Here is a 288,358-nt window from a genome sequence, read left to right as displayed (position 1 = left end):
CCTCTTTCAGCCTCCACTCTCAATCCAGCTGCCTCAGGGCTGGGCCTCCCTGGAGCCTGCCCAGCTTAGGGAGGGAGGGCTTGCCCCAGGAATGGAATGGGGGGAGGGGACAGAGGAGGGGCGGTGCATGCCAGTGAACTGGCAAGGAGCTTGGGCTGATGCAAGCAGCTTGATTCTCACTCTTGCCATACCCAGGGCCCTGCAAAACCCTGAGAGGGAAATAAGCACACTCACCGGCTCAGCCACAGATATAGGAGAGCTTGGCCCCAGAGGTCATTAGTCATAAAGTATCTCCCAAAGAAAGGAATCCCCTTCGAATCAGCCCTGGCAGGCTTTGCCTGCGACACGTTGCTCTCTGCCCCCAGGGCTGCCCAGCCCATGGTCAGCTCTGCCCTCAAGCCTGCATGAATGCATCTGCTCCTTCTGCCGCTTAACAGCTCCAGGATCTGCAGACCAAGCCAGTACCCCACCCCACCCTTCACCTCCTAGACCTTTGCAGGCCAGACAACAACTCAGCTGTTGCTTCCACAACATAGGTCTACATCCTCTCACCTGCTCAAACGTGTCCCTGTGTATCCAGGCATGTGATCACATATGTACACACACACACTCACACTGAGCCTCCTGCCAGGATTCAGTCCATCCCAGAAGGACACTTCAACCCTCTCCAGCAAAGAAGCAGCTCCTCCTCCTCCCCCGAGTCCGCACTGCCACAGAACTGCCCCGGGAGACAAGGAGCAGGGAAAGGTGGAGGGGGCCTGAGAGGACACATCTCCACTGGGAGCCCTTCCTCTTCTCCCACCCCCTGCCTGCTGCCACTTTCCTATGTCAGGGCCAGGCTGATGACACCAGAGAATCCATCAAATGCCACCCCCGTGTCAGGTCATGTCACAACATAATTAAAGCATTAGATCTTCGTGATGAAGCCGTTGCCATCAATTCTGAGAGTGACTGATCCAATCTACAGAAAGGGGAAATTTCTCTCCGCCCGCCACAACTGCTGCAGCTGCCTTACCCTCCCCAAGAAGGGAGACAGCACGGCTTGTTCTATTTAGGGCTCCGGGCCTCAGGGAGTAAGAAGTGGAGCCACAGGGGAGGAGGGCCTGGCCTTGGGGTGCATTGCCCCTCGTGCCTCTGCATTGGCTGGGGAACAGCACAACCTAGAAACCTGGGGACTCCACCTGGCTCAGTCATTGACTCACTCTTTGACCCTGGAAAAAATACCCCTCACCTCTGATTTCAGTGTCCTTTTTGTAAGTGGGAAGTAAGAGGTGGGAAGGGTGGGAAAGAAGGCAACTGGATCGCTAAGGACCCTAGCAGTGGAAGAAGCAGGAGCGCTGGCGTCAGGTGCTCAGGTTCACAACCTGACTAGCTGTGTAGCTGTGGTCAAGTGAGTTCTCTTTTCTCCTTCCTGTCACCTATAGGAAGGGAAAATTATTCATGCCTCATAAGATTACTGTGAAGGCTAAAGGACATGGGGAATGTAAGGGCCTGCCTCTAAAGAAACATCCCAATGCCCTTGGACTCCTGGCAGGCTCTTGGGTCCAAGCTGGAGGTCAAGGGACTGGATTTAGGCCTGGCCTTTCTTAGCTCAGGACTGCTAAGTGAAGGCACAGAAATGCTGAAACTACAGTGACAGAGGGCAGATGGAAAAGGCAGAGAAGGCAGGAACAGAAGTGTTGTCTCTGTTGCTTCTCAGATGACATGACCATCTGGAAGTCCAATATAGTGGGAACAAGAGGTTAGGGATGGCATGGGGGAGAGGGAGAGGCACTGATGGGTCAAAGCCCTCAGTCTAAGGCTGGCATGCCAGAAGAGAGGGTAGGTAAGGACTGGGCAAGTAGCGAGAGCCTCGGGAAGTGGGGGCAAAGGCAAAAGCAGGAAGACCAGTCTGAGCCATTGAAGTGATCCAGACAAGAGACAAGGGTGGTTTGGGCTGAGTTTGAGCAGGAATTGTGGGGTGACTCCACAGTCTGACCAACTGTAAGTTACCATTTATGGAATTACCATTTATCACGTTTGAGTAGACTGTGGCAGGAGGAGGTTGGAGGTGGTAATCAGGAACTTGTTTAAAGTTTTAGATGTATAATAGATATCCAGGTGGAAATGTTGAGCAAAGCAGGAAGGTACACAAGTCTGGAGTTTAGGGCAGAGGTCTGAGCTGAAGAAATCCACTTGAGACCTGAGCGTCATCAGCAGAAAGACAGCATCTATGGCCATGAGCTTGGAGGTCCCCTGGGAAGTGAGGGTAGGCAACGAGAAGAGGTATAAGGACCAACTGGAGCAGTGCAACATTAAGAAGTTGGGGAGCTGGGGGTATGGGAAACAACAATGAAGACTGAGCAGGGGAGTCATAAGGGAAGAGAAAGTGTGGGGCTCTCGAAGACAAATGAAAACATTGTCTCAAGGGGGAGGAAGTGATCGTTTTCATTAAGGGTGATGACAGCTCAGGTAAGATGAAGCTTGAGAACCAGCCAATGAAAATGTGAAGTATGGAACTGGGGTCTGGAATGGGATCTGGCCTCATGGATAGCAGATGAGGTGATGCCAGTTCAGCAGCAGGTAAGGAGGCTTGGGGTCAAGGATCTAAAAGCCAGGTTGGAGGAGGCCCTAAACAATTTCAGCTTCACGGCAGGCAGAATTGGTCCTGGGAACTGAGCGGAGAGCGGCTTGCCGGTAAATCAGGTGAGGTCAGCTTTGGGGAGAGGTGAGCTTCAGAGGGCAGGTAGGGCCTGAAGGCCAAGTCCAGACCAAGAATTCAGAGTCGGAGGCAGAATTCAAGTGTTACAAAGCCTGCTGAGAATGCTATCTGTGCCAGGCGTTGTGTAAAGCATAGAGGGAGAAGACAAAGGCATAAAACATGGTCTTTCCTGGAGATGCTCTCTGTCTAATAAGGGAGTGGATGGATGACTTAAGTACATGAGAGTGGTAAGTGCCAACCTTTTGTGGCTACTTTAACTTCCCAGACAAGCTCCTGGAACCCAGATTCTACCAGGCCACCTCTATAGATCTCTTCTGAACCATATAGGTTTTCAGTCTCTGGTTTCTGACCACACTTCTTAATTCTCTTATTTTTGGCATCACCTTCTCGATATGACCCTAGGGGTCTGCTTAAGCTCTCACCCTTTAAGGCAACCATCCATATAGGCCCCTAAAGGCAGGCTGCACATCCCAGTAGAGCTCCCAGATTCCTGGGGCTTGTTCTGAACCCACTCCCATACTAGTCCTGTCTCAGTCTGCTTCCTTTGTGGGGGGGATGTCTCAGGATCCTGACTTTCTGGGCCACATAACCATCTCCTCCACTTCAGCCAATGAACCCCACACCAGCCAGTCCCTTCAGGCCCTACCCCCAGGCTCCCAAATCAGACCATAATTGAATCTGAGTCATTCTACCAACTATGGTCTTGGCTGTGCTCAAGAAGGAGCTGGTTCTTCTTTTGGCTATTAGGCCTGTCTTCTCCACTCTGGGCCACTCTCAACCCCACCCCCTTAAGCGGCACACCCACTCTGCCTGCCTGCCCTTGCCCCTCAGGTGGAAGACAGATGGTACATGCTCTAGAGCATGGGAAAAACAAGGGTGTTGCACACAGACGGGGGATGGGGGCAGAATTAATTCTAACCCGGGGCTTCTGAGGCTGCTTCCTGAATATGATGCATTTAGGTTGGCTGGGTGGGTTTGAGACAAGTGCAGATATCACTGTGAGGGCAAGGGGAAGGCATCCCAGATGGAGGGGTGAGGAAGAGCAAAAACCTGGGGTCTGAGGGAATGGTCTACTTGGGGAGAAAGGGTGTGAGATGCCCACTAGGGTGGAGATGGGTTCCCATGTGTCTGGGTTACAGTCACCAGCTATAGTCTGGAGGCTGCCAGGTACAGCTTTAGGCAGGAAGTCCCCGGTCTCCTCCCCAAACCTGGCCTGGGCCTGATCATCTACCTAGTAAAACTCCTTCTACCTGCCCAAATTTGATGTTTCAGGCTTGGTGACCTAGCACCTTGTTGCAAGGAGATGCACCCAAGTCAGTCTCCAAAGGCCCTGCCAGTTCCCTCAGGATAAGGCAGAGGTTGAGTCTGAGTCATTTCCCAGCTTACTGGGTCATCACCTACATGTCGCCCTGACTCTGGAGTCAAGGTCTCAGAGACCTAGAGAAAGAGGTTGAAATCATCAGCTTAAAGATGATCTTGGAAGAGAAGTCATGTAAAGGGAGAGAAGCAGAAGGTCAGGACTCCTGGTGTCTTACCTGGAGAGCTGGAGTCACTCACTGATGGGACAGGGGGTGGGGAGAAGGACACACAGACCCTCAGGGCACAGAATCAGGACTGAAATGGACCTCCAGGACACCTAGTTCACTCTTGTGCAAAGCAGGAGTCCCTCCTCATCATCCTAGCCGAGTGGCTGTCCAGCGTCCCCATGCACACCCCCACTGATGGAGCACTCACGGCCTCCTGACAGCCATTTTATCTTTGGACAGCTCTGAGTTTCCCTAAGTCTAAATCTGCAGTTCCGTTCAAGGTCAGAGTCTATATCCAGGTGCCACAGCCACGGTTCCAGCTCCCCCTTCACGCTACAGCCTTGCAGGGCCTGGAGAACAGGGAGCCTGACGCCTGACCCCGAGGCTTTTCTTTCTCATGAGGCCTCTGAACCAGCCGGAAGCCATCCCTTGGCCTTCTAGTGAAGTCTGCATCTTGGGCCACTATCTGGAGGGGTGTGCAAGCAGCGTTTCTGCCTATGTGTGTGAAGATGTATCTGTGATGTATACCATGTGTACACTCGTGGCTGGGGTTTGCAGGTCTGCAGACCAGCTGTGCCTGGGCTGTGTTTGTATGTGAGCACAGGACACGTGTGAGTATTTATGACTCTGGCTGTATGTGTGTAGGAGTGTCGGTGACGGTCTGCCAATGACAAGCTATGTGTATCGGACTGACTATGATGACAGGGTGACCTGCACCTGAAGACTTGCCAGGGCTCTATATGCATGTGACCTGCCAGGTATGTGTGGGTCTTTGGCTCTGGCTAGATTGTCTCTGAGTCTCTGGTTGTGACTCTGTGTGTGAAGAGCGTGTATGTGACAGATTGCAGTTGAATGCATCCGTGAGACTGTGTTTGTACAGATTGTAATTTAATGTGTGTGAGAGACTGGCCTAGGCCTTGAGTGTGTGACAGAGTGTGTTCCGTGGGTGCCTGTGCACCTGTGCGTGAGGATGCGGTTGTGTGTGCGTGCTGAGATGCATCAGTGTGCCTGTGTGTCAGCGCCGATTGCTGTGTGTACAGCACTGTGGCTGTGTGTGGGGGATGATGCGATGTGTGTGTGTGACTCTAGTCTGTGTGTGTGTGGCTGTGGCTAAGTGCAGATGAAGGTGCCTGTGTGTGGAGGTGGACAGGGTGAGGACAGTGCAGGATAAAAAGAGGACTTGCTCAAAAGGTCTCCCCAACCCCATTTTAATCAGAAACGGAGCAGCTGTTAGTCTGAATAGACACTGCACAACGGCAGACGTCTTAATCTCTTCTGCATTGTGATTCACTCGGCGGAGCCCTATTACTCAGCTTTTGATAGGAGCTTACTTGTCTCAAGTGTTTTCATTATTGCCCTAATACTATCTATTAACATACTGGAGGGAGCTCACTGCTGTCTGGAGCTGGCATCACTGGGCTTTTAAAGATTATGGGCCTTGCAATACATAACATTTTACTGCCTTACAGACGTAATTCATTGGGGGGAAAAAGACTCACGTAAATAGATAGGTAAATAGATAACGGAGTAGGGGAGAGAGGGCGCTGCAGGGAGAAGGAGAGTCTGTGATCCAAAAGCAGCTGTCATCCCCAGCTAAAATAAACGCCTTTTGGGAGGAGGGGCTAGACAGACATCTGTCTCATTTGGGGCAACTCTAACCTCAAATCCTTCATCTCTGGGTGTCCTGGGGTGGAGGTACTGCCTAGGCCTATGCCAGACAGTAAGACGCTGGGCTTGTCTGAGGAGTGCTTGGAGGTGCCACGTGGAACAAAAGGCAGGGAACAGTGTGATGGAAAGATGACAGAATTGGGTGTCAGGAGGCCCAGGTTCAAACCCCACTCCTGCTGCGGATTTGCGGAGTGACCTTTCCCATGATCTGGGCCACCATCCCTGTGCCTCGTTTCCTCAACTGCAACATGAGGAGTCTGAACTGGATCACCTAGAAAGCCAGCTCCAAAGGTCTAGTCCTCAGCTCAGCGGGGGCTGGATTAAAATGATCATCGTTAACACGTCAACCCAGATTCCTGAGGGAGAAGAGGCTGAAGTGACAGCATCTCCAACATCTCAGACCTGGCAAGGAGCAAAACTGTCTTCTGTTCTGACCACCGCTTCTCTTCGGCATTCCTGTCGTGTGAGTGCACACCCAGAGTGAGAGGGCTCACACTGCCTTTTTGCCCCTTTTTACAACATGAATGTACCTGAAACATTTTTGCTTGTTCTGGTGGTTCAAGATGATGTTTGAAGCACATGCAATTTTCTCCCCTCCTTCATCAAAGTTCATTGAAATTATAGAAAGATACATAAAAAGAACACATTTGTATCAGCTCAAGAAAACAAGAAATTGACATCAGCAGATCAGAAAAGTTTGAAGACTTTCTACAAGGTAAAAAGCAGGTAGAATCAGATTTATGGAGAAAAGCAGAGTGGTTAAATCAGCACAGCAGAAATTGGCTACAGAGATAAAACTGTCTTTTTCAACAGCCCTGGGGAGACGCCAAGTACAGGGAGCAGGGAGCAGGCCATAGTGCAACATCAGGTAAAGAACTACGGAGTAAACAAATGGCTGGCCAGCCTCCTGCTTTCCCAACATATTTAGTTCCATTTCCTAATATGGAAACCTGGTAGACCACTTTCTGAACAAAATGAAAGATCAACCTTAGGAGTTGTGGTAAACTGTCACGTCGGTGGCAATGAACCATCCTCTCAGTATTCACGTCCTTCTGGACTTCCCTACACATCGAGTTTGGACTTGGCAATGTAACTTGCTTTGGCCAATGAAACATTAGCAAGAATGATGTAGTTTGGGGGGCTTGCCTGCTTGGAATACTTCCCTTTGGAACCCAACTACCTTTCTGTAAGGAAGTCCACCCGATTCTCCTGAAGAAAGGAGGCTCTGGAGAATAAAAGACCTCGTGGAGAAAGAGGCCACCTGGTGGAGAAACTAGGTGCTTTGGCACACAGCCAGCACCAAGGGTGGCCCCAGACAGGGCCTTGAAGCCTTCTAGGGACTTCCGACCTAGCCCAGCTGCCAGCTGAATGCAGCAGCATGAGTGGGCCCAGCCAATGCCATGTGATGAGCCAGCCCAGGTAACCCATAGAATCGTGAGAAATAATGTTATTGTTGTTTAAGGCACTGAGTTGTGGGGTGTTTTGTTGTGTGGCACAGGGAGGATGACTATGTAGGTATTGGGGACAGAGGAGCAAAACAACTAAATCTCTGTGATGGGATTGGAAAGAGGAGAAGAAAGAGAAGACGATGAGGCAGTCTTGCTCAGGACGAGATCTTTTAAAGTAGTCACATACAGAATACACTCTTTCTCACTTCAGCAATCATGAGGGTCCCCAGCCTGCTCCTGTGCGGTCCCCTCACTCTTTCTAAAGGGAATCTCACAGGGAGCAAGCCCCCTGCACTCTCTCACTTACACAAAGCTGCAGACAGCTTCCTTCCAGGAAAAGGCCCATCCTGGAAGCACGGCTACGCAGTCGTGAAAGAAACTCACACCAGTCTCCTGAACATATTAATCAACCTAATTTTAATTTATAAACCTGAAATGACCATCACGGGTCACCTTTGAGGCAAGCCAAGAGTATGACAACAAACAAGATGCAAAACCAAAATAATTCATCTTAGAGGAAATGCGGATAATGCAGGAGACAGAAGGAAACTTCAAAAGAATTCCAGGTTGTATCCTCAGAGAGAGCCCAAAGAAATTTGTTTTTATAAGTTAAGAGTAGATTTCTGTGGAAAAGAAGCAATCAAATAAAAAGAAACCATTCTTGAAAACTAAAAACATGAAGATGGTCGAGAAAATTCCCTACAAGGTAGAGTGAAAACACAAAGAGATACAAAATGTGACAAGTTTCAAGATCTAAAATTTATAAGAGGTCCACACTGAGATAAGAGAGATTAGAGGTTATGAAAAGTAAAGACATAATTTAAAAATCTTTTTGAGAGCCAGAAAGATCTGGGTCTCAAACGATAAAAAAATTCCACCAAGTAGCAACCAGAAAACACTAAAAAGACACACCTCTTGGTGACATTTCTAAATTACAAAATAAAGACAAAATTCTCAGTGCTTCTGGATTATTTTGAACCTGCAATTCTATGTCAACCAAACTGTCAAGCTGAGATAGTTTCCGATAATAAAGGACAAAGGAAATTTACTACTCACTCATTCCTTCTGAAGAAATAATTATGCACTGCAGAAAAACAAGAAAAGAAATTCGAAAGAGAATGTCATAGGATTTTAAAACTTTTTAAAGAAACCAGAAAATGTCTAAAAGTCTGAATAAAAAATGAAAATAAATCTATAAGTATTCACTTAATTTTAAGAAACAATTCATATAAAAAGCACATAAATAAAGTAAAATAATAATACTGGGAACAAAAGTTTCAACAAAATGTGAAAGATAGGAGGAGGTTGGTTGGAATGTTGTCCCCATATACCAAGGTTGCAAATTCAACCCCTGGTCAGGGCACACACAAGAATCAACCAATGAATGCAAAATAAGTAGAACAACAAATGGATGTTTCTCTCTTGAGCATGCTCTCTCTTGATCTCTCTGTGTTCCTCTCTCTCACTCTAAAAAAAATTGTATTAGAAAAAAAGTTCTTAAATAAGTTTATTAAGAATGTAGAGCACTAGAAAAATAAAAGTGGTGCATATAACTTGCCAAAAATAGAAAACAAATAGAAATGAAGAAAACGACCTGTCAAACAGAAAGCAGGGGAGAAATACAAACATATATAATTAACAATAAATGTGAATGTGTTAAATTCAACTATTAAATGACAGAGACTTTCAAAATGGATGAAAGAAGTCCCAAGAACATACATGTTGTATATATATGTATATAACAATATATACAAGTATGTGTGCCTATACACATGTGTACACACACATATCTACATGTATTGCAGTTATTTTAAAGAGTCACATTTAAAACGATATAACACAAAAGGTTTTAAAGTAAAAAAATGGAAAATAAATATACACTAACAAAATAAAACAAAAATGAAAGCACAGAAATATTAATATCAGATTACATAGAATTCAAAAGAAAACCACTATAATAGAAACACAGTGTACCAAGAAGATATGACAATCAAATAAATTTTGTACTAAACAACTATCAAAATATAGAAATAAAATAAAACAAATAAAAAGAAAAAATATGTAGAATGAAATAGTTTTAGAACTAAAAAAAGAAATGGTCAAACTTGTAATTACTTGATTTCTACATGGCTCTTCAAAAATTGATAGACGAAGTAAATAAAAATAAGCAAAGCTATAGAATTCAAATAATATAATTTTAAAATGTGATTTGAGAATTCTATAAAAAAAATCTACTGAACTGAGTATACACATTTAGCACATTCTTTTTGACATCTATGTTACATTTATAAAACATTGACCATCTATTAAAATTGGCTAGAAGCAAATTCTTAATTCCAAAAAGTGGAAGTCAGATAGGCTACATTTTCTCACTACCATGTTTTAAAAAACTAGATTCAAAGACAAAAAGAGTAGCAAAACAATATAGCAAAAACTCGGCGGCTTGAAAATTTTAAAACACTCTTCCATATAATTCTCAGGTTAAGGAGAAACTCAAAACTGAAATGACTATTTATAAATGAACAACATTGAGAGCACCATATAATGAAACCAATTGGCAAGGCCAATGCAGTATTTATAGAAAAATGTGTAGCCTTGAACACATTTATTACAAAACAGGAAAGAGAATCAAAATCAAGCAGTTAGGAAAAGGAAAACTAGGACAATAGATTCTCCTCCAGAGCCTCCAGAAAGAATGCAGCCCTGCCAACCCATCTCAGACTTTTGACCCCCAGAAGAGTGAGATAATAAAGCTGTGTTGTTTTATTTTTCTTGAGGATTATTTTTAAAGATTTTATTTTATTTATTATGTTATTACGGTTGGCCCAATTTTCCCCCTTTGCCCCCTCCACCCAGGACCCCCCACCCCTCAGGCAATCCCCATACCATTGTTCATGTCCATGGCTCATACATAAGTTCTTTGGCTACTCCATCTCCTATATCATATTTTAAATGCCTATTCTGTAACTACCTATCTGTACACTTAATCCCCTCACCTCTTTACCCATTCCCCCAAACCCCCTTCCCATCTGGCAACCATCAAGATACTCTTTTTACCTATGATTTTGACTCTGTTCTTCTTCTTCTTTTTTCTTTTTTTTTTGCTTGCAAAATAAAACCAGAGACATTGAAATGAAGAACAATCTGACAGTAACCAGAGGAGAGGTGCGAGGGGATAACAGGGGAAAGGGTTTTCAGGAACAACTATAAAGGACCCATGGACAAAACCAAGGGGGCAGTGAAAGCAAGGGAGGGAGGTGGGTTTGGCTGGGGTGGGGGGTAAGTGCAGACAACTTTAATTGAACAATAAAATATTTTTTTAAAAAAAGAACAAAGACAAAATCATAGATACAGATACCACTTCACACCGGTTAGAATGGCCATCATAAACAAATCAACAAACAAGTGTTGGAGAGGATGTGGACAAAAGGGAACCCTAGTGCACTGTTGGTGGGAATGCAGACTGGTGCAGCCACTGTGGAAAATAGTATGGAATTTCCTCATAAAAATGGAAATGCCTTTTGACCCAGCAATTCCACTGCTGGGATTATACCTTAAAAACACTGAAACACCAGTCTGAAAGAACCTATGCACCCCAATGTTCACAGAAGCACAATTTACAATAGCCAAGTGCTGGAAGCAACCTAAGTGCCCACAAGTAAATGAGTGGATCAAAAATTATGGTATATTTACACAATGGAATACTATGCAGCAAAGAGAAAGAAGGAGCTCCTACCTTTTGCAACAGCATGAATGGAACTGGAGAGCATTATGCTAAGTGAAATAAGCCAGGTGGTAAGGGACAAATACCATATGATCTCAATGTCATACTCAATGGGCAAAAACTTAGAGCTTTCCCACTAAGATCAGGAACAAGACAAGGATGCCTGCTTTCACAACTCCTATTCAACATAGTATTGGAAGTCCTAGCCATAGCAATCAGACTAGAAAAAGAAATAAAAGGCATCCAAATTGGAAAGGAGGAAGCAAAACTGTCATTGTTTGCAAATAACATGATAGTGTACAAAGAAAATCCTATAGACTCCACCAAAAAACTACTCGACCTAATAAATGAATTTGGCAAAACAGCAGGATACAAAGTCAATATTCAGAAATCAAAGGCATTTTTGTATACCAACAATGAAATATCAGAAACAGAAATCAGGAAAAAAATCCCATTTGATATAGCAACAAGAAAAATAAAGTACCAAGGAATAAACCTAACCAAGGATGTAAAAGACATGTACTCCGAAAACTACACAACACTGAAGAAATTAAGGAAGACACAAACAAATGGAAGCATGTACCATGCTCATGGATTGGAAGAATTAACATAATCAAAATGTCCATGCTACCCAAAGCAATTTATAGGTTCAGTGCAATCCCTATTAAAGCACCAATGACATATTTCACAGATATAGAACAAACATTTCAGAAATGCATATGGAACCACAAATGACCCCAAATACCTGCAGCAATTTTGAATCTGTTCTTATTTGCTTAGTTTGTTCTTTTACTTTCAACTGTTTATAGATATGTATTTGTTGCCATTTAATTGTTCGTGGTTTTGATCATCTTTTTCTTAAATAAGTCCCTTTAACATTTCATATAATGGTTTGGTGATGACAAACTCCTTTAATTTTTTCTTGTCTGGGAAGCTCTGTATTTGCCCTTCAATTCTAAATCATAGCTTTACTGGGTAGAGTAATCTTGGAGTAGGTCCTTGCTTTGCTTTTCATGACTTTGAATATTTCTTTCCAATCCATTCTAGCCTGCAAAGTTTCTTTAGAGAGATCAGCTGACAGTCTATGGAAACTCCCTTGTAGGTAGCTAACTTCTTTTCTCTTGCTGCTTTTGAGATTCTCTCTTTACCTTTAACCTTTGGCATTTTAATTATTATGTACCTTGCAGTAGGCCCCCTTGCATCCATCTTCTTTGGGACTCTCTGTGCTCTTCCTCTTCTCCTTCTGGCACGCCTGTGATGCAAGTGTTAGACTACTCGAAATTGTCCCAGAGGCTGATTACACTATCTGTTTTATTTTGGGTTTTTTTTGGATTCTTTTTTCTTCTTGTTGTTCTGATTGGTTGTTTTTTGCTACCTTATGTTCCAAATCATTGATTTGATTCTTAGCTTCATCCACTCTACTGTTGTTTCCCTGTAAATTGTTATTTTACTTAATGTATTTTAATTAATGTATTCTTCATTATTTTAATTAATAGATTCTTCATTTCTGACCTGATCCTTTTTATGCTGTCAAGGTCCTCACTACATTCCTTGAGCATCCTTATAACCAGTATTTTGAGATCTGCATCTGATAGATTGCTTACCAGCATTTTGTTTAGTTCTTTTTCTGGATTTTGACCTGTTCTTACATTTGGGCCATGTTTCCTTGTCTGCTCTTTTTGGCAGCCTCCTTGTGTTTGTTTCTATGTATTAGATAGAGCTGCTTTGACTCCATGTCTTGGTAGTGTGGCCTAATGTAATAGGTATCCAGTAGGACCCAATAGCACAGCCTCCCCTATCACCCAAGCTGAGTACTTGAGGTGCATCCTTTGTATGAGTTGAGTACACCCCCTTCTTGTAGTTGAGACTTGGTTGCTGTGGGCAGATCAATGGGAGGGATTTACCCAGGCCAGTCAGCTTCAAGGACTGTCTGTGACCACTGACCACCAACCTCCACCATCCATGGAGAATCATCTGTGCAGGGGCAGGGTGGCAGTGATCCAACATGGTCTGTAGCTGTCCACTGGATGTGCAGACTCTGGGGTTTCCCCAGGTGGTGTAGGCCAAGGTCAGCCTCCACCTGCATTTTGCCTGGAGACACCCTGCCTGAGCTACAAAGCAATGTGAGACAGATGCTACTTGCGTTGGGCTTGGAGATTCTCAGGTGAAGCCAAGCTGTGAATCTAGGATGGTTGCTGCTAGTGCCAGACCTGGGGCCTCTTAGCAATAGGTATAGGGTCTGGGGGCTCACTGAGGCTAGCTGTTGCTTGTTTGATAGGATTTAGGAAGTTGTGAAGCATGAACTGAGACAAGCCATTCATATGGAAAAGCAGCTTGGGTGGGCCATAAGTTGGGAGGGATAGAGTGTCTGGGGATCCCCAGGGTGGGGCAAACAGTGTTAGTCACGTTGATGGAGTCTTGAATATGGCACCAGCCGGCTGGCTCTATGGCTCTGTGGGAGGAGGGTTCAGAAAAAGGCCAATGGCCTGCATTTCTGTGTGGGAGAAGGCTGTCTCCCCCTTGATGCCAGGCACTTCACTTTCTCCCTGTGTGCCACTGGTGCCTTTCAAGCTGCTACTCCAGTGCTAGAGCTCAAAGGGAGTGAGTCTGATTAAGTCTGTGTGTGGGTTCTTTAAGAGAAACTGCTTGGGACTCCAGAATTTTCTTCCACTGACTCAATCCCTGCCAGTTTTTGCAGTCAGAAGGTTTGAGGACTTATCTTCCTGGCACTGGAACCCTGGGCTAAGGGGCCTGGTGTGGGAAATCCTCGATCCTGAGATATCCCCCCTGGATTTTTTTATTCACCACACGTGGATGAGGGACCAGCCCATTCTGCATCTATGCCCCTCCTACCAGTCTGGATGGATTTGTTTTCTTTAATTCCGTAGCTGTCAGACTTCTATTCAACTCGATTCCTGATGGTTCTGAGTGATGATTGTTCTATATTTTAGTTGTAATTGTGATGTGGTTGTGTGAGGAGGTGAGTTGTGTTTATCTATGCTGCCATCTTGACCAGAAGTCAGAGCTGTATTGTTTTAAGCCACTAAATTTGTGGTCATTTGTTACAACCACAGTAGGAAACTAATATAGAAGGTAATATATGAATAAAGATCTGAGGGAAGAGAGGGTGTAAAACAAGTATGTATCTGGGAGAACTGAGTTTCAGATAGAGGGAAGAGCAAAAGCAAAGGCCTTGGTGTGCAAAGGCTAGAGGGACAGCAAAAAGCCAGGGTGTGTTGAGCAGCAGGAGCCAGAGGGAGGAGACCAGGTCAGCAGTGAGGATTGGGGGCCTTGGAAGTGATTTTAAGGAATTTGGCTTTTACTTTCTTTAAACAAAATTTTTTAAATTTCTTTTTCTTTTTTAAAAATTACCATTTATGAGCACCTAGAGCGGAGGGGTCTACAATTCAGCTTACACTTTAAAAGAACCACTCTGTCTACTGTGGGTGACCAGAAATGTGGTCACGGTGCCCAGCTTTACTATTAAGCTAATGAAGCTCAAACTTCAGAATTCTACACTTGTGTGGGCCCTTCCCAGACCCCAGCAAGGCATTCATGGGGTCATATGCTTGTAAAATTGTCAAAAGTAAGATATTGTCACCACAGTTGGTTAAGGCCACTTGATCTCTTTCTTGATTTCTCTACCATAGCCACTCAGTGCTGGAATGGCTACAGGAATTTTTGGATCTAGTTAGGGAAAACTGAGTTGGAGATACCTTCAGTTTGAGTATAGTGGGATATATTTGTGTGGTTCACAGTTTATTCCATGTTATTGGAAGTTATTGCCAGCTGTCTTGGAGCAAGAATGGCTTCTAGGAATTTGCCTACCACCCACTGTGCTGATTTACCCAGGATGGTGTCCTGAGAGCTTTGAGCATTATCAGTTCACAGAATTTTAAAATATTAGTCACTGATCAAGAACATTTGAAAGACTCAGAAATCTTAAAGTTCAGATGTAAAAGATACTTGGTAGATCTTCATAACTTCTGGCTGCAAATTTGCTTCCTCGGACTTGACAATTCTAAAAATTCACCAGTAACAAGTTGTGAAAGTGGAGGAAGCTTTTTAAAACTATTAATAATAGAAAAATAAAATTTAATCAACTGCAGTAGACTTTTGTATTCTTTTCATGAAAAAATGTGTCATTAGAAAAGCTTTGACAGAGAATATAAAGCCAAAAAATATGGGGGGAAAAGTAATACAGAGATATGCCAGGCAATTAATTAATAAAAAAAAGATCGTTATTCTGTGAATTATGTCAGATATTTGTGGTATTTATCTGCCTTCTAAAATTTTGTAATTTGCTGTGATCCTTTTTTTTATCTAAATATTTACTTTCCTAATTTAGCATTTTTTTATATTTTAAGTTTTTCTTAATGATATGGCCCACCAGACTGAATATTATTTAGGCCCAAGACCTGAATCGGTCCTGGGGGTGAATAGAGATGGGGGTGAAGGTGTACTGGTCCTCAGCATCTTTGCCTTAGATCCATTTCTCACCCTCCCAGCCCTTCATCTCTGGAAAAGTAATGACAGTGCAGGCTATTGCAGGGATCCTTTGTTAGCTGCCTTCTGGCAGGATCTGGCCAATGAGAGATCTGGTGGGCAATTAGAGGGCTGGAAGAAGGGAGAAGCTGGCTCTCCCTCCTCCTTTGGAGGCATCAGTAGCTTTGGCTCTGTGCCTCCAGCTCCTACCTTGTTTGCAGCTTCTTTCAAAGTAACTGGCCCCTGGGTGTGGGTAACACCACATTTCCTGCACCTATACAGTCTACAAGTGGTCACAGCTTCCTGCAATTGACAATCTTGGGACCACCTCCCAGTGCCCTTCTCAGGGCACTTGCCTTCTCAGCTCTCTATCACCTGTGTAACAAGTTTCAGTATTACCTTCCTTCATGAAGTGGTTTCTGCTGTCCTGGGTGGATCCTGTCTGAAAGAAGGAGATAAGGACAGAAATGGAGAGTCCTATTAGAGGACTAACGGAATCATCCAGTTGAGAAACGAAGGTGGCTTTCTCCAAAGTTACAGCTTTGGAGGTGATAAAAAGTGATAGAGATAAGTGATTTACTTATAGATGGGATGGGAGAAGTAAGAGAAACAGAGGAGTCAAAGATTACTGCAAGGTATTGGACCTGTGCATCTGGAAGAAAAGGCTTATGACTTCCTGAGGAGGTGAAGACTAAGGGGATGGGAAGAGATGAGGAGTTTGTATGGGGACAATTTAAGTTCAAGATGCCAATTAAATAGAGTAAATATACCAAATTGGCAGTTAGATATACGAGGCCTCTCAAGAAAGAGATCCAAGATGCATAGTAGAAAAAGCTGAGAAACTCATCGATGGACACGAATGGTATGAGTGGAGATAGTGGAGAGAACAGGTCCACTAACTAAACCCTGGAGCATATCAATGTTTAGAGGGAGAGGAAGAGGTACTGGCAATGGGGCCTGAGATGAGCGCCCAGAGAGGTCGGAGAACCAGAAGAGTGGCGCCTGGGAAGTCAGGTGATGAGGGTGTGCCTAAGAGGAGGGTCACATGTGTCAAGTTCTGCTGACAGGTGAAGTACAATGAGGTCTGAGCCAATTCTGCAATATGAACATCATTGATGACCCTAACAAGAGCAATTTCAGGAGAATATTGGGTTAATAACTTGGAGACCATAAATAAAATGATTTTTTTTAATTGGGCTGTGAAGTAAAGGAGAGAAATGGTGTAATAGCTGGAAAGTAAAGTGGGGTCAAGAGAGGAATGCAAATACATATGTTTACACATATTTATCTACGTACATACACACACATATATAAGAACTTTCTGTTAAAGTATAACATACATAGAAAGGAATACACAAATCACGAGCATAAAACTCAGCAGATTTTCACAAGTTCATTTATCCACATAACTCCTACCCCGATCAGGAAAGAGGACGTTGCCAGCACCCCAGAAGGCCCCTCCTGCCCAGTCATTACCTGCTCCTTTCTCCCCAAGGTAACCAACATCCTAACCATAAATTAATTCTGCTGTTTTTGGAAGTCATACACTATGACTTCCACTCAATATAGTTCGTGAGCTATTGAATATAGCAATAGTCCATTCATTTTTCACTGCATAAAGTAGGCCCTGTATGGCCGTTCCACATTTCCATGTCCATTCTATCCTTGATGAATGGGCATTTGGATTGTTTACTATTTGTATTATTATATTTAATTTTGCTACAAACATAATTGAGCATGTCTTTTGGTGCACAAGTGTATGCATTTCTGTTTGGTATATACAATGGGTATAAAACCGCTGAATCGTAGGGAAAGTGTATGTTCAGCTTTAGTAGATATTGCCAAGTAGTTTTCCAAAGTGGTTGTATCAATTTATACTCCCACCAGCAGCGCAATTCTGTTGTTCCACATCCTTGTCAACACCTGACACTGTCCTGGGTCTTCTTAACTATAGCTTCTTGGGGAAAGAGTTTTAGCTGGGAGCCAGAAAGATAAAAAAGAGTTACCCAGGCCATGAGTAGGGAAGAGAGTGTCCATGAAGAAGCACAAAGTTGGGGATATGACTGGAATGTAGTGCACAGGTAACTGGAAACCAGAAGCATCCCTGGGGAAGGGCTTGGCGACTGATTACACATGAGAGGACAGGCAGGAGAAAGAGGAATCTTTGCATTTTTTAAATGTTAGCCTCAGGACTGCCTGCTTTATGTTCAGGAAAATTCACACTTTTTAGGTATACAGTTTGATGAATTTTGACAAATGTGTGCAATTAGGCAACCACTATCACAATCAAGTCATAGAATTCTTCGCTCAGCCCACAAGGCTCCCTGGTGCCCATTTAGACTCAACCCCTTTTCCCCACGGCCAGCCCCTGGCAACCACCAATCTGCTTTCTCTCACTATTGTTTTACCTTTTCCACATTATCACAATGGGATCATACAGTATATATAACCTTTCTGGTTGGTTTCTTTTACTTGGCATAATCCTTTTGAGATTCATCCATGAAATTATGTACATCCGTAGTTCATTCTTATTACTGAGAGGTAGTTCTTTGTATGAATGTACCACAATTGATTCAATCAGAAGTTGATGGGCATTTGGGTTTTGGGCGTTTTTGTTTCCTGGTGTGGGCTATTATGAAGAAAGCTGCTGGAAGCATTCACGTACAGGTCTTCGTGTGGGTATATCTCTTCATTTCTCTAGGGGAAATACCTAAGAGTGGGATTGCTGGATTCATAGCAATGTCTTAACTTCATAGGAAACTGCCAAACTGTTTTCTAAAGGGTCTGTATCATTTTGCATTCCCACTGGTAATGCGTGTGAATTCCAATTGGTCTCATTCTTGCCAGGACTTGATATTATCAGTTTAAAAATAATAATAATAATAGTTATTATTATTATTATTTTAGCCATTCTAATAGTTGTGTGGTAACATCTCACTGTGGCTTTATCGTGCTTTCCCTAATGATTAATGTTGTTGCGCCTACTTCCATATGCTTAATTACCATCTGTATCTCTTCTTTGGCAAAGTGAGCTTCCGAACTTTTCATTTACATTGAATTCTTTGCGAAAGTCCAAAATATTAAATAATAAATAAATATGAAATACTAAAGTTGGGGGCAGGAGTCCTAGCTGCTCGGTTTCTCCCACCGCTGACCCCTTGCCCCCTCTCCCAAGCCCTGACCCCTAAGAGGATTCCGCAGAGCAGTGTTCCAAACCAGACTAAGCTCTTTCTAGCTAGTCCCCAAAGATGACTTCCCAACAAGCCACACCTTCCTGTAGCCAGGCCCTTGTGCATTCGCCTCCCACACCGAATCTGGGGCAGCCCTGTAACCAATAAAATGCAACAAAAGTGATGCCTCATGACTCTTGCTTGCAGCTAGGTCAGAAGAAGCCATAAAGCTCCCAGCTTGATCCTTTAGAGTGCTCACTCTGGGAGAAGCCAGCTGCCATGTAAAAGGTTTAACCTTGTCAAGACCACTATGCTATGAGAAAGCCCAAGGCAGCCATATAGAGAGGTTGTATGGAGAGAGAGAATTACCTTTCCAGCCCAGGTACCAGACACGGGAGTGAAGGAAGCCATGTTGGATGTCCCATCCAGTCAAGCCTTTGAATGACTCCAGCCCCAGCTGTTCACTGAATACAACCCTACCAGAGTCTACAAGTTAGAATTACCTATTGAAATCAACCCTCAAAACCATGAGAGATCATAATAAATTGCTGTTTTACATCACTGTGTATTGGAATGGTTTTGTTAAGTAGCAATAGCTAATTGGAACATGGATAACGACCAGGCTGGGGGTCTGGCTGACTTGAAAAGGTGGTGGGGTCATCCCTGAGTCAAAGAACAAGAGAGAGGGCTCTGGATGTTATAACATTCCTTCTTTTTCTTTCTGCATTCAAACTCCCTGGATGTCGTCTTATATCCCTACACCGCCAGTGCCAGAATCGTGGGTGGCTACAAGAAAACGGAGACGGAGCAAGAAACAGGAACTGAGAAAGTCAGAGCAGATGCCAGGCCCAGGAATGAGCCCAGTTCTGGCAAATAAGAACAGTAATTCCTTACATGTTTACGGTCCTTTACAGTTTCTAAAGAACACTGAAATGTGTTATCTTATTTGACCCTCATGCCAGCTAGGTGTGTGTGTGGGGGGGGGGCAGGTTATTATGAGTCCCATTTAACTGGAAGAAGAAATGAAAACTCAGGAAGGTTAAGTGTAGGAGAGAGCACAGCCCTGGGGTTGTTGTTGGGATGAGAAAGAGAATCAGGACCAGTTCAGAACTGGCGTGAGATGGGGACTAGGGGCAATACATTATTTAGCATAAAAAATTGGTAAAGACAAAGCCCGGGCCTCATTATTTACTGAGCACCTACTGACACTAGGCTGTCTTGATACCGCTTGTCTCATTCACTCCTCCTAATAACCCTGTAAGGTAGATGAAACTGCTGTCTTCACTTTGTACCAGGTCTCGGGCACCACCACTTAGAGGTGTCACCCCCAACACTCATCCATCCAACCTATCTGATCTCTATAAGTTTACTGCTGATTCACCAGACCCTGGTTCTGTGTCTGGGATCTTGTGCCTAGATGATGAGCAGAGAGTCTTAGCTGGCCGCCTAACCCATCCTGCGCACACTGGTGCCCTCACTACCCTTAAGCCCACGGCGGCCATGCCATTTCTGTGCTCAGAAATCATCAGGGGCTTCTGGTAGACCAGCCATTTCATCAATCCCCCACCCATCCACCCTGCCCAAAGCTTAGGACCATGCCTGTTCCCAGTTGCAGGAATTCATTAATTCATGTACTCGACCACTAATTGTCAAATGCCTGCTGTGTGCCAAGCACTGTGTTTGGGAGGACAGCATTGTGTACAGTAAGATAGACACCTTCTTTGACCACAAGGAGCCTACAAACATGTTCCCTCGGTCACCAAAGAGATTTGTAGAGAACTATGGAAATATACTGAAGAGAGAGTGACCTAACCTAAAAGTGAGGTGATGGAAGTAGCAGAATGAAAGGGGGCAAGTTGAGGAGAGAAGCATATGCAAAGGCCCCGAGGCAGAAAGGTGCACATGTAAGGACAAGAGGAGAGGAGGGGAGATGAGAGAAGAGGAGAGGAAAGAGGCTATAGATAATGTAGGGCTTTGTAGGTCTTATGAAGTATTTGGTTCTGAAGTGAGCATGGAGCAGAGATGGTGATGAGGAGTTTTGATTAGTAGTTTGACCTGCCTGCTGATTCCACTTGGACACAAGGCCTCATTTCAAATAGCTACTTCCTAAATCTGGTCTCCCAGTGTGGGGCTCTTGCCTTGACAACTTGTTTGCAGCTCTGTCTTGCACACATTACCCTCTGGCACTGGTACAGGCTGACTAGAACAGAGATAATTTCTTGCCTACCCAACATCCAACCCATTGTTCCTAACAGAAGTCTAGTTGGCCTCAGAAATTTCCCTTCCTATATGGGGCCTGTGCTTCAAAGCAGCTGGCCCCAGCCCCAGGGGAGAATTTTGACTGGCATGAGTCAGTATTGGCAATCTTGCTTCCCTGCCTGTGATGGATTTAGGCATAGGGAGATAAGGGACAGTTTGATGGGGGACATCTAGGAAAGGGACCTCATTTCTTCAAGGGATATTATGTTGTCTATGTCTAGATGAGATGCCTGGATCTGGGGCAGCCCTTTTGTGATCATGAGGACAAAATGAACACACTCAGCATAGCAGCAAAAGACAGAAAGAATAAACCAGGGCCCTTGATAACACCCTTGAGTGACTGTATAGGAGCTCCTCCTCCTTCTCTGGAGGGAGTTCCTGTTATGTGAGATCATCTGTTTTCTCAACATTTAAAATGGCTGAGTTTGAGGTGTTCTGTTACTAATACCCAAGAGACTGATACACTGCTGGTCTCAGGCATCCCTGCTCACGGCCTGTGCCTCTGAGGCCAACCCCTGTTCATATGCCTGTGTAGACCCTGGACGTTGAGATTCCCTATCATAGCACTCCTCTTACCTACCGTGATACTCACCTTGTTGGTGACCTGCATATGGCACCATAGTCCTCTTTCCCTTTAGCCCCCAGCAATCTAGTTTTGGATCTTCCATCGTGTCTTGGACCTTGGTTCCCTCCATATAACTTGTACCCATTTCCATTGCATCCAGGCCCTTATAACTGAGGATAAAAAAACTCTGCCCAAGTCCTGGGTGTTCTCTAGCTGAGCTGTCTTTTGTCTGGTCCCCTGGCTTATTCAGCAAGAAATCTCGGACAGACTGCTTCCTGTGTCGATCCTGGCAAGGCCGCGATCAGCAAACTAAGTCAAAGTCAGCGCTTGGGAAGATCAGGATGCAAAGAGGAGGGGAATGCAAGATGGTGGTTTAGGACCAAGAGTTCAGAAGTCAGTCATGGAGGAACCGAGTGTGAAGAGGCCTGTTTGGATTAAAAAAAACAAACAACAGTATAAGGTGTGGAGGCAGGTCTGCTGGGTTGAAGGTGTTGGGCAAGATTGGGTGGCCCTTTGGATACCTAACACCCCCCTCCCTTCCTGTCCATCCTCACCCAGTGTCTTGTGTAGATTTCCACATTCACCTTTAGGAAACTACAAACTCCCTAGTTAAAGTGGTTCAGACTTTGACTCCAAATCAACTCAACATACAGACCGCCTACTCCTGCACTAGGTGCTAGAAATGCTGTGATGAATAAACAACAGCCCCTGCCTGCTAGGAGCTCGTTGTCATCAAATGGTTTCCTGTCCCAGCCCCAAGTCTTGCAGAATCTGTCCCTAGTCCCCACCGCTAAACCCAGAACATTCTCCTCTTCCCTCTGCATTCTCTTTTCCTTATGATTCCACTGAATATTTACCTCTGTCAGGGAATTTTCTCTGACTCTCACCATCAAGCTCATTTTATGCCATTCCAGCAACCCTTGGAAATTTCCTACTGAACTATGTCCAGCTGGGATTAACACAGCATGTGTCCTTTTGGCCTTCAGAGGTAGGTGGGTGTGTGTGTGTTCACCTCATTACAGCCAAAGGTCACATCCCCCAACGCATTGCTGTCCGAACACTTTTGGATGGCAACCTGAGCCAAGGCCCTCCTGCCCTTTACTCTCCCGGAGCCCTAGTCCTGCTTGCCTAGATGTCTCTCCTTGATGTTCTGCCAAGACCTCAGACTCATCACATCCCAAACCGTCCTTCCAAACTGCTTCCCCTCCCATTGCCCCATTCTTGGTTTGTAGCCACATCAGCCACCCAGGCACACTGACTCAAGACCCCTGAATTGTTCTCCAACAGACACACGTGCACTGCTGTACAGCCACACTCAAAACTTAGAGACTCCATAGCTGCACGAGATCTTCACCCTTGTGAACGGCCCATTCAGTCACATGACACAAAAACTCACACTTCTTCCCACAAAACTCATGTCAAATTCAGAGGCACGGTCAGTCCCACGAAAATAAAGTGAAGCCCATGCAGAACTTCACCTTCCCGCCTAGTCACATCAGATCATGTGTATGATAAATATGTGCACACACTCTGGTCCTGGGGGACAAGATTTTCATCAGGAGCATTCTGGGAAAATGAAACATCATAAAGTCCAATCATCTTGAACCCAGACCCGGGCCCGAACCCATTAATCCTGCAGGGGGAGGAGGGAAGGTGGTGCTTTTCCCTGTGCCTGACAGCCTTGAGATTTGCACCTGCTCTCTGGGCCCTGGTGCCATAATTCACCCTCGGTGCCCACGGGATAAACTGCTCAGCCTGGCATTTTAACCAACTTAAACTCCAGACCTGCCTGTGCCTATTCTCCTGGCTCCAGAGCAAAGCTGTGCCCCTAAGATGGGGGTAGATGTAGAAAATGTAGGTGCTGTAAGGGCTCTATCTCCCAGGAAAAAGAATCACGAGATGTTTTTATCATCCCTGTGTCTTTCAGGATGCCCTGTGCTCAGCACTTGGCCAGGGACTCCAGGACAAACTCTTCTCTCTGCCCAGACCACAGTCAAATCCAAGCTGCCTTAAATAAATTGGCAAAGAGGACCCCAGCAGCCTAAACCTGGGGTGCAGCCACCAATGGCAACCTGCAAACTACTGCTCCTGGCACTTTGCCTTCCCTTTCCTCCACCTCCAAACCCATACACAGACCGCCATGGCTCTGGGGCTGTCTTCCTGAAGATTGGCAGTTCCTAAGCCATCCCTGGAACTGATGCTCACTGCTAGGGCAGTGGCAATGTGGAGGAAGAAGGCAGGATGAATTACTTACATACTAGTGTGATAACATGGAACTTCTGGGTGAGTGGCTGGAGTGGATGAAGGAGATAAGGTAACAGGAGGATCTGACAAAGATATGAAGTTACAAGGCAACTTACTATTGACTCCAAAACAAGCAGGACAGTTTTTCTTTTCAGCCACTGAGAGCTGGGCCCAAGGCTTTCCCTGTACACACATAGCCTTTTGGAAGGGGCTGTGATTGAAATGCGGGGTCTGGCTCAGTCCCTCTAACATCCTGCTTCTTCCTATTAAGGGTGAGCAGGACCACAGTGAAGAAGGGTTCCCCAGGGAGTAGCTGCCAGCAGATTCTTCTGCAGAACTGCTCTTTTAACCTTTTCTGTCTTAGAACTTTATTTACCTACCTTTGTTTCCTCTCTGGTCCTCACTGGGGAAAAGATCGAATAATCAAATGTTATTGGGATAACTGACTGAGAATTTGGAAAACAATAAAGCTGAAATCATATTTCACTCTTTTTTTTTAAACCTCACCGAGGACATTTTTTCATTGCTTTTTTAGAGAGAAGGAGAGAGAGGCATTGATCAGATGCCCCCATATGTGCCTGGACCAGGGACTCTAGGCATCCGCACTCGGACTGGGGATGGAACCCTCAACCTTTCAGTTACGGGACAACGCTCCAACCAGCTGAGCCACACCGGCCAAGGCCATACTTCAGTCTTTACACAAAAATAAATTCAAAGGAATAAAAACACAAGTGGTAAAAAGTGAAACCATGCAAGTACTAAAGCAGAATGAATATATTTATATTATCTTAAGGAAAAGTGGCCCCTCTAATCATGACATGAAATATAAAAGTTATAAAGAAAAAGCCTCGTAGGCTTAGCCACATAAAAATCAAGTACTTATGAAGGACAAAAAAATAAATAAGATTGAAAGTCAGGATGAAGTAGAAAAAGATTGGAAATCTCAGTTGTAATATATAAAAGAGCTCCCACAAATATCAAATAAGATAAGTATTGCAACAGAGAAATGGGCAAACAACATGATGAGACACCTTGCAAATGAGATATGAATGCCCATTAAGCACTAAGGCTGCTGATCAAAGAAATGCAAATGAAAAATCAACTGTCACCTACCAGTGAGCAAAACTGCCAAGGGTATATGTCATTGGCAGTGGTGTAAGGAAAGAGACTCTCTCCCACCCCGTGTTCATGGGTTGGAAGACTTAATGTTGTTAAGATATCAATACTACCTAAAGCAATCTACAAACAGAAATAAACCCTTGCATATGGTCAAATGATATTTGACAAGTGTACCAAGACCACTCAATGGAGTAAGGATAATCTTTTCAACAAATGATGCAAAAGAATGAAGCTGCATACTAACCTAATACCACATACAACAATTAACTCAAAATGGATTAAATACCTAAATGTAAGACCTAAAACTATAAAACTCTTAGAAGAAAATATAGGGCAAAACTACATAACATTGGATTTAGCAGTGATTTCTTGGATTTCACAACAAAGGCACAGACAAAAAAAAGAAATAAATTGGGCTTAATGAAGATATGAAAATTTGGTGCATCAAGGGTGAAGAAGCAACCTGCAGAATGGGACATAATATTTGCAAATGATATATCAGAGAAAGAATTAGTATCCAGAATACATAGAGAACTAACACTTGACAACAAGAAAATAAGCAAACCAATTCAAAAATGGGCAAAGGATTTGAATAGACATTTCTCCAAGAAAGATACACAGATGGCCAATAAACACATGGAAAAGATGCCCAACATCATAATCATTAAGGAAATACAAATCAAAACTATAATGAAATACCGCCTCATGACCTTTAGGATGGTTACTATCAAAAAAACAGAAACGCCCTGACTGTCCAGCAAAGCAAAACATCACTGGTTTGATTCCAGGTCAGGGCACACGCCTGGGTTGCGGGACCGGTCTCTGGTTGGGGCGTGTGCGAGAGGCAAACAATCAGTGTTTCTCTCACACACCTATGTTTTGCTCCCTCTCTTTCTCCCTTCCTTCCCTCCTCTCTAAGAATAAATAAATAAAATCTTTTTTAAAGAAAACCCAGAACATAACAAATGTTGGTGAGGATGCAGACAATTGGAACCCTTGTGCCTTGTTGGTGGGAATGTAAAATGGTACAGCTACTGTAAAAAACAGAATTAGAATTAAAAATAGAATTACCATATGATTCAGCAATTCCACTCCTGGGTATAAGCCCAAAAGCATTGAAAGAAGGGTCTTGAAGAGATATTTGTACACTGATATTCACTGCATTATTTACAATAGCTAAAACGTGGAAGCAGCCTACACATCCACCGATGGACATATGGATAAGCAAAACGTGGTGTATACATACAATGGGATATTATTTATCCTTAAGAAGGAAAGAAATTCTGACATATGCTACAATATAGGTGAATCTTGAGGAGATTACGCTAAGTGAAATAAGCCAGTCACAAAGAGTCAAATACCCTGAGATGCCACTTCTGTTCGACGGCACTTACAGTAGTCAACATCATAGTAGCTAGTAGTACGTAGTAGCTAGTAGTAGCGACAGAACGTGGGAAGGCAGTTGCAGGGCTCCAAGGCAGGAGGGAACGGTGGCCACTGTTTAACCGGACAGTTTCAGTTTGTCAAGACAAAGAGTTCTGGAGATGGACAATAGTGACGGTCACACAACAATGTGAATGTACTCAAAGCCACAGAACCATACACTTACAAATGGTTAAGGAGGTAAATGTATGTTATATGTATTTCAGTACAATTAAAAAATGGGAACAAAAAGCTAAAGAAAAAAAAACCCAAACCCGACAAGCATGTCTGTTGTTGGCAGTGGCGTAAGGACAGGGGCTCTCTCCCACACTGCCGGTGAGAGAGATGAGAACAGCTTCCGTGTTTCTGGAGGCCAGCGGGCCATGGTACCCACAGCAGCAGCTGATGCATGCTTCCCTCACTACACCCCAGGCACCCTTCTAAGTGCTTTGCATGTAAGAATTTATTGAATCCACGCAGTAATCCCCAAAGTAAATCTTATCATTATCCCCATTTTACAGGTGAGGAAACTGAAGCCCAGAGAGGTTAAGTAATTTGCCCAAGGTCCCTTTGCTAAGGAACGGCACAACTGGTATTGAATCCCAAGCATCTATCTCGTAATGTTAATTGTGCAAACCTTTTGTCCTAGAAATTTCACTCGTGGGAACCCATCTTAAGGAGTTAATTAGGCAAGTGCACAAAGATGTGTATACAAGGATGTGGCTCTCTGTGTCAAATATATCAAAGAAAAAATGGCAACAATATAAATGTTCATCAGTAGGAGATCCATTGACTACATTATGTTACTGCCATAAAACAGAATGCTATGCAACCATTAAAAACTATGAGGTATATTTCTATTCACTGATAAGGAAAGATTGCAACAACATATTGTTGAGTGGAGAAGCAGGTTGCAAAACAGCATGCATAGTATGATCCCATTTAGGTAAAATTATATATATATCACTCAAGATCTGAGAGGATGCTCACCAAAACACTAAAGGTTATTATCTTAAAATGGTGGGGATTGCAGATAATTTTTCTTTCCTTCCTTCCTTCCTTCCTTCCTTCCTTCCTTCCTTCCTTCCTTCCTTCCTTCCTTCCTTCCTTCCTCTCTCTCTCTCTCTCTCGTTGTTTGGATTTTGTGCAGTGAGCATATATATTATCTTTGTAAACAGAGGCAATTTTTTCAAAAAGCCTCCTGGAATTGCTGTCTTCTTATTTGTACCTCTCTGCACTTTGTTCAGCCAACCTATAATGAGAACTTACTACGTGTCAGGCCCTGGATTGGAAGGCAAAAAAGAGAAAGGGACACTTAGAGGCATGGGTGGGGGGACATGGGGGGCCAGAGACAAAGCCACAGTAGGAAGCCTGGGGAGAGAGATGCCTACAGTCCGTTTGACTGAGACAGAAACCGGGCCAGAGCAGAAAGGCACCAAGAACACGCCCCGGTGATGAGGAACGATGAGAAGGTACAGACACAGGTACTTGGTATGGGCACCATGTCTCACTCCCAGGTTGGCTAATGCTGTCCTGTTAATGAAGTGAGTGATTAATAGCCAAGGGGATAGAGAGCTGGTATATGAGATTAATCCCAGTTAATGAATCCATTGTTAACGGCATTAAATAGCAACGGGGGGAGGGGTTGAGGGTGAGGCAGCCTCCTCTCAGCACATCCAGGCTTGGGCTGGCTCTACAGCCAGCAGAGGGGAGGCTCTGGCATGGGGTGGGGAGAGAGGAGAGAAGGAAGACGAGCGATGAACATGCGCTGCATACCTACTGCAACTCCGGTGCCTCCTCGCACGCCCTTTTGCGCCAGTCCCGCAGCTTCGGGATCCCCATTTCACTGGGCCGTAGAAATGACAGCCTGCCCTGTCCCTGACTGCTGTGCCTTCACTGACGCGACTCCAGGCCAGGTTCTGTCTGTCAGGCCACACTCCCTTTAAGGGGTAGCTGAGCGACAAGGTCTGGGGCAGGGGGTGGAGGGTGAAGAGAAGCAGTCACTGGTTACTGGAGACAGGAGGACATGAAGGGACGATAGGAGCTCTCCAAGAACCAAAGCAGGAAGAGCCCTTCAGGAAGGCAGAGAAAAAGTAGATGACAGAAGTCCCTCTTCTTGGAGGACAACAGAGTCCAAAGGTGAGGTGGCCTAGCTGTGCACTGCCTCTCTTCCAAGAGACCCGGGCCTCGGGACTGTCAAAGCACCAAAATGAAGAAGTCTGTCTCCCCAGGCCGCCTCTCCCCTGGTTCCAGCTGACCACCCGGAGCCATCTGAGTGGGCGCCCGAGGCTCACTCCTGCCTGCCTGATGCTTCTCCGCGTGTAGAAAGAGCATTTCCTCAACCCTCAACTGGTCCCAATGCTAGAAGCTGAACACAGGCCGATTGACTAGATCTTCATGATAACCCTGAGTAATTGGTGTTAATGTTCCCATTTTATAGATAAGAACACTGAGGCTCTGGGACAGACACTGCCTGGCCCGAGATCCCACAGCAAGTTAGTGATAGAGCCTGGATTGGAAATTAGTCCTGCCTGGCTCCAAAGCTCTATTCCTGCTGCAGCTCCTCCTTCCCCTAGACCAGAGGCTCCCAAAGTGCAGTCTGCACACCACCAGCAGCAGCGGCAGCAGCAGCTTGTTAGAAAGGCAATTCCTGGGCCTCACCCCAGACCTACCAGAGGCGTCTCCCACGTCTGTGTTTTAACCAGCTTGGATGGATTCTGAGAGCCACTGCCCTATACACTGTTTCTCCTTGGACTGCGGAGGAGCTCCTCCAGCGTGATGCTGCGTGAGCCTCCTGCATCCTCCTGCTCCTCCCTACACTGAAGCACCCAGGGGCCCGTCGCTCGCCTAGCTACACTCCGCGTGATCTCATCCTATCCCCTGGTTTTAAACAGCATTTATATGCTGACAACTTCCCAATTTATATCCTCAGCCCTGACATCTCCCCTGAACTCTCATACATCCTGCTACCTACCTGACATCTCCTTTTAGATGTCACAAGGCATCTCAAAATTAAAGTGAATCATGATTGTCCCCCAACCTGCTCCTCTCTCATCTTCCCCCTCTTAGTAACGGGAACAACACTGACCCAGTTGTTCAGGCCCCAAATCTTGGAATCATCTTTTTCTCTTTACCTTAGTTCCCATCCAAGCCAACAGAAGACCCTGCCAGTTCTGTTTGCAAAATACATTTCAAATCTGACTGCTGTTTGCCACCGTCACATCTGTCACTGTGCTTCACACTGTCTTTCTCTCCTCACCTGAACTCAAACAGTCACTTCCTAATTAACCCCTCTGCTCCCATCACACCCCCTACAATCTCGTCCATAATCAGTGGCCAGAGTGATCCTTTTGAAACATAAATCGGAGATTTTGTCACTTTCCTGGTCAAGCCCCTCCAGTGGCTTTCCAGCATACACAGAATTCAACCCACGGCCCTTGCCAGACCTCCAAGGCCCTGTATAATCAGACCCCCACATCCTTCATTTCTCTCCACCCTCACCCACTTTCTCACCTTACCTGCCCCCTACACCACAATCACACCTGCCTTCTTGCCCTACCTTGACTGCAGCAAGGAGGCTCCCACCTCAGGGCCTTTGCTCGGGCCCTTTTTCTGCTCAGAATGTTCATGCAATTGCTTCATTCCATTCTCTGCCTACCACCTCCCGACCCTTACTCAGCTTTGTTTTATGCAAAGCACTCACTTCATCTGACATTGTGTCATCAACTTAGTTGTTTTACTATCTGTCCCTCCCGCCAGGCTGTATACTCCCTGGGGACAGGGACTTTTCATCCACTCAGTAACTAGAACCATGTCTGCCACGGGAGGTGCTCAATCTGTATTTGCTGAGTGACTGAGTGAAGGAATCAATTAATTAATTCCTCTGAACTTCTGTTTCCCCACTTGTAGAAATAAGCCTATCACCTCATAAAGTACCTGTGAAGACTGAATAAATATGACAAAATACATAGCTTACGATTGGCATAATGTAGATCCTAACTAAAGATATTTTTTATCATTTTGAATCCTACCTTCCCTCCCTTGCTTAAGCATCTATGTTGGCTCCATATTTCCTACCACCTTCAGTATGAGCCTTACCAGGCCAGGCCAAGCTGGTCAACGGCTGACCAGAATTTGCCAAAAGTTGGCAATCAGCCAGACTGCAACCCAATCTGCCTTCTCTCTGTCCCCTAAAGAAATCAGCAATAAATTCACATCTATATGATACTTTACACTTTTACAGTTTGCCTTACACTGATGTCAAACAGTCTTCACAACCATCCATCAAGTCCATACCCTTACGCCCACTTACAGATGAGTACACTGACACCCTGGGGGTGGAGCCAGGACGGTAGCCGCAGGGCGTGGCTGAGATGGGAATTGCCCCTAGTCGCCTGAGGCCAACTCCCCTGCTCTTTCTTCTACTTTAGGATTACCCTCCACACCCTCACTTCCCACCTTACTCTTGTGCTGGGACTGCCCTTCCCTTGGCTCCAAGTCTCAGTTCTACTCTTGCTCTGAGATCCAGCTCACCTTCCTCCTCCTCCTGGAAGCCCTCCTGAATATCCCTCTCTCCTCCAAACTTCTCTAATACGGACTGCATTCTGTACTGTCTTGCCTTGTTCCCTGATTTTTTCCCATCTATATCCTCTCTTCAACTACAATAGTGACACATAATTTTAAAATTACATTTGCTATATAGGCAAATCGATTAGAGAGATACAGAGGGGAAAAAAATCAAAGTTCCCCTTCACTGCCCCTCCCCAGTCCTCCTCCAACAGTGTGGCCTGATGGCTGGTTCACGGACTGCTTCCAGGCATTTACCCCCTTACAACGTGCTCACAGGCAAACAGCAGGGTTTCATAGGTGGGATCATACTGCACCTATTCTCCAACTTGATTTTTTTGACTTAGCAATATGTCTTAGTGATTATGCCTGTCAGCACGCATGCACTCCCTTTTGAAGAGCTGTAAGACCCAGGACGCACCACGACTCATTAACCCATTTCTCTGGTGATGGACGTTGGGGTCATCTCCAATTGTTCAGTGTTAGAGAACACGCTGCCCCGTCAGCCCACGTGTACCTCTCTGAGCACATGTGCATTCCTGTGCGAAGGAGAACTGGAGTGGCAGGGCCAAGCCCGCCCTTCAGAGAGGCTGGGCCACTTCATGCTCCACAGTGGCCCACACACTGACCCTGCACTCTGATTTACAAAGCACTTCCACAAGCACTATTTTATTTGCTCCTCACAAGAACTCTGAGAGGTATCAACAGGAGTACCATTTCACAGGCAAAGACTGGAATTCAGCCCCATCCTGTCACTCTCTAGGGCTGGTGCTCAGATCTGAGCTCATACAGACAAGACAGGTCCCTAGATCCTGGAAGTGGTGGAGGGGATGGCACATGGGCACTTCAGGAGTCCCGGAAGGGTCCCGAGCAGCAGAGGAGCAAGGAGACTCAGGTGGGGGTGCATAGAGGTAAGACACTTGGTAGGGGTTCAAAAGCCTGAGGAGGGGCTTTCTTCCCACTCTTTCCACAGCTCAGAAGAGCCTGGGCTCAGGCTGAGAAGCAGGGCTGCTATGTTGCCATGGAAACGGAGGGTTCCTCTCTCCCTCACAGCAGGAATCACGGTGATTGGGGGGTGGGGGTGGGAGGAGGATGTTTCCCTGGCAGCACCAAGGGTTGGGGCTAGGAGGTCAGTCACTCCACCCCCTCCTTCCCCCTTCTCCTCCCCATTCACTGTTGAGGCCAGCAGCCAGCAGGAGGTGTGGTGTGGGTGCAGGGGGTGCTGGTATAGATCAAGAAGGGACACAGTCAGTTGGTGGGGGCAGGGTGAGGTGAAGAGGCAGGGGCTCCTGAAGGAAGCTGCAGAAGGTATGTCCTTTTAGACAGCCCATGTATCAGGGGCTCCCTTACACCCCAAGCCCTGCCCAGGGACTCTTACAGGACACAGCCTCCACTCACACTCACTCACAGTCACATGGTCAAGTCCACTCTCCAGCCCAGCAATGCCCACGCTGACCCAAGGCACACATGTGACGAACTTCTTGCACACACTGCCAACCACACACAGGCAGAGTCACACACTGATATGCTCATATGTTAACATGTTTCCACACTCATTCATACACAGTCGCGCACAGACATGCAAACCACATGCCCCTGCTACCTGATGCACAAGTGTGGTCACATATTCATGCACACGAGCAAACACGAATCCTCTCTCTGCCTCTGTGACTTATTGTCAGTCCTGGAAGCACCTTGCCTTCTCCACATCTTCTCCTGCTCACCTCCTCTCCCCTTTGTCTCTCTCCTCCTCTCCCCCTTGCCCTCAGCCCGTCCTTGGAGGGAGTCCTGCCCTCTAGGCTCAGCCCTGGAAGGAGACGTTGTCGTTTCCGAGAGGGCAGATTCTCAGACACAGACAGCACTCAGCCTTGAAGAAGCGGGAAGGGCTGGAGGGATGCTGTGTGGAGTTTATACCCCACCAACCTCCCTTTCCTTCCAGATGATACTCCTGTCTGATCCCTGCTGGATTTAAGAGCTGCAAAAGCTCTTCCCCTCCCCCCAAAAACAAAACAGACAAAACCATCCTATAAGCTTGCCACCGTAAAAAAAATTGTGAATATCTGAATAACCATAGTTAATAATAATAGGCAGCTAAGTGGCTAATTATTGAGGGCTTGAGTACCAAGTTCATGGTCCCACTTATTCCTCATATCAACCTCCAAGACAGGGAATAGTATATCCATTCCACAGAGCAGGAAACTGGAGCTTAAAGAATCCATGTATCTTCCAAGTGATGGAGCAAGACCTCAGACTCAGGCCTGCCAGATCCAGTGATCCCTAACCAAGACTCCCCAAACTGCCCAGGTTCCATGCCCTGAGCTCCCGTACTGTGCAAGGGCACTTTGGCAGGAGGCCTTGGGTATCAGCAGGGTGACTGGCACAGCCAAGCAGACGGCGGCTGGATGAAGCAGAATACTAGACAGCTCTCTCCTTGGGGTCCTTGTCATTGGCCTCCCACTCAGGGAACTTTCACAGGTAGTCTCTCGGACTTGAGCCCCCTGCTCTGTGTTTGGACTACTCCTTGCAGCCTCTCCTCTTCCGTCACTAGCTTGCTCATCCTTCCAAGTCCCCAACTGCAAATTAGTTCTTTTGCGGTGAATTATTCTAGTTCCATTTCCCTTCTGGCCCACTCCAGCCAGGCCCAGAGAGCTATTAGAAATGACTACAATGGCTCATCAAGGTGTTATGGTAAACACAACTTAGCTCATTTCTAAGGAGAAGTGTGTTCTCAGTCACTATTTTTTCTCTCCCTGCTACACTGAGATTATTATATTCTCCTAGCTTTTTGAAGGTAAAATGTTCTTTTTTAAAAATGTCCTTACTTGATAAAATTTGAAGATGACAAATTCTATGAATTTCATTTTTTTAAAAATAAAAGGGTCTGGGAACTACTGATTGCCTACTAATCTAACCCAACCCTTCATTTTCACTGACAGGAAAAATGAATCCAAGAGAAGAGGCTTGTCAAAGAATTGGCATTATTTGTGAGTTCCACAAACCCTGGAAACAAAGACGTAACTCAAAGCCAGCCCATCCATTGTGTGACCAAAATTGGGCAAGTCACTAGACCTACGTGAGCCTCAGTTTCCTCATCTGTACAACGGACTGATGTGAGAATCAAATAAGACACTGCATGGTCATCACTCTGAAACTATAAAATGTTAGCAAGATTTAGTTATCACATAACACTTCCGCTGCAAAGCTGGAGCCAGAATACAGGCTTCCTGACCCGTGTCCTGCTGTTTCTCCAAGCCTCGGTATGTTCAGTTGGGCCCAGGGTAGACTGTGGAGTGAGAAACCTGGATCCAACTCCAGCTCCTCCATTTACTAGCTGTGGCACTGTGGGCAAAATAACTCACATCCCCGTTGGTCCTTCATCTGAAAACAGGGAATTATAACCTTTAATTTGTGGTTGCTGGGATTAAATGGGTTAATGGAAGGGAAGGGACCTGCCCAGTGCCTAGCACATGGCTGACTGACAATAAGTGGGCGTTTTCTCCCTTTCCCCTCAGACTCTTTCCTCCAGCTGTCATTCTCTGAATTTCTTCAGTGGTGACCAATCTCTTGCTTCCTTTGAAGGAAGATTTGATTTTGGAAAGAGCCCAAGGTCACCAAGAGGCTCATCTGGCCAGGGAGGCAGATGATTAGTAATCAAGCCCAGGAAGAAACACCCTTTGGATGTGCAGATGGGTTTCAGCCCTGCAAGGGGGAGGAAGAGCTTCTCCTCCAGTGCCTCCAGCGCCAGCTTGGAAGGAAGCCAGTCTTGCTAGGGGTGGGGGCCCATGGTTCTACTTTGTAGGGCCTCTTCTGGATGCCACTAAGGGAAGCAGGTCTGCAGCTCCTAAGAAGGGGCAGTCATCCCGTGTTGCCAGTTCAGAGGGGATGGTCTGGCCTCTGCGACTGCCTCTCATCCTTGCCAAGCGGGATGTCAGAGCCAGAATAACACGTCATCCAGTCCACTCCCCCATGTTTTTAAATGAGAGAACTGAAGACTTTCCCTCCCCCACCTGTTCCCTGATGGACAGAAGTGAAGCTTCCAGTGCGATTCAGCATGTTGGAGCTAAAAACTGACCTTGGAGATATACAGCCCAACTTTCTCTTTCTTTCCCAACACACTCTATAGATAAGGATGCAGAAGGCAGGGACAGAGAAGCTTTGTGACCAAGACACATGTTCCCAAGGTAGTGACAGAGCAGCTACATACCCAAGTCTCCGGGCCCCCAACCAGTGCTCCTCTACTGCCCAGAGATACAGCTCTGTACATGAGGAGCAAAGGACCGCTCTTCCAGCCTCTCCTGAGAACATCCACAGAGACAGAGGAAGGATGGCAGCCCAGGAAGAAACCTGGGAGCAGGGGAGGCCACCCAAGGGGGTAGCAATGTGTGCTTACATCAAGGGTCCTGCCAGGAAGCATCTAATCAGCAGAGGGGCCAGCTGGCAGCAGCTCTGTCCGTGCCTCCCAGGACCAGGCAATTCCCATCCTCTCCCGCCTTCAGCTTCCTCATCTGGAAAAAAGAATGGGTGCTGCACTGCATGCACTCCCGGCCCTTTATCCCTCCTCCCGGAGCCGTATCCCCTAGGGGCCCGCAGCTTGATCTGATGGCAAGGGCGGCAGGGGTGTCCCGCCCTACTAATTCCCACAGTGGTCATTGGAGGAACAGGAGGTATCAGCAGCGGCAGAATTCTACCCTAAATTCTCACTTTATGGGGTTCCAATATTATCTTTGTCCCTCAGTTTCCCTCAATCTCCTCAGCCTAAGGAAGCTGCGCCACCTAGGGGCACTTTGCCTCTACTGCAGCTTGGCTGGGGGGGAGGAAGGCTGGATCTGGGAGTTCCCTTCTCTCACAGTGGGCTCCTGATGCTTACCCATCCTCTCTGTCCTGACTACTACCTTGAGAAGGGCAGGTTAGGGTTCTTAAGACAAGGAAACTGAGAAGATCAAGCAATAGCAATATGGCAGAGTCCAAATCAGAGCTCAGGCCTTCTGATTTTAGCAAGCTTTTACTGCCTTTTTTTTTCCTTTCCCTAATTCCCAGAGCATCTCTGGGAGGAGTGACAGTTAAACATAAGAGATAAATCCGTCTTCAACAACTGCTTTTAGGTGGGGCAGGAATAATCTTAAATCACTGTGAAGCTTATTTTGTTGGTTTCAGTAAAGATGTAGGGTGGACAGAGTCTGCCCATGTAGGATGTAAGATGGACACGCTGCTGAGCGGCCTCGGAGAAACACCAGGAGCTTGGACAGACCGGGGTGTAAAATCCTTGCTCTGACGAGGACTCAGCTGGTCCATCCCCGCCCCACCCCCCATCTAGGAGAGAAGTCTCTGAACTATCTGGGAAGCTGTATTCACTTTTTTACGGATTAGCAACAAAGTATGAGAAACACCTGACACCTGGCTGGTCTCTGCAAGTCCATCCTCCAGGCAGTAGCCAGAGCAATCCTGTCACTCCTCCACCCAAAACCCACCACCGGTCGCCCAGCCCCCACAGCAGCCTGGAGGCTCCTTGGGACCTGCACCCCATCGCCTCCCTCCCATCACCTCCCTGGTCACATTCCTCCTTCTCCACCCCCGGAACCTTATTTCCCCAGTACACCCCCATCCCATCCTCCTACCCTCCCCCCCCACACACACCCTCACTCTGTGCCCAGCCTCCTCTCTGTGTCTAAACACGCAGGGTGAGGTGTTTGCTCTTCCTTCTGTCTGGAATGACATTGGCATAACCTGCTCCCTCCCTGCCTTCTGGTTTTACTCAAATGTCACCTTCCAGAGAGGGGTCCTTCCCTACCTAACATTTCAACACCCCCTCCCTTCCTTGCACGATTATGTTGTTTCTCCTTTCACGTCTGTTACCACCTAAGGTACCATCTATGCCTAACTTACTTCTCTTGTTTATTGTCTATTTACCATTTGCTGTGTTCCCTGCTCAGTTCTTGGCACATAATAAATATTTGTTAAATATGTGGATAACTATTCAAATAATAATTTTTAAAAGAATGAAAAAAAAAACCAGAACACTGACCTTTCCAATGCCTTTTGGAAACTCAGAAAATAGTTGACATGTTTAAGACTTTTCTATCTATAAAATCTTTTCCAATAAAATATTGAATGTTATCCCCAGGGCACTGTGAGGAGCCAGGAAAGGGGTAGCATGCCCACTTTATGGGTCGGGAAGTGGAGACTCTGCAGAATGAAGGGCTTGGGTCTGGGTCACGCAGCTGCTCAGGGCAGAGCCAGGAGAACGCAGTCTCTAGGGTCGGAAAACTCAGTTTCTAGGCGCAGAGGCTGCACAGCTTTCTCCTTCCCATATTTCAGTGCTTCCATGGAGCAGGAGACCTGGAAGTACTTATGCAGAAGCACTTGGTTGAAGGATTGTTCTTAGCATAAGCACAGTACTTAAGAGGCCACCCAGTCAGCTTTCTGAAGGCTATCCCAGGGGATGAGAAGAGCCTTTCTTAACATCTGTGAAAGCTTATTGGGCACCAACTCTAAGGCAAGATCATGAGACCAACCCCAGGCAGAGAAAGACAGACTGCTCAAACCAGCATGGCTAGCTTCCCAGAGTAGAAGCTGCTCCCATCAGGCAATCCCAGGGGCCATAGATAGACTTGGAGGGAAGCAGTGAGATGTCCAGGAATTGAGTAGGGCACAGGGATCTTAGGATGGAATCCCAACTCCATTGGAAACTGGCTGCATGACCTTGGCCTTGCCACCATTGGGTCCAGTTTCCCAGGACCCCCTTCTGTCTTCTGTGCCACAAGGCGCCCGTGCCTACCTCTGCCAGAGTGCTCAGCACATTGTTTTGATATGTTAGCCTCCCTTTCTCCCTAAGTCAGTGGTTCTCAACCAGGGGGAATTTGCCCCCACTCTCCCCTCAGAGGACATCTGGCAATGTTTGGAGATATTTTTGGTTGTCACAGTTGGGGGGATGTTACTGGCATCTAGTAGGTAGAGGCCAGAAATTCTGCTACACATCCTGTAACGTACAGCCTCCCACAAAAATTATCCAGCCCAAGTGTCAAGTGTTGCTCCAGAGAGCTCCTGATTCTTCTCTGCCCACCCAGTGCTGTGTGCCCAACGTGGCACCTGTAAAACCATCCGTGCGTTTGCCGATTGCACAAACCCCCGGTGCCCCTTGACACTGGGTGTGTATGACCTAAAACCCCTGACTCTACCCTGCTGGCCCCACTCTCCTTCTCATTGGCCAGGCCGATGGACCTGGGGTTGGAGGTCAGAGGGCCTCCACAGGAGAAGGGGGCTCGAATCATCTTTTCTATGGTTGCCACATCTCCCTTAGGTTCACAGTCCCCAGCTCTGCCCCCAAGTCACATCAGCTTCAGAGACAGCACTGGGCTTTAGAATCAGATCAACATGAGTTTAAGTCTTAGGTCTCTACTCGCGTACTCATTCTCTGTGCACTTCGGCGAGTCACCTCTCCTCCCTCATCTGCCCCTGACTGCCTGTGCAGGGCGTTTGTGAATATGTGTAAAGCACTGGACCAGCATGAGGAAAACTTCCTATTAAAGGTGACAAGTTGGCTGGTTCCAGTTAGAACATCCTGTTTCAACAGCACAGCTGCAGGGGATGGCTTTCCTGGAGAATCTCTGCTTACCATGGCCCCTCAAGCTATGGCCAACTGGCATGCCCAGGAGCACGGTCAGACCCAATCAGCAATAAGCCAGCCTCAATGGGACAATTCAAGATGTGTGGAGTCCAGGAGCAGCCCTTTGAAAGCAGGGCCATGTCTGAGATGTTTGCCCATACATCCCTGAGGTCTCGCCGCAACATCAGGCACCTGTTGAGCTTTCAGCGAACCCTGAACACTGGTGGACAAATGCATATTCCCTGTTGCTCTTGATGGAGCCCTTACTGTGCCTGTGCCCTGCCCAAGCCTTGCACACAGTCCCGTTTAATCCCATAATAGCCCTACAGGTAGGAGCTACATCCTGTATTTGCAAAGGAGCTGAGGTCCACAAAGCAAAGCTTCACGCCCAGGGTCACAGAGCTCATTGGTGGCCTCTCTGGGATTTGAGCTCAGATCAATTACCAAAGCCCACAGTATTTCCACAATCCTCCCTGTATCCCCTCTATCCAGGGGTCAAAAGCTCTCTTGAGAAATAGTTCTAGGAGCAGGCCCTTTCAGCTCAAAGGAACTCCATGTTGCACTCGGGAGAGAAGCCAGGAGCCAGCTAGGATTCTCACTTCTCCAGCCCCCCAGTCTTGTCCTCTTCAGTATCAGGGAATCCCTGGAGCTGGGAGAGACTTTAGTGAGTACCTATCACCATTCCTGGCAAAGCCTCTGGAATCGAGGGCCAGAAATCTGCTCTTGCCAGCAACGTCTGAACCTTATTCCAGAACTTCTGACGTGGTTCAAGTCCCTTAGCTCAACTCCTGGGATGCACGTAGCAGGGCATCAAGGCTGCGTCCTGTGCCTGACATTTCCTATTCTGTCTTCTGCCAGTCTCTCCAAACACCTAGTGTTCTATCACTTAGGTCAGTGTGACCTTGCTCAAATCTGCTGTCACCCTCACACCTCCACATCTTTGCGCATGCTGTTTGCTCTACCTAGGAGTGCCTTTTCTGTCTTGTCTGCCAATCAGATTCCTTCTCAACCTGGGCCTGCTTACCCATTAGGCACAGTGGGCATGGTGCCTTGGGGCCTGCAACACTTTAAGGGACCCACAAAAACGTTTTCATTTCTTTTAAAGTCAGAACAAAAAATAAGCTTTTAGGCCAAAGAAAATGTTTTCATACATAATCTGAATGATCTGTGTTCATACCAATAAGGTTGTAAAATGTACTTTTAATTATTTATGCCTGCACGTGTGTGCGTGTGTGTATGGAGGAAGGTGCCACGAAGGTAAAGCATCAACACCCACTAACGTCATAAGGTGGGCCTGTCCTCACTCTTCGAGACCAGCTCGTGAGTCACTTCCTCTAAGAAACTGTACCCTGAGCACACCCCCAACAGAACTGTCTCTTCTCTGTGTCCCCACTATCTATTTTATGCCTCTCATATGACATTATAATCATTGCTAACCTGTTTTTCCATTAGATGGTGAGCTTGGTAAGGTAAAGGGCCATATCTTACACATCCCTGTGACCCCAGCACCTAGCTGAGGGCTAGCACATGGCAGGTAATCAGCAAATATTACTGATTCAGTTGAAGCTCCTCATACCAATAAGGAACAAAGGCCTCACCTCCTCAGGTCACCCAATAATGTACACAGCAGAGCTGTGTCTAATCATGTATTCAGTCACATATGCCCACTACGGGCCAGACACTCTCCTGGGCAGCAAGAGTCAATTGGTGATAAAGAAAGCAAACCTGGTCCTGCCCTCGTAGAGCTTCTATCTGCCGGCTCCTCCCACCAGCGCCTGCCCCTGACACTCCCATCATCTCCCCATCCTGCCCAGTGATGCGTCCCCTGTCCCCCGACACAGGTGCAAGGAGAGAAAACACTGCTTTCCAGCCTTCCTTCCCCACCTGCTCTGGCCCCTCAGGCCCCACTGCCGCTCCCACAGGGTTTGCATTCCTCCTTCCCCCTCTCCTGGAAGGTGACTACTCCAGCTCCTGCGTGCTCATTAATTTCACGCTCCATCTCCTGCGTGACTGACCTACTTTCTGCTCTTTCCCCACGTGGCTGCCCAGCAGCTCTGGGTGTCTCCCACACCTGGGGCTGGATTTCTGAAACCTCTCCGTCTCCCTGCAGCCAGGTGTCCCTCTGCTCTCCCACCCTTATGCTGCATCAGAGGGTACACATTGAAAAATATCCCTTATGCCAGCCCCATCCATGGACACCCTGCCCTTGCTGGAATCCACCATTTCTAAAGAAGTCTGGTACTTCCTCTGCTCACTGCGGGGCCCAGGTCCTTGCTGGCCAAGCCCCTTTATCCTCCTCCTGCCTTCCTTCAAGGCCAAGTGCAGGCTGTACTCCCCGGTCTCCCATCCCCCCACCATCCTCCCTCTCCTTCAGCCGGTATGTATTTACACCCTGCCCCACTCAGAAAGGGATTTGAGGCATGACTTTTAATTGGTAATCCTCATTTGGCATTCAACACAGAGACTTACATCTGGGCTTTTCTGGGACAGCCCCAATGTCAAATATCCCACTTTTCTATTCCCATGAACGCATGGCGGAATAATAAAAATAATAGCTAACATTCACTGCAAGCTACTCCAACACAGGCTTTGCTCTCAGGGCTTTACACAAATCAGTTTATTTCATCCACACAACGATTCTGTGAAGTAGGTACTATTTTTTCCATTGGGAACACTGAGGCACGGAGAAGGAAAGACACGTGTCCAAGGTGGTGGAGCTGAGAGTAGAACCGAGGCAGGCTGGATGCAGAGCCGAGCCCTGAGCCACCGCTGAGGCAGACAGACTACAGACTGTTGCTTGCACTTGGACCTGGCTCAAAAACTCTTAGCAGAAGAACGTGCCCCAGACACCATATGTAAGTTTTCATATAGCAGATAGGATGGATTGTCTTCTCTCCGGCAGGAGGTAATGGTGGAGCAGGGCTTCTAGAACTCCGTACTCTTTCCAGTACATTGGGCTGGAATGAGGGAGCTCTGGGTTCCCTGCACACACCTGGAAGGCTAGTGCTATGCCAGCGCCCAGCAGGTCCGACTGCTTGTCTGCTCCGTGTGAAGGGGTGTGTGCTGAGTACACAGGGGCCGTGGGGATTGTCTAATCCACTTCGAGGCTGTGAGGACCAAGGCCACTGCATCAGGGGAGTGGGCAGGACCTGGCTTCAGAATTACAGCGCGTGGTGCAGAGACAGCATCAGGCAGAACCCTGCCCGCTCCACAGACTATTTGACAACATCAGGGGGGCAGGGCAGCCATACAGCTGCAAGGTGGGCTGTGGCTTTCTACCCATTTGGCCCGATAGGCAGGGCCTGAGCTCAAGGAAAGAAGTCTGCCCACCCTGTGCAGGGGAGGTGCCGAGTCCCCACACCCCCAGCACTAGAGCGGAGAGCTGTAGAAATGGCTTTTTATCCAGCCAAGTTCATTTAGGTTTAGTAATGCATATTTGTTTCCGATTATACAGATAAAACATGCTTATTGTGAACATTAAGGAAAATTTTAAAAGGCATCTATGATCCCCCGATCCAGAAATAGGGACCGGGAACACTGCAGTGCCCTTTCTCTGAGCCACTTTGCCATGCCCATGTATTTTTGCATCAGGGGGATTCTACCAGTTATATCACGAGTATTTTCCCATTCTGAAAAGGCTCCAAACCATGATGTAAAAAATTTGGGATCCTATAGGACATCTCACAACATCTTTAACTATTCTTATGGAATGTTTATTTATGTTATTTTTGATCAAACCCATTTCAAAACTGCAATGGTAATTGGAGCAAGAAGCTCCACTGTCCAGTCATATATAACTGAGAGAATAAATGAATGAATGAGTTCAGTCCAGATGTTTAAGGCTTTGAACATCCAGAGAAGGGTGTTCAGACCTGAAGCTGTGGTTGCCAAGGGAGTGGAAGGTCTTGCGCTGGCCATGAGAGTGCTCTTTGAACTCCCCCAATGCAGGTCAAAGCCTCGGCCTCCTCCGGAGCTGGTAAAGGGGCACTCCCACCCCCGGGACTGACCTAGGGAACAAAGCGCTGCGGGAACCCCAGGGAACTTGCCAACCAACCTCCCCTGGTGGTGCAGGACTGAAAGAGGCACTCGCTCTAGTTTTCACAGCATTCAAAGGCAGAACTGTCAAAAGCTGGCCCCCAAATGTTCATATTATGTGGGAGAAAGTCTTGGGGAGAAAATGAGAAAGGAGGAGAATTATGCAATTGAAAACATGTACGAATCCAGACAGAATAATGAAGCACAGACACGAGATTCTGCACTCAATGGAAATTGCATTTTGCCATGTTTTGTGGTTTGAGAAAAAGAGAGAGACTGACTCAGAGAGACAGATGGAGACACATGGGGCAAAGAGAAAGAGAGGGAGGGAAAGAAAAGAGACAAAGATGCAAAGAGAGAGGAAGCAGCAGCCAGATGGAGCTTCTCAAAGGAGAGGAGAGGGAGCAGTGGGGATTGGGGCGAATGGCTTTGTCTTCTCCCTGTCTCTTCTCCCCTGACTTTGCAGCTGGGCCTGCAGAGGGTCACCCCGGCAAGTCCCAGGGCCTAAGTCGGTTCTGCCCTGGGCAAGAAGGAAACCAGGAGACCTCCACCCTCCAATCTGGGATTTGGGGATTTTTTTTTCTATTTTTAAAAAATATTTTCTCCGGAGTTTTTTTCTATTTTTTAAAAAATATTTTCTCAATTTCCAGTTTTTTTTTTAAAAAACTAACCACTCATGAAATACTACTTAACAATAAAAAGGAACCAACTATTGCCACAGGCAACAACCTGAATGAATCTCAAGGGTGTTACATTGAGTAAAAAAAGTCAATCTCAAAAGGTTACATACTGTATAACTCCACTTTAATGACATTCCAGACATGACAAAATTGTAGAAGTGGGGAGATTAGTGACTGCCAGGGGAGCGGGATGGTTGGAGGAAGGTGGGTGGGTGTGACTTTATGGGGTAGCGCGAGGGAGCCTCCATTGTGATGGAATAGCTGGTATCCCGATTGCAGCTTACATGAGCCCATAGATATGGTGACAATGACAGCAACCTAGACACACACATTTTTCCCGTGTCAGGGTCCTGTTTTTGATATGGCGCCATGGTGGAAACTGGGTGAGGGGGTCATATTTTTGTAGCTTTCTGTGCATCTATAATTATTTTTAAATGAAAGTTACCTAAATAAAGTTACTAAAAACCAAAAAAGATTACATATTATTCTTATAATCTGAGAGGCTATCCCAAAATTTTAAGCGCCACACAGCTGAAAGCTAAAATCGTCATAACGACAGGTCATTCATTACCTAAGGGTTATAATCCACATAGAAAGTCTTGCTTGAGCAGAAATCCTCTCTGAGAATAGAAAGCTGAACAGAGACCAACTGGAGGATTTGGAGGGAGCGTGGCTGAGACGGCAATGCACCCTGCCTCTTCCTGGCTGTGTGACTTACGGCAAGTAACTTCACCTCTCTGGGCAGATTCCTCATTTGTAAAATAGATTTACAGATTAAAGGGACAGCACTTACGAAGCACACGGTGCTCAGACTATGAAGTCCCTTCCTCCCTTGAGGTGGCCACCAGCCACGACAAGTGAACTGGCCTACAAAGACCCCAACCCCTGCTGGGGCCATGAAGGGAGATTAGCACTGAGGAGGCCCCTAGGAGAATCCACTACACGGTATCTACCCATCACGCTATAAAGGCCTCTATATGCCACCAATCACGCTATAAAATCTCGTATCTGTTGCCAATCATGCTATAAAAGTTTTTGAGCCCCACTACATTTGGGGAAAAGACATCCATTTTCCCCTGAGAAGGTCTTTCTGGAATTCCATATTTTAGAACAAATTTAAGGGCATCACAAATTTGATAGCATCGAGAGAAAAAATTCTTTGGCTTTAAAACACAGACAAAAACAGTAATTCCATTAGTATTTTTAAATCATAAAAGATGAAGATAAATCTACTGCCACATTAACTATAAAACACCCAAGGTCATGCAGGCGTTGGAGTGCGATAGCACTAGCAGGTGTGGTCACCTGATCGGAAGTAGTCGCACAGGTGGGTGGACATATGTGGGGTGGACTGAGTGGGCCGAGTTCTCGGGAGTAGTGGAGAAGCCCCACGTCACCTGGATTCTGAAGTCACTGAGAACCACTAGGTTTGAGTCCAACACTTTGATTCCCAGGTGAGACCCCCAAAAGGAGAACAACGTCCTCGGCTCTCAGGGCCCACCGAGGCAGGAGGATAGGCTTTCGGAAACATACTAGTGTGTAGAGTGAGGTCAGCCTTCAGAGCAGCAGTAACGGCAATAACATTTGGGTGGCTCTTCTCAGTGCACAGAATGCTTTTGTGGAGCTATTTCCTGTGCTTCTCCCAGAACCCTCCTTCCTGCTCTAAGCCCCCTCCATCCAGGCACCCAGTGGAAGGTCAACCATTCGCCGCATGAGTTCCCACAGTGACAGCAGCCCACTCCTTGCTGGACAGCTCCTGTCGTCAGAAAGCTCTCCCCGCCAGCCCGGTGAGATGTCTCTGACCCAGCCGAGCAACCCCACACACAGCCTGTCATTCAGCCAGTTGAATTCTATTCCTGCTCACTTTAAAGATGAAAACATCCTTATGAGTCCCTTGTTGAAATTCAAGTATGGCCATAAACACCTAAAGCCCCGCGTCAGTGAAGACCTTTGAGGTGCAGTGTTGGCAGGAAGTCCCATGATGGAATGACTTGGAAGAGCCAGGGTGCAATGAACCAGGAAGCTGGGAGGCCAGGAGGCCCAAACACATTTTATTCACGGGGCTCCTGGGTCCTCCAGAGCCCATGCCTCCTTAGGGAAGAAAACAGATGCATCCAGAAGGGCAGACCCCTTCCTTTCTGGTACCTGCACACTTCACTGCTGACATAGTGACAAGATCACAGGTAGAGTATCTCCATTCTGGGGAGATTCAAAGGGTCTGGAAACTTCTGGTCAAGATGGTACCGTGAATTTATGATTTGAATACCACTTTCATGCACGAAACTCATAACAATCAGAGAAAAAGATAAATTCAAAACAGGAATAGCCGTGCTCAAACCAGGGTAAACACCTTTGGGGACCAGGAACGCAACAGTCACTCGAAGGGTGACAGAGTGTGGGAGCCAGGGCTCTGCGCGCAGACGCAGGGGGAGTAGCCAGGAATTTGACTCCCCTGGGCAGTGAGCCCCGGGTGAAGCCAGGGCCAAGCCTCGCACAGGTTCAGTGACAAGATGTGAAATTCCCAGTTGCTGTCACAGGATGACAGCTTTGAGTCATCAGTATGAAACCGGGTTCTGGACAGGGTCTCAGGAGTCCAGGATGCCTTTGTAGTAGCTTTTATATTCACTATAGCATGTCTGGGTGTGAATTTACTTCTATTTCATCTGTTCAGCATTGAGTATGCACTTTGAATCCAAGCCTTCAAGTCTTTAATTCTGAAAAAATCCTCAGCCCTTATTCCTTTAATCTTGTTTCTTCTGCATCCCCTCTGTTCCCCTGGAACGCCTGTATAGCATCCTATCAACCTATACTCCATGTTTCTTAATTGTTTGGGGTGTAGTATGCCAGTTATTCCCAGTACCTATTTTCCTCCTTTTCCTTAGAAATAGAGCCTCTGACTTTTTAATTAGGTACATGGCCACTTAGAATAAAGATTACACATCTCAGTCTTCCTTTTAGCTGCATATGTATATATAACTTAGCTCAGGACAATGGGCATAAGTAAGTATGAGTCTTGCGGAACTTGAAATGTCTTTAAAGCAAGGGAGCGTGCTATCTGCCACCTGTCTTTCTTTCTGCTAGCTGGAAAACACATGAGGTGGCTGGAGCTGGTGGAGCCATCCTGGACCATGCGCAGGAGCCACATAAAAGGAGCCTTCATGAAGTTATCCTAAAGTTCCTTGTGCTGGACCGCTGCTCCACAATAGAGAAATGGACTGGTATCTTGTTTAAGTCATGGTTATTTTCCTATGTCTTAGTTTGGGTTTCCAAAAAACAGACCCCAGGAGAAGAATTTGAATGCAAGTAATTTATTTGGGAGACGATGCAAGGAAGCACAGTGAAGGAGTAGGGAGGTGAGACAGGGAAGGGAGAAAAGCCAATAAAGGATTTGATCATGAGCAGGTTACTGCTGGGGGCAACGGAGGCTCTGCCTCCCTGTGGGACCTGTGGAAGACTATGTGAAACAGGCAGCATAATTCCCCTGCCAAGGAGCGAGGAAACTGGTTGAGGATCTTTCCCAGGGCTGGCTGCCCCAGTACTCTGCCTGCCCCTTGTGAAAGCTGAGCATGCTCCTACTGCCAGAAAATGCCCTCACGTGGAGATGCAGGAAGCTGTCATCCCACAGAGAGCTGTCTTCAGGTGACTGCTGGGGTCAGCCAAGGGGTGTGGGCCAGGCACCGAGCGTGTGTGCGACCTATCTGTTGCCTCAGAACCTCTCTACCTTCTACAGCGCTCTTTCCCATCTCTTCTCTGTTTATCTCAGTGTATCCTGGGTGAAATCCCCAGTTCTCTCTTCCAAATAATTAATCTTATCTTCTACCACATCTAATCTAGATTTATTCTGTCCAAGTTTATTTCACACTATTCTGTCAAGTGTATTTCTCATTTCCAAAGTTTCTAAATGGTTTTGTTTCCTTTCTGGTTGCTTTTAATTTATAATTTATTGTCTCTTTATGAATGAATGTTATTCCTGACTTTATCTGAAGGGCTTAAACATTTATTTTGAAGTTGTTTCCAGATAATTCTATCCTTTTACTTTTCCCTGTAGGGGTGCCATTCTTCTCCAATTATTGATTTTGTTCGCTGTTTTCATCAGCATTAGTTTTCCTTGTGTATTTCAGAATTCTAGTTTATGGGTTTTACTTAAGTGGGATTAATTTTTTTTCTATATATTCAGCCTGCCTAGTGGTTTGATGCTTTCTCTCCAGACTCCAGGGACCGGTCCAGAACTAGGTTTATGCTGATGACTCAGGCTCTCATCCTGTGATGCTGGTGGGGGGACTCACACGTCCAGTCACTAAACCTGTGTGACGTGTGGCTCTGGCTCATTACACATAGAGGAAAACCAATTACTCATTTATTAATCCAACTACTATTTATTGAGCGCCTTCTCTGAGCCAGACCTCTTCTAGAGGTGGGAATACAGTGATGACCTACACAAATACCAAGTATAAATAAGTCTATCATTAATTATCAGTGATCGATGCCCTTAGAGAAAAATAAAGCAGAGTAAGGGAGTGAAAGTGATGGAGAGTAAGGGTTAGACTATCTTAGGTAAGTTGTTTAGGGAAGGCCTCTCTGTAACATTTGAGTAAAGAACTGAATGAAGTGATACAGTAAGTGATGCACACAGATCTGGGGAAAAAAACATCCCAAACAGAGAGAAGAGCAAGTGCCAAGGATCTGAGCTGAAAGTGTGCTTGTTATGTTCAAGAAACAGAGAGAAGGCCAGGGATCCAGCGAGCGAGAGGGAGAGGGACAAGCAGTTCATCTGGAGAAGTCCAGGGCCAGCTCCTACGTGTGGGGCCTTGGTGCAGCAGCACACCCAAGCCAACCCAGACCAGCTCTGGAGTGCTTGTTGTCCAGTGACGTCATGCCAGAAGCCTGAAATGGGCTGTGGAGGGAAAATACACACCACAATTAGCAAATGCTTCAAATCAGGGCTCCCACCCCTGAAAGCCTATTGTTAAGCATATACCAGTGTATACCACTGCTTGTAGGTGTGGTGAGAAATTTGCTCTAATTGGAATAGGAGGCCATCGGAGGGGTTTTGAACTAGGAAATAACGGATGTGGTTTCATTTTAAAAAGGTCACTGTGGAGGGCAGACCCCAGGGGTGCAAGAAGGGAAGCAGGGAAACGGATCAGGAAGCAATGCAGTGGACCAGGTTAACAGGGATGGGGACCTGGTCTAGAGAGGTCACCGGGAGGAAGCAGCTTTAATTCTTTGTTCTGTTCTCTGGTGTTTCCTCCCTTAACATCCTCTTTAGCCTCTGTCCATAGTGATTCCACTGGCTGGGAAAACATATTTTCCTAGAAAGAGGATAACTTTGGAATCAGGGGGCCCAGGTAGAGATCCTGGATCCACTTCTTAATAGAATCACTTTGGGGAAATTATTTAACCTGAGTCACAGTCCCTCATGGGTAAAACAGATAATACTCAAAAAAGGGTGGCCATGAAGAGTAAAGAGTGTGCCATTTCCGTTTATCCTTCTCTCCTGGGTCACAGCACCCTGACCCTCAGGCCCCCAGGGCCTCTTCCTCTACAGGCCAATGTCCTAGAAGGAATAAGAATGAAACTGCTGGCCGCCTTGCAGACGCCACCGCGGCCTCGGACGTCAGGGCGCCCAGCCGTGGTCAACCCCACCGTATTCGGCATCGCTGCCGCCGGCAAGCCTTTGGGCCGCGACTCCTCTGAGCAGTTTGCGGACAAAGTTCCAAAGACAGCAGCAAACTTTCACGCTCTGAACACTGGGGAGAAAGGATTTAGTTATAAAGGTTCCTGCTTTCACAGAATTATTCCGGGATGTACGTGCCAGGGTGGTGACCTAACATGCCACACTGGCATGGGAGGCAAGTCCATCTATGGGGAGAAATGTGATGATGAGAATTTCACCCTAAACCACACAAGTTCCAGCATCTTGTCCACGGTGAATGCTGCACCCCATGCAGACGGTTCCCAGCTTTTCATCCGCAGGGCCAGCACGTGGTCTTCTGCCAGGTGAAAGACCACGCGGATGTTGTGACAGCCATGGAGCGATATGGGTCCAGGAATGACAAGACCAGCAAGAAGATCGCCGTTACTGACTGTAGACGACTCTAATACATTTGACTTGTGTTTTATCTGAACCACCAGGCCATTCCTTCCGTAGCTCAGGAGAGCACCCCTTCATGCCCATCTGCTTGAAATGCTCTATAATCTTCGTGCTCTCGACGCACTTCATTGGGTTCCATATTTTCCTCATCCCTTCCAAGTTCAGCTGGTTTGCAGAGTTAAATTTATGATTATGAAATAAAAACTAAACAAACAAAAAAGGAATGAAACTGCTGGTCACCAGTTCCCCTAGTTGCCTGTTGTCTCTCCTGGTCCCTAAGTGGATCGCTAGCGCCACCTAGTGTCCATTCTGGTTCTTGCAGGCCAGCCTTTCAGGGATGATTTCTTGATTGTGAATCAGCTCAAGGTTAAAGACTCTTTTGCCAGGTGAAGCCAACAGCACATTAACTGTCCTAACATTCATTGTCCGACCTGCCAACACAACCTACTCTCTGTTGTTCCCCACTCCCTACTTACATGTCAGTATTGCCTCCATATCCAGAATGTAGAGGGCAGGGCCTGTATCTTCAGAATCCACTCCTATTTATTGAGCAATTATGTTGTGTCAGGCACTCTGCTTTAATCCTTAAGGCAACTTAGTCTTAATGTTCATCTGGAGAAATTGAAGCTGATACATATAAAGTGACTCGCTTAAGATCACTGGGTAAGCAACAGAGGTAAGACTTGACTCCAGCACTCTGTAAGTCCAAGTTTTTTTTTCCACAAAAGCATCCAGCACAAGCTGGGCAACCGGAAGATGTTCAGAGCATAATTTTATTTGTTAGCTCTTTTAAAGTAGTGAAGCAAAGAACACTGAGCAGGAGTCAGGAGACCCACATTCAGGTTCAAGGTCTGAGATAAAAAAACTTGCTGAGTAACCTTGGGCAGATCAATGTCCCTTTGTGGTCTTCAGCATCATCATAATTAAAGAAAAGAATGGGACTACATGATCCCAAAGTCTCTCTCCAGGACCGTTTAACAGTTGTAGAGTTAGGGGGGGCTCTAGGTGAAACTCAACATCTGGGCTCTGAGGCCATTGCAGAGAGAGTCCTGGCTTTGCCATTCGGTGGCAGTGAGAGCTTGCATAAAACACTTATCCTGGCCTCCACTTCCTTATCTGCAAAGCAAGTGTAATGAAAGTGCTCACCTCCCACTAACTCTGAGTTGGCAAGGCCTTAGGTAGGGCAGACTACTCCTGCCAGGAATGGCGGTCTCTTCCACATAACAAAAGAGGCACATGCCTGGCTTTCAATAGGTACAGTGGTTTGGTGTAGTTAAGAATGCAGGCACCTGGGCTCTTTGTCTCAGACTTGCCAGTAATTCCTATGTGACCTGCAATAAATCATTTCCCCACCTTGAGCCTTGGTTTCTTTGTCTAGTGATCTCAGAGCCCCTGAGCTCAGGAAATCTATGAATAAATATTTATTGAGTGAATGTGTGAAATGAATGAATGAGTGAGTAAATGAGTAAATGACAATCCAATGTTAGTGCCATGCCCCTTACCCATTCACAGAGGATCACCAGTCACAGAGGCAATACTTATCATACACGACGATGTACGCTGGAACAGATACACAATGCTGGGGGGGTGCAGAGTGAATGGAGGGAACAGAAAAGGAGGAAGAGGAAGGTTTCAAGCAGGATGAGCAGGACTTGGCCTGGAGGACATTTCAGTCCAATGGAACAGCATGTAAAAAAGCAAGGCTGTCCTAGCATGTAGTCTTCCCTTTTGTCTGCTCCCAGGGGAAGCAGCAACTAGGCCCTGAAGTTAACATAGAGATAAAACAATCTCTTCTGTCTGTGACAGATGACTGATGTTTTTATTTCAATGCCTTACTGGAGAAAGTGTCGTCTCTCCCAACCAGAAATATGAAATCATATAATTTGCAGCTGAGTTAAGGCTGAGAATTGAAATGCACTGAATTCTAAAGTTCTGTTTCTAAGAAGAATGTTAAGTGAGTCTCACTCCCAGTGCATGTGATACACTTTAAAATATATTTTATGGAGCTTGATGCTGTTAACTGAGACATGTGTAACCTGTGAGCAATACAGTTGCTGTGGAACCCTTGGAATCTAATACTTTTACATCCACGATTTCATGATCTTAATTACTCAGACTCCCAGCCCTAGAGTATTAGGAATAGAAGACCCCTCAGAGACTCAACCTCCACATCTTCCTAATAGAAAAACTCAGGCCAACACATGGGAAATGAGCTGTTTAAGACCATACAGCAAAATCCTTAATTTCTGACACCAGAATGTAAGCCCCTAAACTTAATCCAGTGCTCTTTCTCTGCACTAGGATTACCTACTCCCGAGGGACTATTGTAAATTGAGAGTTGGTCTTTTCAAATTGTACACTTCAGTAACAAATGTTCATTTTGAAAATGACTCATTTCCTTTGGGTCCAATGGACTTCTTTCAGCAAGGTCAATACTAAAAAGTTGTATCAGGTCCTAGCCAGGTGGTTCAGTTGGTTGGAGCATTGTCCTGTGCACCCAAATGTTGTAGATTTGATTCCTGGTCAGGGCGCATACCTAGGTTGTGGGTTCAATCCTCAGTCCTGGCGTGTTCGTGAGGCAAACTGATCAATGTTTTTCTCTTGCACAGATTTTTCTCTCTCTCATTTTCTCCCCCTTCTTCGGTCTCTAAAATCAATAAATACATCCTCAGGTGATGAGTACAAAAAAAAAAAAGGTTGTATCAAACCTCAGATTCCTGACTATCTCCTTAGTATTTAGGTGACAGAATCATAAAATCTTACAGTAGAAAGGGACTTGACAGATTTATCTGGTGCCACCAAAGAAAGAGCTTTCTTGAACATATATAGTGATAATATTCATTTCTTCCAAGGGACTTTAATCCCATTGCTTGGTCACGATTCCCAGGTTCAGTGAGCAGAATTCTGTTTCTATGTCTATTCTATCCATTAAGGAAAGGGGAGGAAGAAAATGGTACTCATTTACTGAGCACCGTTTGGGTATCAATCCCACGTGAGGGGCTTGGATACAGTGCCTCGTTTGATTTTTAAAATACCTCTTTAAAATAGATGTGATCATCCTAATATAAGGCAGTGGGGTTGGGGGAGAGTGCAGAGTTTTAAAATGTGCCCAAGTTCACCCACAGTAAGTGAAAGATTCAAGTCCATGTGTACCTCTTTGGGATGCTAGGAAGCCCTGTCTTTCCTGCCTTCTGTCTTTCTTATAAAACCCTTTCGGTACGGTTCGTTAGAGCTTTCCTTTTAAAATAAAATCCACCTACTTAAATGCTTTGGTGGTTCTTACTCCCAGTCCACACTCTCTAGCTATATATTCAGTATCCTTGATAATCTGTGCCCTACTGGACTTTGCAGGCCTATTTCCCTCTACTCTTCTAGCTCACCCTCTGTTTTCCATGAGGATGCCTTTCTGTCTCTGCACATGCTGGACTTGCTGCCTGTGTGCCCTCCTCCTCTTTCTCTGCCTAAAAAAATCCTACTTTTCCTTCAAGGTCCCCCCAAATGTTACCTCCTTGGGGAAGCCTTCCCTAGTGCTCTGCAGAATTCATTCCTCTGTTTTCTCCTGGTGCATTGTACACACCTCTGCAACAGCTCTGTTGCATTGTCATGGTCCTTTGTAGTCTAAATCCTCAAGGACGGGGATTGCATTTTACTTTTCTTTACATCTCAGTGCCTGGCGCTTCACCGTGTTTCATAAATATTTATGAAGTAGAACTGAGGCTTAAACCTCTTCCAGATGTTAGCCCTTCACGTATTTGAAGACCCTTCTAAGGCCTTGCCCTACGCCATTCTATTATGTATTAAATATAATTTATTATATATGATATATTTTACATATTTATTGTGCATAAATATATGTTCTTTTCTACCCTAATTATTTCTTCTCTAGGCAAAATATCCCCAACTCCTTCAGCCGTTTATTGTAAAGTCTGACCTCCAGATTTTTATCATCCAAGTCATTTGCTTCTGAGTGATAATTTGTAAACATCCCTCTTTTAAAATATGATGCCTAAGTCAAAACTTAATAGCCCAGGTCAAGTCTGGCTGCAGAACAGAGAGGATTACAACTTCTGAGTTGATGTAACCTTTGTTTAACCTTTCCTGTGTGCTAGGAACGCTGCCTATCTTATCTTCTTTCTCTCTTACAATAATTTGGGAAGGTAGGTGTTATTTCTCCCATCTTATGAATGAGGATACTAGCCATATGGCACTTTGAATGTAAGTTAACATAAAGTCACAAGCCCAGAGCATATAGCGAGCTGGTGATCAACTAATACCTTTTAGATCATTTTTACATCGACTGCCCAGTTATGAGCTAGTGACAGGCTTAAGGGCAACCGAGGACAAAAAGAACCAGTGCCTTTAGAAGGGTGTAGAACCACAGCACAGAGAAAAGGCGGGTTTGGATTAATGACCAACTTCCTAACAATAACAGCCTTCATCTCAAAGCTCAGACAGAGCCTGGAATTTCTCAGCCACACAGCTTCCTGGAACTATTTTTATTTGGTATTTTACAAGAGGAACAAGAGTAGAAGTGTCTTAGATAAACAGTGAGGTCTGAGGCTCAGCACTCCTCTGCAAAACTTTCACACCATCATAATTTGAGCAGCCAGTCCAGGCGAGGCCCTGTGAGCTCAAGTAGACAATAAGGAGGCTGCCTCTTTGATCCGTGACCTGAGCCTAACAGGGCCCCACTGTGCACGTTCACTCCATAAATATCACTGAGTGCCATTATGTTCTAGGTATAGTGCGGGGTGCTGGGCATTTAATGCACACAGAGAGACTTCCAGTCTTCTAGAGCTCACCATCAGGTGGGGACAGGCGCAGAGGCAAATGATATGCACGATGATGACAGAATGTGCCCAGGCTACTTGGAGAGCAAAAGAAGGAGCATTTAACCCATCCTGGCGTAAGGCTGGAAGAGAAGGGATCAGAGGAAGCTTCCTGGGGTGGGTAATCTTAATTAATAAGTAAGAGTTAACCTGGTGAAGGCAGAAAGAAGAGACAAAAGAAAGAAGAAAAGGTTTCATAGCAGAGTCTCAAATACAAGAAACAGCATAAGGCTTCTATACAATGCGGGAAGAATTATAAGCAGTTTGGTGTTTAATTAAAGTTCCAGAGGCTGGGAGGTAGACAGGATTATTAAGTGTGTGTTGTGTGTGATAAAACCTGCACATACATTATTTCAGATCATTAACTCACTGTGTGACCTTGAGCAAGTTACTGCATCTCTCTGGGCCTCACTAGTGAAATGAAGACTAGATGAGTTCCAAGGTTCCATCTACTCTCAGCCTCTGGCATAACTGAGTTTGAAGGCATTCTAATCTATAGTCTGTTTCCCATGTTTACAGAAATGCTAGTCAGGCTGATGGAGCATCGTAGCTTCCCAAAATTACAGGCAGAGTATTTAAGCAGAAGTGAATTTTATTAGACTCAAAAACACATATTAACATTTACCAATGGATACAGGATGCAGAAATGATAGAGATTAAAATAGCTGTCTAGCAGGGTAGGAGTGTTAAAAGTCACTGGAAAGGGTCAGATGTGGGCTGTAGGGAGCTCAGAGTTGGAAGCTCCTAGATGGCTAGAGGGTTGGAGCAAGGCTTCTTGGAGGAGAGAGCATTTGTGATGGGATGCAGGTTGCAAAAAATGGTGAAGAGGGTGAGCGGAGGCATTTCAGGCAAAGGAAACAGTGAGAGCCTGACAAAGCCAACCCAAAACTATACTTCTGCTCCCCGCACCTGCCCTCTCCACCCCTGAGAATCCTCTGCTCACCCTACCCTACTCACTCTCAGGAGTCTTAGCTGACAGGTGAGACTCCCCATAGCTAACTAAGCCTCATTCTCTCTGTCAATAAGACCCATGTATCTCTGATATGGACCCTTGGCTCCAGCCACACAAAACTACTTGCCACTTCTTAAATGTGCCCCTCAGTTTTCTGTCCCCATCTTACCATGCCTTCTCCATGCAATGCCCCATTACCCTCCCTCCTCCACCTCCAACTTTCCTACCATTCAAGGCCCACCTAAAACAGCATCTTCTTTATGAAGCCTTTCCTGAATCTCTTCCAAACACCACAACATTTTGATTGCATTTCCCTTGCAACACAACTTGCTGACTTGCATTACAATACCTTTCCTCCTGAGACTGTAAGCTCCTAGAGGGAAAGTGCTATGCCATTTTTGTGTCTCTCCCAGGGGTCTTGCACTGGAAGCACTCAATAACTGACCAGACAACTAGCTCCCCAGTAAACACATGGGCTGTGAGCCACGTGGTCAGAGGGCAGTCCAAAAGAACCTGCCCTTTGACTATCAGTTAAGGAGAACCAGAGTCATTCTGTCATCTTTTGGTTATCCAGCTTCATCCTGCTCAACTCAGTCGTGTGTTTTGGTGGTAATGAGCCCACCTCTAGCACTAGCAGTCCGCTGTTATCCCATCCTCCTAATTGTTTCTATAAGGGCCAAGGTTCCTGATCAGATCAGAAAATTTCCAACCATTCTTCTGATTCCAAACAGAATACGGATGAAGTCTGGTCAAGCTTCACATGTAATGATCTTAGGCAGCCTCGAAACAGAAAAGGAGCGAGGAAAGGCCAACACCAAAAAGGTGTGAAAGGGAAAACATCCAAATCAAGGAGTTTAAAGGCCCTTAAGTGTTTCAGTGCCCAAATCCCTGCTGGCACCCCCCCCCTTTCTAAGCACCAAAAGACATCTTCTTCATTTCCTTCACTGACTCTCCCTCGGGGTCCCTGTCTACCAACTAGCACGCTAAAAGTAAAATACCGTCCCCTGGATTGTCAGCCCCATAATAGTAACTCCTTCTTGCTTTGCTGTCTCTTACGGAGGGTTCTGAAAGTTTTATTCCTTAATGTAATACATAAACCAGTAGGCCCAGGATTTTTCCCCCTTCTTTTTACATCCTTCTTTTTAAAAAATTACATCCTGACTGATTTGTCCATTTTCTTCCCTCTCCATTGCCTCTGTACTTCTTGGCTTCCCCCATCTATGACCCTTTCCAAGGGTCTCATCATAGCCCAAATCCACCCTCCATCTGCCTCTTGCTTTTTAAACCCCTTTCATCTCCTCTTTAAAAACTCAAACATCAGTAATTAATGAAATCTATGATGTGCTGTGCCCTAGGACACTAAGTGGAATCAAAGTGAAGACCTACCCTCAAGGAAACTACAGTCTAACTTAAGATACTACAGTGTGGTAGATTTCATACAGAGGCATTCACAGGACAGAGGAGGGAGCAATTAATTCTTCCTAAGAAGTATTGGAGAAGTTCTAAGCTAGATCTAAAAAAGAAGCGGGGCTTCAAAAGAAAATGTATATACTTTTTAATTTTTTTCAGCAGACATGCAGGAATATCTCCTTCACGCGAAGCCTGAAGCACAGGAGCTACACTTGTAAGCAAGGTTCCTGATCTCAAGACGCTTCCAGCATAGAAAAGGAGTTTTAAAATGTACCCAGTCCTAACAAGAGCAATACAATGCATGTTGTGCCGTGGAGAGTTACCGAACGGCCACAGGAGTTCTCAGAGAAATGTATCAAAGAGCCTTTCTCACTGGGCATAGTAGGCAGAATTCTAAAATGGCCCCTGAGATTCCTGGCCACTGGTACACATGTCCTGTATAATCCCTGAGACAATGACTATTGTGAATTTTACTCCTGTGATTAGTTTACGTTATATGGCACAGTTTCCCTTAAGTAAGGAGTTTATATGGGTTGACCTACTTGTAAGTGTTTTAAAAGCTGAGAGGTTTTTTTTTTTTTCTGACTGATTGAAAAAGGGGATATTTAAGAGATTCAAAAGGTGAGTGGGATTTGATGTGAGAAAGGTTCTCTGTTGATGAAATGGAAGGACCCACGTTTCCATGCATGTCTTTATACTTTTACTACCTGTGTACGTGTGTCCCTAAACAAAATTGGTATTGTTTTGCTTATTTTTAAAGGTTGTATGTGTCATCATACTACTTATATTTCTTTGTAATGTGTTTCTTTTTTATAAGTATATTTTATTGATTATGCTATTACAGTTGTCCCATTTTTCCCCTTTGCCCCCCTCCACCCAATACCCCCATTCCCTCCAGCAATCCCCACTTAGTTCAAGTCCATGGGTTGTATATACAAGTTCTTTAGCTTCTCCATTTCCTCTGCTATTGTTAACATCCCTCTCTCTATTTTGTACCTACCAGTTATGCTTCTTATTCCCTGAGCATTTACCCACGTTTTTCCCCCTCCCCCTCCCCACTGATAACCTCTATGTAATCTCCATTTCTGTGATTTTGTTTCTGTTCTAGTTGTTTGCTTAGATTTTTTTGTTTTTTTTAGATTCAGTTATTGATAGTTGTGAGTTTGTTGTCATTTTGCTGTTCATAGTTCTGATCTTTTTCTTACACAAGCCCCCTTAACATTTCATATAAGAAGGGGTTGGTGATGATGAACTCCTTTAGCATTACCTTGTCTGGGAAGCACTTTATCTGCCCTTCCATTCTAAATGATAGCTTTGCTGGATAGAGTAATCTTGGATGTAGGTCCTTGCTTTTCATCACTTTAAATACTTCTTGCCAGTACCTTCTTGCCTGCAAGATTTCTTTTGAGAAATCAGCTGATGGTCTTATGGGAACTCCCATAAGACTTGTAGGTAACTGTCTCATTTTCTCTTGCTTCTTTTAAGATTCTTTATTTTTAGCCTTTGGCATTTTAATTATGATGTGTCTTGGTGTGGCCCTCTTTGGGTCCAACTTGTTTGGGACTCTCTGAGCTTCTTGGATTTGTACATCTGTTTCCTCTGCCAAGTTGGAGAAGTTTTCTTTCATTATTTTTTCAAATAAGTTTTCAATTTCTTGCTCTACCTCTTTTCCTTCTGGTACCCCTATGATTCAGATCTTGGTACTTTTGAAGTCATCTCAGAGATTCCTAAGCCTCTCCTCGGTTTTTTAAAATTCTCGTTTCTTCTTTCTGTTCTGGGTGAATATTTATTTCTTCCGTTTGTTCCAAATCATTCATTTGAATCCTGGCTTTCTTCTCTTCACTGTTGGTTCCATTTACATTTTTCTTTATTTCACTTTGTATAGCCTTCACTTCTTCCTTTATTTTGTGGCTGTACTCAGTTATTTCTCTGAGCATCCTCATCACCAGTGTTACGAACTCTGCATCTGATAGGTTGGCTAGCTACATGTCACTTAGTTCTTTGTCTGGAGTTTCTTTCTCTGTTCTTTCATTTGGGCCATATTTCTTTGTCTTCTCAATTTGGCAGCCTCCAAAGTCAGAGTATGACATCAAAAATGGTCTCATTACAACAACCACATAGGTTCAAGAACTGAAAATAACACAAGAACAAAACTCTGTTCACAGTGCTGACTAGTATCACCAAGGTCTTTGGAAATAACAGCAAGTTTCTCCCTCAAAGCCCATTCCCTCTAAGACACCCAAAGAAAAATCACCTGTCATCCTCTGCCAGCTCAGTTCAAGGTTGTGGCAAGAACCTCTTCTCCCACCCAAAAGTATCATAAACGTAGGTGGCGTAGCTGGCTTCCAGTTGTTGTCCAGCCTCAGGCATCTTTCACAGGCTGTGCCCCCAGGCCTCACTTACAGGTTTCCACCCTCATGGGCCCACACTGGTCACTGTTGGCACCCATCCTCAGCCTACCCCCGCGCCCCCCCCAGGGGGACCCAAGCTCCTTTCAAACTCCTCACCCAGAATTCACCCAGCGCCAGAAGCCAGTGGGAGCATCTAGCCTTCCAACCATGGAGGGCCATGTGTGGGCCATGTTGGCTTTAGCCCCTCTTCCAGCCATGTGTAGCAACTGGGTAAGTCTCCAGTCACACGTGCACACTTGCAGACTCCTTCAAGAGCTAAACTGAATGTGTTTGACTGCGGATTGCCTCCTTTGACCCACTCTACCAGAGGTGACCACTCCCTGCGGGAAGGGCACAGGCATGGAGTCAATGACCCTGGAGATGAGCCTCCACTTAGTCATTTACTGGCTTAGTGACCTTGGAAAAGTAGCTTCGCCTCTCAGAGCTTCAGTTTCTGCTAAAATAGGGCTAATCCGGTGTGGAAGTGGCGGTTAACCAGAGGAGTGTAGCAAAGAACGCTAATGGGCACCAAAAGGATGACCCTGTGTAGTTGCTGAATGGGCGAACCCGTGAAGGCCCCTGCGAGCTTATACTTACTGGATATTTATTTACTAGATCCCCGCACTGTTCTGTGGGCTTTACAGACATTAACTAATTTTTTGCTCACACCATCCCTCTGAAGTGCGCGCTATCACACTTGAGAGGAGGGCCCTGGGGTACAGGTGCGAGGTTTCGCATCCAAGCTCCTCCCTCACACAGCTGGTCTCGAGCAAGATGCAGAGCGCCCGCTCTTTGCTCGAGGTGGCGCCCCACTTTAACCCGCCTGCGTGGCGGAGACTTGGCCGCTCCTGGGTCCGCCACCTCCCTCACGGGCCTACGCTTGGCCTCGCGACGGGTGGCACGCGGCGTCGGGACTCGAACCCGACTCCCGGAGCTCTCTCCAGGTCTGGGTTTACCCGTCCCTGAGACGCCGCACGGAGAGCTGCCAGGGGGGCGGAACCGGGCCCCACGGGCGGAAAACGGGAGGTGGCCGGGGCAGGCGAGGCTCAGACACTGGCGGCGCCCCCACCGCCCCGCCACGCCCCGCCCCCCGCCGCCCCCGCGCGCGGGCCTAACGGCCGGGGCGCACGCCACCTCGCGGTGTCACGGGCAGGGGCGGGGCCCGGGAGCTGCGGGCCCGCCCCCAGGGGGCGCCTCCCCCCCCGCCCCTCCCCCCTCGCCCCTCCCACGCCGCAGCCCGGGCCGCGACCGCCCGGATCGCGCCCCCCGCCGCTCGCCCCGCCGCCGCCCTCCGGAGCCCTCCCCCTCCGCCCCCTTCTGGCGTCCTCTCCTGCTCCCGACGCAGGGGAAACATGGCGGCGGGGAGGGAGTGAGCCGCCCCGCGCTGCTTCGCGGCCGCAGGTAAGCGCCTCGGCGGCTGTCTGCACCAGCCTGGACAGCCTTCTCCTTGAAGGGCCTGGGCGACCCGGGGCCGCTCTGTGAGGGGCGGCGGCGGCGGCGGGGGGACCTGCCGGCCCCGTGCTCCCGCCCCGCGGACCGGGCTGTCTGTGCAGGGGTCGCTCGGCCTGTCTGTGGTACCGGCGCGGCCGCGGCCCTTCCCCACCTTGTCAACCCGGCCCCGAGCCCGGCGGCCGGTTCTGCACCCGCGGCCGGGCCGGCAGGGCTCGGTGTCCGGCCGGCGGCCTGACGCGGTCGGGACACCCCAAGGGTCCCGGCACGGGGAACCCGAGAACGGGGGAACCTTTGGAGGCTCGGCATCTCGGGGCGCTGGTGCAGGAGCCGCTGTGTCCAGGCCGGCGGGGCAGGCTGGCTTTGAGCCCAGGGCGGAGAGCCCGAGGGGGTGTCAGTCTGAGTGCGGGGCTGTCGGCCTGCGCGGACGCGAGAGCTGAGAGGTGCCCGTGGATCCCGGTCCCGGCTCGGGACAGAGGACCGAGGTCGGCGGACGGCAGGGAAAACGCGCGAGGGGCCCGGAGCTGTCAGCAGCGCTCCCCCGGACTGGCTCCGAGCGGCCAGAGCTGCGCCGGGACACTCACGTGTGCCGCCGGGGACGGGCGGGGAGTGCGGGTTGCAGACCGCAGACCGTGGGGAGAGGGTGGGGGCGCTGGGCACCCAGGTGAACTCGCTGCCTGGGGGGGGGGGGGGGGGGGGCGGGGGGGCGGACACGTGGGCAGAGCGCCGGGCCAGCCCGAGAGGAACGAAAAAGGGTTTCCAGGAGATGGCTTCATCCCAGGACATCTCCAGCCTGGAAGGGAATTTCAAAGCCATTCAGGGTCCGTTTCTCCTATCCCATTACAAAGTGGCTTTGAAAATCGCAAATTCTACCCTGATAATTTGATCATCCTGTTTGAACACCTCCAGTGATGGGAAACTAACCTTTTCCCAAGGAAACCCAGTCTGTTCCTGGACACCTTTGGTTTTTAGAAATATATATACTTTTGTTTTTGTTGTTGAAAGAAAGAGCTGCTTCCTATTCTTCCTAGTTCTTTTTCCTTCTTAGTAGACTCTCTTTTTTAAGATACCTGAAGATAACAATAATATCTTTGGAGTCTTATCTTCTCTTTACTAACTCCAGTTCTCTCACTTGATTATTGTATGTTGTGGTTCTCTAATCGCTCCTCTGAATGAGCTCCAGTTTGCCAGTACCCCCTTTAAAGGAGAGCTTCTTGATGTAAGAAACTAATAAGTTTCTCCAAGAAGCTCCTTGGCCCCAAGGGTTGACCTGCTTAAATTAAAAGTACTCTAGTCCCTTCTTCATTTCTGTGCTGTTTTGATCTTAAAAAAAAAAAAAAAAAAAAAAAAAAGGTCTAGTACTGTTTGTTCAAACAAATGAAAAGAGATCCTATTTTGTGGAAATTTTTGGGCTTTCTCTCATTTTATAAATGTCTATAAACACTTTATCAAATGAGCTAATGTATACCAAAGTGTTGCAATGCACCATGCAAATAGAAATGTTTATTATTTTTACTCTGAAAAAGGATTGAGACCCAGTTTGGTGCCAAACTGCAATTTAATATTTAGTTGGAAAGGGAAATGCTTTATTATATTGAAGTCTGTGCTCTATTTCTAATTGCCAGCAGAAGGCCGAAAATTACTATGAAAAAGAATATTTTTTGTTAGTCACCAGCATTATTTTTTACTTGCTTTTTCACCACTTGGGGTTAAGTTTTTAAAAAGGGTCTTTTACCAAGGTCCTAAATCCCTGCCTAAGCAACCCTGTTGGTTAGTAATTGGGTTTTTTAAAGAGATTTTCTTTATTTATTTTTTAGAGAGGGGAAGGGAGGGGAAAAAGGGAGGGAGAGAAACATCAGTGTGTGGTTGCCTCTTCTGCCCCCTACCAGGGACCTGGCCCGAAACCCAGGCATTTGCCCCAACTGGGAATCGAACCAGCAACCCCTTGGTTCACAGACCTGAGTTCAATCCACTGAGCTACACCAGCTGGGGTGGTTAGTAATTTTTTAAGCCCAGAAGAATGGTGATGGTCTTGTAGACCAAATGTCAAGTTCTTGTATCTGGGACCCTGTTTTGATTCTAAGCAATGTTTCGCTGTTTTTATAACATAGACAAGCATATACCAGCAGTCAGAATTGGTTCTTTCTCCTTGTTCTTATGTCTTCATGTTTTAAGTTGTTTAGTGGTTTTAAAGTTTGTAGTATATCAAGTTTTGATTTCTGGTATGTAAGTTGGATAAAAAAATGTATGTAACGTTATTCTGTATAGACCCAGGAAAGGCTCTGGTTTCTTCCCTTTGAAGGACTTGGAGTTGGTAGTAGGAAATCCTAAAACCTGAGACAGAACTGGTGTGAGTATCCCACTGAAAATTTAAGTTCAACATGTTCTGACCTTTACTCTACATTTGTGTATCTACTGTGTGTCAGGCACTACGCCATGTACTGTGTTTAGCTGGGTATACTAAGATGAGTAAGATACATTTTCAATCTTTGTGCAGCCATGTAAACTAAATGCCAAAATAGGACATCTCAGAATAAGAGATAAGAGCTATGCATACAATGTTCCAAGCTTAGGATGCTTAGACTAGCCTAGGACTTTAGGGAAAGCTTTGGGGAGATATGACACCTGACCCAAATCTTAAATGGTAAGTAGGAGGACGTCACACAAAGATGAATAAAAAGTGTGCTTCAAACACAGAAACCGGCCTGGCTGGTGTGGCTCAGTGGATTGAGTGCTGGTCTGCAAACCAAAGGGTTGCTGGTTCGATTCCGTCAGGGCATATGCCTGGATTGCAAGCCAAGTCCTCAGTACGGGGCGCAGGAGTCACAACCACACAAACACAGAAGTCGACGTAAGGTAGGTCATTAATGCAAGAAAGCAAATAGCTTGCATGGAGAATCACAAGCAGTTTGGGACTGCCTGAAATTAGCTTCCCCTTGCAGACTCTTTCAAATCACTGGAAGGTTTTTATCAGACATGGTTGAATAACATGTTTAATTGTGGTCACAGGGATGAGGAGAAAGAAATGAAGGCTTTATGATTGATTGGATATGCCAGTGAGATGGTGAAGAGTCCAGCATGATGATCAGGTTTTTGGTTTGGGTGACTAAGGTGACAGTGGTGACAGTAACTGAGACAGGAAACACTGGGTGATGAGTTCAGTTTTAGAATTGAATGTTTTGTGATTTTTGAGTTAGGTCAATGAGCAAATGTGATGGAAGAAAGCTAGAAAAAAAAGGAAGTTGTGGTCAGGAAGTAGAATATGGGAGTTAAATTGTCTGATGTGGAGCTCTTTGTAGGTCTGTCTGTGTGAGTAGCTGAAGTACAGCAGAGGTGAAGGCTCGTGAAGCTGAGTATGACAAGGTACTGTGAGGCTCTTTTATTGAATGAATCTTCTGTGTGGATAGTGAAGTGATTTAGGATGCTAGAATCTGGAGAAGAGAGCCTATTGTGACCCAGGTGCAGTAAATATAGGGGGTTAATCGGGAGGGTGGTAGATAACAGATGAGGAGAAGGGTGGAGATTGATATAGCCAGATGGCATAAACCTCAAAAGAGGAGGAGTTTTTAAACAAGAGAGTGAAAAGTAATGGTTTTTGACTTTTCTTTCCTGGAAGCAGGCTTCTGATCTCTTCATCTTTATTCAGGACTCATATTAATCATTCTGTTTGTTCTGAAGAGTCTGTCCTTAGTCTTGGAAAGTAGGAGGGCAAATATCCTATATCAAATCTTTCCTGCTAATACTTAATGGCAAAGGCAATGGAGTTTTATTCCTGATGATTAGTGGGTGGATAGGAAACAGTCAGATCTATCTAGGCTGTGTCACTTACTGGCCTTAGGACTGTAAGCAGAGTGTTTAATCTCTGTGACTTTCAGTGTCCTTATCTGTAAAAAATAAATTTCTACTTCATAGGGTGTCATCAAGATTATATAAAATAATGTGTATATACAGATGTATATACATATATATGAAAAGCAATTGGTGCTTCATAGATGCAAAGTAAATGTTAGTTCTCTCCCAACTACCTTTAAAGCACTTCACCTCTACTGGCAGAAATGAAGTTTTTTCATGCTTAACCTAAATTATAAGGCATAAGTACTCTACGGGAGGTCAAAGCAAAGTGATACAGGAATTCAGAGGAGGGAGCTGTGATTCTCAACATTTGGAAACAAGATTAGACATCACACTCAAGAGGAATTTCATTTGGGCCTTGGAGAACACGATTTCAGTAGATTAAATAATTTAGGTGGAGATACAAAGTATGGAAAGTATAAGATACATTTGCTAAAAAATGGTAGTTGCCACAGGTTGGAGTATTGTATTTGTGTAAGTCACTAGTGAGAAATGTGGCTACAGATATCATATTAAAGACCTGAAACTATGGAGTTTGGACTTGATTCTAGATATGCCAAGGAGGTATAGATTGTATATCCTCTTTCTCAACCTCGTTTCCTATCTGTAAAATTAATAAGCATTAATTCAGAAACTTTGGATTTGTGTTTGAAGCAAACCAAATAAGAGATTTCACATTTGGAAATAAGTTCCTATGTAGGCCAATTTTAAGTTTAAAAAAATAAATGCTAAGATTTGTAGTTGTAGTTTAGTCTTTGCGTTAACCTGGTTTGGTAGATAGGCTCACTGGAGTTAAGAAACATACAAAATGCTCTGGCCAGTGTGGCTCATTTGGTGGGAGTATTGTCCTGTCCCATGCACCAAAAGGTTGCAGGTTCAATTCCTGGTCAGCGTACATACCTAAGCTGCAGGCTCCATCCTTGGTCAGAAAGGATGCCTACAAGAGGCAACTGAATGATGTTTCTCTCTCACATCGATGTTGTCCTCTCCCTCTCTCCCCATCTTCCTTTCTCTCTTCCTCCTTCCTCTCTCTCTAAAAGCAATAAAAAAAACATTGTCTTCTGGTGAGGATTAAAAAAGAAGAAGAAGAAACATACAAGATTTCATTGGTAGAAAATGACTAAAGATGCTCTGATTTCACATTCTTTTTTATACTATCATACTGATTTAGATTTGAAAAGAAGCCTGCATTCCTCAATGTCACTAATATTAATTAAAGAACCCAGGGCTGGTCACTTTGCCTCTCTGATCCTTAGTTCCCTCATATATAAAATAAGGGAAGGTATAGGTATAAGGTTTAGCTAAGATAGTATGTGTAAAGCACTTTATATAAGGTCAGTTACATGCTAGGTTCTCAAATGTTGACCCCTGGCCCCCAGATCTGTAAATTAGAAAATTTAACAAAACCATTGACAAGGCCTTAGTGCTAACTCCCTGGCCACCAGGAAATTGCTAGAACTAATTATTTTGATAACCTTATGGCCGTATAAACCCAGCAAATCTTATCATCTGTCATCTTTGTCCCACTCCCCCCAGTCATCTGTCTTCTTCTATACTATTCGTCCTGTGCTGACTTGGCTTCCTCTCCCTGCCCCTCTCTCCCAACCCTGTTGTTTCCTCCCTCTCAAACCTTTCCAATTCTCTGAAACTCCAGTTTCCACATTATTAACCATTTTGCTGGAATGCGTGTGTATGTGTGTTCTGGCCTTAAATGGAGGCTAGGTTCTGCTGAGTGATGGAGAGCAATATCACTTGGGTGCAGCTCATTCTCCCACACCACTGATAGGCAAAAGGAGAGAGATAGGATGACTAGTTTTTTATGCACCACTATTAATAGACTATTATCTCTCTATCTTTTAAAAATCCCTGTGCTCTGGCACAAGGGCTATACCACTTTGTCTTCTTATATATAGATCTTCTCTCATTTAGGACCTAGCACACACATTCTTCCTTTGCAACTCAATTTCTGTCCTCATCCTAAGTATCTTCAACATACATATGGACCGTTTCTCTAACACATTGGCCTCTTCAACTCAACTGATCTTTTTCTTTTCTTTTTTTTTAGCTAATCAGACACCATGGGCCTTGTTATCACCCTGAAATGGCTAACCTCTGAAATTTTAAATGAAGACTTGCAACTTTGTTCAAAATTTCTCCTATCTGGCCTTTCTCCCTACTAGATCTGTTCTTTGACCTCATTCAGGCCTATCTTTACTTCCTTTCCTGTCCAGCTTAATTTTCTTAGTCTGCCACATATTTCCTTCATTCTTTTGTCACTATACGCCATTAGTTTGCTCCATTGTCCTTCTGTCTCTGGGTAAAATCCCAAATAACCTCTCTCTTTTTGTCTAGATTAGCTCTGCTGTGCCCTGCTAGAAAAAAAATCACAAAATTGTACAAATTGTAAAAAATTATACATTAGACCTTCAAAACCTAATCATTTCTTTGCCCTCTTCTCTGTGAGGTCTTAGGTCAAACCTATTCCTTAAACTATGCCTATATTTTCTGGCTTCTTCCTCTTACCCAAGGCTAAATCTCTGACCCCTGTCTTTTCATTTCCTTCAATCTTTCTTTTCTGGCTCTCTCTTTTTAATGTAAATCTGCTTAGAATTTCAAGATTTATCTCATCTTGAAATAAAACTTATAAATAAAATTTTAAGCCCATGTTTCCCTCCAGGTACCACCCAGTCCCCCTGCCTACACTTTACTTAAACTTCTTGAGTTATATACATTTAATATATGAACTTTTTCATTCTCACTTCTTGCATTCTGTTTTTAATCTTCATCACTTAATAATGATAAACTTCAGTTTCCTCATCTAAAGACAGAGATGATAATAGTACCTATTAGGTACTATAGTACCTTAAGATTTTAGTGATTTTTAAAAAGACTTTATTTTATTTTTAGAGAAAGAGGAAAGGAGGGAGAAAGAGGAGAGAAACATCAATGTGTGGTTGCCTCTCACATGCCCCCAACTGGTGACCTGGCCCGCAACCCTTTGGTTCGCAGGCTGGCACTCAGTCCACTGAGCCATACCAGCCAGGGCTTTAGTGATTTTTTTTAAGTGATATAATCTGCACAGTGTCCAGCATATTGTAGAAATGCTATATATGTTACATGTATATGTTACTTTTATTATTATTGGTATATATTTAATTTGTAAAACACTCATGAGGCAATAATAGTCTTTTCCTTCCTTCCTTCCTTTCTTCCTCCCTTCCTCCCTTCCTTCCTTCCTTCTTTCCTTTCCAAATAAAGGAAACTGAGATTTACAGTTTTACAAACTTGCCCAAATCACACAGTAGTGGCAGAGTCCCTGAAACTGCTCTGATGAGGGTCTCCAATCTTCTTATTGCTAACACCAGGAAGAGGCCTTAGCAGCAGCATTTCACACTCATGATTATTTCCACTTCCTCAAAACATTTCTTCCTTTGGCCTAGGTGCACCTCAGTGTATTGGTTCCTCCCTGGCCACCTCATCTCAAATGCTGTTTGGATGAGAGCTCCATTTCTCTTTCGTCTTTCGTCCTGGACTATCTTCTCTACATTCCTTCAGCAATCTCATCTCCTCACTTGGCTTCCAGTAACATTTATGTACTCATAACTTAAATTTTTATCTATAGTTAAGGTATTATTTCAAAGTCAATAGATTCCAAGCTGAACCCAACTTCCTTGCCACTTTTCCTGCCCCTCCTCCTTTGTTTAAGAAATTTTCTCTTCCTGAAGAGTGCTTATGGTTTAGAGAAATTTATGTTTACTCAGTAAATAGTGTCGATCACTCAGAGATCAATAATACACACTCCTTTCTCTCAGGGAGCTCATCATTTATGATGCATACTTAACTAACTCGTACACAGCAATATAAAGTTAAATGCTACGCAACTGTATAAATACCCCAACAATTCAGAGGTAGTAGGAGAAGTCACTAACTTCTGGAGTGGTCATATAAAGTCCCCAACTTCATTGCTGAAGGGAAGCTGAACATACATAATTCAGGAATAGGGGCTGAGATGGAAAGGATGAGCATTTGGGAACAGAATTGCTTTTGAGGCTAGGATGGAAAGGTAAAAGTGAAAATTTGCCTTTTCTCTTAAATCCTTAAGATATTAAAAACTCCATTAAACCAAAAGTTTTTGTAGGATAGGTCAATTCTAATTGTTTCCTGGCAGAAAGTTTCATAGGTGCAATTACCAGCAGTTCTTTGACTCATTCTGTTGAGTATTAACTATGTGTTATACTCTTGGTATATTGAACAAAGTCATATGTTGACATCCGAACCCCCAGTACTTCATAATGTGACTATTTGGAGGTAAGGCCTTTAAAGAATTAAGGTAAAATGAAGTCGAGTGTATGGGCCTAGTCCAACATGACTGGTGTTATATTACAGGCTTATTCTGCTTTTCGAAAATTTGCTTTAAGCCACTTCACTTTTATGGAAGACCTACATTAGCAGTACCTAACTGAAAGAAATATGAGGAGGATTTTTGCTTTTACCAAAAAATGGTCGAAAGTAAAAATGGCATTCAGTATTTGTTTTGCAGTAAGCCGATACAGAGGCAGCTTGGACTCGGAGCACTGAGAGTGGCAGCCAAGCTCCTTCCCCAGGAACTTACTTAAACTCAGCATCTCAGCATCAAGCCACTATAGCTTCAATCTGTGTCTGTGAGCGTCTGTGCTTTATCTTGATTTGTTTTGTACATCTGTTAGCAAGATGTGTCCTGAGGTGATTACTTCTTCACTTTATACCTTTTGGGCTTAGAAAGGTTTCATAGGAACATACTACTTTCATACAGCACAGGAATCCTACGTAAGAAGAGGTTAGGACACAGAGGAAAGACCATGTGAAGATGGAGAAGAGAGCCATCTATATAAGCCAAGGAGAGAGACTGCAGAAACAATCAACCCTGCTGACACTTTGATCTTACACTTCTAGCCTCTAGAACTGTGAAAAAATAAATAAATTTCTATTGTTAAGTAAGCCACCCACCTATGGTATTTCTGATGGTAGCCTAAGCAGCCAAATAAATATCAATCCCAGAGTTATTTATATCCAGTTCTGCCTAAGAGTTTCAGGGGTGGTGTAAGTGGCATTAGGGAAGAAGATAAGGAAGGGTAGATGGTTACAGTTGCATATCATTGAAGAATGTTACACACATTCTCCTATTTAATTTGAAACATGTAATAACCCTCTTAGGTAGGATGCCAGATGATAAACACTATTTACTGGTAACAAACTGAGTTATATGTGAATTAAGTGATGTGCCCAATGTCAAACAGCTAGTAAATGTCAGAACAACTCAAAACCAGGTCTTTTTACTACAGATTTTGTGCTTTGTCCAGAATGATTCATTGTCTCCTATGACCTACCGTTTAAGACTCTGACTGTCTGAACCTCCTGCTGGAAATAACTTAAGGAAATTTAAGTATTTCCTTAAATTGTGAACATATAAAGGCTGCTACATTCTTTTTTCCTTCTGTATTTATTTATAAATGTTACAAATGTTAGCTTTCAAAATTAAAGCATGTACATACTGTATATTCATTTTAATCACTATGTTTATTGCTCATTGGTGTATTATAGGCACATCTCTAAGTGCTTTCTTATTTATTATGATTGTTTTACTTTCATACTTACATAAAATTTTCTCTGGGGCATTCAAACATGAATAAAGGCCATTTTAGTCATTATGTCTTGTAAAATATAATAGAAAACATGAGAGCCAGCATATTTGTTCTTGGAGATATTTGAGTAAAGAGCAGACAACCATTTGTCTTAGAGGATTTAGAACATTAGATTTCTAACCCTGAGTTTTTGGTGTTCTATCCTTTTTTTTAGAGATGGGGAGGGAGGGAAAAGAGAGGGACAGAAACATCAATGCGAGAGAGAAACATTGATCAATTGCTTCTGGTATGCACCCCATTCATCTGGGGATGGAACCTACAACCCAGGCATGGGTCCTGACCAGGAAGTGAACCGGTGACCTCTCATTTAATGGGACGCTCTATGAGCCATCCCGGTCAGACTTGGTGTTCTCTCTTATCTCCGGTTACCTCAAGGGACTGCTAGAAAGTCTCCAAACTAGATTAAATTTGTTTCTTTAAAAATAAATGAATTTGGGAGTATAAAAGTTTATAAAACCTAATGGCATAGAGGGTCACAATTCCAAAATAAGGGAGTACAGGATCTTAAAAACATCTAATTTACTTGTCTTCAGTTTTAAACTCATTCATTCAACAAATATTTATTAATGTCTACTAACTGCCAGGCACTGTGCTATGTATAGTGGCAAAGATGAATGCCATAAATTTTTAAATTCAAAGACAAGCCACAGAGTTAAAGAATATTTTAGTGATAAATATAACAGCCAAATATTACTATCTATAATAACAAAAGATTCCTACAAATAAATTAGAAAAAGACTAATAAATAGAAAAATGACAAGGCATAAAAGAGACAACTTAAATGTTTAACTATTTACTGGTAATTAGTGGTAGGCAAATTAAAGCTCTAATGAGATATCATTTCACACCTGTTGGATTGGAAAAAATTAAGTTTGATAATACCAAATATTGGTAGGAATGTGAACTTACAAGAACTCTTGGACACTATTGATGATAATAGAAGTTGCAAAACTATAGTAAAAAACAATTTGGCGATATCTATTAAAACTAAAATGCATGTAACCTACAATCCAGTTACTTCACTCCTAGATAAATACTATTTAGAAACTCTCCACTATGTGTGTAAAGAGGCATGCAAAAATATTCATACATTATTATAGCATCAAATTCAAACTAGTCCAAATGTCTGTCAATAAAATAATGAAAATACTGTGGTATATTTACCTAATGGAATTGCATAAAATAATGAAAATAAATGAACTAGATCTATATAGTAGATGAACTAGATCTGTATTTGCAACCTGTTACAAATAAAAGGTTGAGTGAATAAAGCAAATGGGAGAATACATTTATATAAAGCTTAACATTCATTATTATTTAGGGAAACATACTTACATAATAAAGATTCAAAGAAATGCATGCTGATGACATTGGTCTGGCCAAAAAGTTCATTTGTTTTTTTCCTTAAGATGGCTGTAGTAGCACTTTAGTTGTCTTCAACTTCATTCGAAATAATTTTGTTAGATTGTATTGTGGCAGCTGTCATATCAGTGTGTATTAAAAACATCAAAATTGGTGAATTTTTGTGTAGCCATTTTAATACTGAACGAAGAAAATATGCAACATTTTCAGCATATTATGCTTCATTATTTCAAGAAAGGTAAAAATGCAACTGAAATGCAGAAGATTTGTGCAGCATGTGGAGAAGGTACTGTGACTGATCAAACGTTTCAAAAGTGGCTTGCGAAGTTTCGTGCTGGAGATTTCTTGCATGATGCTCCACAGTCGGGTAGACCAGTTGGAGTTGATAGTGATCATATCGAGCCTTTAATGAGAACAATCATATTATGTGGGAGAAGGCTGACATACTCAAAATATCCAAATCAATAAAGTTATTGGTGAAAATAAAAAATGTGTCCTTTATTTTATGGAAAAACTATATGGACTTTTTGGCCAACCCAATACATTAAGGACAGTGGGTATCTGAAGGGTAGGGTGGGGAGAAAAGACTGGTAATAATGCTAGGAAGAGCACACAGGAGACTTAAATTGTATTGATAAATATTTTTCAGCTAGTTTGTGGATAAATGTGTGTCCGTTCTTTATATCTTTTTATATATAAAATATTGTATTATGTATATATTTTTAAAGAAAAATGACATGTAGTCCTTGTTGAGAGTATAATGCTAGGAGGGAGGGGGTAGCAAAAATATGAAGAGATGTTATTAGACTGAATCATGTAAAATAGTTGTTTTTATGGGTCTAAAATTGTCTAATATAGGCAATTTCAAGTGGCTCAACCTCATTTGATCTAATGTAGCAAGTGCTGTCATTGAAATATATTCAAAGTACTATGGGAACACAAGGGCAGGAACAGCTGACTGCCAGGGTAGAAGGAGGAAGATGATCTTTGGAAGGACTCTGAGAGAGAAAGAGAGGCAGACAGACATTTAACTGGATCTTAAAGGTTGAGAAGGAATTCACCAGATAGAAGAAAGAAGGCCTTTCAGATAGAAGAAAAGACCCATATTGAATGGATGGAATCTCCTAGGTGGAGTATGTGGAGGTCAAAGAAGTACAGTTAAGGAAGAGACTAAGAAGGAAAACAAAAATAACAGCAAGTATCTATAAAGCATTTACTATGCATATTTATATGCATAAAAACACATATAGTCCTCCCAGAGTTAAGTAATCTGTCCAAGGTGACAGGGTTACCAAGCGGTAGAACCAAGATTTGAACTCTGGCATTCCAGATCCAAAGTCTGCGCTCTTGGCCAGTAAGCCATACTCTGAATCATTGTATTATAAGCAAAAGTTAGGAAGAAGTGGTGTTTTGAATGTCAAGGGAACAACAGTTAACTTTCAAAAAGAAAGGAACAGGCAGCAGTGTGAAAGTTCCTAGGCAGATAAAGGAAGAACACTACAAAGAGACCATTGGATAACAACAACAAATCATTGTGCTCTGAGGTACAGTAAGGGACACCAAGATGATAGATAAGTGGGTATCTCAGAATAGTAGTAATTCAATCTACTAGTTCTGTGGGCCAGTAATTATAATTCCATTTAATTATAGAGAAATGGAGTTAGGGAAACTACAAAATAGAGCCTCTCTATTTTTAAACATTTGATATATCAACACAGTTGAAAGAATTTTAACCCTTTGCTGTCTATATTATCATTTCTCAAAAATGTAACTAGGGTTAATATTGACAATTTTGTTTACACTGTATATACTGGCTTTAATAAAAATAGAACTTAGGCTGCTGTTAATATATTTTCAGAATTGGATGATATTCTAACGATCAGTCGTTCAATCTCCAATATTTCATAGGTAAGAAGATGAAAGAGACCTTGTAAGCGGCATGATATGTGGACAGAATTCTGGCTTAGTGGTTGAGTCCCAGTTCACGTCTCTGTCTGCCACTCACGGGCTCTGATTTAGGCAAGAGGCAGTTGCAGCCAGTGATCTCTTAAGATTTACAGCTCTCAGGTTCTGTGACTGTTAGGTCAGTTACTCAGTGCAGAAACGGATGCCTAAAAAAGGGAAATTTCCAGAGTCATGAAAACTGGGATTTGATTCATTTGACTCTTGGTTCAAGAAATCTGATAAAAGAATCATCAGAACATTTGAGTGACTGCTATATATCAGGCACATATTAAGTACCTGAAAAAATGTAAAGGCACATGAAATTGTTTTAGAATTTATCCACTATAAAAGTAATAACCAGCATCTGTTACTTTATTTATACATATCCTGTCTTATTCCAGAATGTAGTAAAAGCATACCAACTCTGTGTAACATGATAACTAAGAAAGAGAATAACCTTTTTTGAGTAACTGTCAGTCACATTGCAACATGTAAACATACATTTTTCTCACCCACCTGCATATAGGTGTTATTAGCTCCATTTTATACATAAAGAAACTGAGACTCAAAGCTCTCTGCCAAGATCATACAATTTATAAGTGATAGGCCTCAGTTTCAAATCCAGATTAGCCTGACTTCAACTCTAATGCCCTTTCCATTTCACCATGTACCATATTTGCCATGTGTAATGCACACACTTTTGCCCAAACTTTTGAGTGAAAAATAACGATGGGCATTATACATGGGTATAATGATTACATACCATGGGTATAATAGTCCCATGTATAATGCGCACAAAAACACGGGTGCACATTATACATAGGAGCGCATTATACACAGCAACATATGGCACACTCCCCTCAAGCAGTGTTACAGAATTCCGAGACTTTATCAGTGAAGGAGGCAAGGTTTACTCATAAGAACTCACCTCTTGCCCTGGCAGGGTGGCTCAGTTGGTTGGAGCATCATCCTGTATACACCAGAAAATAAAAAAGTTACAGGTTTGATTCCCAGTCAGGGCACATACCTAGGTTGCAGGTTTGATCCCCAGTCAGGGCATGTAGGAGAGTCAACTGATAGATATTTCTCTCTCCATCTCTCCCTCTCTCACACTCTCTCCCTCTCCTCCACTTCTCCCCACCTTCCTCTCTCTAAAATCAATAAACATATCCTCAAGTAAGGATTTAAAAAAAAAGAATTGACTTTTTTAATATATCCTATCTCAACAAAAAATGGAAGCAAACTAGAAAAATCCTAGAACACTTCAGTGAATCAGAGTCATGATTATTTTTAATTTGAGCAAATATATGAACAGTTTTCTTCTTAGAGCTAGTGTTTATATTCAATAAGTTGCAAAGTTTCTGTACCTCCTTAACCTTTGGTGTACATTCTTAAGCAACAAACATTTGCCAGATACCTAGTAAGTATACAAAGGCGAGAATTAGATGTGATTCCTCCCCTCAGTGAGCTTACGATCCAGGAAATAATTGAATTAAAAATATTAGAACTTTACCTCAGTGGTCTTCCTCCCTAAAACCTGTAACTCGAGTCTAACCATGAGAAGAACATCAGACAAATCCCAGTTGAGGGGAATTCTGCAAAATGCCTGATGAATATTCCTCAAAACTGTGAAGGTCATCAACCAAGGAAAGTAGAGAAACTGTCAGCCAAGAAGAACCCAAGGAGGCATGACAATCAAATGTAATGTGTTTTCCTAATTGAGATCCTGGAGCAGAAAAAGGGTTCTAGGTAAAAACCAAGGACATCTCAATAAAATGTGGAAATGTGGACTTTAGTTAACAATATATCAATTAATTGTAATAAATGTATCATACTAATGTAAGATATTAATAATAGGGGAATCTGTGTGCAGATTATATGGGAACTGTGAATTATCCTTGCAGATCTCCTGTAAATCTAAAGTTGTTCTAAAATACAGGCTTATCTTTTAAAGGTTGTAAAATTAAAATAATTTTTGTGCTATTTCTTTGGGATTCAAAAAATAATCAAATGGGACTACATCAAACTAAAGAGTTTTGCACAGCAAAGGAACCCAACAAAATGAGAAGACAACCTACTGAATGGGAGAAGATATTCACAAATGATACATCCAATAAGGGGTTAATATTTAAAATATATAAGGAACTCATATGACTTACCAAGAACACATCCAATTAAAAAGTGGACAATGGTTAATAAAAAGCAAAAAAAAAAAAAGAAATGGGCAGAGGACCTGAATAGAAATTTCTCCAAAGAGGACACACAAACGGCCAGTAGACGTAAAAAGGTACTCAACATTGCTAGTCATCAGGGAAATACAAATTAAAACCACAATGAGATATCACCTCACACCTGTCAGAATGGCTATCAGTGAATAAACAAACAGCAAGTGTTGGCGAGGATGTGGAGAAAAGGGAACCCCTTACACTGTTGGAGGGATTGTGTATTAGTGCAGCCACTATAGAAAACAGTGTGGAGATTCCTCCAAAAATTAAAAATAGAGCTGCCATACAATCCAGCAATTACTCTTCTGAGTATATATCCAAAGAAATCCAAAACACTAATTCAAAAAGATGTACATACCCCTGTGTTCATTGCAGCATTACTAATTAATAACCAGGATATGGAAGCAACCTAAGTGCCCATCAGTAGATGAATGGATAAAGCTTGAAGCACTTCTGCTGGTATGAAATTCTCAAAAACTTTTCAGTCTCCCATGTAATTCATGGGGTCCAAACCATCTGATAAGAGGGTCCTCCACAGATCTTTCCTGGGTAACCAGGTATGTGTGGATATATATCTATAGATGTAGATATAGATATATATCCACATCTCTATTTCTAATTCTGCAATGGTTAATTGTATCCATGAGTCAGGCAAGTGATTGTCCAGCCACACCCTTGTCCCTGTTTCCAGAGCACACTGTTTGGATAGCCAGAGAATTTTCCAAATCATCAAGTGCTGGTTCCTTTTTGCTTAACAGTTTATTCTTCAGTTCATCTCTTCTCATATTTCATTATAAGCACCAAGGAAAAAGTAGGCCGCAATTTCAACACTTTACTTAGAAATCTCCTCAACTAAATAAATATCTTAAGTTCATAATTTCCAAGTCCACCCAATGACTGGACACAGTTCAGACACATTTTCTGCCAATTTAACAAGAAGTGTTTTTCCTCCAGTGTCGAATAACATGTTCATCATTTCCTTCTAAGGCCTCACTAGAAGCACCTGTAATGTTCATATTTCTACCTACCATCTCTTCAAGGTAGTCTAGGTTTTCTCTTTCAATCCTCTACTTATCCAATTCCAAAGCTACTTCCTCAGTTTTAAGTTCTTGTTAGAGCAGCACTCTACTCTCATCATTACCAAAATCTTTATTGGTTTGCTGCGGCAACCAGAAGCTGGAAGAAGCAAAGAAGGAGCTTCTCCTGCAGACTTCAGAGAGAACATGACTGCAATGTCTTTATTTTAGATTTCTAGCCTCTAGAACTGTGCGAGGATGAATTTCTGTTGTTTATTACATTCAATATATGGTACTTTATTACGGCAGCCCTAAGAAGCCGAAATAGTTACCTGGAGGTACTGTAGTCATTAGTGGAAGACAGTGTGTATATGTGTTATCTTTTAATATCCACAGGATTTTCTGCCATTTCTGTTTCTTCTTTTAAACCATAATTGTGTTTAGTTGCACTATAAAGTTCACTGCATTTCACTGTGTATAAAGTGCACCGATGTTTTTGTGTGTGTTATACACAGGATTATTATGCCCAGTATTATAACCATGGTATGTGATCACTATACCCATGTATAATGGCATCCTTATTTTTTCCTAAAAAATTTGGGCAAAAAGTGCATATTATACATGGCAAAATATGGTACTTTTATTGTGTTAACAGCTTATAATGTGGCTTTATCTCAGGAGAGTACCTTTAAAGCATTGGTAGGGATGCTCTGGTACCAAGAAACCTTTATTTTTTTACTTATTTAAAAAAAAATTTTATTGTGTTTTTTCCATTATCATTTAACCCCTTATACTCCCCTCCCCTGTAATCACCACACTGTTGTCCACATCCATGAGTCTTTTTTCCTTTTTGCTCAATCCCTCCACGCCCTATCCCCCCACCCATAGCTGTCATCCTGTTTTCTATGAGTCTGTCTCTGTTTTGCTTGTTAGTTGTGTTTGTTCATTAGATTCCACATGTAAGTGAAATCATATGGTACTTGTCTTTCCCTGACTGGCTTGTTTCACTTAGCATAATGTTTTCCAGGTCCATTCACGCTGTCGCAAAGGGTAGAATTTTCTTCTTTTTTACAGCTGAGTAGTATTCCATCGTGTAAATGTCCCATAGTTGTTTTATCCACTCATCTACTGATGGACACTTGGGCTGCTTCCATATCTTAGCAATTGTAAATAATGCTGCAATGAACATAGTGTTGCTTATAGTCTTTCAAATTAGGGTTTTAGGTTTCTTCAGATATATTCCCAGAAGTGGGATCACTGGATCAAAAGGAAGATCCATTTTTAATTTTTTGAGGTATCTCCATACTGCCTTCCACAGTGATTGTACCAGTCTGTATTCCCACCAACAGTGCAAAAGGGTTCCCCTTTCTCCACGTCCTTGCCAACACTTGTTTGTAGATTTACTGATGATAGCCATTCTGACAGGTGTGAGGTGATAATATCATTGTGGTTTTAATTTGCATTTCTCTGATGATTAGTGACATTGAGCATCTTTTCCTATGTCTATTGGCCATCTGTATGTCCTCTTTGGAGAAGTGTCTATTCAGATCCTTTGCACATTTTTAATTGGATTGTTTGCTTTTTGGTGTTGAGTTTTATAAGTTCTTTATAAATTTTGGATATCAACCCCTTATCAGATGTATTGGCAAATATGTTCTCCCATTCTGTGGGTTGTCTTTTTATTTTGTTGATGGTCTCCTTTGCTGTGCAAAAGCTTTTTAATTTGATGTAGTCCCATTTGTTTATTTTTTCTTTTGTTTCCCTTGCCTGGGGAGATGTATCAAATAAAATATTGCTGTAAGCAATGTCTGAGATTTTACTGCCTATGTTTTCTTCTAGGACCCAGGAGTCTTTAAACTTTTGGAGGGTTAGGGCTTTAGTTTTACAGACCTTCCTTCTGCTAGAAAGCCTATTACTGGTTCTTGGTTTCCTTCTCATCTGGGTGAAACGAGAAAGCTACAGTGGCATTTCAGTTAGCCTTTCAATAGGCAATTGACCCATAAATGATGAATTACATAATGAGTCCTTTATCATTACTTCTAATGGACATCTGTGATTTTCAGTTTTGAGTTATTTTTTAACAACACAATCTTTGCCTATCCTAATTAGAACCTGTACCTTTTTGGATTCCCCTTAGTGCCAGTCACAGAGTTTGCTGGTCTCTTATAAGAAGCTCTATAAATGCTGTTTTATCTATGGCATCACTAGTGAGGGACCAACTCTAGTGATAAATAAGAGATGTTAGTTGCCAGAGCTGTCATTTCAATTTACCTTGCTTGCACTGAGCTCATTAATAAATTGCCACAATGGTAATATGAAAGTAATGAACCTTCTGGAGGCCCAGCTGGGGCACAGAGTGCTAGCAGGGGCCTTCAGGGCAACTGCCGTTGTTATAGGCAGTTCAGTTAAAGGATTTCAGGCTTCCCCCACCCCCTTTGAAACAGTTATATTTTGCAAAATCAAAATCCTTTTTTCACACTTTTGTACTTTCTAATTGAGTGGCTTTGAATTTAAGTCAACATGCCTACTATTGTCAGGCAGTGTATTAGACCTTAGGGATGTAAACACGAATAAAACATCCCTTAGAGCTTCACTGTCAAATAGGATGTAGAGGCATATAAACAAATAATTGTAATACTATATTTAAATGTTGTAAATAGAACCCGATATCAACATAGCACAAAAGAAGAAATGATTATCTAAGGAAAGGTGCTAAGAAGGCTGAGAAAGAGGAGAAACATTGATTTCTGAGCTAAATTTTGAAGGATGAGTTGTAAGCTGACAAATTGAATGTATAACGGGAAAAGGGACTTCATTATAGATGAGTTGAGGGACAGTAGGCCGTTTAGAATAACTTAGGGGAGGAAGGTAAGAAGAAGGAGAAAATGGGTAGATGAGGTTGGAGAAGTAAGTAATTGGGCCAGTTCTTAAAGGATTTAGGTTTTGAAGGGCTACACATACAATGCCAAGGCCTTCAATGGATTTCATTCTATAGGCTACATGAATCCCTTGAAGGATTTTCAACAGAGAAGCACTATGATTGACTTTTTACTTTACAAGGGCTACTCTGGTTGCCATACATATGATGGAATGGAAGTAGAGAGAGGTCAATCAGAAGGCTCTTGGTTAGTTTTGTGGAAGCAAACCAAAGTCTACTGCAAAGTATACTATGCATAGTATACTGCAAAGAGCATGATCTAGATTGTTTAAAATCCTAGTTCAGCCACCTACTAACTCTAACTGACATTTCCTCATTGGTGAAATGGGATAATAGTAATCTCTTATTAGATATTATAGAAAATCATGTGAAATAACATATATACATGGAATTGCTACCATGAGCTGAGTATAAATCTTAGATGTTATATATTTTTTATAAAGATTTTATTTATTTATTTTCAGAGAGAGGGGAAGGGAAGTAGAAAGAGAGGGAAACATCAATGTGTGGTTGCCTTTCATGCACCCCCTACTGGAGACCTGGCCTGCAACCTAGGCACGTGCCCTGACTGGGAATCTAACTGCGATCCCTTGGTTCACAGACCCGCGCTCAATCCACTGAGCTACACCAGCCAGGGCAGATGTTATATTTTTAACTTCTGTTTTTGTTGACTTTTAGGTAACTTACAACCAAGTATAGGATTTTTAAGAATCATTTTTATTTTCCTTCTACCACTCTGTCCCAGTAAAACAGAGAGATATCAGAACGTTTACCAACATTTTATATTCACATTAAGATCCATATTTTAGGGTTTTCCAAACATTTAAAAAATAATATAACTAAAGCTTTTTCTTTATTTAAAGATTTTATTTGTTTATTACTAGAGAGAGGGAAAGGGAGGGAGAAAGAGAGGGAGAGAAATATCTATGCAAGAAAGAAACATTAATGCGAGAGAGAAACATTGATTGGTTGTCTCTCCTACGCACTCTGACCCTGGGGACTCAGCCCACAACCCAGGCCTGTGCCTTGACCTGAAAAGAACTGGTGACCTTTCACTTTGCAGGACAATCCCAACCATCTGAGCCACGCCCAGTCTGGGCTAATTAAAGTTTTTTCCTTTGGCCACCCTGCCAGACTCTCAGTTGGAGAATCAGGCTTAGTGTCTTTGAGTTGGTGGTACAATAGGAAAAGACTGGAGCCTTAGCCCAGCAAATGAGCTTTTTAGCTAAGAAATAGCATCAGTTTACTCTGCCTTTGTTTCTTCAAGTGTAAGGATAATGTGAGTCGGTGTCCTAGCTACCTTGTTGTATCTATTGTGAGGATCACATCCTTTCTGTAAGTAAACATTCATTAAACTAACTGTCCATGGTTCCATTAGAAAGAGTGTAGAAATGAATCAGATATGGATCCTAATTTCAAGGGAATTATAGTGCTAAAAGAACTGTAAAAGATGTATACAAATAACTGTAACACAAATAAGATAATATGTTAGTTAACTTTGAAAATTATAAAGGAGTAAAACTAGAAGTCATTTATATTTTGTATAGTATATTGTAAAAATATGTTTTATAAAATATATTTCACAGGTTCTTATTTAAATTGCTTCAAGTAAAGCTGGGATAGAATTACTTTCTTAGATACTTGTGGAAAATAAATGATAAAGATAGATTTAGATTTTAGGAAGATTTTTTAAACCTATATACATATTTTGACCCCAGGTTTAGTATTCACCAATTAAGGTATTCTCTGAGACTTAGGGGTGGGGTGGGGTATGTGTGTGTAATGGAGATAATATGACTTACCTTTCAGATTTGTTGTGTTGAAATGGTCACATATGTAAAAGTGCTAAAAACGATGTTGGTTCTTTCCTTTTAGTCTCTTTGTTCTAGCCTACCCAACTTTTCACTGTTTCCCAATGTTGAGCTTTGAGACAGCAGCTTCTCTGAGATATTTTAAAGTACTCTTTTTTACTTGTGAAAAGTTTCAAACATACAACAAAATTAAAAGGATTTTGCAATTAAAAACTTTATGTTCACCTCCTGAGTTTTACCATTACTTGTAAATATTACATATCTATTTATATGTCCCTCTGCCTATCCAGCTGTATTGAAATTTTTCTGGTGATTATTTAGGACTTTTCTGAAAGAGGTTTAAATTAATTTGGAAACCAGGAGTGCCAATACGTTTCAAATATTTATAATTAAATTACAGCTTTTCTGTTTGCATTGCTTTGTTCCTATAAAGAATTTTATTTACCAGGTTATTCATTATTTGGATCTCTTTGTACTGTCTGTGCTCCTACCCAGTCATTTCTAACCCTAACGCATCCCATTGCATCCTGAGGTGCCATTGGTTTAGCTTTTTTCGATGTCACATTTAGAGTAGGTTCCTTATGGTAGTCTTTGTTGTCTTTTTCTCCTTTTAAAGTATCTTTAAAATTAATTTTAAAAGATACTGTACATTTTATGCCTCATGATAAACAGTGCAGCTAGGAGCTTTGTTTGATTAAGAGTGAGATATGGGAAAAAATACAGACAACGGTAATTGAACAACAATAAAATAATTATTTTTTAAATGAGTGAGATGCTAGCTGGCACAGGTCTTAAAATCTCAGGTATCTCATTACTTTCCATCAACTCCCACTTCTTGTTTCTTAGCCTGGGTTTTTCCCCAGGACAGTTGATTTATTTAGTATGCCCTGGGAGTAAATAGAATCCTTTACCTATGTTTGGTTAGAGGCTGTCAGCAATGGATTGATTTTCTCCATTATATAGCTCTGTTTAGATTGTATGTTACAGAAATTCTTCAAAATTTCTGATTCTTTGATGGTACTCTTCCCTATTTTCCAGGGCTGATAAGTAGCTGGGTATTTACTCATATTTTTAAAATCTCGTATTTTTAAGAGACAGTACATGTCTTTTAAATGAGTTTTAGTCAGATAGAATTTGTCTTTATGTTACGTGGATTTCTTTAACAAGCTGTGAGGACTATATTGACAAAAGTCCATGCAATCAAGATAGGACATATGATGGAGAAAATCAGCCGGTGCTGGGGGCCTCTAATCAAACATAGGTAAAATACTGTGTTTATTCCTAGGGCATACTAAATAGCCCAATTTTCCTGGAAAAACCTTAAGCTTCAGAAACAAGAAGTGGGCCAACTTACCTTGCTTTGAATCCAAGCTCCACCACTTACTAACTGTGTAACTTTGTGCAAATTATATATCTCTGCACTAGTTTCCTCATCAATAAAATAAGATAATATAATAATATCTATCTTACTGAGTTGTGAGAATTGAAAAATTTAGTACAGACATTTAGAACCATGCTTGGCACATAATCAGTGCTTAAAATTTAATTTTGTTATTTATTTCCTCTAGGTGTGGGTTGTCTAACACAATAGCCACATGTTTAGTGTGACTGAAGTACCAATTTTAAATCTTGTTTATTAAATTTAAATGTAAAAACTGATTCTTGATTTAGTTACTGGAAAAATTTTAAGTATGTTTTGAATAACTTATATGAATCTTTTTCAACTATAAATTTATATAATTTGAATACAGGTCAAGTATTTCTAATAAAAATTTAGCATCTGATTTGAGATATATAATACTACACACCAGATTTTGAAGACAATATAAAAAGGAATGTACAATATTTTCACTGATTTTTATAATGGTTACTGGCTGAAATGATATTTTAATATATTGTGTTAATTAAAATGCATAATTAAAATAATTTTTATCTTTTTTAACTTTAAAAAACTCTGATTATTATAGAAAAGTTAAACTGACATGCTTGGCTTGAATTATATTTCTGTTGGACAACACTGCTCGAGCGCAGGGGGAAGAGCAATGGGAGAAGCATATGGACTGGGGAGGTGCTTTTTCTACTTATGCACATACCCACAGAGATTCTGAAAAACCTTCACCTGGTGGAGCCTCCCTTCCCATCAAATTAATCCTAATTCCTACCCCCTTGCTGAAAATCAGTGCTTTCAGGGAGCCTTCCCTCACTGATAAAGTGTTTTATATTCTTCAGATATGTCAGGGTAGGAAAAAGTTATGAATCACTGCTCTGTGTTAGAGTATTGCACCGGTTAGACACCTATCAGTGACTCTTAAGTGTATTTTATTGATTATGCTATTACAGTTGTCCCAATTTTTTTCTCCCCTTTATCACCCTCCTCCCTGCACTGCCCCGCACCCTCCAGCATTTCCTCCCCCTCTTAGTTCATTCCATGGGTTGTATGTATAAGTTCTTTGGCTTCTCCATTTCCTATACTATTCTTAACCTCCTGTCTATTTTGTGCCTACCATTTATGCTTCTTATTCCCTGTACCTTTTCCCCCTATTTACACTCCCTCCACTGATAACCCTCCATGTGATCTCCATTTCTGTGATTCTGTTGCTGTTTTAGTTGTTTGCTTAGTTTTTGTTTTTCAGGTTCAGTTGTTGATAGTTGTGAGTTTGTTGTCTTTTTACTCTTAATGTTTTTGATCTTCTTCTTTTCCTTAGATAAGTCCCTTTAACATTTCATATGATAAGGCCTTTGTGGTGACAACTCCTTTGACTTGACCTTATCTGGGAAGCACTCATCTGCCCTTCCATTCTAAATGATAGCTTTGCGGATAGAGTAATCTAGGATGTAGGTCCTTGCCTTTCATGACTTTGAATACTTCTCTCCAGCCCCTTCTTGCCTATAAGGTTTCTTTTAAGAAATCAACTGATAGCCTTATGGGAACTCCTTTGTAGGAAACTCTCTCCTTTCCTCTTGTTGCTTTTAAGATTTAATCTTGGGTATCTTTAATCGTGGGTAACTTGATTATGATGTGTCTTGGTGTGTTCCTCCTTGGGTGCAACTTCTTTGGGACTGTCTGGGCTTCCTGGACTTCCTGGAAGTCTATTTCCTTCGCCAGATTAGGGAAGTTTTTCTTCATTATTTGTTCAAATAAGTATTCAATTTCTTGCTCTTCCTCTTCTCCTTCTGGTACCTTTATGATTCGGATATTGGAACGCTTAAAGTTGTCCCGGAGTTTCCTAAGCCTCTCCTCATTTTTTTTGCATTCTTGTTTCTTCATTCTGTTCTGTTTGGATGCTTATTTCTTCCTTTTGTTCCAAATCGTTGATTGGAGTTCCACTTTCTTTCTCTTCGATGTTGGTTCCCTGTATATTTTCCTTTATTTCACTTTGTATATCCTTCATTTCTTCCTTCATTTTGTGACTGACCTCAATCAATTCTGTGAGCATCCTGATTACCCGTGTTTTGAACTCTGCATTAGATAAGTTGTCTATCTCCTCATCACTTAGTTCTTTTTCTGGGTTTTGATCTGGTCTTTCATTTGGGCCATATTTCTTTGTCTCAGTGCACCGAGACAGAATCAGTCTGGATGATTGTTTCTTTAACTCCTTGGTTGTTGGACTTCCATGCAAATGATTTTCTGGCAGTTTTGGTTGTTCTTTGTTTTTAAATCAGTTGTTATCCTTCTTTTGGTTATATGAGGAAGCAAAGTGTTTCTGCCTATGCCTCCATATTGGCCAGAACTCACCTGTCAGTGATTTTGATGAAATAAATATCTGGAGTTCTCTGAACTAGTGCTACTATATAAAATTGTTCTCTGAAATAAAGTCTGCCACTAACCCTGGTCCAACAAACCCTAGAGACTTAAAATGAGGAAGAATTAAAGTAGATTTTAATTAAGGGATAAATTGCTGGGTCTAAAGCTGAGAAAGTAGAGAAAGGCATTTTGTGTCCTGAAAGCTAAATTTCTGGAATTAAAAAAGACAACCTCGGAATCCAGGCAACTAGACATACTTTTTTTTTTTTTTGGTCTCCAATGCCTCTTTGTCCCTTCTTCCTCTTTTTTTGCATGTGGGTATCTAGGTTTCCCATCATCATTTGCTGAAATGAGTATTTTTTTCCCATGAATGGTCTTGGCACCTTTGTTGAAAATCATTCTACTGTGTAAGTTATGGTTTATTTCTGGGCCCTCTCTTCTATTCAGTTTGTCTATATATCCATCCTTATACCCATATCACACTGTTTTGATCACTGTAGCTTTGTAGTAATTTTGAAATCAGGAGGTGTGAGTCTTCCAAATTTGTTCTTCACTTTCAGGATTGTTTAAGCTATTTGGGGTTCTTTGAAATTCCTAATCCATGTGAATTTTAGATGACTTTTTATGTTTCTGCAAAAAAAAAAAAAACATTGGGATTTTGATAGGGATTGAGTCTTTAGATCGCTTTGGGTATTATTGTCATCTTAACAATATTAGTCTTCTAGTTTATGAATATAGATGTCTTTCCATTTATTTATTTTTTTCCATTTTAATATTACCATTGACCATTTGACACCATCTACTGAGTCTTGGGGATTTTCAAGTTTATTTATTTACTTATTTTTAAGCCTACTCTAACTTTTTTTATTGTTCAAATACAGTTGTCTCTACTTCCTCCCACCACTCCCCCCACCCCACCCATCCCCACTTCCCACCCTCGATTGTACCCTCCTTTGGCTTTGTCCATGTGTCCTTTATACATGTTCCTTGATGACCCTTCCCCCTATTTTCCCCATTATGCCCTCCTCCTCCCCTCTGATTACTGTCAGTTTGTTCTAAGCCAGGCAGTGAATGACAAATACCATGTGATCTCACCTATAAGTGGAACCTAATCAACAACACAAACAAGCGAGCAAAATATAACCAGAGACATTGAAATATTTATGTTTTCTTTAATATTTTTCAAGAGTGTTTTGTAGTTTTCAGTGTACAATATTCTAGTCCATGTGGCTGTTAAATTTCTCACAGTAAATTAATAAATGAACATTCTAGTTTACCCATCATTGTTTAATGACCAAAGATCTGTCAAGAGTCTATTCTGTTTTTGACATAATTAGGATTCTGAACCTACAAAGCTGAGGGAAGGATCCTGGAAATTGGAAACATAACCAAATCACTGCCCTTGGAAAGGCCTGTCTGATGTCCAGACTGCTGGTTTCCTCTGATAAAATCCTAACTTCACTGTGCGTCTTCTTTTATCTACAATAGTTTGTCCACATTTCTAATTTTTTCTCTTTTGCTTCTAGATTTCTCCATCTTACTAAAGAGAAATGATTTCCTATTTGGTATAGCTGATGGTACCATGCAAAAATCAGATCCTCGAAAAGGTCAGAACCTGTATTTATACGTAATAGAAATAGAGAGTTATCCTCTATTAGGCTGTGTATGAATGTATGTGTCACAAAAAGTGACTAGAGTGAATAAAAGAATCTCACCCTTTCTTGCCAACTTAATCCTGCAGTTTTAACAAGGCTGGCACGTCACTTACACAGCTCTCTCCAGTTTGTGAAGTACTCTTCACATGGTTATCTCATACAGTTTTTACAGTAACCTTATGAAGTGGTACTATTGCTATTCCTGTTATATGGAAACAATGCAGGGTTACAAGACATTCAAAATCTTAACTCTGAATGGCAAGATTTATTCCTAGATCTTTAGCCTCTAAATTTTGCCCTTCTTACTACATCATAAGTTCGTAATCAGTATCAGAATTTGGTAAACATGTAAGGGTTGAAACTGTATGAACACTGGAAATAATGTATGTAAAAGTCTGTGAAAAATGTTAAAACCCCTTTATAGATATAAAATACCAATAATAAATGAAATCTTGATATTGGGTGTCTAACATAATCTTTGGGGTGACACCAAATGCTTCAATATATAATATACCGTTGTCTTAGTATGTCGGACAAGTCTCTTTACAAGTTGCTGCCTACCTACTTACCTATTCTCATCTCATTCATTACCTATTCTCATCTCCTGTCATTCGTCTCTGTAGCTTACCCTACCCCTTTACATCTGCAATAAACTACGGGCCGTTGTCCAAATATACTATGCATTTCTAGGAAGTATGATGTGGCACCATTGGTGTTAGTAATCTTCCCTGTTCAAGAAGCATGAGCCAGAAGCATTCTAAAAAGCATTAGCTTCTTCTATGCTCTGGATCACACCTCTGTAAGCCTCTGGAAAGGGTAAACATCATACATAGTTGAAGCCTACTAGGATGGCCTGTAAGACAAACGTAGTCATGGTTTTTCTGCATTTTCATTAGCCACGTATTGTTTGCTGCTTTGCTTGTTAAAGGAAATAGTGATATTCTCTGGGGATTCTTCTCTATGTGCCTGTGCAGAGATGCATAATTGCTACAGAGAGAGTGGGGGAAGGGACGATCACCAAGAGAGAGCTGCTCCATCTTCTTTGTTCACATCTGCTGCACGTACAAGACAGAATTCACTGGTCTCTTTAAGAAAGTGATTACCTAGCTTACCTCCCTACCGCCGCTCTTCTGGGGGATCATCCCAGAGGAATATTACCATCTCATCACACTCATCTCTGAATGGAACAAGTGAATGGAGAGCTGGAGGCAGAGCATCATTTGAGAGGCACTGGGAATGCTTGCTAAGAAGAGAGTGGCTGATCAGTGGCACATCTCAGATCAGTCTCCAGTCTCCCCTGTAGCTTGTCCTCCATGACCACAGTGGGACAGTCCTGTTCCCAACGTTTCAGTTTGATTTCTGTGCATGTTGGCATAGGATTATGGCTTACTAAAACTACACCGTTACCTAACACTGAAAGAGTTCTGTCTTGTAATGGGTTTTCAGAAGTATGTTTAATATTTCTCCGGTTTTCATTTCTGGGGGAAGCATTCTTCCTTCCTGGTCTCTTCCTCCCTTCCTTCCCCAGCATGTAAACCTGCATTACTTTTGTATTTTCCAAGCTCTGTGAATATATAAAACATGGCACCTATGGACATCCTTTGTTTAACCTAATTTTACCTCATTAAATCCCAGACTATGCCTAATCTTATTCAGTGTCCAGATCAAGCTAATGAATATTAGTGGTTCAGTTTTCACTGTAGTAAAATGGGTAGAACATCCACATTCACACCTGGTTGTAGTTCTTCCCAAGCAGGCTATTTTATGTTAGAAGCAATTAGAGGGCTTCTTTATCATTTATTTATTTGTTTTAAGGAGAGAGAGAATGATGTTAAAAGCATAGTTTGTATTCAAATCCTGCCTTTTCTTCTAACCTTTTAGAAAGTTAATCACCTCCCTGGTATCATTTCCTCATTTCTAAAAAGGGGTAATGATACCATACTAAGTGGTATCAAACTGGAGAGGATGGTGTTATTGAAATACCTAGCACAATATCTGTCACATAGTAAACACTTAAAATATGAACTATATAATGCTAATAATTATTGTTATTTTAATATACAAGTGATAATTTACAGCTGAATTTTTTCTTAATATCACAGTATATGAAGAATTTTTTTCTACTGTTTCTTGCTTCAAAGTATAACCTATGGTGATTGTTTTGTCATATTTCAAAAGGATGCTTCCACAGCCCTGTAGATTTTTCTGTTGCTTATTACCTTTCAAGGGTTTCCAGAAATACTAGAATCTTTACACTGTCTAGATCTGCACTGTTCAATAGAGTAGCCACTGGACATGCATCTAGTTAAATTTAATAAAAATTAAATACAATTAAAATGCAGCTCTTCAGTCACACTAGATGCATTTCACCTGCTGAATAGTCACATGTGGCTAGTGGCTGCCCAGTAGACAATGGAGATACAGAACATTTCCATCATCACTGAAAGTTCTATTGAACGGCACTGCTTTAGGTGTTACTAGTCTATGCTCTTGCACTCTTTTATCAGAAATCAAAGACTATATTTTCTAGGATGTTCCAGAAACTACTGGACATCGGAGCTCTGAACATCGAAGGATTGAGGTTACTCTTCTTACTCCAGCCTCTTAGTGTCATTACTGTGTTTTAAAATAAATATAGGCGCTTTCATTTCCCCCAAGAAGATCACATTACCTTAATTTTTAAAGGTCCCAGTCAACAGTAAAAGGAAGCCAAAGGGAAAAGAAGCAAATTAGAAGTAATTAAAAGTAATTGTAGCAGATATTCCTAGAGTAGTTACTCAGATTGTGAGAATTAGAATCCTTCAAGGTCCTGATGTCCTTTTGGCGAGTACATTGTGTTATTCACAGTATGAGTTTTCTCTCTGAGCAAGGTAGTAAACAGCAAGTTCTTCCTTAATAATCTGCATTATCTGTATTATGCACTTTAAAAGCCATCTTTTTATTTGTTCTTCACAACAACCCAGTGAAGCAAGTAGCATTAGTGTTACCATTCCCATTTTTTTTTTTACTGATAAAAACCTGAGGCTCAGTGCAATTAAGTTACCTGCCTAAAGCAATTAAGGAAAAATAGAGTTAAGATTCAAAACAGGATAAATTGAACTTCCAGTTCAGTATTTTATTTTCTTTTGTTTTTATTTTGTAAAAGAAAGAGTGAAGGTTCTTTAGAGCAACTTGGAAATTGATGACTGTTGCATGAAGTACTCTCAAAGAATTACTATAGTCTCTTTGTCCTGTGACCCCTGTGTATTAGTCAGGGAGGGCTGCCATAACAAAACTCCACGGGCTGGGTGGCTGAAATAACAGAAATTTATTTTCTCACAGTTCCTAATTCTGGAAGTCCAAGATCAGGGTGTTAGCAGGGCTGGTTTCTGGTGAGGCATCTCTCCTTGGCTTACAGACAGGTGTCCTCACCTGGCCGTTTTCTCTGTATGTGCTTGTGGGGAGGAGAGCAGGGAGAGATATCTCTGGTCTCTCTTTCTCTTTTTATAAGGATACCAGTCCTGTCAGATTAGGGCCTACCCCTATGACCTCATTTAATCTTAGTTATTTCCTTAAAAGTCCTATCTCCCAACACAGTCACATTGGAGATTACAACTTTAACATATGAATTTTGTGGGAACACGATCAATTCATAGTATCATGGTAACGGTGTTTAGTATCTTTTGGTTGTTCTGGCTTAATTTGGTTAACTGGAACTATATTTATATTCAACATTTGCATGGAACTGCATGTAGCAAATATCTTTATCTCTGGATATTAAGGCTTAGTTAAATTAAACCTGTAGTACTTGCTATAAGGTACTATCCCACCCTGAGATATTCTAATAGGCAAAAAATACATATTTTACTATCCTCATTTTCTTATAATGTAGCCTTGTTTGTTAATAGCTGAAAGTCTCAGTACTTTACAGGGTAATAAATGTTCCCCTTTCCTCCCCACCCCCATTTTACAGATGGAGAAATTAACATACAGAGAAACTGTCTTATCAGTGGTCAGAGCGAGGTATTGGTGGATCCAGGGATAAATCCCAAACTTCTTAACACCTTGACCAGTTTTTAGTTCATTGACTATGCAGCCTAGTGGTAAGTATCTTTTTACCCTCCCGTCTTGGAGGGAAGTGGGATTAGAGCTTTGGTGAGGACTGAATTTAAGGAATTTCTCACTACTAATTAGGTCACTCATTATCCTTTTCTGTTAGCTATGATGTCATTTTTGTCATTAGCATGAATTTTTCTAGGTCATGAAATGAGTTTGGAAGTTTTGCTTTTTAAATACTTAAAAATATTTCTCTAATGGTTAAACTACACTAGAGATTATTATTAAGAAAGGAAAGAAAGAGAAACCTATTTAATGAATTTGTTCTCTGTTTTAGGCACCATGCTAGGCATTCTGTATTATGTTATCTTACTTAAAATGTCCTTAAAACTTATAACCATTTCTGGAAGGCATATATGTTTAACATTGTTATAGTGATATTTTTTATAATATTAGTTGAATTAAATAGACAAATATCAGAATTTAAATTCTGGTAAAATTTGAGGTTTGTGAAAACTAAGAACCTTATCACAACTCTTTAAAGCTAAAATCTCCTTGTGTTTAAGCATAGTTTCTGAGGTGGGGTGATTTGTCTTGTCTGATAATTAAGTCAGGTTTGCTTTTCCACTTGACACTAAAATAGTATTTTCTCCAAATCCCTTCTGCCTCTACATCAGAAATAGTTATTATTCTTTTAATCACTAGGGAGGCTGAACAATCAAAGCCATGTGAAAAGCAGGGGTGTAAATGGGCCTCCAGACCCAAGGTCCCATAGACCATAAGTACATTCTCACCGCTGCTTCTCTGCCCATTGACTTCTTGCTTACTGTAGATCTACATTCTCCATTATAGTAAAAAATAGAGCCACTGACGTGAACTACATTTTACTTCTCTTATGATATCCCCTTCTGCTTCAGCCACACTGAACTTCAGCTGTCCAACATGACAATACTGTCCATAATGTGTTTTTCTCTTTCATGGATCAAAGGCTGAGTGCCTTGTTATATATGTCTGTATCTGAGTATCAATCTCTGTGTCAAAATTGTTTCGATGAAAGCATGCATTTAAATATTAACTTCTTAATATGTATAATTCTCTCATTGTATAACTATTTCTGAGTTTGGTAAAAAGACAAACTATTTTTATTTTTTGAGTTCTTGCTGTGTGCTAAGCCCCAGCAATATTTACTGGCTTAGTAATATTTAGCTCTGATATTCTGTGACAGGCATAGAAATAGAAGGTAGAGATGGTACTCTGCTTGATGTTACCAGAAAGCTATTGCAAAGTAACAGGTGCCCCTGACTGTGATGAATTGAATAGGAATCTCCCAAATAGAGAAGGAGAGGAAATTTTAGAGATATGAAACAGTATGACATGTTTGTTATGTATGCATACAGTTTAGGGCTTGATCTTTGAAAACTTTTAAATGAGGTAGTGACAAGTTTTATCTTATCCATACTTTAGAAAATTAATACTAAACTATGGATTGGAAAGGAGTGAGATCAGATAGGAATTAAATAACTGCTTTTATTGGTCAACATGAGAGATAATTAAATATTTTTTAAAAAATTATTTTATTGTTCAAAATCTTAAACTCAGATTTGAAAGAGAAGAGATGGTCATTTTAGAGGTAGAACTGATATAATTTGATAACCTAGTCAATTTGGAGGGCTTGGGAGCACAGACAATTACAGAGGAGTTCAGGTTTCTGAATTGTTACTATTAACTGGGATAGCCTACCAGAGAAGAAATATACTGCCCGAGGAAAGGGAATAAAACAAAACTAGTTATTTAGAAATAGTAGCTGTATGTCACAATATACTCTGAAACATGGCTACTATTCTCATCATGCTTTGAAAAATTATGTGACTAGCTCCTTTTTTTAATGTGTAGAATTCTATGAGATTCTGTATTCTTTTCATGTAGGAATTGACACAGGGGACAATTATGTAATCCACTGAGTAATTTATGATGATGCTTTAAAATTAAGCATTTTGTAAGGTAGTTGTTGTCTTCTTTTCTTTGTGTGCTCCTTTCCAGGCTCCACTTGTTTGTGCCAAGAGTTTCAAATATTTCTTCTCAGAAGCTCCTTTTCCATTGTCTTGAATTAAACCTTATTTGATGCCTTCCTACCCAGTTACATTTGTTAGTCCTTTTGTTCATTTTGCTTAGCCTTTGAGTCTGGCTTTCATTTTTTGCCTTTACTAGGGTTTTTTTTCTAAGTCGCATTAGTTGCTTTTAAATATTATTTTATTAACAATCATGCAGCCTGGTTTCCATTTATCATGGCTTCCTGAATCAGTTTTGCATATACTAGTAGCTCATCTCTCCTTAAGTGATAGAATACTGAAAACTTGTATGTATAAATGTACTGTCTATTGGTATTTAGTTTTAAAGAACACATTCCTTCTAATTATAAAAATAATTGTGAAAAACTTTAAACATAAATTCAGTTGTGTTTAATACCCTAATATCTTTTGTTTCTGTCAACAATTTTTAAGCCTGATCAACATTGTAGTCTTTAATAATTATTTAGAGGAGAACAAATATGACAGATTACTAGAAAGATAGGGGACATCAAACCAGGAGAGAAGGCACACTCTTGAAGTGGGACACTGACCAGTGTGACTGGAGGGTAGTGGAAAAGGGAAAAGTCATAAACAATAGGTAGGATCAGAGGAGTGACAAAGCCAGGTCTTGCATAGCTTTGTAAGGCACCCTTATCTAAGTGCTAAGCTGTTGGAGGTCCTCAAGAAGATAAATGACATTATCTGTTTTATGTTTTAAAACAGCTCACTTTGACCCCTAGGTGGAGAATACTTTGGAGTAGGGCAAGAGTAGAATCAGGAAAACACATTAGCAGACTGTTGTCATGTTCCAGGTAAGAGGTAATAGTGACTTGAACTACAGTGCAAATGGTGAGATTAAGATCAGTGGATGGATTTGGGATGTGGGCCACAGAGCTTACTGATGGGTTGGATGTGAGTGTAAAGGAAATAGAGGCATCAAGGATAATTTCAAGGATATTTGGCTCAAGCAACTAGGTGATGGAGATGCCATTTATGGTTTGGGGAAGACAAAAAAAGGAACAGGTTGGCAAGAGGGAGCATTTCATTTTAGCCAGACTGTTTCAGACTGTTCAGATTGAAATAGCTGGTTGATAACCATGTGGAGATGGTCTATAGGTAATTGTATATGTAAGTGTGGAATTCCCAAAAAAGAGGACAGTGCTGGAAATAGAAGTTGGGAGTGATCTCAATGGAGTGGTGAGCAGAAAAACCCTATTTGAATGAGGCGATAATTTGAGGAAGTGTGGAGGCAGTGACTATAGACAACTCTTAAAATAAGTTTTCCTATGAAGGAGAGCAGAGAAATGGAAGGATATAGCAGGAGGGACATGTGTGGGAGTAAGAGGGGGTGTTTGTTGGTTTTTTGTGTTTGTTTGTTTGATAGGTGACGGAGTAGCAAGAATGCTGATGCAAACAATCTATTAGAAGGGGAACGCTTGGAGGAAAGTCCTTAAGAGGATAAGAGGAAATGGGATCTGAAGCAAAAATGGAGGGTTGGCTTTTGATAAAGACAAGTTTACTTTATCCACAGCAACAAGAGAACAGTCAGAAAGAATGATCAATGTGTAGCTTCATTCACTCACCAAATGTTAACTTAGAACCTACTGCTATACTATGCAGTTGGGATGTATCACTAAACAAGATCTGTACTTTTCTGAAATGAGTGGCATCTAAAAGGTTCCTATTCCTTATTTCTGTTTTCTCAGTGAACTCAGAATTTACATACTCCCCTAAGAGTGAAGGTGAAGGAGTGCATAGAGTGTGGGGAAAGATAAAAGCATATTAATTTGTTTTTTTGGAAAGTAGAAAACTTAGTAGGGAAATGTGGTGTGATTTCTAGATGATGTTAAGTAGTATTTGAGAATTATGGCCATGAGTTTAAAGCTTGCATTTGTTTTTCTTCAGCACTGGTGAGCTGTTGGGGTAGGCATGGTATAGATGGGTAAGTAAGTGCCTTTAACCAGAGTTAGGATTGGGACTTGGAGGGAGTCAAGAGTGTTTGCCAGAAAGTGATTTTAATGAGGGACCATGGAATCTGAGCTAGGTAGGAAGAGAAGTGAACACATGATGGGTGATTGATGGTAAGAAAGTAGTAGAAGGTCAGTAGATGAATCTAAGTATTCAAGCAAGGAAAATGTACTCCCATTATATGGTAATATGTCCTCTTTGTGGAAAGCTTTGATGTACGTGAGATTAGAAAAGAGAAAAGAGAAAAAAAAAACAGTACCGTCACCTAGAGATACTCAGTTGTTTATATTTGCTGTTTACTTCTGTCTTTTTTTAATTTTTTTAAAGATTCTATTTATTTATTTATTTTAGAGAGGGGAAGGGAGGGAGAAAGAAAAGGAGAGAAACATCAGTGTGTGGTTGCCTCTCACGTACCCCCTACCAGGGACCTGGCCTGCAAGCCAGGCCAGGTTGTGCCCTAGACTGGGAATTGAACCTGCGACCCTATGATTCACAGGCAGGCATTCAATCCACTGAGCCACACCAGCTAGGGCTATCTTTTTTCTAATGATAATTTTTTAGGCTTGTGTTAGTTTGCCAGGGCCACCATAACAAAGACTGCGAAAGGGTGATTTAAACACAGACTTATTTTCTCAAAGTTCTGGAAGCCAGAAGTCCAAGATCAAGGTGTCAGTCAGATTTGGGTTTTTTTGTTGGTTTTTTTTTTAAGTCCTCTCTTCTTGGCTTGCGGATAGACGCCTGTCTTCTCCCTGTGTCTTCATGTCATCTCTTCTCTGCACCTGTGTCCAAATTTTCTCTTCTTATGTGGATACTAGTCATATTGGATTAGGGCCCACCCTAATGACCTCATTTTAAGTTTGTTATCTGCTTAAAGACCCTCTCTTCAAATAGTCACATTTTGAGACACTAGGGAATGAGGATTTCACCGTGAGTTTGAGGTGGGGACACAATTTAGCACATAACAGGAATGTTCTTTGTTTTTTGTCTTTTACATAATTGTTATTACTCCATGAATATAATTTTTTATCCCATATTTTACCAGACACATTATAACTTAAACATTTTCCTGTTTTGTTGTTTAGACTTTATACAACAGCTACAAAATACTGTCAAGTGAATATATTGCAAGTAACTTAATCAGTCTTCTCTTTTGAACACTCAGGTGCTTCCCCCCTGCCCTTTTTAAAAAAGATTTGATTTATTTATTTTTAGACAGAGGGGAAGAGAGGGAGAAAGAGAGGGAGAGAAACATCAATGTGTGGTTGCCTCTCATGTGCCCCCAACTGGGAACCTGGCCCAAAACCAAGGCATGTGCCCTGACCAGGAATCGAACCAGCGACCGTTTGGTTCAGTCCACTGAGCCACACCAGCCAGGGCCCCCACACCCTTTTTGTTACTTACAAACACTACTGAAATTTTTTAAATAAACCTTTTTTTCTCTGTAGTTTGGATTATTTCCTTAGAATAGAGTCCCAGAAGTAGATTATCAGAAGCTATTAATACATATTGTTAAATTGGAGAAGTATTGAGTCTTTTTATTTTCTTTTCACATGACTGTTTTCTTATTTCCCACAGAAATAGACTGGAATGATGTTAGAAAACACAAATATGGTCATCTACCGGAGTCTGCATCCCAACATCAAGGTAAGAAAAAAACTACTTAGCATGGAAGACTTTTATTTGACATCTCTTGCCATAAAAACTTTGTACAAAGGAATCATCGGACTCATCAGTTAAAACGAAAGCAAATATTGTCATTTACAGAGGTATCTGTAAAAAGCAGTATACTTTCTTTTGAACTGGAAATCAGGAAATTAAGATTCTAACTATAGATAATCCCAAATTAGCTTCATACCTTTAGGCACAGTTGCATAGCTTCTCTGGACTTCTATAGTTTTTAAGAGTGTAGGCTGGGGAGTTAGGCAGAATTGGGGTGTACCTCCACAACTATTACTACTGAACTTAATATCTTTTAAAATGAGAGAATCGGACTAGACAAACTCTCAAGCCCTTGTTTTACCCCAGATCTCCACCTTTCTGTCATTTTGGTGTGTTTGTCATAATGACTTATGCTGTGACGTTTTTCTTTAATAGAAGCTACTGACATCCTGGAGCTAGGTAAGATATTTTTCTTGTATTTCTGTTAAATAAGGGGAATTACTAAACCAGGAATTTGATCATAACTAGGAAAAGAATTCCACGTATTTGTCTCATAAACTAGTGAATCCTGTGCTCTTGTCTGCCTAGTGAGCCCCTGTAATTCATCTCGGTTGCCATGTCAAACCCTCCTTATCAGGAGGCCACAGACCAAGCTAAGAAAAAGGGAGGGGGTGGAATTTAATTACATAGAGTACAGGGAGGATGGAAACTGAACCAAACTGGAAATAACTTCTTAATTTATTAAATCCAGAATTAAAACCAACCCCCACCATCCAGAATTCAGAATTTGGTGGGATTCTCCCAAAATAAATGTTTTTTTTACATGAGAGATATTGAACTGAAATTAAACCTAAAGATCTTCTAAATTGTTTAACTAAATAAACACTAAAATATTAAAATATCAAATAACAGTCAGACTAATACTGCATTTGGTTTTCACCCCTGCATAGTATACTTTAGGACTAGGATTTGAGAAATAAAACTAATATTGGTATTTCTCTATGAGCTTTCAGGGTTCCTATATAAAAATCAGTCTAAACTTCATAAGGTTCTTTAAAATTTTTTTACATGGTTCATGAATATTGATAGTCTGATGCATTTATCAATTTTTGTTTAAGTATTTTTATATCTTTTGTTATTACAACTTCACGTGTTTGGCTCTGTTACTATCATTGTCTATTTGCTTCCTCTGTCTTTTCTTTCAGCAACATATTGCCTTCATTGCCCACTGACAAGGAAAATAATGTAAGGTAGTAGAATACGAGACTAGACTAGGAGCCAGAACTTCTGGGTTCTTAGACAGCCAATTCTACCACTCAGTACCTTGGTGGTTCTGATCCTTAGTTTTCTGATTTGTCAAATGGGGATAATAATCCATTCTGCCTACTTAACAGGGTTGTTAAGAAGATTGCATGAGCTAATGGATGTGAAAACATCTTAAAAACTCAAATACTTTTCAACTTTGGAGGATTATTATTTCCATCCTATTCAGCGACTATCCTCAGACTTTAAGTCAGATTTTGTGGCATTCTTTGAACTGAAGCATTCTGTGAATGTGAGCTGAAGAAATGAATGAAATGAAATAATGCAGGTAAAGGGCCTGGTACTTGATAAACAATAAACGATAGTCACTTTTTATTATTCTCTAAAACTTTCCTCAAGCGTTCTAAGGTGTTAGAAAAACACAGACCTAAGTGTCAGGCAGGCCTTAGTTCAAATTCCTATTCCCCACTTCCCGGTTTTGTTATTTCAGGAAAATTACTTAATCTTTCTGAGCCCAATTCCTCATTTTTAAAATGGGAATAAAACCTACTTCTCAGGTTATGATGAACAGGGGAGATACTGAACATAATATGGCATGGTGCAGGCACACGCAATGCACTCAGTGATAGCTGCTGTTTGGGTGGCTTATGATGATAGCAATTACGGTTCAGTGACAACATAAGATATATTATAAAAAACGTATTTTATTGACAGGGAATTGTGAAAAGTAAATTCTCAATTGAACATGAAGTATATAAAGTGATGTTAAACTTTGAAAGTATATTTCTCCTTGTGGGTGGGAGTAGAGGTAGTATGGCTAGGCATATCCTCTGATAAATTAATCTTACATCTTTCCTTTTGCCTGTCATGCATAAAGAACAGCCCCAAATATCAAACTGAAATAAAATTCAGTAGACTTTTAGGATCTCAGAATTTGGAAGAGGCCTTAAAATAATCTAATTTGGCCCAGCATTTCAAAATCTGGTATTTTTAATTTCTTACAAATTGTCTTGTGTTGAATTCCTCAAAGTCATTGGGGACTTCCCCAGGCAACTAACATTATAATTATTGGGTCATTATATGTTTCTTTATAAATTCTGTTAGTCGTGCTTATAACTTTTAGGGCCATATTGAGTAGTTTTACCTAGTTTTTCACCCACTGGCCTCTAATTATTAGAAAGCAGCTCTAGGGACTGCCTGCTCACCACCACTCTTACTTTCTTGGTTCAGACCACCATAGTCTCATACCTAGATATTAGAACAGCTTCCTAGCTAGTCTTCCTGCCTCCAGTCTTACCCTCCTCCAGTCCATCTTCACACTGCAGACAGAATAACTCTCCCCCAGTCCTTCAGTGCTTCCTCTTTTTAATGTGGTGTATAAGGCTGTCTGATATCCAAATACTGCTTTTATCTGTAGCCTCTTTTCTAAACTATTTCAACTCCACCCAGTAGCCATACCAAAAGATTCAGTTTTTAGAACTGCTTTTTCTCACTTCTGGACCTTTATACATGCTTTTCTTTCTTTCTGGAAAAGAAAAGAAAAGAAAAGAAAAGAAAAGAAAAGAAAAGAAAAGAAAAGAAAAAAATTTTCTCTTTGACTCTTAGACATTACTTCCTCTGGGAATCCTTTCACAAATCCACTAGGTGCTCCTATTTAGCATGCTTGGCTCCAAGCGTAGCATTTATCACAGTTTACAATAGTTGACAGTTTTGGCTCTGTCCCTCACTGGACTGAAACTCCATGAGGGCAAAAATAGTATTTTCATTATGTATCTTCACCCACACAGTGCTTTGCTACACACTATAAATATTTGTTAGATGGATGAAGACTTCGATTCCTTACTCATGCTAAATGTTTATTGTTCTTTCAGCTGGCCCTTGGGTGACATGGTTCTGTGTCCCTTTACCACGTAGATCACCATTTAGGCTTTGGTTCGTTCTATCCCTCTCAGACTGTAGCTCCCAGAACTAAATTTAATATTCCAGATGTGATTTGCTCGTCCAGAAAAGAGTAGGGTTACTGGTTGCTTCTTTTCATTCACTAAACTTTTATTTAGCCTTTATTAAGTTTCAGACACTGTGTTAAACAGTGATGATTTTTTAAAAATTAATAAAAAGTAGCCCCTATCCTTACATAAGTAATTACGATGATATAATGTGATGAGCATGAAAATAAAGGTGTTAACATGATGTTATAGGAGACAGGGAAATGGATGGATTTGTTCTTGGAAGACAGGTAAAATCAGAAATTGTTTTTTTAATTTGGTTTTTTAATCTTTAGATGATCCATTAACAAATATCAAGCTATTGATCTAAAAGGCCTATAGACAATGTTGAGGTACTGTGTCTATCAAAAACTTAGCTTTGGAAATTACTGGCTTTTATTCATGCTGGTTGTGCCACAACTTATTAATCATTTGGAAGTGCCAAGAAAACATAAGGTTGAGGGTATGACTTATTAAAAGGACTTGCTCTATCAGATATTTAAATTGGTTATGAAATTGTAAGAAACAAAGTATTCCTGGTGCTGGAATAGACTGACTAGTGAGAAGAACAGAATATGGAGTCTGGAAATAGATCCAAGTGTATATAAGAAGTTAACATATGATCCAGGTGGCATTTTAAATCAGTGGGCAAATGATTTATTCAATAAATGATGTTGAAGCACACTTATTGAATAAAGATGAAAAGGAAAGCTCCATATTGGCTTCATTTGTCTCACAAAATAAATTCCAAATAGAGCAAACATTTAAATGTGAAAAAAAATGAAACCTGAGAAATCCTAGAAGTAAACATGGGTTAATATTTTGTAATATTGAAATAAGGAAAGATGATATAAAAACCAGAAACTATTTTTAAAAAGGGCTGAAAAATTTAAGGGCAAATCCTATCAGACTGAGACAAATGTCTTCAACATATATGACAAAGGACTAATATCATTAATATACAAAGAACTCTTAGAAACCGAGTAAGTGGAAGGCTAACTCAGTGAAAAATGGAAAAAATAAAATGCAAATTAACTATAAGCCTAAAAAGATCTTCAACTTTATTAGTAATCAAAGAATTATAAACAAAAGCATAAGAGCACTTTGTTTTTTTCACTAAGATTTATCAAAATTATAGAAATGGTTAAAACAGTTGTGGCAAGGAACATAGTCTTAAGTACTATTGGCAGGAATTATATTGTATCAAAATATAAAATATTTTATATTTTGTCCATTAATATCACTGTTAGGAATTATCCCTAAGGAGTTCATCTTAAAAGTGGTAAAAGATATGTTACCAACAATAGATGCTCATCAAAAATTAGAAAACAATTAAATGATCATCAGTATTATTTAACAAATACTGTTGTTATGTAAATTATGGTACATATAAACAATGGAACATTTTTCAGACAGTAATCTTGGAGTAGAATTTATGGTCTAAAGACTATGAGTGTCTCTATTGTTTTTAGGAATTTGGGTTGCACACTTTAGGTGGGACGAAGTGGAGTTCTTGTAGAGGAATGTGGTTGCAATAGTAGCCAGCATGTGTGGAGGTACCTGACATAGCCATGTGAAATTAGGAGCATTTGAGGGATTTATGACGTGTGTAGAAAGACTAGATGTATGTCTAAGATCAGTGGGTAGAGGCTAGAAGAAAACAGACTTCGGCTGGCTATAAAAGGTAAAGTCTGTGCATTTGTACCTTTAAACAATAGCAAATAATGAGTTTCTCATCATTGGAAGTATTGAAGCAGATGCGGAGGAACCTTTCAGGTCTTAACTTTCATATCACCTCATCAAGATTCCTTTCTTGACCATCGTGCCTAAATTAGAACACACATTCTTGGCATTCTCTTTCCTCTTACTTTGCTTTATTATTTCTTTACTTGAAAGGGGCCAGAAATTATATAATTATTGTCTTCTGTCTCTGTTACCCTCTGGACCAAATGATGTGTATTTATTTATTGCCTCTCTTCCCCCTTAGAATGTAAGCTTTATGTGGGCAGAGAGTTTGGCTGTTTTGTTCTTTGCTATGTATCTATCACCAGTGTCTGGAACCAGGCTTGGCATATAATAGGTGCTCAAAAATATTTATTGATTGAATGACTGTTGGGGAAAGGGATTCATACATTCAACTAGGTTGATCTCTTGTGCTTTACATTTTGGGGGGATCTTATTTTCTAATAATAAATGTAATTATTTTGTGTGCATTACAGTTCATAAAACATTTTCATTAGTATTATTCAGTAATATAAATGAGATGTCTGGCTTTTTTCCATCTGTAAGGTTGCAGCTCAGATATTTCCTTTGTAGGACGCCTGTCCATAGCTTCACCATCTAAGATAGTTCCCAGCCTCTATGTATCACATCTCATATTTTATTTCCTTCAAGCTCTTCTCACTTACTACCTTATTTATTTGTTTATGTGTTAATTGTGTCACATCATACACCAGAATATGAATTCCATGGGGACAGGTACCTCCTGTCTTATTCTAACACTTAGAATTTGGCACACAGAGGATACTGAAACATAAGTTGAATGGATAATTGAAACCACTCTGTGAATTTTTAAATATTATAGTTAACGTTAATCTTCCCAATAATTTTTGACCCCAAGTATGGATTAGTTTCCCCTGTTCTGCATTCACATGGCAACCTGTATTATCTCATTAACATAAATTTATTGTAATTACACCAGGTTATTTGAGTTGTTATTCATATAGTTCTGCTTATGTCTACAGACTGCAAGCTCCATGAACTTAGGAACCATATCTATCTTGTTCCCTTAACAGTTAACGCAGTGCTTTTGCACTTGGAAGTTTAATAATTATTTATTGAATGAATGAGTATATGTACAGTCTTGTGCAATACGTATTATCTGCATCTTTAGATGAGTAAACTGATACTTGGAAGGATTAAGTAATTTATCCAAAATAGTTATTTGTAGAAACAAGACTTTAACTGACATCTTCTCACTCTCAATATCACATTCTTTCAACTATAGTAGTAATTTATAGATATAAGTATTAATCATAATTACCTAATGAGCCATTTTTTTAAAGATTATATTTATTTATTTTTAGAGAAAGGTGAATGGAGGGAGAAAGAGAGGGAGAGAAACATTGATATGTGAGAGATACATTGATTGGTTGCCTCTCACACAGCCCAAATGGGGACCTGGCCTGCAACCCAGGCATGTACCCTGACTGGGAATCGAACCAGCAACCTTTCAGTTTGCAGGCAGCCACTCAGTCCTCTGAGCCACACCAGCCAGGGGGAGCCTTTGAAAATACAGATTCTCAGACCACATACAGAGCCTACTGAATGAGATCTTCTTAAGATGGGGCCCAGAACCCTGCTTAAAGAAATGAGAAAAAAAATTTTCAGGAGATTCTGATGATAGGCAGCATTTGGGAATCTATGATAATAGCCAGGGATTGGCAAGCTGGTCAAATCTAGCCTGCTGCCTGTTTTTGTAAAGTTTTAGTGGAACACAGTCATGCTCATTCATTTACATATTATCTATAGTTATTTTCACACTACATTGCAAAGTTGAGTTTGTGACAGAGACTGTATGACTCACAAAGCATAAAATTTTTACTGTCTGGTCCTTTACAGAGAGTTTGCCCACCCCTGATATATTTATACTTTGATGCCTGTCCTATTTTTTTTGTGGTTATTTTAGTACTTGGAGATGTGGTAGACATGTTTGTCTCCATTATGGACATTACAGTAGGTGCCCAAATATTCTCACAAATTAACTTATTTTGCAATTTACTTGATAACATGGGACTAAGCCTTAGGTAGCCTGAAAGTCAGATATAAGAAAAATACTAAAGTATGTATGGTTCTAGCCACGCAGCCCTCACAGTGGGTGAACTGCTTTTAATGAAGGGATTCCTTTTTATTCAGTTGATAATAGGGTGTTCCCTAAATGGTGGCAGATGTGAGGTTTCTTGCCTGTATAACAAAGATTGATTACCATAATTGATCTGTGATTAATATCATTATTTTGGTACCCCTGATGCTGCCATAGTTCTTCAAACCAAAGTCTCTTGGGTGCATTAAGTCAGAACTCAAGCTAATACAAGCAATTACCCAGGACTGACCAAACCTCTAGACCTGCATTGCCTAGTATACTAGCTGTTAGACATATGTGTGTATTTAAATGTAAACTACTTAAGATTAAATAACATTTAAAATTTAATTTTCTCATTTACACTAGTCACATTTCCAAGACTTATTATTTGACTTAATCTTTCTTTATAAGAATGGAATAATTTGTAATGTTTCCATTCTCTTTCTTTTTTTTAAAGATTTTATTTATATAATTTTTTAGAGAGGGGTAGAGAGGGAGAGAAACATCAGTGTATGGCTGCCTCTCATGCACTCCCTGCTGGGGACCTAGCCCACAAACCAGGCATGTGCCCTGACTGGGAATTGAACCAGTGACCGTTTGGTTCGCAGGCCTGCACTCAATCCACTGAGCTACACCAGCCAGGGCACGCTTCCTTTTTCTAACAGCCAATAGTGATGAAATGAATTCAGTCCTTGTGTTAGGGCCATCTCAGCTAAGAAGAAATTTTATTAAATTCTGATAAGCTCTTTAAATCTTGACTCCAGGAAATATCCATCTGATTTACCCTACGGACTAACTGTCTCTTCATGATGATTAATCATTGGCCAGTTCATGAAATGGCTTAGAACTGACTGAGATTTCTGGCCAGATCTATTTGGCTTGGTTAATGGTGGTGGGAATGAGACCAATTTTAAAACAGAAGTTATAAAGTCAATAGAATATATAGTCTTGGCATCATCTTTGAAGTTATTTAGATTTCATCATTCAGTAACTCATTTTTATTCCCAGCATCTAGTGCTTTTTGCATGGCCCAAAGTGGCTCTGTGCTGCTCCACTGCAAAGGAAACTTCAAGAAATGCTGGTTTGCTACAGTGTTTTAGCTTGTGAGCATCTCTGGGATCTTCCCTGCTCCGTCATGGGGGCTCCTCTAGGTGGGTATTAGGGGGAGATTGGTAACTGGTCTAACCTTTAATAAAGAACTTGGTAATCTTTTGTGATCCAATAAAATATGTATTCAACAGCCTGCCCCTTAAAATGTTTTCCCTGGTCCCAGGATAATGTCACTTTAAAGACTGTTTCCCTGATGCAGTGTTCCTTCAACTTTGAGAGGCCCTCAGACCACTTCAACAGGCTAAAAGACTTTGTGGACACCCCCTCCCCAATTTATTCTTAGGTACCATCATCGGAAATGCTACCTAGGACCTACTTTTCTCTAAATTACCAGATCTTTGTCATTTTGCACCTAAGAGCAATGCAGCATAGGCAGAGACGGGAGTAGGGTAGAGGTGGATGAGAGAAAGCCAATTTTTAGACTGAGGATTCATGTATAATATCAGTAATTCTGGCTTTTTCTGCCCTCAAATCCTCTTACCTAATGTTTCCAGATTATTTATATATATATTTGAGCTGAAAAGGGATACAACCATATTGGGTGTTAAGTGCCATCACCTGTGGCAATAAGGGACCTCTCCAGGAGTCAGATTGTTCAAAAGGAATCTCCTCATCCATTTTCTACCTATTCTTGTTTCCACAAGCTTCCTGGGCACTTCTTTGAGACCATGGTATATCTTCCTTTGGCATTTTGGATCACTTTAGTGACTAACATGAACGACACCTCAGGTCATCTTTAGACCATGATTTAAAAACATTGATCTAAAATGATCCACTCAGGTCACCTTGATTCCTCACCCTAATATTCCCTTGAGCCCAAACAGGGAAAGGTAAGTTTTATTACACTCCAAACCAGTCTGAAAATAGCCTAATATTTAGTGTAGTTTACATCCTGAGAGCATTTTTTAGGAAGTTGACTGTGATAGAGATTTCTGTTTCCTTTACAGGTCATTTTACCTGGGACAAATATCTAAAAGAAACATGTTCAGTCCCAGCACCTGTCCATTGCTTCAAGCAGGTAATTGATTCTCAACATCTTTATTAGTAGGTTGGAGGCAAATAGGCTTTTTCTGGTCCTTAGACAAGCAAAACATGAGGCTGGAACTGTTGGGTTTCTCACTTGAAGGCCCCGTAACAAACTTCTATGGGAAAAATGCAACTCAAGACTATGAGTTTTGATAGCAGACATTCTCCTCAACTTCATTCCAAATAACACCTTTTCCTTCTTTACCTCCTTGAAGATATTCTGTGTTTCTGAAAACAATAATTTTTTACTATAGCTCTTAGATTAGATAGATATGATACATTGTTATAGCCCTTAGTTCTTGAAAGTAGAGCAGCATTTGTTTCTGTGTACTCAGCATTCCTGCCACAATCATCTCTTTCCATAAAAATACTGGCACTGAGTCCATGGAGGCAAGGGAATGTTCTAGGAGCTCATCAGAGGTCATTCAGAGCTTTCCACTTAGGATTAAATGCCCCACAAAATGCATAGATGATACCGACTACATCAGTACATAATGCCAATAAACAAAGATGCGTACTGCTGCTGAAAAGAGCTAAACATTAGAAAGTTACGTACTTTCCTCTTCCTTTAGTATTCAGTGGTTATTTTCTCAAACTATCAACATATTACTTTGAGTTTGAATTTTGTCTACTCTCTAAGTAAAGAAAAAATTCAGGACTTCTGCTCATTCAAAATAGTAGGGACTAAATTTATTATCCCACCTAAAAAAATTTAAAAAACAAAATATATTAAGCAATGGTTTTTAAGTTACTGAAAATCAAGCAACCAAGCAAAGTGTTCTCTGAGAGATGGATAACAAATAAGCTGAGCCCCTTATGATTTCCCAGCTCAGTGCCTTAAGAGAGTTTTGAGACATGGCCCAGAGAAGGGAAACCAAGGTTGAGCCCATCACACTCCCTAATTTGAGGAGATGGAGCTGAGAATCTAAGGGAACCAAGGTGGCTAGAATTTGCAGGACACAGTGCCACAGAGGAGAGAACTGCACAGAAAGAGAACAACAGAGATCTCCCTTCCAAGTATTCAGCAAAATACCATTGTTTAGTATATGCATGTGAGGAAAGTCCCCAAAGCCAAGGGGAAAACCATCTGAAAGGTTTAAATGGAATAGAGTCTGGCACTCACACTGGGCTGGGAATACTGCCTGATCCCACCAACTAGACTGGAAAATCTCAATTCATATGGCATTGGGTGGAATACTCAGGAAACTCTTGCTCAGTAGTGGTAAATAATTAGCCTTAATGTCAGAAGTGTTCTGCGCCTTCCTAGCAAATCATAAAGCAAGACTCAAAATGATCAAACCAGTTCCAAGTAACTTAGCTGCATCTAGGAAAAAAGCACAAGAAGGAAGTGCAAAAATATCCAGCTCCCAAGAGGTAAAATTCACAATGTCTGGCAACTGATCAAAGCAGGTATGTAAAGAGGCTGGAAAACATAACCAATGAGCAGAATAATCTATCAATAAACAGACTTGAACCTATGCAGGAGTTAGACTAGACAAAAACATTAATTGTATTTAGAAGTTAAACAGAGACATGGAAGATATTTAAAAACTCATGTTGAACTACTATGTACAAAATAACAAATACACTGGATAGTATTAATGTCAGAAGGTAAGATTGGTAAACTTGAAGACATAATAGGAACTATCAAAGATGAAATACAAAAAGAAAAAAGAATTTTAAAAGATGAAAAGGACATCAGTGAGTCATAGGATGACTTCAAGTTCCGTGTGATGACTTCATAGACCATGTAGTTGGAGTGCCCAAAGGAAGGAAGAGATGGGGGACAGAAAAATATTTGAAAATATAATGTCTAAAATCTTTCCAAAATTGATGAAAACTGTAAGTCCACAGATCTAAGAATGAGAAAGAACAAGGAAAAGGAGAAGAAACTACACTAAAGCATATCATAAATGCTTAAAACTAGTGATTGAGGACATCTCAAAAGAAACCAGATTAAAGTCTTTACCCTTTAGTTCCTAAAGGGGAACTAAGATAAGAATGACATTATATTTTCTTGTCAGAAACAGTGCAAGCAAGAAGAAAGCTGAGTAACAGCTTTAAAATACTGAGGAAAAAACTGTCAACCTAGAATTATATATTCAGCAAAAAGTTCTTCCAAACACAAAGTCACAATAAAGATACTTGGAGATATACAAAAGGTAAAAGAATTCATCACCAGCAAACTCACTTCAAGAGATGTTAAAGGTAGTCCATCAAGCAGAAGGAAAGTGATACCAGATGCAATCACAGATCTACACAAAGGAATGAAAGTCACTGGGAATTATAAAAGTAAAGGCATAAGATGTTTTTATTATTATTTAAATCTGTATAAAAGATAATTATACAGTAATATTGTATTGTAAAGATAATTAACATGTGTATAAGTAAAATATATGATAAATAGCTTAAAGGGCAAAAGAAATCTTAAGTATAATATTATAAGATTTATATACATGAAGCAGTATAATATTACTGGAAGATAGACTGATAAGTTAAATATGTTTACTATAAACCCCAAAGCAATCACTAAAATAATAGAAAACAAATAGCAATATGGTAGATTTGAATCCAACTGTATCAATCATCCAATTAATTATATATGATCTAAATGCCCCCAATGAAAAGGCAGAGATTATTACTTTGAATAAAAAGTAGGACACAATTTTATACTGTTTGCAAGAAATTACACTTTAAGTATAAAGACACAAATAGGTTTAAAGTAAAAGAATGGAGAATGATATACCATACCGACATTGGCTATAGTAATATGAAAGTACATTTCAGAGCAGAGAATATTACCAGGGATAAAGAAGGTATTTTATCATGCTAAGGGGTCAGATTCCTTAGATCACAGGTGGCAAACACAAGACCTGCAGGCCGAATCCGGCCCTCCACCTTGTTTTATCCAGCCCGGCACCTTGTTTCTACCCGGCAGCAGCTAAGGAGTAGTTACATTTATACAGTCCTAAATTTACATTTGGCCCTTCTAAGGCAACCACGAGGCTGATGCGGCCCCCAGTGAAAATAAGTTTGACACCCCTGCCTTAGATGAAGCAAAAACTGATGAGACATAAATAAATCTAAAATTTATAGCCGGATTTTAACACTCCATGACTAAAGACAAATAGACACAAAATAGACATAAAATAAGCAAGTATGTAGTAGACTTAACAGTATCAACCGACTTGACCTGATTGATACTCTCTAATTACAATAGAATATGCATTTTTTTCAATTGCACACAGGACATTTACCAAGTTAGACCATATTCTGACCATAAAATAAGGCTTGATAAATTTAAAAGGCTTTAAATAATACAAAGTATGTTCTCTGATTATTGGAATAAATTAAAAATCAATAGCAGAAAGCTACCTGGAAGATCTCCAAATATTTGGAACCTAGTATCACATTCCTAAATAATCTTCAACTAATGAAAATGAAAGCAGAACATTTAAGAATCTGTGGTATGCTTCCAAAGCAGGTTTTAGAGGGAAATATATAGCGCTAAACACTTATATTAGAAAAGAAGAAAAGTTTCACTTAGTGACCTCAATTTCTACTTTAAAAAAACTAGGGAAAAAGGACAAGTTAACCCCAAAATAAGCAAAGAAAAGGAAATAGAGCATAAATCAATCCAATAAAAAACAAAAGTAATAGAGAAAACCAGTGAAACCAAAAGCTGATATTTTGCAATGAGGTAAACCTCTGGTTAGAATGATTAAGAATAAGAAGAAAGAAAACAAAAATTACTAACATCAGAAATAAAGGAGGTAACATCACTATTAATTCTATAGATATTAAAGAGACAATAAAGGAATATTATGAACAAATTTATGGCTTTAAATTTGACCACTAAGATGAATGGATAATTTGACGAATGACAAAATTTACCAAAGTTCACTTAAGAAGATAGGAAATAGGAATAGCACTATTTCTGCCACAGAAATTTAATTTTAGAAAATTCCAGGCCTAGATGACTTCACCAGTGATTTGTTCCAAACATTTAAGGAAAAAATAATGCAAATTCTACACAGACTCTTCCAGAAAGTTTAAGAGAAGAGAATACCTCCCATTTCATTCTAGGAAGTAAGCATTATTCTGATACCAAAACCAGGCAGACATGTTGATAGAAAACTACAAAATGACATCCTACATGAAAATAGATGTAAATTATGGTACACTTATACAATGGAATTCTACGCAGCAGAGAGAAAGTAGGAGCTTATACCCTTTACAATGGCATGGATGGAACTGGAGAGCATTATGCTAAGTGAAATAAGCCAGGTGGTGAGGGACAAATACCATATGATCTCACCTTTAACTGGAACATATCGACAAAAGAAAAAAGCAAACAAAATATAACCAGAGACATTGAAATTAAGAACATTGTAACAATAGCCAGAGGGGAGTGGGTAGGGGATAGTGGGGAGAGGGGTCTATAGGAACTACTATAAAGGACACAAGGACAAAATCAAGGGGGAGGGTAGAGGTGGGGGAGGGAGGTGGGACTGGCTGGGGTGGGGTGGAGGGATGGGGAGAAAATGCAGACAACTGTAACTGAATAAAAATAAATAGATAAATAAATTTTTAATGTAAAAATTCTAAACAAAATTTTAGGCAATTGAACCTAACAATATATAAAAAGAAATTCATGACCAAGCGGGGTTTAATTTTAAGAATGCAAGCAAGATTGATTTAACATTCAAAAATCAATCAGTGTAATTCATTCACCACATGAACACACTAATGAAGGAAAAATATGATCATCTAAATAGATGCAGAAAAAGCATTTGACAAAATCCAGTGTCCATTGCTAATAATAATAATAAAAAAAACCTCACAGCAAACAAGAAATAGAAGGTAATTTTCTAAATCCTAATCCCCAAAGAGCATCTGTGAAAAAAATCTACAGATAACATCACATTGAATGCTTTTTCCTTAAGGTCAGGAACAAGACAAGGATGTCTGCTCTTGCCACTGCTATTCAACATTGTACTTGCAATGTGACCAGGCCAAATAAAAGAAAAGGGATCCAGGCTGAAAGACTAGAACAAACACCAAAGAAAAATAATATGGGAAGACTGACTGCATCTAATCGTGGCAAGGCTATGGAGCAAATAAGATTTTCATAAACTACTGGTGTAAATGTAAAATGGTTCATATTACTTTGAAAAATAGTTTGGCAGAAAAACTTCAACATATTACTGAGCAAAAATAAAAATCATTAAATAAATTAGTAACTAGTAATTACAACCTAAACTTGAAAAAGGTATTTATACCTCAGTACTAAAGCCAGTATTTTACTCAATGCTAAAAAATGACTCAATAAAGTTATAATAGAACAGAAATTTCCATTTGCAATAGCAGCAAAAATTAATATTATGAATGAACAAATATGCAAAACTTATATAAAGAAAACTTTAGAAAACAGCTTACCAAAAGTATGATCTATTAAAAATTCATTAAAATTCATAACTGTCAAAATTAAGAACTGCTCTTCAAAAGGTGTTGATAAAAGAATGACAATGTAAGCCACAGACTTGGAGAAAATTTTGGCAAATCACATAGCTGACAGCAGTACTCCAAATTGATCTATTGATTTGATGGAATTTCTGTCAAATTCCCAGATGCCTACTTTGCAGAAATTGACAAGTTGACTCTAAAATTCACATGGAAATACAAGGGACCCAGAATAGCCAAAACAATCTTGGGGGGAAAAAAAAGAGAACAAAGGTAGAGGATTCACATTTCTTGATTTCAAAACTTAGGACAAAGCTACAGTACTCGACATTGTGGTACTGACATAAAGATAGACATATAGATTAGTGGATTAGATTTGAGAGGCCAGAAGTAAATCCATACACTTACGCTCATTGATTCTGGACAAAGATGCCAAGGTAGTTCGGTGGGATTTTTAACAACTAATGTGGGACAACTGTATATCCACATACAAAAGAATGAAGTTGGGCCCCACCTCCACACCATAAACAAAAATTAACTCCAAGTGGATGATAGACCTAAATGTAAGAGCTAAAACTATGAACCTCTTAGAAGAAAACATAAGAGTACATCTTGGATTAGGCAATGGTCTCCTAGATATGGCACCAAAACCAAAAAAAGAGGAAAAACTAGACAGACAAAATTAAAAGATTTTGTGTTTCCAAAGACACTATCAAGAAAGTGAATGGGAATGCAGACTGGTGCAGCCACAGTGGAAAACAGTATGGAATTTCCTCAGAAAACTAAAAATGAAACTGCCTTTTGACCCAGCAATTCCACTGCTGGGATTCTATCCTAAGAACCCTGAAACACCAATCCAAAAGAACCTGTGCACTCCGATGTTCATAGCAGCACAATTTACAGTAGCCAAGTGCTGGAAGCAACCTAAGTGTCCATCAGTAAATGGTCAAAAAATGATGGTATATTTACACAATGGAATACTACACAGCAGAAAGAAAGAAGGAGCTCCTACCCTTTGCGGCAGCATGGATGGAACTGGAGAGCTTTATGCTAAGTGAAATAAGCCAGGTGGTGAGGGACAAATACCATAAGATCTCACCTTTAACTGGAATCTAATCCACAAAACAAACAAGCAAGCAAAATATAACCAGAGACATTGAAATTAAGAACAATCTGACAGTAACCAGAGGGGAGGTGGTAGGGGATAATACGGGGAAGAGGGGAGGGGTTTTCATGAACAAAGGACACATGAACAAAACCAAGGTGGGGGGGGTGGAAGCAAGTGAGGGAGGTGGGGATGGCTGGGATTGGGGGGGCAGTGGTGGGGGTAAATGCAGACAACTATACTGAACAACAATAAAATAATTTTTTAAAAAATAAATAAAACCGCCGGGCACAGTAGTGTGTGCCTGTAGTCCCAGCTACTCGGGAGGCTGAGGCAGGAGGATCTCTTGAGCCCTGGAGTTCTGGGCTGTGGTGTGCTATGCCGATCGGGTGTCCCCACTAAGTTCGGCATCAATATGGTGACTTCCCAGGAGTGGGGGGCCACCAGGTTGCCTAAGGAGGGGTGAACTGGCCCAGGTCGGAAAAAGTAAATAAAACCAAAAAAAGTGAAAAGGCAACCCACACATTGGGAGAAAATACTTAGAAATCATGTATCTAATAAGAAACTTGTATCCAGAAGATAGGAAGAACTCTTACCACAAATAACCTAAGATTTAAATAGGCAAAGAATTTGAGTAGATATTTCTCCATATATAGACTAACAGCCAACAAGCACATAAAAGATGTTTAGAATCATTAGCCCTTAGGGAAATGCAAATCAAAACTGCAATGAGATACTACTTCACATCTACTAGAATAGCTGAAATCAAAAAAGCAGACAATAACAAATGTTGCTGAGGATGTGGAGAAATTGGAACCCTCCTATATAGCTGGTGAGATTGTAAAATGCTGTAGGCACTTTAGAAGACAGTTTGAAATTTACTCAAAATAAAATTACCACACAACCCAGCAATCGCACATTTAGGTATGCAGCCGAGAGAGGGAAATGAAAACAAGCACCCAAAAGCTTACACACAAATGTTCAAGCCATCATTAGACATAATAACCAAAACTAGGAAACAACCCAAATGTCCATTAACTGATGATATGAATAACCAAATTAGTATATGCACAGAATGGTATGTTACTCAGCAATGAAAATGAATGAAGTACTGATATACACTACAGATTAATGACTTTTAGGGATTGGGCTGAGGGGAGAATGGAGAGAAAAGGCTAAGGGGTATGGAGTTTTTGGGGAGGGGATACAAAGATTTGTATATGTATGTTCATAAAAGATTTATTTGTAATAGTGAAAAACAGGAAACACACCAAATGTTCATCAACATGATACACTACTCAGGAATAAAAAGAAGTGGATTATTGATGCATTCAGCAATATGGATGAATGTCATAATAGGTATGCTGAATGTTCATATCTATCAAAAACCCTATAACCAACATCACAGTCTGGTGAGAAGCTAGAAGCTTTCCCACTAACATCAGAAAGAAAGCAAGGATGTTTCTCTCACCAATCCTTTTCAACATCATCCTGGAAATCCTAACTATTGCAATAAAATAAGAAAAGGAAATAAAAGATATATATATCAGGAAGGAAGAAATAACACTATTTGCACATGACTTGATTGCCTATGTAGAAAATCTAAAAGAATCTACAAAAAATTTTCTAGAAGTAACAAGCAATTATAGCAAGGTTGCCAGATACAAGGTTAATATGCCAGAATGTATTGTTTTTCTATGTATTACCAATTAAAAAGTGGAATTTGAAATTAAAAACTACCTCCAAAAATGAAATATTTAGGTATAAATCTTAACAAAATATGTATAAACTTTATCCGAGGAACACTACAAAACTCTGATGAACAAAACCAAAGGAGAACTTAAAAATGGAGAGATAGTCCATGATCAAGAAAAGGAAGACTCAGTATTGTTGAAAATGTTGGTTCTTCCCAGCTTGGTCTATAGATTCATTGCAAGCTTAATCAAAGTTTCAGCAAGTTATTTTGTGGATATTGACAAACTGATTCTAATTTATATGGGGAGGCAACAGATCCAGAATAACCAACACAATATTGAAGAAAAACAAAATTTGAAGACTGACACTATCCAAATGCAAAACTTGCTGTATAGATACAGTAATCAAGACAGTGTCGCATCAGTGAGAGAATAGATAAATGACCAGTGAAACAGAATGGAGTGCCCCAAAATAGTCCCACATAAATATAGTCAACTGATCTTTGACAAAAGAGCAAAGGCAATACAGTGGAGCAAGGTGGTCTTTTTAACAAATGGTGCTAAAACAACTGGACAGCCACAGGCAAAAAAGACTCCAGGCACATACCCTATTCTCTTCACAAAAAGTAATTCAAAATGGACTACTATAAGATAACATAAGAGAAAAACAAGATGAGCTTGGCTAAAGTGGTAACTTTTTAGATACAACACAAAGGCATGATCCATGAAAAAAATGGATCCATGAAAAAAATAATGGGCTTCATTAAAAATTAAAAGCTTCTGCTCTGCAAAAGACACTGTCAAGTGAATAAGAAGACAAGCTACAGACTGGGAGAAAATATGTAGAAAAGACATCTGCTAAAGGACTTTTATACAAAACATACAAAGAACACTTAAAACCTCAAAATTAATAAAACCACAACTTAATTTAAAAACGGGCCAAAGATCTTAGACACTTCACCAAAAAAAAGATATGCAGATGACAAAAAAGCATATGAAAAGATGTTCCAAATACAAATTAAATACCACTACACACCTGTTAGAATGGTGAAAATCCAGAACAGACACCACCAAATGCTAGCAAGGATATAGAGCAACAGTAATTCTCACTCATTGTGGGATTGCAGAAGGGTACAGCCATTTTGTAAGACAAGTTGGTGATTTTCTTTCTTTTTTTTTTTTTTAAGGATTTTATTTATTTATTTTTAGAGAGAGGGGAAAGGAGGGAGAGAAGCATCAATATGTGGTTGCCTCTCGTGTGCCCTCAACGGGGGACCTGGCCCACAACCTGGGCATGTTCCCTTACTGGGAACCCAGTGACCCTTTGGTTCACAGTCCAGCACTCAAGCCACTGAGCCACACAAGCCAGGGCCAAGTTGGTGATTTCTTACAAAACTAAATATACTCTTACCATATGATATAGCAATCATATTCCTTGGTGTTTACCCAAAGGAAGTGAAAACTTAGGCCTACACAAAAACCTGAACATGGATGTTTATTGCAGCTTTATTCTTAATTGCTAAAACTTGGAAGCAACCAAGATGCCCTTCATTAGGTGAGTGAATAAATAAACTGTAGTATAGCCAGAGAAAGGATTATTGTTCAGCCCTAAAAAGAAATGAACTATCAAGCCATGAAAAGACATAGAGGAAACTTAAATGCATATTATGAAGGGAAAGAAACAAATTTGAAAAGGCTATATACTGTATGATTTTAACTATACATGGGGGAACCCCAGGAAAAAAACCCATAATTATCTTCTGGCAGGCAATAAGTCCAGGCTTCCCCCTCTAGGTGAGTGTTGTAGGAACCCATCTGTATCAGTGTACCAGCTGGTGATGTTGTGAGAGGCTGTGTTTGGCTTCAATACATTTTTTTGAAGACTCAACATGTTTGCCCATTTCATGATGGGTTATTTATGAGTGTGCCTGCCCACACTACACTGAGTGTTCAGCACTTCTTGACCAAAAACGGCGTGACCCCCATGCCCCACCCTCCCTATTCACCCAATCTCACCCAAAGCAACTTTTTTGTTTCCTTGGATGGAAAAAAGTCCTCAAAGGAAACATTTTATTAATGTGGAAGAGGTGAGACAAAAAACGTCAGAAGCACTGAAAGGCATCGAAATTGATGAATTCAAACACTGTTGAGCAGTGGGAAAAAGGTCTCAATAGGTGTATTGCATCAAGTGGGGGGGGGGGGACTTTGAAGGTGACTGAAGTTTAAACACGTAAGAATACACAATTTTTTGTGAATAAATTCTGGGGTGTTTTTGGGTCCCCCTTCATATGACATTCTGGAAAAGGCAAATTATGGAGACAGTAAACTAATCACTAGAGGCCAGTGGTTGACTTGGGGAGGGATGAATAGACAGATTGCAGAGTATTTTTAGGTCAGTGAAACTTGTGTGTGATACTGTAATGGTTAGTATGTGTTATTACACATTTGTCCAAACGCAATGTACAACACCAAGAAAGAACCCTAATGTAAACTGTGGATTTTGAAGAATTATGATGTACCAATGTAGGTTCATCAGTACAACAAATGTAACACTGTGGCAGGGGATAGTGATAATAGGAGAGATGATGCATATACGGGGCAAGGTGTACATGAGAAATCTCTGTATCTTCCTCTCAGTTTTGTTGTGAACCTAAAACTGCTCTTAAAAATTCTTTAAAAAAACAAAAGAAATGAGTTATTGATACATTTAACAATATGGATGAATATCAGCATAGTTATGCTGGATGAAAGAAGCTAGACCAAAACAAAAATGTATATTCTCTGTTATTCCATTTAAGACTAGAAAATGCAAACCAATCTACAGTGATAGAAAGTAGATCAATGATTGCCCACTAACAGGGGTCTGGGAAGGGCTAGACAGAGGGGTTATAAAGAGATGTGAGAGAACACATACACGTTCATCTTCTTGGTTATGGTGTGGTTTCAAAGGTATATATGATATGGCATCATGGATGAATACATATACCAAGGTTTACCAAAGTGCATATTGCATATCAATTACAACTTAAAACCTTTTTAAAGATGAATTTGATGTATAAGTTAATATCAAAACAAGAAAAAAACTGACCCTCAATAGTTTGTCTGTATGCTAGATTTACAAAGCAATGTACTGAGATGCTTCATGAAGAGACACTGAGGACATGATAGGTATATAGGACGATTTCTAAAAAAGAAAACATTGTGAATACCTAGAGGATTAGGGAGTTGGAGAAGACAGAATGAGAAGGCATTTAAGCAAGGACCTTTTCGGGCACTGTTGTCCTCATACTGGTGTGAGTCAATATTTGATGCTTCAGTGGAAAGTAATTTTTTCCCTTCATCTTACCTTCCAGTGTTTCTTTTCCATGTAACTCCTCCTAAGTATTAGGGAATAATTCAGTGTTTTGTCCCTGACTCAGCTGTAACCACTTTGAGTCCAAAGCATAAATTCTGAGGTTTCATCTCTTAACATCCTTACTGAAAATGCCATTTACCTTAGTCTGCCTAATCCCCATGGCTTGTTCTCCTCAGTCCTACACACCTCCAAGCAACGAGTTCAAGATCAGCATGAAACTGGAGGCACAGGACCCCAGGAACACCACATCCACCTGTATTGCCACAGTAGTTGGACTGACAGGTGCTCGCCTCCGCCTTCGCCTCGATGGCAGTGACAACAAGAATGACTTCTGGCGGCTGGTCGACTCAGCTGAAATCCAGCCTATTGGGAACTGTGAAAAGAATGGGGGTATGCTGCAGCCCCCTCTGGGTGAGTAACTAAGTCCAGCCCTCCTTAACCAATTAACTATCTTCCCACAATTGTACATCCCATTATAGGGAAGCCTAGGGTTTTCTGCCTCTCTCTTCTTTTTTCATATGATTCCCCCTCCCCCCAAAAAAGCCCCCCCAAAATAAAATGAGCTATAAAATCTGGACATCTCCATCCCCACATTAATTTATAATATTCAAGCATCTCTCAAACTCCCCTTTTCTAGCAAAAAACCACACTCTTCTTCCTTCTTTGTAAGTTCCCATTTACCCTGATAGAGTAGAAGGAGGTCATGCCATTTAATCTGCCTCAAAAACCATAGAGCTTTTACGAAATCCTACAATAATAACAAGAAGTGAGGGAAAATCTCTTAGTAGAAAAGATGACTGTTTCAAGGTTCCCTTATCTCCTTTCCCCTAAATTCTCACTTGGTCCTAGGAATTTTCTCACATTGAATTAATTATTCAGTAAAATGCATTATTTTACTTAAACTAATAACCCTACTAGATTTTCCCATGAAGATCAGATTGACCTTTTTTTTTTTTTGTCTTAGTGTACCTGAGAGATATAGCCCATTTCTTCAGTTCTTATGGATCATTATTGCAGTGAGTCTCCATGGAGGATAGAGAGATGGGTTATGTGGTATGGACTATGTTCCCACCAGGAGGCTGTGCTAGATTAATTGAGCATCAAAGAGCATGTATTGTTTGAAAGCATTCCCCAGGTTGTTATTTAGCATTTTCCCCCATTAAAAATTATTTGTAATGTAAAATTTCAAACATATACAAAGGTAGAGAGAATAGCACTGTGAATGTCCATGTATCCTTTATCCTTGACAATTACCAGCAGAGTCAGTCTTGTTTTATCTGTATCTTTACACATTCCCTGCCCTCTTATGCCCAATTGCCCAAATATAGTATCATTTTGTCATTAAATATTTAGTATATATTTCTCATAGATAATAATTTTAAATACAGTTGTAAAACATCACATGTAAATAAACTAATGATAATTTTTAATGTCAACACATTTTTACTCATTGTTTAAATTTTCCCTATTCTCTCTCTCTCTCTCTCTCTCTCTCTCTCTCTCTCTCTCTCTCTTTCTCTCTCCCCCTCCCTCCCTCCCTCCCTCCCTTCCTCCCTCCCTCTCCCAATCTTTCTCTCTCTCTATTACAATTTCTTTGAATCGGGATCCAGATAAAATACACATATTGCAGTTGGTTGATATGTTCTTTAAGAGTCTTTTAATCTGTTGGTTCTCCTTGTCTTTTCATTTTTTCTTGTAATTTATTTGTTGAAAACCTAAGTCATTTTGCTGATTGTACCTCTGTAGTATCATTTAACATGTTTCTCTATCCTCTTTCCTAGAAATTGTTAGCTAGATCTAGAGACTTGATCGTGTTCAGGTCAATTTTTTCCCTAAGAATATTTCATAGATGGGGGTGTTTACTTCTATAAGAAGTACATATAGTCTGATTTTCTCTCATTTTTATAATGTAGTGGTCAGGGATTGGCAGATTTTCTTAACAGGTCAGATGGTAAATATTGCAGGCTTATGGGCCATGGATTCTCTATTGCAGCTACTCAGCTCTATCTTTGCAATGAGAAAGCCGCCATAGATAATACATAAACAAACTTCCCCCAAGCAGACAAGGCTGTGTTCCAGTAACACTTTATTTACAAAATGGGTGGTGTGGCCAGCCTGCTGGCTGTAGTTTGCTGACCTCTGATTTAGATTCATCAATTTATTATTCTTATAAAATGGGGAATTTTAATCTTATCACTTCATCCATGTAAATTAAGTGGAATACACCTATTAAAATAAACTTTCAACTATTTGGTTATCCTTAGACACAATTCATGTAAGAAAGATGGCTTCGTGCTTGATTCTTTCCTTTCTTTACCAATTTTCAAAATAATGAATTGCTTTGCTAACATCCTCTAAAAAAAATTTAAGAAGGGTTTTGTTGTTGTTTAGTATCATAAACTCAAGGATTCATACGTATTTGATGTTTCTCACTTCATTGTACTAATTGTTTATTGAATTGTCTCATCTTTGGCCTCCTAAGAGCCTCATCAAGTTGTCTCCTGACTCTTTATTATTTGATAGCTTTCGTGGATTTTTGAAATTTCAAAATGTTTTTCGCTCATCTTGTACATTTCTTGGCCCAAATAAGGAATCAGCTATTTCTTTTAGCTGCCAAGGCTCTTTTTAGTGGGAGGTGGTATTTAGATACCATAATTTGAGCACTAGAGTGCTCAGTGCTATTGAGTTGGTCATTCTTTTTTGGTCTTTTCAGTGTAGAGAGGTAGGAACATCGTTTTTTTATTAAGATTAAAAAATCATTAGTTTATATTGATACTTTGTACTAAAATGCAGGGCAGTGGTGTTTTTACTGATTTCATCTTTTAAATCTGTATCTCCTTTGTACCAACACAAAACTCTAGTTTTCCATGTCACTAAAATGAACTCATTTGCTTTATCCTACAATACACATACGACAGTCTCAGGATAACCATCAACACTACTACCATTATGAGAACTAAACAGTGTTTGAATTATTTGCCATTTTTTGCTTAACCTCAGGGGATGTCTAATAATGTTATAAGGTCATTTGGATTAGTTACTCTCTGGGTGGCAGTGCTACTAACTTGATATAAACTTAGATTTACTTGTTTCATTTTACTTTTGATTTTTAAAAATTGCTTTTAAAAATTTTTACTTTATAAATACATAATGTACACTGTTTTTAAAGTGAAATCTATAAAACCAACTATTTTCAGAGAAATCCCCTTCATCCTGTTCCTTTCATCTGTCATAGGTAACCACTTTCTTTTACTTTTATAGTTTATACTCCATTTTTAAAATATAAACAAATATATCTATGTATCGGTATGTACATATATAGATATATATAGGTGAAGGAATTAAGCAAAAAAAAAAAAAAACCAACCTCCGAGACACAGACAACAGTATAGTGACTACCAGAGGAAAAAAGGAGTGTGGGGAGTTAGAAGAAGGTAGAGGGGGGATAAACAGTAAAGGAAGGAGACTTGACTTGGGGTGGTGAACACACAAGTGTACAGATGATGTATTATAGAACTGTACACTTGAAACCTGTATAATTTTATTAACCAATGTCACCTCAATAAATTCAATAAAAATGTTTTAAAAATTTAGAAGGTGATCAACATCACTAATCCTTAGAGAATTGCAGATCAAAACCACAATGAAAAACCACTTCACACCCATTAAGATTGATAGCCATTATCAAGTAAATAGAAAAAACAAGTGTTGATGAGGAGGTGAAGAAACTGGAACTCTTGTGCATTGCTAATGAGAATGTAAAATGGTGCAGCCACTGTTGAAAATAATATAGCAATTCCTCAAAAGGTTAAAAACAACTACTATGTGATCCAGCAATTCCACTTTGGGGTATGTAGGCAAAAGAATGAAAGCAAGGACTCAAGCAGATATTTGTATACCCATGTGTAGCTGCATTATTCACAATGACCAGAAGGTCCAAGCAACCCCAGTGTTGGTCAGCAGGAGAACGTGCAAAGAAAATGTGGTATACACACACAGTGGAATATTATTTGGCCTTTAAAAGGAAGGAAATGCTGATACATGCTACAGTGCGGATAAACCTTGAAGACATTATGCTAAGTGAAATAAGCCAGTCACAAAGAACAAATACTATATAATTTCACTTATATGAGGTATATAATGTAGAGAAATTCACAGAGCCAGAAAATAGCATGGTGGTTGCCAGGAGCTGAGAGGAAAGGTGCAAATGGGGAGTCACTGTTTAATGGGTACAGCGTTTCAGTTGAGGAAGATGAAAAAGCTCTGGAGATGGATGGAGGTAGATGGTTGCACCGTGTAAAGGTACTTGATGCCACTTACTTTTGAGAAGGAGGGGAAATCTGTGTATGTATATACACATACACACATATAGCATATAGGAAATTATATTTTTATATACTTAGTTTTGCAAAAAGAAACAATGGAATGTTACACCAGGAAATAATGAAAAGGTCACCTGTTGGGAGTGTCTGGGAACATGGTAGAAATTACAGGAAAGAGAGGGAGACTTCTCTGAGAATACCCTTTTATATTCTTTTGACTCTTGAATTATGTTAATGTTTTAGTTAATAAATAAAATTAAACCAAAAAAAGATGAACAAAGCATATCTTAAAATTGATTACAAGCAGAAACAAACTGAACTTTTCATCCAATTGATATCTTAATCACATTGAAAAAAGAATTCAAATACCCTGAACACAGAACCTTCACAGTACACTGTTAATGGGGCATATTTTAAGGAAAACAGAACTGCAAAGAAATTTTGACTTTTTCTTGATAATGTTAATGGTTTTGCCATGAATTGAAACTACTTTGTATATATTGAAGATAGAGCAAATGAGAAAATAAGATACAAATATGGAATAGGAGATGAAGAAGAACCTTGCAGTACAGGATTTAATTTGGACTTAACTATATGAACTCTTAACTTTAAAGTTAAGATACATTCAATTCAAATCATTCATATACAGGGGTGGGCAAAGTAGATTCACAGTGCCATTGTGACATTTTTTAAGTTAATAAATCTATTGTATATAGTAATAATGACCTGCATGTCTTTTTCCATACAAACAACTGTAAACCTAGTTTTGCCTACCCATGTGTGTGAGTGTGTGTGTCTGTCCCAACTCTGTCCACTGAAAAGGCCTAGAAACAATGACATCTCGGAGACACCTCAGAAGAAAGAGCACACCTTGATTTTGGTTTCTAAATCCCATTCTCTACTAAGAGGAATTAAGCTCCTTGGAGAAATGGCTGATTCTAAGGCTGAGCAGAAGAGAAAATATAAGGTGACTCTGGAACATCTTATGCCAAAAAGCAAAGAAGTCTCAAAGAATGATGGGGACATATTAAAAAGACACAGGAACCAACTAAAAAGAGTTCTTATTAACCAAAATTGAAACAATATGAATATCAAAAAGAGTAATGAAAATAAAAGAACAATGGTAATAGCATCCATGGGCCCCTAGTGATACACAAAGAAAAAAATCAGAAGTTTCAGGGAACAGTCTTCTTTACAGAATGCCAGCTCATAAATACAGATGGAATGGTAGAAAATTACCATTTTACTGTTTCAGGGAAGGATAATCAATGAATGCTGAAACCAGAGTGTAAAAAGGCTTGTTGGAGAACAGAATATTCACATAATCTCACATAGTTTCTTCCCACCAATTCCCTATTAGTTACAAAGAGAAATTGCAGTGAGGGAATCTGTTAGTCACCCCACAACAAGTCATCAGATTTAGTATCATCAATAATTTGACAAATTGGCACTACGTGCCTCTTGAAGTAAGGCAGTAAGAAGTACGTGACATCACTTGTATAGTATTTATGTCGAAACTGTTTAGCGTGAATGTAATCCTAAGGAAACAATCAAATGTTCCAAGTTGTGGGACATGCTGTAAAACAGCTAATGCAGACTCTTCAAAAATCCCAATTTTATGAAAAACAAACGAAAGGCAACAGTGCTCTTGTAAGTTAAAGGAGTCTAAAGAACATGACAACCGAATGCAATATGTGATTCTTGATTGGATCCCGTATTTTAAAAACAGTTATAAAGGACATTTGGGGGACGATTGAGAATATTTTTAATTAAAATTCTTGGGTATGGTAGTATTGCAGTGTTAAAGGAGAATGTCCTTATTCTGAGGACAAAGGTACTGACATATTTAGGGGCGAAGTGTCTAACGTGCACATAGTTCAGAGGAAAAAGTGTGTGTAGGTATATGGAGACAAAATGTGGCGAAATGTTACTAGCTATTGAATCTAGGTGAAGGGTACATAGTTGTTCATATACTGTTTTTGCTACTTTTCTCTAGGTTTAAAATTTTTCAAAATAAAAAGTTTTAAATAAGTTATGTATATAATTATACATATATATGTGTGTGTGTTCATGTTCCCCAGGCCTCCTCTGGACCTCTCCCCAGAGTTGCTGAATCAGAATCTCTAGGTAATGGGGCTTGGGATTCTGCATGGTAAATAGCTCTCCCGAGACTCTAATGCAATTGGTCTATATTTGGGAAGCATTGCTCTAGAAGAGCATTTTTCTCCATTAAAATCTTGTATGGTTTGTGTGTGTGCATGTGTGTGTTCTGTTCACACAGGAACATTCATTACTCCCTTGCAGAATCCTCTAGGGGGAAAAGGTGAAAAGGCAGAATGATTCACCGGTGAAGCTATCTCAATGCCGCCAGCCTTTCCCTCCCATCCCCTCGTTTTACTGACCTCTTCTACTACTCAAGACTGTGATTATTTCTTCTAAACAGGGCTGTCTGGGTCACTAGTTTTCAAACTTAATTGCCAGTGGAATCACTTAGGGAATTCTCAAAATGTTCAGTGCTAGGTCTTAAATCAGTTAAATCAGAATTTCTGGGGTGATACTGATGTATTCTTCATTGCCCGCGGGGGATTCCAGTGTCCAGGTTTGAGAGCCACTGATCTAGATAGAGTAGAAGCTGACCTCCAGTGAGGCCACTAGCCAATTGTGTCAGGATCCTAGTACAAACACCCTGCTCAGCAAACTTGGTCATGTGCTCTGGTTGGTGTGTATGTGGCACATTGACTTGAAAGGAACCCTTTGTATGTTCCTGTCACTGATTAGCCTTCTCACTTGCTAAGTAGCCTCCAGGTCCTATCAATTAAAAGGGGGATTTAAAAATTCACATCTCACTTTCTGGTCACAGAAATTTAAATTCTGTTTATAGAAATGGGAGCGGGGAGAAAATTTTAGAGAGAAGTAACTTTAACCATGGTGACTTAAATGCTTATTTTATAAAGTTAATTTGTACGGTATTTACTGAACTCCCATTTTTACTGCAGCAAGGCCGCTGGCATCGGGCAATGCCAGAACCATCTATACCTATGCCTATCTCAAGATTAGTCACAACTCCCACCCTCAATTGAATTAAACTGAATTAACTTGTGTAGAGTCTGTATATGGGAGTGTAGCTGCAGCAAAGTGGAGCTGAGTCCTATCAGAACTGAAAGGAATCCCAACAGTCCTCCCCAAGTACAGTCACTTCTTCAGGGAAGACTGCTCAATATCTCCCTTCCAGTTCCATTTCTTGCTTCTCTGAGTCTGGGGCAATATTGAGATGGGTCACCAAACGTGAGTTTGAAAGCGCTGCTTTAATTCATTGTCCTCATCTGACAAATTGAGAAGCAAGGAAAGAGAAATGAGTTGCCCGAAGTTGTACAGTGCACAACATACTTCTGTACATATATTTGTATGTGTACGTGTAGATAGCTCCACGAGCTCCTCTTGGGGGAGAGTGAGTTGGGAGTGTCATGCAATCATCTTGACAGCCATTGAGTCTAATAACTTCACGAAGCTTGGAATTATATAGGACAATGGCAGGGTAGGGAGTAGGGCCCCTAATGTGGTTCCTGATGTGAGTGCTGTTCTGTTACCTGCCACCAGAGGGCATGGACTATGATTAGATTCTAGACCTGTTGCTCTACGTGGGAGTTCAGAGCTTCATCAGATCACTGTTTAATTTGAACAGCTGGACCCTAATCTATTCAGTAGTCCCACCATCTGGGGAGCACCTGGAAGCTCTTTATAACTGGTTCCATATCAGTATTCTTAAGGTAAGCACAGAACACTTGCAGCATGCCTAGGTTTAGAATTAAAGAGGCCTGGCTTTGTAATATTCACTCAGCCACTTATTAGTTTAATTGTGTGGCCACTGATAAGTTGCTTTACCTTGACTTTTAACCTTGAGTCTCAATGGCGTCACCTGCCAGATCATTAGTAAGCTCTGCCACACATTTTTTTGGTGAGAATTAAATGCAATACCATGATAAAGCATCCATCAATTCCTGGCTCCCATTTAATAAGTGGAGATTTCTTCTTTGTTCAGTAAAACTCTTATGAAGCTTATATTTGAGTGGAAAATACATACACATTACAAAGAAAAAAGAAAGAAAATTCAGGCAGTGATAAAAACTGAGGATAACTAGAAGGCAGCAGGATTTAAGATGCTATTTTAGATAGGGCAGTCCAAGAATGCCTCTCTGAGGAGCTGAGATTTCAGCAAAGAACTAATTACTAAAGATTTGAGGAAAGGGAAGGGTGCTCGTGGCAGAGGGATGCGGCTTGGTATGTCTGAGGAAGAGAAAGACCAGGGCATGGGGGACCAGGCAGTGATGGGAGATGAGTTATGAGAAGTAAGCAAGTTCCACATCGTGTAAGTCGTGTTAGCATGCATAAAGAGTTCAGATTTGTTTTGTGTTAGGGGATATGAGCATAAGAATGTAGTCTGATTTATATTTGAAATAACATGAACATATTTTTCTGGCTGCTATGTGGAGAACAGACAGTAGAAGGCAAAAGTAGAAGCCAGGAGTCTAGATTATAAGGCCGTTGCAGTAGCCTAGGCAAAGTCTGACTGTGGCTTAGATTAGGGTGGTTAGTAATGGGCGAGAATATATAATAGAAGTGGTTTGAGTTAGGGTATATGAGATGAAAGAGCCATCAAGACTGGCTGATTAATAGCAAGGGAGGAATCAAGAGTGACTTCGTGTAGGCTTTTTGCTCTGAGTACCTGGGTTTAATAAGTGGTGACATTAACTGAGATGAGATGACTGGAGGAAAGAAGAAGTTTGGAGTGGGAAGCAAAGTCAAGATTCTGTTTTAGACCTATTCATTTCAGGAGTTTTGGGCATCCATGTAGAGTTGTAGGATAAGGCAGTTGGAAATACAAGCATGAGACTCAGGGCAGAGGTTTGAGCTGCGGACGTAAATTGGCAGTCATTATTTGGCAGGAAGAGAGTGGAGACCGAGAAAGGGCCAGGCACTGAGGTACGCGCGCCTTGGTAGATGAGGGTTTCTTACCCACCTGTCCTTTTCCTTGCAAACGCCCCAGGCCATTGTCTAATTTGAAGAGACTTTCAAATTTTTTATTCTTCTCTTCCTGCTTTCACAAATGTATGACTTCAACTCTTTTCTACCAAAAGAGACAGTATTGAAGAACTGAGTAAAGAAATATTTGAATATATTTATGTGATGATCAATAATAAGAGCTCTGGAGACAGAGGAGTTGGATTTAAATCCTGCCTCGTGAATATTTTACTTAAGTAAAATTGTAACCTTGGATATTTTACTTCTCTAACCTCAGTCTCTTCATCTATAATATTAAAAATAATAGATAGCATTTATCTAATACTTACTACATACCAGACAGAATTTTAAGTCCTTTGCATGTATTAATCCTTAGAACAACCCACTGAGTTATTTACTAGTCTTATTGTTGAGGAAACCAAAGCCAGAGAGAGGTTTCGTGATTTACAAGTTACACACCAGGTTAAGTGTCAGAGCTAGTTTAGAGCCTAGCTCCACAGCCAGTGCTACTTTTCTTGTATCTGGTCCACAGAGTTGTAGTAATAGTACAACAATTAGTAATAGTAAATGAGATAACCCACTCGAAGTGCTTATTTAACACATAGAGCCTGGCACGTAGTATGTGACTCAGTGTTTCCTTTGGGAGGCAGCACAGTGTAGTGAAAGAGAGCCAGATCAAAAGTCCTAGGGCTCGAGTCTGACTCTGAGAGCAACTTATATGGCCATGAACAAGTTCCCTAGCCTCTTTGGACTTCAGTTTTGTCATCCAGAATGTAAAATGAATTTGAAGCAGGGTGGGTAGTCCCACATTACCTTGGGAGTTGAAGATAAGGGTCCTTGGTAATTCCTTGGGTTGGTAACATTTCTGCTTTGCCCTTCTACTATTGAAGAAGCTTGCTAGGAGGTAAAACATTCTAGTTAAGAACCATGAGGTCTGGCGTAAAACCATCATATATTGGAATCTGCCTCCACCACTTATTACCTTGGACAAGCTACTTCTCTTGAGATTCTGTTTTGTCATCTGCAAACTAGGGATAACAACAGAGTATACCTCATGGTACTATTGCAAATATCCAGGAAGAAACTGCATGTATTTACTACATTAAAAGCATTCAATACATATTGGCTATTATAATATTATTATAAGGGTTCCCAAAGCTGAGAGGATTTTTTTAGTTCTTCAAGTTCCAGGTGAGAAAGAAGCCCCTCAGTAACCTGATCCTAAAAATTGGAATTGGGGTATCACGTGGTGAGGCTCTCTAGTGTTAGGAACCTAGGGCCTGAATATGAAATTTCGAATTGTGCAGGCATTCCTCCCTACTCCTCTCTCTTACCAAGATGTAGGGAGCATTTTTCTAGAATAGCTATGCCTCACTGTGCCTTATCCATAGATGTACTGAACCACTCATGGCAAATCTGCTCTAAGTTTGGCTGGCTTCAACCCTTCCCTGACTTAAGGAGAATTGTTTTTCCCCCACACAGACTAGGCCTGTACCTGAATTTCTGGAGAGATTTAATTGTTTTCTTTTAATCATGGTCAGAGGAAGAGTAGTAGCCAACACTCTTTGGGCAATGAGTGCAAAAACCCAACTCAACCCAATTTAGAGGAGAGAAAAAGGAGGAGACAGGAATCACTGACTCGTGTAACTGAGAAGGCTAAGGCCTGGTGTTGTGTGTGTGTCTAGACACAGGGTTTTAAACATTCTCGTGTCTTAACCATGGCCGGGTAGCTTGGTTGTTTAGAGTGTCATCCCGATATGCCAAGGTTGCGGGTTCAATCCTCAGTCAAGACACATACAAGAAACAACCAATGAATGCATAAATAAGTAGAACAACAAACTGATGTTTCTCTCTCTTTCTCTCAAACTCGATATGAAATAAGTAAATAAATACTCTCATATCTCTCCATTGCTTGCCCACCCTGGCTTTATTCCCAGTTTTGTTCTCCATGTAGCAGTGCCAAATCTACAAACATCTTTGTTGCCATAATCTCAGATAAAGAGACTCTGTCTTCCAATATGCATATAATATCAGAAAACAGTTGAGCCAGCTTGGGATATACATGCACACTTTTGGTCTGTGGGAATCTAATGCTCTTAAATGGCATTATTTTCCTCTCCGTGGTCAGGTAGGTAGAGCCATGTGGCAGGCATTCCCAACAAAACACATAGATTAGGATAGGGTTTTTTCCAAAAGGAAAAAAGCTAGACAAGCAAAAAAGTAAGTGATGGCAGTTTTAGGTTAACCTTTGAGCATCCATAATGCTGTCACCATTGTTGATGTGAATGAGCTATCCCAAGAAATCGGACTTCGGCAAGCTTGGCTTAGCCTAGCCAGCTTTGAGACTAAAAGTTTAAACCATATAGGATGATAATTCTTCTTCCATTTTCTTCTCTCTTCTCACCTCTTCCTTGTTAATCTAATTATAGCTATTAATGAATACTTAAGCCCAAAAGCCGATTCTTCCTTTTTCATTTTATCTACCTACTGATCGTTTAACATAGTGGTTAAGAGTATGTGCTCAAGGGTCAGATAGCCTGGGTTTTGATACTTGGTCATTTGCTCACTTAGAAATCTTAAGCAGTTTACTTTACACCTCTTTTCTCATCTACAAAATGAAGATAACGTCTACCTCACTGCTTTCTCTTGAGCATTAGGTAGTCAGTGGAAAGTGATTGGCACAGTGTCTGGCACACAATAGAGTTCAATAATATCAGTTTCTATTGTAATTTTCCAGGTCTGGAGCTTTGGTACAGCCTATCTCTTCTTTTATCAGGAATGGGAAAACTGAGGTGCCTTGGGAGACTGTCCAAAAGGACTAGATTTTGGTATCTCAGGAGAGAGAGTTGAAGCCAAACTGAAAGAAGTACTGGGAGCTTCTTTCCACTAATTGGAAGAACTAACTACAATAATGCTCTTATTTTCCTAGTTTATTAATAGTACGTTCTTACTGACTTTACTGAATGACAGTGGACAATTAACATCTCTAGGCTTTTTACTTTTTTTTGTAAAATTAGTAGTTTTGGATAGGGTGATCCCTTTCATCTTCATCATTTCCTGATCCTTGGTTGTTTAAGTAAAAATGAATATCAAAAAGTGTTTATACTTAGGGTGTGTGTGTGAAAGAGAAGTGAGAGAGAGAGAGCACACTAAAGAGTGAGAAAGCAAGAGAGAGAAAAAGAAATAGTGAGTTTATGTTGAGATAAACCAAAACAATTTACTTGTGTATTGGGTTAACCAGTTGACATATTTGGTGTCTTCTTAAGAGATTAGTAAGAAGAATAACTTTCATACTCTACCATCTAGACAATTTCTAAGTATTTGTTAATCCTCTCACATCTGTTTTGGATTTTTCAAGGAAAACTTTTTAGGCATTATGATAAATAATCTGTGATACTTGTCTCAAAGTCAGGACACTTAGCTAGGGACTTTGTTCCACTACTTACTTTGCAACATGACACTTGGGCAAGTTACATTCCCTCCATGTGCCTCATTTCCTCATCTGTCCAATGAGGCATTTCTTCTATTTAACCTTCAAGTCCTTTCCTAACAATCTACGATTCTGTAACTTATCACAGTATAGGTTGTGGAGGAGTAGCTGGATTCCAAGGGGAAAACTTGATACTGTCTTTCCCTTTGAAACATATTTTTCATCTGTTGCCTATTATGTTTGCTGCAGGATTTCGGCTGAATGCCTCCTCTTGGCCTATGTTCCTTTTGAAGACGCTAAATGGAGCAGAAATGGCTCCCATCAGGATTTTCCATAAGGTACAGTGTTCCTCAGATATCACCAACTCCAAACTGCTTAAAATCAAATGCTTATGTCCTTTCAATTACTGAGCCTCTGGTGTCTATATGATATTTATGGCCTGAGGATGCCTTCTCAGAAACTAGTTCCGCAAAAGGAGTATTTAGTACCTTATGAAGCAGCAATCGTCCCCAGAGGAATATTAGACTCTAAATTATGACTCCTGATTTTTGGGTCCCAGCCCTACCAATAATAAGCTTTGTCTTTTTGACCTCATGTAAAAAATGGAATCCTGTGTGCCTCACAGGATGGTTAAGTTAAAATGTGTTTACTAACCCTGGCTAGTGTGGCTCAGTGGATTGAGTGCTGACCTGTGAACCAAAGGAAGTTCTGACCTGGGAACTGGTTTGATTCCCAGTCAGGGCACATGCCTGGGTTGCAGGCCAGGTCCACAATATGGGGCGTGCAAGAGGCAACCACACATTGATATTTCTCTCTTTCTCCCTTCTTTCCCCTCTCTCTAAAAATAAATTTTTTAAAATGTGTTTACTAGTAAAACATATAAATGTGACATAAGCCTAAAGGAGCGGTTCTTCTTATAGATCTTGGAACTCCATAACATTCATATACTAAACAGAGAAAGAGACAATTTTTGAGTGCCTGCAGTAAATTTAGAGCTTACATACACTATCTGACTTAATACCCACATGTGGATAAAGCTAATCAAGCATTGCCTATAACTGTATAAACAAATTATAATCACAAAAGTGATTAATTATCAGTGTAACAGTGTGGAACTAAATTATCAAATACCTATGAACTCAGGAGTAATTAAAATATTCTAAAGTCCTTGTATTGTTTGTGACTAGATAAAGATGAGTTTTAGACTTACTGATGTCAACTATACAATCTTAAGGGGATCCACTGAAAGATTATAAATAGAATGGTTAACATCTGAATCAATGGGGGGTGGAGGAATGAAAATTCACCCAATTTTAAAGGAGAACAAAGAACCTTAAAAATCGAGTAAAATAGAAATGTAGGCAATATAATAATTATAATAAATATATAATTTGCCCTGGTTGGTATAGCTCAGTGGATTGAGCATGGGCCTGCAAACCAAAGGGTCACCAGTTTGATTCCCAGTCAGGGCACATGCCTGGATTGCAGGCCAGGTCCCCAGTAGGGGGCGAGCAAGAAGCACCCACACATTGATGTTTCTCTCCCTCTCTCCTTCCCTGCCCCTCTCTCTAAAATTAAATAAATAAAATCTTTAAATATAAAAAATAAATATATCATTTATCACAAGAAATGAGCTTAAACTCATCAATTTAGTCAGATTAGATTTTTTTTTTAAATTTAACTACATGCTGTTTACAAAATACCCTGATAAAATATGCCACAAAAATGTTGAAAGTAAAAAAACATAAACTATATGCCAGGCAAACCTTTATCAAAATAATGCCACTGTTAACTGTACTGAAACCAGACAAAGGAGACTTCGAGGCTAAAAAGCATTTAAAGAGGTCACTATCTAATGATAAAAAAGTACAGTTCACCAAGAAAATAAAAGTTATAAATATACATGCTCCTAAAAAACATTGCGTCAATGTATATACGGTAAAATTTATCAGAATTACATGGAAAAATTGGAAAATCCACAACTACTAGAGGATATTTTAATACATATCTCTGAATAATTGATAAATCAAACAGACAAAAAAAATGGTGTATCAGTCGATATAAGCTAATCAGGATTAAATTAGCTAATCAGTTTGTAAAAGTCAGTTGCATTCTTATTTAACAGATGGCTTGAAAATAAAAATTTTAAAAGATATTTATGATAGCAATACAGTTATAACGCACCTAGCAAATGTTAGTAAAAAGCATGAATTTTTTATAGAGTAAGTTTTAAAATGTATATTAAAGAATACTTAACAAATGGAAAATGCAATTATGTTTATGGATCGGGAAGGTTCAATATTATACATACAAAGATTATTTTCCCCAAATTAATCTATAAATTCATTAGGATTCCAGTCAAAATCCAAATAGAGTTTTTCTGTGAAACTTGAAAAGCTGATTCTAAAATTCATACCAAAGATCAAGGATAAAGAATAGCCAGAACAATATTAAAGAATTACAAAATAGGGGACATTTTCTTTTCGATATCCATGTAATGAGACTATATTGTTGGATAGGATTAGACAGTAAAACCAGGGTAAAAGAACAGAGTGTACAACACTTTTTTATAACTTTGCTCTTGCAGTTACATTGCAGTGTGGGAGGGCAGGGAGAAAAAGAGGGAGAACACTGCTAGACAGAGAATACAATGTTATAATCACTTTGGAAGGCAATATAGCAGTATTTAATAAAGCAGAAAATGTATATATCCTATAACCCAATAATTTTACTCCTAGGTATATATCCTAAAGAAACCCTTCCACATGTATAAAAGGAACAAGTATAAGAATGGTCATTAAAATTTTGAAATAGTAAACAGTTGGAAAAAACCTTAAATGTCCATCAAAAGAATGAATAAATTGTGATATATACATATAATGGAATACTGTTAGTAATTAAAATGAACTGGAACTACATTTGTCAACATGTATAAATTTCAGAAACATGATGTTGAACAAATAACTTGTAGAATGATATGTACAGCATAATGTTATTTATATAAAATTTAAAATATGCAAATGAATATGTATATATATGATAAAATATAAAAACATATATGGGTAATGGGATAGGGGAAGGGCACAAAAGGAGGTTCAACTTTATCTGTTACCTTTTACTTCTTTAAAAAATACTGAAGCAAAGAGGTCACAATGTTAGGATTAACAAAGTAATTCTTTAGTATTCTTTGACATTCATTTAGAAGAAAGACTAAATCTCCAATGTAAATTTTAGATAGCAGTCCCCGTGTAGTCATCCAAGTGACGTAGAAGTCTTTTGGCATACACGGCCTCTCTCTTTGTGCCTAGGTCTGTATATTTCCATTTCTCATCTAGGAACCACCATCACCTTCCCACAACTTCTTCAAAATGGGAATGAAGCTAGAAGCTGTGGACAGGAAGAACCCTCATTTCATTTGCCCAGCCACTATTGGGGAAGTGAGGGGCTCAGAGGTGCTTGTCACTTTTGATGGGTGGCGAGGGGCCTTTGACTACTGGTGCCGCTTCGACTCCCGCGACATCTTCCCTGTGGGCTGGTGTTCCTTGACTGGAGACAACCTACAGCCGCCCGGCACTAAAGGTAAAGATCCACCTATGAGTTCTTGAAATCAGGACCCAAAATGGTTATGGAGATTACCTAGATCTTTCATGGTAAGCATATCTGCACCAATAAACCTCACTAGTAGGCAGAGGAGGAGCAGCGCGAGCAACTGAGGTAAAAACCAAAGTCTACCCGACAGTAATTAGAAACAGTAAGAATAAAATGTCAAATGAAGGTAGGAATGGAATTTGTGATAAAATAAGTAATTCCTTTCTCTAAATATCTTGGATTATTCTCAAACAGCTAGCTTCTCATCTCTTATTTTTGTTTCTAACCTATTTCAGAGCTTGAGGAGTGTCATTCTCTAGGTGCACAGCTTCCTCGGTTCTTTGGGCCTTTTATATGAGCTGGAGTAGCATTGTGTTATAAAAATACTTGAGAAGCGCTGTAGCAGAGTGGAAAAAGCATGGGCTTTGAAGTAAGCTGGACTTAGGGTTGAGTTGCAGCTGCGTGACTTTGGTCAGTTAGTTCACCTCTCCAAACCTCAAATTCCTCTTCTGTAAAAGAGTACCTACCTGCTTCATAAAGTTATTGTGAGGGATTAATGAGATTACGTGGGAAAATTGCTCACATAAAATCTGGCAAAAAGTAAGTGCTAAATAAATGTTTTTATTGTATTATTGCTGCTAATATAGTAATTGTATATTATATTTATTGTGCTATATTATATTATATGCTGTTATCATTATTATAATACTATTATTATAAAAATACTACTAATGAGAGAAAAAATATATAAACTGCTAGAATAGTACTACAGAGGAATTAAATAGTAAATGATATTTCTAATGATGATAATGTTGGCAATTATCCAGGATAGAGTTTGAGATAGCTGCTCTTAATAAAGGGAATAATATGAATCTTATCCCCTTAAGTCTAAAAGCAGTGATGAATCTGAGAGAATAGAAAGTCATCCTTTGTATTGTCTGTGGGTCTCTTCTAAACCTTTATTGAATTCATTCATTGAATTAGCCAACTGTTTATTGAGCACCTAATTTTGAACCAGCCTGAGGACACAGCGGTTAGAAAGATGAACAACATTCGTGCCCTCATGGCACTTCCATTCTGCTGGGATGAGATAGCAAGCACTTAAATCAAGTAATAAACAAGGTAATTTCAGACATACAATTTCTCCTAAGGAAATAAAGTATGATAAGATAGTGACAGCAAAGGTGTGATTGTGAAGGGAGTTTTTAAATGTTTAACAGCTTCATGAAAGTAGAAAATAAAATAAATGGCAAATACTTAAAATGTACAATTTGAAAAGTTTTGACATATGTATGCATCCATGAAACCATTACTATAATCAAGATGATGAATATATCCATCAACCCCCAAAGTTTCCTTGTTCCTCTTTGTGAAGGGGGAGCTTTTTTAGATGCAATGTCTTTTAAAGAAAATTTTTCTGAAAAGGTGATGTTTGAATTGAATGGTGAGAAGGAGCCATTCAGGAAAGAGAATTCCAAGCAAGCATTTTCACTCCTGGGCACCGTATATACCCAAGAGAATAGAAAACATCTGCCCACACAAAAATGTGTGCTGGGCGAACACATCTGGGGTGCTGAGAATGGCTGCTCCAACTACGTGCAGTGCGCCGTGTGAGGGGGAGAGTGGCACAGTCTGAAATATGAACTAGGACCTTGTAAACCAGAGTGGGAATTTGGATTTTATTATAAACATAGCAGGGAATCATTAGAGAATACTATGTAGGGGATGTGACAAAGCTGTTACTTTTTAAAAATCACCTGAACTTATATCCCGAATACAAAGGAACACGTAACTCAACTATAAAAAGACAACCCAGCTCTGGCTGGTGTTGCTTAGTGTTTAGAGTGTCATCCCATAACCAAAAGGTTGCAGGTTCAATTCCCAGTCAGGGCACATACCTAGGTTGCTGTTCATCTCCAGTCCAGGCGCCGGCGCGTGTGACCCCCAGTCCTGGTGTAGACCCCCAGTCTGGATGCATGTGAAGGCAACCAATCGATGCTTCTTGCACTGATGTTGCTATCTCTCCCTTCCACTATCCCTTTCTCTCTCTCTCTCTCTCTCTCCCCCCCGCTTAAAAAAAAAAAAAAAAAAAGACAACCCAGTTTTTAAAAAAGGAGCAAAGGGTTTGGATGGCCAATAACACTTGGAATGATTGAACATCATTAGTCAACAGGGGAATGTAAATCAAAGCCACAATGAGACATTGAGACATCACCTCTCGCCCATGAGTATGGCTATAAGCAAAATGTGGACAAATTGGAACTTTTGTACATTGCCAGTATGACTGTAAAATGCTGCAGCCCCTGTGGGAACAGTTTGGAAGTTACTCAAAATATTAAACAGAGAGTTACCTGTGACCCAGCAGTTTCACTTGTGGATACACTATACCCAAGAGAATAGAAAACATACAGCCACACAAAAATGTGTCATGAATGTTCAAGGCAGCATTATTCGTTATAGCAAGAAATTGAAATAACCCAAGTATTTAACCTCTGATGAATAGATAAGTAAAATGTGGCATATCCATATGAAGTAGTATTTGGCAATAAAAAGGAATGAAGTCCTGATACATACTACAACATATATGTATCTTAAAGACATTATGGTAAGTGGAAAAAGCCAGTCACAAAAGACCACAGATCGTGTAATTGCATTTATATGAAATGTCTAGAAGAGGCAAAAATATAGAGACAAAAATTAGTGGTTGTCAGGGGCTAGGGGGAAGGGGGATGACTAATAGGTATGGGGTTTCTTTTTGAGATGATGAATATGTTCTAAAATTAAATAGGGATGATGATTGCACAATTCTGAATTACACACTTTAAAAGGGTGCATTTTATGGTATGTAAATTATATATCAACAAAGCTGTTATTTAAAAAATCACTTGGGTTGCTCTGTGGGGTATGGGTTGTACCGTGGTATGTATGGAGAAGGGAAAGGCAAGGGTGGCTTGAATTAGGTTGGCGGCACTGAGATGGAGGGAACTTGAGATGGGGGGGTGGGGAAAATGAGACACACATCTTGTGTCAGGAAAGTGCTCCTAGTCCTCTACATGCTTTAGGAAACAAGCGCCCTGGGTTTGGTGGGAGAAGTCCATTGCCATCCCTCTGCAGGCCCTGTGACGTATTTCTGTGGAAGCAGCAAGAAAAGTGCCTTGGAAGTGGTGGCAGAGCCATTTTTGGTTACTTGAGACTAAAACAGAATAAGCCTTGTTGATCCAGGCAATATTCAGTGAGGTTTATTTTCTCACTTTCTTGCCTAGAGAACTCTTTATTTTGATGGGTGAATCTCTTACAGCAGGCAGTTCTCAAGACCCAGAAGAGCTGAGAGTCTCTGTGTCCCAGAATTGCTGGACATGCATTCCTTTCTTACTGCACACCATGCTGATAAGAAATATGACTCACTGTGTGGTTGATGCTTCCAGAGGTATTTGCTGACTGTTTTCCTTTTCAATTCTGTGTGCCTCTGGAGATCTTAGATTTTTAACAGAGATGACCAGAAGGACCAGGCTCAGTAGGTAGAAAGAAACCATCCACTTAGCATTTCCAGACCAGGTCCTTCGGTCATCATCATTCCAGCAGCTAGGTTGTTTCCTCCAGCAACTTCCTTCTTCCCTACCCCATACCCGCGGGAGGTTCTGTAATGTAACTTCCAGTAACAGCAGAACGTAGCCATCTCGGTGTCCTGGCTAAGGAACAAGTGATACAATGTGGAAAAAATGTGATTACTCATTTCATTTCACAAAACAAGATGTTCTCTGTATATGTAAGCCTGTTCTCTTTCTAATCACGAGATCTCCTTCATTTCTACCTTCTGGTCATTAGTGTGCAAATGTGAAAAAATTGAAAGTAATATGAAATTGTTTCTTGCTTGCAGTAAGTAGGAAAAAGTACCAGTGTTCCTTTAATGTTCTTTTACACACGTTATTTCATTTTATCTTCCTGATAACTCTGAACTAAATATAATTATTTTGGAATACATTTTATTTATGAGAAAAGTAAAGTTAAAGGATTAAGTGACTTGATTTTGTTGATATCTGAGTCTAGAGGGAAGGCCGTGGAGATCTTTCCGTAGGACCAGCTGTCAGGGCCATCACTTTGAGCCATTATTGCCCACGCACTTCTCCCCTCTACTCTCCCCATTCTCCTCTGGACTCTCTTTAAAACTTCATTTCAGACCCTGGATCTTGGCTTCCAGATCCTGATATGAAATAGGAAAGCAGTGTAGTGTAACATTAGAGCATTGAACTGGGGGTCTAATCCCAACAGGACCACAAACTTGTTTTATGTCTTTGAACAAGTGATTACAAATGCGAGAGGTTAAACTAGAGGATCCCTAAGGGCCCTTCTGCCCCTGTAGTACTGTATAGTTTCCTGATCTTGGGGATGGGTAACAGGGGACTCCTGTGACTGTCTCCTACTTGGTTCCAGATCCCTCAGCTCACCTCCCACCTAGCTCTGCCCTCCAGCCATACTGGGCTCTGCCTTTCCAAGTTGTTTCTCCTTTGCTAATTAAGCCAGGTCCTTTTTAGCTTCTAAACTCCTGGGGCCAAGCCAACTTTGATAGAGAGCAAATACCAGCCTTGCAACTAACCCAGGGTACTTGGTTATAAAAGGCAAAAGCTTTTTCTTTTCTTTCTTTATTTTTTTTAGCTCATCACTTTTTGTCTGTGTGGCTTTAAAGTAAAACAGAGGCATGCATTATTTTTTAAATTTAAGAAACCAAATAAAAAGTTCAATCCACTTGGCATAGTCATTAATGCTAATTGGGCCTTTAGACATCTTAATAATCCATTTTATTCCCCCTTGCTCCGATTTCAGGCTGGAGAAGCCAGTTTCATATTTTAGTTTAGCTTCTTATGTAATTTTATGACAGTAAGAGAACATGAGATCTAAGCTACTTCATGTTCATATTTTTATTAAAAATATTGCATTCTGGATTATACATAAATCTTTTGTGACTTCATATAGTGCAAGCTGAGTCTGGCTGCTCTCCATATGCTGTTAGAAATGTAGGAGTCGGACAGAAGTGCCGTGCCGAGCACACCTACTGGAGTAAATGGTCTGCCCTCTCTGCCTGCGGCATTGTACATAGAGAAAACAAAATGGGATTCATTGCTGTGCTGGGTGTGCAGGAGTGTTACCATGGTCTGGGGAGTAAGAATTTGATGCCTAAAAACAAAACTATCAAAATGTCTTTTTTTTTTTTCGTGAAACATTTAAAAAGTATTTCCCTTAACTGCATACAAAACTACACTATAATCACTTTGTGATTCCGGGTCAGAAAGAGGGCTGGTTAAAGTGTAATCCTAAACTATACAAGGAAAAACTAGGGCAGAAGCAAGGATAACACAACCAGTGCTAATCTGTGGGTCGCAGCACATAGGTCAACTGATGGACTGTCTAATTTTATGCAACCAACCAGCCATTCATTCAGGTTCTAACTATCAAGTCACAACTAAGTGCTGGTCATTGAGCCAATTGATAAGGATTCTGCCTTTAGAGTTTACAGTTTTGTGGGCATGTAGACCAATAGACAATTACAACTTTGTAGTAATAAAGTTCAAAAGGGTTCCTAACCTACACTGGAGAACTGGAAGTTGGAGGTCAGGAAAGGCTTCCAAATGAAGTGACATCTAAGCTGAAACCAGAAGAAGGGGGAAAGAGAGAAAGCATTCTAGCTAGCAGAGGGAACAAATGAGTGGAAGCCCAAGATTTTTGAGAAATGTAGTCAAGGAGCTAAAAAATGTTTAAATGACATATTTGTAGGATGTAAGGAGAGGTAGACACAGGAAACACACAGCTTCCCTTTAGATCATTTTAAGGATCCGAGTCTTTACCCCAAGAGCAAGAACCATTGAATGAGCTTTAATTAGTGGAGTTACAGGTAAGATTTGTGTTTTAGAAGAACCAATCTGGTAGCAGCGAAAGGATAGGTGACTTCCGGAAGCTGAAGGAGAGACGAGAGTTAACAAGCTGCTACAGTGTTCCAGATGAGATAGAGAGTTGCGGCAGCAACATCGTGGTGCTGGAGGTAAGATTGGGAGTAGAATCTCTGAATAAAGAAGTCAGAATGTGAGTTCTTACACTTTATTCTAACACCCATCACAACTGTTTATTTAACAAGTAGCTACCAATGTAACATGTAAAATAATGCTAGTTTTTTCAGTATAAGCATTAATAAGAGAGCTAAAATTCTTCTGCCATGTCTAGAAAGTTAGGATTTATTTCTACCCGCAGTCCTTATTAAATGGAACTAATTTATTAACTTTATCTTTATATCCCCAGTGCTTGGCACATAATTATTCAATAATATTTTCTGAGTGAAATACATCATGCTGTATTTTCTGATTTCATTTGTATTATCATCCACAGCTAATATTCACTTAACTATAAGAATGCTACTACAATTTTAATAGATTAACAGTTATTTAAACTATTGTTTTATTTTTCAAATTTTGGAAACCTTATAGCTAAAAATAAGAGTGGCAAGGGGCACTCATCTCCAGAGAGGCACAAGCCCTTATGCACCCACTTGTCTGTCACTAAACATATGTATAGCTCTGTACCTGGACTACCCTTCCACTTCCCTTCCACCCAACTTCTTCTTTCACTAAGCTATAAGAAGCAGGAGAATGTCCTCTCTACCAGAAGCTCTGGTGACCAGTATGCCCCTCTTGTCTCCCGAGAAGGTATGTTTCACTCACCATGTGAGAAAAAGTGCAGGCATCTTGGGCAGTAGTGAAACAAATTCTACTTGGCTACTTTCCCTTTTCCTCTCTCAGATATGCTAGTTCCAGGCCTTGCCTTTATTTAACATAGTTTCCTCCCTCCCTGCACACACGCACACAAATGTCTCTGTCCTTATTTCACCTTTGGCCGTGTACTCTGATCGCATCTAGAAACTCTGAGCTTTATTCATTCGTCTATCCAACAATTAGTGTTAGGCTCAGCAATAGAGAGGTGTTTCCTTTCCAGGTTGAGTGACTTAAATGAAAAATGGGTGTGCGAATGCACAGCACCATGTAGTCTGTAATGGACGTCCACTATCTGTTAGTTATATCTGAATTAAGATGCCGAGACATCCCAGGAAAAGGGAACTGCGCACACACAGGCATTTTAAGTGCTCTGTTTGGTCAGGAGGAAAATATTTATGAGATGAGGTTTATGCAGTGAGCCAGACCTCCCATAACAGGTTTTCTCTTATTGTATGCCTGTGGTATGCAAATAGAAATAGGAATATGAGAAATGAAATGGGATCTGGGTTCTCTTGCTGATTCTAATTATATCCGCCCAAGAGACAAAAAAAATTCTGTCTCATGCCTCCCTTCTAGCTTCCTTAAGCTGCCCCTTGGCTCTGCCCAGTTCTCTCCCCTGCCCTCACCAACCACAGATGCCTGAGAGTGGCAGCAGTTTTTCAGCATGTGTAATGAAACAGCTGGCCTCTCTTAAACTTCCTGGAAACAGCGAGGACTAACTTTGGCAGTTTATAAATTTGACCAACATACCTGCTGTTTCCTTGGGAATACTTAGATCCATGAAGTTTTCTTTGGCCAGCTTTTACTGTAACACTGCCTGTATGCCAGCACCAATACATCAACTTGCAAAGTCCCCCATTTTAAATAAATGTATGTGGTTCTTAGGAAAGTCATATTGGAAACCAGTAATATAAACTCTATGTTATTACATTTTCCCCTTAATTCCCTAGATGATTTTGAGAAAATACTACAGTTATAAATGAGAATTTCTGAACATCAATAATGACTAGAAGAAAGACAAAATATAAACATTCATGTACATCAAGAAGATGAGGGGAACTTGGCAAACTCTTAAAGAAAAACAGAAGATTATGAAGGTGAAACGGTGAAAAAGCAGGAGGTCCATTGTCTTGTGCTAAGGAAAGCTGAATGTGTTCATCTGACTGTGGCTAACCACCAGGTGCTTCCTCACAATGAGCTTCCATGCCGCCTCTCTGCTTAGCTTAGACTTGACCAGACACACACAGGCTGTCATCTGAGAAGACAGAGCCCCCAGTCTGCTGGAATTGCTCTGGAATCCTCTTAATTATCGCCCCAGGCAGCTATGATCAGTCACTGTTTTGAGTTTCAATAATAAGAAGCTTTTGAAGTTGGCTTGTGGTCCCGTCATGATGATTTTATTACCCTTCTGTTTTCCCCACCCTCTACAGATTGATAGCCTAAAAAGACCCCAGGAAAACATGAAATGTCTTTTTAATCAGAGGTCCTCTCTTCATTCTGTAGTAATAAGGGTTAAAAGGGAAAGAGGAGCTAGATACGGAGAACCGAAAGTGTTAATTGAGTTTGGTGCAGAAGGAAACCTCTGCTTTATTAAATGAACTGGAATTTAGGGGAATGGAGTTTCAGCCCTGGCATCAGCCCAGCTGGCAGCACATAGCTGAACCCAGCCAAGTTGAGCAAAGCTAATAAAGAACACATCCTCTAAATTACTGTGCTAAAGCCAATGAATGATACACTGCTGTGAAAGAAAACAAGACCCCAGTCCAGGAAACTGATAAACCAAATGGGTTTCCCCATGTTCTTTTTTCTTTTCCATGGTTTATGTTCTGTGTCATGTAGATACAGATACATACAGACATGTGTGCATGTGCATGCACACACAAGCTGGGCTTTTATTTTTATTTTTTATTGTTGTTCAAGTACAATTGTCTGCCTTTTCCCCCAACTCTCCTCCCACCCCAACCATCCCCACCTCCCTCCCCGATTCCATCTTCCCTTGGTTTTGTCCATGTGTCCTTTATAGTTGTTTCTGAAATCCCTTCACCCTTTTCCTCCCATTATCCCCTCCTTTCTCCCCTCTGGTTACTGTCCATTTGTTCTTAATTTCAATGTCTCTGGTTATGTTTTGCTTGCTTGTTTGTTTTGTTGATTAGGTTCCACTTAAAGGTGAGATCATACAGTATTTGTCTTTTACTGCCTGGCTTATTTCACTTTAGCATAATGCTCTCCAGTTTCATCTATGCCGTCGCAAAGGGTAGGAGCTCCTTCTCTCTGCTGCATAGTATTCCACTGTGTAAATGTACCATAGTTTTTGATCCATTCATTTACTGATGGGCACTTATGGTAGGTTGCTTCCAGCACTTGGCTATTGTAAATTGTGCTGCTATGAACATTGGGGTGCATGGGTCCTTTGGAATTGGTGGTTCGGGGTTCTTAGGATATAATTCTAGCAGTGGAATTGCCAGGTCAAAAGGCAGTTCCAATTTTAGTTTTCTGAGGAAATTCCATACTGTTTTCCATAGTGGCCGCACCAGTCTGCAATCCCACCCACAGTGCACTAGGGTTTCCTTTTCTCCACATCGTCTCTAACACTTGTTTGTTGCTTTGTTTATGATGGCCATTCTGACTGGTATGAGGTGGTATCTCATTGTGATTTTAATTTGCATGTTTCTGATGGCTAGCGATGCTGAGCATCTTTTCATGTGTCTCTGGATCCTTATATTTTATGAATCTGTTTCCAATTCCTCATGCTGTGTTGTTGCTGTATAGAGGAGACATCTGATAATGAATTGTTTTGGGCAACTATGACTCCTAACTAAGGATTATTGGAGAAACCTAGAAATCATCAGTACCTTGATGCCCTTCATCATCATAACTAGGCACGTTTAGTTCTTTATCTTCGTTCATTTGAGGATACGTTCTTGTTTGGTTTATTGGTTTAAGGGTGACACAGTGGAGAGAACATGAACTTTGGAGACTGAAAGATTCAGATTCAAATCCTAGCTTTAGCTATGTGTTCTTTGGCAAGTCTTTTAACCTCTGTGAATTCACATTCATCTTTAAAATATCCCACTGTTCTTTTTTCTTCTTGTTCTGATGGGTTGTTTTTTTGTTTCCTTATGTTCCAAATCATTGATTTGATTCTCAGCTTCATCCACTCTTCTGTTGTTTCCCAGTAAATTGTTGTTTATTTCAATTATTGTTCCTTCATTTCTGACTGGATCTTTTTTGTGTTGTTGAGGTTCTCGCTAGCTTTCTTTTTTTTTAATATATTTATTGATTATGCTATTACAGTTGACCTATTTCCCCTCCTCACTCCACTCCATCCTGCCCACCCCCTCCCTCCTACATTCCCCCCCTATAGTTCATGTCTATGGGTCATACTTATAAGTTCTTTGGCTGCTACATTTCCTACACTATTCTTACCCTCCCCCTGTCTATTTTCCACCTATCATTTATGCTACTTATTCTCTGTACCTTTCCCCCTCTCTCCCCCTCCCACTCCCCTGTTGATAACCCTCCATGTGATCTCCATTTCTGTGGTTCCGTTCCTGTTCTAGTTGTTTGCTTAGTTTGCTTTTGTTTTTGTTTTAGGTGTGGTTGTTACTAACTGTGAGTTTGCTGTCATTCTTACTGTTCATATTTTTTATCTTCTTTTTGTTAGATAAGTCCCTTTAACATTTCATATAATAAGGGCTTGGTGATGATGAACTCCTTTAACTCGACCTTATCTGAGAAGCACTTTATCTTCCCTTCCATTCTAAATGAAAGCTTTGCTGGATAGAGCAATCTTGGATGTAGGTCCTTGCCTTTCATGACTTGGAATACTTCTTTCCAGCCCTTTCTCGCCTGTAAGGTCTCTTTTGAGAAATCAGCTGACAGTCTTATGGGAAGACCTTTGTAGGTAACTGTCTCCTTTTCTCTTGCTGCTTCTAAGATTCTCTCCTGTTTAATCTTGGGGAATGTAATTATGATGTGCCTTGGTGTGTTCCTCCTTGGGTCCAGCTTCTTTGGGACTCTCTGAGCTTCCTGGACTCCCTGGAAGTCTATTTCCTTTGCCAGATTGGGGAAGTTTTTCTTCAGTATTTGTTCAAATAAGTTTTCAATTTCTTGCTCTTCCTCTTCTCCTTCTGGCACCCTATGATTCAGATGTTGGAACGTTTCAAGATGTCCTGGAGGTTTCTAAGCCTCTCCTCATTTTTTTGCATTCTTGTTTCTTCATTCTGTTCTGGTTGACTGTTTATTTCTTCCTTCTGGTCCACACCGTTGATTTGAGTCCTGGTTTCCTTCCTGTCACTGTTGGTTCCCCAGACATTTTCCTTTTTTCACTTAGCATAGCCTTCATTTTTTCATCTAGTTTTCGACCAAATTCAACCAATTCTGTGAGCTTCTTGATTACCAGTGTTTTGAACTGTGCATCTGATAGGTTGGCTATCTGTTCGCTGCTTAGTTGAATTATTTCTGGAGCTTTGAAGTGTTCTGTCATTTGGGCCTTTTTTTTTTCTTTTTTTCTTTTTTTTTTTTTTTTTTTTTGTCTTGGTGGTTCTGTTACTTAAAGGGGCGGAGCCTTAGGTGTTCACCGGGGCTGGGTAACGCTGGTCGCTGCGCTGTGATGCTGTACGTGGGGGAGGGGTCCAAGAGGGAACAATGGCACTTGCTCTGCTCTCTACTGGATTTCAGTCACTTCCCCTGCTACCTACAATCAAATTGGGCCCCCCTGGTGCTGATTCCTGGGTGGGAGGGCTTGTGTACGCTCCAGGACCCTGTGGGTCTCTCCAAGGACCTCTTCTGTGAGGCTGGGAGTTTCTCCTGCTGCCTCCTCAACCCCCACAGGTGTTTTCAGTCAGAGGTTTGGGGCTTTATTTCCCCGCGCTGGAACTCTGGGGTGTGTGGTCTCTCTCGCTCCCCAGTTGATTCTCCCAGTTTATCTGCATGTGAATGTGAGACCACCCAGTCTGCAAGCCACCACCTTGCTGCAAGTCCTCTCCACCCGACTGCCCGTCTCTGCCCCTCCTACTGGTCTGGATCAATGTTTCTTCTTTATCTCCTTGGTTGTTGGACTTCCATACAGTTTGATTTTCTGTCAGTTCTGGTTGTTTTTTGTTTTCAAATTGTTGTTGTCCTTCTTTTGGTTGTGCAAGGAGGCACAGTGTGTCTACCTACGCCTCCATCTTGGCCAGAGCTCCCTGTCTAATGTCCAGACTTAAGGGGAAAGAGAAGAACAATTATATTCTGACTATTAGAAAGACAAATATAGCCCTGTTCAGTTCTTCTTTCATATCTGTTTCCTTTTTTACTCTACAAACAGTGCTAGGTACCACAAAACTCAGCACCTTGTCATGTAAGGGCAGGAATTCGAAAGTAAGTCGCTTGCTTCCCCGCCCAGCTCAGATTTCATGATCTGTTACTGGAGATGTGTGGTGCAGTCTTGGCGTTTATAGTAATCATTTTAAACGTTGGGCATGTTCAGTTCCTCAGGCTTAGATGTGGAATACATGGAGAGTTGGATTAGGATTTTTCTAGGCAAGTGTGTTGACAAAAAGGGCAAGGAAGGGATTGTAATTATGGATCAGTGGTTCTCAAAGCTTTTGTTAGCAGGAAACTATATCCTTAAAAAGCCAAAGAGCTTTTATTTATGTAGGTTATCCATATCACCATATTAAGAATTAAAACTTACAACTTCTTAAAACATAAGCATATATAAGCATATATTCCATTAGCTATCACAGTGATGATACCACACATGTAGCCTCTGGAAAACTCCACTGTTAGAGAATGAAAATGGGAAAGGCAAGTAATGTCTTAGTATCATGAAAATAGTTTTCACCTTACAGAAGAATTTTAAAAGGATTTCAGGGACCTCCAGGGGTTCCCAGGCCATGCTCTGAAAACTGCTAACTACGTAACATTTTTTAAATCTATTTTACCAAGAATGGATATTTAGGCCATTTCAAATTTTAGGTATTACAAATAACACTGCTATGAACATTCATTTACACATATTTTAGTGTACATGTTCAAGAATTTTTCTGGGATTTGTTCCTAAGGTGAGAATTGTTCAATCATAGAGCGAGTACATCTTCAGATTCATTAGATAATGCCTTTACTGCTCCCCACGGAGTCTTCTGAAAAATGCTGAGACCATTCTAGTACATGTCTTTTAGTGTTCATACCACTTATTTCTCTGGAGCATATGCCAAGGAATAGAATTGTTGGGTGATAGAATATAAAACTAAGCAGTTTTTCAAAGTGATTTATGTTCCCACAAGCAATATACGAGTTCTAGTTGCTCTATATTCCTCTCCAATGTAGGTATTATCGGTCCTTTTCATTCTACAGTTTTGGTGGAGATGTAGTATCTCCTATTTTTAATTTGTATTCACCTGATAACTAATAAATATTCAACAACTTTTTGTATTTTCATTGACTATTTGTATATTTTTATGACATGGCTCTTCAAGTCTTATCTATTTTTAATAGTGAATGGTATTGTTCAGATTTTAGAAGTTTTTTTAATATACTCTGCATATATTATATATGTTACTTTCCTGGCATATGTGTTTTGCATATCTTTTCCCACCTCTGGATTTTTTTTAGTCTCTTGATGTTGTCTTATGATGAACAGAATTTTTTTTTATTTTAACAGAGTCGTATATGTTCATCTTTTATAATTAATGCTTTGCATGTTATGTTTAATCAATCTTTGCTTACCCCCAAATTTTGAAAATATTCCCCACTGTGTTCTTCCAGAAGTTTAATGTTTTAGCTTTCACATTAGTTTTTGTATCTGGCATGAAGTGTAGTTTTCAAGTCACATTTTTTTTGCCAGGTGTATATCTGTTTGATTCACCACAATTTTATTGATGAGATCTTTTATCCTCCCCCTATTCCACCCCCACACACAGAATTACAGGGACACCTTTATTGTAAATTAGATGCCTGTGTATGTAGGTTTATTTCCGGACTCTCTGTTTTGTTCCTTGGATCCGTTTGTCTATCCTTACACCAATAAACGTCTTAATTACTGTAATTTTATAATGGGTCTTGATACCTGGTGGTGTAAGTATCCCTCTAGCTTTGCTGTTATTCATCAAGATTGACTTGGCTATTCTAAATCCCTTGCATTTCCCAATAAAACTCAGAATTAAGTTGTCGATTTGAGTGCACATACCCAAATATTTTTTAAAAACTGGGATTTTAATTGGAATTGCATTGACTCTCTAGATCAATTTGATGATAATTGAGAGCTTAACAATATTGAGTCTTCTAATCCATGAATATGATATGTCCCTTCATGGCCACACGGTATCTAGAATTCCTTTAATTTATTTTAGAATGTTTTATAGATTTTAGTGTAGATGTCTTGTACATGTTTCACTGTATATTTGACTTGGGGCTTTTTAATTTATTTTCTAATTGGTGGTATATACAGAAATATGACAGCCCTGGATGGTGTGGTTCAGTGGATTGAGCACCGGCCTGCAAACCACAGGGTGGCTGGTTAAATTCCCAGTCAGGGCACATGCCTGGGTTGTGGGCCAGATCCCCAGTACAGGGCACGCTAGAGGCAACCACACATTGATGTTTCTCTTCCTCTCTTTCTCTTTCCCTTCCTCTCTGTCTAAAAACAAAAAATAAATAAATTTAAAAAAAATATATAGCAGATTTTTGTATATTGAGTTATATTGTATGACCTTTCAAAATTAAATTTTTTATTTTAACAGATCTTGTAGATTGGAGGGGTACAGTTTATGTAAAAAATATTGTCATGTGCAAATAAAACTTCTTTATAGTTTACATGTATAGCTTTTATTTCTTTTTCTTTCTTTATTATGTTCACCTCCCATGCAATGTTGAAAAGAAGTGGTAATAGTGGGTATTTTTGTTTTGTTCCATAACTCAGTAAGGAAGTCTTCAATATTTCACCATTAAGTATGCTGTTGGATATAGATCTTTTTATAGATGCCTTTTTCTATTAAAAACATTCCTTCTATTCCTAGTTTGCTGATAATTTTCGTCATGAATGGGTGTTGAATTTTGTCAACAGTTTTTTCTGCATTTATTGGGATGATAAATGTCTTCATCTTTATTGTGTTAATGTAGTGAGTTCAGCTGATTTTTTTCTATTGTTAAATACCTTTGTATTCCTGAAATAAACCCCACTTAGTCATGATATATTATCCTTTTTATATATTGCTGTATTCGATTTGCTAATATTTTGTTATGGATTTTGCATCTTATGATCATGAGAATATTAGTCTATAGTTTGTTTTCTTGCAATATCTCTGTCATGTTTTGGTACAAGGGTTACATTGGCCTCACAAAATGGTTGGAGAGTGTTACTTTTTCTATTTATCGAAAGATATTTTGTACAATTTGTTATCATTTCTTTCTTAAACATTTGCTAGAATTCACCAGTGAAGCATCTGTGCCTGGAATTTTGTGTACAGAAGGTTTTTAACTGCAGTTTCAAGTTTTAAATTATGTATAGGTCTCTTCATATTCTGTTCTTTATGTCCATTTTAACAAGTTCTGTTTTTTCAAGGAAGTTGGCTATCTCATCTAAAATTTCAAATTTATCTATAACATCCTGTTATTATCTTCTTAATGTCTGAAAGATCTCTTTTATTCTTGATATTCGTAGGTTGTGTTTTCTTTATATACTTTTTAATCAGGCTTGTTAAAGGGTTATCATTTCAAAGAACCAACCTTTGACTTTGTTAATTTTTTCTATTATATGTCTACTTTCTTCCTTCATTCACTTATTTACTCATATCTATTATTTTCTTACATTTAGTTTCTTGAGTTTAATTGCTATTTTTTCCTAGTTTTTGAAATAGAAGATTAGATCATTGATATTTCAACTTCTGATACAAACATCGAGAGCTATAAAATTCCCTCCGAGCACTACTTTAGCTGCACCTCACACATTTGGATATGTCATATTATTATGAATTTAAAGTTCCAAACATTTTTTATTTCTGTTTTAATTTATTTGATATATGAGTTATTTGCAAGTATATGTTTCTTAATTTCTTAGCATTTGGGGTTTTCTAATTAATTTTCTGTTACTAATTTTTACTTAGTTGCCATTGTAGTTAGGGAAAATTCTGTATTGTTTCACTTCTTTGGACTTTATTGAAGATTGCTTTTTTGCCCCACATATTCCATAAGCATTTGAAAAGAATGTATATTTTATATTTATTGGGTGTAGTGTCCTATATGTGTCAGATTGGTTGGTTATTTAGTTATTTATGTTATTAGTTGGTTATTTGTATTACTCAAATCTTTTCTGTCCTTACTGATTTTTCTTCCACTTCTTGACCTATCAGTTACTGAGAGGTTAAAATCTCCAATTTACAATTGTGGAATTGTCTGTTTTTCTTTTTCTTTAAAGTTTTGCTTTATATATTTTATGTTATTAGGTACATAGGAGTTAGGTTTATCATAGCTTCCTTTTGAATTGACTGAAGTCATGAGCCACATAATGATGTTTTGGGCAACAATGGATTGCATATACAAAGGTGGTCCCACAAGATTATAATGGAGATGAAAAATTCCTGTCGCATAGTGACATCCCAGCCTTCGTAACATCATAACAATGCATTAATCATGTATTGCTCATTTTTAGATGGGTTTGGATATACAAATCTCATTGCGTTACAGTTTCTTATGGGCTTGTGGCTACGAGCAATAGGCTATACCGTACAGCCGAGGGGTGTATTAGGCTATACCATTTTGGTTTGTGTAAGTACAGTCCTTGATGTTCACACAATGATAAAGTCATCTATGACACATTTCTCAGAAGGTATCCCTGTCGCTAAGCAGCACAGGACTATATTTTACCTTGATGAAATGCCCCTTTTTAGTTGTCATACTTCTTGCCTTAAAGACTGTCTTGTCTGGTAGTAACATAGCCACAAGAACTCTCTTTTGGTCAATGTTTACAGGGTGTATATTTTGCCATCTGCTTGCTTTTTCTTCCTTTGTCATATTTCATATTTCAAGGTCCTTTTATCAAACAGATATAATTGGATTCTGGAGGTTTTTTGGCTTAGTATATCTATTTTTTTCTATTATTTTACTTAACTTGTTTTTAGTAAAAGGTGAAAGATTTGTGCATTCTGAAGAGAAACCAGAGTATTTAACTTGTTTTTAATATAATTATTTATTTGGATTTGACTATCATTTTGCTTTTTGTTTTCTCTTTATTCTAAGTTCTTCCTCAAGTATTTTTTCCTCTTTATTGCCTTATTTTGATTAATCAGGTATGTCTTATTATTTCATAATTCTCTCCTTAGCTTTTAGTGATACACTTTTATGTAATGCTTTCAGTAGTTACCTTATACAAATATACATCTTGGACTTACTAAAGTCTACCTTAAAAATGCTCTCTAACCACTCCCCAAATAATGCAAAAGTCTTAACAAAGTTTTGCTCTATTTACCACCCATTTTTGTCCTTTGTGGCTATTGCTTTCATATAATTTACTAGTGTATATTTACATACATATATTAGTATGTATGTATGTATATAAGCCCTACAAACAATTTTTTTAAATTCGTGTCCTAAATAGTCAATAGTCTTTTTGGTTCTACACACATATTTACCCTTTCTTATGCTCTTCATTCCTTCCTGCAGTTTCATCCTTCCATTAGGATTACTTCCTTCAGCCTGAAGATCTTCCTTTTTACTTTTTGTAGTTTAGGTCTGCTGGTGACAAATTCTCTCAGCTGTGATTTGTCTGAAAATGTTATTTAATCTTCATTTTTGGAAGATATTTTCACTGAGTATAAAACTCTAGAATGTGTGTGTGTGTGTGTGTGTGTAAATAATCTTTAAAGGGCTAAAATATATCAACAGCCAACCTAGAGTTCAATACACATTAAAAGTATCCATGTTTCTTGGATATGGGCATTCTTAGGCTCCTGATTGAGAACCTAATAGGGCTTCACCTCCTTAGCCCTGAAAAACTGTCCTACACTTGAGAAAATTAGGGCTTAGTTATTTGACCTCTCTTCTTAAAATTTTGCAATCTTGAGGAAATCAGCTGTGTGTTTGAGATAGAACTCCTCCTTTTAGTGAGGCCTTGTCTCCTAAAACCTCAAGATAATGGGAGATTTTATTCTACATTTCAGAAGCTCTCAGCCTTGCTTCACAGCTCCAGTGTACAGACTCAGAATTCGGTGAATGTTCCACGGGGAAAATGGGCCACATACATGGAGCTCCTCAGGTTCCAGTCTGTCACAGAAATCTCTGATTTCTCTTTCCTCCAGTAGAGCTCCTCTGCAAAGTCCAGCCCTGATCCTAAGCTCATGCCCTTGAATTGGCAAATGCCCTTAGGAAAGAAAACAGTGTCAGCTACCACGGAAGCCCTTCCCAGACAGGTCTCGGAAGTTCATCTAATGAGTTCCTCCAGTCTTCATGAGCGCTACAGCACTGCAGTGTTTCTCATGATAATTTATCCGACTTTTTCTAGTTGTTTCATCAGCAACATTGCACTGTCACAACTGGTTACATCCCACCTGGGAGCATAAGAAACATTACCTTCTACCTGTCCATCGTAATGAGTTTTTAACTAGTCTCTAGTTCTGAGCCTGCCCTGCCCCCTTCCAGAGCAGCAGCCATAGTTCCTTTTAAGTACATCATGTTACTCCTGTGCTCAAAACCCTCCAGTGCTTCCCTTCAAACTTAGAGTAAGTTCAGGTTCATTGTCTTTTTTTTTTTTAAGATTTTATTTCTTCATTATTTTTAGAAAGTAGGGAAAGGAGGGAGAAAGAAAGGGAGAGAAACATCAGTGATGTGTGAGAGAAACATCACACACATCCAACCAGGGACTTGACCCACAACCCAGACATTTGCCCTGACTGGGAACCGAACCAGTGACTCTTTGGTTCACAGGCTGGTGGTCAATCCATCAAGCTACACCAGCCAGGGTGAGGTTCATTTTTACAATCTACAAAGTCTTACCTAATCTTATTGCTACTCCCTTTCTAACATATTCTCCTTCCACCCTCCTCTTTCCTCACTCAATTCCAGCTATATACTAACCTTCTTTCCATTTCTCAAACACACTAACATGTTCCCATCTCAGGATCTTTGCAATTGTTATATACCCTCTACTCAAAAGGCTCTTTTCTCAGATCTTCATAAGGCTTTGCCTTTATTTCATTTGGGAGCTCTGTGCAAATGTCACCTCTTCAAAAAGGATTTTCCTCTATCTTTTTAACCTTTAATTTTGATCATAGCACTTACCTAATATTATATTGTATATGTGTTTGTCTATTTTCGGTCTCCCCCACTAGAAGGTAAGCTCCATAAGAGAGGAAGCTCTATTTGTTTCGTTCACTGTTCTATCCCTGGGGCTTCTTGGAACAGTACATAATCTGTAGTAAATGCTCAATAAATACTCATGGAATGAATTAGATATCCATTATCTTGAAGAATTACCAATTTAAGGAGAAGGTGAATGATTGGAGTAAAATTGAAAGTACTCTAACATAGATGTCTACAGAATGCTTTGGGGAAGGAGACATTGACTTAGTTGGGGTATAGCCGAACAAGGCCTCAGTTAAGTGGTGAGTATTGGAAATTGAATATTGATAAATGTCTGACCAGGAAAAATAGAGACCTCAACATATACAAATGATTTGGTGTTCAGAAAGCAGTCTAGAACTTGGGGGTGGGTGGCAGGAAATGACATCATATATAACTGGAGAGCAAGGCAGGGGCAAAAAAAGAAAAAGTCACAGAAGTCCTTGGGTATCAGGATAAAGAATTTGGACTTTACCCTAAAAATAATACGGAGCAAAGATTTTTAAGGTGAGGAGAGATGCTGTTGGATGTATATGTTTCCATGTATATATTTCCGTGTGTTTCACTACTCCTCACTGCAATACTCACACTAAAACTTCAAGTGAATTGGTGTAGCAAATTCCTGACTTGGTTGAAAGGCCTAGTTTCAAAAAATAAGACATCATTCCAACTCGGTATAACCTGGGAAAAGCATCATTTCCTCTTCTGAAACTCCGTTCTTCATTCTTAGAAGGAAAGGATTGTATCTCCGAGCCTGTGGTTCTGTTTATGTGCTTTAACTTGATGCCCTGGGGAGAAATTTTTAATATTTTTTCTACTGTGCCTGCCAGAAATAATTAAAACTTCCAATTCTAGCCAGCCTAACCTCAGTTCTCCTCTGAGGTTTTCTAACATTTAGGTCAGTGCCAGGAAACCAGTAGCAAGACTAGTAGCAAGTCTTTTTTTCCTCTGGCTGGGATGGGAATACAGGTGGGAGGAGGGGGTGGTAGAATAAGTCTTTTTCTTGCAGTTGTGATTCCAAAGAGTCCCTATCCTGCATCTGATGTGAACACTGAGAAGCCCGGCATCCACTGCAGCACCAAAACTGACTTGGAGCATCAACCAGGGCAGAGGGGGCGTAAACCAGGAAAGAAGCGGGGCCGGACACCCAAGCCCCTAATTCCCCATCCCATCACCACCCCGTCTAAGTCAGCTGAACCTTTGAAATTCCCAAAGAAGAGGGGTCCCAAACCTGGCAGTAAGGTAGGTAAAAATGTGGGTTTCTCAGAAAGGAATAAAGGGTTATAAAGGGGTAACCTATCCATATCCATCCATCTTGGAAAGCGGCACGTCTGGCCCTATTCTCCACCTCGTGCATGCTCTTAAGAGGAATCTCCTAGGTTGTCATCCCTACTTAGCTACTTACCTGGGAGTTGGTAACATTAGACATAGTGTGGTGTGATAAGAAACAAATTTTGACTTTGAAAGTTACTCTCATTCAAGGGAATTCTGATCCAATGTCCTCCATAGGTGGAAGGCCCTGCTCCTGATTGTTAACCTACCCAAAGTGAATTCTCAGGCATGTAAACAAAAAGAGGAAATTGATTTCATAAATGTTTTTTTTTCTGTTCCTGCCCCTTCTTTTTTTTTAAAAAAGAAACAACTATCAAATACCTGCTAAGCATAAGGTTCTGTATCAGACCCCATTACATATCATATAAATTTCACAAAACCATAGGAGATGAGTAATGTTAATGTTATTTAAGAGTTAAGTAAATTGAGACTTACAGATGTGAAATGGCCTCCCTAAGGCCACATAGCTAATAAACAGCAAAGGCTGCAGAGCTGGGTCCCAGATTCTCTAGTTTCAGCATCACTGCTGCCCTACCACACATCCACTCCCTGGCATTTTTTGAGGCAGCTAACACTCACCTTTAGCTTAGGAAAAGACTGCTGAGTCAAGCTTCACTGAGCATTGTCCCTAAAAGTACGACCTTTTAGTCATGACCAGTTCCTCATGCGTATCTTCCCTAGGGAAACCATTGATGTGAAAGTTCCTCAGTGGCTTCTCTGGGGCTTCCTTTGGCATCACCTTCTGCACTCCCTTCCTTCCTGTTCTGGATTTCTCTGCAGCTCCTTTCTGAACTAGACTGCTGGACTCCCACCATGGAGATGATGCCCAGTCCTCCTGGGAACTCCATTCCTAACTCCTAAGTTCTTTCCTGGGTTTTGTTGGTTGGTTGGTTGGTTAGTTGGTTGATTTTCTTTTGTTTATTAGCTCCAGCTGACTTCAGTCCTAGACTGTAAGCTCCTCAAGGTTAGGAACCTAATCTTTTTCTTCTCTCTTTCTCCTGCAGTGCCTCATATATCAATCTCTTGAGAGATGTTCAGTATATGCAGGATGGGTGGATGGATGGTTTGAGTGATGATGTTCTAATTGAGATTGTCTCGCATTTATTGGCTTTGAATTCTCGATGTCACATCCTAATCTTTGTATGTAACACATAATGCTCCTGACCTACTGCCACTAACCCCTGACCCAGGTCCTGATTCACTTTTGTCTCCATAACTCTTTCTAATTCTCATGTTGGGGAGGAGAGGCTGAAGGCCCTAGGATTGCAAGGCCAGAAAAGCTGTGATTTTGATGATGTGAAGGAATCTTGAAGACAGTCAGATTAAAGAGGGAGAAAATTTGTCTGTGAGGTTCTGAAGACAGAACCAGAACCAAATAAGCAGAAACTCAAGCAGACAGGCTTTTTCTCAGGATAAAGAAACAGTTAAATCCATTCAAAAATACAGGGTCCAGCAGAAGTAAGGCCTGCTTGAGTGTGGTTGGTAGGGTAATAAAATGGGTGTAATAATTTATAGTTTTAATTCGAACATTTCGCCTGAAATGTCATATGGTGTGCTTGAGTGTGATATTGTTACGTTACAAAATTTCATCTGATGATTTTGTAATAAAAAAGGGGGGGGGTTATTTCTGCCAGACCCTGTAGCAGTAGTGATCTCCCATCATTAGAGGTATTTCATCAGGGACTCAATGGACAGCTGTATGGGAGGGACATTTTCAGGGACAAGGAAGCAGACATACTGGGTGGATGGTTGGATTAAATGATCTTTAAGATCCTTCAAAACCTAAGAACTATGACTCTATGATTGCTTCTTCTCTGCTTCCTCAGGCAGTCCCAAACATAAGTCATCTTTCTTTCCAGCCCTTGAAAATAATAATTCTCATCTTATCCTGTATTTTAATGGCCTGGCATTTGACTCCCTAATTCTCCTTCCTGTTCTTTTTGCCTACTGCTATAAGTGTATATCCTTTCATTTTAACCCATAACCCTTATATGCCTTTCTGAAGCACAGTGGTCTTGTGACTAGAGGCTTTGAAACCAGATAAAGTTAGTTTTATATCCCACCTTGATTTGTTACCACCTGTGTGATTTTGGGAAAGCTTCTTTGAGTAAGGCTGTGAACCCCAGTTTTCTCATCAATAAAATGGAGACGAGGTAATACATGAATAGATACAATAGATATAATAAATATAATAGATATAATTGGTATAATAGATATAATACATTATATCAATAGATATAATAGATATTATAATACATATAATAGATATAATTGCACCTATCTCAAATAATAATGTCTAATGTCTTCCATTTTTCTGGTTTCTTCTACAATATTTGGTCACCTTACTTACCAGGATTATTCCTTCCAGGACCTCATGAAATCCTACTTCCAACTCAGTGAAGTTGAAACTGGTATTCCTTTCTACCCTGACTCATTGTTTATTTGGATTTTTACTTTTAGCAATGTCAAAAAATATGAGGAGCTGTCCAAGTCCCGTGTATGCTTTCATAGCTGTTTGTATGATTACTTTCACGGGCAAGGCCTTCTTACAGTATATGTTTGCTGTCATGGGTGCTGTCTCTTTAGATAATAATACCCCTAGAAGGCAGACAGGTTTATACAGCTCCCAGCAGTGGACCCTACATGGCATTTAGTAAAAAAAGGATTTCTGTACCTCGACGATGATTGTTTTACTTGCATTAGAAAGGCTTTTAGAAAACTTGATCTTGCAAGAACCTTCTGAGATCCTTCTCTCCCAGAGGCTGCCCTGACCACCCTAGGGAAGACTCTAGGTGTCTCTCAAATCACTTTTATTACTTCCCCCATCATTGGCATTCTATACTGTATGCTTCATGGAGAAACATTATTGAACCATATATGTCAAGTATGCTAGTGATTGTATCAAAATCAGACTCTCAGGGAGCTCCAGACTAATAGCATATGCCTTTATAAATATATGTAATGACAATATATTGTGACAGAGATAGCAACAATACAAAGAACAGAGATAGCACAAAAGAGACAGTGACTGGAGACATTTCCTGGATAAACAAATATTTGTAAGATTAAAAAAAAAAGAAAGGTCATTTCAAACAGAAGGAACGGTCTATTATTATAAAGGTATAGACCAGGCATGGTTTTTAGAGAAGTAATATAGTTAGAGATTACTAGAGTATAAGGTTGAAGATAATAAATGGCAGGTAATGAACCCAAGAGGTAGGCAGAGGAAAGTAGTTTGTAGAATTAGAGGAAGGGACATTTCCACTTTCCAGGAAAGAGAAAGTAAATATGAAAGATGGTGAATTAAGCTCTGGCTGTACAGAAGCCCAGAATATTGTGCACAGATTCAGAAAATATTTACTAAGCACTACTGTATGTACAGCTTTGGACAAGATGCCGTGTGCAAAACAAAGATAAAATACAGTCCCACCTAAAATATATTTTTGTTTCATGGGTGAATTAAGGGCTAGGAATAGGGGAATGAGAAGGCAAGTTACCTATTATGGGTAGCAAACTTTTCCCCATCCATTTTGACAGAGGAAACCTCGGACTTTGATGAACCCACCACCCACCTCACCAACAACCAGCACCCCTGAACCGGACACCAGCACTGTACCCCAAGATGCTGCCACCATCCCCAGCTCAGCCATGCAGGCCCCCACAGGTAAGAGCAGATCACGGTATTAGCTGCAACAGCCCCAGGCCCCTGTGTCTGTACCTTCTCATTTTGCCCCAATAATTAGCCCCATATCCATTTGTAAACCTAAATAGGATCTTTAAAAAAAAAATTATCTTTGGCATTTGAAATAGCTTCAGAGACACCTCCATCCTGTCAAAACCAGTCAAAGAAACTTGGGTAGATAGTCTGTGAACTCAGGGTTGGGGAGCTGGGGTGGCCCATTTTATAATACTAGTAATCCTTTCCAGTTCAGGGTGCCCCATTCTTAGTGATTGCTTCCAGAACCCTTCCAGCATTACAATAATCCTGCCACTGCTGAAGGTCACACAGAATGAGCCAAGGTCCGATTGGGAAATGGCGACCTCATGATCAGTAAAATCCGCCATGGCCTGGCCAAGAGCAGGAAATGGATACAAAGTTAGTTCCCATTTTTCCCAGGCTATGAGATTTAGGCCAAGGATGGGACTGTCAGAGAGATGGTCGGCTTTATTTAAATGCAATAGTGAGGCATGGTCATGAAGATTCCACTGCTGTGGGTCTTCTACTTATTGCTGAAAAGGCACCTAAGTGGCATCTAGAATGATGTGGGGTAAACCAAGCAGGTATACAGGCATCTGGGGGCATGTCATGAGATTTGAAGTCACTTCCCTTTCTGAGCCTTAGAGTCCCCTCAGATGTTAACAGTAAATGCTATCATAAATTAAAAGCTGTGTTCCACACTATATTATTTTTTTTAGCAATTAACTTTGGTATTTTGTTGCTAAAACATAAAATGTCAATAGCTCAATTAAAAATATGGGTTCAAGTAGTTTTTTGGTGGAGTCTATAGGATATAAAGGATTCAACTATATTCTTTATTACCTACCTTTTATTTTTTTAACTGCACAACACTTTTTACGAATTATTATATGCTCATAAGGGTCTAAAGGAAAATTAAGTCTACAAGAATTATTACAAAAATGAAAGCCAACAGACCCCCCATCCCCTATTATATACTGCTCAGCAAAAACAATCACTTTTAATTCAACCGATCCTTTTATTTACTTCCATATAAGAAAATGGAATGTTTTTTTATCTGTCTTAATTTTTTTCCTTTTTTTTATTGTTGTGCAATTACAGTTGTCTTCATTTCCCCGCCTTACTCTTCCCCTGCCCTACCCACCCCCGGTTGTTTTTGTCCATGGGTCTTTTATACATGTTCCTTGACGAACCTTCCCCTTCTTTGCTCCGTTATCCCCCTCCCCCTTCCCCTCTGGTCACTGTCATTTTGTTATTTATTTCCATGTCTCTGGTTCTATTTTGCTCGCTTGTTTATTTTGTTGATTGGGTGTGACTTAATAGGTGAGATCATATGGTACTTGTCTTTCACCGTCTGGCTTACTTCACTTAGCATAATACTCTCCAGTTCCATCCATGCTGTTGCGAAGGGTAGGAGTTGCTTCTTCCTGTCTGCTGCATAGTGTTCCATTGTGTAAATGTACCACAGTTTTTTGATCCACTTATTTACTGATGGGCCCATAGGCTATTTCCAGCACTTGGCTATTGTAAATTGTGCTGCTATGAACATTGGGGTGCATAGGTCCTTTTGACTTGGTGTTTCAGGGTTCTTAGGGTATAATATCAACTAATAACCCACTTTAGAAGATGAAAATTTAACTCTTCTTAATATCCTATCCCCTTATCCACCCACATGTACTTCCCTATCTTAGTACTGTATCAATACCCTACATTTTGTTTAAGTTGAAATTCAGTATTTTGTTATTGTAACTTGTTAAATGCTCTTCTCAGTAGAGACATATAATGTACTGTGATTACTTTTCCTTTGCTGCACAACATTTTGTTTTCAGAGTAAATCTTGTTAATTTTTTATTATATGTTTATTTCACTATGTATTTATTAATTTAACCTTAAACTATCTTACTACTGTATACATCTCTCTTTATGTTCAAGTACATTATATATCCTGTCCATTTTGAACTCTAAATCTCTCCTGGAGGCTTTGGAATTTCTTGACATCCTCTTCACCAATCTTTTGTATTATCCTCAGTTTGCTACTTTCCATGTCTTTGTTTTCCCATGTAAATATTTCTTATATTTACTTCTTTAGTTTTGTATAAAACCTGTTTATTCTCTTTGAAGCTTCTCTTCATATCCAATATTATGAAATTTCACCTAAGATGTGCGTATTTTTACCTACAGTGCTGGACACTTAGGATTCCCATTTCATTCCTTAGTTTCTTGAAATTTTTAAGAATTCATTCATCAATGATTTTCTACTTTTTCTCTATTCACTCTTTCTGGCATACATGTTACTCAGATGTTGAACCTCTTGAACTCCTCTAATATTCTTGACTTTCTGTATTCTTATTCCTATTCTTCGTCTTTTGCTCCACTTTCTTGAAGCTTTTCTCAACTGTATCTTTCAACTTTATATTGAGCTTACTGTTTCTGACATCTTACTTTTAAAAGCATCATTATTTATTATTGTAGTGGCATTTTCCAAAGGGTGTTTGGTGGAAAATCAGTCTTGCAAAATGCTCTTCATAAAAGGATTTAACATATATTTAGGAAATTGGTCACATACAATTAGGAAATGCTTATATTCTGCTTCCCTGCTCTTGAATATTTGTATCTGCTAGGAAGAGGTTTCTTGTTCTCTGAAATTTTTACTAGACTTTTTTTTAGGTTATAGCAAAATTGAGCAGTGGTTATAGAGATATTTTTTCCCATATTCCCCTGGCACCCCCACATGCATAGCCTTCCTCATTATCATCATCCCTCACAGAGTGGTACATTTGTTTCCATTGAGAAACCTACACTGAAATATTATTATCACCCAAAGTCCATAATTTACATTAGGGTTCTTTCTTGGGGTTGTATATTCCATGAGTTTCAACAAGTGTGTAATGACAAGTATTCACCATTACAGGGTCCACTTATATGTGGATTTTTTCAATAAATATACAGTTGGCCCTCCATAACCCTAGGTTTTGCATTCACAGATCCAACCAACCACAGAGCAAAACAGTATTTTCCATCGATTTTCACTGCACAGGGGTCAGTACTCCGAACCCCCACATCTGTATTTCTTCCCTGGATTGTGACTTTTGTGTTGTATCTAAAAAGTCATTGCCATACCCAAGGTCATCTTGGTTTTCTCCCATGTTATCTTCTAGAAGGCTTATAGTTTTGACTTTTACATTTAGGTATGTGATCTATTCTAAGTTAATTTTTGTGAAGAATGTAAGGTCTGCGTCTAGATTCATTTTTTTTACATGTGCATCATTTGTTGAGAAGATGATCTTTGCTCCACAGTATTGCCTTTGCTTCTTTGTCAAAGACCAGTTAACTACATTTATGTGGGACAATTTCTGGACTCCCTCTTCTGTTCCATTGATCTATTTGTCAATTCTTTCACCAATAAACACCATCTTGATTGCTGTAGCTTTATAGTAAGTCTTGAAGTTGAGCAACATCAGTCTCTCAGCTATGTTCTTCTCCTTCAGTATTGTGTTAGCTAGTCTAATCTGTTGCTGCTCCATATAAACTTTCCGTAAGTTTGTCAGCAGCCACAAACTAGCTTGCTAAGATTTTGATTGGGATGGCATTCAATCTATAGGTCAAGTTGGGAAGAACTGACATTTTGACAATAATGAGTCTTCCTATCCATAAACATGGAATGTCTCTCCATTTATTTAGGTTTTTTTATTTTGTTCATCAGTTTTGTAGTTTTCCTCATATAAATTTTGTTAGATTTATGCCTAGGTGTTTTGTTTTTAGAGGTGCTCATATGGTATTGTGTTTTTAATTTTAAAAATTGTTTATAGCTGTTATATAGGAAACTGACTGGCTTTAGTATCTGGAAACTGTATCTGGCTTTAACTGCTTATCAGTTCCAGGAAATTTTTGTCTTTCACATTCTCTACATAGACAATTGTGTCATCTATGAGCAAAGAGAATTTTATTTCTTCTTTCCCAATCTGTTTTCTTGTCTCATTACAGTGTATTAGTTAGAACTTCCAATACAATGTTGAAAAGCTCTGGTGAGAGAGAACATCCTTACCTTGTTCCTGATCTTAGGGGGAAAGCTTCCATATTCTCCCCATTAAGCATGATGTCAGCTGTAGGTTTTTGGGAGATGTTCTTTATCAAGTTGAGGAAGTTCCCATCTATTTGTAGGTTGCTTAGAGTTTTTACCATGAATGGGACTTGGCTTTTTGTCAAATGGTTTTTCCACATCTGTTGATAGATTATATGGTATTTCTTCTTTAGCCTGATGTGATAGATTACATTAATTGATTTTTAAATATTAAACCAGGCTTGCATACCTGGGATAGATCGCATTTGGTTGTCGTGTATAATTGTTTTTATATATTGTTGGATTCAATTTGCTAATATTTTGTTGAAGATTTTTACATCTATGTTCATGAGAGATAGTGGTCTCTAATTTTCTTTTCTTGTGATGTCTATTAACAAGTAAAATTTGACTCAGTAAATTTGAAGACCTAATTGGAAATGATTCATGAATCAGGCAGCATCTCGTCTAGCAGAGAGAGGTATACTCTGAGGGTAATACAAGATGGAAGGCTTTTATAAAAAAAAGACTGGGACAAGGAAATCATTAGTAAGAGAAAAAAGAACATTCTTTGGAGGAAAGTAAGAGTTCAGGTGACAACGGTTTCTTCGTGACCGAGCTACAGCATTTCCATTGGCTGGGCTTGTTGCTGGACAAGAGGAAAATCTTCCTTCCTCGTACTGGAGTGCTAAAGTAGCTACATTTTCTGTTTGAGGGTAGGAGGTAAGTTTCTTCCTGTTGGGTCTATAACTGACATTTCCTGTTTGGAGTAATTGATGTCTTTCTATTTGGGATAATTGACCATGTAGTGGTATGGCCAGAGCTCCTCCTATAGGCCTTCTCAAATCCAATTTTAATCAAGGTTTCCTTTATCAGTTTTCACATGTCTTTGGTTTTGGTTTTAGGGTAATGTTGGCCTCATGAAATCAGTTAATAACTATTCTCTCTGATTCTGTTTTCTGAAAGAGATTATAGAAAATTGATAAATATATTTCTTAAATGTTTGGTAGAATTCACTAGTGAATTTGAGCTTTCTGCTTTATATTTCGGAAGGTTATTAATTTTTTTTCTGTCTGCATTTTTCTGCAACTTTATTTTTTGCCTTAACAATGCATCATGGGCATTTTCCACATCAACATGTACAGGTCTAGTTTAGCCTTTTTAACTGACACATTGCAGTTTGTAGTATTTCTACATTTCAATTCTCTTAACCAGTTCCTCTTGTCAATACATAGTTAGATGTTTCTCAAATCTGGCTATTACAAATAAAGCAGTAATGAACATCTTTGTCGTTTCTCTGCGTACACTGCACAGACATGAAAGTGTTTCTAGAGGGTAGATTCCAGAGGGTGATTCAGAGTATTGAATGAAAGTATCAGTTCTAGAATGTTCAAGTTCGGGTTTCCTGTAGAGCTAAGACAAATATTCTAAGTCTGGTATTTAAAAATACGATTAGTTATTTTTTTAAGATTTTATTTATTTATTCTTAAAGAGAGGGGCAGAGAGGGAGAAAGAGGGAGGGAAACATTGATCAGTTGCCCCTTGCAAGCCCCCACCCGGACACCTGGCACACAACCCAGGCATGTGCCCTGATTGGGAATTGGACTAGCGAACTTTCAGTCTGTGGGACAATGCCCAACCCACTGAACCACACCAATCAAGGCAGAATGTTATTAATTATTGATTTAAATTCATATACACGTATATATATGTCTATTCAGGTTGTCTTTTTCTTCTTGTGTGATTTTTAGCACATTTTGTCTTTCACAGAATCGTTCCATTTCATCTAGATTTGAATTTGTGGGTATAGAATTATTCATAGTATTCCTTTATCATCTTTTTTATGATCATGGGTCTGTAGTGATGCCCCCTCTTTTATTTCTGATGTTAGTGTCTTGTGTTATCTCTCTTTCCGTTTTATTTAGCCTGGCTAAAAGCTTATTGATTTTATTGATCTTTTCAAAAAAGGAGTTTTGGGTTTTATTGATTTTTCTTTACTGACTTGCTGTTTTCAGTTTCATTGATTTCTGCTCTAATTTTTATTATTTATTTTCTTCTCCTTGCTTTGGATTTAATTTACTCTTATTTTTTTAGTTCCCAAAGTAGGAACTTAGACTGTGGATTTTAGATCTTCTTTTCTAACATATGCATTCAGTTTTATAAATTTCTCTCTCTCCACTGCTTTTGCTGCATCCCACAATGTATCTTCATTTTCATTTATATCAAAATATTTTTAAATTTCTTCTGAGATTTTTTTGACCCATATGTTATTGAGAAGTGTGTTGTTTAATCTCCAACTATTTGGGAATTTTTTAAACCTATTTTCTGTTACTTCTTGTTTAATCCCATCCAAAAGCAGACGTCACATGATTTCTATTCTTTTTAATTTGTTAATGTGTATTTTGTGGCCCAGAATGTGGTCTGTCTTGGTGAATGTTTCATGTGAGCTAGAGAAGAATGTGTGTTCTGCTATTGTTGTGTGAAGTCGTCTATATAGATACCAGTTATATCCAGTTGACTGACGATGCTGTTGAGTTTAACAATGTTCTTCCTGATTTTCTACCTGTGGATCTGTCCATTTCTGATAGAGGGATGTTGCAGTCTCCAACTATAAGAGTGGATTCATCTATTTCTCCTTCCACTTCTATCAATTTTTGCATCCCATATTTTGATGCTCTGTTGTTAGGTGCATATACATACAGTAAGGATTAATATGTCTTCTTGGTTCATTGATGTCTATATCATTATGTAATGCCCCTATTTACCTATGATAGCTTACCTTGAACTAAAATCTGTCTGAAATTAAAATAGCTACTCCCACTTTCTTTTAGTTAGTATTAGCATGGTATGTTTTTCTCTGTCTCTTTATTTTTAGTCTATATATATCTTTATTTTTAAAGTGGATTTAACTACAATAAAAAATTAAACAAAATGAGTTACTTGCAGAAAGTATACAGTTAGGTCTTTTTTTTATCCACTTTGATAATCTCTGTCCTTTAATTGGTGTAGTTGGACCACTGACATTAAATAATTATTGATATAGTTGGATAAATACCTGTCATATTTGTTACAGTTTTCTATTTGTTACCCTCATTCTTTGTTTCTGTTTTGGTCTTCCATTCTTCTTCTGCCTTTTGCAGTTTTAAGTGAGCACTTTATATGATTCCATTTTTTCTTCTTTTTTACCATATCAGTTATGTTTCTTTTTTAACTTTTTTAGTAGTTACCCTAGAGTTTGAAGTATACATTTATAACTAAGCCAAGTTTACTTTCAAATAACACTATACCACTTCACAAATATAATAACAAAATAATTCTAATTTCTTCTTCCTATTCCTTATATGATGATGTCATTCATTTCACTTTCACGTAAGTATACATGAAGGTGAACACATATATGTAAACACATATATACACACATAAGCATACATAGCCAAATACATTATTGTGTTTTTACTGTGAACAGACTATTATCTGTTATATCAATTAAGAATAAGAAAAATAAGTTTTTGTTTTGTCTTCACTTATTTCTTCTCTTATGCTCTTTCTTCTTTCTGTAGATCTGAGTTTCTGATCTCTATTATTCCCTTCTCTCTAAGGAAATGCTTTAACATTGCAAGACAGGTCTACTAGCAACAAACTCCTTCCATTTTTCTTTGTCTAAGAAAGTCTTTATTTCTCCTTCACTTTCAAGGGATAATTTTGCAGGGTACAGAATTTTAGGTTGGTGAGTGTTTTCTCTTAACACTTTTAATATTTCACTCCTTTCTCTTCTAGCTCTCATGTTTTATAAGAATATAATTTTTATTGTTGCTCCTCTACAAGTAAGGTGGGTTCTTCCTTGATTTTTTTCAAGATTTTTTCTTTACTTTGATTTTCTGCGTTTTGAATATAATATGCCCAAGTGTTATTGTTTGGCATTTATCTCACTCTGTGTTCCCTGACCTTCCTAGATCTATGATTTGGTGTCTGACATTAATTTGGGGAAATTCTGTGTTATTATCACTTCAGATATTTCTTCCGTGTTCTTTTTTCTTTCTTCTCAGTCTGCTATTCCCATTGTGTGTGTACGTTGCATCTTTTGTAGTTGTTCCACAGTTCTTGAATAGTCTCTTCTGGGTTGTTGGTGGGGGGGAGATTAGTCTTTTTTTATTTGCTTTTCAGTTTTGGGAGTTTCTATTGAGATATCCTCAAGCTCAACAGTTCTTGCCTCGGCCATGTCCAGTCTACTCATGAGCCCATCAGAGGTGTTCTCCATTTCTGTGACAATGTTTTTTTTACAGTAAACAATAATTTAATTAAATAATTTAAAAATCCTAATGCATGAACCTTTCTAAAAAATAAAAGGAACAAGTTGAGCAGTTCAGTAGATTAATGAGCTGCTCATAAAAGATGAAATGCATAGAACACCCGAGGACAGTAAACTGGGTCTCTTTGTTGCTGGGGGTTTTTTCATATTTTTATTGTTATTCTATTACAGTTGTCCCAGTTTTTCCCTCTTTGCCCTCCTCTGCCCATCCCACCCTCCACTCCCACAGTAAATTCCCACACTGTTGCCCATGTCCATGGAACATTCATACATGTTCTTTCACTACTCCCTTCCCCTTCTTTCCACCATTACCCCCTCCCCCTCCCCTCTGGTCACTGTCAGTCTGTTCCATGTTTCCATACCTCTGGTTCTATTTTGTTTGTTAGTTTGTTTTGTTCATTAGATTCCTCTTATGGGTGAGACCATACGGTATTTGTCTTTCACCATCTGGTTTATTTCACTCAGCATAATATTCTCCAGTTCCATCCATGCTGTTGCAAAAGGTAGGAGTTCCTTCTTTCTTTCTGCCGCATAGCGTTCCATTGTGTAAATGTACCGCAGTTTTTTGATCCACTCATTTACTGATGGGCACTTAGGCTGTTTCCAGCACTTGGTTATTGTAAATAGCATTGCTATGAACATAGGGGTGCCTAAGTTCTTTTGAATTGGTGACTTGGGATTCTTTGGGTATATTCCTAGCAGTCTGTGACAGTGTTTTTGATCTCTAGAATTTTTCTAAAATTCTTTCTTAGAATTTCCATCTCTCTGTACACATTGCCCATGTGTTTTGTATGCTACTTTATCCTTTTGACCCTCTTAGCATATTAATCATAGTTGGTTTAAATTCCCAATCTAGCCCTGGCTGTTGTAGCTCAGTAGATTGAGGGCAGGCCTGCAAACCAAAGGGTCGCTGGTTCAATTCCCAGTCTGGGTGGATTCACATGCCTGGATTGTGGGCCAGGTCCCCAGTAGAGGGCGCAGAAGAGGCAACTACACACTGATGTTTCACCCCCTCTCTTTTTCCTTCCCTTCCCCTCTTCTCTAAAAAAATAAATAAATAAAATCTTTAAATTCCCAATCTAACAATTCCAACATGCCTGCCATGGCTGAGTCTGATTCTGATGCTTGCTCTGTCCCTTCATACTGCACTTTTTGCCTTTTAGTGTATGTTGTAATTTTTTTTGATAGCCAGATGTGATGTACTGAGTGAAAGGAATTTTTGTAAACAGGCCTTTAGTAAATGTGACATTGAAGTGTAAAGGGAGAAGTATCCTATAGTCCTAGAAGTAGGTCTCAATCTTTTGGTGAGCCTGTGCCTCTGGACTATGAAATTCACTCGTGCTTTTTAGTCCCCCCACCCCTCGTAGGTGGGACAGCATGGCTGGTGGGGGTTGGAGTTGGGTATTGCTTCTCCCAAGTAGGTTAGGCTCTGATCAAACCCAGCAGGTTAAGCTCTCATAAAATAGCTTCTTCTGAAAGACCTTGTTAAGAGCAGAATGCTCTGACTTTTACAAAATGGTTCCTTTACCCGTCCCCCTGCTGGATGCATGAGGGGATTTTTCCCCATGTTCACCGTGAGAACCGTGTTGAACTCCTGAAGGTAAAATGCACAAAAATGTAGGGAGCACCCCCTGCTACAACATGACTGGGTCCCCCTGGAATTTTTAACTCTCAGGTTGGTCCACACTGAGCTTCCAGCAACTTGTCAACTTACAATTCATATTTTCCTACCTTGGCTCTGGTTCCCATGGAGGTTTCTGCTCATGGATTTCTGCTCTAGTAAATTGTGATTCTCTGTGTTCACCTGTCTATCTCTCCAAATTTGGGGGATAGCAGTATGCCCTGTGACCTCACTTCTCTGATGGATCTATAAAGGACTGTTGATTTTTCAGGTTGTTCAGTCTTTTACTTATTGTTAGGATGAAATGGGTACTTCCAAGTTCCTTATATGCTGGTTCATTCCCAATTTTTTTTTACAACCTCAGTTCTGATATGGATGCAGTAGAAAACCAAAATGTGACATTATACAAAAATATCTTTATGACCTTAACATTGTGAAGGGTTTTTAAAAACAAGACAATAAAGATAAACTATAAAAGAAAAGACATAAGGACCTTTTATATACCTGGAAAAAGTAATGTCAATATATTCAACTATTTTTAAATCAGGACAGCTCATTGCTGTTCCCCCTGGCATCAGTCAGAGTGGCTCAGCGTGGGCTGGAGGGTACGCTTCCGAGATGGTGCCTTCACACGACTAGCCAAACTGGTGCTAGTTGTTAGTTCTTCTCTACATACCCCAAAGGGTAGCTTGAGCTTCCTCATACCATGGTGGCTGGGTTTCAAGAGCAAGTGTCCCAAGAGACAAGAAGTGGAGGTGACCATTTTTTTAAGGTTTGAGCCCAAAAATTAACATAGTGCCATTTCCACCATATTTTAGTGATCAGTCAGTCAGAGCCGAGATTCATGAGAAGGAGAACAGACCCCACATGTCAAGGTGAGGAGGGTCAAAGAATTATGGACCATGCTCTGAAACCACCTTAGTTCATTCTCTGGACATAAATTATTTACGTATTTTCCCACTTGGATAATTTATTCTTCCCCTTGCGAGATTAACCATTAAAAGTTTCATCAAGTTTACACCCTGGCCAGGTGGTTCAGTTAGTTGTCTCTTGGTTCATCTCACATACCAGAGGGATGCAGATTCGATCCCCAGTCAGGGCACATACCTAGACTGCAGGTTTGATCCCCAGTCGGGGTGCATACAGGAGGTGGCCAGTTGATGTTTCTTTCTCATGTCAATGTTCCTTCACCCCCCTCTCTCTCTCCCCCATCTCCCTCTTTCCCTCCTTCCCGTTCTCTTTCTCTAAAATCAATAAACATATCCTTGGGTGAGGATTAAGAAAATAATAATAATAAATGAAGGTCTCATCAGTACAACATCAGGCTCCAGATGTAGGATCTCCTCATCTAAATCAGATCCAGGTGCAAATCAGACCTCTCGGATGCAGTTTCCCGGGCACAGCTCCTTGACTGTAGTTCTCCAATCTGAAGACCTGTGAACTAAGGAAACGTGTTGTCTAGTGCAGCGGTTACCGGAGGGGAAGTCAGGGGGAGTGTGAGCGGGTAGTGAGGGTCAAATATATGATGCTAGGAGGAGACTTGACTTTGGGTGGTGAACACACGGTGAAATATACAGATGATGTATTATGGAATTTTACACTTGAAATTTTTATCTTACTAACCAGTGTTACCCCAATAAATTTTATAAAATTTTTTAAAAATAAGTAAAATACACTGTGAAATAACAATGAGACATACTGGGGGGAAAAAGAAACATGTTGTCTGCTCCCCATATACCCAACACACAATGGTTGGACGGGCAGAGAGTAACTTACAGATACACCTGTTCAAAGGAGAGAAAAACTAGAGGCACACAGCAGTCACTGGTCTATGCAAATTCTGAAATCCAGTTTGGCACATGTTGCCAATTCATTAATTTGATCCAGTACTACTTTCTGGGAGCTGTTTTTCATTACTCTTGGTTTTGTCCTCTGAATCATCATTCCTTTTCCATGAGAAAACTGAGATTGCTTTCTCCGTCTTCTTCCTGCCTGTAAAAGATTGGGGGCTCTAAAGGATTCTTCTCATTTTGTACCAGAACTGGCAATGCTTCTACCAGAATGATTCTCTTAAAAACTTGAGGGATTGTCTATGAATGCTGTTGGGATTTACTTCATTAGACAAAAGCCACAACCACAGATCTCTTAAAGATAAGCCCTCCTCTGGTTTGGGCTTCCTGTGCAGCTGCTGTCAGACAATGCCCAACAGAGTCTGTTGTTTAAGGGAGAGAATCTGAGACATTTGCTCTTAAGATTATAGGGCCTTTTGGTCTGAAGGAGTCTATGGAGCATAGTTTTAAATCACTTTGACTTCTCAGCAAGAGATTTTGTTTTCCCATTCTGGATTTGACCCTTTCTCAACTTAGGATATTTTGCCTCATGGAGAGATTGGAAATGAGAAGCAATTTTGTTTGTGAACTCTGCAAGTCCTGGGCTTTTTTATGTTTTACATTTGTTTGTTTGTTTGTTTCAAATTGATTCCTCTCATCTTGCATTTTTATCACAGGTAGTGAAAAGGAGCCGGTGGCACCTGCATCACCTTAGCTATTTCATTGAATTCATCAGATACACTTATTTCCATGTTCTTCAAGTGACAGGGCTGCCTGACTTCCCATCACTACCTCGTGTGTCTCCTGTCCTCCATCTTCCAATAAGATTTTTCTCACTTTCCTTTCAGCTCTCACTGACAGCCTTCTCAGCACTTGCTTGGTGGCCCTTTATGCTTCTTTCTGATACCCAGTCCCAAAGTCAATGTCATGTGTGTCCGGCTTTTGTTACTGTGGCACCCTATTTCTGGTACTACAATCTGTTCCAATAATCTTTTGCTACATAACAAACCACCACAAAACTTGATGGCTGGAAACAACGGTGTGGGCAGGGCTGAGTGGCAACAGCTTGTCTCTGTTCCATGCGGTGTCATGGTAGCAGCCGGACTAGAGCTGGAGGATCACTCCCATGCCTGCTGACAGGTGGTTCTGGCTGTAGGTTCCCCTCCACATGGACCTCACCACAGGGCGTCTTTGCCTCCTCACACATGGTAGTTGGGTTCCAAGAGTAAATGTCCCAAGAAACAGGAAGTAGAAACTGCTAGTGTTTTAAACCCTAGACTTAGAAACTGACAGTGTCATTTCCACCATAGTCTATTGGTCAAATGTCACAGAGATGTATGTAAGGAACGCCAAAGAATTTGGAGGCCATATTTTAAAACTGCCACACTCTGTCCTGGCTGGTGTAGCTCAGTGGGTTGAGCACTGGCCTGACAACTGAAAGGTTGCCAGTTCAATTCCCAATCCAGGCACGTGCCTGGGTTGCAGGCCAGGTCCCCAGCTGGGGGCACATGAGAGGGAACTGATCGATGTTTCTCTCCCTATTGTTCTCCCTCCCTTCCCTTCTCTCTGAAAAATAAAATCTTTAAAAATAAATAAATAAGTCTGCCACATTCTTGTAAGGGTTTCATAGTTTTCCTTTTATATTTCACACTTTAATCCATGTAGAATTTCTTTTTTAAATCATTAATGGACTGGTCATATTTTTTTCCTTTTCTTGTGTTTTAATTAGTTGAATTTTCCATACAGTGAAAGATACAAATCTTAAGCGTATAATTTGATGAATTTTAGTCAGCATAAGCACCGTTGTAGCGAACTACTCCAATTGAGTTAAAAGTCATTTCTAACCACCCCCCAAACTCCCCAGAAGTTATCTCGTGTCTCCTTACAGTCTTCACTTTCACCTTTGATTTCTATCACTGTAGATTAGATTTTTCTGTTTTTGAACTTAATATAGATGGAATCACACTATATGTATACTTTTTTTCTATCTGGTTTATTTCTTTCAAAATAATGTTTGTGAGAAGCACCCTGTCAATGGTTTGTTATTTTTTACTGCCAAGTGATATTTTAATAAGTGATGATACCACAATTTGTATAACTGTTCTCTTGTTTACGGACATTCGGATTGGTTCATGTTTTGGACTATTATGACTAAGCTACTATAAACAGTCTTATAAAGTTTTCATTTATTTTCATTATTCTTCTTATCTCTTTGAGTTCTTGCATTTTTATTTTGTTTTCAGCAAAAGGGTCACGTTTTAAACTTTTTATTGATTTTAAAGAAAGAAGGGGAGAGAGAGAGAAACATCAATTTGTTATTCCACTTATTTATGCATTAATTGGTCACTTCTTATATGTGCCCTGACCAGGGATCAAACCCACAACCTTGGCGTATTGGGACAATGCTCTAACCTACTGAGCTACATGACCAGGGCAAAAAAGTCATGTTTTGACATGGAAGTCCTATTTCTTAACAGACTTCAACCAATCCTTCAATTATTAGATCTACCTCCACACCCACCTCCAGAGGCACCAGCCCATTCTTGGGTCTTTTGTGAATTATAAGATGAAACAGCTTGGTTCTCATCATTGCCCAATTTTGGTTAAGGATTCAGCTTTCTTAATCTGCTGAGTCAGTTACTACTTTGCCAGTCTCCCTTTCTGCTTCCAGAATTTTATGCTGTCTTCCCTTGTTATCTGGCTCATTTTGATGGGTTTTAGAAGAAAACATAGTTAAATATTTATTTTGATTCATCTTACTTCCTTTTTCCTTTTTTTTTCACCTCTCATTTTCCACAGCCTTTCCCTCCCTTTCTATTTATCATTTTCTTCTCTCCACCTTGCTTCCCCTTAGAATCAGAATGATAAAAGGGGGAGAGTCCTCAGAGAGCATCTGGCCCAGCCCCTCATTTTACAGGTGGTAGACGTGAGGCCCATAGAAGGCGGCAGTTCATCCACAGCCCACACAGCTACCACTCTTATCTTTTTGACCTCTAATAACAAAAGAGACTTTTTGCCCTCCAACCCCTTCAGTGTGAGAAAGGAGAGTACCCCTACTCAAGTGGAAGCCTAGAGGGCGAGTCAGCAGGGAGAATGTCGTAGCTGTGCAGGCTCTGGTGAGTCCTCTCCAGAGACCAAGGAAGCGACTCTGTTTAGGACTGCCTCTGTCTCCAGTGCCCACCCACCCCCTACCCTGCCCCACCACAGTGCCTGCTGGAGGGTTAGGGTAGGAGAGTGCCCAACTATCTTAACAGGAGAAACTCCTGAAACAAACATCTAAATTGGGACCCTCAAGCCCTTTCCATGTTTTTCTTCACTCTATTGTTTTCTCTTTTTACTGCTTTCTTTGGGCCTGGGTATTGACATAGAAGATAAAAAGGGGACTCCAAGGTCCAGAACAGAAAGCAAGGCAAGTGACCAGTGGTGTGACCATTCTAAGTCCAAGACACCCCCCCCCACACACACACACACAACCACACTCTTGCTAATACTGCCATGGCCCCACAACTCCTTGCACATACAAGGTAAGATACATAAAGAATATGTGAGGCAACCAAGTACCAAAAATGAATGTGTGTGTATATGTGTGTGTGTGTATATCTATGAAATTGTTCAGATTTGCTTTTCAGTGCACAGAAGACAAAGTGCAAGTTCCGTGCCTTGGCTTTCGGTCAGGCTGTTCTTCCAGCAGGCTATGTTCCCAGAGCCTTTGGTCATGCAGTTTGGGCTGGAAGCAGCTGGGCACAGCACCCTCTGCCCCCTCCCACAGTGTGTCACTAGCTTAGCAGCTGGGAGTCCTGCCCGGGACCAGAGTCCAGGGTACAGAAGATAGAAGAGAGCACTGTTATCTAACTTCTCTATCCCGACTACTCTGTAAGGTTCTTTAATTTAATTCTTTGTCTCCTGCAGTTTGTATTTACTTGAACAAGAATGGCAGCACAGGCCCCCACTTAGATAAGAAGAAGGTCCAGCAGCTCCCTGATCATTTCGGGCCAGCCCGCGCCTCTGTGGTGTTGCAGCAGGCTGTCCAGGCCTGCATCGACTGTGCACATCACCAGAAAACGGTCTTCAGCTTCCTCAAACAGGGCCACGGTGGTGAGGTTATCTCAGGTAAGCTCCCTTGGGCTAGTATGGCCTCCTAGCCAGAGGGCGAGGCCTTCTCAACTGGCTAGTTTCTGACGAGCCATCCTGGTTCCCACTTCACACCTGAAGGCTCTGAAGAAGGGTGAAGGTATACTCTTCCACAGAGAGTCCCCATTTTCTACACCCAGAGCCTCTCTGAGTCTCATGCACACCGCTGCCAAGTAGAATACCCACGCAGACTGTCTAGAGTCCTGACCGGGCCTCTAAACAGATTCCTCTACTGTCTGCCTAGCCCCTCCGTACAGAAAACATGTGAGTGCGGCACCCAGAAGATAGAAGACTCAAGAGAAGGCTGTACTGTGGCAACAGGAGAGTTTCTCCAAAGTGCCACAGCGTCGCATCTGGCGGGAGGGAACCTCGAACTCTTCTTTCATTCTTTTGACTCCGTAGCTTCCCAATTCTGAGCCAGCCCTGATACAAGGGAGTTAAATCCCAGGGCAGAGTGGGAAGAGTCATTCCCTCTTTCTTTCCTGCTATGAGAATCTGAGTCAGCTGCACAGTGTTTTATTGTCTTCACTGAGAATATTTACTTTTTCTGCTGTGCCCCTGTTGTATTTCAGTTTTCACAAGTCCAAACCCTATTCTTTACCCACCAAACCTATGAAGACTTGACCTAAAGCCTCTCAGTTTTTAACTGTGTGCTACTCCATAATTTCCCGTTCCTTCCTTCTAACAAGTTGCAGTATTCGGCCTCAAGAAGCAGCTGACGTGGAAGAACCCATAAATAATCCAACTGTATTTTTTCAGAACACATTTATTGAGCCCTTACTATAAGTCAGAGGTTATTGCCAGGACACTGGCTGGGGACGGGGAGAAAGGAAGATGACAGGCTCAGGCTCTGCCCTGGTGGAAAAGGAATCCTATCTCACAGCTAACTGAGAGGTGGGACAATAGAGAAATACTCGCAGGGTGGTGTGGGAGGCCAGGTGAGGGAGTAGTTGACTGAGAAGAGGATGCCGCAGGCAGGGGAAGAGTTGTTGAAGAAGGCGGAAGACTGCAAGGGAAATCAAGCCTTCCTTTCCTTCTGAGGCAGAGGCCGCTCCTGGTCTCTCCTTTCCTTCTGTGCAGCAGTCTGCCGGGACCTGGCTTTCTTAGCTCCTAGCACCTATACCTCCTGTAGGGTTCTCTCTCTGCCCCAAGACTAGTGCCTGAGAATGACATGTCCCCCCATTTCCTGCTGCTCTCAGACACAGTTGCAGAGATCTTTAGCTTTTCAAGGGTTATGCAAATACTTTTTGAATAGAAAAAGAGTGAAATTAAACACAGCATGGCATAGTTCCAAATGTTGCCAAAATTCTAGTGCTCTTACATAAATCCGATTGTTTACCACACCAGTGCTGCAATGGCTGTATTCTCTTCTGCCCAGCTTCTGTTCTCGGGCAGTTCTTAGGGAAATGGCACACAGAATGGACAGATTTCCTGGACGAGGCCCAGCCAACTGATGGAGCAGATAGAATTATGTTCACAGTTGTTTTCACAAGTTGCATAAAATCATTCCAGAGCCCCAGGTGCAAGGGACTTGGCCTGGCCACTCCCATTATTGCAAGCCCTTTGGAGTTGGTGAAAATCATACCCTCAAGGGAGGGAGGGAGAAAACCTGGGCACTGATTGCCTTTGTGTAAGCGGGTAAGCCTGAGGCAAGCCGTGGGCTGAACTCCTCCTGCCCAGCGCTGCACTGCATGCCCGGCTGACGTGCTCAGCCCTGTTTACTTCACTCCACAGCCGTGTTTGACCGGGAACAGCACACCCTCAACCTCCCAGCCGTCAACAGCATCACCTACGTCCTCCGCTTCCTGGAGAAACTCTGCCACAACCTTCGCAGTGACAATCTGTTTGGCAACCAGCCTTTTACACAGACTCACTTGTCACTCACCACCACAGAGTACAGCCACAGCCACGACAGGTACCTACCAGGTAGGAGCTGGGATGGGGCCTGGGCTAAGAAAGGGTGCAGGGCCAGTAGCAGCACCAGCAAGGGCCCAGGGCCAGCCCTCAGACCTGCTAGCCTGGCACCTATTTTCCAGAGGTCTGGGTTTCTGTCCCCAACCTTTGTCACATCTGGGACTTTTTGGTCTCCTCTTATCTTTACTATCTCTTCAGGATTTTGTCCCCTCTAGGATGAACCTTCTTTCCTCTGGATTGTTATTCCTAGAAAAAGTGGTTCAGGAGTCTCCCTCTGAGCTCCAAACTGCACGTGGAGCCACTGCAAAGTCACAGTGTGTCTCCCAGTGTAAATCTGGCAGCAGAGGCCTACCATAGAGCTCTCTTGCCAGCAGGAAGGTTTAGTCTCAAGCTACAGATTGAGAAATTTGCTCCCTGGTGATTGGCCATCCACTCTTTCCTTTGGCACGTGGCCCTAACTCCTCCAGCACTGCCAGTCTAGCAAGTCAATTCAAGTTCCTGCTGTTTCTAACTAGGCTGGAAAATAACTTTCTTAGTTAACATACCAGACCCACAGCGGGAAGGCGGATGCCACGTGGCCGGATCAGTGACTAAGCACTTCCGAGAGAGGTTAAAGAGTGAATGGAACGCGGCATCTCTAATCTGGAGCCCAGGACACAGCGGACAGGAAGGGAAGGAAAGCTCGGCCCAAAACGTAGCGAGGTAGGTCGTTGTTGAGAGAGGGAGGAAAGGCCCTTTAAAGGAGCCCTGTGGACTTTGTCCTGGCCATAGGAGTAGAGAGGTGGTGCTCTCAGTTTCAGGGCTGTGCTGGCTGTTGATGGGGGAGCATATAAATTGAAAGGTGCCCCCTACTGACCTTCTATACAAGTCTTGTTCCCACACTGCCTTCCCTGTAGTCTTTTTTATCATTGTCTTAACCAACTCCCTTCTGAACAAAGTGCCACTTCTGAAGAAAGTGCCCTGGGCAGTGACTACTGACCCAGCCCCAGCCACTACCAACCCCATATTTTTGCACCCAAATGAGCATTGCTTATGTAACTTGTAAAAATATACCTGACTTTCAAATACTGCTTGTAGGGACCAGACCCTCTGGTTCCTGCAGACATATTTGTGACCCCTTCACTGATCCTTTCTCTGACCTAAGCTGCTCTAGATTGCTTTGTTTCAGCATCGGAATCTCTGAGAACAGAAAAAGGCATTCTTACTTACAGTTAGAATGTTCTCCTGGGCGTGGTAGAGTTGGTGCAAAGACAGGCTGTTACATATCCCCAGCTATTGACATTCAGAAACTCTAAGCTGCACTTCAGTAATGAAAGTTAGGCCTACCTGGGATTCTGGAAGAATGGATACATTAGAGGGAATAGCATGTCCATGAGTGTAGCTGCTACACTAAAGACAGATTTCTCAAAGAAATAGCAACTCAGAGTTCCTCAGTGGATATGGTCCTTAACAACCGAGAGAAACATACTGGTGGCCACATACAGAGACTGTCAGGGGTGTATACCGTGGACCGGCAGTCGCGAAGGTAGTTTGGGGTTGGGGACGTGGGAATTCAATACCAGTTTGCATCTCTCTGATTCAACTCTGATTCAGATAGGAGGAAGCAAGCTATAGCCACTCTTCCTTCACCAAGAAAGACACCAGTACCAGGTTATCACATTCTGCCTTTGGCTGTCCCCTTCCTTTCTCTCATTTTCAGACAGATTCAGCCAACTCTCTGCACCCTCCTGTGCTCTCTAACCTTTGTTTCTCACAGTGGGTGCCCAGCAACTTGGCTGCTCTCACCCTAGTTTTTATTCGCTTCCCTGAAATGAGCATTTTAACTACGCCCAGACAAGCCAGAGCATTGCCTGGATTTCTGACTCCTCTGTGCTCCTCCTTCACTCATTTTCTCTGCCTGCCCACCTGCCTGCCTGCCCGCCTTACTAACCCTTTGTCCCACCTCTGATCATGTATCATTCCTGTACTTTGCTGATTAGTTAGCCAAACCTCTGCCAAAGAACTTGATCTGGACAAGGTGCCCTTTGGATCTGGTGATTCTCACTCCCTCCCTCCTGCTTGGTTACATACTTCTGCTAGTTCACAGCCAAAGGTGCCGCCTCTGTTATCTAGGTACTTCTGGAGCCCTTTTCCCTACCGGCTCGTTTGCGCACTATCCACCTTGTAGTCTTGGCCTAACTGACATACCTCATTAGGCTTCCTCACCTAAGTGAGGGCTTATAATGCTTTGCCTCCAACATTTTATTTTCTCTAGTTTACTTTATTGTAAGAATAAAATATATAATGTATATTACATAGAATATATGTGTTAATTGACTGTTTATGTTATCAGTAAGGCTTCTTCTGGTCAAGCATTAAATGTGGATTTTCAGTTGTGCAGGGGGTGGTGGGGGGATGGGAAACAGGTGGGGTAATGGGTTCCCCCAATCCCTGCATTGTTCAAAAGTCAGCCGTAGCTGACAAAGTTCATGTTTAGTTTTCCTAATTCTCCCAATAAGGTCCTTTTTTTACAGTAAAACACTTAATTATTTAAAAATTTTTCAATTACAGTATATATTCAATATCATTTTGCATTAGTTTCAAGGGTGCAGCATAGAGGTGAGACAGTCACGTACTTTATAAAATGATCCGCCTCATACTTCCTTCAAGTGCCCACCTGGCACCATACATACTTAACCCAATATTATTGCTATCTTCCCTATGCCAATAATGTCCTTTATAGTTGTTTTTTGCTTTTTATGTATTTTTTTAACCTAATCAGGATCCAGTGAAGGATCATCCATTGTATTTAGTTGTCCTGCTCTTTAGTTTCCTTTTATCTAGAGCAGTTTCCTAGCCTTTTTCCTACCTCCCATGACATGACATGGCATTTTAGAGGGTCCGGCCCATTGTTTTGGTTGAGGTCATCAAACATTTATCAGATACTTACTCTGCCAGACCCTGTATTGACTCTGGGGAGACAGAGATGAGACAGGCACGGTCCCTGCCCTGAAAGAGTCCCAGTGAGAGAGGGAGTCAAGGTAAACACGTGCGTGGGGAGAGCACGGAGGTCCTCTGGCCCAGTGAGGAGTGATGAGCAAGAAGTAAGGCGAAAGCTGTCAGGAAAGGACTCCTGGGGGAGGTTGGGGTGGGGGATCCACGTCAGATCAGGTCCCTTCTTCAGTGCTACACACGTCTACATCAAACAGGAGTCCTGTAAAGATCGAGAGGCAGCTCCTTCTGGCTTCCTACACAACTGACAGTATTAGACAGTACACGGCATTAATTAGCTGGTCCCAGGGAACATTCATTCAGCCCTTGAAACCCACCCAGCATTAGCTCTAGGCCTGCTGTTTTGGAATTGCCCAGGCTCCCCTCTGCGAGAGGAAGCGGTTCCCTTTTCCCATGACAATAGGTTCCTTGTGCCTGTCTTTCTGGTTGCCATCCAGGTGTTCTGAGCTAGTTGTAAAGTGGTTCTCCAAATCCCCGAATGCACAGTGATTAAACCCAAATAAAAACTGAATTTTCTTAGGATGCCCCTTCATCCCTACACTAGGTTTCCTCACAGAACTGTCAGAGTTTTAAGATGACTCAAATGTTCATAATTAATTGAAATTACTGATTCCATTATTTAGTCAGACAGTCAGTCAGCCCAGTATCTACTGACTATACAATGCCAGGCTCTGATTTAGAAATGGAAGATTCCATTGTAAACTAGACGGCACGGTCCTTACTCCCACAGAGTTTACAACCTGGTAAAAAATACAAACAAATTAGACAAATTAGTAGTAAAAAATACAAACACACACAAAGCAAACAATTTCATGGTAATGAGTACTTGAATAGGACAAGTTCAGAGTTCAATAGTTCAAACTAGGTGTGTCAGGTAAGACTTTCCAGAAAAAATAACATCATGTGAGAGAAGAGGCTGGAGTGGTAGGCAGAGCCCACTCAAGAAGGTCTAATTGACCGTGTTACATACTTATAGTTTAAACTATATCATTGGACAGTGAGGACCCACTGAAATGTTTCGGGCCAGGGAAGTGACAGTCAAATTTGTGTTTTAGAAAGCTCACTCAGGATACTATGTGGGAGAATGGATTGGAATGTAGCAAGACAATAAGCAAGAAGACTAGTTGGAGATTTTTGCAGAACTGTGAGTCCTCCCAGATTTGGGGATTTTCCTTTCTTTTGATATCCAAATCTAAGTAAAATAAAATAAACCCCATCCCAGAATAAGGTTACATTTTCCTGGTAGTTGCTCAATTCCTGCTTCTGACTCTTCTTAATTCCTTTCCCTGGCAAATCCCATAGCCCATGGTCTCTCTCTACAATCCTTTGCCCCAAACATTTGATCCAGTTCCTCATCCTTCATTCGATCCAGTTCCTCGAATCTCAGAAAGTAGATTCAGAAAGTAGGAAGTGCTGTAGAGATTACCTCCCGTGTACCCCAACACCCAAGGGTGGTCAACTGGCTTCTGCTTAAATACTCCTAACAGTAGTTGCTCACTATCGCCTTTGGCAACCAGTTTTACTTTTAGACACTTCTGATTGCTAAAATGCCTCTCTTTTTAGCTGAAATCTGCCTTCTTGTAACTCCTGCTCACTTTTCTACTCTCTGCCTTCCAAAAGACCAGATCTCCCTCCAGTCCTCTTCCCATCCCACGACTGCCTTTAGGGGTTTTCTCTCCTCTGACCTTTCTCCAGAGTCTACACTACCAGGTCTTTCTCCTCTGCCTCTCACCAGCATTCTGGTTGTCCTCCACTGGGAACTCTAGTTTTTAAGGTCAGCCTTGCAATACGATACTCAGAGATCTGCCACTCACCGAAAATAAATTCTTAAGGTCAAAGTCCTTATCTGTCTGTTTACCTCTGCATACCCCATACCTCGCATAGAGGCTCACAGAGCGTGCAGCACATTTGTGGTGAATGAATGAATGAATGAGCTCCCTCTCATACTGATTGTTCTCATGCCTCCAGCACATCAACAGCAAGTTTAATGTACATTTGCCCACAAGGGTTCATCTCTGTTTTATAGAATGGCAAACTGAATCCCAGGGGAGGAAAGAAGCTGTGATTGTCGACTTATAATTGTTCTAGAAATAGAACTCTAGTCTTCCAGCCCCTATTTCTGATCCCTGGTCCAGTGGTTTCAAAGTTTGTTATGTTTTAACAGTAGAACTCCTTTTTTGCAAAGGTAAGATTATATGAAACTCTAGTGTATAAAAATTAAACCCAGAGCTGTTTTGATAGAAACTGGAATGAGACACACAGCTCTGTTTCCTTGGGTCCCCACTGGAGGTCCCCAGGGCCCTGTGAAGTCAGCTGGAACACACTGCAGTCTTCTGCCCTGGCATTATCCTGGTGAAGGCAGCCAGGGCCTCATGGGTCAGCCCAGAGTGGACTTCCAGAGCCTCGGGTATGATTTTTCCGCTGCATCTCATTAGGATAAGATTTAATGGCCTTGCCTAGTCCAGGTGCTACCAGTCTAGATTTTCAGGCCCACCAACTCAAAATCCAGCCGTCAGTTACCATTCTTAGCATAGCTGAGAGGGAAAGACACTGACTTGCATCAGCATCTGGTGGGCTCCCTGTCATTATCATTCTCCTTCACATCTGTTAGCTCTTGTGAGGCAGGTGGTATCATCCCCAGCCTTCACTGAGTAAAATGAGCACTAGAAAAGTGAGGTTACCCGCTGTTAAATGCAGAAATTCAACTTCATCTTTTTCTTGAGCTCATTCAGAGAACATAGGTTTGCCAGTCTATGAATGAAGAATGAAATAACTCTTCACCTTTGTAAAGTCCATCCCACTTCATTTCCTCATTTGATGTTCTCAGCATGACAAAGGGTGATTTTTCCCAGTTTACAGATGAAGAAACTGGTGCTCAGAGAAGACAAAAACTTGCCTGGGGTCGCACACCTAGTGCAAGGCAGGAGCTGAGGCATAGCACCCTGGCCTCATGTTTCCTGTTCTTGTCTCAAAGCAAGACGATGATATAGTCATCTCTCGGGGGAAGTAGGAATCCGGAGCCTCCCCTGAGAACAGGAGTGGATATGGTTTAGGTATCCTGGGGCTCAGAGACTTCTCTCTTTGGAATCATTTCTAGGGCAGGGCTTCATCAGTTAAATTCCTTGAGATAATAGTGAAATCTGTCTCGTGCTAGGTTTGACTTTAAACCCATGGTTACTGAGAAATGTTAGGTGAATAGCAGGAAACAGTTCTAAACCATCCTAAACGATCTTGCCACAGAGGTCTTATTGAATGCCAGACTCTGTGCTTGAATTCAGTGTTTATCAGAGGCCCTGAATGAACCCCAAGCATTATCTAAACACCTGAACTCTAAGAAAAACCAACAAAGGACATTGATAAGGTCCAGGACCCAAGACACACTGCCCCTCCCCACCCCCCCCCACCCCCACATAAGTAGCGAATGCAGTGACCAGGGCTAAGGAAATGTTTTAGTATGTGGACAACCCAGTCACAAAACACAGTCTGCTCATGTTCTGTAGTGCAATGATTAGGGGCCGTTGCCTGGTTGTGGCCTGGGAGTAGAAATGTCAGGATGAGATTCCCTTTACAAAGGCTTGCATAGCCACTTCCTTTGATATTTACAAGCCCCTTAGAAGAAAGGGACTTGCATTGTTATACATAAGGAGACTGAGGTTCTAAGGGAAGCTCCTTGGCTGCTGAGGGGCAGAGTCACATTCTAACCCAGATTCTGGTTCCATGCCCACATTCTCACCACTGTACAATCCAGCATCCTTGCAATGTTTCTACAGAACACGGCAAATATGAAAGGAGGCAAGAACATAAGAGCAGATCCTTTGCAGACAGGCCTTTGGCCATGAATCAAGAAGCATTTCTGAGATGCCCTGCTGTTTGAGAGAGTCAGCTTCTGAAGTGCGCTCGTCTAAGCACACACATCTCCGGTCCAGCACCCTATTCTCTGCTTAGCATCTCGTGTATAAGGCAGCCTCTTCCTATTTTTTTAAGGTTCTCCTTATCCAGAAAGAGCATAAGACGTCTAGAACAGAAGAAACCTTAAAAGACCACCTAGTCTAAGAGAAAGTGTCTCTAAGGAAATCCAAGTGCAGAGAGTGGCACTAGGCTTGACTAGGGCCACCAAGTGAGAGCCAGAGCCATGACTGGTACACAGGCCTCCAAAGACCCGGCCTGGGACTTGCTATTTTGCTGCCTCTTGCTCCACCCAAACAGGTACCTGGGAGCTAGCACCCCAGCAGTCCCTTCAGGTTAGTCCCTTCTCTAACTCTGGTATTACTGTTTTTCAGGTGAAACCTTTGTCCTGGGGAATAGTCTGGCCCGGTCCTTGGAGCCACAGTCAGACTCAATGGACTCCACCTTGAATCCCACCAACCTTGTCAGCACCTCCCAAAATCTTCGATCCTCTGGGTACCGGCCTTTGCTTCCGTCCTGTGGCCTCCCACTGAGCACTGCCTCAGCTGTGCGTAGGCTGTGCTCCAGGGGTAAGCTTACCGGAGTTCTGGTGCTCCTGCCCTCCCTCACTCTCTCCTTCCCCTCTTCTTTCCTAAGCTCTGAGAATCCAGAAGGGACTTAGCTCTCTTGCCCTCTGCTTGGTGGTTGGACTGGAGTCTGGCTAGGCACTTGGAGGGCAACTGAAACTCTGGGATTGGTTTGAGAGTAATGGATACTAAGACCTAGAGCCAAAGGGACAGGAAAGGATTCATTGATTCCTTCATTAGCTATTTATTTGAACACCATATGTGTTTGGCATGGGGATGCAAAAATTGGTCACTTCTTGTTCTCAAGGAGCTCACAGTAGTGTGGAAGAGATGCCTAAACAGGTAATTGTAGAATAACATCTTGAATGCAGTTACAAAGATACTCTCTATTAGTATAAAAACTGCAAGAAGGAACACCTAGTACAAGGTTTGCATCCACGGGAAGCTTCCTTGAGGAAATGACACCCTGAGACTTAAAAGAGTGACTGTATGAATGGCGATCTCAGGAGAGATGGGGAGGTAGAGCTTTCCAGGAAGAGAGTACAGCATGAACAAGGGTGAAGGGAAAAAACTAACAGATTGTACCAGGAACTACATGCCATTGGGTGTTGCTGAAACCAAAAGTAGTAACTGAGACATCAGAGAGAAAAGCCTGGCAAGGTCAGGGTTATGCCATAGAAGACCTTAAATGCCACGTTAAAGAGTTTAGAGTTGATCTTATAGGCAATGCAAAGATTTTGAAGGCTTTTAATTAGGCTTCAGCCTAATTAAAGCCTGAAGGCTTTTTAGGCAAGACCTAAAAAGGTTTGTGCTTTCATTAGATCATTGACTACCGTGTGGAGGATGGATGTGAGGAAGGACAAGACCGGAGAGACCCGTTAGAGGTTACTAGCATGGGCCAGGCCCGAAGTGATAAAGGCCTGGGTTAAGGCAATGAGGGAGCATCTAAAGGAATTGGTGGAGCTGGAGGGAGAGGGGTTTAGATCAACACTGGATCTGGGGAGGGTGGGGAAGAAGCAAGGCTGAGAGAAGTCTGAAGGTCGGGGAAAATTGTAAGATTGATGTGCTCATGATCTTGTGATGTAATGGTTATAGTGGACATAAGTCACAAGACAGTTGGAAAGACAGGAGGTTGGGTCAGAAAATGGGATATTTAAAATTATGAAATGAACTTGTTCCCAACAATAGCAAGAACCAGGCGGTAAACTTGGCAATAGGTATTTGAAGTACAGTAGATGTGAAAGTACCAGCAGAGGCAAGGAAGTTGAATGGATTGTGTCTGAGGATTATGGCAAGAATTGGGGTGGGATAGAAGGTAGTGAGCTAAGTAATTAAAAAAGGCTTCATTTAACAAGGGGTAGAAACCCAGAGATTTATAGACAACAATGATCAGGAAGGGCAGATGGTAAAGTACATGTTTGGCCTCTGAAGAACATGAGCTTCTGTAGGAGGATGGTCTAAAAGCAGCCCTTGGGAGGCAGGAGAATGCCACCCCCACACCCTCACTGTGGCCTCTCCCAGCCCAGAGATGTGTGGGATGTGAAAGCATAAGAAGACTGTATTAGCAAGGCCTGCAGTAGAAAGAAGGACCTCAGGAGAGAGAGTTTTCAGGAAGGCTGACAAGGGAAGAAGTCTGGGAGGCCCCTCCCCCTACCACAAGCCAATGAGGCATCAAAATGGAGTATGAGGAGGTCTGAAGTAGAGGTAGAACTGAAAGTTGATTCCCTGCCTTGAGACTTGGGTAAGTCATCTCACCTCGCACATCTGTATGCACATCTGTTCCTCATATGCAAAATGGAGATGGTGATACCCCCTGATCTTTCCACAGGAGTGTTAAAAGGATCAGAAGGAAGCAGGGATGTGGGATCGTTTTGGAAACTAACTCATTCCCCAGGTATGAGGGTGTTACTGTTACTGTGACCTTCTCTAAGGCCACTTAGGAGTGCCTCTCATGGCACTGTTGTCCCCCAGGCATCTCCACTCTTCCTTTGGAATACATTGAGTCTGTTGTCCAGGTCATGGTCTAGATCTCATCTGACACTGAAGAACCTAGTAAGACTTTGAAAGGATTGTATTCGGTTGGCCCTAAAATTGTTTCTCTCACAGAATATAATGGATGGTGAGTCTATACCCTCTTATTTCACTTTCCAGGATAACTGGGCATCAGTTTGTTAGTCTGGCCTCTGTGGGGGCGCCTCACCTGCCTTAGTCATTCTCAGACTGAGACACGCTCCCTTCCTTGAAGAGTGACCACCCCCTGTACACACTGGGTGGAGGGAAAGAACCCTGATACAGTCTGTCTGAAAAAATGGGAATAGGAAAAGACAGAGACAGGGCGCCAGCTTGTCTCCTTCCTACCTGTGTGGTCTTGGGCAAGTCAGTTCACTTCTCTGGGCCTCAGTTCTGTCATCTCTAAAGTAAAGATGATGGTAATTCCTTCAAGAGTTATTTTAAGGGTTAAATGAGCTGATGATGGTGGGGGTTCTTTATAATGTTCATATATCAGACCGCTCTTCACCAAATTCACCACTACCCCCTGGTGCATGCCACAGTCATCTCTTGTCTGGACTGTCATGGGAGACTCATTTACAACCGGTCTCCCTCACTTCTGTCCTTGCCCCCTAATGTCTGTTATCAACACAGACTGTGAGAGCAATCCTTTTCACTGTAAATTGCTTCATGTCACTCCTGTGCTCAAAACTAACCTACACGCTCAGAAAAGCCAGTGGTCTCTCAGTGGCATACAAAGCCCTGTTTATCTGCACCATCACTCTTCCTGCCCCATCATACACGTACACTCCTCCCAGACGTTATTTCCTGCCACTTCTGCCCATTCACTCTGCTCTGGCATGTTGGCCTCCCTGCTAAACCTTGAATGTACCCATCACTCTTCTGCCTCAGGGTCTTTGCTCAAATGTCTTCTCAGTGGAGTATACATTCTCAGGGGAATAGGCTGACAGACAAACACATAAACATATAATCGTATTATATATGTGGATGTGTATATGTGTGTATTTATATATAGCACCATTATATACGTATATGTAAGTATAATACTCTGTGCGTGTGCGTGCATGTGAGATTCCTAGCTCCCCTGGGTAGAGGAATTAGCTAAGATGGTCCAAGAAGGACACTCACTTGTGTATCTTCTCTTTGCCCTCCATAATCCATGCACTTGGTTTCTGTCTTCGCATCACAGTGGACTTTGAAGAAGTAGCTGGCTCACACCGAGCCCTCTCCAACTTCTTATCTACTACCACCTCTAAAAAGCCATCGGAATTTCTGTGGTTCTAATCACCTCTGCTTGCTCCAGCACACCTCTCCCCTGGTCTGTTCAGTGCCCAGCCAGAGCTTCAGAAATAATACTCTAGAGTCTCTAATACAGGGAGCAGGGGGTAGGCCAAGCAAACTAAGCTTTGACTTTTAGACCTGGAACCCAGAATGCAGAAAAATGAGAAGAGATTTTTAGCCTTTGCAAGAGATAATTAAAGAGTAGGTTCCTTCTATTTTCATGGGTGTATTCCAGCTCTGCCACTTAGTATATGACTAGGCATTTCCTGGGTGGTGAGAATAAAGATATGGACAAGACAAGGTCCCTGTCTGAAGACAGAAACCGTCTAGCAGGGGAGACAGAAAAATACACAACTAATCCATCATTCATTTAACAAACACGTTTGAACATCTGTGGCTGATCAGGCACTCTTGTGTGTGTTGGGGACCGTAACGGGAAGATTCCTCCCGTGTGTCTCCCCTACTTTCAGTACTCTGTTCAACACTACTGCACTTCTGAAACCCAGCCTGTGGGTTCTCCACACACCGGCAGGTTGTCCTGCGGTTCAGCTCAGCTCTGACACTGCCGGGAGATAACATCAGTGCTGCTACAGGTTGAGGGCTCAGGCCCGCAAGACTGCTGACCCACCCCCACTCCTTCGGAAGCCAGTCAGAAGTCTCCATTGTTACCTGTACTTCTAACTGACTATGTAAGTTGGAGGTTCCCACCATCCCCTCCTTAGATTCAATTAATTTGCTAGAGTGGTTCACAGAACTCTGAAAAACTGTTTACTTACTAGATTACTAGTTTTGTGTGACAGGATCCTACTCCGGAACAGCCAGGTGGAAGAGATGCAGAAGGAAGGTGTGAGGAAGGGATGTGGAGCTTCCATGCTCTCTCCGAGCTGGGTAAACCTCTCTCCCAGCTCCTCCATGTGTTCTTTGCCGTAGTAAGAGACAGGACAATACGAAATGATAAAGGGAACAATCCAACAAGAGGATATAATCCTAGTAAACATTTACACAACCAACATAGGAGCACCTATGTATGTAAAGCAAATCTTGATGAACATAAAGGGAGAGATGGACAGATATACAGTCATATTCGGGGATTTTAACACTCTGTTGACTTTGATGCAGAGATCTTCCAGACAGAAAATCAACAAGGAGACAGCAGCCTTAAACGACACACTAGATCAAATGGATTTCATTGGTATCTTCAGAGCATTTCACCCTAAACAGCAGAATATATGTACTTTTCAAGTGCACATGGAACATTTTCTAGGATAGACCACATGCTAGGACACAAAGCAAGTCTTAGTAAATTTAAGAAGATTAGAATCACATCAAGCATCCTCTCTTACCACAGTGCTATGAAACTAGAAATTAGTTACAAGAAGAACACTGAAAAACATGCAGAGACATGGAAGCTAAATGACATGTTATTAAACAATGAATGGGCCAACAACAAGATCAAGGAAGAAATCCAAAGATACCTTGAAACAAATGAAAATGAGGACACAGTAATCCAAAATCTGTGGGACACTGGGAAAGCAATCCTAAGAGGGAAATTCATAGCATTACAGGCTATCTCAAAAAATAAGAAAAAGCTCAAATAAACACTCTAACCTCACACTTAAAGAGCTTGGAAAGGAACAACAAACAAAGACCAAAGTTAGTAGAAGGATGGAAATAATAAAAATCAAAACAGAAATAAATGAAATAGAGTCTGAAAAAATGATACAAAAGATCAATGAATCCAAGAGCTGGTTCTTTGAAAAGATAAACAAGACTGACAAACCTTTAACCAAACTCATTAAGAAAAAAGAGAAAGGACCCAAATAAATTAAATCAGAAATGAAAAAGGAGAAATCATAACTGAGACCAAAGAAATACAAAGGATTGTAAGAAAATACTATGAACAACTATATGCTAACAAACTGGACAACCTAGATGAAATGGATAAATTCCTAGAAACATACAATTTTCCAAAACTAAATCAGGATGAATCAGAGAATCTGAATAGACAGATAACACCAAGTGAAACTGAAGCAGTAATCAAAAAACTCCCAACAAACTAAAGCCCTGAACAAAAGCTTCACAGGTGAATTTTACCAAACATTACGAGAAGAACTGACACCTCTCCTTCTCAAAGTGCAAGAGGATGGGAAGCTCCCAAATTCATTTTACAAGGCCAGCATTGTCCTAATTCCAAAAGCAGATAAAGATACTACAAAGAAAGAAAATTATAGGCCAATATCCCTGATGAACATAGATGCTAAAATCCTCAACAAAATACTAGTAAACCAATACAGCAATGAATCAAAAAGATCATACACCATAATCAAGTGGGATTTATTCCAGGAATGCAAGGTTGGTACATTTGCAAATCAATACATGTGATTCACCATATAAACAAAATGAAGGATTAAAACCACATGATCATATCAATAGATGTAGAAAAGGCATTTGATAAAACCTAGCACCCATTTATGATAAAAACTCTAAGCAAAATGGAATTAGAACATACCTAAACATAATAAAGGCTATATGTGACAAACCCACTGCCAGCATCATACTCAATGGGCAAAAACTACAAGTGTTCCCCTTAAGATCGGGAACAAGATAGGGATGTCTACTTTCACCTCTCTTACTCAACATAGTAGAAGTCCTAGCCACAGCAATCAGACAAGAAGAAGAAATACAAGGCATCCAAATCGGAAAGGAAGAAGTAAAACTGTCATTATGTGCAGATGACATGATACAGTAGATAGAGAACCCCAAAGATTCCACCAAGAAACTACTAGAACTTATAAATTAATTCAGCAAAGTAGCAGGATACAGAATTAATATCCAGAAATCAGTTGCATTTTTATATGTCAATAATGAAATAACAGAAAGGGAAGTTAAGAAAACAATCCCATTCACAAATACTTCAAAAAGAAAAAAATACCTAGGAATAAACCTAACCAAGGATATAAAACACCTGTACTCAGAAAATTACAAGACACTGAAGAAAAAAGTTGAAGAAGATACTAATAAGGGGAAGCATATACCATGTTCATGGACAGGAACAATTAACATCATTAAAATGTCCATACTACCCAAAGCAATCTATAGATTCAACACAATTTCTCAAGATTCCACAATTCCACAATTCAATCAAGATTTCAATGACAGGTCTCACAGAACTAGAACTAATATTTCAAAAATTTATGTGGAACCACAAAAGTCCCCACAAAGCAACACTGATCCTGAGAAAGAACAAATTTGGAGGAATCATGCTACCTACTATCAACCTATACTAAAAAGCCATAGTAATCAAAACAGCATGGTACTGGCATAAAAACAGACCCATAGATCAATGGAATAGAATAGAGAGTCCAGAAATAAACCCACACCTTTATAGTCAATTAATATTTGACAGAGGAAGCAAGCACATACAATGGGCTAAAGACAGTTATTTCAATAAATGGTGTTAGGAAAACTGGAAAGATACGTGCAGAAAAATGAAACTCCATCACCTTCTTACACCACACACAAGAATAAATTCAAAATGGATCAAAGACTTAAATGTTAGACCTGAAACCATAAAAAATACTAGAAGAAAACTTAGGCATGTTTTTCTCTTTAATTGGTTAAAGATGGACTTTTTAAATAAACTTTTTTAGGAAAAAAAACTCTGTATGCTCCAACAGGGATGAATCTCCCAGACACAATGATGAGTTAATGGAGCCAAACACAAAAGTGTGCATACTATGAGTCAAGGGTCATGAAGTTCAAGAACAAGCACACTAACTGACAGTGGAAAGGAGTAGAGCAGAGGTCACCACTAGGGAGAGAGGTATTGATTGGGAAGGGGCACGGTGTCTATATCTTGACCTGGATAGTGGTGAAACAGGAATATATAAATGCCAAGATCCAAAAAGTAAGTTGTCCCCTTTGTGCGTAATATGCCACAATGAAACAAATTCAAGACACCAAATAAATATCTAAATATAGAACATACCAAAAATACTGTCTACGCAAACGTCATTTTTTAAAAAAGACCAAGGAGTTGAGATTTCATATCAGGTGCAGTGGGAGGCCATTGCATTGAATTTTTAGGGATTGACACAGTCCAATTACTTTTTAAAGGTTGCTTTGACTGCTTTAAAGAGAATATATTGTTAAGGTGATGTGATGGGGAAAAAGCGTGTAGAGAATGAGCTGTACCCAGAAGGTACGTGAAATGCTTTGTGAGACCAGTCATTTCAATATTAGATTGGAAAAGTTTCATAAAGGAGCTGGTCCTTAAAGCCATCTCTTGCTTAGCGAAGTTGGAGTTTGCTGAAGAAAAGAGAAATTGAAGGGAGAGGTGGGTCCCATTCCAGGAAGTGGGGATGAGACATGCCAAAGATCTGTGGCAGGTGATGATCAAAATACAGAGATCCCAAATCCATCAGGGGAAACGGGAGGAGCTGTATTCGAACCATGATTGAAATAAAAGCTCTAAGCAGAGTACTAAATCAATGTTGAGCTTTCTGGTAGCCAAAGCTATACTGTTTTTCTGCCTCTGAGCATTAGGCTACAGTGAGATCAACTACTCACCAGTCTTTGGAAGAGTCAGGGTATTATCCACCATTTTTTTTTCTCCCTAGACCCCAAGAATTGGGCTCTACTCTTGCCCAGTTCCCGAGGTCTTTCTAATGGTCCCCAGAGCCAAGGCCCACACTGAACCCAAGTAATGACGTTTACCTCGTTGTTACCCCAACTCAAGTCCAGGATGAATCACAGCCTCAGTGATTAAATTCCTTCTGACTATTTGCAAAACCAGATCTACCCTTAGAGGACAAATATTCAGCTTAAGAGTCTCAGCCCCTCAGACGCTTTGTAGAAAGCCCTCCCCTGCTTCTGCCCACTCTGGTTCCTCTGCTCTGGCGAGACTGTTAGCCTCACCCACAGAGGCCTGCAGGACACGGCAAGGAGAGCAGTGGGGAGTTCAAATCAGCCCCCGCCCGTAATGGCAGGTACCATTCTGTCCTGCAGGGTCAGACCGATACCTGGAAAGCCGGGATGCCCCTCGACTGAGTGGCAGGGACCCCTCCTCATGGACAGTCGAGGACGTGATGCAGTTTGTTCGGGAAGCTGATCCTCAGCTCGGACCGCACGCTGACCTTTTTCGTAAACACGTAAGTGCCCCTGCCTGATCGCTCATGCTCACTGGGAGTATTGCTCCTGCAACTCGTAGACTTGTAAGGGCACCAAGCACAGGAGATTATACAAACTTAGAGACAGAGTCTCGGGTCTCAAACAGTCCTCACTGGGGACTGAGTTCAGCTTACTCCACTAGCGTAGGGTCTGAGTCAGCCACATTCCTACTGGGTGTACGCCCTCTGGGCTCAGTGTCAGGGACAGGCCCTCCTCTGCCCTTGCTCTCCCATCTTCCTGCCTTGGCCTGAGAATAAGGGGCCACAGCCCAAGTTAAAGAGTCCCTTGGAAGCGGCCCCCAACTCTCCATCCTCATCAGTCCTTCATCTTCTACTAGAATACCTTCTCCCCTCAAATACCTTTTCAAGAGACCATTTGGCCCCGTGGCCAGGGACTGCTCCTGACCCCCCTGCATTGACCATACTTCTGATTTGGGGCTCAAAGCCATTTCCCCATCACCCCTGCTGCTTGGTGCTGTTCTGCCCCTTGGGCACTCAGAAGAGATCTGCCACCTTTTGTTGGTCGTTTACACCACTCATGGCAGGTGGGTGTGGAGGGTGCTCTCCGCTCAGGCCTGAAGGTCTCAGAGCTGCTGGGTAAGCGCCTGCCTTGTGTGTGGCTCACACAGAGGGTCCCTGCCGCGCAGGGAGGAGGAGGACTCACAGAATAACAGTTGAGGGTCAACCAGTATAAACACAGGCTGTGAGAAGTGACCAGCACGCTGCCTGGGGAGGCTTCCTGGACGGGATGGAACTGAGCTGGATCTCAGAGGTTTGGGAGGGTAGCAGCAGAGGAAGGAAATTGGCGCATATGTATGAACAGCTTAGCTGGTTGGGCTCAGCAGTAGATTTTAGGGGGAGGGATGGTTGGAGACAGAAGGTGGGAGACCAGGTAGGCTTAGTGTCACAGCAGATTCGCTGGACCCCATGTGCTGGTACTTCCCTGGGGTGGTCAGACCAAGCAGGCCTCTGATGGCACCTCCTCCCACCCCGCCACCTCCCGTCCGCAGGAGATCGACGGCAAGGCGCTGCTCCTGCTGCGCAGCGACATGATGATGAAGTATATGGGTCTGAAGCTGGGGCCCGCGCTCAAGCTCTGCTACCACATTGACCGGCTGAAGCAGGGCAAGTTCTGAACAGGAAGCACAACGCAGACACCTAAGTGGGGAGCGGAGGGGGCCGGCGTTCTTCTCCCAGGAAGCAGGACTAGCAGCCCACTCTCGGTGCCTCGGTGGGGTTTGGGGCCACCTCAGGACTGCAGGAGGCTGTGCGGAGCCCCCGCTGCTGCTCTCCTGCCATGACATGTCCTTCCATGAAGGACTGAGGAGGGGGAGCGTGGGGCCCAGGGCTGGCGCTGCTCTTCCCTCAGCCCTGCCTCTGCTTTGAGGTCCCTCTATTTATTTCCTAAGCCTGGCCAGCCTCGCACCAGAAGGTTAGACTGACAGCTACTGTGTGATGGCAGAAGGAGCCGACCCCTGGGCTTCGGAAGATGGGGCCCGGAATTGACACTCGTGCCCCGCTCCCTTACCACCTTCTGGGCCTGCCGAGGCACTGTGGCCCCACACCTCCCCCCTTCTCCTACGAGATCCCCAGACTTTCAACTCATGGTGCAGACCTCTACCTTTTTTTAAACAGATCTTTTCTTATTGCTAATTTATTGCTTCTGGCACTGGGGAAGCCCTTCAGTTCCTGCTCCTCTCACTTCAAACCTGGGGCTTCAGAAGGAGAGAGACTGCCCTGCCCTGGTCCCAGAGAGGCATGGCCCCTTCACAGAGGACATGGCCCTGGGGCACTTTCTCTTTGGGGTGGGCAGACCCATAAAGCCTTGACCACATCACTCAGCGTGGGGAGGAGGGGTCCCTGTTGCCTTGCCCGCTCTCCCTCCACTGGGCCCTTTGCAGCCCCAGCCTGGTCTGTGGGAGCAGGAGTGCCCTGCCCCGCACTGTCCCCTGCCCAGCTTCCTGCTGTGGCCAGAACTGCTGCAGCAGGGGGTTGCACCCATGATTTTAGGCCAAGAAGGCCCTAAAGTGGGTGGGAGGAAAGGGCCTCCAGGCTGCAGTCTGGCTGCACCCAGGCCACTGTCCACATGCTTCCTTCATAAACAGGCCAGCGGCATTGCTGCCCTGCTGCTATCTGGACTTATTTTATGTCGATTTGTTTATAAATAAAAAACAATATAGATGTCAGTGTCTTTTTAATCAGTCAACAGCCCAATCACTGTTTTCCAATGGGCAGGTCAGTCCCCTCCTCTTGGCCTTAGTTTCCTCACATATAAAATGAAGAGCTTAGACAAGATGATCCCTAAGAGTTCTTCTAATTGCACATGTTCTCTGGGGCCCCAGCATTATGTGGCCTCGCAGGAAGTCAAAGGGCTTCACTCGGGTATAGCAAGACGCAGTGAGCACAGCAGCTACGCGTGCCCGAGCAGGAAGAAGTGTTAGGGTGAGCACTGCTCCAAGTGTGCTCACACTCTGGGAGGCTCGGGGCAAGGAGCAATGCAGACCCGCCGGGCCAGGGGCCAGGCACTCAAGCCCAGGGCCACCCCACCTGTTTCTCATGGGGCGTAGGGGCAGCGGCACAGTGCAGTATAGCCTGAGAGCAACTCACACCTTTCTGTCACTATGTACCCTGCAAACTGTTCTATATGAATTTGAATGATCTCATTTAATCTTCACAACAAACCCATTTATAGATGAGAAAAGGTAAGCTTAGATCACATAGCACAGGAAGTGCTAAAGTAGCATTTGAAGCCAAGTAGCCTGACTTCAGAGCCAAGGCTGAGGCTCCAGCCAGGCCAGCTATTTGCCGTGGCACTTTGGGTGAGTCATTTCCTTCCTCGGAGTCCGCCCGCCTCTGAGGGGTTTGGATAAGGAGAGACTCCTGAGGGCCCTGCCAGCTCTCACCGTCGACTAGTTCTGCCATCCTGATGCCCTTCCCCTTGGCCACTGTGAGATTCTAACTGCAGCCAAGGGTCGGGACTGCCAAACCAGAACAGGCCCGGGTTTTCCACAGACTCCTGGGCAATGGGGTCTGGTCATTCGGGGTACTCCCAAAAAGGGCCTCGACCCATCAGAAGAACCAGGGCTCTTCTGGACAGCAGCTTCCATCTCTGGCACAGAGAAGAGTCTGGTGTCAGAGGGAGCCCTGGAACCGATTGTGCACATTGGCCCTTCCTGAAAGTAGCTGGGCCCTGTCTGTGCTGAATGGAGCCTGGGGTTGGTTATGTCTTCGGCCCGTGTTCTGGGAGCTGCCCGTAGGGAGCCCCAGGGCCAGGCTGGTGTGTCTCTGGGTACAGCTCTGTTGACAGTGGGGGTGGGAATTAGGGGGAAGCATCCCCCTATGGGACTTCCACCCTGGCCACCGGAGTGCCTGAGGCTGGCCCAGAAGGCATTGGTGACTGGGGTGAGATCACAGAGGGAGTTGCAAGGCCCCGCCCACTTCCTACAGCCGTAGTTCTCACTGACACTCAACACCAAGCCCCCAAGTACCTTTGGGAGCTGCTGGCCAGGGGTCAGGGGCTGTGGGAGTTCAGAGCTGGCCCCCAGGAACAGTCAGGACATGAGGGTCACAGGCATCCCTTTTCCTACCACTCCCATTGGCCCTGAATGCCCCCACCCCAGCCAAGGAGGCCCCCAGGCCCTGACTACCTCAAGGATCCAGTCTGAAAAGATGCAAGCCGGTGGGCCCTGCCGCGCAGTCCAGAGGCTGGCTGTATGGGGGTAAGTGCAGGGGCTGGTGTGTGCACAGCTCAGGGATCGAGGTCCCTGGCTTGGCGGGAGACTGGGTGGGGCTATGTAGGGGCCCAGCCCTGCCCCTCCTTCTGCCCCTAGTTCTGCCCCTCCTCACTTCGGCTCTCTGAACCAAAAACGGAGAACTCAGTCTAGACTAGTTCTTAAGGGCCACAAGGCTCCTAAAATTATACATATACATGCAAAGCCCATTCTTCTGGGGAGAAGCCATGGCTTTCATCAGTGTGCCCAAAGTATAAAAACCTCTGCTCTTAAACCCTCTGAGCCAGCCCTGACTCCATCAGAGCCTCTTCTGGGCTCACACCAGGTTCAGACCAGGCAAGTGGAAGCAGCAGAGGGGCCTCAGGCAGGCCTCGAAACCCCGGGTGAAGAAAGCCTCCTCCGGGCCCTTGAACAGGCTTCCCTAGTGCCTGGAAGCAGCAGTAATCTCTGGTGGGCAGGAAACCCCATGGCCTGAGCCTGTGGACTAGGGAGGGAAGACAGGACCCCTGGGCCAATGAAAGGATATGGGGAGCCTCAGAGACCCGAGTCCTGGCCCCCTCTGTCCCTCTCTGGACACGTGCCCCTCAGTCTTCCCTTCTGTGGAATGGAGGGGCAGGCTCACATGCTCCGGTCTCCGGCTCAGTGCTGTCTGACTCTCTGCTGTCCTGCTCCAGGCCTGGGTGGCAGGACCCTTGCTGCTAGTCCTCTGCCCTCTCTTTCTCTGGCCCTCCCCAGCCCCTGCCCATCTGTGACCCTCCCAGGAGCCTTGCTTGGCACCCCTTGAGTTCTGGGAGGCCTGGGCCAAGCTGAGAGCCCAGGGCCCTGGGGACAGCAGCCAGCGGTAGCAATCCTGGAAGCCCTTCTGAGGGAGACCCCTCCAGAGACCCCCAGGAAGAGATCAGCACAAAACAGGTGCAGGAGCCCCTTATGGAGTCCCCAGGCAAGCAGCTCCGGCAGGAGGTCCCTGCAGAGGAGTCCCTGCCTACACACTCAGGCCTGGAGCGGGCTCCCAGCACACATATTCTCTACGTGGGCCACCTGAACCCCCAGTTCTCGGTGCCAGTGCTCACCTGCCTGCTCCGAGACACCCTGGAGCGGCTGGAGGTGCCGGTGGCACGGGAGCACATCGAGGTGGTGAGGCGGCCGCGGAAGGCCCACGCCCTGGTGCGAGTGGCCACCCACGCGGACACCCTGGCCTCCCTCCCCTGGCGCCTGCAAAGAGCCTTGGAGAAGCACCAGATCATCAAGGAGCTGGTGGCCCGTGGGAAGGAGCTGGTGTTGGGAGTGGGTCCCCAGCCGGTAGACCACAGAGAGGTAAGTGAGGCTTTCCTGGGGTCCACCAGGCCTGCCAGTCCCAGAGCCTCACCCAGGCCTACGGGTATGCACAGCCTCACTGGGGCTTTAGGGAAAAGTTTCAGGAGGATCAGGAAGGGAGCGAGGGTTCTGGGAGCCCCTGCTGTTCAGAGACATGAAACTGTCACATGGGGCCTCAGGGCACTAAGGGACCTCCTGGTGATCCAGTCCTGATAGGCCTCAGAGGTCTATCCACACACAACCCAGGCGGGAAGAGATTGCCCCACAGGTGTCCCAGCTTCAGCCCCGGAAAGGAGAACTTTTCTCACCCGACGTGCATTTCACAGTCCACCTGGGAAGCAACAGCGGTTCAAGCCCTTGATCCAGCAGGAGTTCTCTCATTGGCTGCACGACCTTGGGCAGAATGAGACCCCTCTGCCTGGAGGACATAGGGATTCCTGAGTGGGCTGAGCCCCAGCGTGGTGGAGGTGGGGGTTCTGGGCAGCCTGTCCCTCCTGGTGCCCTGGTCTGGGCTCCCAACTCTTGCCCCACCTCAGCAGGAAGACAGCGGCCCCAGCCGTGGCCCCAGCCCGGGCCCCAACCCCGGCCCCAGGCGGAGCCCGGGCTCCGGCCTCCCATGGGCCAGGAGCACCAACACCCCGCCTGCCCAGGCCCCAGGGTGGCCTAGCTCCCAGTACCGACCCAGGGGCACGCGCTCGGACAGCGCCATCATGCACCAGGAGATCCAGGGACAGGAGCGGCTTTTCCAGGGCGCCTTCCTGGGCAGCGAGACACGCAATGTGGAGTTCAAGAGGGGCGGCGGCGAGTACCTGAGCCAGGCCTTCAAGCACCACCTGCGGCGCTATGCATGTGCCTTCCTCAACGGGGAGGGTGGCAGCCTACTGGTGGGCGTCGATGACAGCGGGCTGGTGCGGGGTGTCCACTGCAGCCACCGTGAAGAGGACCGCATGCGTCTGCTGGTGGACTCCATCCTGCAGGGCTTCAAGCCCCAGGTCTTCCCCGACGCCTACGCGCTCACCTTCATCCCCGTGGTCAGCACCAACGCCAGCAGCACGCCCCTCAAGGTGCGCTGCGGGACAGGAAGGTCTCTGGGGCTGTTTTGTCATGTCTTGTCATCACTCTACACGTGATGGCCCACATCTACTCTGCTCAGCAATGCTGGGCAGGGGGTGGCGGCAAAGAGGAGTCGGGGAAATGGGTGACTAGAAAAGAGACTTGAAACAGCCCGGCCCCACCAGGCTGCCCCCTGGCCCATGAGCCAGGAGCAAGCAGGGCAGTGTTTGGGCGGCACACTGCCCGGTGCCGCATCCCAGAGCTGCCACTGCCCTCACCCAGGTGATCCGCCTGAGCGTGCATGCCCCCAAGGCCCAGGCAGAGCCGCGGCTCTATGAGACAGACCAGGGAGAGGTGTTCCTGCGGCGGGATGGCAGCGTCCAGGGCCCGCTGACCGTCCATGACATCCAGGAGTGGTGCAGACAGGTAAGTGGCTGAGGCTGGGTGGGTGGGATGGGGGCACCAAGCTGGCCCTGGGCCCCTTCACCACTCGCTGAACAGTCCTGGGCCAGCCCTCGAATTTCCCTTGGCGCTGCATTGCCCTGTGAGTGTGCTGGAGGGGCTGAGTTGGAATAACCCTGCTACCTCCTGTATTCCCCTGTTGTGTGGCTTGGGGGAACCAGCAAGTAGAATATTGAGAAGTTTTAAGACAACCCCGAGGACTCTATATCACATTTTGGGGGAGGCCCTCAAGATAGGGGCAGTGAGTGCTAGACACAGTGCCAAAGAAAAGCATTTTCAAGAAACATGAGGTGACGGAAAAGCAGAGGAGGGCAAGGGGCTCATGGAGAGAGAAGGACATGGGCAGTGGCAGGGGTGGAGGGGGCCTGCCAACCTGAGCCTGCCTCTGGTACTCAAGGAGGCTGCAAAGGATGGGTCATCCCAAGGCCTGGGATGCTCAGCTTCCCTTAAGACCCCAGGGCTGACTCGGTCGGGGGTGGCTGCATGACCAGAGGACCTGGCCTCTCCACCTAGCAGTGCCAACCCAGTGCTGAGTGGCCTTGAGCAAGCCCCCCAGGCTCTCTGAGCCTTGCCTTCCTCCATCAGTTCAACCCCAAGAGTAGGGTGTGAGGACCTGAGAGGAAGTCAGCTTAGACCGCAATTTTCAACTGGTGTGCCCAAGAATTTTTAAAACGTACAACACCTGATGATTTAGTCAGGGGCACTGACCTCTTTTCCCTTAAACTGTCAAATAAAAAGTGACAACAGCAAACACAATAGCCCTCTGGTGTGAATGAATCAAAATTATACCTATTTGTCAGACCGGCAAAAAATATATTTCATGTGCCACAGTTTTATTAATTAGCTGATGCATGCCAAAGATGAAAAAGGTTGAAAATCGCTGGCTCAGACATCTGTTTCTATGATGTCCCCTCAGAAGTGGGCAGCGGAGCAGAGCAAGCTGGAGGAGAGGGTGAAGGCATTGACGGTGGAGAAGGAGCAGCTCCAGCAGCAGCTGCAGCAGCACGGGCCCGTCTCCTGCACCTGCTGCGTCCTGTGAGGCCCTACGGGCCAGTGAGGGCAAGGGTGAAGCTGCCACTCTCCCTGTGAAATCAGGAGATGCTGCAATTTCCTACTGGAGCCAAAGTCCTCCCAATAAACCCATCTAGCTGCTCAGAGGGCACTGGGAGCACCAGGTGTCCTTGCCCCTTCGGGAGCACTGTACACGCATAGGCTGGTCCCCACATGGCTTCAATCCTGAGCAGACCCCAGACTGGGTGGCTAAGAAACTGCTTTTAGCATGATCTCCAAGGAATCTTACCTTCAGAAAGAACCTGTAGAAACTCGGCCAGAGCTATACCAGGGCTGAGCTAGAAGGGACCGTCCCTGTCCCTACGATGCTCATCTTGCCCAGCCCGGGGTCTATTGACTCCAGTTGGCTACACAAGGCCAGAAAGGAATTCGTGGTCTTGGGAAATCCCCCCTGCAGATGGCAAGGCACATGGGTAACTGTGGTTACAGGGCAAACAGGCTACCTTGCAGCCCCTACCCCTGGCATGCTGGAAATTGTGATTCTTGTTGCTCTTTAATAAACTAGAGGAACCTGGGGCAGGAATGATTATTTCTAGGACACCTGGCCAACCAGGTGGATGCAGCTGGGCTGAGTCCCATACCCAGTTCTGTCTAGGAGGTCAAGCCAGCCCTGGGTTCTTACCATACAGAGATGAGGGGGAAGGAGCCCAGATGAGCAGGTTCCAGCCCAGCTCCACCTTAATGACTGGGTACCTTGGGGTAAAGTGCTACCTCTTTGCAGCTAGCAGTGTACTTGGCCACCGTCAGGCTTGTGCTGTGTCTCTCCAGCACATAGCAGCTCCTGCCCAAAAAGGGTCTGACTTCCATTCCAAGCACCCTCTGGCCACTGGAGCAGTCCCGCTCAGCCATTTCCCCACCTCCCTCTCCACCAACAGAGCCAGAGCCACCAGAAAGGCAGCATCTGAATCAGGCCAGGCCGGGGCTCCCCACTACATTGACAGCAAAGCCCACACCACGGCCGTCCTTGACCTGACCCAGCTGCCCTGAACTCCTCCTCCTGCCCCTCCCGCCCCTACTCATGCACTGCAGCAACACTGACCAACTTGTGTTTTTTTTTTTTTAAGATTTTATTTATGTATTTTTAGAGAGAGGGGAAGGGAGGGGGAAAGAGAGGGAGAGAAACATCTATGTGTGGTTGCCTGTCACACGCCCCCTACTGGGGACCTGGCCTGCAACCCAGGCATGTGCCCTGACTGGGAATCAAACTGGCAACCTTTCGATTTGCAGGCTGGTGCTCAATCCACTCAGCCACACCAGCCAGGGCCCGTCTATTTTAAATTACATGCCCCCACCCCCTCCCGGCTTCCATGCAGATGCTAGCTAGCCCAGGCATCGCCATCCTCAGAAATGCTCCTACTGGGAAACAGCTGGTTTCTACCAAGGCAGGTGCAGTCATGTTGCAGCGGAGCTGCTCCAGGCTGCTAAGAACCAGCCCGATCACCTGGGTGGAAGGACACCACAAAACCTTCACCCAGCTTCCTCCCCCAAAGCCTCTGGGTGGTGGTCAGTGGGCACTGGGCATGGAAGACCACCCTCCAATGCAGGCTCAGCTTTGGCCCTCATTCCTGGTACAGTCTCCTCTGCACAGCTGGTTGGCAAGGTTGGTCAGGCTTCCCAAGCCCTGGAAAGGCACTGGGGTCCCTTTTCTAGAAAGTCATGCAAGTGACCAGCACCTAACGACTGGCCATCTGCGGCACTCTTAAAGGCGGGGTGGGGGAACATCTAACCATCACGGTTTCTGCAAAATGCCTCACAACACCCAAGGCATTTTCCCAGGGAGCACTGCCTTCACCGCCAGCATGTCAGAGCCCTCAGTCCGGGGAGCAGCCTTTACAAGAAGAACAGATGACTGTCTGGTGGGACCGCTGGCTAGGGAGAGGTGAAAGCTCACCCAACAAGCCCCTCTCAAAGTGCTGTGCCAGACAAGTACGAAGGCCACCACAAGTGAAGGCATTTTATTTGGCATGAGAAAAGGGGTCAAAGGCAGCTGGGCCGCTCTTGGTCAGGAGGAAGGAACAGCAGCTTCTGGGCCTCGGCGGTGATGGTGGCCCTGGACTAGTCAAAGGATAAAAGGGACCCACTTCTTTTCTGGATCTCTCTGATGGAAGAGCGCAATGGTGAGAAGCCTTTTCTCCCCCATCCCTGGTTTCTCAGAGGCGAATGAGTGAGTGTTGTTGATCACTGACAAGCACCCTGGCCTGAGCCCCAAGCCTCTGCAGGAGACCATTCGTGAGCAGGTGTGCTTGGCAGCCACAGGGTCCGAATTGCTAAGTTCACTTTGAAGGAAAAACCACCCAGGGCCATGACCTTTGAGGCTGCCCGCAGGGCGCAAAGCAGTCCTGCAGGCCCCCAGCCCCAGCCATGTGTGGGGGGGGGGGTCCCAGGTCTCGCCCAGCAGAGGGAGGGAGGGCCTCCTTCATAAATAAGACGTCACTCCTCCTTTCTCAAAACTGAACAGTGCACACAGCACCCACGAGTCTTTGAATCTCTACCTTTGTATGACGAGAACCTGAATGTGATGTCTCTTGGCAAATTCTGGTCCCTACTTTTTAAAAAAGTCTTTAATTTTTTTAATCTGAGGATATTTTTTAATTGATTTTAGAGAGAAATATTGGTGTGAGAAACACGGATTGGTCACCTCCCATACACGCCCCGACCGGGACCAAACCCACAGCCTCGGTATGAGCCCTGACCAGGGATCGAAACCACGGCCTCTAGGTGTGCCGGCCGACGCTCCAATCGACCGAGCCGCCCGGCCAGGACTCCTCTCTTACTTTTTAAACAAACCATCAGATCACCCATTTGAAGATGCCCATCTGGAGGACAGCCGGGAAGGACAGGTCAGGTGGCCGACCGCGCACAGACACACCTGGCACTAGACGCCCTCTGTCGGCGTGACAGAAACAGCAATACAAACAGTGCGCAGCGCTTGTTCTGCATGATTTATTTCTGAAGTTAGAGTACGCAAGTCCAGCCAGAACACAGAGGGCACACAGCTGTGCCATCGTTACATCAAGTGAAGAAAATAGATTTTCGTATTGCCTTTCAACTGCAGTAACACCATCCGGGCAGGAAGAATCGCTTCAAGCAAAGCTGTCTATATGTGAGAGGGTTTTAGAGGCAGCTTCCCCCCAAAATTCTTTGTTCTTTTTTTAAGCGACCCCTTGATGCAAGGAGTGTTTCCCAGCCCCAGGAAAGAAGCACAGCCAGAGGGCAGGGATTCTAAAATCGGGCTTCAGAGACACAGACTTCTTGCCACTTCATGTGACAGCAAACTGGCCGTCCCTTTGAACAAGTACCAGCTACAGCTGGCACGGAGAGTCCCCGCGGCACAGAGCGGGGCCAAGGCTGTTTCTGTGTCACTGCCCTTGGCAGCAAGCCCTCAGGTCGCCGGCACCGAGTGCTGCGCCAGCTACAACCCCCCTCGGCGCTAAGCACACGCGGCACACTCTTTGTAATGGTCTGGGCCTCCCTGGGGAGGCCAGAGGCTGCGCTCTCGAATCCAGACTCCTGGTGGTAGCTGGAGAAATGAGACGAGTGACAAGCACTCCACCAGGCCCGTCTGTCACCCACTCGTGCCCAGATGTCCTGCTCCTCATCTGAGGCCGGGAGACCGAAATGGAGAGTGTCACCACCAGGCCGCACACCGTGTAGGAGCCGATACATGATGGACGTGCACGTCACAGTCTCCCGGATACCTTTCCCCCATAATAAAATATTCTTAATAAAAACATAATTTAAAGGAAGTGTCAAAAGCTGAGTGTAAAATCAAAGCTGTAAACTCCCAAAGTCTGGAGACTCTCTTGAAGAATCACCCCTGCTTAAAAAAAAAATAAAAATAAATTAACAATTCTGTTATATGTATGTTAAAGTAGAAAAGTCAAAATTTTTATCAGCTGCTAGGGTAAAACTATGTCTTTTTCTTTGAAGACCAGTAGTAGGAGCCTAAAATGAATAATCACAAGCTAAACTCCTAACTCCTATGAAATGATACATTTTTAAGACCTTACACGGACTTCTGTACCTGCCCCAGTAAGACTCTTCACAGCACCGCCTCCTAGCCGTGCCACGGGCAGCGCGTTCTCCACTCAGCGGGGCATTCAGAAATTCTACGTAACTGACCGAACACGTGCCCTACCGCTAGGTTTCCTTTCTCTTGGTGGCAATTTCTTAGACTACGGACCAGCCTCTCGCACACCATCAGATGGAGGGCGTCGACCGTCCACGTGGGCTACATGCTCGCCAGGCAGCAGGGGTAAGCAACCACCGCCCTCCTCCCCCTACGAGCACACCTCTCTCGCCTACCCACCTCATTCCGGTTATCACCGGCCAGGTGGCCGGCCAACCAAGGCAGAGGGGAGCAGTCGTGTGGCCACCCGACCAGATCTGCGCAAAGCAGAGCCCACTGGTGGCGAACGCGAGGTGCGCAGGAGCCAAGGAGGCTACCTGCCCGTGCCTGGGCAAGAGCTCCTCTTACCTGTGAGGGGACCCCCACCCCAAATATGAGACCACACCACATCCCTGGCTCTCCTTTGAGACCCCACAGATCCCTGACGGACACCCCTAATCCCTCTGATACCCTCAGCAGCAGACTGTGGTGTTGCTGCCACAGCTCGCCCAGCTACCCTCGCAGGGCTCCGCCCCCTCACGGCGGCACACACAGCTACTGTGCGGTGTAGACGCACACGCCCTGTCACTGTAAAGACACCGAGTTGGTCCAAAGATTGTTTGGATTTTAAGGGATCTCCAGAATAAGGAGCGATTAACAGAAAAGTGCTACATGTGTAATTTTCAAAGCACTTCCTCATGAAAGCTGAGGCTCTGCAAAAATGACAAATAGCACATTGTCACACCCGTCACCTCTTTCGGGATCTCTAGTTTATGGATACACGAGGCATTGAATGGCTAAGAACCCAGTTCTCCGGGATTCGGTCGGACTGGCACCTGAACACGGCAATCGGCAAGAGCCTGGAGCCCCGGGAGCACGGTGGGCCGCCGCTTGTACTTGGAGGGGTCGCACCCGTTTGATGCCCAGGCCAACCTCATCATTTTCAGTCTCCGGCAGATAAAAATGTTAACACTAAACTCATGATATCCTTACAATTCTAGTGTTATCACCATTAAAAAAAGCCCTAAACTAAAGCTTAAAAATACATACGTTACCTTCAGTCATGATTTATTGATGGAAACTTCAGTTCAGTGATTTCCGAGTCGGGGGAGCTGCTTCCGCTTCTGTCACTATACGTGTCCCTGTAGAATCCACACAGCTTATTCATTTCCCACCAAAAACTCGCTTAACGTCCCTGTTTCTGTAATCGCCGTTACAACAAGGACACTTGTCTGCCCTCAGCAGAAACCAGAAAGACTTCACTACATGACCTATTCAGCATAAAGCTGTAGAACTTCTAGTTACAGAAGATACACATCTGAATTATACTTCAGTCGTGATGCCCTAACCACCAACTCAGAGTTACTAACAGGTCCCGGATTAAGGCGCACAGGGACGTGAAACTGCCAGGCTGTGGCCGGCACCCTGGGGAAACCACATTCCCCTTGGCCTGTAGGGCCCTACTTATAAATGTAGCCCCAGAACCCCGATGCTACAGACAGGGGGGCTTGACCACAGGAAGTGCCGGGGGAAGGTCCCGGGCAGCACGGGAGCAGTCTGCGGAAACCCCAGGGGAGGAGAGGTCACCTGCATGTCAGAGACCACACAGCCAGGCCCCTAGCCCCTGTGGCCCTGCTCACGCCAGGGTGATGGCTCGCTGTCATGGACCCGTGGCCACTGAAGGACTGCAGAAGCCGGACCCACCTGGGCGAGAGCCTGCAGCCTTTCTGGAGGTAATGCTGGAGCCTCCCCACGGAGGCCAGAAGGAGACCAAAGTACGGCGGGGATGGCTTGATAGGTCTGGACAGGAACTCGGGGTGGTACTGAACCCCGACAAAAAAGGGATGCTCTGAAACAGAGAAGTGAGAGAGACAACTTCGCTGTGAGTGTGTGCGTCAAATGCAGACGAGGAGAAAAAGCTGGTTAAACATTTCACATTCCCACAAACACTGTAATTATCTGAAAACAGCTTCTTGAGTGGAGCCTGGGTAGAAGTAACCACAAGGCACGGGAGATGTGAAGCCCCTCCCCGCACGCTGTCACACTCCTGGTGAAGGGACCTCCTCCCCAGGTTCCTGTCCCTGGCTCCCCAAACCTCTAAGGAGTTGTGTCATGCGGGTCACGTCAGATTTGAAAGCGGGACTCATAGACCAAGTCCGTGCTCTCATCCCGGAGAACGAGGAACCGAGGCCAGAGGTGAGAGAGCTGCCCACAGACACCATGGCACGAGGCTCGTCCTTGGGGACCCTACCGTCCCAGGGCTCCAGACACCTCCTCCACCAAGACGCCCTCCCCGCTCAGAGCACAGTGCTGTTCCCCAACTGTGCCAGGTCGAGGGTAGTAACTAACATTTTCATATTTGCCCACATGCCAAGAAAACCGTACTAAGTTTTCCATTAAATACAACAGCCCAAGTAATGACCTTCCAACTCCACGATTTCCATCCTCTCTCCTCCAACGTCTTGGCCAACAAACTTCAAGCCTTGCTCCTCCAAACACTTTTTCAAGACTGGGTTCACCTGTTGAGGAGTGAAGAATAATTCCTCAGCTTACTATTCCCAAAGTAACAGAAAGAAGAAAATTTTAAAAGTCACAAAGCTCAATTCCTCACCTCAAATCTGTGGCGATGCCTCTCTTCCAAGTAATCTGGATCTCCATAGAGTTTCCCTGGCAAAAAAAAGAAAAAAGGCAAGTAAGCTGATATAAAGAATTCCGATTTTACAAAAAATTAAAAAAAAAACTATTCGCGCCCACATCCTGCTTTCCACTTTACCGTTATCATCTACACAGTCAGGCCTCTGAAGATTACTTCTGTGACTCTCCCGCCCGCCACAGCCACCGGCTGCGAGCAGCGGGGACTAAGTCCTGGGCACTGACTCTTCTCGACCACAGCACGACCGACTATGACAGAAACAGACTTGCATCGCCACCCGCCAACACGCGGTCCCTGAGGTACAAAGCGCTTCTGCTGGAAACTGCCTTGGAGAACAAATCAGGACGCAGCAACCGCCCAAAGCCCTGAGAGAGATGTGTTAAGAGCCACACCGGTGCCCATCAGGCTGGTGCCAGGCAGTTAAGTCACAGTCGTCCAGATCCCGAGTGCCCCGGGCTGCCGTGAACAAGTATGTGCTGTGCCGGCAGGGGTGCTGTTTCTCCAGCCACTCAGGGTGGCCGGGCGAGAGCCCCGCACCCACGGGACGCGAGAGATGGAAGGACTAAAAGATCACTCCCTCGACTCCAACTATGCTGCTGCCCGACCCCCTAAGAGACACACGGCTGCCTCTGCTAACGCAGGGTGGCGCGAGAGCAGGCTTACAGCTGTGAGTACACAGGACAGCCTATTCCTGTATCGTTATTTAAGTATTGTATTGTTTTCCACACAGACCGTATCTTGCCCCACCCTGTATAGACAGAATTTCCCCAGTAGGCAAGAAAACGAAATCTTAATTTTCTTATTTATTGTCTTAAATATCTTCCGCCCCAAATTTTCCCTAAATCTTTATCACCTGCAAGTATTTTTAGAATTAAATCTACCTAGGTTGAACCTAATGAAACTGCCATTTTTTGTGTGGGACAAAAACTGCCAACATCAGCCATTTCAGACGGTTTAATCTCACAGGTTAGGTAGGGACAGATTACAGTGGGTCTCACCTAACTGCCTCACTCTGGCGACGCCCACAGCCACAGTCCCGGGCCCAACCGCACCACCCGCAGCCTTCCCAGGACGCGTGCTGCGGCTTCGCCTGCTTCACCGCGCCCCAACAGTGCACGACTAGGAAGGGACAAGAACTGCTCAAGCAGGAACAGAACCAAACACCCCAGAGCCCAGCACCACCCGAGACACTCCCGGAGGAGCCGAGCCCGAGGCTGGGCCCGTGGGCGGTGGGGGCAGCTCTTACTCATGACGGAGTTCTTGGTCTGGAACAGGGTTCTCCTCTTGCCCAGCCGCATGGTCCCGCCCATCTGCCCGGGGTTGTGCTCTGGCATGTCTATGACCTGGAGGTGTCGAAACACAAACACGCACTAGCACGCTGCTTCCGTTAGAAGCGGACCACCGGCACTGAATGAAATGAGCCTGTGGGGAGGCTCTCATCCCCCAGCCGGTCCTAGTAGGAGACGTCTGTCGTGGGAAAATGCCTCCCAATGAGTACTTTTAAACCATCACTGAGTAGGGCTGAATCCTCTGGCCCATCCTCATGAGTGGCAGGCCGTCCCTGCACCCAGCACTTGGGCTCACACGTGCTGCTGGGCGGCAGCAGTTCTCACAAAGACTAACACAGCTGCACGTACACCAGACAGGACCTGGGATCACACACGTCCACCTGAGCCGTCTGACCTTCTCTGTGCCCTGCTCTTCCACCGCCCCCACCACATTTCAAAACCTCTGTTTTTCTCCGCCTGCAGTCTTGGTATTAGCAAAGTGCAGTTTCAGGTCAACAGACATATATACTGATGATGTCAAAGAGCCTTGAGACCAAGAGCTTTGCCCATCTTGTTTAACGCGGCATCCTCAGTGTCAAGAACAGGCCTGCCACCCCTGGGCTGGGGGGTCAAAGACAAATGAGGCCCCGTCCTCGCCCATGAGCCACATTCCTCTGGTCGGAGACACAGCACGAGGTATGCTGGTCTCCAAAGGCCTCGGCTACCATTAAACAAATCGGTGCTATATTCCAGAAGTTCTTTAGTGATGTGCTCATCTTCCAGGGTTCTTGGGGATGAAATGAATCAAAAGTAGGTTTACAGTTGTACACACAGAACAATTTTTGTGTTATAATTTATTCTTGTATTAGTTTCCCCAACGAACAACTGTAAACCCACTTTTGCCCACCCCTGTACATAAAGCAGTGGACAATGCCCAGCACATAATCAGAGCCTGTGAGTGTCCGTATCGGTATTATTATAAGGTGCTCCTGGGAGCTACGGGGAGTCGGAAAGGGGAATTATTTTAGTCCGGACCCCCCAGCTGCCCGGGGTGGCACCTGTCCTTAACACTTTCTGTGGCGAGCTGGGAAGAACGGTGAGGAATTACACAACGAAAAAGGAAATCCCTCCTGTCCTGCAGGTCGGAAAGTCAGGGCCTCCGGGTTCTCTGGGACGCGCCCACATGGCCTCACTTCCTGTCTCCAACCGCCAACCACTTTCAGCGGTGACCCGTTCCCACCCTCCGAGCCCTGGTGAGAGACAAACACTGGACTCACCACAGGATGGCTAGTGTTGGGGTCAAACTCTGTGGAATTGGCATCTGAAAAATCAAAATATTTGTGCTATGAAAATATTTACAAACAAATCTGATTGCTTAGAAGTTTCGTTCCTAAGCTCTCAATCACAATTTCCCTCCTATTTAAAGTCATTCAGTGATTAAAACAAAAAACTGGGACAATATTTTAAAGATATAAAATATACACACAAGCACATTTTTTCCATTAAATCTGTAACTCCCTGGGAGGGTCGAAGCCGTACAAAATGGCGACGTGGGAACTGACTGTAGCCTCAAGTGTCTCCACTTCCCATTCCAGACTGTCTCTCCAGGACGGGCGAGTCCTGTTTCTTTCACCCTCAGCATCTTATACACTGCCCTACTCAACATCAGAAACTAGCTGACTTGAAAAACCTAAATACCCTTTCCATCTTTTACTGAGTTGAGCATCTACCCATAAGCAAAACCACTGAAGACTTAAAGGGACGGCACCAGCCCCTGGTCCTGCTGCGCATCTGGTCTTTCTCCCTGACTGTGCTAGGTGTTACTCCCCTGCTGGGCCTCAGTCGAAGGAAAGCTCGTCACCAGGCCACTCATCCCCCGGGGAAGCCGAGTGGTGGCAGGAGGTGACGGCTGTGAAGGGTCGGTCGACAGTGCCCAGAGGAGCAGCTCTAGGGTGGTGGGTGGGCAGGGTACCTGCTCAGCAGCCGGAAGCTAAGGCACGCTGCCTCCGAGAGCGGGCCACCACCTGCAGTGTTACCGTGAGGCGACCTCTCAGGAAAGATGGGACTGAGCCCAGCTGTTCACAGCAGGCTGGCCACAGAAGAACCACGTGTACTTCGTAAAGCCAGAGACCTGTACGTTCTTTCAGGTTGCTTTGGTTCTTTTTCTTAGAACTCAGGTCTTTCTGAAAAGCTACACTGTCAGCTGGGCTACAGGGAATGAGGGGTTGTGGCAGACTCTTCCAGTGGGGGCCGCAATGAACCACGCCCCCCGTACCTCTACCACCCGCTCTGGGCTTGGCCATGGGACATCGGCAAGCTTAACACATGCTCGCCCAGTGGGCCTGTCATTTGGAAGCCGGTCAGTCTTCCTGCTGTGAGGCAGCTCAGGTTGAATTAGTAACGGATAAGCTGCTACACAGAGAGACCTTTGCGGTGTCCCTGCTGGGCAGAGCTGAACGCAGGGAAGGGTGATCTCAGACATGCCACGTGGAGAACACCAGTCACTCCACAGAATACTGAGACATGAATTACTGTGTTGGAAGCCACCGAGCTGTGGGATGGACTGGACACAGTGATGCAGTCAGCCAGGCACAGAGCCTACAGGACTATTTCCTATTTGCCATCCCTGCGCTGGGCCTATCCAAGTGCACTATTTCATTTACTATTTGCAACCGTGTGAAATGGATACCAACATCACCCTCTTTTACAGAAGGTACAGAGGCCCAGAAAGGCTAAGGGATTTGCCAAGAATCACCCATAACAAGTGATAAAGTCAGAATTTGAGCCCTGGTCTGACCAGCCCCACAGCCCGAGTTCATAGCAACTGCACAGCCTCACACAGGCGGAGTTTCCTCGCTGGACACCAGCTCGAGGACTGTGGCCATGGCGACCAAAGTGTGAGGCTCTCCAGAGCAGGAAATACGGGGTCAGGAGCGGCCTCAGCTGTGCTCCCTCCTTCCTGGGGCTCTGCCTGGAGGAGCTGCGCCTTTCCTCAATGAAGGTCCTGTTAACAGGCCCCCGAGAGGTACTGGGAGACGGGGCCTGTCCTTCTCCATGGCTCCCGATGGCCCAAAAGGCACCAGCCTCCATGACCTCCTAGAACGTGTAAGCAGGTGTTTAACAAGCTTTTAAGTAGACACTTACCTTGCCATCCCAGCACATTTCTTGAAAACTCCACCACTGCCAGCTGCATTCCTAAGCACACGCCTTGCAGGTGGGAGAGGAAAACAAACGAAACCCCAGTGAAAAGGCGGCACCACACTCCCCACCAGCTGCTGGGCGCGGTGTCCTGCTGGCCCACAGCACTGCCCTCACAGGCCCTCCTAACTTCCTGCTGTAGACAGGCACCCGGCGATGTGTTGTCTGTATCAGATTTCAAAAACTGGATCTCCGTGGACGTGAAGACTCCACGTTTGGGAAGTTGTTCAATTTTAGAAATAAACAATATTTCTAAATATTCAGTATTTCAAAAAGTCAAGTTTTCCCACCCCACGAGGAAGCATCCTAAGTCACTTCACTCAACTACAGCCAGCTGGTGCTTCAAGGGAGGATGGCAAACAGGCTCCAATCTCTCTCGCCCAAAAGACAAGGTCAGTAAATAAACAGGATTTCCTGGTATTTCATTCTTGGAGACTTCCACCACATCTACATGCAACTCAAAGTTTAAACTTCGCACCTTAAAGGAGGGTTTGAATTTCTCCCCAACAGAACCAAAAACAGGCCAGCGTTTGGTTCTGCTAACAACCCCGTTTCACTTAGACTCCTGCTGGCACTGTCCTTGTGTTCTTTCCTACTTCTTTTTTTTTTTTTCAATTAATTTTTTAAAAATTTTTATTGTTATTCAATTACAGCTGTATGCCCTTTCTCCCCATCCCTCCACCCCACCCCAGCTGAACCCACCTCCCTCCCCCACCTCCACCCTCCCCCTTGATTTTGTCCATGTGTCCTTTATTCTTTCCTACTTCTTACCCAAAAAAGGCTTCTTCTGTTTCCGAGCCCAGGCGATAGCTTGGATTTTTCCTTCGGTCCCTCGAACACCAAATCCCCCCGGGACCAGCACTCCACTGCACGAGAGAGCACAGCACAAGGCGACCCCCTGTCCACCAGTCCGGCTCCGATCACCACCCGGAGCGGTGCAGTTAGTCCACACACCCGGCACCGGGCTACGCCTGCGACCACAGGACTGCCAGCGAGCTGAAGGGAGACACCACGCACTTCGCGCACACACAGAACCACGGACTTTCCTCAGTGACGCTACAACGTGCTCGTAACAAGACAAGATGCTACGGAAAAGTGAAACACTGCCACCAGGGCATCTGTCACAGGCATGGCCTCTGTCCTGGGTTTTTTTCTTTTTTCTGGTTTTCAGTCTGTATTAATATAAGCACAGTTTTCTCGCCTCTTGGCGTACTGTACTGTGCTCCCTGGGTAGAAAGGGGCCTTTCCTCATCGGCTCAGAGGGCCACACCGACCTACGGTCTCAGCCACAGCTGCAGTAACAGTCCGTTCTTGTGAACTAGAAGTCCTTGCTCACGTTTCGGGGTTGTAAACAGCAGCTGCTGGAAAACAGACCCTCTACTGACAGACACTCGCCAGATCTCCGGACAGAAAGCTTCAAATAAGCCGCATCGACGGATGCGCACAGCAAACAGTAGCAGTAAAATGAGAACAGATCTCTTCAGATTCGACTACACTGATAAGCTGTATTTTGGTGAAGATTAAATCATCCAGTATGCAAGCTTTTCAATAATTAAAAGATAGTTAAACAAGCAGATTTACCACCAGCACGTGAAAGCACAGCACTTTGTGCATTAAAACAACCCCAAGCCGCCCTGACAACCCCAGGCCTGGCTCCGTTGGTTGGGTGTCAGCCCACAAAGTGAAAAGTCGCCGGTTCAATTCCCGGTCAGGGCATAGGCCTGGGTTGTGGGTTCAGCCCCCGCCAGAGTACACACGAGAGGCAACTGAGTAGTGGTGTTTCTCTCCCTCTTTCTCCCCTCCTTCACCTCTCTCTAAAAATAAATAAATAAAACCCCAAAACAAACAAACAAAACCCCCACGCCCTTCAAAAGCAGAGGCAGAGCTACTCACTGGGCGCTGCAGAGCTTCTGCCAGGCTTCGTGGTAGCGCACGGGCTCCTCCTGCAAGGTGCTCGGCTCCAAGTCCGTGGAATCGATGTACTGGGAGCAGCCGGGCGGGAGAAAAGAGGCGGCCCGTGACTCCAGGGCCGCGATCTTTCATAACTTCTATGTGATATGATCAGTGTCCCTTCTTTCTCAATTGCTTTTCATCGTTTTCAACTTTACTGGAGTTTAATTTACATACAGTAAAACATAAGCCCAGTGTCTGTCCCGGCCTCAAGTAGACAAGGGGCGGGCCACTCCGTGTCCACTCTGAGGACTTTATCACTCACTCAGAGGGGTGACCTCCCCACCTCGATCCAGTTATAAGAGGTACTGTCATCCCCAAAAGGTCCCTCTGCCCCCCTGTAAGCCACCTCCTGCCCGATTTCTTTCACCACAGGTTTTGCATCTTCTAGAATGTCACATGACTGGCACCGTACAGTGGAGCCTGTTCCTTCTGGCTGGCTTCTGTTCAGCACGCTTTTGAGATTCATCCATGTTGCTGTGTATGTCACAGTATGTTCCTGTTCATTACTGAGCAGTTGTCCCTTGTAGGAACAGACCCCGCTGTGTTCATACACTGACTGGCTCTGGACATCTGGGTTGTTTCCGGATTCTGGCTATTAAGAATAACTGGCCACTTATAGAAAGAAAGACGTTGAGTATCTTCACATATATCATGGGCATCTTCTATGAAAGTGTCTGTTCAAATCTCTTACCCACTTTTTAATTAGATTGTTCAACTACCTATTGCTTCCTGCCCTGACTTCCTTGAACAGGGAGGCAAGACCCAGGCGTGGCCCAGCTGAGGAGACTCACGACCAGGCCTTTGCCGGCCCACCGCCAGACATCCTCCCATTCCCCACTTGTCCCTGCTCCAGGCCCTTGGATATGCTCTACCTTCCGTCGGCAGTGCCCTTCCCTTCTGCCTTATGCATCTCCCCAAGCTCCCCCCGGTGTTCCTCCGTGAGGAAGCCTACCGTCCTCACACATCTAAGAAGGCCAGATCACCTGTCTTCTGTGTGCCCCTGTCACTCCTAAGAGACCCCACCGCCACCTCTCACCCCTACCATCTAACACACGATAGGCACGGGCCACCTTCAAGTGGATAAAACAAACGAATGATCCAAAGAACTACCAAAAATAAGTCAGAGCAGTGTAATGAGGTCCCGTAATTCTTAAAAAATGTTTAACAGGCCTTCCTTCCTACAGGAACCTGTTCACCGACACAAAGCAAACTAGATTATCACGCTGGGAAACCCCTGGAGACGTAGGAGGCAAACCCCAGTGTCCATGGCGAGCACATCTCCTGAAAAGCTGCAGCAGGGAGCTACGCCGCTGGGGAAAAGGTATGAAAGGGACAGGTGGAAGGTTCTCCGGAAGAGCTAACACACATAATACTTCCTCCACGCCAGGCATGGACTCAGCACTTCATGTGAACCCATTTAACTCTTATAATGACCCGAGGAGGAAGGTACTATCACTGCCCCTTTTTAAAGGGGAGGAAACTGAGACACAAAGAGAGTTAAGTAACTTGAGCAGGGTCACATATCTGGTAAGTGATGAAGCTGGAATGTGAGCCCTGGCTGTGTGGCTCTGGAACCCGTGGACCACTCTTTACGCTTGGCTGCCACAAGGAGACAGGCCGGGGCCACGTGCTGACGCTGCACCAGCTCAGCTCTGCCCTCCGTGGCACAGAGCAGAACTCCCAACTGCTATTACTGGGTCCCGCCAGGTTCCCAGCACTGACTGGGCAACTGGACACGTATTTCAGAGAAACCTCCCAGCCCTACGGGGCGGGTATCAGCCTTCCCACTTCACAGACGAGGGAACTGGAACCAGCAATTTTCAAAATGCTGCTGGCTGGCCAGGGCTCCCCATCCCCATGGGGCAATTTTACTCGGTCACTTGATATTCAGACCCAAGCGTTCACTGTCCCTCAGCTTCTACTCTCACCATCTCCCCCTTCATTATTTCCTGAAAATGCTCCACTGTTCTCTCAAAGCCAGGAGCCCACTACAAATCCCTTCTATTGCTACAAAGAAATCCTGAGCTCCAAAAACATAAAGCAGATAAGCAGCATGCAGGGAACGGCCGATGGCCTCCCTGTCCACGCCTCCGCTGTGCCTGGCCCTCCCTCCTTACCTTGATTTCCAGCTTGTGGTTGATGGCCAGTGCGGAATGCTCCAGAGCTTTAATGACAGAGGCGTACGAGTCTGAGAACTTGGTGTACTTGCCCACGAGGGCGATGGTGCAGGTCTCTAGCAAGCGATCGTATCTATCAACCGGAGGTCAAGAAACAACAAGTTACTTAGAATGTACATACAACCATGAGCTCAAAACTCCTTTTAAAGAGAAGAAAAGCAAGTCTGGGAAGAATTTAATGGGAGTGCCTATTTTCTGAGTACCAAACAGTAAAGAGGAGACAGTTTTCAGATCAATGTGGCAGGCTTTTTAACAAAACAGAATCTTAGAAGCTATTTCAAAGAGCTGGCGTCAAAATCTCAAGCATACTGGGGTGGTGAACACACTATGCAATATATACAGGCAATGAATTACGGAACTGCACATCTGAAACATTTATTAACCACTGTCGCCCCAATAAACTCAAAAAAAGAAAAAAATCTCATACTGTTTTACAAAAAAATTAAGATCCCAAAGGACAATAAAATTAACAGCAATTCACAAGAGTTAATCTGATGAAGTGAATAGTCAAATATATTATAGGACATACATACAACAGTCCATATCCATTAAAAATTTCCGTTATAAAGTTTAATTGGTAACAGGGCACAAATGTTTGTAACATTTTATGAAGAAAGGCCCTAAAACTGTGTGTCGTTCTTGTAGCTACAGGAAGACACACATAGAAATGGAAAGTCTGAAAGGGAGCGTGTCAAAATGAAACGAGAGGCTCCTCCCCCCAAATGCTTAACAGTATCGTCACGTTACTTTTGCGCCTGCAGTAAGGCACACCCAGTGCTCTGAGGCCCTGCGTGAAGACACCCGACGTGTCGTGTGAGCATCACGCAGCTTTAGGAGGAAAGGAGAATGGAGACAGTTGAAGGGACGAGTTCTGGTGGCGGTAGTACGAAAAGACTGCCATCTCTGCTGACTCTTTTCTGTGCAGGCTGAGTGCTATCTATGTTCCCAAACACAGCTCAGACATTTGGGATGCCCCCCAAAAGTGCTCCAGCCTCGGCCGGCCAGTGTGTGTGGGCCCTGCGAGTGTGCACTGACCCACTACCACCAGGATGCCTGTTTGCACCGATTTTCCAGCTGAAGGGAGACAAGGGTTTAGGTGTGTCATCTGAACTCACTTGTCACCTGGGCCAACTCTACCAGGACTTCCTCACCCATGAGGCAACCACATGACAGCCGAGAGCCTTTCTTAGCGCCCCTTACCATTTATAACCTTTCCCAGCAGGGGTTGATAGCACAGGAGTTGAATTCCCCGAGCCCTCCCTACAATGAAGAGAACAGGACTGGAGCTGGCAGCAAACCTGTCAGCCATCTCTTTCCACTTCATCAGCATTCTCCGTGACTGCCTCTCAACAGGAAGGTCAAGTCTTCTGAGAAAATAATCTACAACCCCCTGCTCCTCTAATAGCAAGGGCACTCGGTAGATGGACGAGACATCGTGGACACAGATCACCTGTTCAAATAGCAGAAAAGGTTACTTAATGAAAACAAGTAAAAACTCACTGGGCCGACAGCCTCCTACTGGCCATATGACCTTGGGAAAATAACTGTTCTAAATTTGAAAACAGAAAATAGGGCAATTTTCTAGAAAAAATATAAATTACCCAAACCAACTAACTCAAGAAGAATTTAAAAATAGTGGTGAGGGTGGAGGGGGGCACAGGGGAAAAACTGGGACAACTGAAATAGCATAATCAATAAAATATAATTTAAAAATAAAATAAAGTAAAAACAGTTGCTAATCTCTTATAAACATGGGTAAAAAAAAATCCAAAAGGAAAAAAACAAATCACAAACCAAACTACAAATGTAGTTTAGAAAAAAATCATGTCCATGTAGGCTTGCCGCCAGAACAGTGGTTCTCCACTTTGGCTCCACACTGGAGTCGCTGGAGCTTTAAAAGCCCGTGAGACAGCTGCGCCCGCACCGTCTCTGGGAGCAGGAGGCAGGCATCAGTACTTCACAAAGCGGAGTTTGAGAACCACCCCATTAGGGAATTTAACAGCAGAATTCACTACATGGACAGATGAAAGGAGAGGGAAAAAAATACTTCAGTGGATGCAATTTAATAAAAATTCAAAACCTATTCATAATAAAAAGTCTTGGTAAATTAGGAATTTTAAGGGAAAATATTTTTTAAAAACCCACAGCAAACATCATTTAGTTGCTATTTAATATTAATGCAAAAGTCTGGAACGAGGCAAAACTGGCCACTATCACTACTTTTATTCAGTGATGTACTAGAGGCATTAGCCATTACAACTAGATAAGAAAAAAATGTGTATGAACTGAAAAATAAACAATTACCACTAATTGCATATGATATTACTGTTTAATCCATAAAAAAATAAGAACATTTGCAGGAAAAAAGCAGAACAGAATGTTAGTAACATTAGCTTGTCTTGGGATCAGTAGGGTTTCCTATACGTGGGTCATATCTAATCAGGAAATATAACTTTTAAAAATATGCCATTCATGTAAGTAAACTATAAATACCTATAAATAAATCTAAAAAACTTTTCAAAGATAAATAAATCTAGAAAGCACCTTTATAAAGAAAATTACAAGCAAACGAGTGGATCCAAAAACTATGGTATATTTACACAATGGAATTCTACCCAGCAGAGAGAAAGAAGGAGCTTATACCCTTTGCAACAGCATGGATGGAACTGGAGAGCATTATGCTAAGTGAAATAAGCCAGGCGGTGAGGGACAAATACCATATGATCTCACCTTTAACTGGAACATAATCAATAGAAGAAAAAAGCAAACAAAATATAACCAGAGACATTGAAGTTAAGAACAATCTAACAATAGCGGGGGGGGGGGGGGGGGGGGGAAGACAGGGGGAAGAGGGGATTACAGGAACTACTATAAAGGACACATGGACAAAACCAAGGGGGAGGGTGGAGGTGGGGGAGGGAGGTGGGTTCAGCTGGGGTGGGGTGGAGGGATGGGGAAAAAAGGCATACAACTGTAATTGAATAACAATAAAAATTTTTTAAAATAAATAAATAAAAATAAAAATTCATTTATTAGAAAAAAAAAAAAGAAAGAAAATTACAGATTATTTGAGGATAGTCCTGTCAACAAACGGAGCCAGCACAACTGGACACCTACAGGCAAAAGGATGACTTCCAAGTTTTATTGAAAAGTTACTATATACAAAAGTTAACTCACAAAGGATCACAGACCTAAATGTAGCACCTAAACTTATAAAAGTTTTATAAGAAAACATAGAAGACAATCTTTATGACCTTGGTTAAATAGAGTGCTTAGAAATGACACCAAAAGCATAACGTATAAAGGAAAAAAAATGGATAAATTGGAGTTCATCAAAATGTAAAAGCTTCGTGCTCTGAAGGATACCATTAAGAAAATGAAAAGATAAGTCACAGACTGGGAGAAAAAATATGCAAATCATATCTGATGAAAGACTTACATTCAGAATATATACAGAACTCTTATAACTCAATCAGATAAGCAAAGCAACTTAAAAAGCAGGCATAAAATTTGAAGTTCAAATTTAAATACAGAAATAGCTGTCACATTTTTAAAGTGAATAATTTTAATGACAACCTGTTCTTTAACAAAATTGAATTACCTTCATTTGCTAGGATTAGAAATATCTACAATACTTGAAGTGTGGAAGCATTTTCTCAGTCTGTTGAGACCTTGCTTCTAGGTGTGTCCTGTTTTGGCGCAAATAAACTCATAAAAATTTTCTACAGGTTTGGACATTCTTACGTTGAGAAACTCAGCCACTTCAAAATGGAGTCATAGCTGCCATCCCAAAGGGACCGCCTTGCATGTCTGTCTTCTCAAACCTTTAGAATGTTTAAACAGGGCAAATAACCTTTGGACTGGGCCAAACCAACACTGCATTGCAAACAACTGTTTGCAAAGCTAACAGGAAAACACAAATTCTGGCTATTGAACTGAAAATTAAAGGCACTGTTTAGAATCAGCACCACCATGCATAGCTAAAGAATAACTTAGCTTATTTGCACCTATAGAAATTCCTTCTTGAACTCATTAACACCAACAGAAATTCCTTCCTTCTATTCATGTAACTATTCTTTTTTTTCTTTCTCAGAGAAACCTCCTGCTTTCACCCTCTAACTGGAACACTGTTTGGGTTTCTACCTGAATCGGTGCTTCCCAGACAGTAAAAAAATAAATCAGTCATAATAATAATAATAATTAAAATACATGATAAAAAGGCTGTTCATAACAATGAAATTATCCTGATATTCCACCTATTTGTTGTGACTCCCTTCATCCCAGCTCAGGAATCACATACAGGAACCTGGTCGCAGGCCCCAGGCTACCCTCACACCCCGAAGCCATCACCAAGATGGGAGAAGACAGCCACCTCCGCGGTGGTGAATGGCTTTCCTCTTGCCCTCTTCACTTTAATGCCCGGCCACTGATTTTACTATTTCTATACTCACTTCCATATTCCCGGTAGTCTGTAAATGGATTTCTCTTACTTTAACCCTGCTGTTTCATTCTCCCTTCTCTAAGCCAGCCAGGCTCCCCTGCTCAGTCTCCTGATCCTCAAATAACCTGGCAGCAAAACAAAGCATCCATAACTTAACCATAAAGCCCTTCAAATCCATAAAAACTCTTCTTCAACCGAACCCAGCCAAAGCTACAATCTCGACTTACCACCCCTAGAATTCCCATATCGTGCACCACACTTAGATGTACTACAGTTTCAAAATTTTGCATTTCCTGTACCACAGGTACCCTCCATTAGCACAGGTAACAAAAAGACTGTAAAACGGGCTTACAGCCTGCAACACCTTACACACCAGGCACCAGGGACAGGAGGCTGAGAAGGTGATCCCTGCCCTCCAGGAGCTCGAAGTCTGTATGGGGAGGCACCAGGCACACGTGAGAGGGCGGCACACTGGGCTCCCCACCAGCACCTTTGAGCCCAGAGGAGGGTCAACCTGAGGCTCAAGGGTGAGGAGGTGTGGCAGGTAAAGCTGCTCAGGTAATACTGGGTCCTAGCTGGGCCCCAAAGGAAGAAACTGAATAGGAAGACAGTGAGACCAACAGAGACAGCGGGACCCCCATTCGACATGGCCACAGCAAACAGTACAGGAAGTGGGAAGAGAAGAGGCAGGGGAGGTAAAGTTTGGGGATCCATGAGACACAAGGTAACGGAGTCACAGAGCCAGCAGGGACCAGTTCTTCTGGGGAACAATCTACTGTCTCAAATCCCGAAATGACAAGCCTTATGAAACTGGTGAAGAGACTTCAGGATAATTCGAAACAAAAATGATTCACATGAAGATGAAACTTCTACTCACTTGCTCGGGTTCAACATGGCAGAACATTGATATTTTCTCCTTCACTGACGTGTCGAGGGGATTCGAGCACCGGCACACAACCTGGCAGCAAAGAGAGCAAGGCATTTGGATAAAAGGGATTGCAACGCTGGGCTTCTCTCCTGATTGCAATGAAGGGAGATATCACGTTGTCAAGCTAACTCCTAGCACAACGCATGGACATTGTGACAATATCACGTGTCTGCAAAACTGAGAGCCCTGAATCCCCAACTGGAAAACATAACAGAGTGGCCACACAAACGCACAGGCTACTGAGCCACAAGGGCCAGCTGGGTTCACTCAACCGTCGTTCTCGGTCAGGAGGGAAGAGAGAATAAGGGACCGCTGAGGGGACATGTAAGATGCGACCACGCATGTGCTGGGTAGGAATCTCTGTAAACCACAGCCCCAGTTCCAAGAACCAGACTTATTTCTCCGCCATCAATTAAAAGCATGGCAAGAAAACAAAGGGCTTGCATCCCACGGAGGGAGATTTTAACAGACACGCAAGGTCAGGCTGAAGCCAGGCGGTCGGAAGTCTTACCAGATCTGGGGAAAGCCCAAGGCCTCTGAGTTCCCGAACACTGTTCTGGGTAGGTTTAGTCTTCTGTTCCCCTGTTGAACTTGGCTATTTTACAAAAGGAAAAGAAAATTTAATTTCTGTGTGATAGGAATTTTCAAGTATAACTATTCCCTGAACACCTTTTTAACGAGGAAATAGATCACTCATCTGATTTAGTGCCTATTTTGGTGAAAGTCCCACACGCATGTATTTCAGAGTCAAACAGCTTTACAGAGTCTGCCCAAAGACCATCAGCGCCATGTCCAGAAGACAGTCCCTCCTTCACCCCTCCAGCCGGTGCTTCCGGAGTGCCTGCCGCTGCGTCCCAACATTTGGTTCAAGCCACCTCTAACGACTTCTCGGTTAGAAATCACCCCCGCACCCACCCCGTGCCTGCGGCCCCTCTCCTGCCTTGCTCCCGCTTCAGTGTGCACGCCTTGGACGGTACTCAATCGCTGTCCACCATTAAACCTGGGCCATACTTTTCCTTGCTGGTCCGAATGTTTGTTTTGTGGGTTGGGGAGTTTTCTATGCACTAAATTATCTTCTCCTCTCACACTTAACAGATCCTTTTGCTGGGTATAGAATTTAGGTTGAAAATCATTTTCCCAAGCATTTTTAAGGACACAGCTTCACTAACTTTTAGCCTCCAGTATCGCTGATGAGAAGTCGAATGCCATAACTGATTCTTCATGTTTCTCTCTAGAGCCTTTTAGACTTTCGGCTCCATTACCCTGAAATTTCAGTGACGTGCCTTGGTGTGGTTCAGTTTTCATTCAGTGCCCTAGGCACTCATTGGGCCCTTTCAACCAGAAACTCATGTCTGGATATTTCCTTGAACTGTTCAGACAGAGTCAAAGTTTTTTCCTCTAAAAGGCCAGATAGTGGATATCCTGGGCTTTGTTGGCCATACAGTCTCTGTCACAACCACTCAACTCTCCTGTTTTAACACAAAAGCAGCAAGGACAATACATAAACATAAGGGTGTGGCAGTATTTCCATGAAATTTTATTTTCAAAACAGGGGCTGGGCTGTTTAGTCTGTGGGGCATAATTTATAAACCCCTCATTCAGATTTCTTTCCTCTCCATGTGTTATTTTTGGGGAAATCCTATTATTTGGATGTTAGGACTCCTGGACCAGTCCTTACTCTTTCTTTCTTTTTCTCTATTTTCTCTCTCTCAGCCTTTCTGCTCTACTTCCTAGTGTATTTCCTCAACCTTCGTTCTCTTAAGTTTTTCAATTCTGTTATCCACTTATTAATTTCCAAGAATTCTCTTCTGTTCTCTGCTCCCATCTTAGGGTATTCAGTTTTATTTAATGGATGCAGCTTGTCTCCTCTTAATTCCACGGCTATTAACGACAGGCTGCTTTGTTTTACGTTTCCTACTCCCTGCAGAGCTTCAATTTCCTCTAAGTTTCTTCTCTTCCTGTTGTTTTGGTCTCTTGCATGTTAGATACTTTGTCCAAATGTCTGATGATCGCTGGCTGCCAGCTCATATTTAAAAGCCAACTAGAGGATCTGTAAAAGTGGGATTTGTCCACCAGGGTCCTCACTCTGGGAACCTGCTGGCCTGTTTCACGGGGGAGCCTCTGAAGGCAGTGTGCCTTCTCCTGGGCTAGTCAGGTACCCCAAGAAGAACCTTCCAGTCTCCTGTGTGGAAGGTCCAAGCCTGGCTGTGATGATTCTGGGAACCAAGTGGCAGAGGAAGGTAGGGTGTCTCAAGAGCATAAAGTTACACTAACCCTGTGTTTTTAGGTTAGTATTACCACCCTCGACTGTTCCTAGTGTCTGCTCATCCAAAATACCTCTTCAGAGGGAAAAAAACCCTCCAGTGTTCTGCCAAGGTGGGGGAGGGGCTAGTGTCCACTGTGCACATAAGGGAAGGGGATGTCAGGGTCTGACTGGTTCTGGAACAGCAGTTATGAGCCTGACCCTTACCCCCACTCTCAGAGGTACCAGATGTGCCCATTCCTGAGCCTCTGGGGGTTCTGCAGGGCAAACAGGGTTGCTCCTCTGCTTTTCCCGATGCGGGCTTAGGATCCTGCTCTCCCGGGCCTGCTAAGTCAGTTTGTGCACGTCCACCTGCTTCCTGCCCTCCTAATTTTTGTTACTGCTGACTCCTCTCGCAGTGCGCACCTTCGTGAGTTTCTGTCTATCAAGCAATTCCCCGCACTGTAGCCGTCCTGGGGCTTCGCCATGCGGTTGCAGACAAATGAACATGTTCAATCCACCAGCCTAAACCGCAACGTCCCCAATTAACTCTCCAAATGTTCCCCACTGGATCTTTCTTTTTTTTTTCAAGATTTTATTTATTTATTTTTAGAGAGAGGGAAAGAGAGGGAAAAAGAGAGGGAGAGAAACATCGATCGGCTGCCTCTCGCATGCTCCCAGCTGGGGGCCTGGCCCAAAACCCAGACATGTGCCCTGACTGGGAATCGAACCAAAGACCTTTCATTTTGTGGGATGACACCCAACCCACTGAGCCACACCGGTCAGGGCCCCACTGGATCTTTTTCAAAAGTATGATTATTACAATTTAAAATTAGTAAAGAAGTTTTTTTTAATTTTCTGTTTCCTGCAGCTCAAATATTTAAAACAGAGAAAGGGACGAAAATCATCCTTTCTCCCTCCTCTCCATCTCCCCAAAGGAAAGTTCTGAATGACTTACCTGAGGAACCAGACTGACGTGAATATTACAAAAGTTCTCTCTTTTGACCTTGAACTGGAACTGACGGAAGGCCTCGATGAAGGGCATGCTTTCTATATCTCCCACTGTTCCACCAAGCTGGAAGGACACAGTTATTTCAGAGGTCACGCACCACACCGTCCTGCTGTGGCCTGGTTATCTAACAAACACACTCTCTCACCTCAATTCCGCAATAAGCAGAATTGTAATATGGGCTCTTCGGGCCCACACAGCGTCAACCAACAGTAATTAGACATTTCTTCGTGCTAAAAGATTACCTTTTTGGATGGGCTTACCAGTCCATAGGGTTTTATCATGGATCATGGATCTTTCCACATCATTTCAAGAAAAAGGTCAAGTGAAAACTGTACTAGGAATTTTATTTATAGGAGAGCCACAAAGCAAACAAACCTAAACCTTACCCACTTAGCCACAAATAACTTTTGTATTAAAAATCATCAGCTGCTGAAACCTCCAAGTCTCCTGTTTTCACAGGAGCACTGAGAGCCACCAGCTAGGACCAGCGAGGCGGCGGCACAGAAACTGAAACCAAAGAGGCTCGGTCATTCAGAGACAAAAATGTGTCACAGTCTCCACTGCGTGAACGTGTAAACGCTGAAAAAGGAGAATTGCTTAGGCAAAGTATCACTTTGGATGGCAATCCACATGATTGTTACTATGCCCTCACCTGCCACATCATGGGTAGGAAGGTCAAGGGCTTAGCTGGGAACCGTCTTATCAGCTGCTGATGGCTGACTAAGGGGGTAAATGTGTACACTTGGTCACCTACTCAGGAATCATGGACTTTAGATAAGACTCATACACACCTCAATAACACACACTTGAGGTTCTAGGCCATCTTCATCCACAGGTATTAATGCCTGTCTCATTACCCACTCCTGGATTGCGTCTGTGATGTGAGGGACAACTGAGAAGGAGAAAAGAGTATGTGACTCACACTTTTCCGTCAGCATTGGTAAGAAAGATGCACTTAAGGCGACAACAAATGGCTGCATTCTTTGCCTTCGCAGAGAGGCAAAGGGTTCACGAGAATATTGAGAACACTCTTAAATGGCCTTAAAAAAAAAACCTTTGGGCTCACGCTCCCCACCGCCTCCTTTCCAGACGTCCACGTTGTGGCTGCAGACACTACAAGACAGCAGGGCTGGGAGCGGGGTCCTAACCCACATCAGCGCACTTCTTGCCCCTGACTGAGCAAGCCTACCCTGGCCGCACAGCCATGCAGACGCACGGCCACCCTACTGCTTACAGGTAAACGTGGGCATATCACAGCTGGGTGCTTTTCCAGGAGCAAGAGAAACCAGGACCCTGTTCCTTTATGTTTCCAGATTCCCGAAGGGGAGACAATCCACTGCAAGGAGGCAGCACAGTGTAGCACAGTGGTTAGGAGCACAACCACTCTGTGGGCTCGGAATGTCTGGATTCACATCTCAGTGCCACCACTCACTAGGGCTGGATCTCTGGGCAAACTCCTTAACTATTCCTAAGCTCGATTTCCCTACCCATGAACTGGAGGTAACAGCTTCCACTTGATAAAGCTGTGGAAATCACATGAGGCAGCACTGGTAAAACGCTAAGCAGAGTGCCTACCAAGTCAGTGCTCAATAAACGCCGGCTACTGCTGAACGTTCAAAACCAGAGCTGCCCGGCTCTGGCGGCAGATTCCCCAGGGCGGAGAGCACTGGTAACTTGCTGTGTGTGGGGCGAGCCAGCAGTGCCTCAAGCACAAGGATGCTCATCATCTGCTGCACACAGACCAGCCACGGTGATCTTTTAAAGATGCAAACCAGAGTTCACCACTCCCTGAGTTTCCCTTCTGACTAAAATCCAAGCTCCAGGCTGTGGCCCAGTGGGAGGCCCCGTGTGACTTGGCTGCACCCTGTCACCTGCCTCTCTGACCATCATCCCGGGTCACTGCTCCCTGCCCTCTCCATGACCAAGCCCTCTGTGGTCCTGGGCCTCTGCACAGGCCACGCGTGCTCTCCTCCGTCCAGTCCTCCCACAGCGGGCCTCCTGGCTCACCCATCCTCTCCCTGGAGGCCCTCCCTGGCCCCCCGCCCAACCAGCTCTCCCACCACTCTCTCAGTCTCTCTGCACCCCTCCCCTGCCGCAGCTCCCATCAGACATCCCACCCCCTGTGGCTGGGACCTCCACAAGGGCAGTGGCCTTTTTGATCTTGTTCATCTAGTACTCCCAGCACCAGGGAGGTCTGCCCACCGTGAGCATTCACACCATGTTTGATGGATGAATGGATAAACAGATAAATACACGGGAGCCTAGATCAGCAAACTACATAATCAAGATCATTGTAATTCCAAATCAACCCCTTTGTGTGTATCAGGAACTCGAGAGAATCACTTGACTGACTTAGCGCCTTTAATCCTGCTAACACACCAGAGAGGTAGATACTGTTATTATCTTCATTTTGTAGAAAAGGAAAACAGATTTCAGAGAGGTTAAGTAATCCATCCACACTCATAAAGCTGGTAAGTGGCAGAGCTAAGAAGTAAACATGACCCGGTTAACCCAGAATCTTGGTCTGGGGCTGCTCGCTGCCGGCGGGACCCTCCGCTATCGGTCCAGTATAGCCTGAAGCCAAAGCAGATTTATTCTCATAACTCAGATAAAAGCCACTTTTCAGCAGTCCCCAGAATTTGGACTTCTGCCATTACACTAGACAAGTGGTTTTCCAACCCCACCTTTTTCAAACCAGCACTTTCCTCAAGAAACGCTGTGCAAAAACCCCAAGACAGCAAACAGATACAAGTGACACTGGGCCAGAGGTGGCTCAGTCGGACCCAGAGACCCACTTCTCAGACTCTCCCTAACACCCACCCGTCGTGATTACTAGCCTACAACCAATGGACACAGTGGACGTTCTTTTCCCTTTCACGGCCTATGCAAAGACATCACACACATGCACACACGCACACACACACACGGAGTGTGGCTAACTGCCCAGTCTAGTAGCCTTCATCACTTCACACTCATCGCTGTATAAAGCAGGGGTATCAGACTCATTTTCACTGGGGGCCACATCAGCCTTGTGGTTACTTTCAAACGGCCAAAATAATTTTAGGACTGTATATATGTAACTACTCCTTAATTGTTAAGGAGTTGAAATTACATTCGGCCCTTTGAGGGCAACCATGAGGCTGATGTGGCCCCTGGTGAAAATGACTTTGACACCGCTGGTATAAAGACAATAGTTCCCTGGCCCTGACTAGTGTGGCTCAGTGGGCTGGGCGCCTGCCTGCACTGAAAGGTCACCAGTTTGATTCCCGGTTGGGGTACATGCCTGGGTTGTTGGCCAAGTTCCCAGCTGGGGGCCTGCAAGAGGCAACTGATCGATGTTTCTCTTGCACATCGATGTTTCTCTCCCTCTCTTCCCCTCTCTCTAAAAATAAATAAAATCTTAAAAAAAAAAAACGCAACAGTTTTCTGGACTCAAATCATGCCACTGGACTGACAGCTTCAATGCCATCCACAGAGCAGTGATGGCTTTTCCAATTTATTTTTTGAGTCAACTGAAGGCATGTTTCAGTAACAATACACAAAAGAAATTCAACTGGTTAAGACTTTTAAACTTTAAAGGCAAATCCAGTATTACCTTGGACAGTTTTTCCCAGGTAATCACCTTTGCGTTCCTTGTTAATAACATACTGGTATATCTTTCCGGTGGTCAGATTATTGTCCTTGGTGAGGCGGATGTCCAGGAAACGCTCATAGTTACCCAGGTCAAGGTCTACTTCCCCACCGTCGTCCAGCACAAACACCTCCCCTGGGGCAAACGGGGAAAACGTTCAGGGTAAGTGAAAAATACATATACGGCACAACTTGCGTGCCAAAACATAAACACTCAACTGGAACGAAGTCTGAATTACCTACGCACAAAGCAAAAGAAATTTATTTCTAGACAACTAAAGAGGACTCAAAAGGAAAAGCACCGACCATTCTCCAAAAGGTAACTTCACACTTCCAGTCTGGCAACAAACTCAGTCTGAGTCAGGACGAGTTCGGAAACAGCATGGAATGGAAGAACATTACAGCCCACAGGGCTGGGGGCAGATGGGACTTTACAGTTCGCGTGGCACCTGCTGTTCTCAACAAAGTCTACTACTGGGGCAAAGCAACGTTTGAAGTGTGACAAAAAGCATGATTCAGTTTGAAAGTTAGACAAGACACATCACTGAGATCCTTGGAAAAGACATCTTCTGGGCTACACCTCAGTCCTAAGCAAAGCTGTGAAACTACAAAGTTTTCCCCATCTCTTCGTTTAACATTCACTCCTCAGAACATCAGTCTAGAAAGTTTGCCCAGTATGGTTCACTCCTACCATCACGATAAAATATAAGCTCAAAAATAGGAAGGGGAGAAAAAACCATCTTACTTTCCCCCTCAGAGAAAGAACTCATCCTCTGCTCAGGAATTCTGTGCGGACGTCACCCCAGTAGGTCCCTCTTCTCCTGTTTATTACGTCGCCATTCCCGCCCTGGGGACGCTCACCCGTACAGATTTTCACCCAACATTAGAAAGTGGGAGCATGAAAACAGTTTAAAAACTTAAAAAGTGTGTTTTAACAATACATCCACCCCCAATTTTAAGCCAATAATCTTTTAGGCAATTCATACAGTCACAGAACCACAGGTGACAGGTACTCTCCTACCCTCCCTTAACAGTTTCAACTTTTCACTCACCTCCAAAGATCCTCGTTTATATTATCCGAACTCTGTCCACAAAACGGAATCTCCAGCTTACATGCCACCCAACTCCAGCATCCATCTGTGGTCTAAATCCCTACAAAGTGATCCTTTAGCCTTTTTGAATGTACACACCTCCATCAAAGGAACTCACAGCTTCTGGAAGTCAGTTACCTCAGTCTTGGAAAGCGCTTGCTATTCTAAAGATCTTTCTTATATCATGGAAAAATCTATCTTCTTATCATTTCTTTCCATGCATCCCATTTCTAAAGCTTAGGACCACAAAGAATAAATATAATCCCTCTTCTCAAATATTTTAAAAAAGTTACTATGTCACCAAATTACCTTTTTTCAATAGCAGTGACAAGTTTTCACTCATCCACCACAAAGGTAATTTCTGTTCTTTCTGTTACAGAAACCTCTAGACTCTAATCACTACATTGCATGTTAAGATTTCTGCTTCCTCGCCCAGAGCTGCGTGGCTCAGTTAGTGGAGCATCATCCTGCAAAGTTAAAGGTCACCAGTTTGATTCCCCGTCGGGGCACATGCCTGGGCTGCGGCCCAGTTCCCAGTTGGGGGCGTGTGAGAGGCAACCAATCGATGTTTCTCTCCCTGTCTTTCTCCCCCTCTTTCCTTCTCTCTAAAAATAAATAAATAAAATCTTTAAAAAAAAAAAAAAAGACAAAGAAGAAGAAGATTTCTGCTTCCTCTGTCCAGGTGAGGAAGGCACCATTCTGCTACTCTAAGGACCTTTTCAGAAAGCAAGAAATGGAAGTTATGCGAAATACACACCATTTCCAAGGGCTGACTGACATGCTCTTCTACATACTACACAATTAAAAATGCGCTTTGCTTACCGTGCTCATAAGGAGAGAACGTTCCTGCATCAATGTTAATGTACGGGTCGATTTTAATCGAAGTGACATGTAAACCACATGACTTCAGGATTGTGCCCACACTGCTGGCAATGATTCCTTTTCCAATTCCTGATATGACGCCACCGGTAACCAGAATGTACTTCATTTTCCTTTTTGACCTGCAGGAAGGAAAAATTATAGATTAAATATATCTCAACAAATCAAACGTATCTAGTTTCAAATACCGACTGCCATTTACTAGCCATAACCCTCTCGGAGCCTTGGTTTCCCTGTCTGTCGCAGGACTTCGGAAAGTTGTTCTGTGGGTTCCTGGATCACTGAATGGCTTCAGTCAAATATGAGTTGGAAAAGTAACTGCTCATCAAGTAACGGGCCTTTTTTTTTTCTAGCTTTGACAACAACACTGAGCATCAACCTAATTTAAAGAAAAACAAAAACGCTTTAACCTATCGGTAGAACCCTATGCCCCAAATGTTGGCTGGCATCACCACTGGACGATGGCATACCAGGCAGGGACCTCATTACTTTCCCTATGCGGGGAAAACAACTTTACTCTTGGATGAGCACTCTGATTTCCCATAAAGTAGTGTCTTTGGCTAAACTACAATGTAGCACCAAGAAAACACAGCTCCTCTAGGTAGAGAGGACAGAATAAAGGGGAAGAACTTCAACATTTAAAAGAAGTTGCAGTTACACCTAAAAACCTTTTAATTAAAGGCAGCTCTCTTCTGCAGTTTAATAACAACTTACTCCTTGCCAGCGATCTCTCCCAGGTACGCCCTGAAGAGTTTTACATGCTGGAGGAAAGGGACAGCAGATAATAAACCAGTATGAAGCACGTAATGAGCAGAGGACTGAAAAAGAGGGTAGCTTAGATTAAATCCAAAGAGCCAGACGGTCATGGCAGTGTCTGGAAGAGAGAGACTCGATGAGATATGAGAGATAAGCGATGGATAGATGCAAAACAGCAGAAGCAAGGGGCAGGTCAAACAAAAGCACAGACAAGACGTGGAGGAGACCACATCTTGTCTATGACAGGCTCATAGAGTGACCACATCAGTGACAGGCTCACCAGGGAGCATTTATCTCTGGCCCACAGACAGCTTCAGAGGCCCCCAAAACATCGTTTGGTCAACAAACCTAAATGCGATCAAAATGGAAAACACAATCACCAAGGAGAAAGTCAGAATGCTTGCTTTGGCAAGGTCAGGTCCTTCTCTGGGAACACTTCATGTGAAGCCAAAAACAAGCTATGAAAAGGAAGGAAACAGGAGTTCTGCTTAAAGCATTGCCCTCACCTAGCTCCTCCCCAAAGCAGGAATGAACATACTTGGCAAAGAGATAAAATGTTTAATACCACCCCCCCCACCCTGGCCACAGGCAGACACTGTCACCGCATCCTGCCCTTTCCATCCTCTGTTGCAGCATTTCCAAAAGCATGCTTCTTGGTTTCTACAAAATGCATATGGGGTTCCCAAAAAGGATGTAGAGACAAATAAGAGAAATGCTGGAATATCAGTTAAATGGTCAATTGGTTTCTCTAAGGCAAGACCTCTAGGAGCCTTTAATAAGTTAACATTCAATGTGGACTCCAAAAAGGAATATTCGGTATACAGTTTTCCCAAACTTGTTTGACCCCCAAGTCCTTAACATTTGGGGGAAAACACTTCTCTGACTGTTCCTTACGGTTGAATGCGTCCTTACTGACCCATGAATATCAGACTTGGCTACATTTTAGACAGGCCCTAGCCAGGTGTACCCCAGAGATTATGCCTGGTCTTACTATATTTTGGATGTTCCTAGAAATTCTTCAGCCACTCTGAGTGGTTTAGAGAGTAAGAAGTCTCATCTCATCAATTTACATTTGAATTGTCCCAATTTTAGTCTAAAAGGGTAACGCCACTCTTTAGGGGTGATTTTTGCAGTCTGCCACAGGGCCTGGCAATAAATATTCAATGTACTCAAAGGCCAGGTGGGGGCTACAGGACTCATCCACTCACATTCATGGATGCCCATTACTGTAAGTACACATGTATGGGCTACTGTGCCAGACACTCTGGGGACTACAATTAATCAGATTTGGGCCCATACCTCAAGGTGCTGGCAGTCCAGTTTGAGGTGAAACATTTACAGAGAAAGGAGTAATGCAGTGATGGCCAGAGCAGAGGGACAGCATGTGAAGGGTATAAAAGGGGAAGAAGAGCAGAAAGCTTTCAGTGGCAACAGCAGGGTCAAGTCCCAGGACCCGTTAGAAGGTAAGAGAATTCCAAGGGTACAGGACCCAGACTGCTCCTGCTTTGTTAGCCTGAAACTTGCAACCGGCTTTGAAGGGCTGACTGCCTGACTTAAAGTATGGGGAAGGGAACAGAGAGAATATGGAAAGACAAGTGATGGGGGGAAGAAGGGCAAGACAGTGCGAAATAAGTTGTAAGTGTAGGCAAGGGAACCGATCATGTGAAAACTTGAATGTCCAATCTGAACTTTATCGTGAAGGTGATGGAGACATTGGAAGGTTTTCAAGCGCCTAAGTAACAAAAATCAAGACGCAGCAAAGGAATTCAACAAAGATGGAATAAAGCTTTTTTGTTTGTTCGTTAAATGTTATTAGATCCTGTTCCAGCTCCATCGCTTGGGTACTGAGACCTGTCAGGTCACTTAAGCTGCCTGAGTCCCTTAAATCTGTAAAATGGGGGTGAGAATCTCCACGTCACTTTTGTCATAGAACTGCTGAGAAATGAAAATTATAATGTGCAGACGAAAACGCGCAAACGTAGTGAACTTAACTTTAAAATGCAACATCTTCACCCCGGGGGCCGAGAAGGGAGGTGGCCGGCTGTGGGGCCGAAGGGGGCAGCACTGGGAGATTGTCATGCCCGGCGAGCTCCAAGGCCCCTTCCACCACAGGAGTCCGGGCGCGCTGGAGGGGGCCGAGGCCAAGCCGCGGAACCCATCCCACCGCGACAAGCCTGTCTCGGATCTTCAATCCCCTCCTGGCCAGGTGCCTTGAGGCCGGAGGGACGTACCCCGAGGAAGTCCGAATGGAGCAGCAGCTGCGGGGTTCAGCGCTCTAAGGCCCTCTCCATCCCATGAGCCAACCCCGCCCTCCCGCTGCCGGGCCTTGCAGCCCTTCCTGCTGCCCCACGCCCACTAAGGCCCGTCTCCCCAGCGGCGCCCGGCCACGCGGCCCCGCGCGCGGGAGCCGGCTGCAAGCCGGCCTGGCCGCCCGCCCCACTCCCGTTAGGCACGGAACTCATTGGGCAGGCCTGCTACCCACATCACCCGTGATTGGTGGGAGCGGTGTCTGTCACCTGGCAGTAGGGTTGTCTCGCGCCGGGCTCAGCCCGCGCCGCCGATTCCTGCACCAGAAAACGGCTCCCCAGGGATCTCTGGAGTCAGCCTACCTGAGGCCCGCTTCAAATCCTCCTGTCGGCTAAAGAGCTAGAAGAGAGACGCACACAGTGGCCCCGACTGCCAGTGAAGCAGCCCGGCCGCATGCGCCGGGCAGTCTTTCACGGAGGCGGGCCCTAGGCGGTGCGCACGCAGAGGCAGGGGGCGGGGCGGGCGCGCGGTCCCTCCCCATGGCGGAGCCTGGATGCGCGCGACGCAGGGCCTTGAATGCGCAGGCGCCCGGCGGAGTAGGTTTCCCACCAGTCTGGCCGGCTGGTTGGAAAGGTGCTTCAGCTCCTGACACTGGAGAAGTAGCTATTCGAGACAAGGCAGGTTGTGGCATTTCTGCCAAGAAGCCTTTGTCGTAGCCAGTGGTGCAAGCTTCGTCTCTTAAGGGAAAGGAGGCCGTTTTTGGATTCACATCTGGCAAATCCTTCGCCTGGATGCAGACCACTGCCCCAACAGCCTTCCAAAGAAGTCTGGATCCATCCCACCGAGCCTCCGAACCTCCTGCCTTGTGAGCAGGACGGTCAAGGCTCCTAGTGTTGCGACCCCAACCCCATCTCTCCCGCCGAGCCTCCGGGGCCCCAACCTCTAAAAAGGAAGATCAAGAGGGTGGCTGGGCACAGGTTCCTTCCTTATCGAGCTCCTTTTCCTCTACATCAGCCCCGACAGTGGCTGCTTTAGCTGGACAACTGTCCAGAGATGTACTGTGTCATCCAGCCAATGTTCACTGAGCGCTCACTGTGCCGAGCGCTGTGCTGGGCTCCAAGGGGCCCTGTCCTAGGTTCAGCCTGTGCCGGACTCCAAGGGGCCCTGTCCTAGGTTCAGCGTTGCAGTGAGGCCGACTAATCAGCTAATTACAGGTCTAGATTTTCTTAAGTGCTTGTGACTGATGTGCCCGATGGCAGGGGAGTGAGGGCCCAGCGGGGGGACTGACCGAGCCTCACCACGTGGGGGTTGGGGATGCAAGCAGGCAAGTCTTCCCTGAAAAGGGTGTCTTTAAAGCTGAGACCTGAAGTTTACTGGTAAAAGAAAGGGAAGGGAGAGATCAGAGTAAGGATGAGTGAGGCAGAAGTAAAGCCTGTGTAAAGGGCCCTGAATCCCAGAAGAGCCTAGCAGAGCTGAACTGGAAGGCCAGTGTAACTGCGTTGGAGAGCATCGAAGGAAGGGAGAATGGCGAGGTCAGGCTGGAGAGGTGGGTAGGGCTGTACTACGCAGAGCATCATAGACCAAGCTAAGGATTTCTTCTAAGGGGGTAGAAACGTTTGGGAGGGTTTCTGTTTTTCTGTTGAGTAGTGAATACATGCGCATGATTAATTATATTGTTTTCATGGAACGCTCCACAAGGGTAGACTTGAAAAGTGAGTCTCTCATCTCTGTACCCAGTGTTCCTGTTTCTTCCCTAGGAGCAATTTGTCACAAGTTCTTCTGTATCTTCATTAAAAGATTTTTTAAAAAACATGTGATATGATCAAATTTGCATTTCAGGAGAATAACTCAAACAAATGGATTTTTTAAAAATCCTTCCAAGTCTGGATCACGACTGCTCCTACTCTGCCACGCTGCCCAAGCTGCACTCAACTCCACATCTAAAACAGGCTTGGGATGTGTTTGACATGTACATCCACACATTCTTTCAAGGAGTATTTGGTGTTTATCGAAGTGTCTGGGACATGATGGACTTGAGGACATTCTTGCTGAAGTAATGAAGATGCTGTAGGAGATACTGTACAAAAATGAGCCATTCTCTCAACCATCCTTCTGGATGGCCACTTTACACTCCCTTCTCCCTCCTCGAACCTCTACCATCCCCACCCCCACACTCTCTCAGCTGATGGCCTCCTTCCTCTCTCACTGAAAAAATAGAAGCCACCAGGAGAACTTCCTTCAGCTCTCATCACTGCATCCATCATCTTTTATCTGTGCACACGAGCTCTGCCTGCCTTCCTGTACTGTGGACAAACTGTGCTCCTAAAGGTCAGCCGCTTCTCTTTGCTTCAAGTGCCATATCCTCTCAGCTCAAGAATGTTACTCTAGTTCTCCCCGTCAGCATCAACAACTCTTCCCTCTCTGCTTCCGCTAACATGATGCAAGTTCTCCCATCGTTAATATCTTATTTATTTTTAGAGAGAAGGAAAAGGAAGGAGAAAGAGAGGGAGTGAAACATCAATGTGTGGTTGCCTCTTACACACCCTCCACTGGGGACCTGGCCCCAACCCAGGCATGTATATGCCCCGACTGGGAATTGAACCCATGATCCTTTGGTTCACAGGCCGGCACTCAATCCACTGAGCCACACCAGCCAAGGCTAATTTCTCCCATCTTAAAACCCCTTCTTTTTTTTTTTTTCAATTTTTATTGTTATTCAATTACAGTTGTATGCCTTTTCTCCCCTTCCCTCCTCCCCACCCCAGCTGAACCCACCTCCCCCCCCAACCCCCACCATCCCCCCCGATTTTGTCCATGTGTCCTTCATAATAGTTCCTGCAATCCCTTCTTCCCACTGTCCCCACCCCACTCCCCCCTGGCCACTGCTAGACTGTTCCCAACCTCAATGTCTCTGGTTAAAACCCCTTCTTGAGCACATCATTTTCTGGCTACTCCATCTCTCTGTGCTTCTTTTTGGCACTACTCCTAGAAAGTGTTGTTTATACTTGCTGTCTCCAACTTCTTCCCTCACTCTTGAGCTCATTCCGATCACGCTATTGCTTGTGTTAGTTTACCAAAACTGTTCTTGTCGAAAATGAATGTCCATGTTCCCAGACCTCTTCTCTGTACAGCAGCCTAGACAGACAAGTCCCAGGTAAAGATACCAGTATGGCTGAATGTGCATGACGTGAGTACCTGCGTGTATTTGCACACGTGGGCTGCTCCTCTCCCCCACTTGAGCTCACAGACTCCCTTTGGGCTTCTGGATGTAACCATACTGCCCCCACATCCTGCTCCTAAACTAGTTCCCTAAGAGCATTTGTAACAACTAGTCATTCCCTCCTTATAACATGTTCTTTACTTGGCTTCTAAGAAACCACTTTCTCCATTTTTCTCCTATTTCACAGGACTCTCCTGGGTCTCCTTTCTTACATTCTTTCCTCTCCCTGACCTGTAAGCATTGGGATGCCCCAGGGCTCAGAAGATCCTCTCTCCATTCTCTAGATCAGAGGTATCCAACCTTTTGGCATCTGGAAGAGGAAGAGTTGTCTTGGGCTACACATTAAATACACAAACACTAACAAAAACAGATGAGCAAAAACAAAGGTCTGTGCATAATTTTCGTGATATCTGCCACCACAGATAAGCAAAAAAGTCCTCACACAATAACCCTAATTATGAAGCGGCATAATAATCTTCTTCTTTTTCAAGAATCTTTTAAAACTGCCAAGCAGGTCCTAAGTTTGTGATCACTAATATAGAAAATGTACATATCTAAATAATAAAACATCATTGATCTTTTAAAATAGTTTTAATTATAAAAGTAAAAGAAAAGATGACAACATAAAACTAGTGGGATGTTTGACGTTGTACTTGAGAAACTAGTGCATCAATATCTGGTTTGATAGAAGTAGTTGCAATTCTCAGTGAGTTCTCAAAGTGTCATCAGATATTTTGGTTCTAATTTTACTCTTAATGTGTTTCATTCTTGAAAATAGCTGCTCACGAATGTAGGTTCTGCCCAATAGTGATGACATGAATAAGGTGTGATGTGAAGCAAGGAATATGTATCTCTGGGAAGATAGGACCTATAAAAGTCCAGTAAAGAGACATGATCAAATTTCTCTTTAAGTTGAATGTCAGATCGCAGCTCCATGCATTCCACTTGAAAACTGGCAGGTAACATTTATGTTGACTGCAAATGGAATCGCAAATATAGCAAAATATTGATTTTTTTCCTGGAAATCTTGAAATCTGTTTTCAAATTCTTGTATCACATTGAAAGGCGAGGCTGCATATTTTCTGCTGTTCACAGGACTATGTTCAGCCAATGTGTCGAAATGCATAAAATTGTTTGCCCTAATTTGAGCTTGCCATAATCTCAGTTTCATTTGGGCCGCTGATATGGTTTGAAACATGGTGTTGGTAAGTTGGTTTTCACCTTGAAGATGCATGTTTAACTCATTTAAATGAGCGGTTAAAGCCAGTAAAATTGCTAAATCGGTAAGCCAGTTGTCATCGTCAAGTTCCGGCACAAATTGGTTTTTTGATACTATACACGACTTGATAACATGTTGCAAATCATAAAATATTTTCAACATTTGGCTTCAGCTTACCATCTTCCAAAAAGTAAATGATGTCGCATCGTCAGCATCAGTACTTTTAAGGAATCCCTGGACCTGGCGATGATTCAATGCCTTGGCTCTTATGGAATTCAGTCTTCATGATTATCTGCATGATGTTATCCATTTTTAAAGCTTTTCTGCATAAATTTCCTTGATGTACTACGCAATGATACTTCATCGAATATGAGTTTCGGACAGTAATTGCATCATCTTCTGGTGATTTTACAAGCCCTTCTCTTTTACCTGCCATCACTGGGGTGCCATCTGTAACTATACCAGTTATCTTGACAATGGACCAAGGAAATTGCTTTAACATATTTTTCACTGCTTTGTATCAATCTCTTGATTTAGTTGTGTCTTTTAACGTCACTAAAGCAGCCATTTCTTCAGTGACATCATATTCGTCATCAACACCTCTAATAAAAATGGCAAGTTGAGCCGTATCTGTAGCATCAGTGCTGTCAACCATCCCCAAAGCATGGGATTTAAAATTAGCAGCTTTACTCTCCAAACTGCTTTTGACAGATTTTCCAATTTCTTCAACTCACTTGGCTGTAGTCTGATGAGACAAACTGATTTTAGAAATATCTCCCCTTTTTTCAGGGCAAATTATATCTGCCACACTTTCCATACACATTGCTTAATAAACTCACCATCAATAAATGGTTTTGATATTTTTGCTGTTAAATATGCTACCACATAACTAGCTCTGACAATGGAATCCGCCTGAGTTGTAACTTTTTGAAAAAAATTTTGTTGAGAAGACAGACATTTTTTCAGTTCTACTATTTTGTCCTTATGATGCAATCCTTCAAATGCATTGAATTTGGCGGCATGTTTTTGCATATAATGCCTTTTCAAATTATGCACTTTGAAAACTTTGAAAACTTTTCAAATTATGCACTTTGCACAAATTCCCTACAAACTAAGCAGAGTGCCTTACTATTTGCCTCGAGAAAGAAGTAGTCATCTGTCCACTTTTCATTGAACACTCTTCCTTCATCCGTAATTTTTCTTTTGGGGGGTTCTTTTTTTCTTTTGAGACGGTGTAGAAGCCATCCTAGGATTTAAAAAAATAATAACGGATAAGGGACTTTATTTACTTTTATTATGAAAATTAATTGACAGGAGAATAGCACAGTTTGGGCCCTTCCACAGCACTTTCGGCTGCCGATGCAGGAGGAGGTGGAGGGCCGACTGTAAGGCGTGGAGGGCCATGTGTGAGGCACCACTGAGGGGTGGAAGTACCTTTCATAATCAACTAAGAACGCTCACCCGACTTCCAAATGACATTAAGCGCCTAACGTTGCAATGGCAGGTTGAAATATCATTGATAATCACTGCCTCGCTAAGTCACCACGAGCATACGTAACATCTGTTGGTGTCTGTTCTACTGTCTGCACTGGAAGCCGCACACCGCCGTGAAACTGAACCACGCACCAATAGTGCGTGTACAAATAGTGAGAGTGCACATCCATTTATTTTATGTGACACTGCTTCGTGTAATCACAAAAAACCTCATAATGTTTTAAGTAAACTTATGATTTTGTGTTGGGCCACATTCATAGCCATCCGGGGCCGTATGTGGCCCTGCGGGCTACAGGTTGGACACCCTTGCTCTAGAAAATCTCATTCAGATTCTATTATCTTTTTCTTTTTTAAATCCTTTTTATTTTTTAAGTCCCAGTCGACATGCAATGTTATTTTATGTTAGTTTCAGGTGTATAACATAGTGGTCACACATTTATATAACTTACAAAGTGTTCCCCCCAATAAGTCCAGTACCCACCTGGCACAGTTCATAATTATTAAAATATTACTGACAATATGCTCTATGCTGGGACTGTTTTGTAACTAACAATTGTACTTCTTACCCCCAATACCTTTCTCACCCAGCCCCCCGCTTCCCTCCTCCTATCTGGCAACTGTCAGTCTGTTCTCTGCACCTATGAGTGCGTTTCTGTTTTGTTTGTTCATTTGTATTGTTCTTTAGGTTCCACGTGTAAGTGAAGTCATGTGGTATTCATTTTTCTCTGTCTGACTTATTTTACTTAGCATAATACCCCCAAGGGCCATCCATGCTGTCATAAGTTGTAAGATTTCCCTGTTTTTATGGCCATTTAATATCCCATTGCATACATGTACCACGACTTTTTCATTCGCTCGTCTGCTCATGGGCACCTAGGTTGTTTCCATATGTTGGTGATTGTAAATAAATGCTGCAGTGAACGTTGGGATGCATAAATCTTTTTAATTAGTATTTTGGGTCCCTTCAGATAAACACCCAGAAGTAGAATCACTGAGTCATGAGGCAGTTCTAGTTTTAATTTTTTGAGGACCCTCCACACTGTTTTCCGCAGTGGCTGCACCAATCTGCCCTCCCACCAACAGTGCACGAGGGTGCCGTTTCCTCCTCATCCTCACCAGCACTGGTTGTTTCTTGATTTATTGATGACAGCCATTCTGATAGGTGTGAGGTGACATCTCATTGTGGTTTTAATTTGCATTTCTCTGATAATTAGTGGCATTCAGCAAATTTTCGTGTCTTTTAGCCATCTGTATGTCTTCTTTGGAGAAGTGTCTATTCAAGACCTCCGCCCATTTTTTAATCAGATCATTTAGGGGGGTTGGTATTAAGTTGTATGAGCTTATGAAGTTTGGGTACCAACCTTGTATCAGATGTACATTGGTGAATATCTTCTCCCAGTTGGTAGGTTGTCTTTTCATGTTGTTGAAGGTTTCCTTTGCAGTGCAAAAACTTTTTAGTTTGATATAGTCCCATTCGTTTATTTTTTCTCTTGTTTCCCTTGCCTAAGGAGATATACCAACTGAGCCCTGGCTGGTGTGGCTCAGTGATTGAGTGCCAGCCTGCAAATCAAAGGATCGCCGGTTCAATTCCCAGTCAGGGCATATGCCTGGGTTGCGGGGCCAGGCCCCCAGTAGGGGCCACAGGAGAGGCAACCACATATTGATGTTTCCCTCCTTCTCTTTCTCTCTCCCTCCCCTCTCTAAAAGTAATATAAATAAAATCTTTTAAAATGTATTACTGAGAGTAATGTCAGAGCATTCACTGCCTATGATTTCTTCTAGGAGTTTCGCGGTTGTGGGTCTCACATTTACATCTTTAATTTATTTTGAGTTTTCATTCAGACTTTAAATACCACCTAGATACAGGAAGCCATCTGGAAGTTAGCAGAGGGGGGAGGGATGGAAGCAGGGAGAATAGGTGAAGGCAAATACAAGGCACAAACTTCCAGTTATAAAATAAATGTCATGGGAATGTAATGTACGGCATAGGAAATATAGTCAATAATATTGCAATAAATGTGTATGGTGACAGACAGAAACTAGACTGATTGTGGTGATCACTCTGTAATGTATTGAGGTATAAACGTTGAGTCGCTATGATATACACCTGAAACTAATTGGGTGTTGTGTGCCAGTTATACTTCACTTAGAAAATACATCTTGGAAGGAGACAAGAAGCTGGTGGTGGTAGTTGTCTCTGGGGAGGAGAAAGGTGTCTGAGGAATAGAGTGGATGGAGAATTCCTTACACTGCCAAAGTCTTTTTTCCCTTTTGAACATTTTTATCACATGTACATGTTACATATTCCAAATTGAATAAAATAATGCAAATAAATATTCACATAAATAAACAGCTAGATGGCTAGATAGATACCATTTTTATTCAGACAACTCCCAAATTTATATTTCCAGCTTGGACCTTTCTCTTGTACTGGAGCCAAGCTGGTTTGGCTTTGGGGCAAAGCTGGGTTGGTTTGGGGCCCTTCTAAGCACAGGGCCCTGAGGTCAGCCCTGTGCGAAGGTTCGCAAGGCCACGTGCCTTGTCTTCAGGTGGGACGATTTGCATGCTACTCAGGATCTAGAGCTGCCCAGGGATAGCATGAGGCTTAGCAAAACCAGGGGTTGGCAGACTTTCTGTAAAGGGCCAGATAGTTAAAACTTTAAGCGTTTGGGGCTGTACAGTCTTGGTCACAACTATTCAACTCTGTCTTTATAGAGCACAGTGGCCACTGATAATACGCAAACAGAATAAGTGTAGCTGTGTTCCAACAGACTGGGGCCGAAGGTCAAAGATTGCTCACCCCTGAGCTAAGTGCACCTCTTGTCTAGCTTCTCCCCTGCCCTCTCCTGCGACCATTCCTCTCTCTTTCACTTGCACAAGAAGCCCATCTCAAACTTTGCTCCTGGGGGACCCAACCTAAGTCAGCCTCCCTCCCACCTGTCCTTCCTGTGGTGCACTCAGTGCTCAGCCAAGGCACTTCCCACAGGGCGCTCAAACGGCCTATTTGCTTGTCTGTCCCCTGCACGTCAGATTGCAATCTCTCTGACATTACTTCACCTTTCTGAGTTTCAGTTCCCTTATCAGCTGCAGTCTTGCTCACCTTTGAATAACCAGGATCTACTACCTTATAAAGCAAATGCCATCACTATTATTATGTGTAATGAAGCCAAGACTGAGAAGTATAAACGCTCTCCTTAAAGCACACGGGTGGGTTGACTTTGAACCCTCTTTCTGTTTGGTTCCCCTCCCCCCTCGTTTTACTCATCACCCAGTTTTGGTCATTGTTCCCTCACCAAGGCTTCTTTGGGTTACTTCTTCCACTTTCACATCAGTATGCTGTCATCTGGGTCTGGCATTTTAATTTCTTAATTTTTTTCTACTCCCATGAGGACATTTTTTTCATTGCTTTTAGGAAGACAGGGAGGGAGAGAGAGAAACATCAGTGTGAGAGAGAAGCATTAATCAGTTGCCTCTCACACATGCCTAGACCAGGGATCGAACTCACAACCTAGATATGTGCCCTGACTGGGAATCGAACCTGCATCCTTTCGGCTACAGGAGGATGCTCTAACCAACTGAGCCACACCAGCCAGGGCCCAGTCTGACATATTAATACGTTATCTGGGTCAGTAGTTGGGCAGAAGGGAGACTGCAACTATTGACTTAAGTTTGTAATGTTTTCCCAGAGTGAGGCTATATTCTAAAATTAAATTTATTTAGTCTTTAATAACTATGTAAATGGCACAAAGTTCAAGAGATAAGAAGGAATGCACAGTAAAAGCCTCCCCCCATGCCTACCCCTCAGCCACCCAGTTTTCCTCCCAGAGGCAACCACTGTGACCAGTTTCTTGTTTATCCATCAAGAGATCCTCCATGCACGTCCGCACCCTTTCTCACTGGCTGTGTATCATCGCAGTATTCATGTGTTATGTTGGGTTTCCTCACCTGAGCTAGCTTTCTTTAATGTTACTTAGTGATTTTTTTGGTTATACCTTCATTTTGCTCATGAAAGGATTTCAAGGCCATGTGTGTGTGTAAAATATGAGAGAAAAATAAAGCAAAGGAAAAATAAAGGTAGGAATTCATTCTCTTCAATGACATTCAGGAGAATTTGAGAACCACACACTGGCTTGTGAGGATATGCACCAAAGCTGGACTCAGTTTACCTCTCTAGCCACAGGACCCGCTCCATGCCTTAGCCACACTGAGCTCGTTCAGCTCCCCACACTTGCCATTCGACCTTCTCCCACATGTGCATCTTCGCCTGGACAGCTGCTGGAACACGTCCTCTCTTCTGTCTTACTAATGCCACATTTCAGCTTGGCCTTGGATTCCCCAAAGCGACTTTTCTGGCCAGCCTCCTTCCCTCAGGCTGCGTTTGTCCGCACCACCAGCCCCGTGCTTCTACCGCTGCCTGGGTTTCCCCAAGCGTGGCAGGTGCGTGTTGTACCTCCCCTTGTCCAAAGCTCCCTCTTGGGAGGTCTGGGACCTGTTTTTCTGATTTACTGCTGCCTGCTCAGTGCCTCACTGGTCCCAGCACGTGGTAGGCACTTGATAAATATTTGTTCCACAAATAAGTGAATCCAGAAATGACATTAGATCCCAAATCCTATACCCTTTCAAGAGATGAGTCACAAATTTGACTTTTAACTTCCCAGCAACCAAACTGAAGAGGGTCAGTATGATTAAGAAGAAAATTATACAATGCTCAGGAGAAATATTACTTTTTTAATAACCTTTCACTGACCCCATGAGTCCCCTTACAAGCACCCCTAAGTCCCCCCTACCCTTTTTCCTTCTTAGCACTAATCAAAATTATAATAATTGATGGGGTAACTGGTTATTTGATCTCTGTGTTCCTACCAGACTGTCTTTCATTTTTGAGTATGTCCCCAGCACATCTCACATGGCCCGCATGCAGTAGGTGCTCAGTAAATGTTTACTGAGTGAATTAAAAAGACCATCGTTCCTGCCGCTGAGATTGGAAATTGTTTCTCCTGTGAGTCTTCATGGAGAGGACACAGGGCACATAATGTGGAGACGACTGGTCTCGCTAACACCCGCACAGCAGACACCAGGCAACCGGCACAGGGCTGTGTCTTACGATTGTCAGTCAAGGCCGATGGCAGTGCTGCGACGTCCAGTTCAGGCAAAGGGACTCTGCAGAGAACCAGTGGGGTGCCAGTGGGGTGCAGCGTGCGGGGACCTGGCTCCTTCGGGGCTAAATGACAAGGCCTCTCCTGGTGTTCCTCTCTCAGGGCCGTCCCCTGAGCTGAGCACTGGGTAGACTTTGCGGGACAGCGAGTTCAGTATTGCAGTCTCTGAGAGATATGCGGACTAAGGCTATTCTGAGCTTCCAGTTAAATTCAAAGACTTTTAACAATCATTTCAGCTTGCGGGTAAAGTTCATATTCACCCCAGAATTAATTAGTGTCCTTCACAGGGAACGTGATGACAGGTCAGGATAATCTGATAGAGACACCTGTCTCACATAGGCATATAATAATATGCATTACTATTACATATGACTAGTCGTTATAATCATACGCTAGTGCCTCAATAATACATTCAGGGGAAAATGTAGTAAAAGGGAAAGAAAAAAACGCTTTATAAAGACATGTTATTATGCAAGCATAATAACAAATCCTCTGGTCATAAATATATCAGGGTGTATTTATGAACTGAGTTCATCACCACATATTCCAGATTTGGGGGCATAGTCTAATTTCTTGAAAGTTTATCATTTTTAATAACAGTTATGTGTTACATATGGAACTAAAGTCATTTCGCCATTAAACTCCTATAAGACTTTTAATGCAAATAAATGAACAGATGGAAAAAATGAATGCTTTTTCAGGTCCCATGTTTTGACTTTGGGGTTCAAAAATGGCAAACAGGACTCATTTCCAGTACTCCCACCAGTGAGAACCCCCCAGCCTCGCCTGCTCATTGGGTACCACTCCTCTGACGTACAGAGCCCTCTCTTTAGTCATCTGTCCCAGCATTTACCTCGTTATATTGAGATTATCTGGATTTGCTTCTTTCTAGATTTAAAGAAAGAGCTGCTCTTTTCAGTTCCAGTAACTGCAAGAAGGGATGGCGAAGCCTCCCCGGAACCACCAGAACCACCTCAAACACGTACTACCTAAAAACCGTGTGCTCGGGGTGCGAACAGAGCTTCAAGGCAGGCTCCCACCATTTGCTTCCAAACAAACTGTGGCCCCTGCCTGCGTCCAGGGGCAGAGCATTCTGTCCACAGTGACTAGCACAGAGCTGGGCACGTAGCAGGCCCTGGATAAATATTTGATGAACTGAATCAAGACTATGAAATTCCTTTGTAACTTTTCACTTCGTGATCTGGCTGTTTTCCACCTATCTGACCAGGACAGATGAGTGTTCTTGCAAGAAAGTCAATTGCTATACTTCGGTTGGTGGGAAGGCACCAGGAGAGAATCCTTACATCAGCTCACAAACCCAAGGCTCTTAAATGTTTCCAGGCAATGTTTCTCCAGGGTGATTCGTGGACTGATGGCCCCCGAGGGGTCAGTGTGTCAATATTCTCTGGGCTCCCTCTGGGCATCCGGCATTCTCCCAGCTGCCACAGAGCGGAGTGACCTGAGTAATGTGAAGTGGGGGGACAGTCAGGAGCCTGAGAGACTCAGAAAGATTTGCATTCAGGAAGCACTCCGTGGAGCCATAATAGGTATGTAGAACTCAATAGTTATCATTTCAAATTCTGGGGCCAGGCTCCAGACATCTGCATCTCAGATCTCTCTGAGACCTATTTCTGTCTCCAAGGAGGACTCATACCCCTGCCATTAGTGCCACGATTTCTTGAAAGGCACCTTCTAAAACCTGGGGGATAAGGACTCAGAGGATATCCAGCAACTGCCAAATTTATATTATTAGCTCTTCAAGTTCTGTTGTACATGATGAGAGGTTTTAAAAATGATTCAACCTTTTAAAATGCCTGTATTCAACATATATTTAACTAATTTGAACTCAAGAGGAAAACACCCATCTGTTTATGGGTTTAAAGAACCAGAAAGACTGACAAGAATGATGTAATAGAGATGGTGTTATCTTGGAGAAAAAGTTTAGGGTTGATTTTTTTTTAATTATTTACTTATATATTGTCAACTTTTTTGAAGTATGGCATACAAACATCAAAGTATAAAAAAGATACGTGTACAACTTGATGAATGTTTACCTATCTGACCACACCCAGGTAACTCATGCCCAGACCAGAAAACAGAACACAGCCGTCACCCGCAGGCCCCCACAATCCCCCCCAGTTCCCCTCGCACATCCACTACCTGGACTTCTAACACCATCGATTCGTTTTCTCAGGGTTCTTTTTAAAGCTAAACTGGGAGTAATATGGACATCTATTAAAATGCTTCATGTTTTCAAGAATCTTAGGATTCACCACATTCTATTTGTCTCCTTTAAAGTGTTCCTGTCTCCCCTCTCCCTCCTTCAGGCCATATCCGCTTCCTTTTTAGGGAAACAAATTATATTCCTCTGCTTCTCATTATGCAAACAAAGCAAATGAGTTGGCAAAATGGGCATCTCGTTATTATTTATTCACGGAGCATCTATTGGCATCTCTCACGTGCCAGGTGCTGTCCCAGGCGCCAGGGTTACAAAGGCAATTACAACATTGAGGTCACTATAATACTGGAGAAAGCAGTGGGTTGCCTTGGAACCCCCAGGAGGGGCATCTAGTCCATCCAGGTGGCCAATAAAAGCTTCCCAGAGCAGTGTCTCTAAGGGTGGGCAGATGCCAACACAGGGAAACAAGGAGGCCAGTCTGGTCAGGTGGAGGGATGGGAGGCGCTGGAGGGAGGGGGGATCACATGCTGAGTTACAGAGTGGGAGGAGCTCATCCACTGAGGCAACTACAGTTTATTCCACGTGGAGGAACCCCACAGTGGTGAAAAGATTTCTGGGTTACAGTAATAGATTGAACAAGTACATCAAAGTTTCCCTCCCCACTGAAAGCTCACCAAAACTACAGTAAAGGGTAAAGGGGGCCAAACATTAATATATGGTGATGGAAGATGATTTGACTGTGGGTGGTGGGCACGCACGGCAATATACACATCATGTGTCATAGAAACGTACACTTGAAACCTGTGTGATCTTATTAACCGATGTCACCCCAATACATTTAATTTAAAAAAGAAAACAACGACAGAGAACAGAAAGCTGTCTACTGCTAAAGAAAAAAAGAACTGCATTTAAAAATACATGACGCCATAAAGATGGGAGAGCAGGACAGGTGACAGAAGTATAAATTTTTGAAGAAATTAGATGAATGCATGAAAACCAAGCAAAGAAAGAAAGCCAAAGCCCAAACCAGAACTCACCCTGACGGCATGAGGGACTTGTTGTAGGAATTAGACTTTGCACAACTACAGGAGTCGCTGAGAAAGTGAAGAGCCAGAGGGGGAGACCAGGGAGCAGAGGAGTCAGTAACGATCCTGAAAAATGATTTCAGGTGGGCACCGTGGGGCTTGCTGGAAGGCAGAGAAGCCCGACGTGCTGGCCCCTGCGAGGGGGAACTTCACAGCCTCGGGGCAGCTGCCACGTCAGTGAGCCCAAGCCGCTGGTGGCGTGCCTGGGGCACTGTGGCCAGCTGGGCCAGCATTGCCAAGAGGAGCTGAATGTGACAGAGGACAAGCTGGAACCTAAAAAGCGCTTCCGCATCGGGCTATAGCCACGTTCCCCCTTCAGGGAATAGAGCCCACTGTTTCACTGTCACCTCCCAGTCCTCAAGGGGTTCCTCTTCTGGCCCTTTCACACAGGAACGCTGGAGGGCAAGGGGTTCCAGGAAATGTAATTTCAGTTTAACCAAGTTGAAAATAAAACTTGGACCAATGAATGCAGGGAAGCAACAAGTCAGAAGGAAGCCAGGCACCAGCAGCGAGGAATGCCATTCCAGGCCAGCTCACGCCCGGGGAACTGGCTGAGAGAGAACGAAGTTCGAGTTGCTTCTGCTGCTGCAATGGGGGGTTTCTGTCCCTTCGGCTGAATGCCTGTCTCAGCTAAAACACCCTCTGCTTTTCCAATTGCACTCGTCACTTTATAAATTTCAAAACCCTCCAAGCTGGGGATCTGCTATTTGCCTTTCATTCTCTGTCAGACCTGAGCTTCCCATTCTGGTGGGCAATTCCCACACCGGCTGCCAGGTCCAGGCTCAGCCTGCCCGTGCTCAGAGCTCACTGCTCGGGGGCTGCAGAGAATCTAGGTCTTTTCTCCAGGCAGAAGAGAAACCCTGCTTTCACAAAGATCCTGTTTTTCTATCGTGAGCCCCTCCTGCCTCTCTTGTCTTCTTCTCCCTGAACTGACTTAGGTCAGCCCTTGGCCCCTCAGCCTTCCTTCCTCTGTTGGAGCTCACTTACCCATGCGGGCACCTGTGTCTCCTTAGCGGCCTCCTTGACAGCCAGTTGTGTGAGTGGTTTTCAGCACTCAGTCAGCTCCTGAGGCCCAGGGTGTGCTCTGCTGCCTTAACCAAAAGGCCAAGCTGCCCCAGGGCCTGCAGCAAGCTAAGCTTCCGTGACAGAGACCCTAACTTGCTGTAGCTTAAATACAATAAATATTTATTTCTTACTTAAGTAACAACCCTAGGGTGAGGGGCTCTGGACTGACGGGCCATCCATCCAGGGGCCCAGGGACCACCCATCATGTCACCCTGCCTGCCCACAGGGCATTTTCCTCCTCTGTGTGGTCAGCGCTATTCTCTCGCCGCGTCTGTGCTCACGTCCCTGCAGGTGTGGGGAAACAAAGGAAATAAGGAAAAACATGTTCCTTTTCAGCAAATAATGTAGAAGTTACACATACCCCTTCTGATGCATCCCACTGGTCAGAATTGAGTCCAGGGGCCACAGTTTGGCTGGGAAATGTCGTCTCTAACAGGGTGACCACCCGGGTAAACTCTATCTACTGTCGAAGACACGGAGACTAGATTTGGGAGGATAACCAAGTCTGCCTGGCTCCCATCCAACACCTCCTGCTTGCCACTGCCCACTTCTGATCATGTTCCTTCCCCATTCCAGAAATTCACAGAGGGCCTACGCAGAGAATTTTCCCTAAGGACTTAAAACTGGTGTCATCTGGTATGGCAGATGCTGTCCTCACACTGTCCGCGTTCTTAGCCCTCCAGGGCACATTGCCCTGACTTCCAGCTGTCAGTTCCTGGAAATCTTCACCTGGGGCTCTCTGTGGCTGCCAGGGCCTGCTGTGCGCCCAGGGCAGGCCTTCCGTGTGCAGAAAGAACGGCCTTTCCTGAGCCCAGGCCAGTTCGGCTCATCTCAATCAGCGCTGATGCAGGCCCCCTGTTCCAGTCTCCAGGCTGGAGTGCAGGGATACGGAAGGCACCCGCGCTCCATCAGCCCTCGCTATGTGCCAGGCCCAGCGCTGAGGATGTTTTCCCGGCGTCCACATTTCATTCTCACGCCGCCCTTGGAGGGCAGTTCTCCCCCTCTCCCCATTTCACACGCAAGGGAAGTAAGGCTTTGGAAGTGCCTTCCAAAAGTGCCCTCGAATCCCAGCTTGTAATCAGCAGAGATGGGGGTTCGACCACCGTCATCCGGCTCCACGGTGGCTGTGTCAAATGAAAGGTGCTCCCTGTCCCTAAAGCCTTCAGTCAGCAGGCGGAGAGGGCAGGGCAGAGAATAGCTAACAACAGATCCGTGTTGCAAGCAGCAGTGAAATGTATAAAGTGGACAGATGATGGTTTCTTTCGCCTTCTTGCCGGCGGGGACGCCTTCGAGGGATGAGCTAAGGAACCACCAAGCCAGCCCTTTACGTTTGGACTGTTACCAGAGGGGGAAACACAATTCTATATTTTTAAGCTACCATTATTTTGAATTTTTATACAGCAATCAAGCTCTTTTAACTCAGTGCTTCCCAACGTTTTCGCCTCGTGGAGCTCGTGGAAAATGGCGGGGTTGATAGGGCACATTCGGGGGAAGTTAGGATTCGGCAATGTCTACAGAGGACTGGGTGATACTCCTAATTGCATTTTCTGGGCAGTACATAATTATGGAAAGAAATAAAATACAAAGTATTTAGCAACATAGTACATACTGGATTAGAATAAAACTTCCAAATCACATCTTTTCAAATTTTTCATGGGAAATGGCATGCTTTTTATAATAGATTCTAAGTTTGAAACGACTTCGAAATTCCTGATAACGTTTTCCAATCATGCCGACTTCAGGTTCTCGCTGACAGGAGCTTCTCACAAACAAAGGCTGTGAGCGGCAGGGGTCTCCATCACTTTTCCCTCCGACTGTCAGAAACTCATGTGTTGCCCTTAATAGAATTAGGGTCCTTTGAATTATAACTCTAATGACACCATTGTCCTCTAAGTTCTGTGCTTTTTTTTGACAAAATGTAATGTTGAAATTTCTAAAGGGCTTTAGACCACGATAGTACTTTGTTCTGGCCAACTGTTTTAAGATTATGATGAAATTTTTTCCCACACACACAAACTTTGCTCTGTTAGTCTTAATGCTTTTTCCTTTGGATTCAAATAATAACTCCAACTTAGTTCACTAGCAAGCCATGTATAATTTCCTTCTCCAAAGGTAAGTTTTCTTCTTCGAATTCACAAATGTAGTTAGCACATATTAATACGGTATCGGGGGTCCCCAAGACCACCCTCGCGTCCACGACTTGCTAGAAGGACTCATAGAACTCAGAAAAGCTGATATGCCCATGGTCATGCTTTAGTACAGGGGAAGCTCACAGGTTAAAATCAGTAAAGGGAGAAGGCTCTTGGGTGGCATCCAGCAGAAACCAGGCGTTCTCCCCCGGAAGCGCCACACAGAGAGGACCCAATTCTGCCAGCAGTGATGCGCGGAAATGTGGGCAAAGGGCTGCCAGCCAGGGGAGCTCACCTAGCCTTGGTGTCTGGGGTTTTCAATTAGGAGTCAGTCACCCAGGGACGCAGCACCTGCGTGCGTGACTGACCTCGGCTACTAAACCTCCAGGTCCCCAGCGGTCAAACTAGGCAGCGTGATCCAAAGACTCGGGGATACAAAAACTCTTTCACAGGACAGGACATTCCAAGGGCTCAGAGGTCAAGGGCTGATCTTGAAGACCTTTGGAATGTGCAGGGTTTCGGCAACCCAGGGCTTGTGAATTAACTTATTACTGCACAAATATGCTTTCAGATGACCCTTACAGTTTTTCATCGAGTTCATTCAAAGGCTCAAAATGTCAATTAAGTCAGACTTTGAAGCTCATTACTAGCCTTCAAAACAACTGCAAAGTGCTACTGAGTCACGATTTTCAACTTTTATTTTCATTATGTGTCAAGGTCATAAACTCTTGACAAAACTCTTCTTTGAAGAGTCAACCCATTTCTCTACGGAACAGCAGAGAGTAGTATTGTCCTGTTCCACAGAAGGCTGCACACACACAGCGCCGAGAGGCTTGGGGTTCAAGTGACCCTTTTGACCACATCGTTCACTGGGGAATTCGGATCTTCAAGGACATCTTCACGTACGGTAAGTGTCTGTGGATGAAAGACCGTGCTGCTTAAGTCTCAGAGTCTTTGGAATGAACCCGAGAGTAAAACGCCTTCACCTCTTGTTACTGTTGCAGCCGTCCCGTGAAACCACAGACTCGCCCAGTGTCATCACGAGCCCTAGTCGCCTGACCTCTGCCTAGTTCCCCTCGCGGGTTCTGGGATTCCGCTGGCGCTTCGAACTGACCACGGTTTCTGACGACTGTAGAGTCGTTAGTCTCAGTCTGTGATGAGAGCTTTTCCGAGCTTCAGGATTAGCTCTGTTTCCATGTCACCTCAGGTATTGTCATTGTGTCTGTAAAACTGTTTGGGAGTGGCAACTTTTCTATTCTCTGGCCCCAAACTTAGTACGGATGATTTTCATGAGGGCCAGTAAAATGAGAGATTCTGAAAGTGGGCAAGATATTTAGAGTCTGGCTATTGGGTTCAGGACCTTGCAACCAGTTTCTTGAGCTCTGCCCGAGAGCATTGTAACAGAGCTCCGAAAGGAACTTTGATTCTTATTTTGCAAACACAGACATTTACCAAAGATCAATGTTTTCCTGCAGCAGCTGCACAGCTTGCAGTTAGGTGTTAGCAGAAATGGCCTTCTTCTTAAAAAAAAAAAAAGTTATTTTCTACTTCATCCTCTTATAAGTGAACATTCCTATACTTTACATTTTTATATGCTGTGAGATAGATTCCAGTGTGAGTTTGGGGTTTACTTTTTGGTTTTGTTCTGTTTGGTTTCTTTTTAGAGAAACAATCATAGTATTGCATTGGCTTAGAAATTAGGTTTCATATAATCTTGGGATTAAGCTCCAAGAAAAATACAAAGCTTGGCCGACCACACATATCAATGGCAACTTAGACTAGTCCATATTATGTTTAAAGAGGCAAATTGTATGAAGGAAAAATGCATTACAAAGCAAAGAATGAATTCAACCTGTGTCCTGTGCAAAATAATACACCATCTTTTACAGTTCTTGAAAACATAACATGTTCAGCCCAGAGTCTGTCGTTACTTTGATGTGGTGGTCTGGGCTCGTGCCCCGTGGGAGAAGAGTACATTCTGGGAGGATGGGTGTGTTGGTACATCATTGAACGTTACGAAGAATGCTTGGCTCAACGTGGTATCGTGTTAATTCTCGGGGAAACTGATGGGGTACGTGCCACCGTGTGGCACACAGCATGGGAACAGGTGGTTCGGGAATCCGTAGGAAGCAGGTGGCAGACTGAGGAGGCAGTTCAGGGTGGAGTCTGGGAAACGCCCTTGGGCGTGGATAGTTCTCACTGGGACTGTCAACTTCGGATGGTCCCACTGGGACAGGCACTCAGGGTCCTAAGGGAATGTTACCGGTCTGAGTGGTTTGCAGGTGAGTGTAGGCAGAGATGGCCTGGCCACCTGGCTTTTCGTGACAAGTTTTGTGGGACAGAAGCTTTCTGGGCCAAAGGATAGAACTGGAGGACCCCAGAGTACGCGTGTAAGATCACCCTTGGCATATTCATTGTCCCTTGAGTGACAAACACTTTTTATACTACTATGTATAGTGATTCTGATGACATCCCAGTTTTAATTAAAAAGTTGTCTATGGTGGTGGGAAGATAATTTTCCATAAAAATTATATGTATTTAAATGTAAAGTACTTAAGGTTACTGTAGGCCTCTATGGCTAGAGGTCTTCTGCCTCACTAAGAATATTTTATACACATTGCATTAAACTTTGGCAAAAAAAGAATTCAGTAAGCAACATAGGGAGTATGAAATATTCATTTCATTTAACTTAGTAATTAAAATTCTGAAAATCGACAACATATAACTATTGCTCATATTGACGTATGATAAAAATATTTTGAAATCAATTTTCCAGAACTGTGAAGTCTTACATTCTCTTGAATAATTGATGTGATTGATTGATTTTCTATTAGTTCTGGTTTTAGATAAAGATCTTTTTATTCATCATTATTCTTATTGATGTATAAAATACGCACAGTGGGGAGTGTGAAGTGCAGGTACGCATGTGCCACACCCAGGGCTGGCCCATTCCCACCCTCCTAGAAAGCAGCCTTACCCCTGCGCAGGTAACCAGTGATCTGACGTCTACCACCAGAGGTTAGATGGCCTGTTTGAGGACTTTGCGCAGATGAAATCATACAGCATGTGCCCTTTTATCTGGCTTTTTCACTCAGCAGCGTGTGTGAGAAACCATCCTCTGGGTGTGCATAGCCATAGCTCATTTCTTTTCCGTGCCAAGTAGTATTCCGCAGTGTGTGTTTGCAACAATGGATTCATTCATCTGCTGGTGAACGCTTGGGTGCTTCCAGTTTAGGGCTGTGGTGAATAAAGCTGCTACAAACATACTTGTGCACGTCTTTTATTTTACTTTATTTTTTCCCATTGCACGTCCTTTTGTGGACACACACTCACTGCTGCTGGATAGACACAAACCCAGGACTACAACTGCCGGATCAGAGCGGGCAAATGTTTAACCTCAGAAATATTTTCGCATTTCTAAAAGCAAACAGTAATTCATTCTAAAATTTCATCAAGAATCAATCTGTGTTAAACAGTACCATTAAAAATCAATAGTTATTCATTCAATCAAAAATAACAATGAGAAAATGGACAAATTAATTATTTTCACTATGGAAACACAACAGGAAGTAGTAATAATACCCATGCTTCTGTTTTTAAAATGTGGAAAATAGGAGAAAATTCAGTGATAGAAACGTCAATATTTTGCATGTACTTGCAAAATAAAACATGGCAGATGTGAAACAAACTCTGACCAGGGTCATAATCAGACCACCTGACAGGGTTTGACGGGCGCCTCTTAGAGTGTGGCAAGATGTGGCCACCACAGAGCCTTTCCAGCAGCGGGTGCTTTGTACAAAATCTCAGCCACATAAATAATTGTGGCCGAATTCAGGACGTCTACAGTGGGAACGGCCAAGTGTCCAAATGTATTTTCAGCGGCAGTAAGTGTTTGAACCAGTCAGCATGCCTAGAGCGCATTGCCCACCCACCCATTGGAAAGCTCTGTCCAAACTAGTAGAAATAGTGATTCCAAGACAAGAGGTGTTCTGTGGCCAAATAATTTTGGAGGATTCTATACTGAAGTTATACTACAAGTTTAATACTGCGGGAATTCTCCGAAACTTTAAGATTCCAGTGCCCACTGTGGATTCTTTTTGACTTCAAAATAAAAGTGGGCAAAGCACAGACACGGGCAGCCCACTTGAGTAGGAACAGGTGTTCTTGTATAAGGTCGGTTTGGGGGAGTATCAGTTCAGGATGATGCTCAGCTGTGTGGAATAAAAGCCAATGACTTTACCAGGTAGGGATTTATTATCCTTCAATAAAGAAGTCTGGTGATAGGCATCCCAGGCTGGTGCAGCTGCTCCACAATCTCGCCAGGGTCTCAGGCGCCTTCTGTCCTTCTGCTCTGTCATCCTTAGCATGAAGCTTTTAGTCTCACATCTACCTCGCTTGTGATCAGGCCTCATGATTACAAGATGGCTGCTTTACCTCCAGCTTCAGGTTCACATTCCAGGCAAGAAGGGGCAGCAAGGAGGAAGAGGTGATACCTCCATCAGGAAATCAATACTTTCTCACAAGCCTCCAGCACACTTCTACTTACAGCTCATTGTCTAGAAATGGCTACCCCTAGAAGTAAGGAAGGCTGGGAAATGTAGTTTTTTAGCTTGGAACATTGCCTCCTTGAGTAAAATCAGGTATCGGTTTACTCATTCTGGTCTCAGCTGACTCATAGTTCATCTCATAATTTTTCCCCTTGATGCTGTTCTTCAACCTTATTGATTATAACTGGTAATGTTACTGCTCCGCCCAGATGCCTCTTTTCTCACGGTGTGTGGCCCTCAGCTCCGTATGCTTTTGTGTCAACACCCAGTCCCTGAAACTTTGGAGGGGGGTGCTGTCCTCAGCCTACCAGAGCCCACTTTTTTAGAGTAGAAAAACAGCTCTTTAAAATCCATGAGCATTCATTGAGACACCAAAGATGAGTCAGGAGCTCCCAAATTGCTCATGGTCTCAAGGACCCAGACCCCCACAATGTGTAGTATGTACACGCACTGGGAAATTGCTGTCGTGGTCTGTGCACAGGGCTCTACCAACAATTACTGCTGCCTGGGAGAGTCCAGGAAGGCTTCATGGAAGAGGCCACATTTGACTTTAAAGAAAGAGTAATTTTTTTTGCATGGAGAAGGTGGTCGCGGTCGCATTAGGAGTATTAGCATGTGGGAAGGCGTAAAGTCCATGGCATGGCTGTGTGGATAAAATAAAGAGGATAGCAGCGGGCAACTGAGGGACGTGCACAGGGTGGGGCAAAGTAAGTTTCCAGTTGCTGGTTTGGATGGGGCAAATGTAGGTTTCCAGTTGTGAGTGGGTGAACAAAGCATTTACTTTGTATTATTATTAATTATGGTATTATTTTCCATACGAACAACTGTAAACCTACCTCTGCCAACCCCGTGTGTGTGGTGGCAGGCAGGGCAGACAGAAAAGGACCTTGAATGTTTAGCTTTGTCCAGAAGGCAGTGGAGAGCCATGGGTGAGGGATGGACAAAGGGGTGTATGGTCAGAGCTGGGTTTTGGCAAGTTACCTCTGGTGGTGACACGGACAAGGTCCAGAGGGGAAACCCCATCTCTCTGTCACCCATCCACTCGCAGCTCCAGGTGCAGACCTGAGCTGTTGGCACCAGAGGGCGCTATGACCTAGGAGAAGGGCCTCCCGCCTTCCCTGACCTCCTCGCAGGCACTTCAGCAGACACTTCCAGCCAGGTCCGCACCACTGTCTGGTTGTCAGCACACGAGGCCTTGGGATATCTTTTGTATTGCCTCTTGTTATATGACTTTCTCTTCCCATGTAATAATAACTGAAAACGAGGCACTGCTGGAGGTGCAGTGGGAAATAGACAGGGCAGATCCCTGGTGGCTTAGAGCACTTGGTCTAACCACAGGTTCTCAAAACGTGATCCCTGGGACCAGCAGCATCAGCAAGTACGGTGAATGTGTGAGCAATGCAGATTCTCAGGATCCACTCCAGACCCACTGAAGCAGACGCTCCGGATCCAGGTGAGGACCGGCGACCTGTTTTCACAAGCCTTCAGTTTGATTCTACCGCATGGTCAAGGTTGAGAATCACTGGTGTGCAAAAGCACTGCACAACGCAGTGAGTGCCCTCAAAGGAGTGAGTCCAGTGTGCTGCAGAGGGGCCCCAATTCAGAGGAGCAAGGGCCACACGGAGGCTTCCTGGAGGAGGTGTCATAGAAGAAGGCAGTCAGGCGGGATGGGGGTGGGTGGAGAAAGTCATTCCAAGCAGAACAGCTATGCCAAGGTCCTAAGGGGGAGAGCTTAGTCTCTTACTAGACTCCACCTGGAAGGGAACTCACACAAAGGGACTCAATCTTTGTCCCCTTGTGGACACTCCTGATTTCTCTCCAGGGGGTTTCATGTTTTCAAAGATGTTGTCTTCCAAAAAGCTGCCCTAAATAATTAAGAATTCATTCACTTCCTACTATTTATTAATCAATATATATAGGTACAGAGATTGTGATTAGGATGAGATGTCCAGACTTCCTACCCTAAATTAATCATGATAGTAACTACCATTTGCCAAGGGCTGACTTTGGGCCAGGCTGGGTGCCAAGCATTCTTTGTGCGTTAGCTTATTCCATCTCTACATCAGCTTTTGAGGGGGGCACTGTTGTCAGCCCCACTTCACTGAAGAAGAAACTGAAGCTCAGGAGAGGCTAGTCACTTGGCCCAAGACCCAACTAGGTGCAACCTAACCTAGGTCAGCCCTCCTGCACAGCAGGCTCGACCCAAATGCGTTCCTGTTTCTTGGGAGTGATGGACTTCAGCACCCACCCCCCCGCCCAAAAGATACCTGGCCTGTCAGCACATACAGTCTCATCCTGAGCAAATGCACAATTCCTGCTATGCGTTTAAAATAGCTCATGGTATCCATTTCTATCTTGAGAGTTCCCTAGGGTTCTGGTACTCCAGGTCAGAGTCCCTGAGCTAGTCCCATATTCTCTCTGTCTATATAGGAAAGAATATGGAAGCCCGAGGATGGGCAGTGAAGTGGAGGCAGCCTTCCGGGGCCCCTCTCAAAGCACCCCCTGATATCAGGAAACTAGAAAAGAAGTCTGGTCCTTGGGTCATTATCCCCCATCTCTTTTCCCCCTCTCTCTGCTGCCCTGCTTTGGTCCTTCCTGCTCAAGCGTCTACCGAGCCCCTGGTCTGTGCCAGGCCCTGGCCATTGGGGAGACAAGACAAATAGGTACTTCGCGCCAGCCTTTCAGTTTCCTGAGGGCCGAAACATGTTGCTTCCGCATGCTTTAATTAAGCTATCTCCACCACAAAGGCCGTTCTCCAACTGATGTCATCAGTAGCAACACCAATTATATCCGCACCCACCGGCTTTGCAAGACGGAATATAATACAGCCTGGCCCTCCTCCAACTCCACCTCTACCCGCCTCTCTGCCCTGTTTCTAAGAAGGACAAGCTCCATGAGCCGTGAGCCCTACCCATGGGGTTTAGGGGGTGCTGGCTGCCTCCTCCTTTTCTCAAAGGCTCTGTTTGGTAAACTGACTTGCTGTATCTGCCCTTCCTCCCTCCTGCCCTCCAGCCATTGATGGCTCACTGCCAATCTCTTTTCTTACTTCCTGACTGCCAGGTTTACAGCCAGGCTTTACCATCTGCCTGGTAGGCGAGTTTCCTTAGTCTATGTTTGTGTTAATAAATTAGGTCAAGTAACATTCTCCCTGCTGGCTCCTAGGAATACAAACAGACCCGGTGCCTGCCACGGGGAGCTCACCGTCTGTTGTGGGAAGAAGGGCTGCTATTATCATGCTGTGAAGGGGAGGTCAAACAAGGTAGCTTCACTGCTAAGGGTTCGCCTGGACTGCACTTGGGGTATACTTACCACGCTTCAGCGAGCACTGAGCAAACACAAGTGGCCTGTCCGGCTCTCTCAGGAAACAAGGCAGTCCTTGCAAACGCTAGCTCCAAAAGGAAGCCAGGATTCTCGGCTGGACGTCTGTAACTGCCAGGAGAGGGAAACGTGATCCAGCAGACAACCCTGCATTAGCAGGCTGAGCGTCTGTCTTCAGAGGCAGACTTTTTGTAACCAGCTCACAGACACAAAATGTCAGTTAAAATGTATCTAATGAAAGTGATTTTTTATTTTTCAATATTTTATTTATTTATTCTTAGAGAGAGGGGGAGGGAGGGAGAGAAACATCAATGTGAGAAAGAAACATCGATCGGTTGCCTCTTGCACGCACCCTGACTGGAGGGGAAGCAAACCGATAACCCAGCTGTGCGCCCTGACTGGGAGTCCAACCAGCGACCTTCCGCTCTGCGGGACGACGCCCAACTAACTGCGCCACACCAACCGGGGCATAAAAGTGATTTTTAAAATTGCTACAAAAGTAATATGGGCTCATTGCAAACATTTTAAGTGACAGAGAAATAAAATGTGAATTCCAACCTTTGCCTCAATCTAAATCACTGTAAACACTTTGGTGTGTAAATTTCCAATATATATAATCACATATGTGTGTTATGTACAAATATATATGGAGAGGGTGAAAGATCATTTTAAAATATAAATTAAAATATAATATTTAAATATATGTTATAAAGTTATCTATATAATAATATTATAGGTATAGATAATATATGTAGTATTCAACTTACTTAATTTTTTCAAAATAGAACACCAAATTGTGGGCATCTTCCCATGCCGGCATGTGTAGAAAGGTCTCTCATTCTTTATCGACTGTACGCTATAAACATACAACGAATTCCTCCATCCTCTGCTGATACTTTCCCGGCTTTTGTTACTACAAAACAATGCTGCCAAGAATTTCCTGTGTATTTATCTTTGCTCACTCCTGCCAGTGGTTCTATAAAATAAATACCCAAAGGTAGGATTGATTACATCAAAAGACACACACATATAAAGCCTTGGTAGAAATTGATAAATTTCTCTCCAAAAATAATGTACCCAATTTGCATTTGCCCAGCAGCGACAGAAAACCTACAGATGCTCCACCGCAGCGCCCTCTACTGTTTGCTGATCTGATGCACGAAGAATATCACCACATCGTTGTTTCCCTTTGGATCATTTTCTTCCTGTGGAGTCAAGCATCTCCTCATGTGTTTATTGGCCATTTGAAAGTCATCTGCTGTAACATTTATTTTCCCATGTTATTTGCCTATTTTCCTTATTCATCTATTTTTCTCTTTTATTCTTTTGTATTTTTGTAAAAAGTTGATTTGTACAAGTTCTTTGCACACCAGGTTCTTAGCCCTCATCTGTCCTATAAGAAGGAATTTGGTATTTTCTTCAGTTGAGTGTTTGTTATTTGCTTTATGTGTATCATTTTTCTTCCTGTATAGAAGTTTTAAAATATGCGTGTAGCCAGATCTGTCCATTTTTCTCTTGATAATTTCTGGGATTTGTGTCATGTTTTAGAAAGATTTTTCTCCACTCCATGATTATGGAAGTAAACATTCTCTGATATTTTCTGCTATTATTTTTATTTTTTAAGATTTTATTTATTTATTTTTAGAGAGAGGGGCAGGGAGGGGAAAGAGAGGGAGAGGAGCACTGATGTGCGAGAGATACACCCATCTGTTGTCTTTTGCACACCCCCAACTGGGGACCTCGCCCGCAGCCCAGGTATGTGCCCTGACTGGGAATCGAACTGGCAACCTTCCGGTTCCCAGGCCGGTGCTTAATCCACTGAATTACACCAGCCAGGGCTATCATTATGGTTTTTAAAATATCTGTACAGATTCGATCCATCTGGAATTTATTTTAGTGTACAGTATGCAGTGACATAGAGATGCAGCTAGATTTTTTCCAGACGCCCAACAATTGCCCTAATATGTATTTTCCCCTCACATATGTGAAATGCTACCCTTATTATATACCAAACTTCCTTATATGTTTAGGTCTATTTGTGGATTTTACTTCACTCCATTTATCTCTTTATCCGTTTTTGAGCAAGTTACACATATTAATTATTGTAACTTTTATTACACTGATAACTTTCTCAAACCTCTCACTCTGTAAGACCTTACCAACTCAGCTGGTAAACTACACACCTTTTCTCTCTGGCTTCAAGTGTCTTTAAAATGTGGTCAAACCATCTACAAAGTGACTCTGCATCTCTCTGACCATGTGCATTTTCTTATTCAACACATGCTTACTGAGCACCTACTGCACGCCAGGGGCTGCAGTGGGATCTGGAGAGACAGTGGGAACAACACAGACGTGGCCCTGCCCCCGGACGGGTTTTAGTGGTTAATCCTCAAGGCCACCGCACTTCCAGTTTCCGAGTTCCCGGGGCTCTGCACTGTCGGCCCAGGGACTCCCCCGGAAGCCATGCCTGGACCTGCTTGCTTTCAGATGCCCCTGAGCCGTGGCTCCGCCAAGGCCAGTGGTAACAGGGCCAAGCGAAGCTGGATTTTAAATAAACTTGGCTTCCTCTCCCACATTGTTGGGAGACCCTTATCCAAATCACTCCGTTCCCATCAGATAGGAAAGAGCCAACTCGGACGGGGTCTTCAGGAACAATGGTGTGCCGTGAGCTTTAGGAAACTGATCTTTTTTAAGATAGAGGAACAACATATAAAAAAGAAATTGAGAAGACTAACTGATCCAGAAATGATCTTTGATTCCTGGCAGTGGAGAAGACAGCAAGGGGTCGATCCAGTTGCGTGACCTGAGGCATGTCAGTTCATGTCTCTGGACTCTGTCTCAGGAACACTCAGGGTCAGACACTGTGCTGAGATGTTGCCTCACACGCAGTGCTACTGATGCTCAGAACACCATCATGAGGTCGCTTCATGACACCGGTTTACACCCAGAAACCCAAGATTCAAAATTGATATGCCTGAAGCTGCTCACTGAGCAGGAGCAGAGCTGGTGCCCTGCCGTGAGCCGGGTGGCTGTCACTTGCCTCACCAGATATCAGGACTTCCTGTGAGGTAACTCTACAAAGGCAGTGTGGTACTGACATAAAGACAGACAGACTGACCCGTGAGGAGAAACAGACACGTCCAGGGTCCGACCCACACATGTACACGACTTTCGTACATGGCAAAGATGGCACATCATGGCGAAGAAAGAAAAGATGCCCAAAACATGGAGCTGGAAAAAATGACTTTAAAACATATACAACGATCAGCTGTACATGGATTACAGACTCAAATTTGAAAAATAAAACATTAAAACACTTATTAGAAAATGTGGGTAAATAACTTTTGGAGGTTGGAATAGAGAGATTTCTTAAGGCCCCACAGACTACTAGCTATGAAATGAAAGACTGATAAACTTGGCTGTATTAAAATTAAGAACTTAGGTTCCACCAAAAACACCTTAAAGAGACAAATAATCAAGTAGGAGGGAAAAAATCTCAGAACACACAAGCAACAAAGGATTAATATGAACAGTATATAAAGAACACCTACAAATCAGTAAGAAAGAAGACTTTTGAAAAAGAAAGAGGAATGGACAGAAAGTATGAGCGCACTCTTCGGAGAGGAAGAGACAGAGCCGCTGAGTGTGAAGAGATATTAAACGTGGTTAGTGACGGGGAAAGTGCGAACTGAAGCCTCCACAAAGAGCCAGTTTACATCCGTTCAATTTATAGCAGTTAAAAGTCCGATACCAGGTGCTGGAAGGATGTGGGCCCCCAGGACCTTCTGCACATGGTCAGCAGGAACGTCAACTGGTGAAACTGTTTGGGGAAAGTCTGGCTTTCTCTTCTGAAGCTGAATGTAGCTTTTGGTGCAGCAGCTTTACTCAGAGCGGGGCTGTTCACGGGGCAAAGCCTGGAAACCTTCTGGGAGCAAGTGCATTGTTTGTTCATAATTATTTATTCCCTGTTTACCCTTGCCAGGCCTCCCTGTTTGGCAAAGACCCTTCCCCAGCAGACCCTCAGCCTCACAGAATGAGAACTAGAAATAAATGTTTGGTGCTAAGGCCATTGAAATATCGTGGCTGTTGGTTCCTGTAGGACTGGAAGAGAACTGCCCACCCTCACTGCCCATCCTCACCGCCCATGACGGGGAGTGATGAACACACTCCGACGTGCTCCGAGTGGTATACAACAGACAGCAGTCAAAATGAATGAGCTGCAGGGACACACCTCAAGTATGAATTAATTTTGCCAACCTAACACTAGGTGAGACAAATAAATCTCAGAAATTTTATGCAATATGATATTCTTTGGTAAAGTTAAAAATGACTAACATAAAAAGTATTCTTGCCCTGACTGGTGTGGCGCAGTGGGTTGGGCATCGTCCTGCAAAGCAAAAGGTTGCCAGTTCAATTCTAAGTCAGGGCACATGCCTGGGTTGTGGGTTCTGTCCCCAGGTGGGGCACATATAAGAGGCAACTAATTGATGTTTCTCTCTCACATCAATGTTTCTCTTCTCCTTCACCCACTCTTCCCCCTCTCCAAAAATATAAATAAAATCTTTTTTAAAGTATTATTTTAAGGATTATATACAGTTGCAGGAAGGGAATTTATGGTTACCTACAGGTCATCAAGTTACTAGCTTTGTCTTTGGGTAACACGTTACAGTATGATAAATAACCAAACCAAGTGTGACATGCAGGGGCCAGTGTTAAGAGAGTGTCATAAGCCCAGGTGTATGATCACCTAATTCTGTGCACCTGGGGCCCCCTTGAAAGTCAAGTAGCAAAGATACTAAATGTTGAACTTATAAACACTCCCTAAAAATCTTTTCAAAATTTTGACTTAGAGATTTGAACTTGCTTCTGTGGGCATCAATTTTTAGATCAGATTTTGTAACTTTGTGTATCTACAGAGAGAAAAGAGAGAGGTGATTCAGCCTTCCCTCTGGCATGCTTTATCTTTCAGCATGGAACAAAATCATTGATAATTTAGAAAAGCTTCTTCCAGTTTCACGGTTGTTTGATATTGGTCACGTGGGTACATTTGTAGGGTGGCCAAGCTTGGGAAAAATCTCTGTCAGGTCTCTTTCAGGACAGTTTCAGTTTTTTGTGCACTTAAATTAATCCTAAATCCTCTCTTAATTGATGAAACTCACTCCAGTTTGTCATCAATGTCTTTTGTAGTGGTACATAATATATCTTATGTTCTCTTAGCTCAGTAATCTGTGCCAAGTATGCACAAAACTTAAATATTTTTGCCAATGTGTCCACGTGATTCAGTCCTTTTAATTTATTGGATTATCAAAGACCCCAGGAAACTATTCATACCTGCTTTTCAAATTTATCTGTTCTCTCAATGAGTTACTGTTTTTGAAATGACCTAAAATTTGGGGAGAGGGGTATAATTTTCTTCTATTGATTTTCTATTGGCTTCATTGCTCATTTTTATGGATTTGGTTTCATACACTATTAAGTTTTAACTATTTATGTCAGTTATTTAATATATGTATTTAAAGATGACAAAAATATAAAGGTGCTCCTCTATAAACCCAGTTCAGAAATCTATAATTTCTCCATTATTTTATTGAAACTCAAGAGTCTCTCCTTCAGAGAGGCCTTGACCACTCACCTTGTGGAGGTTTCTGGTCACTTTCCAATCCCTGATTCTCCTTTTTTTCCCCTTATAACAATTGATCTGATGTTAAGCTACATACTGATGTGTTTCTTGTCTGTCTCGTCCAGTAGAACCTAAGGAATTTTTGGATCAGTTATATTCCCAAACCCTAGATCACTGATGGATGAATAAATAAATGTTTGTTGAATGACTGAGTGAGTGAATCTCTTCAGTGATGACAGAGCAGGTCTGCATTGTGGTTCTTGTCCAGATCCTGCCTCATCCACTTGCAGGGCTGCTGAAAGCCAGGGGCTGCTGTGAACTTGCTGTGGTCTAAACCCCACTGAAGCTCCCCACTCCCATCTCTGCACTAAAACTATCTCTATTTTCTTTTAATTTTTATTGAATTTATTGGGGTGACATTGGTTAATAAAATTATATAGGTTTCAGGGGTTCACTTGCTTTATGTATTTAAGTGCTTCGATGTTGGGTACAGAAATGTTTACGAAGGTCACACCCTCTTGTTGGAATGACTCCTTTATTATTATGTAGGGCCCTTCTTTGTCTCTTATTATAGCCTTTGTTTTAAAATCTGTTCTGTCAGATATAAGTATTGCTACCCCAGCTTTTTTTTTAATTTCCATTTTCATGAAATATCTTTTTCCATCAATTTACTTTTAGTCTGTGTGTATCTTTCATTCTGAGGTGGGTCTCTTGTAGACGGCATATATATGCTTGTCCTATCCACTCAGCTACCCTATGTCTTTTGATTGGAACATTTAAGCCCTTTACATTTAAGATGATTATTGATAGATATGTGTTTATTGCCATTTTATTCCTTATAACTATGTTCCTCTGTTTTTTCTTCTTCTTCTTAAAGAAGACCCTTTAACATTTCTGGTAATAGTGCTTTGGTGGTAATGAACTCCTTTAGCTTTTTCTTGTCTGGGAAACTGTTTAAGAGAGATTTTTCTGGACTGGGGCATATAGAAAATGTTCTTGGAGGAGGTGCTTTTTGATGCCCCTCCAAGAACAGAGAACAAATAGGACTTACACAGCTTGCAAGCAGGGAAAGGGGAAGCAGGGAGGTGGAAGCTGGGAAGCTTGGAGCTGGCAGCCTGGCAGGGGAGCCCAAAGTGCTGGGGTAGGGGCTTGTGCACAGAGCCGAGAGAGCCCAGCGAAGGGACTCACTCTACTGGACCAAGGTGGGGTCTCCCGTCTGGGCCTCTGGGTAAGTAAACACGTCCTGGGGAGGAAGGGCTTTGTGGGAAGTAAGACTAACCTACACAGAGTGGGCAGGCAGGAAATTGCCGAGGGTGTTCAGGAAACCAAAGTATGTTCTGTGGGATATTAATAGGGCTCCATAGTCAAACTCATTTGGAAAATTCTGGATGAACAAGGTGAAACAGATTTCTTTCCTGCAGGCTTTATATGTGCTGCATTTCCAAAAAGGGCTGTAGACTCGTTTATTAACTTGACAGCACATTAGTTATAAAGAGATGGCAGAAAAGCAAGCGGGTGCAATAGCTCGGGGTGTCCTAGAAGCCAGGCTAAGGAATTCTGACATCCCCTTAGAGGCCACAGGAAGAGGAAAAGATTGTTAAGCAGGGCGGTGACCTAACCGCAGCTGAGGGGTAGGAGGCTGCCTCCGATGTCAGCGTGGGGAGCGAGCGTGAGGAAAGGGGGACATGAGCACTCATTGTTTCAGCCAGCTAGCGCTCTGCATACACACCCGCATTTCACCTTTACGACTCTCCAAAGCTAGGTGAGGTTTTTTCTACTTTAACATTGTGGGAACTGAGGCTCAGGATGTGTTGCACCACCTGCCAGCACCCAGTGAGGTCAGAGCCAGTTCTCGAATCCAGGTCAGCCGGGAGCAAATGGGTGGGCCTCAGCCAGGCGGAGCCTCTGGTGCTGCTGGGACCCCCAGTGATGCGGCCCTCTCCCAGGACCTAAGCTTGGAGCTATCTGCCACCAACCTGCTGGGGGATGGGGCCAGCTCACGCCCCCTCTCTGGGCCTTGGTTACCTCACGTGTCCATAAGATGATTGCTATTATTCCTCCCAACTCTGAATTCCTATCCACACGGGTGCTGCCTGGAGAGTCCCGGACCTGGTCCTCCATTATGGAAATTTGGAATTGACTGCTATGTATCTGACGGACCAGCCTCATCTCACCCCGCCCTCACAACAACTCTTCAGGCATTCAGTCAGCGAGGATTTGCCCACCCACCCACCCTACGCCAGGCCCTGTCCCGAGAGCTGTCATCTTCTCTCTGTAAGGCAGAGACTGCTCTGGTCCCCAGTTGTCCAATATGGAGCCTCACCCCAGGTCACCCCCCCCCCGGGCTCAGATTCACATCAGGTCTAACTGCACCACAGCCCAGCTCCTGCCCAGTCTGTTTGACTGTCACCTGCGTAAGCCCGAGGGCTCAGGGCTGGAGCCCAGGCCTCCAGAGCAGGATGAAGAGGGGATGGTGGGGGGGGCGGGTAGGGGTGACAGTGACATTAGTCCGACCTGGCTGTAATTCTTGGTCCTGCCACCTACTAGCTGTCTTACACGGTGCCAGTCATTTTGCTGCCCTGAGCCTCAGTTCTCACATGTACAAAATAGCTCTAACTGTACTTACCCCGTCAAGTTGTTGGGAGAATGAAGGCTCCCCCAAACACCCTGCCCCTTCTCATGCTCTCTTCCAAATGCCTGCAAAGAGGGATCCAGAAACACAAATAAGTAAAGTGATTTCCTAGATTCCTTGACCTCTGGTGTCAGAGGAGTTCTCTCTCGCGTGTCTCTGTATGGCCTGCACGCCAATGACGAGGACTAGCATCTGCCGAGCATGGAATAGGCTCCTCCAAGAACCTCCCTGCGCATCTTACAGACCACAGCTGTGATGGACCAGAGACACGATTCGGTCCCAGGCTGTGCGGCCCCACGGCCCACGCTGTTAATCCCTCCACTACCTGGCTCAGCAGGTTCAGTACAAACCTCTGTGCATTAGATGGTGAGATCCCAGGGGTTAATAACCGTATCTTCTGCAGGACCCAAAAGCCAGCTTAGACCTAGCTCTGAGTGAGTTTCAATGAATTTATTCACTCATTTGTTCACTCACTCACACTCTTTCATTCATTCATTTAGTATCTATTGAGCACCTGTGATATGCCCAGGACACAGCTCCCCAGCTCCTAGAACTGAAGGCAGAGAAGACCCCCTGTTCCCATGGCAATGACATTCTAGAGGCGATGTAAGCACTAAATGCACAAGCAAGAAAACTATCAGCCAGTGATTCATGCAGAGTTAAAATAGGATTATATGGCAACGAGTGACTGGGTGGCTGCTTTTGATGGGAAGAATTCTCTAAGGAGGTCATGTTTTAGCTAGGACTTGAATGATAAGAAGGAGCCAACCATCTGCAAACTGGGGGGAACAGAGCAGCCAAAGAGGGAGAACAGCAATTGCAAAGGCCCTGAGATGGGAACAGGCGGGGCATGTTTGGGGAGCAGAAGCCACAGGCAGCTGGAGAGCCAGTGAGTGCAGGGAGACAGCGAGGCAGGGCCACATCCTGGAGGCTTCATGACCGGAGGAAGGAGTTTTATTATTTGTTATCACTTTTGCAAGATGTGACAGGAAACAGTTGGAAGGTTTTAAACAGAGAAATGACATGATCTGTTTTTTTAATTAATAGGCTTTATTTTTTTGAGTTTTAAGGTTACAGAAAAGCTGAGTGGAAAGTACAGAGAGTTCCCATATACACTCTCATCCCTCCCCCTCCACACACAATTTCCCTCACTAGCATCTTGCACTAATGTGATACATTGGTTACAATTAATGAGCCAAAAGTGAAACATTATTATTGACTGAATTCCAGAGTTTACATTATGGTTCACTCTTCACGTACATGGGTTTGACAAATGTATAATGAGTAGCGTGTATCCACCTTCCAGGGCACAAAACATCCCCCTGTGCTCCCCCCTACTCATCCCTCCCTCCCTGCAAAAGCCCTGGCAACCGCTGACCTTTTCACTGTCTCCATAGTTTTGCCTATTCCAGAATGTCATGTAGTTGGAATCATACAGTATGTAGCCTTTTCAGGTCAGCTTCTTTCACTTGATAGGACTTTTAAAAAGACCATGTTAGCTGGTTTGCAGAGAACAGATTGGAAGGGGACAATAGTAACAGCAGGGAGGTCAGTCAGGAGGCCAAGCGGTTGTCCAGGGACTCAGACAAGCAGGCGGCGGAGCTGGCGGGGCGGAGTGTGTGGCGCAGTGCGTGGCGGAGGACACCTGTGGAAGCCCGACTGCCCGCAGATGCACTGCAGAGGGAGAATCGGCAGGAAAGGACGGATGATTTCACCACGAGGTTCAACCAGGTCCTGGATAGCGTGGTGGTATAAAGTTTTCATAAATACTGTTTTTTTTATTTTCACTTACTTAAATACTCTTGGTTTCCTCTTAGAATTGAAGAAAATGATCCAGAGGGATATTCGGGTGTGCCTAGCACCACGCAGTGCAGTGGTAACCAGGTCCACCAGGGAGGGCAAACTCCAGCCCGTTCACCCCACGCTCGGACATTGACTGCCAGCTCCCCACCCCTCCAGGGCCTTTGTTAAGTATTTTCTCTCTTGTTGGTCATTTTGTTGCATAATCAATAAACCACTAACAAAAGTAAAAGGCTTCCAGACTTACATGCTGATTCCCTGCCTGGGTAGCCTCCCCCTTTGCCCTCCTTAAAACCCTCCTGGCTTCTCATGGCACCTGGCCGGAAATCCATCTGGAACTAAATCTCAGCAGAACTGCTTGTTAACTTACCTTGACCCTCTGAATTAGTTCAGTTTATTAAAGTCAAAAAAAAGTGGTGGGGATTTGATGGGTTTCTTACTGAGGAACCTCCCAGATTGAAGGACGAGGAGTTGAATAAACAACCAATTTGAAGGACAGGTGCAGGACCCAGGAGAAGCAGGATCCAGGAGAAGCAGGCCACCTTCAGGGGACAGGGCTGCAGTGACTCCAGTACTGTGTCACTCCACTCCACTCCCCTCTCAGAAGGCAATGGATGGTCCCAGCTTGGGTCCGGAGTGCCACTTGCCCCTGCTCTGACCGATCAGATCTTGCGGGTGGTCAGGGGAAGCACAGCGGCTCACGGCACAAACCGGGTGGCTCCCAGTGAAGGCAACATCCTCCTGGGAGATGGAGCTGCTGGTGTCCCTCCAGGCACATTGGCCATCCTGTCCCCAGGGACCCCTAATTCAACCACAGCACTTCTCACATTGTCTGGCAATCATTCCTTGACATGTGCTTCTCTCTCACTGGACAGTGGGCTCCTCAGGGATTGAGCCTCGACTTGCTTAGTTTGGCATGCTGTAGCAGAGGCTCCCAGTTGCTGTCTTCCCTCCTCCACACTAGCTACAATTTTTAGCTCACAGCCACCCAAACGAATGCCATGTCTCACTCTATCTTGCAGGTAGGAGTCACCAGGGGACAAAGTTCTGAGCAATGCCTAAGAGTGGAGGTGATGTGGGTGACTTCCAGCCATATCTTTCCTGCGGAAGAGCCTGCCCTTCCCTTCCCGTCCTCACGATGCTGGCCAGACTGTGCACGTGGTGCTGTGCCCTATTAGACCACAGGGAAAATGGGAGCTTCCCTAGGAATGGCAGAGCCACCAGACAGAGAGATCCGGGGTCCCCAACACCCTGAAGCGGCCACATCAGCTTTGAACTGCTTACCCCCAGAATATTGGAGAGGCAATAAAACCTCTTTGCTTTGTAGCCCTCCTTCAGTCTAATATAATCCACACTAATAACCATGCTTAACACAGTGACTGACACGCAGTAAGTGCTCAGCACATTATGGTTAAATTATTAAATCAATGACAAAGAAAGAAACCCTTAATTCCAGCATTTAACACATCGACTGTTTGCATATTCCCTCTCAGCTCTTGTCTACGCGCACTTGATACTTTAATAGAGGCATAATTAGAGCAGAAATAGAATTTTATATCCAGCCTTTTCCCTTTAATAGTAATTGCATAATAAACATTTTCCACAAGTCATATTAGCATCATTTTAAGTAGGTGTATAATTTTCCACCGAAGAGAGCGACCATCATTTACTTAACTTACTGTGTGATACAGGAGTACATACGTTTTTGTCCATTTTTTGTAATTACTGGGAATGCTGCAATGTTATGACTCTAGTTTTTTACCCCATATCTTTGACGATTCCCCGGAGTATGGGATTGTTGTCGTTTCTAATACCTTAGATCGCCCTCTACCTTCACCAGCCACTCTTAAGCTTTGTAACTTCCAGTGTAAATTCCGAACCATGGTTGTGATGAGAATAACAATTGTAACAATTACAGCAGCAACTGGTGCACATCACCGACCACTGACTATGTAACTGCGCCCTGCTGGGCCCTTGTCGCGCACACGCGTCTGACATCTATGCACGTCTGACGTGAGATACTTTGAGCACTTGCTGCGTGCCAGGCAAAGGGAGTGGCGTCAGACTGGACTCAAATCTCAGCCAGACTGCTTCCTAATGATGAGGTCTTGGACAATTACCTAGCCTGTCTGTGCCTCCATTTCCTCACCAATGAAATGGGGAGAATAGCCCTGGCCGGTGGGGTCAGCTGGTTGGGGCATCCTCCCATAGCGGAAAGGCTGCAGGGTGGATCCCTGGTCTGGGTGCGTGTGGGAGGTAACCAGTCAGAGCTTTTCTCTCACGTCGATGTTTGTCTCTCTCCCTTCCTCTCTCTCTAAAAGCAATGAAAGAATGTCCTTGGGTGAGGATTTAAATTTTTTTTTAATTTTTAAAAATGGGGATAATAATGCTTTCGTCATGGGGCTGTGTGACATGTAAATCAGATAACGATAACTGTTCCTAAACGCCAGCCCTGTGCTGAAGCCTTGGCGTTTGTTCCTTGCCCAAGCCCGGGAAGCGATCCCACCCCCATTTTGCAGATGAGACACCTGGAGCTCAGAGCACTGACTGCTGCCCAGGGCTGAGCGATTGTCACGTAGGGCAGTCGTTGACTTCAAAGCTCCAAGTTCCTTCCGGAAGGATTCCTCCCTTATGGTGCTAATCAAGCCAGAGCCTCAGAAGCCAACTTCTCCAGCATACTCCCTGCCTCATCCGCCCCCTCCCGACAGCACACAGCCTGTTTCGGCCGCTGAGCAACTTCCTGTCCTTGCTGCAGCTGTCACAGCAGCTTGGAGAACCCCAGAGGCTCAGGCAGGAACAGTAACCATTTACCAAGCACTGCCCTTGGGCAGACGCTGTGTTTGGTGCTTTGGGTCATTATCTCATTTAATCCTCAAAACAGTCCTAGACTGCAAGCACCATTACCCCCACTTTACAGGTGGAGGAACCCAGGCCCAGATGGTGACCTGAGTTCCCCAGTGCCACGGGGTTATTGCAGTCAAGCGCTGAGAGTCACCGCCAGGCTGGGAAACTCAAGCCTCATGCTCTCACCCACGGCTGCCCGGGATGATGGTTTCCAGGGGATGGGACAGGTGTGCTGCAATGGTCCCAGGCAGGGTGCCACTGCCTACCCCAGGGCAGTCATGCAGAGGTACCAGCACAGTGCCCACTAGGGCCACCTGGCCTGTCAAGGCCCAAAGACAGGGCTGGGATCCAAGAGAGAGCTGTTGGGGGAGCTTCCTGTGCCACCCCTGAAATAGTCCAGCTTACAGCTCCTGCTCTGGCAGGCGGATCCCAGAATAGCTCCTTCCTGCTGCAAGGCGACCTAGTTAGTAGGTTCCTCTCCTCCAGTGAGGCGGGCTGAGTAAGACGTTCACCTGCCTCTCTCTTCCCAGGAAAAGCCCCACCCAGTGCTTTCCTCTCTCCCCTCCGCCAGGGCTGCTCCCCATGCTCACACTGCTCACTCAGCTTAGAAGTCAGGGGAGCGGCTAACAATGCACTGAGGGTGAGGCTTGCTGCCCGCAAAACATACTCACAAACACCATCACGCTTCCTTCTCACAGCAGCGGGGGAGGGAGGACTTAACATCATCCCCTTTCACAGCTGAGGAAATGAAGGCACAGAGGAGGTTAGCAACATGAGCCAGGACACACAGCTGGGAGGAGGCAGAGCCAGGACGGCAGGGCCCTGGGCATCCCCCCGCGCAGCGCTTCTCTCTGAGGGCCCCAGTAACGATGCCTCCCTCAGCTTTCTGCTGATGGGTCTCCCAAGCACCTGGAGGAGTAATTGGGTTGCAGAGGTTGAGATCAAAGAATTCGAGGTCCATCAGACCCGGGTGGGGGCTGGGGTTTGAGTTTTGGCATTTATCAGACAAGTTGCTTTACCTGTCTGAGACTCAGTTTCCGTATCCATTAAATGGGACGCCACACATAAGCTGCTGAACTTCTCTGGGCCTCACTACACCCATCTGTAAAAAGCAGGCATAATAGAACCTCTTGCACTGACGGGAGGATTGGATGAGGCACCGTGTGTAGCGCAGCACACAGCAGGTGCTGAGGAAATGTTTGAGAATCTGAGCTTGAGCAGTCTAGGCAAGTCATCCCAAGACCAGAGGGGCCGTCTTAGAGGTAGACAGACAGGTAAAGGAAAGATGCTGGCCGTCCGGAGGAAACCAGGAAGGCTTCCGAGGGGTGGTGGGACTGGCGCTGAGGCCTGAAATCCAAGTATGACTGAGAAAGGTGGAGGAGCTTGGGGAGGCCACCTCAGGCAGAAGACCCAGCAGGACAGAGCCAGCAGGTCGGACTGAGCAGGACACATGGGCCGGCCACAGCCCCCCATCACTCTCCACAGAAGACGAAAACCCCTAGAGCTTTTGTCCCTGCCCCCAGTTTCTAGAGAGATGGCAGCACGTAGTATATGCTCAATGAATAGGGATGAAGTAGGTGGATGAGTCAACAGTGGCAAGTCCAGGCCAACAGAGGGAAGGGCCTGGGTAGGATGATGCCAAACTGGGGTGGGCTGGGAAGCCCAGACTAAGGAGTTTGAGCGACATTACAAGAAGAATCAACAGACTTGTGACCAACCCAGTAATGGACTGGTCAAATTTCTGGTCTGGGTGACGGGGACAGGCGTAGTGCTGTGGGCTGAAACCAGGTCTTTTTTTCTCAACACTTTGATATGTCTCTTCTGGACCGAGTTCCAGGTTAGACACCAGTGTCCAGGTATGAACAAGCCCCGCTTCCTCCTCCCAACAAGCCCCCATTCCCTGGGGGTCCATGGAGCAGCAGGACCTCGAAAGGCAGAGAGGATTTTCACACGGAGAGACCTGGGCCTGGGCCTCCCCTGAGCAATGGGCAGGGCACGGGGGGGGGGGGGGGGGCAGTGACAGGAAAGGGCGGCAAGAGCTTGGGAAGTGACCAAGAGGAAACGGGGGACAGCAGGGCTGGGAGGCCTCCTCCAGGGACTGGGGTGCTGTCTGTCCCCTGTTGCCCTTTGAGGTTCCTACCTGAATGCCTCTCCTGCGGGCAAGGACGTGGGGAGGAGGAGGGCACTGAGCTCAACAAAGGGGCATTCTTCCAGCCACCACCCAGAATCAATAGAGGCTTGTTCGCCCTGCTGCCTGGGGAGCAGCCAGGCGCACCAGCCGGGGGACCTGGGCCGCAAGGTGGGAACACCGAGTCCTGAGCCTGGAACATTGTTCTGCCCAAGGGTAGCCGCGCCCAAGGCTCCCAGCATCTTTTTCAAATGCGAGTGGGGGAGGGAGTGACCACTCCAGAGAGCATCCAGGCACATCTGCACCTGCAGGCGGGGCCCTCGGCCTAGGGGCCATGGGAATGGCAGCCCCCAGCCCCTCACCTCCACAGGGATATCCCTCCAAAATCCCCCTCTCCAGAGCCACCTTGTCTCCCCTTTGACAAGGTCATTTCACAAGCATAAAAATGAGGTGTTCTTTCTTTCATCTTTAAAAACAAACAGATCACACTTGGCCCCACTTCTCTATGGAGTCCCATTGTTTGCACTGTTCTCTTGCCCTTTAGTCCACAGAGTGATCTGCACTGGCTGTCACTAGCCATTCCCCTCCCCACAGGCTTCTGCACCCACCGTGCCTCTGACACTGCCCTTGTCGGGGTATCCGTGACCTCCACATTGTCAAACGCACTGGTCGGTTCATTCTCTGTCTCCCCCGCTCCTGCTCCTCTCGGCTGCTGTCTGGTTTTCCCCCTCTCCAGTGTGGGGAATGCGGCCAACAACCACTGGGAGGCCTCCCCTCACCCTACAGTGCCCACCCACCACTGATGAAGGTCTGCCCTCGTGTTTGTGAAGGACTCTGGGTGGCCCACTCCGGCCCAGGGACCCACCCCTGCACCAATCATTTATGCCAGGGACAGGGCCACGTGAGACTAGACGCTGTTAGCCACATTGCCCAAGAAGGGGCGAGTATAGCCAGGAAGACGGCCTATGTGGACCTGTAGGAGTGGAGCTGGCTTCTGGACCCGGGCTTCAGGGGTGGGTAGGGACTCGGAGGAGTGGGTGGGTTCCACAGACACTGAGGAAGTAGACATTGCATTATTCGGTGACATTTAGAGGAAGGGACTGAGGTGCAAGGAGGACCCCACCACCGCCACCTCTTCCCACCAGGTGCCTGATTAGAACAGACTGAGGTGAAGGGGGGACCAGGAGGAGTTCACAGACAGCTTTGGCCCCGTGAGCAGCGGTGCGGTGTACAAGCATGCGCTCTGGCCTGGGGGCAGCTCCTCTGAGTCCTCGTCTGCTGTAACCATGGGGAGCAGGGGGCACCCAAGACCAATCACCCAGCCTCTGGAAGCCTCAACTTTGTCCCCCAGAACTAGGAACTATACTACCTGCCCTCCTAGGATTTGGGGAGGGTTGGCTGGGATAAAACTGCTTTGTAACAGCGGCAAGAGTTACTCTTCTTGACAAAGCAATGGCTACCTCTGATGACTGCAGGAGACCTGTCCTGGGAAGACTGGGGGCCTCTGCCTCAGTGTGAGTGAGTGGGAACCCCCCGCCCACCCTGAAACCTCCCCCCAACTCTTCCTAAAGCCCCTACCTCTAAAAATCATTGTTCTTCCATGTTCCATGAGCACAGATTCTGAATCAGAATCGCCTGGATCGCTCCAAAGAAAGTCAGATTTCTGGGTTTCAACCAAATCCCACAGAACCAAAGTCCCAGGGCATTGCCCAGGGACCGCCGTGGGCGCCCACTGAAGCTGAGGACCACTGCCACAGAACCTTTCACGTCACAGTCCGAGATCAGGGCTCACACCTGGGGCTGGCAGACGGAACATGGGCTGAAATTTGCATTCAGGTATAAAGGGCTGACAGCTGACCCTTTACCCAAGAAGGATCCCGATGTGGGGTGGGGGGGCGGGGAGGCAGATGGAAAGGAGGCAGAACCTGAGCAAAAAAAGGGAAAATGACTCAAGAAGGAAAGAAGAGGAGGAGAAATGTGGTAACATCCAAAGGCTAATTTGCTTCCCCACAATTTGCCAAAGGCTATAGTACTAGAGCTCAGCCAAGAACAATTTTATTTCTTTATCTTGGTGCCTCCTCACCCATGAACTCACCTGACCTTCACTGCAACCTTGAGAAGTAGACAGGAAAGGGATTACTACCTCCCTCTTCCAAAGGAGGTGACTGAGGCAGAGAAGCCAGGTGGCACGCCCAAAAGCATTTGTTCGTGAAACATTTGCTGACACCTGACTGAAGGTCCGTCCTGAGTCACAGCTGGATGAGCCCAAGGCTGAACCTGTGTCACCAGCCCAAGGCCTGGAGCCCGCCTCACCCCAGCGTCCCGCTGCATGGTGGGTGTGGTCTCACTAGGCAAGAGATTATCAACTAATTCTTCAGCCTTACCAGTTTCCCTATCTCCTCCTCCTATAAATTCTAGAGACTCCGAGTTCATATATGATGATTTGGGAGAGAAAAGTGATGTTTATGTTTAATAATGTCAAAAAGGGAGAGTTAGAGAAAATCTCCTTGAGAGGGAAAAGTTATTACTTTACATCTCCCACAGCCAAAACCAAGGAGAGCGGACACTAAGGCTTCTGGGCGCTCTTCTGTTTGGAGGGCGGAGAGTTGTTTGCGAGGTGGGATGAGCTACATTGTCCTGCCCAGGAGGAAGGGAAAATGGGAAGGGATGGACAGGGAGCTGAGTGAAGGCTGGGGCAAGGGGGCAGTAGGAGATGGGGGGCTGGCAACCGAGAAGGAAATTCTGGGGCAGAGAGAACAGGAGAGTCTAGTCGGCATATGTATTAGCTTTTGCTCTGCAGTGTGCAATGCACCACCGTCTTCCATCTTTCCGTGAAATCTTTGGTAAAATCGAGCTCTACTCCCCGAGGCTTTGTGAAGTACTTGGACCGGCTTGTGGGCCTTGGCTGAAGTGCGAGGCCCTCCTTGATGGTGGGTAGAGGTTGCCAACAGAGCCTGTTCCTAGGGCTCTCCACACTGGTTTCCATCTCCAGGTAATTTAAAAATGGTTCAGCATAAAGCAGAAACAGAAAGATCTTTTGTCCTGAAACACAATGAATAATGGAAGTCCTGTTGGGTCTCATTAGCGATCGTCAGATGTGATGCTGCTCTTCCAGAAGACTGGAGCTTTTTGGTGGCAGGTTATTTTGCTCCTAGTCCTTCTGTTTTCCCTGGCTCCAGCCTCATCAGTGGAGATAACTCTCTACTGATTCCGAGGACAGCGCCGATGCGGGCCCTTCCGAGCGCCCAAGCTACTGCTCGCCACACACAAAGGGGCTTTGTGGGTTCCTGGTGAGTTAAGCGTGGATGGGTGATGGGGACGAGAAAGAAAAACTTCGGTGATCGGAATGCTGAGACACGCCAAGTCCCCATCCCAGCAGTTACTGTTCCTTGGTGGAGGGGACTTGGCAGGAGGCTGTGGTCACACTTTCGTAACTGGAGAACTCATGAGGTACTTAACAAAGATTGTTTTTATCCAAATTGAACTTAAATTGTCTTGAACAAACCCCTAGCAGGATGAGCAGAAAGTCCAGAATTATCTTTATGGACAATACCTCCCCTCCCCCGCTGCTCTGACCTCTTTGGGTCATTCAGGAATAGTCAGAGCATCTAAAATCCAAGAGAAATGGACTTGCTTGGCTTTCACTCCCAAGATGGAGACAAGAGGCCATAGGCCGTCACGGTCACTGCAATGTGGCACCTCCCCCCTAAGTGACCCTCACGCTGCACCCCCTCACTATTAGCGCTCTCCTGTCCCTGCTCCAAGCCGTGAGTGTGGCATCACCCCCCACCCCCCACATCCTGCAGGGCCCAGGTCAGCTCTGGGGCTGTGTCTCTAAGTGTCCCAGGTCATCCAAGATCTGAGCGAGCCGCTTTTCGGTCAACCCCAGACTCCTCTAAGATTTGGGCAACTCCTTTTAAACAATAGATCTTGAGTTGCCCCTCAGCAGGGCCAGAACTCAGAATTGAAAGCAGTTCATGGGTGGGGGTGGAGTCAAGTGGGCTGTGGAGGAAACACCTTTTCTCCTCCCTCACCCTTGGAGGAGAGACAAGAGTGAATTTTTGGCACTTTCTCTGCTAAAGCAGAAAAAAGTTTTCAGCAGGCCACCCCCCCCCTTTCATCTTTTATTAAAGAGAATCCATGTGTGTTTTGGTTTTTTGTACATGGTTTGTTACCTTCAGAGTTTGGGGAAGTTTTTTGAAATCTAGGAAAGTGGGCAGTAATTCTCTAATGGGGGGGCCCTGATATTGTATTTGGGGGAGACGTAACATCCAACGACTGTTTTTGAACAGTGGATGTGCCCGCCAAGTACCTTAAAATATTCAGTGTTTGTTTCTGGGTAATTGTGTGAATGTCTCTCTTTTTTTATCTGTCTTCCTCTTGCTATTAAGTTATAAAAATAAGTACCAAACGCTGCCGGTGTCAGCAATGTTTCATAAGATGCCAAAGGTCTGTCTGGTCTACGGCAGAGCTCCCGACCTTCGGGCTGTAGAAGTCTGGAAGGCTTCAGAGTTCCTGCAGGGGGTTAGCGGGCAGCCCCGGCTCCTGTGTGTTTATCAGGGACACATGGATGTCGGGCTACTGGGGTTGGACTCTCAGCTCCACCAACATTCTATCTGTGTGAACGTAAAAAGTTTCACTTGACTTCTCTGAGCCTCGATTTCATCATCTGTAAACTGGGGGTGATAGTAAAGGCACCTAACTCGTAGAGTTATTGTGGAGATTAAAATAAACATTACCTTTAATATGTGGAGCTCTGTGACTGAGGTAGTGCTGGTCAACAAATGTTTATTATTATTACCATTATTCTAATGAGGAAAGAACCATTCTTCTAATGGTAATAGCATTACCATTGTTCAGATACCTATTATTTTCCAGACACCGTGCTAGAAACTTGCCCTCTGTTATCTCCAATCCCCATGACCCTCCCACTTTATATAAAGTGAGGTCCAGTGACCTGCCCAAAGAGATTGTTCCAGCACTTCTATTCAATGCTGGTTTTCAAAACCAGCTCTTTCTGGCTCCAAGGCATGCTTTCTCTGAGCCGAATCAAATTGTACCTGAACCCAACTATAGACTGATTATTTAACGTCTTGTGTATATGCGCACAACCTGGAAACTATTTGAAGTGCTTAACTACACCCAGCACAGGGCTGACCATCAGAATGGAAAGGCCACCTCACCCCAAGCAGGGTTGAGGGGAAAGGGAGTGTCCAGTCTTGAGCCAAATATTCATTCTTTAGCTGCTGGGTAGTGTTAAGTAAGCAAAATTGTCCCAAAACCCATTTCCCAAGCCAGCGCTTTCACCTGACTGATAACCAGGCGGTATTCTCTTTCTCTTGCTACTCTAACAATAATTACTGTAGACATTCTCTTTCCCCAGAAAATGTCCATTCTAGGAGTGAATTTTGGACTCGGCCTGCTAGAGACTTTTTCCTCTGCAGCAAGAGTGTAACGAAACTTTGATATGTGCTCATAACTACAATGTCTGGCGGGTCTCACTCTGTGTTTGACTGTGGAGACAGGAGGAGAGGTTTCCGGAGACTAGGGCAGGGATGGGACTTGGCGAGGGCGGAGGCAAGCAGTTTCCCAATCAGGGCAGGAGTGTTTTAATGAAACATCAGAGCCGATGCGGCCACAGCAGGGGGGTCTCGGCTCTCCATCAGCCCCCAGTGTAATAAGTTTAAACTCTGTCTAGACCATGGAAATTTTACTGTGGCTCATACAATACAGAAACTGAATTCACAAGAGCTTATTGGCATTACAGATTCTCTCAAACAATGAATATCATGTTTTCCAATGTTAAAAGTGTTCCCTAAAAATGAACTAACAAGCAAAATAAAGACAGACCCATAAACAGAGAGCAGCCTGACAGCTGGGGATGGGGGAAGGTGGAGAGATTGAGATAAAAAAGAGAAAAAAATTATAGATATGGACAACAGTGTGGGAATGCCAAGGGGAGGGAGCCGGAGGAGGGTGTAGGTGGGGATAAATGGAGATGGACGGAGACCTGACTTGGGGTGGTGAACACACAATACAGGGTACAGATGATGTGTTGTGGAACTGTGCACCTGAAACCTGTATCATTTTGTTAACCAGCGTCACCCCAGTAAGTTCACTAAAAAGGGGAAACTGTTTTATAGCACATTACCAATCATTGCAGGCAAGGCCACTGATGAATGCTCAAAGAGTGGGTGAGATTTTAAGGACAAAGGGAGTGTTTGCCTAGCCTCAAAGTACCTTCTTCAAAATATTCATTACCGTTGTGCTCTTAACAGATGTCCACAAAGTCTTTGCTACTCCTTGCTCTGGGCAGTGGAGCTTAATTCTCTCTTGCTTGGACTGGAAGTTGTGCCAAAGTCAGAGAGCAGGCAGTTTCTCGTGTCGGACAAGGAACTCTTCCTGGGCTAAGAAACCGAGAAAAGAGAGCAAGACCTTGGGATTCCTGTCCGGGGCCTGTCCAAAGTGAACACCCAGTGGAAGCAGATAAAAGACCCCAGAGCAAAGGGGCTTGTGCCTCGCTTCACCGGGCACTAGAGACGATACCACATGCAATGGCAGTGAAGGGTATTCGGGAAGGAAGAACTTAGCGCCTTGCTTCTAGAGGACATGGAAAGAGGAAAATAACAATGTTACAGTGGAGCCGACACTACCTTAACCAAGGGAGAGATTCAATCACCAGTAACAAGAAATATTGACATCCTGTATTCCCAGATGCGATATGAGAAGAGGCACCTCACCTGTGTGACATTATTCCTCCACATCCATGACCCCAGCCTGGTCATGAGTGGCATCGGACCAAGCCTCAGGGACATTCTACAAGATACCTAACCAGTACTCTCCCAAAGCCCTGGCCATGAAAAAACAAGGAGAGACTGAGAAACGGTCGCAGAATGAAGGAGACTGCAGCGACGAGATGACTACACGCGATGCGGTGTCCTAAGTGGCATGCTGGAACAGGAAAAGGTCATTGTGGAAAGACCCGGTGAGACTCGAATGCAGTCTGTGGCTCACAGTGCTGTGCCGACTTCAACTTCTTAGCCTGACGGGTGTGCCGTGGTTATGAAACAATACGTAACACCGAGGAAGCTGGGTGAGTGCTCTGCGCCATTTCTACAACTTTTATAAATCTAAAGTAATTTCCAAATGACAGCATAAAAATAACAGAAGAAGAATACAGTCACAAAGCTTTCAAAGTTCTCAATTCAATAAACAAAAGCACTCTTACCAAGGTGGAGAATTGAAGCTTACACCACACTCCAAGAGCTGAATGAAAGCAAATCGCAGCAACTCTACCAAAAAGCTGTGGGCGGTGGAGATGTTCCCAGTCACCCTGATGGACGTGCAGTCCGATGCAGTGATGCCCTCTTCTGGGCTGGCGTCCTTCACACTCAGAGCTGGGCCCTGGGGGTGGGATGCCTCGTGAATAAGACCGATGAGGCTGGGTGGGAGGGGCGAGAGTGTCCCAGCGTGGACTGTGGGGATTAAAGTCACTCACACACGCAAAGTGCTTAGCCCTGTGCCTGATAGAGCAAAGGTCACTAAACATTTTGTAGTAGTAGTAGTACCACCATTTATCCAATGCCTATTGTTTTCCAGGCACTGCACCAAAAAGTTCCCATCCGTGATCTCAAATCCTTATGACTTTATGCTTTATATACAGGGAGGTTCTGTGACCTGCCCAGTGCTGGACTCTTCCAGAGTTTGCATTCATGACAAGGTTGCACCGCCCCTCTGAGGCCTCGGTTTTCCAAAAGGTGAAGGGCTAGAGTTGGGATGGCACCACGGGGCAAGGCTCAGGCGGGGAAGTCACGGGGCACTTTGCACTTTCCCACAGGCCCCTTGTGAAGACAAGCAGGATGGCGGCTGCAGCACTGAGCGTGGCACCAAGCGCGGGCCGGTGCTCAGCCTGTGTTACCGGAGCAGGGTAATGTCGGGACCTTTCAAACTGAGGGGGTCTTCCCTTCCCCCAAATGTTTCTTGCTGCGCCACGGCCCTCCACCCACTGGCCGAGGGAGCGGCGGAGCACAGCCCAGGCGAAGGGGGTCATGGTTCAGCCCTGAGTGCCAGACTGGACGCTTAGAAGAGTCCAAAGCGAAACTGTTTCTGAAGAGCCAGGCGTTCGATTCCAAGAGTGAATGTATATAGGAGAGAAAAGAAATTTTCCAGAATTCTAAAATCTCCTTAAATGAACTTTAATATGAAACACTTTTTAAATATTTTATTTATTTATTTTTAGAGAGACGGGAAGAAAGAGAGAAAGAAAGAGCGAGAGAAACATCTATGTGTGAGAGGATCATCGATCAGTTGAGTGGCCTCTCACACACCCCCAACCAGGGACATGGCCCGCAACCCTGGCATGTGCCCTGACCGGGAATCAAACCAGTAACTTGTACCATGTGGAACGATGCCCAACTTCCTGAGCCACACCAGTCAGGGCTAATGTGAAACTTTAGACAAAACTTGGATGACCCAGAGAACAAAAGTTGTACCAAAGTCAGAGAGCAGGCAGTTTCTCGTGTCAGACAAGGAACTCTTCCTGGGCTGAGAAACCGAGAAAAGAGAGCAAGACCTTGGGATTCCCATCTGGGGCCTGTCCCGAGTGAACACCCAGTGGAAGCAAATAAAAGACCCCAGAGCAAAGGGACTTGGGCTTTGCTTCACCGTGAGAGGGCGCTAGAGAGGGCGCCACCTGCAATGGCAATGAGGGGTACTCGGGGAGAGAGAATTTAGCGCTCACTCTGCCAGCTCAGCCCAGCTCCCCACCTCTCCAGTGCCAGTTAGTAAACTACTAGCCCTCAGCCCCCAACCTGGCTCTCTATATTCTGGGTGTTTGGGTTTTTTTCAATTACAGTTTACATTCAACATTATTTTGTATTAGTTTTGCATGTGCAGCCAGGTGGTTCAGGTGGTTAGACAATCATATACTTTACAAAGGTTCCCCCTGATGTTTCCAGCACCCACCTGGCACCTTACATAGTTACTACGTGGTTATGATTGACTATATTTCCTATTCTGTTCTGTGATTCTGGGGCTGACACTGCCAGTCCCATTTCGGTTTTGTCAGCTGTTTCCACAGCCATTTCTGTCAATAGGGGGCAGCAGAGAGTCCAAGACTGGATGAAGAAGGAAGAGCTTGTAGTTCTCTGTTCATTCTTTTTCCACATTCCCAGACCAGCTTGTGGTGGTCCCTCGGATATACCAGTACCAGACACAGGACCCAAAAGGGCCTGGGTCCCAGTTACTAAGTTCTAGTAACCCCAACTTCTTGCACTGTCCTCCCATCCCTAGGGGCGGTATTTGTCACCTGCAGTTAGTACCTCCGATATCTTTCTGTTTGCTTTTCCACTTGATGCTCTGTAGCCAATTCCTTACATTAAATTTTCTCTCTTAAAAACAACCAGTGTGATTTTTTTTGTTTTCCCTGGTGGGACTGACTCATACAAGGGCCTGATTTCCCAAGGCCACTGTGGGCCATGGAAAGCATCAGAAGCTTCCAGTGGGGACTCTCTAAACCCTGATAAGACACTGATTGTAAACTGCTAGCATAGAGTCAGGACGACTCGGCGGGCACAGCCTTGACACCAGAGGCCATGACTAAGGAGCCACACTCTGGAGTGACGCATGCTCAGGCCCAAAGCCAGGCTGGACCAGTTACACCAGCAGAGAAGCGTTAGGGAGGGAAGCTGACACCAAAGACCCAAGCGGGCAAGGCAGCCGGCAGGGCCCGCGAGCCCGGAAGGCCTAGCCCAAAGCTGTGGGTGTCGTGGATGGCTCCTCTGCTGCCAGGTGTCGTTGTGAGGGATGGGGGTGTGGTGCCACGAAGAGACAGAGCCATCCAAATAGAGAGTTTGTACCCTGATTTGACTATTTTTCTGGGTAAGAGGACATTTTCTTATTTAACTTTTTCCTTTTGACAATTTTAGAAACGTTGCAAAGTTACAAAGAATGATGCAAAGATTTCCAAGATAACCTTCATCCAAATTCTCCAAATGTTAACATTTTACTACATTTGCGTTATTCTTCTGCATGTTTTTTTCCTAAAGTCATGTGCACTTTTTCCCCAAACGGTTTCCAAGTTGCAGACAGATGTCTCTTTACCCCTGAATCCTTCAAAGTGGATTTCCCCAAAACAAGGACTTCCTCCTACATATCCACAGTAGAACGATTAAAATCGGGGAATTAACATTATATGGTACTCTGTCTAAGCTATAGACTCGCTACAGGTTTTCCCTATTGACCCCGAATGTCCTTTATAACAAAAGAAAATGCAGGATCCTGCACTGCACTCAGCTGTAAAGAGAATAAACTTGCGCCCAGAAATGAAGCTGGGGGCAGGGTGGAGTTGTAGATGAAATAAAGTTTTATTTCTGCATGTCTGAGCTACACGTTATAAATGCTGACCTTGCAAAGTTTGTGATTAATAATAGTGTAAATGGAAATAATCACATGTGGCCCTTTCTGTTTTGGGCCTTTTTGTCTTTGAGACAGATTTGTGGTCATTTGTCATCAGCCAGTTGTTCCATAAAAAAAGTTATTATTGAGACCATGTAGTGGAGTGCAAAAGGCGGGAGTTCTGGAGTTAGACAGGCCTGGGTTAAAAATTAGCTTTGCCACTCGCTGATGGACCCAGCTGGAACCTTTCCGAGTCTCTGCTTCCCTGCCTTTGACGCGGAGGAGAGGTTAGCCCAGTGGAATGTGAAGCCCCGCAGCATCAGGCTCACATCTCGGCTCTTCGCCGACTTTGGCTTTGGTCTGCTCACCTGTAACATGGGGAAAACACCACCAGCGCACCTTGCTGGGCTATTGGAAGGAGGAATGATTCTTGTACAGAAAGCCCTGGCTCACTGCAGGTTCTCAATGAAAGATTAATTCCTTGCCATCAGCCCTTCTGGGTTTGGGCATGAGATCTTCCTCTTGGGGCTTCAATTTGTTTATCTGTAACACAGAGCCAGTGATACCCATTGAGAAGATGAGAATTACAGATGGAAAGCTTGGAGCTCTGAAAAGCCTGGTGCACTGTGGCCTTGGCAAGAGTAAGTGATTGGCTGATGTGACAAAAACAGAAAGTGCTCTGGAATCCTGAGACCTGCCAAGAATGCAGGCAAACCTGTTCTCCCACGGCTGCCCGGGCTCTCGCAGGAGCCAGGTATCCTCCTCCTTCCCCTGGGTGCCTCTGATGCTGGCCTTGTCCTGCCTGCCTTCTTCTAGGAAGCCATTCAATCCTGCCTCCAAGAAGGGAGTAAGGACATCATCTTGTCCTAGGCACGTTGTCGGACAAGAGAGGGCAGTTCCAGTGCTGACCCCCTGCTGGGAAGGGAGGAAGGAACCTGCAGGCTCGGCAGGCTTTCCTCCAAGCAGTCCCACCCCTGCTCCAGCCCTGCCCGTCTCCTCCCTATCTTGGGCACATACCAAGTTCATGATCAGATCAGGAGAGCAGAGCCTTGGTGGAAAGGGCTCTGGCCTGGGAGGAAGAAAGCCCTCCATAGCATTCATAGGGTCAAGAAAAGCCTGGGGCAAGACCTCTTGGAGCAGGGGGCCCTCAGCCAGTGAGGCAAGACGGGGGCAGAGGTCCGGCTCCTCCACCTCTTGCCTGGATGCTTGCCTGGATGGTAGAAGCACACACTATGCGCCAGGCCTTGTGTCGAGTGAGCCCTTGACATTATATGTCTATTATCTTATGGAGCCTGCGTAAGTCCTGGGGGGCTTGGGGGCACCATTCTCCTTTGGTAAAGAAGAAAACCAAGGCCCAGAGGATGAAGCTACCTTTTCTAGTCAGTGTCTGCTCAGGATTGAAACCGGGATCTGCTCAATCCAAAAACCCATGTTCACTGGGTTTCCTGTGGGGTGGAAGAAGGACCCAGATCTGGGCCAAAGGCTGCCCTTGCCTTCCAGGACCAACACTTTTCTGGGTGCAGCCCGGTGATGTCGCAAGTCCTGTACATATTCCTTTCCCTGGATTGACACATTCTGGGGATCCTGTATTTGCTGAGGACTGTCCACATCACCTAGCCCTGGCCAGATGTATCTGTAATTATATGACTTATATGCCTTCTCCCCCACCCCAGCTGAATGAGGGTTATTCCAGGCTGAGTCCAACTCCTCTATTCATCTGCCTGCATGCCAGGCAGATGCCAGGAGTGTGGTGGGAGTTTGGTAGATGCTTATTGGATGAACATATCGATGGGGTGCAGGTAAAATTTTTGTTTATCAGAGGAAGCATCTGAAACCCAGTGCGGGAGGAAAGGGACTTGCCCAAGGTCACTTAGGCCTGTTTAATTTCCATGCAGGGTGCTTTCCCTTCTATTGCTCAGTCTTGGCTGGGGCCCAGAGTTTTGCTAAGAAGGGCTTCATTTGAGGATCCCCGCAGGAAGCCAAAGACCTTGTCTGGTCCCTCGAGACCCTCCCCTCAGTAAGATCAGGGACAAGGGCCCAAAGGAAGCTGGGAAACCAGATCTCAAGACATTCCTCTCAAAAGGTAGACTCAGTGGCCTCTGCGGCTAGGGTTTGCTGGCCCGGAAAATGAGAACAGCATGGTGAACAGTTCGTGTTCCAAGGCACAGTGCCTGCGGAGGCTGGGCCTGTGTTTTGTGGGCCATGACTCCCTGACTTGAAACACAAGGATTGGGAAGCAATTCTGAGTCTACAAAAGCACAGCACCTGAAGATTCTACTGTTGCCCATTTTTTCTTCATTCCTTCCTCCATCCGCTCACTCACTCGCTCATCCATCCATGCAGTGTTTCCTGAGCTCCACTCACTCCCGAACTGCTTACGTCACTTGCTTACCCAATAAACCTGTAAGCTTATTTACTTCATGTTTTCTTTATTTGGCTATTTTCCTTAAATGCATCGAGCCTGGGCCTCAGCAGTAGTTTAGTTAATTACATCTATGACAACAGCAACATCATTGACCACGTATCACCTAATCTCCTCTCGTACCACCACTGGGTATCTTCGCACTCGCTCATCTCTCCTCTGTGCATCTCGGGTTTTGCATCTGAGGTGGGACAGCATTTGAATGCCATGATCTTTCAGCCCTGACATTCTAGGCATCTATGACTCAAAGAGTCATACACACCCAGGGGAGGAAAACCTAGAGATCAGATGGAATCAGCGGGACAGGTGGCTGGTGAAACAACATGCTTATCTGTCATGTTTCGGAGGCTGAGCTGTGACTCAGGAGGCAAGACAGGAAATCCTTTGGGATTGGTCAGCAAACTACCCCTCAGGGATGAAGAGAAACAAGGATGCAAATCCCCAGGAGCCTCAAACAGCCCCAAAAGCATGAGCTACACACTCTTCACTAGACTCCCCCAGAATCTTCTGACGTTTCCAGAGGCACTGGCATCCCGGATGGAGGAATTTTACCGCTGAAGAAGTCTGGCACTGAGAAATGGCCAGGCAGAAAGATGACCCAACTGGCTTCCTCCTAGTCCCCAGACCAGGCAAGAGGGATGCGGGTTCCTTCTTGGGCCCCTTCTCAGGCCACGAGTCCCTATTTGACTCCAACCAAGAGAGACCCTGGGCCCATATTTGTTCTGGGTAGTCCAGCCCCTTCTTGTCCAGCTAATTGGCCAGAGGTGGGCACCAGCGTTAAAGGGAACCACTCCTGAATATCTGAATTAGGATGAGGAATTAGGCATAGGTACAGGTCAGGTAAAGTAATATAGACTTGCTGAGGAGCCCTGCCTGGGACACCCACCTGAGAGGGAGGAAACCAGTGTCCTGAGAGAGGCCCAGGGGAAGCTGGGCGCTCACTCCCAGAGAGTCTTCCATCCTGATGCCTTGCCAGTCCCAGCACGGAGGCCCTTCTGTGCCCTGCCTGCCCTTGAGGTCTGTGTGATAGCCCTGAAGTACACTTTTTGCTTAAACCAGCTGGAGTCACTGATACAGTGAAGCCGGCCCTTCGGTCTTCCAATCAGACCTGGCAGCCAGGGTGATGATGATGATAGCAATGACTGCCCCCCACCCTTGCACCTGATCGACGCTTTAAAACTTTAAAAGTCCCTAACATAGGGGTCATCACTTCCAGCCTTAGGGGACTTGCCCCAGACCTACTGAGGCTCCAGACGCCTCTCTCAAGAGCAAAGGGGAAATAACCCAGTGTTGGAGCCAGGAGACCTGGCTTCTGATGCCCACTTATCGGTCACTTACTATTTGTATGACCTTGGACAAGTTATTTAACCTCTCTGAGCCTCATTTCCTTATTTTTACAAATTAGAAAGCAGGACAGTGTGGACCTGGAGTCAACTTCTGGCTCTGCCAAGTGAACTAATTTCTAAAAGCCTCTGGGTCTTCAGCAGTAAAGTGGGGCTAATGAAGCCTATTTTAACTGATTGTTGCAAGGCTTGAATAGAGTATGCAAAACGTTTAGTGCCTGGTGTGATCAAACTGTGCCTGAAGCCTTAGAAGCCCTAGACAATTGAGTTCCCTAAGCCAAGAAATTCCCGTAAAAAAAATTATGCCATTGAGAAAAATGTTTCCCACATTATCTGGCACGTAGTAAAAGTGCTCAGTATAAGGTGGCCATAACAGCAATTTGTTATGTAAAGTACCCAGCGTGGTCCTTGATGCCTAATTATTAACCTAAAATTATGTATCAAAAAGTGCACGCAGGTCCGTGCAGAGGGTTTGACTCAACCTGGCTTAGCAGGACCACACATGGGACAAACAAAGGAGTCCTAGCTGGTAGCAGGCTTTAAGTATAACCACCACAAAGCTAACATGATCTCAGGTCATGTTAAGAAAAGTATTGCCTCTAGAAGATGGGTGGTGTTAGAAACGCCTTCCTCAGCCCTGATCAGACAGCACCCAGAGATGGAGAGGGGGTAGGGCCTGGGAAGTGGGCGTGAACCCTTCATTTCCCAAAGAAAATAAAAGTAATTTCTTGGCAAATGTTCTTATTTGAAAAAAAACATGTATCTAGACAAAGATTCAAAGATTTCTCTCCTTTTTATTTTTTATAAGAAGCCATGCTTTTGTTTTGGAGTAGAGTAAGCTACAGTAATCCAAACTAAGGTATTGGTGTAGAAACAGAGAAATGCATCAAAAGAGCAGAATCAAGAGTCCAGAAACACCCACAGAAGTACAACTGATTTTTAACAAAGGTACAAAGGCACCTCTTCAGAGAAAAGGTTGTCTTTTTAACAAATGGTGTTGGAACAACTACTCATCCATCTGTTAAAAAATACACATACACGAAACCTTCAATCTACTCATTGCATCATATAAAAAGGTAACTCAGAATGGATTTATAGACCCAAAAGTAAAACCTATACACAGAAAACTTACAGGAGAAACATAGAAGAACATTTTTGTGGTCCTAGGATGGGATAAGTTTTCTTAGATACAGCACCAAGAACATGACCAATGGAAGAAACACACCAATAAACTGGACTTTATAAAAAATGGCGCTGGCCTGCATGGCTCAGCTGGTTGGTCCTGCAAACTGAAAGGTCGCTGGGGTTGTTGGTTCGGTCCCCAGTCGGGATGTGTTCAAGAAGCAACCAATCAATGTTTCTCTCTCACATCAATGTTTCTCTCCCTCTCTCTCTCCCTCCCTTCCCCTCTCTCTAGAATCAATATAAATAAATAAATACATATATATATAAATATATATATATAGTAAATGTCTGCTCTTTGAAAGATACTGTTAAAAGAAAGAAAAGACAATCTACAGCTTAGGAGAAAATATTTGCAAATGATCTATTTGGTAAAGGATTTGTATGCAAAATATATAAAGAACTAAAAACTCAATAATTAAAGAACAGGTAACCCAATAAAAAACTGGGAAAAATATTTAAGCAGACACTTCACCAAAGAAGATCTATGAATTTCAAAGAAGCGCATATAAAAGATGTTCAACACCACTGGTCATTAGGGACGTGCAAACTAAAGCCACAGTGAGGGGCCACCGCAGGCCTGTCAGAGAGACCGGAGATGAAAAGGCCAACCACGCCAAAACTGGGGCTCTCATACATGGCTGCTGGGCATACGAGATGGCACAACCACTTTGGAAAACAGTTTGGCAGTTTCTTTAAAAACTTAAACCCACACCTTCTCTATGACCTGGTCACTCCAATCCCAGGGGTATGCTCAGGAGCAATGAAAGCATGCGTCCACGCCATGACTTGTGCATGAATGTTCACAGCAGCTCTCTTTGTGACAGCCCAGAGCTGGGAACCCGACTGCCCACGACACAGGGGTGCATAACAAGCCGGCACACAGAGCATGCCACTCAGCAATAAAAAGAATGCGCTATTCATAGAGGCAACCAGATAGGGAAATCTCAGTACAATCAC

At 43.5% G+C, this 288,358-nt stretch overlaps 3 protein-coding genes and 1 pseudogene across 29 annotated transcripts; 3 read left to right on the top strand and 1 right to left on the bottom strand.

Moving 5' to 3' along the window:
* The first annotated feature begins 48,670 nt into the window (after positions 1 to 48,670).
* Positions 48,671 to 49,317, top strand: LOC139440758 (peptidyl-prolyl cis-trans isomerase A-like; annotated as a pseudogene).
* Positions 49,318 to 60,142: 10,825 nt separating this feature from the next.
* On the top strand, positions 60,143 to 193,592 carry SCMH1 (Scm polycomb group protein homolog 1). 21 transcript variants are annotated; one of them, XM_053919928.2, is made up of 20 exons: positions 60,148 to 60,291; positions 86,440 to 86,520; positions 90,521 to 90,650; positions 96,216 to 96,284; positions 96,735 to 96,758; positions 104,418 to 104,560; positions 105,467 to 105,537; positions 117,339 to 117,573; positions 130,183 to 130,271; positions 133,269 to 133,512; positions 153,604 to 153,836; positions 157,464 to 157,590; positions 173,349 to 173,549; positions 175,305 to 175,496; positions 176,021 to 176,186; positions 179,531 to 179,619; positions 182,756 to 182,950; positions 184,776 to 184,841; positions 191,246 to 191,388; positions 192,417 to 193,592. In XM_053919928.2, exons 6-20 carry the CDS (start codon positions 104,485 to 104,487, stop codon positions 192,540 to 192,542), a joined length of 2,253 nt encoding a protein of 750 aa, XP_053775903.1. In that variant the 5' UTR covers positions 60,148 to 60,291; positions 86,440 to 86,520; positions 90,521 to 90,650; positions 96,216 to 96,284; positions 96,735 to 96,758; positions 104,418 to 104,484; the 3' UTR covers positions 192,543 to 193,592. The 21 variants fall into 21 exon arrangements, with proteins under 21 accessions (XP_053775914.1, XP_053775903.1, XP_053775904.1 ...); XM_053919929.2 differs by lacking the exon at positions 96,735 to 96,758; XM_053919926.1 differs by lacking the exon at positions 104,418 to 104,560 and having other exon boundaries at positions 176,033 to 176,186.
* A 2,472-nt stretch (positions 193,593 to 196,064) lies between these two features.
* Positions 196,065 to 199,005, top strand: SLFNL1 (schlafen like 1). Its single transcript, XM_024554900.2, has 4 exons — positions 196,065 to 196,451; positions 196,988 to 197,515; positions 197,787 to 197,930; positions 198,883 to 199,005. Exons 1-4 carry the CDS (start codon positions 196,065 to 196,067, stop codon positions 199,003 to 199,005), a joined length of 1,182 nt encoding a protein of 393 aa, XP_024410668.2.
* A 2,963-nt stretch (positions 199,006 to 201,968) lies between these two features.
* Positions 201,969 to 232,116, bottom strand: CTPS1 (CTP synthase 1). Of its 7 annotated transcripts, none has more exons than XM_071220884.1 (19): positions 231,983 to 232,116; positions 228,561 to 228,739; positions 226,613 to 226,783; positions 223,809 to 223,909; positions 222,964 to 223,080; positions 220,275 to 220,358; positions 219,713 to 219,793; positions 215,693 to 215,844; positions 214,335 to 214,467; positions 212,158 to 212,246; positions 211,036 to 211,130; positions 210,211 to 210,273; positions 208,344 to 208,387; positions 207,045 to 207,141; positions 205,757 to 205,812; positions 205,568 to 205,664; positions 204,850 to 204,994; positions 204,201 to 204,287; positions 201,969 to 202,857 (listed from the first exon to the last, which is right to left on the bottom strand). In XM_071220884.1, the coding sequence occupies exons 2-18, from the start codon at positions 228,724 to 228,726 to the stop codon at positions 204,203 to 204,205; spliced, it is 1,776 nt and encodes a 591-aa protein (XP_071076985.1). In that variant the 5' UTR covers positions 228,727 to 228,739; positions 231,983 to 232,116; the 3' UTR covers positions 201,969 to 202,857; positions 204,201 to 204,202. The 7 variants fall into 7 exon arrangements, with proteins under 7 accessions (XP_071076985.1, XP_024410411.1, XP_024410412.1 ...); XM_024554643.3 differs by having other exon boundaries at positions 201,969 to 202,854; XM_024554644.3 differs by having other exon boundaries at positions 201,969 to 202,854; positions 228,561 to 228,730; positions 231,983 to 232,111.
* Between the last annotated feature and the right edge of the window lie 56,242 nt (positions 232,117 to 288,358).

The sequence above is a fragment of the Desmodus rotundus genome, chromosome 3, assembly GCF_022682495.2.
Source record: "Desmodus rotundus isolate HL8 chromosome 3, HLdesRot8A.1, whole genome shotgun sequence".
NCBI lineage: Eukaryota > Metazoa > Chordata > Mammalia > Chiroptera > Phyllostomidae > Desmodus > Desmodus rotundus.
This window is presented reverse-complemented; position numbering and strand designations above follow the sequence as displayed.

Bases quoted from the DNA above. Each gene is read 5' to 3' on its own strand.
- CTPS1 (XM_071220884.1), bottom strand. From the start codon at position 228,726: ATGAAGTACATTCTGGTTACCGGTGGCGTCATATCAGGAATTGGAAAA. The intron at 205,665-205,756 runs GTGAGGAATTGA...ACTCCTCAACAG, and splicing joins GGCATCGCCACAGATTTGAG to GTGAACCCAGTCTTGAAAAA. The intron at 204,288-204,849 runs GTGGGTCCGGCT...TGGATTCTACAG, and splicing joins GGCTGCAGGCTCTCGCCCAG to GGACACGTATAGTGACAGAA.
- SCMH1 (XM_053919925.1), top strand. The intron at 182,951-184,775 runs GTAAGCTTACCG...ATCTTTCCACAG, and splicing joins GCGTAGGCTGTGCTCCAGGG to GAGTGTTAAAAGGATCAGAA. The intron at 191,389-192,416 runs GTAAGTGCCCCT...TCCCGTCCGCAG, and splicing joins CTGACCTTTTTCGTAAACAC to GAGATCGACGGCAAGGCGCT.
- SLFNL1 (XM_024554900.2), top strand. From the start codon at position 196,065: ATGGAGTCCCCAGGCAAGCAGCTCCGGCAGGAGGTCCCTGCAGAGGAG. The intron at 197,516-197,786 runs GTGCGCTGCGGG...GCCCTCACCCAG, and splicing joins CCAGCAGCACGCCCCTCAAG to GTGATCCGCCTGAGCGTGCA. The intron at 197,931-198,882 runs GTAAGTGGCTGA...ATGTCCCCTCAG, and splicing joins TCCAGGAGTGGTGCAGACAG to AAGTGGGCAGCGGAGCAGAG.